The sequence below is a fragment of the Zalophus californianus genome, chromosome 4 (genome assembly GCF_009762305.2).
Source record: "Zalophus californianus isolate mZalCal1 chromosome 4, mZalCal1.pri.v2, whole genome shotgun sequence".
Taxonomy (NCBI): Eukaryota; Metazoa; Chordata; class Mammalia; order Carnivora; family Otariidae; genus Zalophus; species Zalophus californianus.
This window is the reverse complement of record NC_045598.1, coordinates 161,080,105-161,318,421: the sequence shown is the minus strand read 5'-3', so window position 1 is coordinate 161,318,421 and position 238,317 is coordinate 161,080,105. Positions and strand designations below refer to the sequence as shown.

General features: G+C 38.9%; 1 protein-coding gene across 4 annotated transcripts; it reads left to right on the top strand.

Annotated features, from left to right (window-relative positions):
- Window positions 1-74,617: 74,617 nt before the first annotated feature.
- On the top strand, window positions 74,618-226,217 carry RSPO2 (R-spondin 2). Of its 4 annotated transcripts, none has more exons than XM_027615885.2 (6): window positions 74,618-75,029; window positions 75,415-75,692; window positions 153,151-153,339; window positions 175,261-175,404; window positions 177,366-177,554; window positions 224,430-226,217. In XM_027615885.2, exons 2-6 carry the CDS (start codon window positions 75,599-75,601, stop codon window positions 224,543-224,545), a joined length of 732 nt encoding a protein of 243 aa, XP_027471686.1. In that variant the 5' UTR covers window positions 74,618-75,029; window positions 75,415-75,598; the 3' UTR covers window positions 224,546-226,217. The 4 variants fall into 4 exon arrangements, with proteins under 4 accessions (XP_027471686.1, XP_027471696.1, XP_027471714.1 ...); XM_027615895.2 differs by lacking the exon at window positions 224,430-226,217 and adding an exon at window positions 178,469-178,605; XM_027615913.2 differs by lacking the exons at window positions 74,618-75,029; window positions 75,415-75,692 and adding an exon at window positions 97,764-97,837.
- Window positions 226,218-238,317: the final 12,100 nt, after the last annotated feature.

Here is a 238,317-nt window from a genome sequence, read left to right as displayed (position 1 = left end):
AAAATCTGCAAGAAATAACATTAATCTAAGGCATCTCCTATTTTGGTTCTGAAACTCTGACTTTTGTGCTGACTTCCATTTAGTCTGATGGGATTGGGAGAACAATGCCAGATTGATTCATTTGTTTTTAAGTGTTGTGAGGACAATTGAGGGGTAAGGAGAAGTTGCTCTTTTGAAGTGGGAAACAGCATGGGCACTTAGGCACAACTCCAGGTGAATAAGCTAAGTGTGTGTATACATGTGAGTCTGATTGCTTAAAGGTATACATCTGAGATTCCATGTTGATCAGCACTAGAACCCAGGTGTTGGAAGCCAGAGGCATAGCTTATTCAGAGTGGCATGGAGAAAAAATTGGATCACAGAAAGTCCTATTTAATCAGGCCTTCAAACCTGGCAGCTCTCCTAGGAGAATAGAATGCTATTGGATTACATTTATTTGTGGCCATTTCTTCTTGCCTTCTCTATTGCCCTTTAAGCACAGTAGCCATGCTATATGTTCATCTTTGTACTCCCCAAACAGTAGGCATGATAATAGATACTGTAGAGATTTACTCCTTCACTAACCATTCATCTGGGTACACAGGTAATATTTGGGAAATAGAAAGCAGCAGCCTAGTAGAGGGGGCATTGCTGTGAGTCTCTCTGGTTGCTGTCCTTAGGGAGTATGCAAATTTTCACTTGATTTTAAAGACAAATGGTCTGCATAGAGAGGAAGCACGTGATTAGCTTTGTGTCTTTGTTCAGTTAGCTAATCAGGCCAGAGCTGTTGGTCCATCTGTCCATAAGCCAGTTAGTGTTTCTCCATTCTTAGCCACAGATTGCACCTTGAACCTTTGCCAGCTATTTCCTAAGTACATGCCATTGGATGTGAGGAGACCTGAAAAGAGTGCAGATAGATCAGCTTAAAACCATCACAGCCTTTAAAAACAAAACAAACAAAGCATAAAGCATGAATCCTATAATGGTAGATCAGAAGTTTTATCTCGGTATATTCAAAGGTCAATACTTTGCTGCCATATGTGCAGGTATCAGTGTAAACACTACATGATAGGAACAAAACTTAAGAAGCTGTGACAAACAAGTATTAGAACTTTATTTATCAATTTTATTTAAAAAATTAAATTTCTGCTGACAAGTTAGTGTAACTAGTCCTAGAAAATATCGGGTGGAGTGTGGATTGTCTCATTGATTCAGAAATCGTCCAGAGCTCTACACAACCAGTATGCCTTATGTTTTAAGAGATGACATGATTAGAAAACATTCTTGGTTATTTAGTAAGAACTCCCTTGTCATGGGACTTGGGGCCTGAGATCTGTAGGTCTCAAATGAGGTTTCACCAACAATCAATAAAAATGCCTCATTTTTGCTTCATATTTTCACCTTTACTTAACAATCATGCACATTCTTTCCAGTGAGTCTCAAGACAACCATGTAAGTTGAACATTATTCTTCAGGTTTACCATTTGATCATCTGGTAAACTTTTCTTATATGATATGAGTGACTTACAGAACTCTGGGAAGAATAATTGACTATAAAGTAAAAACAAAAAAAGTATAATCCCATACTGACAAAATTATCACTTTTATAAGATGCTGCATTCTCTTATCAGAAAATAGAATGAACATTTAAGTGAAACATCACTCATCAAAGTTAAAAAAAATTACTGAAATGGTTTGCTCTCTTCTAGAGCATTCAAGGGGAAAAAAAGGGGGAAAGAACTCTCTTTGGCATCTCTGGATATTTGAATAGACAACAAGGAAGAACTGTAGCTTTTTTTTTTTTTTAAGCTAAATTATCCTAAGAACACTCTGCTCTAACATAGGAATGCCAGTGGAATAAGAGATGGTAACACAAGATGCACCAGGAGACTCGAGGTTTTGTGTGTTTGAAACTTATATTCTACTATAATGACTAAATTGTAGAGAAGCAAAGCTAATGTGTGTGTGTGTGTGTTTAAATTTGCCCAATGTTTTTTTGGTTCTGTCTTCTAGGAGCAGAAAAGCTTCTTTTGTTTTTTGTTTGTTTGCTTGTTTGTTTTTAAAAGGTCGCTCCAATTTTATAAAACAGTATAAGACAAGGAAAATTAAAAAGTTATACTACATTAGAACAATATATTTGCTCAAAATAGAAATGCCAAAGGCTCATAAAGGTATACAGTGTTTTGCAGTGTTTTCTTTCACATAATTTATGGAGATGGGTAGGACTTTTTTTGTCTTTTAACTTTTAATTTCACTATAAACAAAAGTGAAGTAAATACAATGATTGTTATCAACTGAATAATAGATGAAATCTCAGTATTTAAAAGGATATAGATCTCTTCTTATAAACTTGCTTTTGATTTTAATTCAAGAATAATTATGCTGGATTCTTATGTATGACTGGACAAAAAAAACATGTGGTTGTGTGTTTTGGCGTATGTTCTTCCAGCTTTTTCAGTGATAGTCATGATAACCAACAAAGGAAATTTAGATTGGAAGTCCTTTTTCTGTACCAGATTCTAATCATCACCCTAAGAATAATTCCAACACCTATTGGTTACTTTTACTTGAAGACCTTACATCTATATACATGTCAATGACTTTAAATGGTAGAGAATAGGGACATGGAATTCAGAGGAATAAGCTTTTAGAATAGATACCTACCTGCACAATACCATGCTCTTTTCCAGCCCCACTGCTGTTACCGAAAAAGATTTGGGTAAGTCATAATGAAATAAATTGAAATATAATGTTTTTATAACAGATATTTTTTCCATCATTCATGTTTATAGCTTTCCCCTGAGAGCAGAATTAAATTTATAAACCATAGCTTTAACATATATCATTACTATAAAGCAAAAGAATGTGCATGCGCATGCGCTCACACATGGAGAAAAGTCTAGATTTTAGTATCAAATAGAGATGTGAGTGTTATGCAATCAACAAAACACTGTTGTGCAATAATTAAAGAATTTTTAAACTGAAGATTAAATTGGAATGTTGTTATAAACATAAGGGAAATGGCCAACATTTTTCTTTGTATCAAAAGAAAACTCATTTCTAAAAATAAGCACCCTCTTTGTGATGACCCTTTAAAATACTTTTAAGTGATTCCATTCACAGATGAGCTTTCGGGTCTGTAGCACTTTGCTGTAAGTGGTTTGCTCTTTGATCCTGTAGCCTTTAATCAGGTGTGTATCTAGAAGAAGAAAGCATTGGCATAGGAATATCACCAGCCAGACCGACTCTCCACATCTCTCTGAAAGTGAACATGGCATGACTGTCCATAAGCCAGTTAGTGAAACACGCCGCTGGGTCCTGAAAGGTTTCCTTTGGTTTAAGAATTCATGAAGATACTGGTTAAAGCTATTCCCCATTGCTAAACTTTATTTTATCAAACTGAGGCAAACATGGACCTTTCTAAAGTTACCAAACTTAAAGAATCACCTTGATGGGAAAAAAAAAAAGGAAAGTGTTTTTTGTTTTTGTTTTTTTTTTTATCTTTTCGTGTTTCATTTTACTTTCCCAGAAATCAGATTTAAGTAAAAGGAATGTCAGCTAGTTTTTTAAATGTTGTTATTGACCTTTAGGGTTCAACTCCTTTACAATGTGAAATTGATTTAGTGTAATGGAAATATTCCAATTTTCTTTGCTTAGAGTGTCTTGGATATTACCTCAGAAATGCAAAAACCAAAGAATTACTATCTACTCTTTTTATTCACCTCCCGTCCCCACTCAAATCCATACTTCTTATCACTACTGATTCTGTCATTTAGACACCAGACCATCATATTTCTTCCCTGTCCTTTCGCTGCCCTAATCTGAACAGTTGCTCCCTTAATAATAACTTTCTGGTTAAGAACTAGGTTTGAGGGGCACCTCGGTGGCTCAGTCGTTAAGCATCTGCCTTTGGCTCGGGTTATGGTCCCAGGGTCCTGGGATCGAGCCCCACGTCGGGCTCTCTGCTCGGCAGGAAGCCTGCTTCTCCCTCTCCCACTCCCCCTGCTTGTGTTCCCTCTCTCCCTGTGCCTCTCTCTGTCAAATAAATAAAATCTTTAAAAAAAAAAAAAAAAGAACTAAGTTTGAATCCTTTGCCAGTTAATAAATTTGCATGGCCTCAGGCAAGTTACTTAACCTCTCTAAAGATTGTTTCTAGTGCCTGTTTTGTAGGTTTATGGGATTAAATGAAACAATTCCTGCGAAACTGTTAAGGCACTCCGTGCATGTTAGCTACCACTCCTCTCTTGGCCTTCCCTTTCCTTACGCTCCCTTGCCTGCTCTCCCCATCCTCCTTTCTTCTTCTCCCCTACCTCCCTCTGCCTTTCTTCCTCCTCCTCTTTGAGTGAGGGCTTAGCACAGGGTTAGCACTCAACAAAATGGTAGTCTTCATTGTTGTTGTTGTCTCCAGGAATCAAGCCCTCATTATTTCTCCCCCTGGAAAACTGAATTTAGTTAACTGACCCTCATGTCCTATTGATTTATGCCCTTCACAGTAAAGTTCTGTGTCCTTCATTCGAATTTGTGAAAGTATAATTTTTAAATGAAATCATGCATTTAGGATTAGAAAGTGAAATATTACAAAAACCACTGTTAATAACTATTATGTTTTTGCTTTCTGATTGTATTCTTTCTTTGTTATTGATGCTTCCTATAGTTACTGTCCTCATATAGACTTGTTTTAAAGATTTTAAAATTACTTTGAGAACATATATAAACTGTTTTACTTAAAAAGACTTTACTATGTGCCAGGCACTGTGACTTAAGTGCTTTCATACAATATCCTATTTAATTCTCAGTAACCTATGAGATGTTTACTATTATTACCATCTATTTTAAAGAGAAGGACTCAAACAGAAATATGCTCAAGGTCATACAGTTATCAATAGTAGAGAAGGATCTGAACCTAGATAGCCTGATTCCAAAGCCTATACTCCTAAACACTAGTCTATACTGCCCACCCTGCTTCTAGGACTAATTAAATAATTTAGTAAAGTGTGTCCTTAACTTGGAATTTTCTGAGTACTTGAGTTAAAATGAAGAACAGTTTCTGGAAATTCAACTTTTAAAAGGAAAAATAAATTACTTTCTAATAAGTAGTAATAAATAATCTGAAAAATCTGAAAATGAATCTTACCATTGACTCTTTGTCTTTTTTCATGGCTAGTCAATAAGGTTTTCCAATTTGTTAATTGTCTGATAAAAGGAAATGTGTCTGAAGGATGATATCTGAGTTGATGAGACAAAATCATGACCTATGAAAAATAGTTGAAGAATCTGGAGATATTTAGGCTTGAGAAGACCCAGGGGGAATGAAAACTTTTCAAATATTTGAAGGGCTTGCATATGAAGGAAGGATTAGATATACTCTGTGTGGCCCAAGAGGATAGAATTAGAACCATTTGTTGGACTCAATGACTTGAGCGCCTTCTAACGATTAGAACTGTTGCGCCATGGAAAATCATGTTCTGAAAAATAATGGCGAGAACTTTACCAATCACAGTTTAACTATTTGTACTCATCTTCTAGCTCAGAGATCTCACACCTTCGGGGAATGGAAAGGTAGTTCATTTTTTTGCAAAAACTGATATCTGAGACCTTCATTTGTGCTCACTTGACCTCTGAGTTGATATGAAAAGGATGATTTTTATAAAAAGTCAGATTATAAACTTAATACATAAAAAAGAGGTATTTCATAAAACCAGACAGCTGCTCCTAATCCCACCATCCAGGGACAATAATTTGATGTATTAATAACATCTATTTTTTATGATTATAAAAGATTTAAATATAGCAAAGTATAAAGAGAAAAATATAAGAAAAGTAAAAGACAAAAGTTAAAAAAATTCCATAATTTTCTAAATAATCACCCCTTACATTTTGATATATTTTTCTTCTGGCCCTTTATTTTTACATCTAATTTAATTTATAATTTATAACGAAACTTCTACTTTATAAAGTTTTATAGACCATTCTTTTCGCATAGCATTATATATGGACATTATATTTTTAATATTTCAAGTACATAGTTTTTAATGGAGATTTATGACTCCATCTTACAAATATGCCATGATATATTTAACCAATCTCCTATTATTTCCTAACAATTTTGTATGCAGTGGTTTGTTAGCATAACACTGCAATGAACATCTCTTTGTGTATTATTAGTTATTCAAGTGCTAGTTATGTTCTTAGGTGAGATTTCTTTTTTTTAAAGATTTTATTTATTTATTTATTTGACACGGGGGGAGAGAGAGAGAGAGAGCACAAAGGGGGAAAGGCAGGCAGTGGAGAAGCAGGCTCCCTGCTGGGTGGGAAGCCCGATGCGGGGCTCGATCCCAGAACCATGGGACCATGATCTGAGCTGAAGGCAGCCACTCAACCGACTGAGCCACCCAGAAGCCCCTTAGGTGAGATTTCTAGAAGTGGAATTAATAATTCGCCCAAGTCTCTTGATAGATCTGGCCAAAATCATCTCTGAAAACCTCATATCAATTTATTTTCTCATTATCAGTGAGATTAGACTTTCATTTTTAACAGTTTAGTGAATTATAGTTGGTAGATTATGATGGCAATTTTTAATTTGTATTTCTTTAAATACAATTGATATTCCATATTGATTTTATATGTCTAATAGTCAATTACATGTTTCTTTAACATACCTATTTCTGTTTTCTCCCCTTTTCCAGCTGTATAGTTAGTATTTTAAGAATTTATTCATAGGAAGCTTTTTATGTATTAAACACATTAAAACTTTATCATGTTTTTTGTTTTGCCTTTAAATGTATTTATGTATTTTTAACGTTCAGAAGTTTTAATTCATATGTAATCATACTTCTCAGTTTTTGTGAAGCAAAAACACTAGGAGGTACACACATACAGATACAATCTTAGGCAATTGTAGGAACTGCTAAGCAGTGTCCGCAAGGCTGCTGTCTTTGCCTCTGATCTGGGGCTTGAAGTCCAGAGGGCAAGCAGGTGGGAAGACTATGGGAAGAGCAAGGACTAGGTGCAGCCACAATCATGAGTTGAGCCCCTTGGGCACAGAGTGATACCAGGGCCTGTTCAAATTGCCTCTGCCCTTGGTGGTGTGGTGTAGGTGTCTGCCTTCAGTCCTGGGGCCAAACGTACATCTGTCCCAGGAGTCAGAGCAGCTGAAGGAGCATACAGGGGAAGGCCGAGCACTGCCTGCCCAGGCACGCCATCACACCGAGAGAGAAAACGATTGGCGACAACCTGTACACGCTACAAAATGGCTGCTTCACTTCTATTCTCCAAGTCTCCCAAAAGAATCTCTTTTGTCCACCCCTCCGAGAAATAGAAAGGAAAGTTGACACATTACGAAACTACCACATGCCAACATTTTTTCTAGTTTAAGTTAACTTGGGGAGAAATGATACCTTTTCCAAAATTAGCCTGTCCGTTCAGGGTCATGGTATGTTTCTACATTTAAATCTGATTTTATATAAGGAAGTGCTTTAATTTTGTCATGTGAGCCCTACCTAATTCCTATTAGAATTCTTTTATGTTTGTTGTTTCTAGAGCAAATGGAATCATGGTTTTCATTATTTTTTAGCTGATTGAAAAGAAAGCTATTTTAGCATGTGTATCTTCTTTTCTGCTGCTTTGCTAAACACCTACTAATTTTAGGACTTTGTATTCACTAGTTTTCTAAGCATATAATTATTGTTTTATCTACAAACAATAGCATTGACTCCTGCTAACTCAATTTTTTTTCTTTTTTTCTTTTTATTATGTTATGTTAGTCACTATAGAGTACATCATTACTTTTTGATGTAGTGTTCCATGATGCTAACTCAATTTTTGTTTCCTCTCTGATTGTTCTGGAATCCCTGATTGACACAGTGTTAACCAGTAGTAATGATGGTGGGTATCCTTTCAGTTTATTTTACTATGTATATTTTTAATCTTGAACAGCTACTTCTATTTTTGCTAGTTTGTTCATTTCTAAAATCAGGAATCTGTGTGGAATGCCATTTGACATCTACTGACATGTGGTAGAATACATTAATAAATTTCTCAGAAGTGAACTATGTGCAATCCTGTAATAAATTCTGCACTGTCCTGGTGAAAGATTTACTTTTTAAGGTACTGATGAAATGTATTGCTAATAATTTATTATTTTAAAAATCTTCATTTCTAAGTAAAATTGGTCCAGTTTTTTATTTGGCCTCAGTCTCAAGAGTTGCGCTAATTTCATAAAATTAATTCAATAGCTTTACTTACAAATTCTGTCACAAAATCTGTGACAAATTTACTTAAAAATTTCTCAGTTTGTATAGTCTGAGAAATATCTAGTTTTAAAAACTGTGAAAGACCTTACCAGTAAAACTGGTGCCAAGCATTTTTGTGGTCATTTTTTTAAAAAAAATTAACGTTTTATTTGAGGTAAATTATACATATGGTAAAGTACACAAGCCTAAAGCATATAGCCCAATGAAATCGTATGCATATACAGACACACGCATACACATCTCGGCATCCACTACCCAACATCCCAGTGAAAACCGCTCCAAAGCTAATCACTATTTTGACTTGAAAATAATTTTTATTTCCTTTTTTTTCTGTTGGGAGTAGTCTCAGTGAACACTTGTCCTTCTGTTTTGGCCATGGTATTAGTTTGCTAAGGCCGCCATAACAAAACACCAAAGATGGGTGGCTTAAGCAACAGAAATTTATTTTCTCACCATTCTGGAGGCTGGAATCAAGATACGGCCAGGGTTAGTTTCTGCGGAGGCTTCTGTCCTGGGCTTGCAGTGGCTGTCTTCACATGATCTCTCCTCCAAGGGTACGCGTCCCTGGTGTCTTCTTGTGTGTCCAAATCTCTTCTTCTTATAAGGACACCAAGTCACATTGGATTAGGGTCTACCCTAATGGCTTTATTTCAACTTGATCACCTCTTTATTTATTTATTTATTTTTAATTTAAATTCAAATAGCCAAGGTATAGTAGTACATCACTGGTTTTTGATATAACGTTCAATGATTCATCAGTTTAGCATAACACCCAGAGCTCATGATCACCTCTACATTCTGAAGTACTGAGAGTTAAGACTTCGACATATGAATTTGGTGGGGAACACCATTCAGTCCCTAGCAGCCACCTGACAAATTCTAACACCTTTCTTGTCTTTGGAGAATTAAGCACTTCCGGAGTTCACACCTTTAAAATTAAAGCTAGAGTCCAGAAACTCACTTGCAAACATTACCAGAGCTTCTGCAGATTCCGATGATTGCACTGCACAACTTTGGAAGATGACGTTCACATAAATGTGATGAGAATTATTCCTTGCAGAATTTTGCTGGGTGCAGCGTCTCCAGCATCTGACTTAGGTTCATTATTTCCCATCACTTTGAAACTACCATCACAAAGAAGCAGCTGTTGCAGGAATCCATTCCAATGCTCATGGGAATGGAACTGTACAAATCCCAGAGACAGAATATTGTGACAATGTCCGCTGCCCAGTGTGACCAGCTACAGTCTCTACACTGCTGTGGCTGCTGAAGTAGCAGCTCCACAGGGACCATCTAGCAGAATAACATGGGCCTCATGTCTGTCTACATAGTCTCCAAGTTGGGATAGTTGGTCATCTAAGAAATTCAGTGACCACATAATATAAGTGACAAATTAATTTTTGCTTGAGCTTTTTAGAGTGAATTCTTTTGTTTGCGACTAAGAGCACTTATGGATACGTTAGTTTATTCAGGGTTTTTGCTTTTTAGAAAGAAAATGAAAGTTAAAGTTAAGGAAAGGGGGATACGTTAGTTTATTCAGGGTTTTTGCTTTTTAGAAAGAAAATGATAGTTAAAGAAAGTTAAGGAAAGGAAAGTTAAGGAAGGAAGGATGGAGGGTAGGAGGAAAAGAAAAAAGAAAGAAGGATTTTTGACTATGTGTTTGTAAAATATAGCACATATCTAAACAAGATAAAAAATTGGAAGTGTGCAGATTTAAAAGAATAATAAAACAGATTTCTATGTACTCATCACCCAGGCCAAGAAATAGACCAGATGCTTCCATGTTCCTGCTATCTGTACCTCTCCTTGTTCAGACATTTATGTTGACCCCATCCCGTTGCATTTCTTTAATGTTTTTACACCAACATGTGCACCACTAAAGAAGACACTGTTAGGTTGTTCCCTTCCGTGAAATTCATATGAATGAATCCTACTGTATGCATTTTTCTATGGCCACTTTCCTTTTTCTTGACACTGTATTTTTGAGATTATGTCCATGTCAATGCACATAACTTTGCCTAACTCATTTCACTCTCTATCGTGATCCCTTTTGTAAATATCCCACAACTTACTGATTTCACCACTAATGGATATTTTCAGGTTTTTATTGTTACTACAATGTCACTATAAATATTTTTATACTTGTCTTCAGGTGCTCCTTATAGGGCATCTGGTGGGCTTATAGTCTTTGCATATGTTCTTTTTTAGTAAGTAATACCAAAATTTTTCCTGATTGTATTAATTTTTAATTCTACCAGCAGTGGATAAAAGTTCCTTTTGTTCTGCATTCTCATTAACACTTGGTATTGCAGACATTTAAATTTGTGCCAGTCTGGGGGTGCCTGGGTGGCTCAGTTGTTAAGCGTCTGCCTTCGGCTCAGGTCATGATTCCAGGGTCCTGGGATCAAGCCCCGCAACAGGTTCCTTGCTCAGCAAGGAGCCTGCTTCTCCCTCTCCCACTCCCCTTACTTGTGTTCCCTCTCTCGCTGTGTCTCTCTGTGTCAAATAAAAATCTTTAAAAAAATAAAAATAAAAATAAATTTGTGCCAGTCTAGTGAGTATCAATACTATCTCATTGTGATTTTAGTTTGCATTTCTCTGATTTATCAATTAGATTGACATCTCCTGTTGTATGTGTATTTTCATTTCTGCTCCTGTGAAATTCATTTTTCCCCTCCATTTTCCTATTAGGTTCTTTTTAAAATTGAAGTACAGTGTTCTTCATATATTATTGATATATCATCCTTTGTTGGTTATATATTTTGCAGATATCTACATTTCACTTACTGTATGGAGTCTTTTGATAATACAAGTTCTTAATTTTAGCCTTCATATGAATTAATCTGTTCCTCTGATTTGTGCTTTCTGTGTTTTGTTCGAAAAATCCTTTTGTGCCATGAGGTCATAAAAATATTCTTCTATACTGTTTTCTAAAAAATTTATAGTTTTGCTTTTCACATGTGGCTGTGAAATCCATCTGGAATGGGTTTTGTGTATGATGTTAGGTATGGATCCTCTGCAGCAACCATCCCTATTATATAGCAAATGACCATAGAAGGGTATTTGTTTCTAAGGTCTTTATTCTCTTATCACTCTAGTATTGATTTCTGACTTAATCACATTGTAGTCAGAGAAGAAGGTCTGTGAGTACAATCCTTTCAAGTTGGTTGAGAATTGTTTTATGTATGTGGTCACCTTTGGTAAATGCTTCCTGTGTGCCTGATAAAAAAGTGCCTTCTGTAGTTGTTGGGTGCATTTTCTAGACTAACATGAGATGAATCTTATTAATTATGTTATTCAAATTGTCTATATCCATAATTTTTTTCTACTAAATCTTCCAGTTACTGAGATAGTTACGTTAAAATCTTCCACTGTTATGGCAGATTTTCCTCTCTCTTTGAAGTCTGTTAATTGTTGCTTTGTATGTTTTGGGGTCATAATATTAGGAGCATGGAAGCCTAGAACTGTTAACTTTCCATTAAAGAGCATGTAGTGAACCTCTTTATTTTAATAATGCTTTTTATTATAAAATCTATTGTGTCTAATATTAATACAGTAAAATAATGACCACAGTTTTCTTTTGGTCATTATTTCCTAGGATTTTTTTTCAACTTTTTCCCTTTAAACTTTTTATAGTCTTGTTTTAGATGTAGATTTTTCTTTTCTTAAATGTATTCTGATGATCTTTGTCTTTTAATGGATGTATTTAGTCCATTTAAATTTATTTTAATTACTATATGTAGATATAATTACCATATATGTGTAAGTATATATGATATATAAGTATATTTTTATATATAAATATCTGTTCATATAAATATATATGTTTTAAATTACCACACACACATATTTGGATATTTTTTTCTAACATTTATTTTGTGTTTCCTTATTATTCTATTTTTTCTATGTTTCTTTCTCTCTTGTCTTTTCTCCCAAGCGATATTTTTCTGTTATTTTACATTAGTCTTATTAGTAGATGCCATATCTTTCAAATAATAAAAGAGGTATTATTCCAAGGATTTTCATAGAAATTGTAACATGAATGTTGCGTTATCAAGATCTAAGTTTAATAAAAAATCCTTACTCCCCTCCTGAACAATACACAAACCTTAGCACAGTTGATTCCAGTCACCTGCTTCCCATTTGTGTCCTATTATTGTCATGCATTTTAATTCTAACTTATTCTTGCTTTAATTTCAATCCAGAAAGACATTAGTTTTGTTATTTTATACTATCAAGATTTGATTGAATTCATCTGTATAACCCTTTCCTTCTTGTACTTTAAACATTCCACCACTGTTCCCATCCCATGTGACTAAAGAACATATTTTGGAATTTCTTTAGTAATATTTTTTCTAGTGAATTAGAATTAACATACAGTGTTACATTAGTTTCAGGGGTACAATATAATGATTTAACAGTTCTATACATTTCTCATTCTCCATCATGGTAAGTGTACACTTAATCCCCTTCACCTATTTTGCCCATCCTCCTGCTCACCTCACCTCTGGCAACCACCAGTTCTCTGTGTTTAAGAGTCTGTTTTTGGGCGCCTGGGTGGCTCAGTTGGTTAAGCGACTGCCTTCGGCTCAGGTCATGATCCTGGAGTCCCTGGATCGAGTCCTGCATCAGGGTCCCTGCTTGGCAGGGAGTCTGCTTCTCCCTCTGACCCTCCCCCCCTCTCATGTGCTCTCTCTCTCTCTCAAATAAAATAAATAAAATCTAAAAAAAAAAGAGTCTGTTTTTTTGGTTTATCTCTTTTTTTTTATTTGTTCATATGTTTTGTTTCTTGAATTCCAATTTAAGTGAAATCTTATGGTATTTGTCTTTTTCTGACTGACTTACCTCACTTAGCATGATAACCCTCTAAGTCTGTCCATGTTGTTGCAAATGGCAACAACATGAAAAAAAAGATTTCATTCTTTTTTATGGCTGAATAATGTTCCATCACAGACACCCCCCCATATACTTATATACACATTACATTATATATATATATATATATATGTATGTATGTATGTATGTATGTATATACACACACACACACACACACACATTACATCTTCTTTATCCATTCATCTGTGGATGAACACTTAGGTTGCTTCCATATCTTGGTTATTGTAAATAATGCTGCAATAAACTTAAGGGTGCATATATCTTTTTGAATTAGTGTTTCTGTATTCTTTGGGCACATACTCAGTAGTGGAATTACTGGATCATATGGTAATTCTTATTATTTTTAAATTTAATTTTTAATCTTAAAATTTTTAATATTTTGAGGAACCTCCCTACTGTTTTCCAAGTGGTTGCATAAATTTGCATTCTCATCAACAGTGCATGAGGGTTCCATTTTCTTTAGATCCTCACCAACATTTGTTGTTTTTTGTGTTTTTGATTTTAGTTATTCTGATATGTGTAAGGTGATAGCTCATTGTGTTTTTGATTTGCATTTTCCTGATAATGAGTGATATTCAGCATCTTTTCATGTGTCTGTTGGCCATCTGTATGTCTTCTTTGGAAAAATGCCTATTCAGGTCCTCTGGTCTTTGTTAAATTTGATTGTTTGGGTTTTTGGGTGTTGAGTTGTCTAAGTTCTTTATATATTTTGGATATTAACCCCTTATTGGATATATCACTTGCAAATATCTTTTCCCATTCTGTAGGTTGTCTTGTTGATAGTTTCCTTCACTGCACCAAAAGCTGTTTTATTTTAGTAGTATTTTATTTTATGTAGTCCCAATAGTTTATTTTTGCTTTTGTTTCTTTTGCCTGAAGAGACATAGATCGAAAACTATTGTGATGGCCAATGTCAAAGAATTACTGCCTATGTTTTCTTCTAGGAGTTTTATGGTTTTAGCTCTTACATATAGGGATTTAATCCATTCTGAGTTTATTTTTGTGTATGGTGTAAGAAAGTGGTTGAGTTATTCTTTTGCGTGTAGCTGTCCAGTTTTCCCAGCACCATTTGTTAAAGAGACTGTCTTTTCCCCATTATATATTCTTGCCTCCTTTGTCATAGATTAATTGATCATGTAAGCGTGGGTTTATTTCTGGGCTCTCTATTTTATGTGCTTATTTTTGTGCCAGTTAGTAATATTTTATTGGTAGCAAACTCACTGTTTTTTCTTCTCTGAAGACATTTTTATTTTACCTCCATTTTAATGACTTTTTGGTTATAGTCTTTCTGGGTACAGAATTCTGATAGTTCCTTTCTCTCGGCAAAATTGAACACATCATTTCACAGACTTCTGGGATGCATTGTTGCTATGAAAAAGTCTACTGTCAGTTTAAGTTTTGATCCTTTGAAGATCATTTTTCTTTTTCTGTTAGGCTTCCCTAAAGATCTCTTTATCTTTGATGTTCTGTAGTGTTATTATGATGTCTAGGTATGATTTTTTTTCTTTTAATCTTACTTAAAATTCACTGAACTATTTGAGCCAATGGAAGATAATAGAAGATGACATTCTTTAGTTTTGGAAAAATTCTCTGCCAATATCTCTGTTTTTCTTTATTCTTAATGTGATTTTTTTTCTAAATGATCCTATGTTTCTGTCACATGCCTATCAAAATAGTACATTAATAACCTAATGCTGCATAATAAGTCAGCCCAAAACTTTGTGGCTTAAAACAACAAAATCATTTATCTCTCATAGTCTCTGTAGGTCACATTCAGAATGAGCTTAGAACTCCAGGTCATTCCATGAGATTGAAGTTTTATGTTGGGTGGGACTGTAGTTATCTGAACGCTTGAGGAGTGCTGGAGAATACATTTCCAAGGTGGCAAATTGCTACTGGCTGTAGGCTAGGGACCTTAGTTCTTCTCTTCATGGATTACTCCACAGGGCTGTTTGAGTATCCTCATGGTGTGGCAGCCACATTTGTTCAGATTTTTTCTTCTTATGAAGGTATGAAGGTGGGAGACATAACTTCCAAGCTCTTTGCTTGTTAGAGCAGAAACTGGAAGTGCTGACTGTCTTTTAAACTATTGTTTGAAATTTTTATTCTGTCTATTCTGTTTTTGATTTTAAGATATCTTATTTTCTTTTATCATCTGTAGTAGCAGATGATAATTGTTTCATAACTATAGTAACTTTTCTTACCTTTCTCTTTTCCCTCTCAGCAAGTTGTTTAAAAGTACTTTTACTTTCTGAAGTTTTCTTTACTCTTTTTTTTTTAAGATTTTATTTATTTATTTGACAGAGACACAGCGAGAGAGGGAACACAAGCAGGGGGAGTGGGAGAGGGAGAAGCAGGTTTCCTGCGGAGCAGGGAGCCGGATGCTGGGCTCGATCCCAGGACGCTGGGATCATGACCTGAGCCAAAGGCAGATGCTTAACGACTGAGCCACCCAGGTGCCCCTGAACTTTTCTTTTACTCTTTGATTTGTCTTTCTTTTTGAAGGTTAATTTCTGTTCTGGATTTTTTAAGTTTTATTTTGATTGCCATATAAATGACAAATGAAACTTTAAGAATGGATGAAATTACCTTGCAACAGAATGAGAACAGAGTCTAGCATTGGGAAAGTCCAAAATTTAATAGGTATTTATTTTTATAGCTTCTTGAATTAAATGTTCATTTACCTCTATTCATTTTTTTAAATAGTAAAGCTTATGAAATTGTCCCTTTGGACAACTTTGACTATATTCCACAGACTGTGACCCAAATAGGAGAAACACTGTTAATTTTGAAATGTTTTTGTTTAAACTTCCATTATTTTATAAGTGTATTGCTTTGTAATTTAAAAATTAGCCTTTTATAATTTATTTTTGTAGAACTTACTTATATTTTCTTTTTGGCTTAGTGGAGGTCAGTATATTAATTTTACTTAGGTGCTTTTCAAATTATACGAAGTGTTTGCAGAGTGCATCATTAATTTAATTATTAATTATTCAAATCTCTATGTTCTTATTTGTTTTTCTGTCTGATATGACAGAATTTATAGTAGCATGTTGAAATTTTCTATGTAAAGGGTATTTCTAAATATTTCACATATACTCTAGTGACTAATTTTATACTGTGTAATTTGATATACAGATTTTTATACAGTTATGGGTCTTTATAATGTATTATTGTACACATGTATTTGTACCTTTTATTCCACTTAATGCTTTGTTCCTTGAACTGTCCTTTTTATGAAATTAATGTTTGACAACTGTTTTATATGTGTTTACCTAACACATTCTAAGGTGTCTTTTACTTTTAAACTTTGTCTGTTATTTTTTTAGTTGCTCCTCTTATCTGAAGTATTTGCCTTTTATTTTAACCTGATCTGACAGTCTTTATCTTTAAATTGAGATAGTTTTAATGCTAGTTCTGTGTATATTTTTATGTGGTTAAATGCATACTACATACATAATTTTTATTATACACTTCTGATTTTGCAGTGTAACAAAACAGTTTTCTTTGTCAAAAATCTTTTCATAATTGATGTTGGTTCTGTTTTTCTATTGTTGGGCATTAGGTTGTTCCTTTTGTTGTAATTGTTTCAAGTGGTATTTCAATGAATTTCTCTATATTTTGATTTAGGGTAGATTCTCAGAAGTGGAATTAATGAGCCAAAGTACACAAACAGTTGTAATAAGGCTTTTGATATATAATTCCACTTTTTATTAAATTTATTCTCCCATCAGTGTCTGAGACTGAATTTAAACAAATATATGAGACCTTATATGTCCCAAAGTATCATCCCCCTTAAAGTGAACATTTTGCACAGATAATTACTTAATATAACATGCTATAAATACTGAAACTCCTCTTTATGAGTTGCTGTTAAAGTCTAAAGCATAACTTTTTAGGGGTTTTCATGTTGTAATCCTAACTTTTGAGAACATATTTGATTTTTAGAACTAGGGTCTTTCAGATTCATGTCTCAAGACTTAGAAAAATAAACTAGATATTCCTCTCTTTAATGAAAGTTTTAGTATATATCTACCTAGATAAGGTAGGATTTCAACGTATATCTGTCTGACCTCCAAACCCATGTACTTAACCACTAGACTTACAGTCAGCAGACAAAAGTTATTCTGGGTGCTGTGCTAGGTGCCAAGAATAGAGTAGGGACCAAAACAGACATCTTTTGATCCTTATGCTGCGGAGTCTAGCTTATGCTCAACTTTCTTCTTTCAGTTATACTCTTTTAAACATATTAGTAATAGTACTTTAAAAACTCCATCTTGTTATTTGGTAGTGCTTATATACACCAACTTATGATGTATCATTTCATTAAAAGCAAAAGGCATTAATTCTTTTTATCTTTAAATTGCTTTGCATTTAGTGTTGGTAAGTTAGTACTTGCTCTAATGAATATTTAATTTTATATTGATAGCTTTGACTCGAACTCATTTTAGATAGGTTGACTTTATAATTTATTATCTGAGCTGGAATATATGATTGCCCTAACTTTATATAGTATATTAGAGACGTGGTTTCACAGGGCAGCGTGTAGATGCTTTGATAATATTTGAAATGGGATGAGAGGATAGGAAAATTAATCTGGTTTTAGAGGACTTCAAGGTAAATTTCTATTTGTGAAAAATATTTTTATTAAAATAAAAAGGGAAAATTAATAAATATTTCTTAGAATCTCTTTTATTCCACTATCTTTATTTTATTAAGCCAGATTTTGATAATTGCAGCCATAGCTTAAAATAGATTAATCCATTTGAATCCAGTACTGTGGCAGGATTGCTTTAAACATTATGGAAACAGCAGTAATTGGTCCTAGACTTATAGGAATAACTTAGTCATAGATTTTGGGGCCTCCAGAAAGAAGATGAGCATTGCACATTTTCAACTCGTTTATCTTGGCATCTGAATTTTAATAGCTTGGATGTTTGAATCATTTCCTAAGCCCTGTTTGTTTTTCTTAAGTCAACATGAGTATATAAATCAATCATAAATTTTAAAGGACATCTGGAAAACATTTGTTATCTCCTGAAATAATTTTATTTTAAATTCAAGATCACATGAACCATAGTAACTTCTTTTGATTAAGAAAAATTAATAATTAAGATATTTAATGTAACAATATTATATGTCAGTAACTATTTGAAATATAAAGAGATTTAGAAAGGTTTGTTTTTTTGTTTTGTTTTTAAAGATTTTATTTATTTATTTGAGAAAGAGAGAGAGAGAGAGAGAGCACATGAGAGGGGGGAGGGTCAGGGGGAGAAGCAGGCTCCTTGCCGAGCAGGGAGCCCGATGCCGGACTCGAGCCCGGGACTCGATCGCGGGACTCCAGGATCATGACCTGAGCTGAAGGCAGTCGCTTAACCAACTGAGCCACCCAGGCCCCCTAGAAAGGTTTGTTAGTGGAAGATGAAAACCCACCATTTACTCATTTGAAGTGGCTATTGCATTTTCCAGGTAAAGTTTGTTCTAATAATTAAATGATTTTTTGAATTAACAAAGTGAGATGATGTGAGATGGTGAGATAGGTTAGAGCTAGGAAAATCACAAGAGCTTTATTCAAATATAAATCTTACTTTGAATTTGCTAAGTCTTACTGATAGTGAATATGTTATATGTCATAGATTGGGGTTTCTTAAAGACCCATCTATAATCATTAATATCAGAATCTTTGGGGATTCTTGCTTCAAATGCATCTAGTTTGAACACATCATTCTAACTGACCAAACTTTAACAAAACTGACCAAGAAAAGGAAGAGAGAATACCCAAATTACCAATATCAGGAATGAAAGGAGGGGTATCTCTACAGAACCTAAAGAAATTAAAAGGATAAGACAACTATGAATATCCCTCTGCTTATAAATTCTATAACAGATTAAATGGACACATTCCTCAAAAGACATGAATTACCAAAACCCACTCAAAAAGAATAGATAACCTGAGTTGCTCTATATCTATTAAAGAAACTAAATTTATATGTTAAATTGCCTTCCAACAAAGAAAATTGTTTCTATTGGCAAATTATACAAAACATTTAAGAAGGAAGTCATATGAAGTTTTCACAAGCTGTTTCAGAAGATAGACAAGGAGAAAAACACTTCCTAACTCTTTTTATGAGGTCAGCATTATTCTGATACCAAAAGCAGACACAGGCATATAAGAAAACACAGTAGACCAATATATCTCATGAACACAATTATAAAAATCCTCAACAGCATGTTATTGGATTAAATGCAGCAACATATAAAATGATTATATATCATGACCAAGTGAGATTATCCCAGGAATGTAAGGCCATTTCAATATGCAATAATCAATCAATATAGTTCATGATATTAACAGATCAAAGAAGAAAAACCACACAATCGTCTTATCAGATGCAGAAAAAGCACTTGAAAAAATTCAACAATTATTTATGATAAAAATTCACAGCAAACTAGGAATGGAAGAAAACTTTCTTAACTTGATAAAGAGTATATATAAAAAACTACAGCCAACATCATTATAGTAAAAGACATAATAGTAAAAGACAAATGCTTAGCAACAAGTAAGGATGTCTTCTCTCATCAATCCTATTTAACACTGTTCTGAAAATCCTTGCCAGTGCAATAAGAAAAATAAATAAAATGCACACAGACCAGAAAGGAAGAAACAAATTGTCTTTATTTAAATGAGTTTATCAAGGTTGCAGATACAAGTTTAATGCACAAAAATCAATTTTACTTTTATATAATAACAATGAACAAGTGGAAATTGAAGTTTTAAAAACTGTACATTTTACAAAAAATAAAAAATAAAAATAAAAGCTGTACACTTTAGAATCACACTAAAAACAATGAAATATTTAGTTACAAACCTAGCAAAAATATATGCAGGATCTGTATGCAGAATACTACATATTATTGGTGAAAGAAGTCAAAGAAGACCTAAATAAATGGAGATATATACTGTGTTTATAGATTGAAAAATTCAATATCATTAAGGTGTTAATTTTTCCTAAGTTGATTTTTAGATTCAATGCAATTTCCAGTTTAAATCCTAACAGGATATTTTTTAGATACTGGCAAGCCAATTCTAAGATGTATTTAGAAATGCAAAGGAGTTAGAAGAGCCAAACACTTTTGGAAGGAAAAAAAAGAGAGAGAGAGAACAAAGTTGGAGAACTGAGACTATCTGATTTCAAGGTTCACTTTAAAGCTACCGTGATCAAGACAGTGTGGTATTCATGAAGGACAGGTACATATATTAATGGAACAAAATAGAGTCTAGAAATAGGCCCCTACATATATGGTAGAGTAATTTTTGAAAAAGGTGTGAAGACAACTCAATGGAAAAAGGACATTCTTTTAAAAAAAATCATGCTGTAACAAACATCAATAAGCAAAAATAATGTACCTTGGCCTATACCTCACACCTTATACCAATTTTACCTTAAAATTTATCATAGGCATAAATGTAAATGATAACAGTATAAAAATTTTGCAAGAAAACCCTGGAGAAAATCTTTGTGACCTTGAGTTAGGGTAAGAATTCTTAGATACATCAAAATCACAATCCGTAAAAGAAAAATATTGACAAGTTGGACTTCATAAAAACATTTTTACTCTGCAAATGACACTGTTAAGGAAATGAAACCAGAAGCCAAAGAGTTGGAGAAAAATCTCATATCTGAAAAAGACCTTGGATTCAAACTATATAATGAAAACTCAAAAATAAGAAAACAAACAATCCAATTAAAAAATAGACCAAAGATTTGAACAGACTGTTGTTTGGGAAGGTATACAGATGGTATATATGCACACGAAAATATGCTCAATACCATTGATCACTAGGGACATACAAATTAAAGCTACAACGTGATACCACTACTTACTGATTAGAATGGCTAAAATCAAAGACCATTCCGTGTGATTCCATGTGTACAGGACTGTGTGGAACAACTGGAACTCTTATAGAAATCAGAGAGGGAGAAAACCATGAGAGACTCTGGACTCTGGGGAAAAAAGTGAAGTTTGAAGGGAGGGGGTTGGAGGGATGGGGTAACCAGGTGATGGGTATAAGGAGGGCATGTGTTGGGATGAGCACTGGGTATTATTTGCAACTAATGAATCGTTGAACACTACAACAAAAACTTATGATGTACTATATGCTGGCTAACTGAACATAATAAAAAAAGATTTATTATTATAACTTTATTTTCTGTACTATGTTTTTAAAAGCATTGTGTGGTGTATAGTTTTCACTAATCAGAACAATCAGTGTAGCAGAGAAGAGATAGGGATCCAACTGGTAACTTCCATTCTCAGGAAACAAGCAAGAAGTGAATCATCCAAGAGGCTAATGGGACAAGAGAATGTCTTGATATTCCTCAGAGTCTTACTGAGCAGGGCTGATGGTCACACTTACTTTTTCTTTCTGGGCTACATCCAATCAGTTATGGTGAGATAGAGAGCAGAAGAGAATGGATAAAAAATTTCCGTGGAGCATCCAATACTGCGACTTCAACCAGTGATGACCTCTCTTCCCTGGATACCAATGCAAGTTGAATGTTGAATTTTATAAATTTTATTTCCATCACACCCTATGGTGAGAGGCAGTAAAAAAAAGAAAAAAGAAAAAAATTAAGATTTAAGACAGAAAGGAACCAATGTCAAAGGCTGAGTAAAATCTACAGAGAGACAGCAGGGTGTTAGGGCATATCATAAATGTGAAGGTAAGACGTATTTGGGTTCAAATCCCAGCATGCCACTTACTAGATATTTAGGCAAGTTACTTGACTTTTATAAGCTTCAGTTTCTTTGCTTTTAAATTGGAAATATAGTATTTATCACAATGAATTGTTATGAGAATTAATGAGATCATGTAAGGGGCTCAATTTAGTATTTTGCACAATGAAGATACTCAGTAAGTAACAGTTGTTACTGTTAGTTGTTATTATTATGATTATGCCTTCGTAAATCAGCATGGAATAACTAAACTGACTATCTTTAAGTTTCTATTATTCCTTCTATTCTTTTTTTTAAGATTTTATTTATTTATTTGAGAGAGAGAGAATGAGAGATAGAGAGCATGAGAGGGAAGAGGGTCCGAGGGAGAAGCAGACTCCCCGCTGAGCAGGGAGCCCGATGTGGGACTCGATCCCGGGACTCCAGGATCATGACCTGAGCCAAAGGCAGTCGTTTAACCAACTGAGCCACCTAGGCGCCCTATTCCTTCTATTCTAATACACATTAGTGTATGACTTTGAGCACATTACATAATTTCTCTGGTCTTAGTTTTCTCATCTATAGAATGAGGATTAGCATAGTAGTACCTATCTCATAGAATTGCTGTGAGGATTAAATAATTTTGATAGGGAAAATCTGTGTCCTAAGATGGCTGACCGAGCCAGGGAGAGAGTCCCAGTCCTTGCCCTGGGGCTCTTCTGGGTTCTTCTCCCTGCTCTGCTTCCCATGCACCAATCCGAGTCCTTCTCCCAGCCCTGCTTCACTCATTGGCCAAAAGTGCCAAATATGCAGAAGTAGAAGTGTATAAATTGCCCCCTTTGTTTGTGCTTGGGGCTCAGATCTTTGGCGATCACTCTCGTCTGAGCCTGCCCATGTTAAAAAAAAAACCTCCTATCCTCTGAGATCTACAGGTGCTGCTTGGTTCTTCCATCGGGCGATCCAGTCCAAGTTTCATAACAATTTAATACTTCTAAAACTCTTAGAACAGTGCCTTACACATAAAAGGTACATAGTAAATGTTAGCTGCTACTATTATTACTACTATCATGCTGTTGTTATTATTGTCAACCAGTGATTAACATGTACTAACTGAACACTATTATGGGCCCAACAGTGTTGGTAAAAGAAAATATTTGTAAGTTCTACTGAATATTAAATTGCATAGTCTTGAGTCTAAGTTCCTAGTACTAAGTACTCAAAATATTTGATTAAATAATGAAGGTGTTCATTAGTAACTCAGTAACTAAATATGTCTGGCCTCAACATCTATGATCTGTCCGAATGGACAGTGAACTGGTGAGGAAGAATCAGGAAGAACAATATTCATATTTTGAGAGAATTAAATACATGGGGAGAAAACATGTCTCCTAGGCTGGGACAATGACATAGAGGCGGAAGTGGAGCAAGGTACGGGTGGCAAATCAAATTTCCACCAGCAGTAGACTAGATACAAGAAACTGCAACATAGTAAAGTAATACAATGGATTACCATGCAGCAGAGAAAAATAACTCATTATACCTCTCTATCAATGTGAATGAATCTCACAAAGAGAATATGGCATGAAATAAGCAATCCACAAAATAAAAGCCACTGTTATTCCATTCATATAAACTTTGAAGACAGGCAAAGCTAAATTACCTTATTAAGGGATAACATATGTAAGTGATGAAACTATTAATAACGGTTATCACAAAAGTTAGGATAGTGATTATATACAGGGAAGAGAAGGGACGGTCCCCTGAGATATTAATGTTCTGTCATTTTGTAATGTGTGTTTGTGTGTGTGGGGGAGAGAGAGAGAGAGAGAAAGAGCCAGAGAGGGAGCTTGGTATGTACTTTACAATGTTTTTTTTAAAAGTACATGTATTCTTTACACACCCTTTTTTATGGATGACATATTTCACAATAAAAAGTGAAAGTAAGAGTAAATGGGGTCAGGAAGTCAGCCAGCCCAACCAGAGGATATTGTAAATTGTGGAGTTGTAGGAATTAAATTAACTGATATTCAATCCATTTCTTTTTGAGTACTAAATGGCATCCAATTGGTTGCTTTTTCCCCTCTGTAAGCTTAAAAATCTCACCTTCTTCAATATATCGAAACAAATCATGGAAGTCATCAAGCAGAGTCAAGGGGTCACAACAGAGGGTATTGAAACCTCCAAGAGGAATGTTACCTCTGACACCTAGCGACCCGGACGGGGGTATCAGGCACAAGGCAAAAGTGAAGCGTTGATAGCGGGGAGTTGTCTATCGATATTCAGGGCTTCCTCTGCACAATCGAGGCCCTTATTCCAGTTGACAAATGACACCCCACCGAAAGAGTTGATGGAATTCATTCTGCTATCAAGGGTATGACTGAAGTAGAGTCCGGTAAGTCCTCAGTAGGAAAATGGAAGAGATCAAGTGAGGATAAACCAAAGGAATGTACTTCTACTAGGAAGATCAGAAAGAGATATAGGCTAATATATGTGCAAGTTTAGACACTTGGAGTTTATCTCCCATGTCCGAAATCTGCCCCAGACATTCCATTACTCATTGCTCTTTTTCTTTTAATCCTGCTGTCAAGGAAATAAGATGCAAGCTGAGCAGGTGGAAACTAAAATCAATAAGTTTAATACTGTATTGGAATGCCTGTAGACTTTAGCCAGCAAGAAAAAGTTCATTCCGAGCCCCTCATTATCTTCTAATGGTAAGCTAGCTAAGACCTGGATATTTGGAAGTATTTCTGTGCTATTTGGGTTCAGTTGAAATCAATCTCTCTCTCTATCTGAAATTATTCTAGAACAAGTTAGGTGTCCAAAGCTTAGATAAGAGGAATAGTAGGATATCATAGCAGATAAATCTTACATGGCTATAATAATTATTTTATTGTTGTATGTAAAGTGCTAGGCACTTAACATAATTGCTCAACAACCTTGAAAGAATGATATTTTTCTAGTTAAGAAAACCAAGGCTCTGCGAGGTTAAATAGTTTGACCAGGAATATAGTGTGGAGCTGGGATACCAACTCAGTTCTACCTGAACACAAAGCAAAAGTGATAGGTGATAACTAGTTTCTTAAGAAGGAAAGGACTTAAACAGGAATGTTATCAGAGCTGTTCAGAGAGGTGAGAGGGTAGGGTAGTTTCCACCTGGACTGGTATATCTAGGGGAAGTCTTTCTAAACTAATGCAAGTTTGGGGGGTGAGGCTGTTTAACAATGAGTATAAGGTGGTGGCAGCTTCCTAAAGGAAAGGGAAAGAGAGCCATTGAAAACACCGAGAAAAAGTGATAGTGGGTCCGCAGATTGGAGACTCAGCATAGTATATTTGGACTTAGTCACCTAAGACATCAGTTATGGTACCATTTTTGCTGCTACAGTTGTCATTGAAATTTGGGCAAACTTCACCACCTGGAATATATCATAAGGTATTGAAGTTGAAAAAAATGCAAGAGGATACCTAGACCCATAACAGCCTGGTACATGGAAGGAGTGAAGATACCAGTGTCAAGCTGTATGTTTCATGTTTACAAATCTTCATTTCTTTCATTTCTTAAGATAAAAATAAATATACGTGGAAGTGCTAACATTTTCCTCCTACACCTCATTGGATTATCTCAGCACCCTAAAGCACACATTCAAGACACCTGGAGTCCCTGGAACAGGAGATGCTTTCCAGAAGATGGCAGAGTGATTCTGAGTCTAGTTTCAGGGACATAAGCTGAACGGAACACAGGATAAGGCTAGAAGAAAGGGAGTTCCAGCTGGAGACCTCTACTTTGGCAAAAATGCCCTCTAATTTTTAAATATAAAGAGATCTTTGTTTTATCTGACAGTAGCTTATGATGGACATCGCAAACTCAAATGCTTGAAGAGACCTCAATAAATGAAGTGAGCTAGATATACATGGACACTCAGTCCTTCTGTTTTCTCATCGTGTTAAGAAATATATTTCTACTCTAAGTAACCGCATGCAGGAAGGGATGTGACCTGTGCAGGGCAGCAGTTGGGAGCAAGGGGGAGGATGTGAACTGGAAAAGTCAAAGTGGCTACTCGTGTCCAGCTGATCACTGTCATGTGGGATTTAGGACCGCTGTTGCTAAATTTCTTATTTTTCCAAAAGGGCTAGAAACCAGGCTTTTAAGTAAAAATCTCCTGGTTAAAATATATATGTATATATATTCTGAGTTTTTTTGAGAACAGTTTAACGGTCCCAGATTGCCTTCAGCCTAAATCTGTCCTGCAGGCAACTGGTTTGCAATCCCGGACTCATTCCAGTGAGTGCTGGAGACCTGGGCTTGCAAACGGTTTTCCCTTCAGCCTGCAGGGAGCTGACTAGCTGTGGCTTCCACCGGGGAGCCTTCTCTGGCGGTTGTGCTATCTCTTGTCCTCTGGAAAGCCCCGTTCTTCCTGGCCACACCCTTTCTGTGTAATCACATGTTTGATGCTTTTCTTTCCTGCTAGTCTGTAAATTCATGAAAGAGGGGACCATTTCTGTGTCGATCACCAGGCTCTCGGAAATTGGTCGGGCTGACAGGGAGTTGTGTGAAGAAGGATGACTGGAGAGGGCTCCTGGGGGCACCTGGTGGGCGCAGGAGCAGCTTTTGGCTGGGAGAGAGATAGTAAGCAACTTTTTATAGCCATATATAATATATAATAAATAATTTGTTATTACTTTAACATAAAGATATGAAAATGTGTGTTGATTTGAAATTATATTAAATTCTGTATTGTTTATTTTTCTTTTATATAAATGCTATTATTTAAACCAAAGCAATAGAACTAGTTAACAGTGCAATTAATAACTAGTGATAGGACTAATTGAAAAACCATAGGAAAAGTTAACAGTATTTTGATAATATTTCTTTGTTCTGATACTATGATTTAATTCTTATCTTATTAGATGTTAAACAATATCAGGCTATATTAATGTGTATTTGTAAGATCCATACTAATTAAACAGATGTTACCTCTAACTAATAAAAAAAAAAGATGAGATGTTTCTTTCTGTCTCATGATCCAGTAGGGTGTTTTTACTCTTTCAATTTCCTTTTCCAATAATACTTCTCTGAACTGCCCGTAAGCTTTTCTTTAGGGCATCCTATTTTTTTTCCTCTCTCTTATGTAGCAGCAAAAGTAAATATAGTCAAATGTAAAATTCACTTTCACTTGCAGCTCTGCTCTTACTAAACCCACATCACATTGATTCCTGATATCAGTCCAATGTGATGATCTAAATATTTTCAACAAAAGAATCTGAGCATTGAATACTTTGGATTTCACTGACTAGTAACACCAGGTTTTTAGATTTAGATTTAGAATTAGAAGAATTAGTTTCTAGCTCTCCCAAAATGTCCATTCAGTTTGAATACACAGACTTGTTTTGATAAACCAGCTGCTTATTACAGATAACCACTTAGAAGTTAATCATTTGGTTGTCTATATCTAAATTGTCTAACATTTTAAAACACTCTTAATCATGTCACCATAACTGAAACCTCTGTTTCTCAGGGAAAATGATTTTAAAAGCATAGAGGTAGTTTGAACTTGTGAAATTAAAGTTGGATTCCAAATAAGGTACAGTTTTAATGAAGAAATGAGAAAGTCCTGTTTAACTTGGCTGCCATTTTGTGCGTTCTAAAGCAATCTTATTTCCAAAAAAAAATGAGTCATTTTTTTCATTGTATGAATTCCATTGCAATCTACATGTAACATTGAACAATTCCTGTGCCCATTTCACCTTTTCCTAGGTTCCTTATAGCCTCCCCAAAGATCATCCATCAGTTTCAAAGGAACAGCATATACATTTCTGTTTGACTGTAGTCTTTTTTCCATTCTTACCCTCAAAGCATTTGCAAATTAGAGGATATACTTTTTTTTAAGATTTATTTATTTATTTTTGAAAGCGAGTGTGCATGAGCAGGGGGAGGGGCAGAGAAAGAGAGAGGGAGGAAGCAGACTCCCCCTAAGTGGAATAGACTCTGGGCTCAATCCCAGGACCCTGAGATCATGACCTGAGCCTAAACCAAGAGTAGGATGCTTAACAGACTGAGCCACCCAGGTGCCCCTAGAGGACATTCTCCTTGTGCCACACTTTGAAAATATGATTTTATGGCAAGCTAATATTTTAACATGTTACCTATGGCTGGCAACAATGATACTCATCTTGAAAGCCCATGTCTAAGGAGACAAACTTCTTCCATTTCTATAAAGTCAATAATCTCATTAAGGGCTTTCATACATTTACACATTTCACACATTTTGAAAAGTGACCAATGTTTTCATTATGAAAGTCTCAATATTACAGCTAAGCAGACCTTACTCTTTTTTTTTTTTAAGTAGTGTTATGTGCAAGATATGTAGAACATTTAGCAGGTAAGACCTTCTCATGTTATTTGATAAGAAGTTTATAGACTGAGTAGAATTTTTCAAAATTTACACTTGTGCAGTATATCTGCTGACTATGCAGATGGATGAGCAAAATCTAGTTCTATTTGAACAAGATATGACCAGTCTTTTGTATTTTCCATCATTTCATTAAAATCTTCATAGGAATCAAGAACATGATTTGAAACTCCATTGTTCAAACCAAAATACCTAAGAGTCAGAGAGAACATTTTTGCTTCTTGCCATGATTCAGTTTATCACTTACGCTACAGAAAGAATGATCATTGGTAAGATCTGACAGAATCTGATTGCTGGTTGCCAGAAAGCGGTGGGGGATGGGTGAAATGGCTGAAGGATCAAAAGTTACAAACCTCCAGTTATAAATGTCATGCGGATGTCATGTACAGCATGGTGACTATAATTAATAATACTGTATTGCATATTTGAAAGTTGCTGAGAGTAAATCTTAAGAGTCCTCATCACAAGAATAAAAATTTTTGTAATTATGTATAGTATGGTAACTAGACATATTGTGGTGATCCTTTCTCAGTCAATGATTCAATGGCCACTTTTTTCAGTTAACCATTAGTGTCTTTGGGGGAGAGGAAAAAAACTATTGATTGATTTAGAAGCACTTGCCTCCTTCATTACTAACTTGTGAGAGCTTTCATATGTGCTTTCACCTTCCCTTCTCCACAATGCCCCACGCAAAATTCTTTTTTGCATCTCACACCAATATTATACCAACAGTATTCTGTTTTGGTTTGGCCGTGTGTTCAGTATTTAATAAAGTATTTCCAGCATTATGAAAGACCAAACCTTGAGCTGTATCTCATACTGGGAGACTGAATCGACATTTCATCTTCAACTGCTTAATAGGGTTCATTCTCATTTTTAGAAAACTGTTCCATTTTCCTACTTGCTACATGAATAGGAAGCTGTCCTACATGGGAGGCCCTGACAGGAAACTGCAGTGAGTCCTGGATTCACTTAGTACAGCACAATGGAAATAAATAAAAGCCACCTTCCTTCTGCTGGTCCATTTCTCCTTTTGGATGAGCAAATGAGAATCATCTTTAGGGCATTATGTATTCACTGAGGGGCTGTGACCTTAATCCATAAAGCCCTATAGAGTTTATGCTTTGATTTTCTTAAAGCCTGCCTCCCCCTATACAGTGTCCCAGACAATCAAAATTACCCCCGCAGTGTGCTTGCTAACAGTTCACAATTTCAGTGGACCTAAGACTGAGCCATCTGGTAAATAGGACTTGGCACAGAGATTCCTCTTAAGGTGATTTGACCACACCACACTGTTTGCCTGGAAACCTCCCATCTTGCCATAAAGCTGAGCCAGTTTTTAGAATTCTCCTTGGATTATTGGTGATTAGAGTAAGTAACAAAAATATAATTGTTGATCCACTGCAATTGCAATAAAGTTTCCATGAAGAAGTTACACATGTTTCTAAATAATGGTATTTAGAAGTTTCTTGCTATTAAAAGGAGATGAATAAAGTTTAAATTCAATTGGAGGTATAAGAGAATGAACAAAGATTTTTGGAGAACCTACCATGTGTTAGGAAATAAATGTTTTCTCATTTGACCCTCACAACTCCATGTTGCAGATATCATTATTTCTATTCTACAGATGAAGAGACTGGCTTAGTGGTGGTAAGTAACCTTTCCAAAGGCTCATGGATAGTAAGGGGTAGACTTGGGATTTAAATTCAAGAGCACAGGCTCCAGATTCCCCGTGTTTATACCCTATTACCCAAATAATAATCTCTTTCCGAGCTTCCTACTTCTCAGCCTGCTTTAACTCATTTCTTCTGTATCCTATTTACTTTTCATATATTGTCCACCAGTTTGCCATGTTTTTCATCATTTCTCCTTGTGATAATCTCTTTAAATTCTTCTTTTAATTATTGTGTTTTTAGTTCTCTTTCTCATCTCCAACAGCCTAAGTCCATGTCCTCTTTCTTAGAGCCATATTAGTGTCCTAACTGGTCTCATATTTATTCTCTTTCCCTCAAAAGTCTGTGCTCCACACATGATTGTGTAAAGGAAATCGTTTCCCTCCTCTGTGAAGGAAATTACTAAACTATACCATTCATAACTTCTCGTGTATCTTTGTAGATATATTCTATGTATAAGTATCTTCTTTCTTCTTCTTTGTTGAACACACAGGAACATAATGATACAAACTTGCTCAAAATCCTGCGATGAGCTCACATCACAGTTTAGAGTCAAATTCCCTCCTTTGATGGCTGAGAGGGTGTCCTGTGATTTGGCCTCCACTTTCATCTTTCACCACGTCTCCTGTGCCTGTTCCCCAGGCTCATCCCCTTCCAGCCACACTGGTCTTCTGCGGGATCTTATATGCCAAGTTCATTCCTGCTGTTGCACTTGCTGCTTCTTTGTCTTCCCTCTGGTCTTTTCCTGGTTCACTTTCTGACTTCATTTAGGTCTCTGATCAAACATTTTCTGAGGAGAGAGGTCTTCCTTGACTCTATATCTAAAGTAACTGCCAGCTAGTCCCTCTGTAATGCCTTACCCTAGAATTTGTCATTCACTACCTAGATTTAGGTTAGTTTTGAACATGAATTTGTTCTTTTTTTTGTCTTTCCCCTATCATTAAAATATAGGCTCCATGGTGACAGGGATCTTTCTGTCTTGTCTATCACTGCCTTCCAGAGCCTACAGTGCCTGCTGCAGTACACACTCAGGAAATATTTGTTGAGTGAATAAAGATATACTTTCACAAATGTCTCAGTAACATTCAAGGTGATCTTAGCAAATTGATTTTCTGGTCTCCAAATTATTTCTTCACTACTCTTATTTGTTGGATTTTTTTTTTTTTAGCTAAACCCCTATTCTAGCAATTGATCACATACTGCCTTATGATGTATTTTGTATTACTTAAATAACTTTTATACAATATTGCTATAGTTTGTGGGTTTCAGTTCTTATCTTGTGGAAAAGCACACTGGTAGCTCAAGCACAATCTTTATTACTCTTAGTATTTCTCATAGCAGCGCAGTCCATTAATACCATATAGTAGGAAATCAAGGATGGTTTGTCATTTGATGATTGAATCAATGAGATATTATTAAACACCTATTATGTGCTAGACAATATTCTCTTTGTCAATATTACTTCTTCTATCCTTACCACAACAATCTGGAGTGGGCATCCTTACTTTCATTTTACAGACAAGAGAACTATGGTTCAGAAAGTGGAGCTGACTTGGTTTATTAAGGTTATACAGTTAAGAAGAGGTGAAGTGGGTCTTAAACATAGATACGGACTTTAAAACAAATGCTCTTTCCACGTTTTGCAGTAAATCTCTGTTAATATGTAGATTCATTCATAAAGTACAATGACTCTCAAGTCATACTGAGCTGACTTATTTACTATGGGGGAAGAGGAATGTGCTGAGTAGAGTGTGTTGTTTTTGATTATTATCTTTACGCCATGTGTTAAGGGTTATGGAAAGAAGGACTGAGCAAGGCAACTGTATCTACTCAAGAGAAGGGCATTTAAAAATGTAAAACAAACAGATGCAGAGGTCAAGTACAATTGTGATTTAATTTCATTATCTGGGTTCCATATTACTTGAGACCCAAGACACATGATGTTGCTTTCCCTTTTCCTTCCCATGACCATTATCCTTAATCAGGCCTGAAGCCCAGAAGAGAGAGGTTCTAATTAGAATTAGGAAACTCAATATGGAGCCTAGGGGAGAGAGAATCAACTGCTAGCTAGCCACATTCCAGTTCCCCACAGTTGTCCGAACCTGGCTAGACCTGACATCTTTGCAAGCATGACATCGTACAAGATGCCTGGCAGAACCAAAGATACAGAACCCCTGCCTAAGGAGCAGGTAAGCTGGGGAGCAGCATACAGTAGATATTCGGGGATTTGACTTTTCATGAGATCTTTACATTTGCTGAACTTTCTTATTAAAGTCAAATTGTCTTAATGCTATTATAAATCACTGGCTCTCCAAGGTTTCATATGCTTAAGAATGAACAAGGTATCCTGTGTGAAAAAGCAGATTCTCGGGTCCTCACTGTCAGAGATTCCACCTTGGGTGGGGCTTGGGAACCCGAGTCTTAAAACAAGTACTTAGGGATGATTCTGATAACACGTTATCCATGGAGATATATCAGTCCAAGACACTCAGATAATTTACCTCTGGAATTGTGTTTTATATTTCTGAATAATTTACCTCTGGAATTGTGTTTTATATTTCTGAATAATATATTCTTTCTCACATGAGCATGGAAGATAATTGAATGTGTTGTTGTGTTAATATTAGAAACTCAATTCTAAGATGATCATCAGCCAAGAGATTTCTCTTGTAATGATTTTTTCAAGTCTGGTTTTTTTTTTTTCCTTCTATGGCTTTTAATGCACAGTCTTTTAAATTAAACATCAGCCAACCATTAGCTCGCAATCTATATTACTAAGTACTAAAAGCTGGCCCAGCATTCTGGCAAGAAGGAATGAGCTGTGAACAGTGAGGCCTGACAACCAAAATGGTGTGAAGTACTCAGATCCCCTTGGGGAGACTCTTGGCACTAATGCCGATCCTTATTTTTCAGAAGGTCCCTCTAGTGTCACGTGGTGGGGAAACCGTTAGCAGACACGCTTTGAGGGGATTTTGATTGCTGCAATACCCACATGCTTTATCTTCTGGGGATTTTTGTACTGCTTTCATTACACTAAATTCTTTAAATAATTGCAGAGAATCTATATGAGACTATAGAAAATGATATATGTCACAGACCTTGCTCTGTTTAGCCCATAAGGTATGAATTGAAGCAGACATGTATGTTATTAATATGATACACGATGAAAAGTGCCACACAAAAGGTATGAACAAAGCACTCAGACATTGTGAAGAACAGTGAGGATGACTTTCAAGCTAGGCCGGAGACTATAAGCAGCCTTTCACCAGACACAAAACATAACAAGGCCTTTCTATAGAGAAGAACTGCCCTAGGATAAAACAAAATAATGGCAACTAACATTTATGGAGAACTTACTTGCTAGACACTGTTATAAGCACTTGTCATGTTTTATTTAATTCTCAAAAAACTTTATGTGACGGACGCTGTCATTGTTCTCAATACAGACACGAGGAGACGCAGCTGTGGGCTGATGTGTGGAGTATCTTCGGGTAGCAGGAACATGTCAGACAGTGGCAAATGGCGTGGTGTGAGCTGAGCCAGCAGAGAAGGCGTCAAAGGGAGGCTGGGCTGAGTGATGAGGTACCTTCATTAGATGGTGAGGAAGTGCTTTACGTGAGGGTTTTGTTCTTGTTCTTTTAGTTAGTGTTTCCTATTATACAAGTAATATCTACACATACTTTTAAAATCTGCAAACAGCATACAATGAAAAGAAAATGTGGCACCACAGATACTCAGTTCCGCAGCCCCTCTCCCAGGAAACAACCATGATCACTAACTTCTCGTGTATCTTTGTATAAATATTCTATGTATAAGTGTCTTCTTTCTTCTTCTTTGTTGAACACACAGGAACATATGATACAAACTTGTGTCTTGAGATTGCCCCCTATCAGCACATTTGGCACATTCAGATCTGTCTCATTCTTTTCTACAGCTCCATGTTTTCCAATTATATGGTTGAACCATGGTTTATTTAACTGATCCACTAATGATAGACATTCAATGTGTTGCCAGTCAGTATACAGTGCTGATTTGAAGATTCTCATCTTTGAAAATGTGCAAGTATTACTTACAGGAGATGCCCCTCGGGGTGGCATTTCTGTGCCCTTGGGAAGGAATTTCACCAGGGGGAGGGCACGACGAGCAAGTGGGCCTTTGAGAGCCACTGGTCTGGTGGCTGTGTTGGAGGAAGGAACAGAGAGAGGAGGCCTCAGAAGTGAGGAGGATGGGAGTCTCTTGTATCTCTTCAGGAGGAAACCTACGAGAGCAGCTGAAAGCTCAGCCAGCTGACCACTGGAGCAGTTTACAGATGGAATCACCCAGAGAGCCTTCGCACAACGTCTCTGATGGCTCTCCCTTTCTCCTCCCGGGCTTTCTGTTTCCCACCAAGTTCTTTTAGCAGGTAGCTCACACCCGTGAGCAGAAAGTGTCTGTACCAAATTTGTCTTTGAGGGTAAAGCTCTATGTTTTTAGTATTCTGAAATCAGTAACAACAGAGGATTGAAGGAGCCAATGAGAAGTGGGGAGAAAACCCTTTTCAAAAATGTTCCAAAAGTGACCGTCGAGTTACCTTAGTGCTCGCGTGTGCTCTCAGTCCTACCAGTGGATGGTGGATGGCGCTGTCTATCTGGGTATCTTTTATTGCCCTCTTTTTTTCTTTTTTTTTATACCAATAAAAGCAAACTTACTACCCTTTGCATTCGAGGGTAACTACCATACCCTCATTAAGCCCTGTGACTTCTTTCATTCCTCGTCTGGTCATAATCTTAATTACCCCTGCTTTAAAAAGCTTAACCTACATAAAGGAGAAATAACAAACTAATCCTAGTTTGACAACACATGTATGTTGCATCTGGCATGAGGAGCAGCAGGGTTGACCTGGCATCTATCACCGCGCAGCCTCGGAGCGGAAAACGCAGGGAAGTGAAGGCTCATGGTCACTGTCCTCTTTTCTCCCTTTTTGGTGCATGGAGTCCCTTTTGGGTCTGCGCTCACTCGCTCCACGCCTGAGCTCCAGACAACTCCACGGCCATGTGCCCCAGGGCCAGCAGCCTTATGTAACCCAGAAATGAAGCAGAACTGCTCCTGGTGTGGTTGCAAGTCAATTAGAATTTGAGAAACATAAAACTGAAAGCCAAAGAGGATTGGCTGCCAGTCACACAGCGTGCCCTTCTGCCAGGGCACGCCTGCTCCCGATGAAGATATGTACGCCAATGTTTATTCTGTTCTGGAAAGAAATAATGCCCATGTGGTGCAGCTCACGCCACTTTGGCTCAGAGGGAGACCCAGCGCCTCACACGCCTGTGCGGCGCTCAGCAGGCAGGTTTGGACAACAGCGCTGCAAGACAGGAGTTCTGTTCATTGTGGGGGGTGGGGGGCGGGGGGGTGACTTCTGCAGCTTGGCAGTCTTCAGGGCAAATGGTGCTTGCAATATGCTCTGGGCCTCCTAATGTTTCCATTTTAATTACTATTGTTCTGTTTTCCTGGGGGAAGAAGCAAGAGTAAGGAAAATTATGACTGGGATCTTTCAGGTGGTGAGGTGTGTTTGTTTTTCTGACTTTATTCAACACATTTCTTTTTCTTCCTGGGGACACTGAAATTTGGAGCAGGTGAAAGAGCAGGGAAATGGAAACGGTCAGAAGGGGAGAAGAGAGATGATAAGGTATGTTCTCAATTCACTTCCTGTTCACATGCCTGGAAAATTTCCGAAGGTAGAGCTTCCAAAACAGGGTGGATTTCAGGCGTGCCAAAATGTTGATCCTTTTAGCTCATAGGTGGCAGGACAGGGTCAAAGGGGAGCTTCAGCTGCCTTTTCCATGTAGCCTAAGTCACTTCCAAATATAATCCTTTTCTATATAGACCCAGATGTGAAAGGTTTTTTTTAAGATTTTATTTATTTGTCAGAAAGAGAGAGAGAGAGGGAGAGCACACGCACAAGGAGGGGGAGCAGCAGGCAGAGGGAGAAGCAGGCTCCCCACTGAGCAACGAGCCCGATGCGGAACTCAATTCTAGGACCCTGGGATCATGACCTGAGCCGAAAGCAGACACCCAACCGACAGAGCCACCCAGGCACCCCTCAGATGTGAAATTTTCAAAGGCAGTAAGAAATACTATCATATACCGTCTTCCACCCAAATTCTTGGATAGAAACCCAATTGTATGTTTGGCTTCATCAAACTTCAGTTTTATAGGTTGTGTGGATATGTTTGTGTGTGTGTGTGTGTGTGTGTGTGTGCATATGTGTGTATACACATTCACACATGTATATATGTATCTATATATATATCTGTATCTTTATATCTATAGAGAGAATTAGAGTTAATCAAGCATAGTAGCTAATAGTATATGCTTTGGAGTCTAGCAGATTTGGTTTGCAACTCAGCTTCACCACTTTCTCACTGTGTGACCTTGAATAGGTTACTAACCCCCTCTGAATCTTAGTTTCTTGGGGGATAACTATCTACCTTTCACAGTCATGACCTTGAGCAAGTCACTTGAACTCTTCGCTCTACAGTGTCTCCATCTGTAAAATGGGATAATAATAGTTCCTACCTCATAATTTTGCTATATGGATTTATATGTTAACTGATGTATTAGTATATCAGTTAATATATATAAATCACTTAAAACATTGCTTAGTACATGGTAAACTATGACACTGTGAGTTCTCCTTATCGTTCATCATCATCATCGTGTAGTCTTTAGCACAGGGTCTTGAATACCCCACAGCTCTCATCACTGCCATCATCATGATTATAGGTAGCTTTGGGAAGAGAAACGGTTTCTGATTTCACTTCAGAAAACCAAAATGTGTGGAGCTCTGAACATGTGAGAGCAGCTGCTGAGAATGTAGGAGGTAAGACCCTTGCTTGGGTGAGTCTGAAGGACAGAGGACAAGTTGTCCTCCCAGCCTAGAGGATGAGCTCCAACGTGGGATTCTTACCTAGTCAAAAGTCTCTCTTTACTCCTTTCTTCCCGGTCTCCATTCTATCCCTGTCTTTGTTAAAGCACTTATCCATTAATGCGGCTGGGGGAAAAAAGGGAATATTTGTGTTCTTTGGAGCCCTTGTATGCCTGTTGCCAAATCAGAGTCTGCTGCCAAGAAAGCATGGCTTGAGGGCTCGCTGGCTTCGCCTGAGTGTTCCCACTCAGCTGTTCTCCACATTGCGGCTGAAGGGAGCAGTGTTCATGGGAGGGCGTGTGGGCAGTCAGCAAAAGCTGAGGGGGGCTAAAGGGTTATTAGAAACAGAAGAATTACTGACAAATTGAGCTTTCAGTAATGGGAAATTAAAGAAGCAATCAAGATTGAGTACAGGTGGGCACCCACCGGCCAGGAGTCTTGAGGCAGAAATACTGTGCAGGAGTGTGGCATAGGCACCTTGGTCCTCTGTGGACCTCCTGTTGCTACCTGTTACCCCCTCCCAGGGGTCAGTCTACACCATCTTTAGGAATCGCAGCAGAGAGCCACCCCTAGGTGAGAAATAAGTGGGAATGGCCTCCTTGGTTTATGCGCCTTTCCCCCTGCGCATGCTCAATAGGCAGGTAGCTGGAAGAAGGAGGGTCCAAGTCAGAACTTGAAGATTCCATCTGGAGTTCATTCCAAAGCTTCCTAGGGGCTGGGATAGCTATGTGGGCTTCAGATAGCCCTGAGCTGAAGTCCTAGCTCTTCTCTGCAACTGAATGAGCATGCTCAAGTTATTAATTTCTCTAACCCCAAGAAATGGAGTTAAAGGCAGTTGCGCACCTTACCTCGTGCCTGAATAAGTTAATGTATAGAAGGAACTCACCACGGTGCTGCAGCGCAGGTGCTTAATGAATGGTAGCTGTTACCATTCTCTCATTATCATCATTAACGTTAGTGTCATACACTAACGTTATGAACATACACACCATTCTTCCGTGGGTCTCCCCACTGCCACCTCTGAGACAAAATCTTTTTCCTTTCTTCATTCACATCTGCCGGCAGCTTTCTGCTGACCTTTCTTGAATCCGTACCCTGAACACTGCAACCGAGGCTGCATTTGATCTGGGTTTTACTTGTATAACCACGTTTCCTCTTTGTGATTTTTCCTGGACCCTGAGCTCTCCTTGAGCCACCCTGATCAGGAGGGAGGTTGGGAGAGAACTCACAGTCTCAGATCTTCTCTCCTGCTCTCATTCTTCCCCAGTTTTGTCCTGCCACATCCAATATGACTGAGGAGTTTTATAAACTACAGAGGCACTCCCGGGGCACTTGCTTGGGTCAGGAAAAGGAAACGATCCCTTGCCCTGGCATGATCTCTGGAGCGAAGGTGGAAGGGAGGTTGGGTTACACAACAGGGAAAAATAACGTGAAATCTTGCTGTCAGTAGGTTCTCACTGGCGGTTATTTCGGTCTCTGGTTTTGAAACTGCTGTGCAAAGTCAGCTACTGACAGTTTAGGTTGCTGTTTTTTGATGCAGGAGGATCCTAAGCCCAACCAAGGTTCCCCCAAATCTTCTCCCTGGGACTGTTCCAAAGAAAAATAAAGAGAAAAAATGCCACTGGTATCTTCTTCCTCAGGAGCTTTGGTAGCTTCTCCAATCAACATTCTGGAAAGGGCTCTGGCCCAGAATTTCATAAGACCCAAATGAAGTATGTAAAAATATTCCTCGGTGGGCCAGCAGGAGGGATGACATTAGATGTTATATAGATGGACATGCAGGCTCAGAGGAACTGAGTTTTAGTATGAACAGTACCCTCTTGATGGCTATCCACACAGGGTCTCCACAGGTCAGAATGAGGAAGATGTGGTTCATCCTCCTAATGAGCATGTATGTGAAGCAGGCATAGGGATAGGGAGTGACTCTGAAATCTCAGGATTCTAAACCTTCTAAACCCAGCAGATGTCGGTGGTAGAAAGTTAACTTTTCAAGTTAACTCTGAAAAGAAATAAAGAAATAAAGAGGAAGAGTTTTAACTCAGGGTGAGGACTCAATTTTTGAAGGCTGACTGAACGAATACCTGGATAATACTCCGAGTCCATGTGTTTTAGATACGTGTCTTTCTTTGCTCCCGAACCCAGGTTCAAGGGATGCCATCTGAGAGTTTGTTGAAATGGTGACAATGTCATGACGTTTGTCTTCTTGGCCCTCCCTGAGTGCTTCTTCTTCTCCCATCCCTGTGCCTAATGAGTTCTTGTCACTCAGTTCAATTTCTGTAATTATCTAGCTCATAAAAGTCTATAAAGTTCAGTGTGTCCTGGACATATCTAGTTAAAAAATCATAACTAAATTCGTATTTTCTGTGTTGCAGAGGGGCACTGAGGTCTGCACCTCCAGACTAGAGGGGGCAAAATGATGCAATGCAAAGAGATAAAGGGATTCTATCCTTCCAAAGACAATTTCCTATTTAACATAAGCACCTAAACCTTGCTGGCCAAGCTAAGGACAATCTATTTTTTTTTCCCGTTTCTTCTCTAACAAGGAATTCATTCATTCATTCACTCATTTGTTCATTCATTCATTCAACAAATGTTTATTGAGCATCACTACATGCTAGGGATATAGTAGTGAACAAAACCAACTTTATGCTCTCATGGAGTTATATTCTACTAGCAGGCAATAGCCCAATAACCCGTGAATATATTATATAACGCCAGTGGAGGTAAGTGCTATGAGGGAAGAAAAAAGCAGGCTATTTAGCAGAAGACTAGTTTGGAAAGCAAACTCCTTGAGTAGATAGAAAGTTGAACATTATCCTACTATTCCAGGCATCGCTTATTCTGTACAGTTTTCCCACTCGAATGCCTTAGGCATTCTTACATGATGTTAGTGGGCATTTAGCAGAAAGCACAAAGGTGTTTACCTTTGTGCAGACATGGAGACATTGGTGCACATCATAAAGAAGGAGCCATGACTGTGTCAAGTTTGACTGCCCCGTGCAGACCAGCCCTTACCTCAGAGTGGGGCTGGGCACAGAGAGGATTGTAGTGCTGAGCTTGATATATCCAATTTAGTTCTTTTTTTGGCTTTAAATCTATATATTTTTTATTGTGGTAAAGAATACATGACTTATATTTGCTTTGTTACCCTTTTAACAATTTTTAAATATGCAGAACAGTATTATTAACTCAATGTCCATTGTTGTACAACAAAGCTCTAGAACATTTTCAAAGTCTTGCATGACTGAAACTCTATACTCACTGAAGACCAACTCCCCATTTCCCGCTCTCCCAGCCCCTCTACTTTCTGTTTCTATGAGTTTGAGTATGTTAGATACTTCATATGAGTGGAATCATACAGTATTTGTCCTTTTGTGACTGGCTTATTTCACTTAGTCTAATGTCCTTAAGGTTCATCCATGTTGTAGCAAATGACAGAATTTCTTTTTTTTTTTTTAAGGCTGAATAGTATTCTATTGTATGTATACACCACATTTTCCTTATCCATTCATCCATCAGTAGACCTCCAGTTTGCTTCTACATTTTGGCTATTGTAGATAGTGCTGCAATGACCACGTGTGAGCAAATATCTCTTCAAGATCCTGTTTTCAAATCTTCTGGATATCAGTTTAGCCACTCTTGAATCACTGTGTGATGTGTTGCCCAGAAGGAAAGGTATGGATCACTCTCCTTGTAATTTGCAGTGATTCCCTGGTTCCTCCAAACCCATGCCTCAATCACCTTCTGTCTCCCAGGCTCTGGGGGATGCAGAGGAGAATAATAATAAAAGTTACCACTTCTGTGGTGCTGAGCATTCTTTTAAGCTAACCTTGGGAGGCAGGTGCTATTATTATCACACCCAGTTTCAGAGGGAACGCTGAGGCAGACAGTTAATGGGCAAAATGAGAATGGGATTTGGTCTCAAGCAGTCTGGCCACAGAGGTGCTTGTAACCCTCTTGTAACCGAACAGTTTCTCCTTTGCCTTTCAAGTGTTCAGGGGATGGCAGGAGAGGGTGACAGACAAGGCAATGACTACATTCAACAGTGCAGGAATTGCTGCAGTGTAGAGAGATGCTCGAACAATTTGCTTTGGGAACACAGAGCAAGAAGCATTGAACTCCATGAAGTTGGGCACGATTTTTTTAGAGGCAGAGAGGTTGACTCCTGATGGATCCGTGGAAGGACCAAATGAACAAGAAGGTATTTAAAGCACATTCCAGGTAAAATAAAAGCCATGTTTTCCCACATCTGTTTTGTACATTCCTACATTAAATACCTGCCGTTCAAGGGCTTTGTATGTGCTAATGCAAGTATTTTATGTATTGTCTAATTTTTTCTAACAAAGCATTTTATGTATTGTCTTATTAATTTCTAACAAAGCACTGAGGGGCAAGTATAATGATCCTCATCATACAGATGAGGAACCTGAGGCTCAGAGAGGTGAAGTGCGGTGCCCAAGAACACACAGCCAAGGTCCAAGGCCAGGACCTTGGGCTCCAAAGGGGCGCTCCTGACACTGTGAGTACAAAGAGACGCTGAGTGGTGTGGCAGTCAAGGTCCTCCTCCCTGGAAACCCCCCAGGGTGCAACTGTCCAGGCAAAGGTGTGCCGTTTGCTGGTCCAACTTGGCCCACCAACTGATAAACCTGACTGGCGTACACAGCAGAAAAGGAAAGGTTAAGGAAAAGGGCAAAGTAGCAAGATCTTTCTTTAAAGAGAAGAAAGGCCCATCTCCTCCTCCCCCAGCCTGGCTGTGCGGCTCTGTGGTCCGGCGGGTGTTTGGTTGCCTTGCAGCTGCTGTTCGCCCCGGTCTAAGGTTGCAGCGCAAGACTCTGTTCACCTGACACTATTGAAAAGCCGAGTGAGTGAAACAGTGGCTTATCACAAGGCACCGGAGGTCTCTGTTTCTGGCTGGGTTCTACCATGCACTTGGCATTCAGAAAGCGCTTGTAGATGGATTGCCAAAATGCCAGATTTTTTTTTTTTTTTTTTAAGTCCAAGGTAGGGTCAGATTTTCTCCCCATCCACCCATCTCTCCCTCCCCCAAGGTAGTAATCGCATCACACGGAAACCTGAGCTCACTTGTTTTTTGCCGCCAGCTCCTATTTGCCTGGAGAATACGTTTGCTGGCAGGACTCCGGGAGAAGCTGCATCCTGATTTATTGCTCTTTCCCTGAGAAGTTTTTGCTTCTGAGAATTCTATTGTGTCAGAGCTGGGATGGGATTTAAGTCTTGCTCTAAAGGGACCGAGTATTGGTAATGGGATTAATAAAGGGTATATTCTGGCCCCGCCAAGCGCTGTGATGTGGCAATTTACTAAACAGAGACGGGGTCGTCGTTAAAATTGCTTTGCTTGCGGACCTTTAACTGCTACCCTGATCACGATGATGGGCCAACTTGGAGGTTCCAGGCTGTCTCACGGGTCCTCCCTGGAGCTCTGTAGCATACCTCCATCTCCGAACTCCCTCACACACACAGTGGCAAGATGCCCTTGACAAAGGGAAAGAAGAGAAATAGGTGTGTTTCGTCGTCAGCGGCAAACAGCCTTAGTGCTGTGTGTGTGTTAAATGGGCGAGCTGTGATTTGGGAGAGTTGGTGATGGTGGAAATGGGAGCAAAGGGCTGAGAGAGAGAGAGAGAGAATACGGAGGGCCGCAGTGGGAAGACAAAGCTGGTGTCATCACCTCCTTTGTTTTCTCCGCCACCAAAATCTTTACAGTCCTGGTTTGCGAAATGCAGCTAGGCGGCGTAGCTGGCTTGTCCAGAGACGAAATGATTACTCAGTATCCAATAATCTGGAACAAAGAGAGGCCCAAAGGGGCTGCAGCCCCAGGCCCAGGAAAGAAGTGCAGGCGCCGAGCTGAAGCCCCGAGTCCGGTGGACTCTCGGTTTTATTACCTATCATCAAAACCTACTATCGTATCGTAGAATGTAAAGTATGCGGAAGCAAGGAGGGAAAAACAACTCAAGAAAGCAGTCACGTGAGGGGCAGCAGGGAACCGTGTGCGTGACTACTAGCAGGGTCCTCGTGGGGCATTATCTAAGGGGCTGCAGGGGCTAGGGGAACTGAGCTCAGCAGGCCTAGCTATCTTAAGCACCATCATTGCTGTGTCCAGCATGTATTGTTTTCTGCACCGACCCAGGGCGGGAATAATTGGCTCTTGCCACACGCTTGGAGCTGTTGCCATTTCTGCGTGTTCTTGTTCTTTTTGTCTCTTTTACCCGCTGAGGTCCTGCTCGCCCACGTTTCCCCCGTTTTTGTTTACGTAAGTTCAAGTTGGAAGGGAAGGTTATAAGGGGGGGTGGTTTGGGGATCGGCTGATAGCGAGACTGCTGCTGGAGGGTCATCATCGCTTCAGCCCGAAGAGTTCTTTTTTTTTTTTTTTTTCCAAGATTTTATTTATTTATTAGAGTGAGAGAGAGAGCATAAGCAGGGGGGTGCGGCAGAGGGAGAGGGAGAAGCAGGCTTCCCGCCGAGCAGGGAGCAGGTGGGGACTCCATCCGGGACCTCGGGATCCTGACCTGAGCTGAAGGCAGATGTGCAACCGACTGAGCCACCCAGGCGCCCCCAGCAGGAAGAATTCTATGAAACATGTAGCCAAGGGCCTTCAGCACTGCAAGAAAACAGAAAAGACCTATAAGAATCTATATTCAGAGGTCTAGTCCTGAAAACCAGCTTTGAGGGGTGAGCCAATGAGCCGAATCATTAAGGTGGGCAAGCGTGGCATTTTGTGCCTCTTCACGTAATTGAACCATTTGTTCATGTAACTGACCTTGAAGGCTGAGAATGTCCTGACCCAGAGGAGAATGAAATGCTCTCTGCAGAAGCTGTTGGACATCCTCCCAAAGAGGGGAGCTATTGAAGGGGACAGGGGTGCTCCACATGGAGTGATATCCCACATCACAGCTGAGATGGCTACGGGTCCGAAGGGCTTGTTGATGTTCCCCCAGCCAGGAGACCGCCGCTTCCCATGCATCAAGGCGTTGGAGGATTTCCTAATTCACTGTGGTCTGAATGATTAATTCAAAGGTTGCATTTTGTAGGTAACTGTTCATAAGATGGGCTGTTTAAATAGGATGGGAAAGAGCGACTACAGCTGTAGGAGTGGTAGCGGCCTGGGCGGGGATAGCTATAATGGATGCTCTGAGGAGCCTGAGAAATCTTTTGCTCCTAGTACGGTCTAGAGCATTAATAATCTGTCCTAAGGCGGAATCTCCAACCCAAGTCCTAGTTAGGTTGACCGGGGTCCATGCCTCAGCCCTCTGCTTGAGCACAAGAATCTGAGTGATGTTTAGTTGGGTTATATTCAGATGTGTAATACAGGGAGTGAGCCCCGTGAAATTGGCAGCTAGTGTTTACATTAAAGGTTTTCATCCAGGGATAACGAGAAGATGAAGAATTTATCTGAAAGATAGAAGGCTCATGGGAGGACATCTCAAGTATGTAGGGGTGAGAGGAGCAAACCCTAATCTGTTCAGTGGTATCATTGGCAACCCAAGTAATCTTTCCACTCTTAGATCTTTGATATTCTCCTTGACACACCCTGCGCACTGCCAGGTGTCAGATGTATTTTTTTAAACAAGGACCAGTGAGAGTGCTTGAGGACATGCAACAGGGGCCCCACCAGTCCTGGGTTCCAGGATAAAGACTGTCCAGAGCAGTTGTAAGGGAGGTTATATGATGTTAGAGTTTTGAACCAGGAGACCCGTTGGGCCCCCATATTCTAGCACTCATCCCTCAAATAGTGGATTTTTAGTGATGTTTGTCGATCTACAGGTGCCCCAACTCAAGTGGAGGCCTTCTCCAATTTGTACCCAAGGCTGAGAACAAATAGGAATGTTAGGTTTAGGGTACCTTTGTTCCCGATTTGATTTTACCCCCTACCCTGGCAGTTCTGATGAATGTTTGATATTTTACTGTCCTTATATGATCCGTCCCTGTGAAGATGTGGTTCATATACCCATTGTGATTGAAAAGGAATACAATCATTACTGGCTGTAGTGTGCACTACAGCACAGAAAGATAACTGTTCAGTAAAGAAGAACCAATCATGAGTGAGTCTATGCCATCCACTGTGATATCCAAGTTTGCTACAGAATTTTCCGCAGTCCTGAAGGGCGCCAGATGGGGGAAGCCAGTTGCTCCCTGTGTAGGTGGTGTCATTGGTGGAAATGGGAGGTTCAGCGTCCCCCTAGGAAAGGAGGCCAAAGACTGGGGGAGTTCAAGATAATGTGTCCAATAGGTGTGATTTCCCATAGAGACAGGGAGGAAGACAAAGAGTCCCCATAACATAAACAGCACAGATACCTTAGAGTCTTTGGAGGTAATGGTTAAAATTTGATTCATTAATTAGGATTTTTTTTTTTTTGTCCATATTGAGTATGCCAATTTAACTTTTTCTATCTGTAATTTTTGGATCTCCTTCTGATCTCTGTTTTCACTGAGCCTAACTTCCCCAAGTCAGATTGAAGATCTCACAATTTAGCTGTTGCCAATCTTGTTTTATGTTGATTGATTCTACCATTTGTTATAAATGAGTTAAAAGATCATTAGTGTGTATTTATGTTCTAGCTAATTCTATTTTTTTTAAAGATTTTATTTATTGATTTGACAGAGAGAGCACGCAAACGGGGAAAGCAGCGGAGTGAGGGAGAGAAACAGACACCCCGCTGAGCAGAGAGCCCAATGCGGGCTCAAAACCAAGACCCTGGGATCATGACCTGAGCTGAAGGCAGAAGGCAGATGCCCAACCGACTGAGCCACCCAGGTGCCCTGTTCTAGCTAATTCTTGACATAGTGTGGGATGGCTCTACTGGCTGGAATTAGTCTCCCACATTGTTAACACAGTTCTTCTATTTACTTGCATATTCTGTTCTCTCTGTTGGCAGAACAGAGTGTCAACATGTCTCATTTCATCTCCGACTTTATTGCCTCCCATGACGGTTGAGGCATCCTAAGTCCCAGCCAAATGGACTTCCCACTGAATGTTGCTTTAACTTCTTTATTCTTTCCCAACTTGAGGGGTTTTGCTTACATAAATTTTACCAGGTCTCTTTAGGTCTCTGTGAAGATGTTTCTGAATCTTCTAATCAGAGGTAAATTTTTAAATCTCTTTAATGTTACAGATATTATGTTATGTTGTTATGTTATGTACTATGACATATTATGTATTATATATGTACACTGTGATATATATGCATATTATGTAGGCAACTTTGTCTTATTTTCCACATTTATCCTAAAATTCCTTGAAGGCAGGGTTTGTGTCATATTTAAAGTTATGCTATCTGGGATTACTTAAAAAGCCAATTTGAATTCCTCTTTGAACCCCTATCACATAGGCTGGAGGAATGAACCATCTCATTCTTATTGCTTCCCCTCCTCTCACTGTTACTAAAGGTGTTACTGTTAGGATGCCTTTATCCCACCTGGAATGGTCCCTTCATTTTTCTGTGTCTATGCCACATCTGTACCACATTTGGGGTATGGGAACCTTAGGCACTGGGGGTTCCCAGGCCTAGGTTTCTTGGTAATTCTTGCAGCCAAAACTCTGAGGTCTTTGTCAACTCCCAAGTGCACTCCCCTGAGATGGGCCCAGGCCCCCACTCCTCTTACTTCCCATAGAGTACTCATTTCTCTGTTCTACCCATTCAGGATATTTAAAGTAAGCTCTTCAGTAAGTTTTTCCAAAAAGCAAAAAAAAAAAAAAAAAAAAAAAAAAAAAAAAGCCATCTTTTTTGGATGGCTTCTGACTTCTCAGCAAAATTCTCTCTGTATCAGGGAAATCCTATGAGCCTGGCTACCTGCTGGGAATGGTAACAGAGGGAAAAAATATAAACAATAAAAATGAATTAATGTTTTTTGGGAAAAATCCTTCCATAAGCAAAAGGCTAAAAGACTAGTTGTGAGATGTGAACCTTTATAAAAATAAAGGACATGTCTGAATCAGGATTGTAGTCAGCTGTTCAATGGGCTTGACTCAGGAGACCAGACAAGTCTAAGCAATAGGAAACAGCAGGTGAGCTGCTGGGGATTTGGCAATTAGCAATAGCTAGACCTGTCAACAAGAAGAGAAGAAGCATCAGGAAGGCTTAGCAGAAGGTGGAGGGCACTGGGACTCAGGGTTAGGGCACTGGCCTTCAGGAGGACTGATGGGACCCAGGAAAGACCTCAGTTTTGGAAGGATGAGTATTGGGTCAAGCATCACAACGGAGTGTTCAAGAAGGAAAAACATGATAAGGACCTAATCACTAGAAAGGGACCCAAGGTTAACTGTGTCCTGAAGCAAGGCTGAATTCATGCTGGGTTGCTGAGTCACTGAGCTACTTGATTATGATTCCCGAATCCTCTAATAGTAGGGAGGAAGATCAGTTCCCAAGCTGGGGGTGGGGCTAAACTCCAGCTACTGCAGAAATCTGAGTTGCCCAAGGGATGGAAGGGAAGAGTGAGTCAGGCAAGCTATTAAACCAGAGTTTTGATGCACAGAGTTTGAAAAGGACACTGGCATAAAAATTAGTTTTCACATACTTCTCTACACATGGATACTGTCAACACTTAACTTTGAGCATGTTGACCAAAATAAAGTTGGCCTGCTTTTTATTATTTTTGTTTTTATTTTTAAAATACTAACCATTGCCTGAAATTTCTCATCCTGTTTGTTTATTTATTTATTTATTTTTAAAGATTTTATTTATTCATTTGAGAGAGAGTGAGAAAGAGCACGAGCAGGGAGGAGAAGGAGAAGCAGGCTCGCCATTGAGCAGGGAGCCCGACATGGGACGCTGAGCTGAAGGCAGACCCTTAACTGACTGAGCCACCCAGGTGCCTCTGGCCTGCTTTTTAAAAATCACCATTTATAGTTCCTTCTCAAAACTCAATTGCCACAGTCTAAGGTAGGGAATATCTCACATGTTGGAAAATACTAGTGACAGTATTGTTCTGATAATGACTGTTAGTGAAGTCTTAAGAACGAATAGCATTTTCTGGGAGGATTAGTGAGCACGTTGTGGGTGATTGCCATTAGTCAAGGAACACTTGTGTTGGGGTGACTCTAAGAACTTTAGCTGGGCAACAACCATAATTGTTGCAGTGAAAGCACTTGGATATCATTCAGTGACTTCATAAGCAAATAGATCCGATCTCTTTCCTCTTTAATCTGTACCACATCCTGCAACCACAGAAAGTTTTCTTAAACTATTAGTTAAATACATTCTTCCTCTTGCTTTAAAACTTCTAGTAGATCCTTAATATGCTTCATGTCAAGTCCGAAGTCTTCCTGTCAAAGATCTCCACAACTTGAACTCCCTCCACCAATTCAGCCTCCTCTTATTGCTCCCAGCATAGTCTTTGCCTTAATCTGTTCTCGACATTCAAATCTGCCTTCCACTTGTGTTCACGCTCTTCATGACACCGAAGTAAACTCCTTTGGTCTTCATATGGATACTCAGCTCCTGCCATTTTTAAAATCAAGCTCTCTTTTCATTTTCTCCATGAAACCCTTTCCAAGAATTTTCTCCCTCTTTCTACTCTCAGTATTGCAGAAACCAATGGTCATCTACCTAACATCTGTTCTTCCAAACTTTTTCTTTTATAGAATTCCAATCAAAATTGGTATTCTATAGAAGAAAAAGATTCTACAAAAATTTTTCTGAGCAGCTCTTTTGGAGCAAGAAGTGATAATATTCTTGCCAATCAGACAGGAAAGAATTTCTAGGAATTGCTTTTGTGATATAGATATGGCACCACCTTTTCCTCCTGGGGGCTTCTTTCCTCATTTTCCCCGTTTTATTGAAATCTAATTGATATATCACATCTTGTAAGTAGGTGTACAATGTGATGATTACATATATAATTGCAAAATGATTACCACAATAAGGTTACTTAACACATCCATCACCTCACTTAATTATCAGTGTGTGTGTGTGTGTGTGTGTGTGTGTGTGTGTGTGTGTAGTGAGAACAATTAAGGTCTACTTTCTTAGCAACTTTCAAGTATATAATATAGTCAAACTATAAATGCCATGCTGTATATTAAATACCCAGAGCTTATTCATTTTATTTTATTTTATTTTATTTTTTAAGATTTTATTTATTTATTTGACAGTGAGAGACAGTGAGAGAGGGAACATAAAGCAGGGGGAGTGGGAGAGGGAGAAGCAGGCTTCCCACGGAGCAGGGAGCCCGATGCGGGGCTCGATCCCAGGACCCTGGGACCATGACCCGAGCCGAAGACAGACGCTTAACGACTGAGCCACCTGGACCCAGAGCTTATTCATTTTATAACTGGAAGTTTGTGTCTTTGACGAACGTCTCCCCATTTCCCCACACCAACCCCACCCCCTGGCCACCACCAATTAATTCTGTCTCTGTGTGTTTGTTTTTTTAGATTCCATATGTAAGAGATATCATATAGTATATTTCTTTCTCTGACTTATTTCACTTAACGATGTCATCAAGCTTCATCCATCTTGTTGCAAATGACAGGATTTACTTCTTTCTCATGGCTGAATAATACTCTGCTGTATATATACATGCACATCACATTTTCTCTGTTCATTCTGTTGATGTACAGACACTTAGGTTGTTTCCATGTCTCAGCTATTGTGACTAGTGTGGCAATGTACAGATCTCTTTGAGATGGCAATTTAATTTTCTTCAATAATACCCAGGAGTGGAATTGCTGGATCATATGGTAGTTCTATTTTTAATTATTTGAGGAACCCCCATACTGTTTTCCATAATGACTCTACCAATTTACATTTCTATCAATAGTGCACCAGAGTTTCCTATTCTCCATATCCTTATCAGCACTTACTTCTTCTTCATAATAGCTATTCTGACAGGGTTGAGGTGATATCTCATTGTGGTTTTGATTTGTATTTCCCTGATGATGAGTGATGTTGAGCATCTTTTCATATATCTGTTGGCCATTTGTATGCCTTCTTTGGAAAAATGTCTATTCAAGTTCTTTGCCCAATTTTTATTTTAAAGATTTTTATTTATTCATTTGTCAGAGAGAGAGAGAGAGAGCACAAGCAGGGGGAGCAGCAGAGGGAGAGGGAGAAGCAGGCTCCCCACCAAGCAAGGAGTCCGACGTGGGACTCGATCCCAGGACCCCAGGATCATGACCCGAGCCGAAGGCAGACGCCTAACGACTGAGCCACCCAGGCATCCCACTTTGCCCAATTTTTAATCAAATTATTATTATTTTGCTATTGAGCTGTATGAATAATCTTGGTTCCCTTGTCAAATATTAGTTGAATATGCATGGGTTTATTTCTGGGCTCTCCATTCTGTTTCATTGATCTATGTGTCAGTCTTTTTATAGCTTGGTAGTATAGTTTGAAATCAGGAAGTGTGATACCTCCAGCTTTGTTCTTCTTTCTCAAGATTGCTTTGGCTAGGCAGGGTCTTCTGTGGTTCCAAACAAATTTTAGAATTGTTTTTGTATTTCTGTGAAAAATGCCATTGGATTTCAATAGAGATTTCATTGAATCTATAGATGGTTTTGGATAGAATGAATATCTTAACAATATTAATATTAATTCTTTTGATTCATAAACATGGGAAATCTTTCCATTTATTTGTCTTCTGTTTCTTTCATCAAGGTTTTACAGTTTTCAGTGTACTGGTCTTTCACCTCCTTGGTTAAATTTATTCCTAACCATTTTATTGTTTTTGATGCTGTTGTAAATGGGATTGTTTTCCTTAATTCTTTTTCAGATAGTTCAAGTACAATTGATTTTATATATTAATTTTATATCCCACGACTGAATTCACTTATTAGTTCTAAAAGTTTTTTCAGCTTTATTGAAGTATAATTGACAAATTATAAGGTATTTGAAGCGTGCATGATTGACTTGATATATAATATAGGTACAATGTGGAAGGATATCTCCAGTCTAATCTATCTTTCTTTCTTAGAACATTTAAGTTCTGCTCTCTTAGAAAATTTCAGTTATACAATACAGTGTTATAGGTGTAGTCACCAGGTTATATATTAGATCCTCAGACCTTATTCATCTTATAACTTGTAGCCTTTTACCAACATCTTCCTATTTTCCTTACCACCAGTTCCCTGGCAACCACTTTTCCATTTTAACAGGTTTTTATGGTAGAGTCTTTAGAATTTTTTATTCATAAGATCATGTCAGCTGCAGACAGAAAATTTTGCTTTTTTCTTTCTGATTTGGATGCCTTGTATTTATTTTTCTTGCCTAATTGCTCTGGCTAGGGCTTCCAGTACTATGTTGAAAAGCAGTAATGAGAAAAAGTACCCTTGACTCATTTCTGATCTTAAAGAAAAAGTTTGCAGCCTTTCACCATTGAGTATGATGTTGGCTGTGGTTTGTCGTATATGGCTTTGATTACATTCCTTCTGTACTCAAATTTGTTGAGAGTTTTATTGTGAAAGGATGTTGAATTTTGTCAAATACTTTTTTCTGCATCTTGATATAATCCTATGAGTTTTATCTCTTTCATCTTTCTAGAACCTGGACTAGAAGTTGCAGATGAAGCAATCATCTTGTGCTTATAAAATGATCAAAGGAATGAAAGCTAAATGCTAAGGAGGCAGAGCTTAAAGAGAGAAGTAGATTGGGATATTGATAACACCATGGAGCTACTGAACCAGCCCTGCACTGCTTATCTATAGCCATATATTTTTTTTTCTTGTATAAGAAAAATAATCCCCTCTCTAGGTAATTCAGATAGTGATTGATATGTGCAGATTAATAGAACCCCTACCTAGTACCCTCATATACTTAAACTCAATATCATGCCATAAATCAGTTATTTATCCTTTTATTTTTCATCTTTGCTATTCTTTTCTCTCCAATTTGTTACCTCCTTATGGATGGGTATGATCTTATATGTCTTTATCAATATTTCTTAAAGATTTATTTATTTATTTTAGGGAGGGAGACAAAGAGAGGGAAAGGGGGGAGGAGCAGAGGAAGAGAGAGAATCCTCAAGCAGACTCCCCACCAAGCAGGGAGCCCAACAGGGGGCTTGATACCAGGACCCTGAGATCATGACCTGAGCCAAAATCAAGAGTCAGCCCCTTAACCCACTAAGCCACCCAGGTGCCCCTTTCATTACTATTCTTAGACACTGTTAGAAGCATCTAGTATATAAATGTAACTAATGTGCAAACGCTGATTGCGTCAATCAGCCAATAACTATATAATAATGTAAACTATGCATCCAGCATAATAGAGACTGTAGAAGCTGGAGGAGTTTGTGTTTTAAAGTAATTTTATTGTGATATTAGAAAGCAGATATTTGCTTATGGGTTTTTAATGTATTTGTTTAAAAATGATCATTAAGAGTCTTTTCAGTTACATTTCAGTATTTAATTTCATTTTATTTTGCTAATAAAATACTTGTACTTTCAGCAGCCAGTGTTAAAATAGATATAATAACTAGGTAGTGATAGATAGAGTTAGGCAACCTTATAGGACCTATTTAAACTATCTTAGTGTAGTACTTATTATGGGATGAATGATGTAATACAATGAAGGATACTCTTGTAATGCATTTCCACTGCAAGTCAGAAAGAAATTTTCTTTTTTTAATGGTGGAAGAAGCCAAGAAGTCAATTGAGGAGGACAAAAACTGAAATATCTGGGTGTTGGATGAATTATTTATATGAAGTTAAATTCACTAAGAATGATGAAAATAAGTGATAGGAAAACAGCCAGCCAGGTACTAAAGTTACTGATGAATGCAAAGCTTGATCAAGAGGTAAATGACAACAAAAAGGGGAGTCAGTAAGAGATGTTGTTAGATTATTATGTATTGGTATCAATTATTGCTATTAAAAATGTTATTTTATTGCAATTTTGATTTTTATTACCCAATAATTATTTAGAAAAGTAATTTTAAGTTTCTAAACCAATGGTTTTCTTTTATTTGGTCTTTATTCTTCATTTTGAATTTCATTATATTTTGGCTCTATAACATGGTCTATTTAGTTTCATTTTGTAGAAAGTTTTGACGATTTCTTTGTGGCCTAATATATTGTCAGTTTTTGCCAGGGTTCCCATTGCTGTTTTGTAAGGAATGTACACTTTTGGTTTGGGAGTCTGGAGTTTGATATGTAGCTCTTGAGTTCATCTTATTAATTATGTTATTCAGGTGATGAGGAAATCAAACCCATAGTTCAACTCATTTTGTGTTAACCCAGAATAATCTGTGCATACTGTTATATAGTTTGTTGTATTAAAGAGAATTTGAAATGTTAAGAATTTGAGAAATTAACGCTGTGATTCCAACTTTAAAAGATTGATAGTAGGTCTGTTATTTTAAGCTGAAAGTTGTTAAGAAAATTTGCCTAAATTCTAAAAGACTATTGAAATACTTATTTATTTACTTATTTATTTATTACATCTTGGGTAAATAGTGTATATTTATTATTTGCATCGTTTGGAAGTTTTTTTTTACTTTGAAAAGGTATGTTTTATTTTCTTCGCTAACTTGACTATTGAAATATTTAAAAGAATTTGAGGGGCACATGGGTGGCTTAGTTGGGTAAGCATCCAACTCTTGATTTCAGCTCAGGTCATGATCTCAGGGTCGTGAGATTGGGCCCCATGTTGGGCTCCGCACTGGGCATGGAGCCTGCTTCAGATTCTCTCTCTCCCTCTCTCTCCGCCCCTCCCCCACTCATGGACATGCTCTCTCTCTCAAAAAAGTAAATAAATAAAAGAATTTGAGAAAAACTAAAAATAGTTATGTAAATGCTCGGATGGATTTGTCTAGAAGTGCTGTATACCTGCCTGATCAAGCACTTAAAAGAAAATACACTAATCTGAAATGCAGTTTACAATGCTTAGGGAACTGAAGGAAGTCCATAAATTAAATAGTTTAAGTAGAATTTGGCTTATTCTACATTATTTGACCAAACATTAATTAGATTCTCCTGAAAATTATTGTTCTTGTTTTACATAAATGTACTAGATTTATAGGTAATAAAAGAATCATTCATGTAGATTTAAAACCTTCAGGACAATTTTGGTTTTAAATTGGGAAATTTATTATATTGAATATTTAAATCCCCTGTAATTCTTTTTTGTTTTCTAAGATTTTATTTATTTAAGAGAGAGACCACAAGCCTGGGAGAGAAAGAAGCAGACTCCCTGCTGAGTGGGGAGCCCTACTCAGGGCTCAATCCCAGGACTCTGGGATCATGACCTGAGCTGAAGGCAGACACTCAACTGACTGAGCCCAGATATACACAAAATTTGAAAGAAGACTATATCTTATGAGCTTTCATGAAGTTTTGCTAGGTCCATTGCAGATGCGACCAAATGAAAAGAAGATATTAAGGGGTTACAACTGTCCCTTTTAAGAAAGTAGAATGGTTCCATAAAGTAAATGACAGATATCCTGGAAAAATGCCATCAACATCCCCTAATTTTGAGAGTCTAGGCTGGGAGCAAAGGATGGGGGCCCTATAATGGGTCAGGGGAATATTTCATTTAAGTCTCTTTCATCATCACAGATCAACAGAGTCTGGAAGCAGAATGTCCAACGGCAAGTGTAGGCACACTAGATGGAAAGAAGTGTGCTTCACCATGGGCTCCTTCAGGGAGGATCCCAGACAAGAGCCCATCATGTGGCTACATTATTCCAAATAGTGCAAATCAATGGGCATATGCTACAGGGGGAAGGGTGAAGGAAATCTTGAATAGAAGGATTTTTAAATCTGGTAAAAAAGCTTGAGTTGGTTATTGCCTCAGAGACATAGGGAAAGGGCCAGGCTCTACTCTTGTCTTGACTTTTTTTTCCTGCTGAGCCTTTTCACACTGAAAATTAAGGCTTAGTGTTTACTCCCCTATTTCCTTCTGTGGTTGCATTAGGGATACCCAGGTCCTATCTCATTGAGGTCTAGACTATGGACTAATGGGAAATGGGTGGGAGGGAATCTGGTCCATACCAGACCCTCTTCAACCTTCTGGTTGGCTGTAGAATATGTTTTATTCAGTGCAGAACTGAGGACCAAAGAAGGTGTTGTGGGCCTGGTTTCTTTGCACTCAGGATTTGTCAGAATAATGGAGCTTACTGGGTGTAAAGCGTACAGCAGATAGGTAACTACTTCAGTACATGCACTACTTTAGTGGATATAACCTGTGTAGTGGGTGGGAGTAAGTAGGCAGTGGGGCCAAGGAGGTTTGTGGAGAAGCTGAACTATACTGGGGTGTTGATGGTTGATGTTGATAACAACCAATGACAAGTTGTCTGTTTGCATTGTAAAATGCATGTATGTCAAATTCATCCATCTTCAGTCTTAGTGATGCCAGTTTACTCCTGCAATGAGTTACAAGAGAATAACCATTATTATCTTATGATTATACTTATTACCAGGTTCTGCTTATTTTCAGGGAAAACAGTTCATAGGCATTTTACCCTTTGTCTTTACCATGACCATGCAGCCTGGTTAGGAGACATTGGTCTGATACAATTGTCTTTGAAATTATCTGTTCTCTGGCATTCTTTACTTAAAAGAAAATACACTAATACACTTGGTGTAAAAATCAGGTGGCTACTAAGGGATCTCTACATGAAAAATCATAACTAAGTGAGCAAGGATCTACTCCGTGTCTGCTTTTAAATAACAGTATGGTTTAGTGGGGAGGAGCAAGGGCCCAGGGTCTTTGCCACTGACAAGTGTGTGACTTTGCATGGGTTACTCAGTTTCTCCAAGTCTGTTTTCTCATCTGGAAACGGGGTAACACTACCTATAAATTGTAAGAATTAAATTATTAAGTTAGACAGTGTAAATCCTCTAACGTAGTACCTGAAACATAAAAGGTACTCAATGAACACCAGCTATTCCTTAGCTACAGCTTATAATTTATTCCAGATGATAGTAAAAACTCTTGACTTGTTGATTTTCAACTGTGTAGAGACCCCAAAACTCAGCTGTAATGTACAGAGAGAGGATAACTCCAAGACATCTGAAAACCCTTCTATTTTAATGCCGTTCCTCAGTCCTAGTATATTTGAATGCCTATTTACATTTTAGGGTTTAAGGTGGGACATCTCAAAGGGAATGACACATGCATTGCTTTTTTAGAGAGAGACTGACTTTCATTCCATTATCTTCTAATAGCTAGAAGTTATGCTAGGCATTTTGCTATGTTCTATCTGCAGATGAGCAGTGAATACTAGGTAAGGGGGGCGGGGGATAAGGGATAAGGGAGAAATCAGGATGAGAAAAATGAGAGCAACAAGAAACACTATTTCTCTCTGTTTTCAGTTGTGTTTGCTCATTCACGTACGCCACATGTCTGAGAAGGTGGCCTGGATAACTGACTTCCTGACATGGACGATTTGGTAGAGACATGGAGTTTAGTGAGCATGAAGCAGTCAGCAGACACACCCCACCCCTTCTGCATGCACAGTAATTCGCATATGTGATATGAAGAGTGCGTGGGTTGGGGAGGGGAGCACAGGAGATTGGTGGAAGATTGGGCAGCACTGTAGTCTTGAGAACTGATTTTGAAAACAATCCAATGACAGTTTGTCTCTGCATTCAACAAATTCCTATACCTGTGTTAATTTAGTTTATATGTCAGACTCCCCGGTAGTTCGTAAGTTCCTTGAAAGCAGATACTGTGTCCTATTTCTCTTCATATACCCGTTCCCTAGCAGAGGACTGCCATAAATGTTTGATGGATGAATGAGTAAATAAATGAATGGTCACAAAGTAAAGTAGCCTGAGCTGAATGTGTCCTGCAATCCTGAAAAGTTGAGACTATCACTTCGGCAAAATCTTTTAAGAGGTCAACTCTGTCCATTTACATGTGGGAAGAAGTGTCACTCACTATCACAAAGTAGATTTCCATAGCCTTAATTTAGTAAACAATGTGCACATGCATGTATGTATTTAAAATTTTAAGTTAGCTACCTGTGGAAATTGGGATATGTCATAAAAATTTGATTTGTATAGTTTTCTTGATTGAATCTTGACTGATACACCACTGTTCTTGAAAAAAGAAAAGATTTGGTCTTAGAAGATCAAATGCTGGGGCACCTGAGTGGCTCAGTCGTTAAGCGTCTGCCTTCGGCTCAGGTCGTGATCCCAGGGTCCTGGGATTGAGTCCCGCATCGGGCTCCCTGCTCCGTAGGAAGCCTGCTTCTCCCTCTCCCACTGCCCCTGCTTGTGTTCCCTCTCTCGCTGTGTCACCCTCTGTCAAATAAATAAAAAAAAATCTTAAAAAAAAATAAAGATCAAATGCTTACATGAAAAAATATGACCAGAGCTCAGTAGTGACTGCCCTCTCTGGATAAGACATGTATAATCTGTAATTCCCCACAGTCCCCACCTACTCACTTTACTCATTTATGTTCTCCACTTGATCCTGAATGGCAGCTTGAGTTGGTGGCCTCTGCACCAGATGATGGCCTGGGTAGAAAGGAGTACACAGGGAAAAAGGGGATACCTTCTCTTCTTCCAAAAATATTATGAGAAGTCTGACTGGACCTAATGGGGAGCTGTTGTGCTTGGAGTTGGAGAGAATGCACATCTGCAGAGCAGCTGCATTGGGGGGGAAAGCTGATACAAGGGTTTGTGCAATGAGAGATGGAGGGAAAAGCAATGGAAGATCCCAGATTCCAGTTCATCAGGCTGCAGAATGATCCTTCATGGTCAACGAAGACCACTCTTCCAGCAATCAGGGGCTTGCAATGAAAGAACTTGTTTCTAAAGGGGGGAGAGCAGAATGGAGGTAGGCTGAGGTTGTACTCAGTCCAAACTACCTCATACAGCTCTCTGGTTCTTAGAAGCCAGCCAATTCAATTTACTTACATTTGGCTGCCACTTCCAAAAATGCATACATTGGATGACACAATCTGTTATAGTAGATTTACTAATATTTTACAGTGACGCAGCAAAGAGCAGGCCAAGTATCTTAGACACATGAGATTTATGGCCAGTGATTAATCTTGTAAAAGTAATGAATTGCCACCGAAAAGGGGGAAAGAACAGATTCTTTCCCAAACAGGAAAGGAAATCTAACCCACTCATTTGATGGATGAGTATTTTAAAAAAAAACAAACAAACAAATAGAAAACATTTGGGAATCTAAAAAATCTCTTCCTGAACACCCAACAGTCCACATCTTCCAAAACCAACTTGGTGGGTGCAGTTGGCAAACTGAATTGGACCTCTCACCTTAAGAATATTAGCAAATTGCAATGGGTCTGCTCCAGAAGACATTTGATATTCTCGTGCTAGGACTTTCCAGCAGGAATACAGCTTCTACGGTTGGCAGGATCTAACTGACACTCACAAACAGGTCCAGTTTGAAAGATGAGGATTCAGGATGCAGTGAACAGCATATTTTTCTTATTATTTTTATGTGTATCTAGCCTTTTGGGAAAAAAATAGCAAAATGTTTCTGAAACTCAAATTCCAATGACTTATAAAAGCCATCCCTTTATCTTTTCTCCAGTTTTTACTTTCTTTTTCTGTGATTTGAAAGGAAAGGGGAAAATGAAATTTATTCTCTTTTAGATTTAGAGGAAAAGCAATTTCGGTTTTTTGAGGAGGGCTATATAGCAGGTTGGCTAAGCCTATATGTGCTCATGTACATTCTATATTTCTGGTGCTCTTTATTATCTGCCTTTTCAATGAAAATCCCATCTTTTGTGAAGTGGTATTACCTTATAGTACATTGCTTTTTTTTTCTTAAGATTTATATAAAAATTCAGGCGAGTCTTGCTTCACTAGTTTTTCATGAAAGAAAACATTTCCTTTGCAGATTGGAATTAAAAAATGCAACTATTGGAGTTGTTTTCCTTTTCCTTCCTCTAAAACCAAGAAACATATTTTTCTTTCTGCACCGAGACTATTACTGAACTATCAGATGACCAGCTGGGTCCTGAAGCCAAGATATTTATAGTCTGTAAATATTTTTATGGTGGTAGTGGTGAAGAAAGGGGTGGTCTTCTCTATACACACAGGCTGCCTTATAATTTTTTTTTTTAACATTTAAAAGTAAAGTCCATTTTTATTGCATGAGAACAAAGCAATCTAAGTCTCTGCTGGGAGGATATATGGTGATTTTCTTTTATTACACTCTCAGGCATTGTGGATCTGTGATTATACAGATTATGGATCAATTTTTGTAGTTGTCTTTCATGTACCACATAGGTATTGAGAAATTAAAAAGGTTTATAAAACATAGACAAAATTATATTTCAAACATGGCACTTTTTTTTTTTCCTGAACGAGTTTTATCTCAGAGCATACAGTCCTGGAAACAAAGTAACTCAGGAATTTACTTTAAAAAATATTGCTGTTTGTGTATCAAAGGCAATTTCCTGATGTATAAGTCAGCTCTGCTTTGGTAACAAATGATTCCTCAATCTCAGTAACTTAGAATAACAAAGGTGTCTGAGGATCAGCGCTGGCTCTGTGGCCTGTGATCCTCTTATTCCAGGATCCTGGATAAAGGAGCAGCTTTTATTTGATTCTCACCATGGCTCTTAAAGCTTCTGTTTGGAGGTGGCATGAGTCATACATGCTGTCGACTAAAGCAAATCACCTGGCTAAGACTGACATCAGTGGGTCAGGGAGGGGTACTTCTTCCACGAGAAGTCACTGCAGTTTCCATGGCAATGGGTAAGATGAATAATTACCATAAAGGAAAGAGGAAACAAATAATTGAAAAATCACAATACAATTTCCCAGGATAATCACAAAGAAGTTCTATAAATCCATTACCAGTTGGTGTAGGGTGCCTCCAGAATCCATCCTACCTCCATGATTTAAATCAGGACTCTTCCAGCCCTGAAGAATATATCCAGAGTTCCTTCCTTCTGTTGTTTGGCATGCACTCAAGGTATTAAAAAATAAATTGTATTACTTGCATAAGCAAAGAAAATTTAGAAGTGTCAAAGTTCTAAAAGATAAGCATTATAATATGGCTCACAACCGGGGGCTCATACAAATATTGCTCAATATTCCTAATTTCTTCTATCTTCTCTTATTCTTGTTCTCTTTTTGTCTTCCAACCTCTCTTCTTCTCTTCTTCCCAGAATACATACATTTTATTTATTATATCTCTCACTTTTTCTCAATTTCTCTTCTCTCCTATTCCCTTTTCTCTTTTAATTTCACTAACTCCTTCCTTCAGTTAATCAATATTGCTTCCTAAATACACCTAGGATACCAAGATAAAACAGTCGTGGTCCCTACCTCAATTTATGAAATAAGAAAATTCTACTAAGTCTGTCTAGGGTAGTTTATAATTGAAATCCTATGATTATTTGTTCCCCGGGGTATGCAGATTTGCAGGAGAGATAAAGATAGACAAAGTTAGCTGCAATATAAGGTAAAATGTTTTAAGTACCAGAAAAGGATAATTATTGTGTTATGGAAATTCAGTAGGAGGAGATTATTTTTAGGATGGGTTGGCAATAGATCAGTCTCATTATCTGAATTTTTAAATCTTTTTCCTCTTTAAAAAATTTCTGTTCCCCTTAATTAACTGACTCTTTTTCTCTCAGATATTTTATTCTTGGTGACTAGAGCAGGGCTCTGAATCTAGTTCTTGTATATCAGGACTCTTGTTTGCAAGTTATGGAAACCCAATTCAAACTGGCTTGAGCAGGAAAAGGGAATGTACTGCCTCATAAAATGGAAAAGTGTCAGGCCTATGGGCATAGAATCTAGGTATTTAAAAGATGTCATCTAGGGGCTTAACCTGGGTTGGTTAAGTGGCTAACTCTTGATTTCAACTCAGGTTGTGATCTCAGGGTGGTGAAATGGAGCCCTGTGTAGGACTCCGTGCTTAAGAGTCTCTCTCTCCCTAAACCTCCCCCTCTCCCCCACCAACCCCACTCTCAGGCATTCTCTCTCTAAAAAAATATGTCACCTAGACTCTGTTTCTTTTCCTTGGCTTTTCTTTTCTTGCTGTTGGCTTTATTCTCCTCATGGCTCCGAGATGGCCTCACAGACTCACAGCCTACCAGTTTCTCAACCTCAGCAGTTCCAGCAAAAGTTCTTTCATTGGTCTGCCTTGGAAAACAGTAGGGAAATGGAATGCTTCAAATGCTCAGGTAGGAGGGTTATGTTACCTCCCACTCTTGGGGCCTGGAGGAAGGTGGGCCTTCCTTGTGAATGGACAGAGTATGTGTGTTACTAAAGAAAATTCGGTTGCTGTTTGAGAGGAAGAGAGAATGAAAAACAGACTTGCATACACAACAGCTATCTGCTACATAGTAAGGGCTTAATAATGCATTTTGGTAAAAATGATGGTGTAGTTATAGATTTTATTCGTTATAGAGGCATGTATGGTTGCAAAGAGAATCTGTTATTTTCTTCCCAAAACTTTACTGTCCTTAGCCTTTTCTTCCTATCTCACTCACTGTCAATCCTTTCCCCTGCAGATATTGTCAAGCTTGTTTTTTTCCTTTAACACATTAAAGCATAGTTGTTTTATCATTTGTCTGTTTATAATGATATTTGGAGTCTTTGTGGGTCTCTTTATGTTGTCTGTAGTTTCCTGTCCACAGTGACTCTTTTGGGTGTATGTGTCTGCTTCTCTTTTGTTCTGTGCTGGTGATTGTATTGGAAAAATCATTTGTAGGAATAATGTGAATTCAGGATGAGGGCGCTTTACTCCCAGGCAAGTTTTAAATTTGCTTCTGCCAGGGCTTGAGTGTCTCTAGACCACCCAGGTGACATAAATCTAGATGCAAGATGTGCTGAGGGCTGGTTTACTACTGAACCACCTGACTCTTAAGTGTGTGGCTGGGGTACCAGGTTATTGTGAGGAGGGTCTCCTATTTAATTCCTCAATTAGTATCTACCTTCAGTTTGAATTTCTATTTCTCTTCGCACAAGAAACCCACCCTTTCCGGAGAAAATGGAAATTCACATTTTTATGTTGGGTAAATAGCCTCAGGATGAAAAGTGGTTTTTGTGCTCACTTAACATCCTGGGTTCTTTGGCCTGTTATTCCTTACTATCTTGTTAGCTCTTTGTGGCTGTTGGAAAGATATTTATTATATTCAGCATTTTTTTAGTTGTTTTCTGCAGAAGAGTTGGTTCAAATAATGTAGCCTACCGTTGCTGGGAACTGGAAGTCTTCTTTCTGAAAACCCTGGTCTGTGCTTCATCATTCCAGATTCTTTCTGTTGTGTTCTCTCCCAGTTTTCTGTCCCATTCTTTCACTGTACTCTGCTTGTGGATAGACTGCAGTTACCAAACCTACGTTTTTTGATGTGATGTCATGAATCAACTTCTCATGATCTTGGATGAACATCTTTATCTCTCTCAGGCATTCTCTCTCTAAAAAAAATATGTCATCTAGACTCTGTTTCTTTTCCTTGGCTTTTCTTTTCTTGCTGTTGGCTTTATTCTCCTCATGGCTCTGAGATGGCCTCACAGACTCTTGCAGTTGATGGTATAAGGTGCTTCTGATTCCTCCCAAATACTGTCATCTTGGTCCATTTGGACTCTGGTGTACTTTTGGGACATCTGTCTTTCCAATTTTAAATTATTTCTACCATCTGAAAGCATGATAAAAATTACAGTGTGATACAGGTGAGGGGTACGAAATACTCAAATAATTTTGCCTATTTAGAATTGTATTACATAAATGTTTGCATACATATTTCCTTTACTTCCTCTCCTCCTTCAGGAACATTTACTAGCCTTATTATTCTTATAATCCCCTTAGATTTGATTCCCCCCCCAATTTTCTCCTTGGTTTGTTCATTGGTTCTCTTCCTCTACATACCTTACATTTCATTTTTTTTCAAGGTTTTCTTCTTTGCATTTAGTTTGGCGATCTCTTCTATTCCTTTAGTTTGAAATGTATTCTATGTCTACCCGATAATCAGATTTTCTCTCTAGCTCTGGCCTTTGTAAAGTGTTTCAGTTCCATGTCATCACTGATCACCTGCTGGCTCTCCCAGGATGTTGTCCATGTTTTAAAATTTGACATTTACAAAATTATACTCTTTCTCCTCCAGATTCTTTTTTGGGATTATATTTTTTGGTAATATTGTTAACATTTACCCAGTTTTCCTAAATAGAAACTCCAGCATCATCCTTGCCTTCTACCTCTCCCTGTTGCCACATTTAACTGACCAATCCTTCCTTGCTGTTTCCCCCAACATTGCATGGGTCTAGTTTCATACATAGGTATGTATGTATATATGGATGATACTTGCTGTTTGTTGATTCTGTATTTGCAAATTTGCCTACTCACGAACATTTATTTATAACCTCAAAATCAATATTCTTGTCACTTACACATTTGTGGATATGCAGAGTGGCAAAAAATGTAAGTCATCTGATGTGCATGTTCCCAGATGAGGTTGAACAGGGTGATACTCTGTCTTCTTGTTGCAGCTCTCCTACTGTGAACAAGTATCTTTTTGCAGTCTAGTACCAGATTTTTCATATTTGGGGAATTTTCTGGTGGTGATTTCACTGTTTCTAATGGGTCCCAAGCATATAGTTGAAGGGCTGTCTAGTGTCCCTGATGCAAGAAAGCTGTAATGTCTCGTGGAGAAAATACATGTGTTAGTTACACTTCATTCAGGTGTGAGTTCTAGAGCTATTGCTGTGAATTTCACGTTAATGACTTAACAATAGATATTAAATAAAGTGTCTTTAAACAGAAACACACATAAAACAGGGTTGTGTATTGATTGGTTGATAAAATGTGACCAGAGGCTTTCAGGAACCGAACACTGTATTTCTTTTAGGAACAATGGTTTAGTGTTCATGGCAACTTTATAGAACACAACTACCATGAAAATCAACTGTGTGTGTATAAATCTAGCCTATATAATATAGTCATATACCAGATATGATGAAATATATATATAATAACTACCTTCTGAACTGGTTTCCCTCAAGTGCATCATTGCTGAAATAATTATCTTTCTAAGGTAGAATTGAATATGTTACACCTCCTACTTAAAAAAAAAAATCCTCTCTTAATACTGATAAAATTCCTTTTTGTTACCATGGAAGTCCATTCACGTACAATCTGTCTGCGATTCACTTTGCCAGTTTAAACCTTCATCTTCTGTCCCTCTCTCCATACCCTACCCCAGTAGCACACTGGTTTATTAGACAACTATTTCCCTTTATGTCTCTGTTTTCTATCACTTTTGACTCAAATGCCCTTTCTTGCTTCCCTGATAAAATCCTATTCAGCCTTCAAAACCAAGATCATATGTCAACATCTCTGTAAAGCCTTTCTTGATACTCACACAACACCAGTAATTGCTTTTATATTTATTTCCAATTTACATTTATCACTGTTGCAGAGTAAGTTACAAGCAAGGAAAGGGGGGGAGGCAAGAATAAACTGTGTTGTTGGATTGGAATGGGAATGTACATAAAGAACTCACTCACGGTTGTAACTCTGATGCCGAGAAAAACTAGAAGCTATGATACTCCTTGCATTGCATAAATCCAGCACCCAGACCTTGGTTTCCAAATATAATTCTCCACTAAATAGAATCAGGGCTTTTTGGAGAAAAGGTTCATTGCAGGGCTGGAACAGGGAAAACACAAGATAAGTCTGGAAGTTATGGTTGTGCCTAAAATTGAAAAAATACTTGAAGAATGTTGGAACATGTGAAAAGGACACAGAACCCAGCTTAAGATTCTCCCACAGGCCAAATCTGGGACAAATTGAGAATCAAAATATAGTAATACCATTGGACAAAATAAGAATCCATGGGTCCATACTGATATTAATCAATTGATCAGGGAGAAGAGAAAGCTTTCTCTTATAATAGACAAACAACTAATAAATGTAGAAGAAATAATGTATTTAGAAAGTCACCGTTTAGCAATTGTCAGAGTAATAATTGATTTGGACTAGAATCATTAAGGGATGACAAAAATAGTGAGTGAACATTTGATGAGGGAGAAAATAGTTATATAGTCCCCAAATTTCACAAATTAATCGTTAATGTCAAAAGGAAAAATAGTGACTTTACCATGTAAGATCCTGACAGACAACATCTTAGCCAAGTAATGGGTAATGGGACAGATCAGTATCATGTTCCTCTTGATATGATGCCCTGATAAGGCCACAGTATTAATTTTATAGTATTCCTCCTAAAAAGGTCATAAGCGGAATCTAGTTATGAGGAAATATCAGACAAATCCAAACCAAGGGACATTAAAAAAAGTTGACTGTTGTTCAAAAATATCTAGACCATGGATGACAAAGAAGTTTCAGATTAAAGAGAACAACGAGGCATGACAGCTAAATGTAGTTATGTGATCCTGGATTCCCTCCTGGCCTGAGGAACAAGTGGCTATAAAGGGCATATTAGACAACTGAGAACATTTGCATATAGGCTGGGGTGAGATAATGATATTACATCAATGTTAACTTTCCTAATTTTGATAATGTCGAGGTTATATAAGTAGATGTTCTTGCTCTCAGGAAGTATACACTGGAGTATTTAGGAATAACAGACCATATTTAAAACTTACTCATCACTGGTTTCAAAAAATTACATATAGCTGTAGACATAAAGTGAATGATAAAACAAATGTAGTAAAATTTAAATAATTGGTGATACTTGGAAAAGGGTATTTGGGGTTTTTTGGAAATTGCATCAAAATAAAAAGTACAAAAATCACGTAAACACTTTGGGAAGCAAAGACAATCTCTTGTTTATTTATTTACTTTTTATTGTTTATCCCTTCCCAGTAATATCTATATAATATAATGTAAGATATAATATAAGCTCCATAAGGGTTGTGATCTTGTCTTCCTTTCTTACTACTGTATCCTCAGCACCCATCACAGTGTCAACATATAGGACTTCAATAATTATTTGTTGAGTGAATAAAAGAACATATGGAGAAAAATAACAGTAGAATACTTTTATGCCTTTAATTTTGCACTCTCCTGAAACCTTACTAAATCTAAGGTAAAATATTTCATCTAAAAGGGAAAAATTCTCAAAGAAAGGAGGAATAAAGACAACTGCCTAACCCCCAACCCTCCCCCTTGGCAGAATATTAGGGAACTTTTCTCTGGGAAATCTGACCAATCCTAGTGAGAATAATTAAATAAATTATATTTTGATTTCTTTCACAAAATGTCTCAGTCAGTTTACTTCTGGTGCATTTTTCCTGTGTAGTAAATCTCAAGTTGACAAGCATCACCCAAGTGATGAAATTTTAAATCAGCTTTTTAATCTCTCATTTTAAAATATAAGCAAATAGCCAAGAATGGTCGAATATCAAGAAAATCCTTAAAGATGAAAGATAAAGACCAAAATAAACACAGAGAAAAGCAACTGTAATAAACAAGACTAGGGTACCACAAAGAAAATTTCAAAAAGAGAGATTTCTTATAATTAAAAAAAAAATGAAAAGGGCAATGGAAAATTCTTTATATGACTTGAAGGATAAAGTTGAGGGCATATTCCAGAAAGTAGAGAAAAAAGACAGACAGATGAAAAATAGGAGAGGAAATATAGGAAAAGTAAAAGACCACTCAAATGTTCAATATTTGGACAATAGCAGATATTCCAAAAAAAAAAAAAAAAAAGAGGGTAGCAAATGTGTATGGGGGGAGAGAGCTCATCCAACAAAATAACCAAAGATCAGTTACAGAACAGAAGGACGTGAATTTGCAGGCTTAAAGGGCCATCAGACCTCCAGCAAGAATAATGAAAAAAGATCCACAACAGAGTACTGACAATGAAATTTTAGACCTCCAGGCTTCTGGGAGGGGACTACAGACAGGAACATAAAAAAGAATCAGTGATTAGAATGGCTTTGGCCTTGTTAAAGTGATTTTGGAGGGTAAAAGACAGCAGAGTAATGTCTCCAAACTACTAAAGAAAAATAATCTCAGTCTAAAATTTTATATTCAGCCAAGTAACCAGTTGTGAGGGTAGAAGAGGGACATTTTTAGATATACAGAGTCTCAAAAAATGTACTCCTATACAATTTTTTTTTTCCGGAAACCCTTGGAGAACGTCCTTCACCACAGTGAAGGATTAACTAGGAAAGAGGAAGATGTGGGACACAGGAAACAGAAAACCCACCAGAGGTGAGAGGGAAAGGGAATTCCCAGGAAGATAGTGAGAGGACATCCCAGAATGACAACTGTGTATCCGGCCCAAAGGGTAACCAGGTCAGATGATGCACACCAGAGTCTTCAAGAGGAACTTTAAGAAGATGAAGCTGATGGTCTACTTGGTATGAATAAACATATTAAGAGGTGATTAAGAACACCCAAAGCATGTTTGCATCAAATTTCTGGGAAGTCACAGAAAACTCTACAGAAGAGAAAACAAGGTAATGATAATTCCAGAGAAAACAAAAAGTTGCACAGCAAAGTAACCACAGTTACAGTTCACTACATGACATGGCTCTGAATAACATCAGTCATAATAACATGACCACTCAATATTGATGTAACCATACTTGAAAGATGGGGGCATGATGTGTAGGGAAGAAACAGGAGAAAAAGGGAGTAAGTTCTCATTTTTCTTTTTAAAGATTTTATTTATTTGACAGAGAGAGCACACGCAGAGGGAGAGAGAGGGAGAAGCAGGCTCCCTGCTGAGCAAAGAGCCCGATGTGGGACTCGATCCCAGGACCCTGGGATCATGACCCAGGCCGAAGACAGCCCCTTAACTGACTGAGCCACCCAGGCGTCCCTCATTTTTTTTTTTTTATCGTGGAAAATCAATAGATAATATTTATGTCGGCCATCGTTCAGTCAGGAGAGCAGATTCACTGGGTGTTACAGGTGGAGTTATTATAGAAGTTAGATCTCACACAATTGTGAGAGAAACTGAGGAAATAAAGATCTGGAAGGGGAACTGGAAGATCAGAGGAGTCACTAATGTATCTGACAAGCCAAGTGTGCCAAGCCACCATAGTGCTATGGCAAAGGGGGAATTTGTGGAGACGTCTCTGGAAATCTGGTGTCCCTACAGCTAGTTGTGTAGTCATGGGCCTGGGGTCTCTGGGTCAGCAGAGCCACCAGCAGGAGGAAGAAGGGCTATATGTAGAAAAGTGAGTTTCAAGCTGGTACCCACTGTGGTCCCTCAGCTTCTGTCCATTACCCTATCTTTCTACGGAAAGACCTTCAGAAAGTCTTGTCCACCGTTTTCTTTCCGTCACCCAAATTTCATGTAGATTCCTCTTTTAGCCAGCTCTAACTCAAATTCATTACATGGCAGGGGATTTGGGAAATACTGTTCCCAACTTAACCACGGTGACAGTACAAACAAACAAACAAAATAACCCATTCTCTTGACAATCTGTCATCCACACACCTCTGTTGACCACATTTAACGCCCAGATGAAGACAAAAGCAAATTTATACTTCCACAGAACATGACACACCTACCCACACAGAAACATATTGACCTTCTTCCCAAAAGAGGATACACAAAGTCTCACATATTCCTTTATTCATTTTTTTTAAAGATTTTATTTATTTGACAGAGAGAAACACAGCGAGAGAGGGAACACAAGCAGGGGGAGTGGGAGTGGGAGAAGCAGGCTTCCCGCTGAGTGGGGAGCCCGATGAGGGGCTCGATTCCTGGACCCTGGGATCGTGACCTGAGGCAAAGCCAGACGCTTAATGACTGGGCCACCCAGGTGCCCCCCTTTATTCATCTTGGGGTGATATTCATTCTTTTAGCTGAGTCACACTCATTTCATATTTTGTGGTTTAATACTGTGATGTAAGGTTGACACAATTTACACATGTTAGATAGCAGAGGAATAAAAGATGACAAAATATTGATATTTGAAATTCATATCCAATCAAGGAGGAAGTGTTTATTATCTATTTCTGCAACTAGTCATGTGATTGTAGCTGGCATTTATAACTTACTTTTTCCCTAGGACCGAAATAGATAGGCAGACTAAGAAAGTCTTACTTGATTTGTATAACAGAGAACCCTTAGGTCTGGCTTACAGAAACCGAACTTGAGTCACCACAATACAGAATCACAGCCCCTTAACCAATCCCAGACTTGAGCCATTTCACAGCCCCAGAGCTCCCTGAATGTAGAGGAGGTCAGGTCTCTTGAGCAAGGATCCTCACTGAGTCTTTCTCCTGGCCTTCCCCAACAGGACCTGGGGCCATTTACTCAGATGACTGTGTTTTGGGAAAGTGGAAATAACCCGATTTTGGAGGACTAACATTAAATTATTAACACCTAAATGTCAAGAGATAATGATATACTATATGTTAATTAATTGAATTGAAACAAAATAAAATAAAAAATGAAATAAAATAAAATGTCAAGAGAAGGGGCTTATGAAGACTGGGTAATTAATGGCATTTTGGCTTGGGTCCATCTCCCAATGGGCCTAGTGTGTCCCCAGATTCACACCATGGATATTTCCTATTCTGGAATGAATAGTTTGAGCAGATACACTCAGCAACTAGAAGAACCCCCACATTGGTTCTCTGACCTGTGTATATATTTTTGTATTATCATGTTTATAATGTATGTATTATTATTTTTAAATTTTCTACATTGTTTCAAAGTTAAAGTAGCTTATAAAGGGGGGCCTGGTTGGCTCAGTTGGTTAAGCATCTGCCTTCTGCTCAGATTATGATCCGGGGGTCCTGGGATGGAGCCTCACGTAGTCCTGTAGTCGAAGTCGGACTCCCTGCTCAGTGCAGAGCCTGTTCCTCCCTCTCCCTCTGCCTACTGTTACCCCTGCTTGTGCTCTCTCTCTCTCTCTCTCTCTGTCAAATAAATAAAACCTTTAAAAAAGTGGCTTATAAAGATGCATGTAATACAGCAAAGTAAGTATATTAAATTAAGTGAGGAAAAAGGGAAAATAAGACTAGAAACAAAATGGAGCAAGAAACGAGACTAGTACATAAAGTGCCTGCCTGTCTTGTACACTTGCTGATGGTAAGCCACAAATTTGTTCTTGCACAGTAATGCAATTCATTATAATTGTAAGTTAAAGACAAACCAATTGCTTAGGAGAGGCATATCTATTTTGGATACTTGTTCTGAAAAGAGTTCTGGGAAGGATATTTCCTGCTCTCAGAGATTACCTGTTCTATTGTTTATCCCAATTAGCATGGCTAATTGAGTGTCAAATAAAACATTCTCTTCATATTTATGAAACTGAGTCTAAGTCTTAAAATAGCTGGGAATCATTTTGTGTCTCTTGTCATTAGCCAAGTGTAGTAACACTTCCTTCCAGCAACCACATTCACACAGAAAATAATGGAAATGACACATATTACTTTAGTTCAAAGAGTTCAGAGCACACAAGATTAAATAAAGGAAATAATTGTAAAATGTCAGATCAAATCTTGAGTTTTTCTCTTATGAGCTGGTCTGAGTTGGACTTCCTTTGAAGAGAGCCTCCTGGATCTCTTCCATGAGGATGGAGAGCAAAATGAGAAATAAACCTTATCACATCAGTCTACAGACGAGTTCTCAAGTGGCAGAACATTGTATTAACATTTGGAGAAGTCATATATTTACACATTTTTCAAATGTTAAATAAGTGATTATGGTGTAGCTTTTAAAAACAACAAATTAGCTTGGATAAGGACTGGTCAGTGACCTTCTGAAGATCTTTCATGTTAACTAATTTAATTATTTCATACACAATATAATAGATGAACATAGGCTATCACATACAACTAGCAAAATATTCAGCTTACATTTAACAGGAAAAAATTATACTATCCATGTTGATACAATGGCAAAAATGCCATAATTTGTTTTGTGGTTATTAATGGATAATTTCTAGACTGGAAGGGCAAGTACAACATCAACAAATTTCAACAATGAGTAACAAAATAGTGCGAAACTTTAGATCTGAGAATATGAATATCTGATAGCATAAAAGATAAGAGAATTCTAAGTCCATTAGCTAATGAAAATGAGAGTCAGAGCCTAAGTCTACCAAATCTGTGAATATAAATAGTTAAGAAAGGCTCAGAAAATTTTAAATCTGTTATAATGTAGCCACATCATACACTCATAAAATCACTATCTTATGGTTTTTAACATAAAAAAAATGGATTAGAAAACTCCCAAACGAAAATTTAAGAAAAATGGCATGGGGAAGAGCTTTTACAAGTATGACACAAACAGAAGTCTATACAAGAGAACACTGACAAATTTACCTACGTAAAAATATATTAAAATTTGCAGTGCAGTAATTATACACATTAAAAACAAAGACAAAAATCATAAAGCTAAGAAAACATTTGCAACAAAAATCACAATATTATGTGTGTATGTGCATATATTTACATATATACATATTTGTGTATATATTCTACAAAGCAAAAATAAATGACCAAGAACATAGAAGAAGAGGTAAACGATACCTTTGGAGAGTTCATGGAAAAGGAAATCAAAATAGCTTGAGCATATTAAAAAGGATTTTATTTAAGAGAAATAAAATTGAAACTATTGAGGTATCACTGTTTGCCTAGGACTATCAAGTATGGGAACATGTTGGCCAGCATATAAGGAGATGGGCATTTTTATACACTGTAGTTTGATAGAACCTCTGTGGGAGGCAACTTTAAGAATGCACACACACACATCCAACTGTTTGATCCAACTTTGCTACTTTTAGGAATCTATAACACAAAGGTAAAATGAACCATGAAAAGGTTAACTGAAGCACTGCTTATAACAGAAAAAGATGAAGACAACCTAAATGTCTTTTGGTAGGGAGCTAGTTAAATACAACCATACAATGAAATGATATGTGATTGTATAAAAGAACAAGGAAGTTTTTTATGAGCTGATACCAAATGAACTTTAAGATGCATAAAAAAAAATCAAGGTGCAGATTAGTGAATACAGTTTTCTACTAGTTGCATAGAAGACAGGGGAAGAATATATTGTATATATTATGTATATAAACATAGACACACACATTTTCTTGATAAGCACAGCAAATCTCTGGACGTATACTCAAAAACTAAAAAGTTATATCCAGATAACTGGTAGTCTCTTAGGAGAATTGGCTGGCTGGGGGAGAGCCTTTTCCTTGCATCTTCTTAATTAAGAATTGAATTTTAGCTGTATCAATGAGTTACAAGTCAGAAAGTAAAGTACTCAAGTTGCCTTCCATCTATAACATCATTTCCCAACCCTGCCCTCACTTGACCTTCTCTATCGCCAATGAGTGGTATGAAGTCAATCTCACCAGTATGCTTCTCTGTAAACAGACACCAGGCACATATCTATTTATAAAGCTAGTTTAATGAAACCACCATCTAAACTCAGTTTGAAGAAAAAGTCCACTGAGTCTCCAAGATGGAGAAACTGTGAGCTGTGAGGCTCAACGACAACACATTCAGAGTTTAGAAATGAAAGGAAGCAGAAATATGGGATTAAAGTTAATGATAGTTTAGGATCTGCTTGGGTTGTATTTTTTAGTAGCAAGAACATTCCTGGGTTCTTGAAATCAGGAAAAATATTCAGTGAATGGCAAAAAATAAAAGTCTGCATTATCAACAAAGTAGCCCCTGAGAGATTAAGTGTGAGCCTCTAAATACCCCAAGAACTAAGTGTGACAGATTTTTGAGGTTCAGTGGTATCCTCTAAAAAGCAGAGACAGACCAGCAGCAAGCACCCAAACAAAGGAATTAAGACTCTTCTTTTCTCCCAGAGCCCATTCTCATCTTAAGAGCACCAACCAGTCTTCAACAGAAGGGGCGCTATGAAAATTCTTTTTTTTTTTTTTTAAACGAAATTGATCTAGGAGTTCACTAAACTGAAAAGGCTCTGAGGGTTAAAAAAATTCCAACTGTGCAACCTAAATGATTGAAATTATGGAAAGTAATCTTTGAAGACAGGTTGAAAGGGGTCTGTAATTTAACTATGAATGACATCTTTCTACCTTGAAACTATCAAAGATGAGTTTGTCCTCACAGTGGTTAGACCCCATAGAAGCAGAAACTTCTTGATAGAAACAGAAAATTGATTGCGAACCAGAGCACGGCAGAGATGGAAGAGATCGTGTTCTAATTTCTTAAGAATACTGCCAAGGAAACTGAGATCCAGGAAACTGCCAAAAGTGACCCCAAGGTGGTTAATGGTAGAGTTAGATCTACTTGATCTTGTGCTCATTTTACCCTTAAATATTTTAAAAGAAAAAAGTAAATAAATATTCTAAAAGACACTGATAACCACTGATCTTGAAGGGGTCTCAAAGCTGTACAGAAAGGCAGAGGGCTTAGAGAAGTCTTTATTCTCCCACGGACTTAACTTATTTAGAAGTGCAATAAATTTGGTGTGTGCATCCTGTGAGTTGTATTTATGATAATGGAGGAATATCTACTGGAATATCCAGCCATCAGGCTAAATGCTAGGCCACTCCCTGAGTTGAAATGTTTCCAGTCACTTCCAATTCTGTGATAAAAATCAAAGACTCTGAAAGCTGAGAAACAGATCCACTGCTCCTGCAATGTGTTTTGTCAACTCTATTTGTGCCCTGTGGGCCAGTCTCAGGGGCTGAATTTTCTTATCTAGGAAATGGGACCAGTGACCTCAACTCAGATTTATCTTAGATGTTCTCAAGCATGCATAAAGGAAATAGCACTGAAGTTCTTAGCACATATTGTTATTTAATAGTGATATCTGTAAAAATAGTTATGGATAGACAATAATGGAATAGTTAATAAACATGACTATTCTAATAGTCTTATTGTTTCAACAGGATTGTATCAAGTTTCTAAATTTCTGAACATCTCCTGAAACTGAAAGCATAGAAAAGGAAATTTAAGTGGTATGATATGCTAGCATATGGTCATATCTACAAACATTCATTCTGCCACGGTTAGCAGTAAAAAAAAAAAAAAAAAAACTTATCTTTTGCCTAAGGAGTAAATACTTTCATTCATACAGTAATGAAAGCAGGACAAATTTCAACAAAATGAAATTAGGTAGCTTCAAAAAAATCAAAAAATCAAAAAATCAGGTAGCATCAAGTGTATGTCATGTAACACTTCGTTAAACAGTAGTCCCCAAACCCAGGGCACCCAGAAGTTTAAGTCAGGAGTCTTTGAGGGTGGAGGGAGAGTCGAGGATTATGACTGAGAAATACTTCAGTGGAAAGTGAACTTTTCTTTAAAGAAGCAAGGTCCCAATTTCTTGAGTCCTGTAATAAGCAAGGGACCACAAGTTTTTGTAAGTTTTTCTGGAGAAGAAACAAAGTCAAGAAACAACACTTCTGAGGATAAGCAAAAGCTATTGGAAATACCCCTTTCATTCGCTACACTGAGTGCGCATTTTAATTTCAGCCGTGCTAACAGATCTTCCTATAAAACAAAGACGATATGTAAATTAAAAAGTGGCAGAGGTGTGGTATCCCTCAGGATGCGGCTCAAGTTCAAACTCAGTCTGTCAGAAGCATCAGTCCCCGGAGGGATCTCAGGAAGTATGGTCTAGGACAAGCCGGCAGTCGGTCAGATCCTCCTGCAGGAAGGTCAAGGCAGGGGGTTGGAACCCACCGTAGAGCCCTTGGGGGTGAAGTCTGCTGGGCTCCGTCGCCCATCGCTGTCCGGGGGAGCCCCGGCTTCCAGCTTTCAGTTTAGCCGCGCACTCCAGGAAAGCCCGGAGGGGATTTGTCTGGGGTTGGGCTCGCTGGAAACTGTCAGCGCTCTTTAGGACCTCAGGGAAACCCGATAGTTTCTGGCTTTAGGACCCAGGAACTCCGAGGCAGCCTGACACAGATGCCTTGGACCACAGCACCACCTACTTATAGAAGCATCCCGAGCTTCAGCCGGGCTGCATCTCCGTCGGAAAGTGCGCTCGCCACATCCCTACGGCCTCGCGGGAGCGTTCTGTCTCCCACAGCTTGGAAAGGGAGAAATCATAGCTGTGAAGTGGCTGTGGAGTAGAGCCCGGGAAACCGCACAACTGGATAGGGACCTAGAGAGTGAGAGCTTGTCGTGCCGGTCGCCCGAGGACCGCACTCACCGGCGGGGACGCAGCATCCCCGAAGCTGCTGACGCGCCCTCTCCGCCGCGCTCCTGCTAGGCACCGCCAGCCCAGAGGACCGTGGGAGCACTGTGAACCCGCGGTGGCCGCAGGAATCGCGGAGCTGCCGGGCGCTCCCGGCGCCTCTCGGCAAACTTTTCCCCAGCCCACGTGCTAGCGAGGCGTCTCGCTTCCCCGGCCCGGGATGGAGCGCCGCGCCTAGGCACGCCCAGCCGTCCGAGACGTAAGTGCCACGGTAGGCGACCCGCGTCTGGCCACCGCGGCCACGGCACTGGCTTGCCGCACCGTGGGACCCGAGGGCCGAGGGGGGCTTCTTGAACCCTGCGCCCTTGCTGCCTTTGGAGCTCTTTCCTTTCCCTGGGCCCGCGGCACAACGCCCTTTCCTCCGGGTCGGAGCCTGCAGCTCGGCAGAGGTTGCTAATTCACTGATTGTAAATCACCTTCCCCTCCAAGTCGCCCGCAGCTGTGCGCTCGGGGTTAAACTGCCCCGCGGCTCGTGCCAAGCGGTGGGTTCCCGCCCCCCTCCCTCCTCTCCTTAAATTGGGACGCGCGAAGAGGCGGCTGTCTCCCTGGGGTGCTCTCCACTGTTTCTCCTCCTTGTCTCTCAGGTTCAAGGTTTGAGAGATGCTGACCGCGCCGAACTGACCAGTGCTGGGGGCGAGGGGGGGCGGCCGCGCTAGTGGCCACTCGCCCTCTGCGTCTTCCCTGGCAGCGCAGTGGGCGCCGGCTCCTCGGATGAGTTATCCAGTTCCCCGACTTTGAGAGGCGCCTCTGCCCCGCCCGACCGCCCAGATGCAGTTTCGCCTCTTCTCCTTTGCCCTCATCATCCTGAATTGTATGGATTACAGCCACTGCCAAGGCAACCGATGGAGGCGCAGTAAGCGAGGTGAGTCCTCCGCCCGAGGTGCGTGGTGTCGGAGTGGGGGCGGGTCGCGGCCCTCGTGCGGGGGCGCTGAGGGCTCCGGGGGGCAGACCGTGCCCTCTACCCGGCTCGCGCGCGCCACTGCTCTGCACTTTCTCGGCCCCTGAGCTCCGCAGAACGCCGTCTTTTCTGTCCTCAGAAGGCGCTGCGAGCCGGAGCGAGACGTGCTGGAGAGCCGGGTGAGGCCGGCGGGCGCTCAGGGCTAAGTGGTGTGCTTGTACCCGGTTCGCTGCCCCGCTTCTACTCCTGAACTTTCTTTCGCTCTCCTTTCTAATCGCGCATCCATTGTTTCTTGTGCTTCTTTGTCTTTCTCTCTTTTTAGTCCTCTTAACCATCTCCACTGCAGCTCATCTGTGTCTACCTTCCCCACCCACGTGCGCCCCAGATATCTTTAACACGGCCTAGCGCTCTCGCTCGCTCGCTCTGTGTGTGTGTGTGTGTGTGTGTGTGTGTGTGTGTGTGTGTGTGTGTGTGTGTGATTGAGAGAGAGAGAGAGAGAGAGAGAGCGCGAGACCGAGCTGAGAAGGGGTACCAAGTCAAGGGGGAGGACCTACATTTACAGGGAAAGGGCAAAATTGATCTCTTTTTCTGGGACCTAAGACTGCGTGGGATTTATTGAACTTTCTGCTTTGAGCAGCAACTTGTACGCGGGTTTTCTGGGGAGCGCTGCCGCGCGGAGTGATGTTTTGGGGACAGGCCTGACTTTCCTCTCTCCATATACTTCCCTCAAAAGTAGCTGTTTCTGCTCTCAATGAAATTCACTTGCGGCTTTCTAACCGCTCCCTCAATCTCCATCACTTGTGTGCTCTGCGGGGAAGGCAAGTGGAAGCCTCCAGAAAGACTTCAGAGAGCTAGCTTTCCGGCAGATTTACTGTGCGCCTATTTGAGTCCTGCTGTGGTTGCAGCTAATTCAGCTGCATTTTAGGGGAAGGGCTGCTAGACACAATGAAGTCTTCTGGGGGGATTTAAACACAACCCCAACACACACCCAGTCCGTGCGTTACCCGGCGCATGGAAGGTGCCCAGCAGTCTCCTCCCCCCCCCCGCTTGGAACTATCTGTCTTCGTCTAGCAATTTGGACTTCTGCACGGTTAGAATTTGTCTCGAAGTTAACAGATTTTGATTTTTTTTTTCCCCCCTGGGATGAAAACGTCGCACTTGACCTGTGATATATGTTTAGAACTTGTTCTATGGCATCTCCGGTCCTGCACCCAGATTTGGGAGAGAGCTCTTCGCGCCCTAACTTTTCATTGCTTTCTAGGATGTCCTTACACTGTTGCCACATACCCGAGGGCTGGAGATTGGCGGGCCCGAGGGCAGAGCTCGGATAACTGGTGGTGTGCGATTTCCTTAACCTCTGCTCTCCAGTTGACGCTACGAATCTGGTTTTTTAAAGAAGTCTGCTCTTTTCTTTTTCTCATTCCTGGCATTCGGAAAATGCTTATTTTCAGAAAAATAGGTTCACAGAAAAATGCTAGGGAAAAATTTCTTCCCGGAGGCCGCAAAAGTTTAGTACTGACGCTCGTCCTGAAAAGGTCCCTTTCCATCTCCTTCTCCACTCCTCCCCACTGGCTCCTTTCTCCACCTGGTATTTTCTTTTGAGGTATTAGTCGCAGATCTGGCAATTTTTGGTTACGCTGTGGTCAAAAGTGTTTGGAGAGGCTGTAGCCCCTCTTACCAGCACAACGTGCGGTCTACTTGGTTGGGGGAAAAAAAACCAAAACAACGGAGATGCTTAAAGTTCGCTCAGATAGAGAAATTCCCAAGACGCCTTGCCAAGTAGTTGATTATTAGATGACTGGCCAATTCCGTGAGTGAGGTCTTTCTGTCCCCACTGCCTGTCCCACTGTGGCGGAGCGAGGAGGTATCTAACGCAGGGCTTTGGGAGAACTTCACCCCGCAGTGCTGTTTGAGAGAGGACATTACAGCACCCCTGCGGCCAGAAGCGGTATTGCAGGCTCTTCCCGGCAGGGCCATCTCTAAAGTTGGCCCTGTGCCTTCTTAGGTATCTGACACAAAACCTATTCATTTCAAAGCTGCTTTGGCAAAATCTCCTAGCAATTACCCTCCACAGCCCCAAGTGCTGACACTTAGAAACCCAATTCTAAAGTGTGCAATAGTAACTTTTGCCAAGCAACCTTTCGATTTAATAAAATTCAACTGTTTTCAACTATGTATAAATTGGTAAGGCTGTAAAGAAAAAAATTTTTTATCAAAGTTTGCGTCCCCCCTCCCCTTAACAGATGTCCCTTCCCAAATTCCAAGTTTCTGGCTAAAATACGGTTTTTAAAAGTGACCACACTATCTGTGCCAACAAAGGGTGTACTGTGTTTTTAATTAAAAGTGGAACTACTTGAAGGCCTGGCTAGACGGCATAGGGTGATAGTAGCTTTTCTGTTTTGCAAGGAAGCTTAAGGATTGCATTGTGAGAGTATTGAAATGAATAGAGATCTAACTCAGGTTGTGTGAATTGTCCCTCTTCACAAACTTAAGCTGGTTTTAATTGATCTCATGTTCACTGATTGATTCTACACCAATTGTTGCGCTTACCAAACAATTGGCTTGCCCAAAGGAGATTGATTTAAATTAGTTCCTTGGTGAACGCTTGACCACTAGCCAAATCATGTCAGCAGTGACAGTTGACATACTAGAGCCTATTGTGGTACCAACATTTCCCCCTTTCCCTTTGTTTTGGATAGTGGCAGTTAAATATTACTTTCTAAGGAGAAAAGTGATTAGTACCTTAAAAAAAAGTGTTGTGGCTTAGAAGATCAGTTATTTTCTTGGCTTTGCTACTGTGTAGGCAGCAGTGATACTAGGATTGGTTAGGCTGATGCCTGCGAGCTGATTTTTTTTTTTTTTTATTCCATCTGCAAATAATCAGACCTTCACTGTGGAGCATTCTCAGAACTCCTTTGGCATTATGTTTAGTCTGCTCTATGATCTCAGATGCTCTGTAATATCATTTTCTTAATGAAATAAAATTCTTGGCAGAGATTAGATAATTTAGTCAGTTAAAATCAATTGCATCCAGTTTGGAATAGAGAACAAATATATCATTTAACTGTATGTTCTATTTCAAAATAGAAGCCAGAGGATTGAGAGAAGAGAATGTCAACCTTCCCTACTGTTGACCAAACCTAGTATGGGGGAGACCATCCTAAACGGCACCACCTCGCTCCTTCTTCCCCTTCTTTAGAAAACAAAATCCTAAAATAAAAATGTATTTGATAATCACTAATAGGTCCTGGTAGCATTAATTTTTAATTAGGCACAAACACAATAGAGAATGAAAATTGTGTAGAGAGGAGGCACATGCCAACGTTTTGAAAAACTGGGTGACAACTCACATTTTGTCTACATGGTAACAGTTGTAACTCATTGGCCCTCTCACCCCACCTCATTCAAAAGCATGGTCATTATTAGCTACTGTGAAACCTCACTGCCTTTATTTGTCTTGGAACCACTTAGGATTTATTTGTATGGTACACTGGGTAGATTGGTTTCATTTTTTTGGAATAGTTATAAGCCACATTTCATGTTGAATTACTGAAAGGTGGATAGACAAATCATAACTTTATTGTGGTTTTTGGGATTTCTTGAGCTTGGTATGCAGTGACTTAATTTACTATCTCCATTGTTTATATGCCCAATCACATTTTAACCAAGGATCTATGAAAACCTCTTGATAAGACTCCTTAAAAAGCAGTAAGGCTCCCAGATATGTGATTGGTGTTTCCGGTGGTTGTATGGTAGGGGGCATAGTATGACAAAAGTTTCCTGCCTAGACTTTTCCATAGTAAAGCCTCAGCTTCTCCCTCTGTAACCTCTCATTTTCCTTAAGATTAGAATTGGCTTCTTCCGTGAAACTGAAGTGTTTATCACAAACAGTGTGGTATGTTTCTCATAACTGAGGTTGGTGAAAAGCCTAAACATCCTCTCTTAAATACTGTTAGGGATAAATTAAAATTTAATGAAGAGATTTGGAGATATTTGGCTTTACAAGTACTATTAATGATAGTTTATTTCTCATTGGTATTCTTTCAAAAATACATATGTCACATGGAACATATTTACCTACACTTAAATGAGAAAACTTTAAAATATGTCTTCTATATTACCTTTTTAAAGTTCCAGAGTGTTTCTGAAAACTTCCTGTGATGTTTAACTTTGCATGTAAATACGCTCTTTTCTTCTTTTAATGGGCTGTTTTGTTGTTCTAGCATAATTCTGAGTTTTTCTGCCTACTATCTTACCAGGGCACAGAGGTTAAAAAAAACTGTGCCTCAACCAACCTTTTATTAAGCTACTGAAATTTGGAAGTGATTCAGAATAGGTGATGTTCTCCCAGGCCTCCATTTAATTCTGGCTTTATCTGCTTATAAATCCAGCTTGGGTAGAATCCAATATTTGCAGAAATCACAAGTTGGAAATGACACTTCTAATTCCTTAATGCAAAACCACCTCTTGATTTATTAAGAGACTAATTGGCCAGTGTATGGATTACCCAGGATACTTTTTACTTCATTCCTTCCAGCTGACTGCCTTTTAAACCTCATCCCCACCCCCCATGGGGATAAGCACTCCTACCCCTCCTAAGTGCAGGAAATAAATGATAGACAAATCATTTGATATAATACTTGATAACCACTCCGCTAAAATGGGGTGATAAGCCCTGGGATGAAAATTGTTTTAAACTTTTTTTTACCCTCCAAAATGTCATTTTTCCCCATTATCTGCAGTGTTGCATGTTCATATTTATACATTTCCATAATTTTAGCTGGAATAAATATGGAAGGTGCTAATGGGAATTTATGGAATAAATATGGAAGGTGCTAATTAATGCTGAAGAGAACACATACATACGATTAGATCTACGCTCAGGATGGGATATGTACGTATAGGTGTATGTGTGTTCGTGGGTGTGGAAAGAAAGGGGTTGGAGATGATATGACTATGAAAATCAGATCCTTGGAACTAAAAAGGATTTTCGTTCTTCTTTCCCAGTTGCTCTCTTGTCCTCTTTCTCAGACTGGATGGTGGGACCAGGGAGGGGGAGGGGGAGAGGGAATGAGTAAGGTGAGTGTGCTTTTATTCTTCCCAAGGCCTGCCCCCTAGCTGTTCTGCTCTTCTCTAGGACCTCTCCATGCCAGTCACCCTCTTTTAGAACATACTGCTTTCCCCCAATGCTAAAATTCTTAATTTCCTTCTTCCTCACATTGCTTTCCAATCCCTTCCCTTTTTCTTCACTTGTACCCTTCCCTTCTATTAACAATCCTGTTCCATTCACCCTTTAATCAGTTACAATATGCCTTCTGCATCCACCACTTTATTGAAAAGATTTTTTATTAACAGTCCTCCTTATATTTGCCTCCTTGCAAGGCCCACATGGTGGCAGCCCTCCATGACTTTTTCTGGCGAAAGCCCTCCTTTCTAAAAGAAAGTCTCTTCCTCTGACTAGCGACCTCATACTCTAGTTTTGCCTTCCATATTCCGCCCATTTCTCTTATTTAGTCCCCTCATTCAGAGGAGGTGTAGACTAGTGTTTATTTTCCTTTATTCTTTGCCTTTGGGGGATTTTACCCATCCCTGTATCTTCAACTGTTACTTCCATGTGAAGTCCTTCAACTCCAGCTTCAACTTAACAAAGAAAAAATTTTTTTCTCTTTAGCTTCAGATTCTATCCCCTCTGACTTCCCAACTACCGCTGTATGGTTAGATATTCTGTTCCACACACACGCAAACTTGACAACTCCTGTCCCCATCTGTGCCTTCTCCCAAATGTGTTCTCTGCCTGTGTCTCTTCCATTCATGAGGTTTCTATGAGTCGAAGCTGAAAGCCTCCCTGTAGCCTGTGTCTTCCCTATTGCCTCTTTCATTGGTTCATTCGGTCTTAGTGAGTCTACCTCTGAAAGGTTTATATCCACCCCGGCCTTTCCATTCCCAAAGGTACCCTCACGGACTTATCTCCCAGCATCTACTTCACTCCATCCTTTATGAGGCTGCCATGTTGAAGGTTTTTCAACCACGGATCTGATCATGTGACTTCTGTTAATAAACCCCAACCCTCCAGGTCTCCACACTGACTGCAGAATCCGTGCCAGCCTCTTTCGCAGGGCTTTCAAGGCGGCCCGCACCACCTATGGCAGCTCATTTCCAACTTTCCACCACCCTGGAAGCGCTACGTGCTTAAGCTTTACCGGGTTACTCCATTTCCAAACACACCATGTGTTTTGAGGTTTTTAAGCTGTTGAGCTTCCAAATGCCCAGCTAAAGTCACTGCCTTTAGGAAGCCACCCTCCCCCCCTGGAATTTTCTGCCCTTTTTCTGAAGCCAGAGTCCATTTTTCCCTCACAGCTTTCTCAGCTTTCTGTGCGACTCTTCAAGCATGCTCTTATTTCCCCCTTTATTCTGGTTATTTTGCCAAATGTTTTCTCCTTACCATACTTCAAACTCCAATTGGGCGGAGCTTCTGATTCCTCTCTGTATCCCCAAAGCAGGCCTAACAACGTGCTTCTCCACAAGCTGTGGCTGAACAAAAAGTCATTGTGAGATTTTGGTTGCCCTTAAAATAAATTTGGTGACTTAATGAGAAGATTTTTTTAAAAAATTTCTAAGTTCTTTGCACATAGTTTAAGTTTGAATGCATTCTTAGATAATAGGCATAATCTCATTATTTGCTATTCTTTAAAGACAAAAACCATTGAGATAGAAAAAGCCTCCCCCGCCCAGCCCTCATTCTGAAGTCTCTTCTGATAATCTTCAGAATTTCACAGAACACCCTAGTGCCTGTTGGTGTCTCTGTAAATACCAGCTGATTATTTCAATGATAGAGCCGTCCACATGGCAGGGGAGTTTGGGGCAGGGAAAGGGAAATTCTGGGGTGGGGTAATCTATATTTTTAAAAACACTTCCAGAGAAAGGGTCAACCAAGGATTTTTTTCATCCCCAAACACTTTGTCCAGAGGAATAATCATTTAGGGGAAAATAAAAGTGGTATTTCTCTTCCTAAAAGGCAATGATATTAATAACACACACACAGCAGGAAAAGTATTCAACCTGCATTCTTGTGTTTGTGACTTGAGTATATCAGAACTATGCAGATCATCGAGGAGGGATGCGGGTGTGTGTGTGTGTGTGTGTGTGTGTGTGTGTACAGATTCTTCTGTAGGTGTCAATAGAGGACCTAGGTTGTTTTTGTTTTTGTGCAGTGCCTTCTGGGAGAGCATTGACATTTCACTATTTGGAGGAGGTGCAACCATTTTGACAGAATTGGAAAGTGAAATGTGATTTTTAAAAACTAATGGCTGAGTGGAAAGTAGCTAGAACTAGAATGTAGTTCTCCTGAATTCCCTGGCTTTTCCTGTACACAGGACATGTCCAACATAAATGCTCATTTAAAGAAAAACAACCTTTGAAGCCATTCAGGAGTTCTTTGAACCACAGACTTTTATTGAGCCTCAACTTCTACAACTCCCAATTATGCTGATAAAATAATATTAAGTAACTGAATGCTGAATAGGCGGGGTAACTGAAGTATAGGACCACAAGTGGGATCTGGTTAAAAAGTTCTTTTTGCATACTTGTATTGCTCAATTTTTTAAAATTATTCTTTGTTTTTTAAAGAATTATTTTTGTATAAATTTTAGGAAACTCTTTCCTTGTATTCCAGTTGCCAGAACAATTACGTGCGTCTGTAGGTGTGCGCTCGAGCAGATGTGTCAACGTGTGTGCGTAGGTGTGTGTGCGTGTATGTATTTTATGTATGCTCACATGGTATACCGTCATAATCAGAATAACCAAGCAAGATTAGAGAAAAGCTATTAAATATTCTTTTACTCTTAAAATGTAGAGAAACTAATTATAGGTAGCTTTCCTTCTTACCTAGTTGCTTGGGGGAAAACCCTTAAAATTTATTTAGAATCTTTCAGTTCTCATCACTTGAAGGCTCTTAAGTGCAATTAAAGACTAGCTTACTGAGCACATTTCTTTTGAGCAGGGTTTCTTAACTTGGGGTCTAGAGATGGAGCCAGGGTTTTTGTGAATCCCCTCAAACTAGAAGCAAAACCTTTCTTCTTAGGGTATAGAGAGAGGATCCTAAAGCTTTCTCTGAAGTCTCAAAATGGACATGGTTCATCTGTTTCCTTCAATAGGTTAAGAAGCATTGGTTAAAGTAATAGGTAGACCTTAACTAGCCTGATGCCAAATGGCTGCTTCAAATTGATATGCACATTTGTTTTCTAAAATTTTATTTTCTGGGTGTCCGTTTCCAGTCATTTGCTGTGTATATATTACACAATATGAGCGAATATCAGAAGTGCTATCTCAAGACTTGGTAAATAATTACTTGGCTAATGATCCCTTACTCAAAGACAATGGATGTTTAATTCTCTCCATTCTTCTAAAAAAAAGTCTGTAGAACAACAATACAGAATAAGGTTTTTGTTAAAATCCTCTTCTCATATGGTCTAATTTTATCTCGTTAATAATAAAACGGAATATAGAGTCTTTAGAAATTGCTGTTGCAGTTTCCCAGCTGATGACCCACGCTGGCATGGACATGGCTCCTCTATATCGTGCTGCTGGTTCACAGGTTGGTCAGAACCAGCCTGAACATTCTTCAGGTCCAGGGGGCTGCTGCTGGGTGTTTGCTGCTGGGTCAGCGCATTTTATAGTTTTTCTACCAGGATGGGCTTCGTGTCTCACCTATTTATTGCTGGATACAACTTGCCAACCAGCCCTTTGGCGATTAAAACTCACAGACCGATAGAGGGCACACTTTGCATTCTTTTCCTTGCGCTTTGTTCTCTCATGGTCTGTAGGATGTGTGCTTACTTTGTTTTGTCCCGTTGGTTCAGGTGGGAAAACTAGTGTGCTTTCTCCAGTAAGATTGATGCTGTGATCATCTTGATATCCACACAGAAGGAGAAAAAAAGACCAAATAAAGAGCTTTCGGCCTTACTGGGGCATTTCTAGTTTGGGTCCCTAATCCTTTTGACAAAGCCTCACCGAAAGGCAAACTTAACCAACCTCACAGTTTTAAGATCTGTGAGATAAAGCTTGTGTCAACTTAGAGGTGGATTCCAGCTTCTACTACAATCACTTTGGAAAACATTAGTTTTATATAAAAAAATTTTCCATGAAGTGCATACCTGAAAATTCAAACAACTTAAAATTTGGAGTTGTCCAAAACAACTGCAAATTAACACTTGCCAATTGTTTGCCAAAGTCTTTAATCTTTATGGAGAATATCCATTTCTTTTAATGAATCTCTCGAATTTTTGCCTTTTGAGAATAATTGATCTTTGAAAATCCAGTGTTTCTTTTGTTTAAGAAAGTTCTCTTTCCTCATGTAATGAAGTCTGATGGAAGATTTAAAAAATTCTCTGGCCTCTCATTGTTCACCTTACCTGCTGTGTTCTAGTGCCTCCTTGTAGATAAAAGCTGGCTTTTAATGTGCGGGATTTGCTAGATCATCATTATGACTTTGCACATTACACTTTTTTTCCCCCCCTGAGACCAGTTTTCAGTTGAGTTGAATCCTAGTGGAGTTAATATCCCTATGACCAGATGGTGGATCCTGTACCCATTGTGCCTCCCCCACCATAGCCTTTTGGGGTAACTCTGGTATTTTTTGTTCCTTTCCACTACCATCATTCAGCCTTAAAGACTCTGCACTGAGTTAAAAACCCTTGGCAGCGCAGTGGATTGAGAAGAATTGCACCTGGGGCTCCGAGTTAACCATCATTAGATATAAATTAAGGCAGTCCTGGTCTTTGACTTGTCATGCCTTCTTGGTAGTTCTTGTAGATAGAAGAATACTTTAGAAGTAATGCTAGTTTTTGATGCTTGAGTCTTGAGGTTTTAGAGGTTTTTTGTTTTTGGAAGTGTGTGTGTGTGTGTGTGTGTGTGTATATGTGTGTTTAAAGGTCAGGTTTATAGGGGGAGTTTTGAGGAACTCTTGGGTGTTCTGCGCTCTTCTAAGTAGATAAAAGGAAGTGGCAGAGAACAACTGTAGGTTGGGTGAGCTGAACGAGCAAACTAGCTTAAAATTTTCTACTTAAGGATCTGGAATCTGTCTAATGTTTTGCGAGAAATTAAGGCTGTCATCCATAGCATTCCTTCTACTGGTGAAAGATAATCTTGTGGTCACTGTCCTTCCATCAGGTTAGTATAATAGAGAAACTTAGTCTCCTAACTTTAACAAAGTAATTTAAAAACTCAGATGTTTGATAATGGACAGCTGTGGTTCCCGGGAGCATGATTAGTGGGTTGAGGTTGGTTGTGGAGTTTGGGAAGCCATTGACCACAACTTCTGCTGGTCAGTAAATCATGCGGTGGCTGATGTGACTCTTGACTGAATCCTGTCAATTATGAATGATTATTTTTTGTCTTGCCTTTAAATAATACTATTCTGTAAAGTGACCTAGGGCTTGGAAATTGTCCCTTGAAAGTTGTCAAATTATGAATTTGGTATAATGCAGTTCCCTTATGCAGAAATAAAATAGTCCTTTGCAACTGCTATGGGTGGTGAACATGATTTTGATTTGAAAGTGACTTGGGCGCCTGGGTGGCTCAGTTGGTTAAGCCACTGCCTTCGGCTCAGGTCATGATCCTGGAGTCCCGGGATCGAGTCCCGCATCGGGCTCCCTGCTCGGCAGGGAGTCTGCTTCTCCCTCTGACCCTCTCCCCTCTCATGTGCTCTCTCTCTCATTCTTTCTCTCAAATAAATAAAATCTTTAAAAAAAAAAAGTGACTCAGTACTAACTGTTGTAAAGTCTTTGGCAAGCTTCAAGTAGTCCTCTTCTTGCTGAATTTTGAGAGAAAGTTTTGAAGAGATGGGAGAGCCTGAACTTAGGGGAAGAAAGAGCAGGAACAGAATCACTCCTATTCAAGACTTGTGGCCTGTCATGTAGAAAAAGGATGTGATTTATCCTAACTTTTGGAATTATGGGCAAAATGAAGGCTCATAGGAAATTCCATTAATGGAAGAGACCTTTCTTGATAATCGCTGGAAATTGCTTTTTCCAACAACAGTGTATTTTCTTTTTTTTTTTTTTTTTAACAGAGGGTATTTCTTAAGAGTGTTGTAAAGCCAGTGACTGTAGTGAGTGTAGAGGGACCTCTAAAGACCACTCACATCATGATGAGCACATCTGTAATGCATCTGGCATCTACTAGGTACTTAAATAGAAATTCTTGTTGACAGCTATTGACTCAAATTATAATACTTTCTAAGCAGAATATTAAACAACATTACTTCATTAGATTCTGCATCATATGCCTCTGAGTCATCATTTTATCTTTACTTTTATTTTTTTAAAGACTTTATTTGACAGAGACAGCGAGAGAGGGAACACAAGCAGGGGGAGAGGGAGAGGGAGAAGCAGGCTTCCTGCTGAGCAGGGAGCCCGATGCGGGGCTTGATCTCAGGACCCTGGGATCATGACCTGAGCCGAAGGCAGACGCTTAAAGACTGAGCCACCCAGGCGGCCCTGAGTCATCATTTTAAATGTTTGTAATACAAACAATACTATAGATACTGAAGCTTAATCTGAATTCCTGACAAAGGAAAGAAGACCTATTTCTCAATTCTTACACGACCATGATGTCAATTTTTGGATACTTCATTATAAGAAAGCCCGATTTCAATGCAGCTATAGACAGCATGGGTTATACCATACAAATATTTTGCTTTTTTGACTAGGTTTACTAGACTGGAAGATAAATGTGTTTGACCAAAATTCGTTAACAATAGCTTGCACTTAGGAAAACATAATAGGCTTTAAAATTCCTATTGGGAAAGGTAGAGAAATGCAGGTATATCATCAAATGTTACTTACTGAATTATATTTGACAGAGTGGGGAGTAATGGATTGTCCACTTTGAGGATCTCTGGTATAGTAAAGGACTCTGTCGTCAGCTTTGGAACAATATTTTCTTAATGATTAGGTTGAAGACAGCTGGTATTACCAACCACACTTTTGCATGATATGAAGTTGAACAGGAAATTTAAATGTTGGTTGATGGGTTACAAAAAGATGCCGATGGCTGGGCGTAACAAAATGAATTTATGAATGAAATTCTAACAAAACGGGGAGTGTTTCTCAAGATCAAAGAAGCAACTATGGAGGACTAGGATGTTGGAGACAAGGGGTTAGCGTTGATTTTTTTTTTTTTTTTTTTTTACTCCTCCTGCGGTTATGATGTGATACCGTTGCAAAAAGTAATTGGCTACATTAGGAGGAATATTCACCTAGACTGAAGAATGAGGAAGATGAAGGTTCCCAGCCCACACTAGTGTTCTGTTCTAGATGTCATGACTTTCAGAAGTGCATTGGCAGCACACACTCCAATACTGTATTGATTTCCTAGGGCTGCTGTAATGAAGTACCATAAACCAGGTGGCTTAAAAGATCAGAAATTAATTTATGCACATTTTTGGAGGTTAGAAGCCCAACATTAAGGGGTCAGCAGGTCCATGTACCATCTGAGATACAGAGGGGGGAAATCCTTTCTGGCCTCTTGCAGCTTCTGGAAGCCCCAGACATTCTTTACTTGGTGTCTGCCTAACTCCAATCTCTGCTCCATCTTTGCATGGCTGTCTCTCCTCTGTTCTTACAAGAATGCCAGTTACATTGGATTAGGGCCCACTCTAATGACCTCATGTTAACTTGATTACAGTTGTAAAGTCCTTATTTCCAAGTTAGTCTACATTCATAGGTATTGGTGATTAGGACTTCATCTCTTTTGGGGGGACACTTTTTAGTCCATAGCAAGTCCCACCCTGTGCTAGACCTTTAGGTTCTTTATGTCCTCATGTTCATAACAACCCTGTGGAATAAGTATTATTAATTATCCGATATAATAATTAGTAGTGGCAATAGAAGTAGAATGTGTGTGGCTGTCCCACTTCCACTAGACTGTGTACTGTGCATACAGGATAATAGTAGTGGGTCCCTGGACTTGGGCACATAGTGGCCCTGGGGGGTGAAGATGCTTTAGACCTGGTTTATAGGGTTTGGACTAGGAGACTTCAAATTCCTTCCTGCCTCTGAAGTTCTAGGAAACTGTATGAATCCAAAGAATCACCCGAGTGTGTTTATTACTTTTTCAAACAACCATGAATCACATTGGCGGCTTATTGTTAAGCTGGAGTTGAAAAATCTGTTTTGCTGATTTCCTGTTGAAGTTGACTGAACTCCAAGACCTGGGAGCATCCTTTACAGAACATTATAATCTTCATGTCGTCTACAGTATATTGCTTCTGGTGTTAGAGGTGTTTTAAATTAGTAGCCTTTGATTTTTGAGTGGCATCCAATACTGTTGTATTCACTCATTTGCTATATATAAAGGGCTACTAGAACATTATTTTAAATGTTCTTGCATTTTATTTTTACTTTTTAAAGATTTTATTTGAGAGCGCGCATGCATATGAGAGCGAGAGGGTGCAGGGGCAGTGGGGAGAGGCAGATTCCCCGCTGAGCAGGGACGCTGACACGGGACTTGATTCCAGGACCCTGGCATCATGACCTGAGCCGAAGGCAGACGTGTAACTGAGCCCCCGAGGCGCCCCAAAACAGTTCTTACAGGAAAAGCGGGCAATATGCTTAACTCTTCCCCTTTAATTGCCAATGGTCAGAGGAAGGAGAGGATGCATATTTGACCAGCAGGTTAACTTCACTGCAAGCAAATAAAATGCTTTGATTTGTGTCAGGCCATTGCCTGTCAGATGGAGGAGGCAAAATCTTGCAATAGTTTCTGCCTACTGAAACATTAGTGGTCAAATGACATCAAAACAGTCCTTCTGGCTTCTGCTAACAGGAATGAAATGCAAGCCTTCTGAAAACCTGAATTCTATTAGACATCTTCTGATAATGTTTTCTGTTAACAGCTTTCAGAGAAGCTCCTGAGTGAACATAAAGTAGCTTCAGCCTGGTGTAATCTGAGGCTCATTGGGTAGAAAAACAGTACTTTGTGCTACTTAAACACTCTGGAAGGCTTAGAGAGGGAGGAAGGAAAATATTTGAGGAGATCAACTGGATGTTGTAGAATACAAGTAACGTCACCTGAGAAGGATTAAAGTTTCCCCCAAGCTCTACCTGAATGGCAGCTAGCCACTGAGAATGTGCTCTCCAGGGCCGTCAATAGCAGGTTTTCGGTTGTGTAGTTTTGAATTTGCAGACATATCAAGAAAGGGTCTAGAGTCTATGTCTTCAGTGGGTAAGTGGCAGTAAAGTTATAAAAAAAAATTAACATTCCTCCTACTTAGGAGATGCAGCTGGCTCTAATTATAAAATCTTCCCCATATCCATTTAAAAACAGCTTGTTGCTACCAGTCAAGTTACCACTGGTGTGCCTTTTATATGACTCCATGAAGGATACCTATAATATGTACATTTAACAGCTTAGTGAAGTTGAAAATTTAATTCACACATGTCTATGAGGAAGATTATATTAAAAAGCCTGCTAGAAATCTTGAACATAAAACACCTTTCATACGTGGCTCGCAAGAACAAGCCTCTTGCTGGAGAAATACAACACTGTAGGTGTATGCCTTTCTTCCACGTAAAGTGCCTTTATGGTACTTTTAAGAGAGCAAAAAGTATGGTGAGCCGAAGAAATTGGTTACATTGCAAGCCAGGTGAACAGAACTGGAATGCACCTAGCTGGTTTTACTAATGAAAGATTGGGAATGATTTTTTTTTTTTTTTTTTTTTTTTTACCCCTTCAACCTGTATGTTTTTAAGAGAATAAATGAGCCATATCCGCCAATTAGGGCTGGTAGTTCATGTCCTTCAGACGCCATTTTTCTTTCAAGTTGCTCACCATGAAATTTAAAAATCTGTTTCCTTACTTTTGAGCAGTCAATACTGAAAACTTTTAATGTTGAAATGTTGATATGAACATCCTTTAAACCTTTTCCCCTTAAGAATCATGCACAGAACTGGATGTAATAATATACTATAATCATTACGTTTATTGAGCACTTTCTTTGTGCCAAGCATAGTTCTTTGTTACATGTAATTTAGTCCTTAAATGACCCTATACGGTAGGCTCTACTTTTCTAGCCATTTTACAGAGGAAGAATCTGAGGCACAGAAGGTAAATAACTGGCACAAATTCACAGAACTAGTAAATGTTAGAGCTAGAATTTCAGTCTAGGCATTTGGATTCCACCATACTCTTCACCACCAAGATAGAAAGGTAAATCTTTGATTTTACTGCCAATTATTCTCCAGATATTGCACTGATGCCAATTTTTTTAGGTGGGAGATGGGATGCTTATTGCCTTGAATTTGATTTTTTTCATATATATACACACACACGTATATAATTATATATGTATATAAATATAATCAGGTCATGATCTCAGGGTTGTGGGATCGAGCCCCACATCCGGCCCTGTGATCGGCAGGGAGTGTGCTTGAGATGCTCTCCCTCCTCTCCTTCTGTGTCCCTGCCCCTGCTTGTGTGTGCACGCACTCTCTCTCAAATACATCTTTAAAACCCCTTGTTGGATTATTTTTGAGAATAGAAAGAAGCCTCTCCTTTTCCCCCAAGGAACTCACTATTTAAGTAGAATATTCTTTTCCTGGCTCCACAAAACATTAATATCCACTTGGTTGCTTAAACCTTTATTTCTCATTTTTGGGCAGTACCTTGGATTTCTATAAGCCCCGTCCAGTATATTCTGAATCCTTCTTCCAAGTCTATTGACATTTTGTAGACCGTGTTATCACCATCTCTCTCCCAAAACATGTCGGTAGCCTTCCAGCTACTTTTCCTGTGGTCCGTTCTCCACAGGGTGCTCAGAGGGATTGCTTATAAAACAAAAGTCAGAGCCTTTGATTCTGCCACTTTAATGCTTAAGAGCTTTTTGTGATACCTGAAATAACACCCAAACTCCTTGCTCAGACCCAAAGGCTCCATGTGACCTGGTTTCTGCTTATGTCTCCAACTCTCCTTTTGGTATCTGTCCTTTGGTCTCTTCCTGTTTCTCAAACCCTCTACCCAATTTTCCTGCCTCAGGACCTTTGCACTTGTTGCTTCCTCTGTTTGGAAAGATCTTTCTCCCTCCTTTTCATAACAAGCTCCTTTTCTAGTCTCTGTATCTAAAGGAGCACATTGCCTTCTTGCTTGATTTTCTGCAGTTAAACTGTCTATTGGGGCCAAGATAGGGTGAGGCAAGAAGGGGGGTCTGTGAGGAGCACAGATCTAAGGTGTGCTCGCCTAAGCCTGAGAAGGAGTGACTCCTTGCATTTTGCACCATAGGAGCCTCACTCACTGCACCTAGTCCCAGCCTCCTCTATTCTATCACATGCTAGAATTTTGTTATTGTAGCAGAGAACACCGTATCTAGCAAAACCCATTTCTTTTGCCTCTTGCACATGTAGCTGGAGTACATTTCCCTTGTACCTGGGTGTGACTATGGGCCTGAGGTTTGTAGTAGAAAGTGTGCAGAAGTGATATATTTACTTCTAAACCTGGCCTCAGTTAACCTCCTATGGGAAAGGCTCTATTCTTAAGCCAGCCGACTTGGTGCAGAGGATCCAGCCTCACTTCTCTGCTCTCCCTCCGCCCCCACCCGCCCTGGGGGATGGCAGGACCACCAGACGAACAAAGCTTGGGTTCCAGAATGGCCTGTGGAAGTCTCCCAGCTGCACATCCACACCAGACTCTGTGATCAAGAAACAAACTTCTTCTGTGTTAAGCCATGGAGACTTTGACATTTGCATCAGCATGGGTGAATCTGGAGGATATTATGCTAAGTGAAATAAGCCAGAGAAAGACACATATTGCATAGCATCCCTTATGTGTCTTCTTAAAAAAAAAAGTCAAATTCATAGAAATAGTGTAGAAAAGTGGTTTCCAGGGGGCTGAGGTGTGGGGTAAATAGGGAGAGGTTGGTAAAAGGAAATAAAGTTTCAGTTATGAGTAAGGTCTAAGGATCTAATGTGTAACATGGGACTATAGTTAACACTATTTTTATAACTGAAACTTGCTAAGAGAGTAGAACTTATTTTCACCCAAAACAAAACAGTAAATAGGTGATGAATGTGTTAATTAACGTGACAGGGAGAATCTTTTCACAATGTGTTTGTGTATCAAATCGTCATGTACACTTCAGTAATACTACACATTTATTTGCCAATTATACCTCAATAAAGTTGGAAAAACTTGCATGGCCCTATCCAATTCTATCCAATCCAAAGCCCCATCCAGCTTTTAGAACATAAGCTCCCAAGGAGTGGGAGCTTTGTTCACATTGTCATCAATGTTCAGTATAATGCTTAGTCTGCTGTAGTTATCAGAATATTTTTGAACAAATAAATGCAGGCTATCAATAGCAGTCTGTCAAAAATCCAAGAATGACAAAAGAATAAGGCAGATAAGAAATGTCTTCTGGGTTCAGAGGGGAAGAAATGAATGATGCTCTAGAAGAGTTTATGAAATTGGGGACACAAATTACTCTTCAATATGAGGGGCGCCTGGGTGGCTCAGTTGAGCATCCCACTATTGATTTTTGGCTCAGGTCATGATCTCAGGGTGTTGGGATTGAACCCCGCGATGGGCTTTGCACTCAGCAGGGAGTCTGCTTGAGGATTCTCTCCCTCTGCCCCCCCCCCCCCCCCGTGTGTGCATGAGCGCTCGTTCTCTCTCTCATGCTTGCTTGCTCTTTCTCTAAAATCTGGGGCACCTGGGTGGCTCAGTTGGTTGTGTCTGACTCTTGGTTTCAGCTCGGGTCATGATCTCCTGAGTTGTGGGATAGGGCTCTGCACTCAGCACGGAGTCTGCCTGAAGATTCTTTCCCTCTTCCCCTCCCCCAGCTTGTGCATGTGTGCTCTTTATAATCTTTAAAATCTAAAAAAACTATTTATAAAGTGGTCCTGATATTTCTTACAGATGTTTTGAAAGCCTATACCAAAGTTATAGCACAGTATTTTACACTAAAATTTTATTTTTAACAGGATGTTAGGCCATATCCAATCATTCTTTAGTTACATGATTCTAACTGGAAAATACTGAAATTTGTTCTTACTGATTATGCCCAATATATTTGAACTTTAAGAATGTCTTAATTGACGCAGAGAAGTAATGTCCACTTTTATTACTGATAAAGTAAAATTCCTTCATGCTCAAGTTCAATAGATTATTTTGCTTGCCTAGTAAAGGAAACATTGGTTTGGGGTTAGGACCTAGTGCATTCCTTCTAGAAATGTCTAGGCCCCGAGGGGAGAGTATTGTCTGAAATTGTACTGTTGATGATGGGAAGCATTTTTGGTTAAGATTATTAAGGGATTTTTAATCCTTTTATGAAAAGGTTAATGTCTTTAATATTTTTGGAAGTGTCGGGTTTCTGGGTGTGGAGGAGGGTGGGTAAGAGCAGAGTGAGGGTTGCTGCTGCGGAGGCCTCAGTCGGCTGTGGTGAGGGCGGAGGCTGAGCGGCTGCTAGCCGCGGGTGCCTTTCCACCAAGAAGGCGGTGAGAGCAGGATGGGCTGGGGCAGCGGCTGGTCCCGGTTCTATGATCTCTTAGAGGATCCGCACATACAGGCTCAGTACCCAGTTGAGACCTAGAGAGTATAAAATCTACGTTCTTTATTCCTACTTAGATTCTAAAGTCATTGGTAAGGTGTGTGTGTGTGTTCTGGCTGGAATGGCTGTTGGCCGCTCTCTGCCCTAAACGAACCTGGAGAGTAACTCTTCACTAGCTCTGCCACAAACTGTGTGTGTATCACACACACACACACCCCCCACAGTGGGAGAGACAGCAAAACACCACACACAGACACACCCTCTCACACCCAGGCACACCCTCTCACACCCAGGCACACCCTCTCACACCCAGGCACACCCTCTCACACCCAGGCACACCCTCTCACACACCCAGACACACCCTCTCACACACTCAGGCACACCCTCTCACACTCAGACACTCTTACACACTCAGACACAAACAGAGACAGCGACTCAGTGACACACTCATGCACATAGACACACACTCGGGGATGCAGACACACTCACAGAGACGCACACAGACACACAAACACAGACACTCAGTCACACTTACACTCATATACGGAAAGACACACATGGAAAGACACACCCACAGGGAAGAGAGACATACACACGGAGGCACACTCCCACACACACACCAGCGGGGGCAGAGGGGGAGAGACTGAGAGACTCACACATACACACTGGGGGGAGAGAGAATCACATACATACACACAGTGAGAAACACGCAGTAAGTGAGAAACACACACAGACACACACAGATTTGTGCACAGACTCACACAGAGAGACTCACACGGGGAGAGAGAGAGAGAGACACACACACACCTGGAGATAAAATCTCTCCCCGTGTGTGTGTGTGTGTGTCTCTCTCTCTCTCTCTCATTACGCGCGCGCGCACACACACACACACACACACACACACACACACACACACTTGGGCAGAGAGACTCGCGCAGAGAAGCGTAGAGAGACTTGCACAGAGAGCGAGAGAGCGAGACTCGAGCGCAGTGGGACACGCAGAGGGAGACTCAGCGAGAGACTCGCTCACAGAGACCGAGAGAGACAGACTCACTCATAGAGACTCACAGAATCAGAGACAGAGGCTCACAGAGAGACACAGAATCGCTCACAGTCACTCAGACACAGAAAGTCACTCAGACACACACACACACACACACACAGTCGCTCACAGACATACACAGAGACTCAGATTCACGGAGAGAGAGGGAGAGAGACTCGTTCACGGACATCCACACAGACTCACAGGAGAGAGAGAGACTCACACAGAAGAGAGAGACCCACACAGAGACGGAAAGAGACTCACAGACACAGGGACTCCCAGAGAGAGAGAGACAGACACACACACAGACTCAGAGACTCACAGACACACAGAGAGACTCCCAGAGACAGAGAGACTCAGACTCGCTCACAGACACACATACACACACACAGCTACAGAGAGAGACTCAGACTCAGAGACTCGCTCACAGACACACACACACACACACACACACACACACAGACTCAGGGAGAGAGAGACAGAGACTCAGAGACAGACTCTCACACACAAACACACTCACACAGAGACTCACAGAGAAAGAGACTCTCAGCAAGACTCAGCGAGAGAGAGACAGAGACTCATAGATTCACAGAGACTCAGAGACTCAGACAGAGAGACTCAGAGACTCACAGAGAGATTCACAGAGAGAGATTCACACAGAGCAAAAGACACACACACACTCAAACACAGACTCACAGAGACGCAGAGAGAGAGACTCGCTCACAGACACACACAGACTCACAGGGAGAGAGAGACTTGCTCACGGACACACACAGATTCACAGAGAGACTCACACACACAAACACACTCACACAGACAGAGAGAGACTCACAGAGAGTCTCAGAGGGCAAGAAAAACTCGGGGACTCAGCGAGAGAGAGACTCAGAGAGACAGAGACTCGCTCAGAGTGTTACAGAGAGAGACTCAGAGAGACTCAAAGAGATTCACAGAGAGACTCAGAGACTCAAACACACACACACACACACACACACACACACAGACTCAAACACAGAGACTCACAGAGAGAGAGAGACAGAGAGAGAGAGACGGAGAGAGAGAGAGAGCGCGAGACTCAGAGAGCGAGACCCCCCGAGAGAGAGACTCACGGAGAGAGACACAGAGAGGGAGAGAGACTCACAGACACAGATTCACTCAGAGAGACTCACTCACAGACACACCCCCCCGCTCACAGAGACACAGAGACTCAGACAGACTCACAGACTCAGACACAGAGAGACTCACAAACACACAGACACACACACACACTCGCTCACAGAGAGAGACTCGCTCACGGACACACACACACACAGACTCACAGAGAGACTCACAAACACAGACTCCCAGACAGAGACACACAGAGAGAGAGAGACAGACAGACAGACAGACTCATAGACACACACTGAGAGAGACTCACAGACTCAGAGACTCAGACACAGAGAGAGAGACACACACACACAGCCTCACAGACACAGAGAGGCTCAGAGAGAGAGCCTCACACACACACGAGACTCACACACAGACACACACAGGCTCACAGAGACTCACAGACACACACACAGATAGACTCACATGCAGAGAGAGACTCACAGAGACTCACACACACACAGAATCACAGAGGGAGAGAGAGAGGGGGGCTCACAAACACACAGACCCACTCAGACTCAGAGCCGTGCACGCACACACACAGAGACCCCCCCAGAGACAGAGAGACGGGCACAGAGAGACATGGAGAGAGAGAGACGGGCACAGAGAGACATGGAGAGAGATGGGCACAGAGAGACACAGACGGCCACAAAGATATGGACAGAGAGGGAGGGAGATGGACACGGGGGGACAGACAGACATGCACATGGGGGGGAAGAGATAGGTGGGAGAAGAGGGAGAGATGGAATGAGAGAGGGACAGGGAGACAGGGGTGACAGTGGGACAGGGAGAGGGATAGGGAGGCACAGAGGGTGATAGACAAGGACAGAGATGGACAGGGGCATTGGGACAGGAATAGACGGAGTGAGAGAGCGCGAGGGACAGGGACAGACGGAGCACCTGAGACAGAGTGAGGGATAGGTATAGACAGCGAGGGACAGACAGCAGGACAGGGACAGGGACGACAGAGGGACAGAGAACTTAGATTCACCTTTTGACCAGACATTCTGCCTATTTAAGATAAAAGGTTGGGGCTAAATTGTCCCAAGAACCCTTTCAATGGTAAATTCATATTTCTATTCATTTGGTCCAAACCTTTTCGCCAAGAATTCTGCCACCTCTTAATGACTCTGGAGCATTGGTTAGCTCATTTCCCATCTCTGTGACTCAGTGGCACTCTGGCGGAGTGGGGGCAATGGTGCTCACCTGGCGGATTCTGTTGCGAGAATCGGAGGCCGTTCGGCAAGCCCCACCCCCCGCCCCGCCCCGCCCCGCCCCCGAGCTGCGCCGGGCGCCGGGGGAGCGTGTGGTGACCGTTAGCCGCTGCTAATTAGATTTTCCACTTGCTTGCTCTGGATGTCTTCTTGCTCAGAGCTGCAACCACAAGTAAGCCTCCAATAAATTGTCCATTCATGGTTTTGAAAGATTCCCTGAGATAGTGTCCTCTAAAAATGCATTCTAATTCCAACGAACTCCTAAGTTACTGCTAAACTACGTAGGAATTAGAGAAAAGTGCGATTTTATTGATCTGGCATTATTTAGCATGGCGCTGAGGAATACATCCTTGGTAGAAGTTTGCTCAAAATCGTAGGTAAGTTTGAATTTCTCAAAAGAAGGAGATTTTCCTTCAAACTAGCTGCTTGTGGGGAAGAACCAAAAATGTGTGTGCTTAGAGAAACCGAAATGTTGCTAAGGAAGGTGCAAAATGTACCTTATCGTAAAGAGTTATATAGAAACATGTTAATCTAGATCTCTTAAGTCCTCATATGCTCAATTTCCTAGCTTTCTATATTATCCAGTTTTACATAGTTTTTATTTCCCTGTGAAAAGGAGTTACATTAGAAATCTTCCACCTGCTGAAAATCTAAAAAGTTCCTTTTTATATTATTGCATTTTTACTTTTTAAAAATTCAACAAACTGCTACTTTAACATGTACACAGCTTAGTTTGGTAGAAGTTACCAAACTTAAATTTACTTAACCCTGCTTGTACAATCCATACGTATTTAATGTATATGGTTTGATGAGTTTGGGGATATGTATACACCTGTGAAACCATCACCTTGGTCAAGGCCACAGACCTGTTCATCACCTCTGCAAATTTTCTCCCACCCTTATTGTTATTTATTTTGTGGTAAGAAAAGTGAGCATAAGATCTATTCTCGTAGCAAATTTTGAGCAAATTAAATTACATCTTAATTTTAATGGAGTGTTGTTAGCTACAGGCACTATGCTAACAGTAGGTTTCCAGAACTTTTGTGCATGTGACTTGAGTTCTTCGGTGAGGATCTAGGAGAAACTGCTGACTTCTGAGGCAGGAGTCCTGGGTTTGAGTTCCTTCTGGATGGGCGTCGCCTCTCGCTGTGACTACCGTCCTTGAATCTTTCTGGGCTTCGTGTCAAAAGAATGAATTTGTCCTTTTTGCTTTTCCTTCTGTCTCTTAAGACAAAACTCCCCGTGTGTCGTCTTCACTTGCTGGGATGATATTCACAACTACTCTGTCCTATCCTTTCCAAATCCTGGCCCTGATCAGCCTGGGCCCTTCTGTCCTACTCTCTGAACATTCACGCATTTTCTCTCTGCACTATTTTTTTTTTTTTTTTTTTTTACTGATGAGGCTTTTAGGCAGTTAGGTAGTATATGAAATATTTCTTTTTCGATTATTGGGCATCTCTTAGTACCCACATCTTTTTGTATACAGCAAGAAGCAGCCAGTTTAATAAGACAAATGTCTTTGTGGCCTTTTTCTTTTTCTTGCTGCTGGAGCCCCAAACCCCAAACCTCCACTGTACTAAATTTAGTGTGTTGATTTCTACCCCCTCCCCCCACAAACTGCCTCTGTAACAGCTCTCAACTCGGTGACTGCCAATGACACCCTGTCTAGATTATAGTAATAGGCATCCTCTTTTAATATTTAGGTGAGTTTTCAAAAATATTAGCTACCAGTTTTTATTCTCTCAACATTTCCGTGAGTCTCTTTGCCAAATGTGTTATTGTTGGGATCGGGGTGCAAGGGAAGGGGGAGAGCAGCTCTGCTCATTGCTGAAAACCCTGCAGCGTTCTTCAGCTCTTGCACACATCCTTACATGTGGTTTTGATTTTATGGTGTAAGAGGGTTCCTCGCTTCTTGATTCGTTTGTGGCATATTGCTGTAGCCATCACTGTAATTCATCTCCCGGGAAGGGATAGGAAAGTTCATGTCAGTAAAGGAGAGCCCAGGAAAAAGCAACTGAGAAACAGTTTTCTTTCCCCCAAGTGATTCTTCTGTCCCTGTAGGCTTGTAGGTGTGGGCAACTTTTCTTCCTGATCTCATAAAGTATATTGTGCTGCTCCCCCCCCCCTTTTTTTTAAATGCAGAGATTGTGGAGCTAGGAACAGATGATCAGCCCAGCCAGGCGTCAGGTCCTGGTCACCATTGCCCAGTGGTGATAGCAGTTTTCCTGAGACGGTTTCATCTATTCCTGCTTGCACTTTATTTCTTTGTTCATTCCAAATGGAATTTTATGAATGCCACCTTGCCCCCTTTTGTTACTTTAAAATTTTTTTTCCAATTCTAATTTTGCTGAACTGGAAATAATCAGAAACATAAAAATCCTAAAATAAACAGTCACATACCCATAGCCGAGAATAAAAATGTAACGTTTTACTATATTTCATCAATCTGTATGTTCATGCTCTTGTTACTCATTTTTTAACAGTTAAACTATAGCTACAGTATGAGCCTATGAAGGAAGGGACAAATTATTCAAAATTATGAATTTTATTCTATAAGCTCTTTTTAAAATTAAACAGTATTATAATGAACTGTACCTCAAGTTCAAAATCTTGTGAAAGCTAACATTTTAGCACTTGAATGCATGAGTGTAAAAGCAATTTGTTTTCACTTGGAAGGCTTTTCTGGGCTGTGGAAATTCTATTTGAAAATGCAGTAGGTAGAAAACAAATATATCCTGGAAACACGTGGTTTGGAGGGTGCTGACAATTTCTCAATGTTGACTGAACATAGTGGAAAAAGTAGGTGGCCTAGTGTTTGTTGTTTGTTTTCCTGAGATTATGGAACTATGGACAAGATAGAACACTTTTTTTAAGTTTTGTAAATCCCAGCTTGGGGTAAAAAGAAAAAAAACGATGGAAAGAGCTGCTTGTGCTTTTTCTAAATGTCAAGGATTTAAAGGTAAAGTTTAAGCTAGTGGTACCTCTGGAAAAGGAGTCCTTTTGGAAAGCCAAGATGCCAGGTAGGTGAAAATGATTTGAAATGTTGGAACTTAGAAAATATATCTTTCCTGCGTCTAATAGATTTTCTAAAATTTGTTTTTTTGTGACTTTGGTATTTCTAACTATCGAGTTCTCATGCAGCCTCGAGGGGATGTAAAGCTGGATATTGAAAGGGGGGCTCCGCTTCTCTTCCCAGCCCTAGAATTTGCTTCCTTGACGTCCCTCAGGACTTTTCTTATAAGCTGACTTTAGGCATATAAAGAGAGGCAGGGTGATGAAGGGATAGCATCTCAGGTCTAAGCTCTATGTCCTTGGCAAGTCGCTCAACCTTTCTTGGCCTCAGTTTTCCTATCTGTTAGGTGGATGTGAATAGTTCCTACCTCCTTAGGGTAATTGTAGGGGTTAGAGTGTGGTACCTCAAGAGTGTTTAACGTCGTACCTAGCACATAATAACAAAAAAGTTCTAGCCGTCATCAATTTTCTGCAGACTTATTTAGCAAATACACATAAGCATATCCCTTAAATGTAGATCGTTTCTCTTTATAATAAAGGAAAATCTTTATGGCATCAATCCCTTGTTCCATGACTTTGGGTGAATATTGTAAATAGAGTGGGCTTCCCCTTAAATTGCATCAACTTTACCAAGTTATTCTCTGAGAGGAAGCACGCTGCCCAGCAGCCTTTCAGGAATTTTCCTGAGGGGTTTTGAGGAGCAAGTATGATGAAGTGTGCAAATTCTTCATCGTTCTCAGAAGATAGCACTTCTGCAGTAACACGTGAGGTCACAAATCGCCCCACATTCCCCTTAATATACTTGGCATGGCCTCTGCCATAAGCAGGATTAAAGATTGCAATTAAATATTTTTATTAAGATTGAAAGCTTTGAATAGGGTTTTCTGGTACATGGTTAACTTCCACATTTGTTCATAGTATTTTGTATCCTGGATAAGGCCCACAGGTTGTATTAAGTGATACTGAAGGGCAGGAAGGTGATAAAAATATTTCTAAGTGCCAGCCCTGCTCCCACAAGGTGACCATTGGCCAACAAACGGCTTCCTGCTTCCTGTGTCCTGCTAAACATTCGTGTCTCTTGGCGCTGGCTCATGCCCTTTTCCTCTTTTTTTCTCCTTACCTTTTTTGACTTTTTTTCCCCCTCTCTAGACACTTGGAATCAATAGTATCCTTGTAAATGACCAGGATTTTTTTTAAATTAAGACTGCTGATTAGGTAAAAACGTAGTGTTTTGTCTGCACACTCAAATGGTTTATTTCTAGAAAGCCTATAATGCAGTTTGCCCTTGACAGTTATATTGGGAAAGGGAACTCGTAGGATGAATGTTTAAATTCTTGCCCAGGGCGCCTGGGTGGCTCAGTTGGTTAAGCGACTGCCTTCGGCTCAGGTCATGATCCTGGAGTCCCGGGATCGAGTCCCACATCGGACTCCCTGCTCGGCAGGGAGTCTGCTTCTCCCTCTGACCCTCTTCCCTCTCATGCTCTCTATCTCTCATTCTCTCTCTCTCTCTCAAATAAATAAATAAAATCTTAAAAAAAAATAAATTCTTGCCCATTCCATGTATAATTTGGCAGAACTGCATCAATGCACTGGGTCAGACTTGAATCATGGACTTGAAGCCCGAACCATTTCAGAACATGAGTGTGCCTGTGTGGTCAGTAGCGTAGTATTTTGCAAAAATGCTTTTGTCTCAAGGGGCTAATTTTAACCCAAGGGAAAAGTTGACATGGCTGGATAGGATAGAAGATTGTTCCTTCTTTTGACTAATGGTTTAAAAAATGACCCATGACCATTCTCAGTGCCAGTCTGAGTTCTCTTTATTTATCCTCTGTACATCGTATCCTATTCACATCTTAATGGTTTTGTCTCCTACTGAATGGGCCATTTTCTTTCTTTCGAATATTTGAATAGTCTTAAAGAAGTACTTGTTAAGTGTTTCATGATGTATGTGGAGTGAGAAAAATCTGTAATTGTTCTTGATTTGGACATTTCACAAGGCAATCAAACCCCAGATATTATAACCCAAGATAAATGATAACACATTTTATCTTTGCATTTGTGAAATCATTATACTGTTCTGCAAATGTACAAACGTTTTCTTTCGCATAAGGCCCCAGGCCGAAATTATGGCTGCTCATTAACAAATGGCTTCCATACTCCGGGAGATGTGTGCAAGCGAGTCTGCCCCCAGCAGTGGTTGCTGCTGGGTGCGCTGTCTGGAATAGGGGTCATTTAGCATTTAACTCTCCCTGTCTTGGCTGTTTGCCTCTTCAGGATAAGCGGTGTTTCACGTTTTATTGAATATTTACTGATGTGAACCTGAGATACAGGGATTCCCCAATTCAGTGAATAAAGATGGCAAGGTTAAGAGGGAGGTTTAAAATGTAGCTGTGTTTTATATTACACAGTTTAATTCCAACCATTTATATATGGGTGTGTGTGTGTGTGTGTGTGTGTGTGTGTGTGTACACACACACACACACACACACACACACTGGGGTCCCGACTCTATGGCAATCTGAATAGGGTAAGCAGTTAGCAAATTGTTCACATATTTTCCCCTGCAACTCACTTAGGTAGATGTAGGGAAAAAATCTTTTACCATTTAAGATGTATATATCAGTGTAACCTATAGAGACAAGATGGCTATCCTTTTAATGTCTAGAAAAGGTGAATATACTTGAGCTAAGCTTGTGTGGCAGCTACGTGTGGAACAGACATTTCTTCCCCCATACTTCATGACTCTTCCCCTAAGGAATAAGTGTTAATACTTGGGGTTTTTTTTGTTTGTTTTGTTTTGTTTTTCTAAAGATTTTATTTTATTTGAGGCAGAGGGAGAAGCAGGCTTCCCGCGGAGCAGGGAGCCCAATGCAGGGCTCGATCCCAGGACCCTGGGATCATGACCTGAGCCGAAGGCAGACACATAACCGACTGAGCCACCCAGGCGTCCCAGGAATAAGTGTTAATATTTGTAAGTTTCAGTATTTGCAAATATGAATGAAACCTACTTCATAAGCTTGAATGTATGGTTCCATATCCATAATAAAGGAAAAAAAGGAATGAATATTCTGAGAGCATTCGTATTTTGAATTCAGGGGTCTAATACATGGGCTTTGTAATCGAGAGAAACTTCTGTGTTTAATTTGTGTTTAAAAAATTGTGTGTGTGTGTGAGAAGGGGGGAATGGAGCCTTTCTTTTCTCTCAAGTTGCTATTGATAACGATTCAAATGGGGTTTTATCCATGTAACATCCCTTAAATTCTTGGTCCTGACAACAATGTTTCGTTCAAGTGGCTCTTTCATTTCCTTTTCTCTGGCGCTGGCTCGTCGTGCAGAGACCCCCTCTCCTCACCCCTGCACGGACAGCCCTGATCACGCCCCAGCTTTCACATTCCTCCGCTTTGTGACTGGCTGTCACAATGACTTCAGCCAAGTTGTCATGGTTATCTCTTTAATTTTCTTCCATATTAAATGTGGGTTGAGAGAATGTTGGCATGCTGCAGGGCGAGAGGTGCTAAGACTGTTTGGTTTTTTACCAAGATACTAGTCCCCCCCATGCCCACCCCAAAGTATATTAGTAAGAATTCTCACCAAACTAAAATTACCATTTCCCTGTAGTCCTTTAGCAAAAAGAGCAATGTAATATTTTAGAAAGAGCTTTAGAAACCCATTTGTTTTGTTCCTTATTAGGAACAAAATATTACGACTTGTTTGCCAGCATTGGAGAAACAAGGCAATGAAACAAGATCCTTAGGTTGTCAGAGCAAGAAAAACCACAGTGGAGGTTTAAACCACTCTCTACCAACCAGCCCAGCCCCTGCCTCTCGGAGGCTTTGACAGGATTTTAGAGTGACAGAACATTACCATTACATGTAAATAGAGCAAGCATTTTAATCAAAACAAACCTCCCACGACAAATCGACAAATCGACTACACTGATTCTTAAGGTTTGGAGGTCCCGTTGATCAAGGTGTTTGCTGTTGTACAGTCGTTCCTGTCTTCCTCTCCCTCCCGCACTGGCATCCCCCGCCGCCTCCACTTTCCAAAGCCTCTGTCTGAGCCGCCTCCGTGCCTCCTCCCTCCTAGTCATGCTAGCTACAGTTTATTTTTGTTGTAGTTTGTATATACTTAGTATGTCCCAGCCCTGTGCTTGACGGGTATTCAGTATTTCACTTGCTCCTTGCAGCCGCCACTTGCTATGGATTTGGAAGCTCGCAGGCGGCAGTTTAAGGGCGCGAAGGGGTGAGGCCAGAAGTTCTCAGAGCTAGCATGTGATGGGACCAGGATCTAGAGCTGGGCCTGACTCCGAGCAAAGCCCTTGATCCCCCAACTGCCTGGTTTTGTTCTGCTTCCCAGGCTGCCGGTCCTTCCCTCATCTGTTACCCATCACTGTTGCCCGGGATGCAGAGCTTATCCTGCGCTGACTAATCCTCTTTATTTTATTTTTTATTTTTTTAAGATTTTATTTATTTGACAGACACAGCGAGAAGGGAACACAAGCAGGGGGAGTGGGAGAGGGAGAAGCAGGCCTCCGATGGAACAGGGAGCCTGATGTGGGGCTCATCCCAGGACCCCAGGACCATGACCCAAGCAGAATGCAGATGTTTAACGACTGAGCCACCCAGGCGCCCCATGACTAATTCTCTTTAAGAACACCGCTCCTTACCTCCACAGGTTTCCCACTTTGTCACTTCCATTCCCTAGGTGTCAGAAGAAAGCAATGTTAATGGCAAAGTCGCTCCTATTTCTGTACAATGACTTTTTCCATCTGCTTGCCATTCATTAATCCCACATTTAAGGAGCACCGGTACTGAGCTGTCATGAAATCTGGGTTGCAGGCCATAATGCCTCTTTTCTGGAGTCTTCTCGTGAAGTCCCCCTCCCTTCATTTCTCCAGATTTCCTTAGAAGAGGAAAGATTGCTTCTCCTTTCTCTTTGCTCTGTCTTAGCCATTATTTTCATCACCATTATTGGCCCATCTCCTCCTTTGTGGTCTACAGTCACTTTTGCCTTCCGCATGTTGGTACCATGCATGGACCTTCAGGGCATTTCTTTACCATCCTCCACGAGCTGCTTCTCTAATGGGCCACAGGGTTCCTCTCAACTCAGCACCCATAGGTAACATATTGGTGACCCTTGAGAACTTGTCTTTGGTCACCTTTTCTCTTCAGTTATTGAAATGACTCTAAAGACCCTTCTCATTCTCAGTTCTCAAATTTGTATCTTCTTGAATACAATTATATGGCTCAGCCCTTCTTTACTATCCCTTAACTGACCTCCTTCTTTGACCTTTTCGTAACCATAGGTCCCGCCTTTTTTTTTTTTTTTTCTTCTTGTAAGCATATTGGTAGACCTTATCTTAGTCCGTTTGGGCTGCTATAACAGAATATCATAGGGTGGCTTATAGGCAATAGAAACTTATTTCTCAGTTGTGGAGGCTGGAAATCTGATCAGGGTGCCAGCATGCTCCTTTTCAGTGAGCATCTTCTTCCATGTTGCAGGCAGCCATTTCCACCATTTCCTTGTTGTATCTTCACATGGTAGAGAGCAGGCTAGCCAGGTCACTGGTCCCTTCTTAAAAGGGCACCAATCCTACTCACAAGGGTTTCATTCTTGTGACTTAATTACCTCCCAAAGGCCCTACCTCTGAATACTGTCACATTGGGATTAGAGTATCAATATGAATTTTGGAGGGGGGTGACACATTTGCTCCATAAAAATCTTCCACGCTGTGGTTTTTATCTTTTTTTTTTAAATGTAAATTCAATTAATTAATGTATAATGTATTAGTTTCGGATGTAGAGGTCAGTGATTCATCAGTTCTATATTATAATACCCAGGGCTCATTACATCATGTGCTTTCTTAATGCCCATCACCCAATTACCCCATCCCCCCACACCCTCCCCTCCGGCAACCCTCAGTTTGTTTCCTATGATTAAGAGTCTCATGGTTTGTCTCCCTCTCTGATTTTTGTCTTGTTTTATTTTTTTTCTTCTTTCCTTATGATCCTCTGTTTTGTTTCTTCGATTCCACATATGGGTGAGATCATATGATAATTGTCTTTCTCTGACTTATTTCACTTACCATAATTCCCTCTAGTTCTATCCACGTCATTGCAAATGGCAAGATTTCATTTTTTTGATGGCTGAGTAATATTCCATTGTGTGTGTGTGTGTGTGTGTGTATGTATGTATGTATACACACCCACACCCACACACCCCCCCACATATTTATCCATTCATCTGTCAATGGACATCTGGACTCTTTCCATAGTTTGGCTATTGTGGACAAGGCTGCTATGAACATTGGTGTGCAGGTGTGTAGGTCTTTATTATTGCTTTCCCCTTCGACCTTTTATGATGCAAATTTCAAACTGCTAAGGGGTATTTGGTGTACTGTTGCCCACAAGTGGGATTTACTACGTCTTGGAGATCCTTTTCATCATTGGTTTTGGACTCGATCGCATCCTCCTCCCACACCTTCCAAATGGTTCTCTGCAGTCTTGGTCTTTATTCCATACTCTCTTGGCCCTCAGATAACAACCTTGCCGCTTACTTCACCGAGAGGAACACAGCTGTCCACTTAGTGCTCACTAATCTTTTCTCATTTTCACCATACGTGTGCTTTCCTGTTGCCATGTCCTACTCAACTTAAAAACTTCTTGGTTTTAGTCACCCATTCTTTTTTTTTTTTCAAACATATAATGTATTTGTTCAGGGGTACAGGTCTATGATTCATCAGTCTTACACAATTCACAGCACCCACCATAGCACATACCCTTCCCCCATGTCCATCACCCAGCCACCCCATCCCTCCCACCCCCCACCACTCCAGCAACCCTCAGTTTGTTTCCTGAGATTAAGAGTCTCTTATGGTTTGTCTCCCTTTCTGGTTTCGTCTTGTTTCATTTTTCCCTCCCTTCCCCTATGATCCTCTGTCTTGTTTCTCAAATTCCTTATATCAGATCATATGATACTTGTCTTTCTCTGATGGCAATTTCGCTTAGCCTAATACCCTCTAGTTCCATCCACGTCGTAATACCCTTGCTTAGCATAATACCCTCTAGTTCCATCCACGTGACTTATTTCGTTTAGCATAATACCCTCTAGTTCTATCCACGTCGTTGCAAATGGCAAGATTTCATTTTTTGATGGCTGCATAATACATTGTGTATGTGTATATATATATCACATATATATTATATTTATGTGATATATATATCAGATCTCCTTTATACATTTGTTGATGGACATCTAGGCTCTTTCCATAGTTTGGCTATTATGGACATTGCTGCTATAAACGTTGGGGTGCACGTGCCCCTTTGGATCACTACATTTGTATCTTTGGGGTAAATACCCAGTAGTGCAATTGCTGGGTCATAGGGTAGCTCTATTTTCAACTTTTTGAGGAACCTCCATACTGTTTTCCAGGGTGGCTGCACCAGCTTGCATTCCCACCAACGGTGTAGGAGGGTTCGCCTTTCTCTGCATCCCTGCCAACATCTGTCGTTTCCTGACTTGTTAATTTTAGCCATTCTGACTGGTGTGAGATGGTATCTCATTGAGGTTTTGATTTGGATTTCCCTGACACCGAGTGATGTTGAGCACTTTTTCATGTGTCTGTTTAGTCGCCTATTCTTTTAAATTAATTTTCTCCTAGTTCACGTGAAATGAAGCCTGTTGTTCCTACTTGTACTTTTGGTCTCCTCTCCTAGGCTTTTTGCTCGGATGTGATCTGTTTCATTTTTATCTTCTGCCTCTTATTCCCTGGCACTGCCCCCTCTGACTTTGAAAAGTTTTTAGGTATCTTCAGTATTACATAGAAGATAAAAACATCCTTTGACTTTGCAACCCTTAAAATAAAATTTTTGCTCTTGCCATTCCTTTCATTGTCCAATTTTTTGGGGAAAATTATGTCCCCATAGAATTCTTTTTTGCCGTGCCTTCATTCTTTAATGTCTTCTAAAATGTTGCAAAGAAACCTGATTTCAGTTTGTACTTTGGGGCGTTCCAAAATTGTTTGATAACTTTAACATCTCTCTGACAAGTCCTGTATTTTCATTTGTATGCTGGAGAGCTCTCCACTTTCTTGGCCAACTTGTCCTAAAAGTGAATACTCTCTAGGATCTCCCCCAGCCAGAGCTAAACAAGTGGGACCCACAACACCACACTGTCATCTTGCTCAATGTTGATTTTAGTGATACCTCAATTCTCTTCCCCAGGTTGGAAATTCTGACTACATCTTAAAATACTCTCTCTTTCAGATCCCTACACTCTGTATTATCAACACTTGTTAGTTTTTGGTTCATAATCAAATCCACACTTTGTTGAATTTCTCCTTGCCAGTGCTCTGGCCCAGATCAATATTTTAGTCATGATAATTGCAAAAGTCTCTTAAGTGATTTTTCTCTGTTTATTGCCCTCCTCTTTCCATTAGTTTTACACTTCAAGCCAAATTAGTCTTCCTATTGTTACTCTTTGGTCCTGTCATTCTGTTGCTCAGATTTTAGGAACTTGATGCCTGGAGACTAATTTTCTTAGTGTGATATTTCATGCACTGTTTGATCTGGACTCAACCTGCCTCTACAGCCGTCTGAGACCATCAAGTGTTTACTCTTTTCTCCAACTGAACAGCATTTATGGTTCCAAAGCATTTGCTTATGTAAGGTTTTGTTTTGTTTCCTCCCTTCTAAAATGCCTTTTCTACTTATCTTCCTTCCATTTGAAATCTAGCCCACAGGATGCAAATCAGATGCCTTCAGTGATCACACAAGTTGAAAAGTTAATGGATTAAAGCAGGAAATTTTAATATGTATATTTTCTAACACTTACCCTGCCTCTTAGTGTAGGTGTTTTACTGCCTGTTCATACAGTCCTTCTAACTGGATCCTTTTTAAGGACTACAATCATGACTTCTATTTTTCTATTCTTCAGAGCCTTCCAGCAACAGACACTCAGTATTCTTGATTAATCCCTTATTTCTACTATTTCATATCTGACCAACAGTGAGAAAAGGTAGATGTGCTTGGCAGCTCAGTAGGGCCCTGGGACACTCTTGGGGTTGAGGAGAGGGGCCGGGCCAGCCCAGTGGAGGCTGGATGGATGAGTTCAGTGCCTCTACATTGTCCAGTTCTTCTCCTTTTGAAGGGAACCCTATGATAAACCATCTTTCAAACATTTTTTCCCCCTCTTAAGCCCAAGAAAAACACCTATTCTTTTGTCCTAAGCACTAAAGTCAGACTGCCTGGGTTTGAATCCGGGCTTTGTCACTTAGGAGCTGAATGATGTTGGATAAGGTAGTTACCTCTCTGTGCTTCACTTTTACCCTTGGTATAATTGGAATAACGGTACCTCATAATGTTTTCATAAATATTAAATGAGTGAACACATGAAAAGCATATGAAACAGTATGGCATATAGTACATTCTCAAATGCAAACAATTATTACTATTAAGCAGTGAGGAATTGCTACAAGAGGAGATACTAGAACTTACAGTTTTTACTTTACTTGCCAGATTGTTAAAGTGCTATGATTTTAATACATGAAGATCTAGAAACTGTTAAAAAAATTTAGAAACTCTTAAAGTAGGAGACCTAGTGAAAGAGAAAAAAGGGAAAGGTCCCAGAAAGTTACAGAATCTAGTCTCCTGTTTCTTTTGTTGTTGTGTACACCAGTGGGCTCATCAGCTGAATGAAGCCCCTCAAGAAGAGAGATGATTATCTGATACCCAAGTAGACACAGAGCAAAGAATTTTATCAAGTACTAGATACTGGTAATTGAAAAGTGAACACATGGTCTTGTCTGGGGGACATGCAAATTGGTAGAATAAACTGGTGAATCCAGCCAAACATAAAGAGCCCTGTTACAACAGGTCCAGAGGCTGTGCCCCGGGCTCTACTGCCATGTGCAGAGGAGAAGGTCCTAGGAGCCACATCTTGAAATATAGTTGGACTTTTACAGAGAGGACAGAACATCTCTCTTGCTGTAGATTTTAGCACATTTTCATACTAGGAGGTGAATTTGTCTTGTATGCGGTACTATCTGTGAGGACAGCACAGCTCCAGTGGTGGTTTACTTGGTATGAAGGGAAGGCTAATTGTACCAAGCTGTGTTGTGTTTGTTTTTTTTTTAATAAAAATTTTGGATTTTAATACGAATTAAAGATGCTTTTTAATGCTCTGAGGACGGTATGCGCAGATTCACAGGATGCCTTTGTCTCTGTCTTCCTAATATATTTAACAGTATCAAGAAAAATGTTTACGCTAGCGAGCACATGGATAGACTTTGTGGTTCTGAAATCTGAAAATGGTGAGACTTACCTGGGGAGCATTTAATGACCTGGGGGCCTGGGCTCCAATCCAGAGAAACTGAAACCAACAGTCTGAGGGGGGAGCTCAGGTTCTGGGTCTAGGAATCTTAAGTGTGGCAGAACTGCAGGAGAAAACCAGGGCTCACTGGAAGCTTGGGCTGTTGATGGGGAAACGACTAATTGTTTGTGGTCTAATTTATACTCAAAAGTGAGATGAAACAGCAAGAAAACACAAAGTGAGTTGAAACTCACTAGGAAGTGTCACCAAATCTTTGACTTGTACTCGTCTGGTCCCTTACTTTTCGAAGAAGCAGCTACAAGCCACAGTATATTTGAAGATAACCATATAATTCAGAAAAGCTCTCCAGATTTCTAAAGTTCCCTTCCACTGCTAGATATGCATTTGGTCTTTGTCTCCATTGTTTGTTTGGAGAAGGATCCAATCTTCTTGTCCCCAGCTTCTTCCTCCGCGCCCCCGCCCCCCCCCCCCCCATTGAGAAATGGGGAAGATGTGGGTGGAAGACGTGGTTGCCTGGAGGGAATTTTCAATAGGTTTCAATATTTAATGTAAAATGGTATGTGTTATGGTGGGGGGTGGAGGAAGCAAAACAACCTTCATGGGGAAAAGTTGGTAATTTCAGTCAAAACCTGAAGAAAAGAAAACTTAGCTTCTGTCTAGGAGTCTGCTTGGTCATGTTGAGGTTATCTCAAGATAACGTACATGTTTTCTAGATCTTATATTTAGGATGCTTTCTGGACTGATTTTCACATAGCTTTGGTCATAGTCTGGTCACAGCAAATCTTTCTCTACTTTGATGCTACTCTGGCCCCAGTAACTTCTCAGCTAGGCCGCTGCAATCATTATTTGAGCTCTACATAAAGGAGAACAAGTAGACTTTAAGAACTTTTTTGGGGTGCCTGGGTGGTTCAGTTGGTTAAGCATCTGCCTTCAGCTTTGGTCATGATCCCAGGGTCCTGGGATCGAGCCTCAGTTTGGGCCCTCTGCTCAGTGGGAGCCTGCTTCTCCCTCTGCCACTCCCCCTGATTGTGCTCCCTGTCAAATAAGTAAAATATTGAAAAAAAAAAACTTTTATGAAGAATTTCAAGTAGAAGATATCTCTACATATCCATCACTCGGACTCAACCTCTAATATGCTCCCTTTGTCCTTCATCTTTTGTTCCTGCTGAAGTATTAATTTTTTTAGAGAGCATGCATGAGTGGGAGGGAGGGAGAGAATCTTATGCAGGTTCCATACCCAGTATGGAGCTCCCTGCGGGGCTCGATCTCATGACCCTGAGATCGTGACCAAAGCCGAAATTAAGCTCTGGGCACTTAACCAACTGAGCCGTCCAGGTGCCCCCCTGCTGAAGTATTTTAAAGCAAATCACAGATGTCCTATTTTTACCATAAGGTACTTCATGATCTATAAAATATGGTTCTTTTAGAATCACAATGCCATCAGCACACTGAACAAAATTAACAGTCATTCTTCAGCATCCACTAATATCTGTCATAACCAAATTTCTCAGATTTTTTTCTAAAAATGGCTTTTAATACTTTATTTGAATTGGGATCCTACTTTGGGAAAAGGGCATTTTTAAGGGTGGTACTAAAGATACATTGAAGGAACACTATTCCATATGTGATTAGAACAAGTGGGGGAAAAACGCAGAACCTCATGGATTTCTTAAGTATTTTGTGGAAGGAACTAATACTTTATCTCCATTTTCTGTCCTTAAGGAGCACTATGATCTATCCCCTGAGAATGAACAATCTGATGCATGTTTTAAACCACATAAACTGCAGTTTCTGGTTTAATGAGAGATTACTTTTCCCATCGCGTTCCACATCCGCGCAGAGAGTGATTTCATGTGCCAAAGTTAGTCCTACAATTACCATTTTGATTGCTCTTAGAAAAATGTACACAAAGAATACAGTGACTCAGCGCAGGGTGTTGCCAGTGGGTTGTAGTTTTTAGCTTTCTAATTATGATGGAATTGCATAAATAATGTACAACTTGGTGTTGCATTTTTCTGCTCCCCATGCCTTTCCACGCCCTACCTACTGGCATCAAGTACACACACCCGCCTTTTCTTCATCTGTTGTTTTTTTTTTCCCATTTTAAAAATGGCAGCTTTTTGTTATCTTTTTTTTTTTTTTTTTTAAAGATTAACAAGGGTCTGGAAAGCCCAGAATACAAGTGAATTGCAAAACTCCATACAAGGCCTTGTTCTTTTTTTTTTTTTTAAGATTTTATTTATTTGACACAGAGAGCTAGCGAGAGCAGGAACATAAGCAGGGGGAGCAGGAGAGGAAGAAACAGGCTTCCCACTAAGCAGGGAGCCTGATGCGGGGCTCGATTCCAGGACCCCGGGATCATGACCTGAAAGAAAGGCAGACACTTGACGACTGAGCCACCCAGGTGCCCCAAGGCCTTGTTCTTAATAAGTAAGCTTTCTGTTCCTTTGTGACTGTAAAGATTCATAAGGCTGTATTTAAAGAAAATAATGCCAGAGAGTCCAAAGAGGTCTAATTTTGAACATAAATTGATGTTCATGTGGCACCTCAGTCTGAGGTAATGGAATGCTTTTATTGCAAACACATGAATGAACACTCAGTTGAATAAGACCTGGCCCCTGTTGCCGAGGCATGCCACCATCTTGGGAGATGGAAGTGTGGCATGGGGAAGATGAGTGGTTTGGAGGGGAGGAAGCTGGAATCAGGGAAGCCGCCTAGAATTTTCACAGTAATCTTGGCACAAGGTAATTAGCGCACTAGGGTCCTCCTATTAGGGTATTGTGTGACAAGAGATGCTTGAAGGGTTTGCAAGTATTCTCTCAACTTGGTGACTTACTGGATCTGGGGAATGAAAGAGCAGTGACCAAGAATTTGTGCTGCAATATACAATAAAAGATACTGTGTTTTTGAAAAGAAACAGGAAAATTGATAGGGGGAAGTAGTTGCATTTGTTTGTTTCTTGTTTTGTTTTGTTTTTAATTTTAGTATCTTCACTTTGAAATCCTAGGCAGCCAAGGGAAAAGGCTCACTAAATATCTAGGATATGTGGCCAGGATACAGGACGGAAATGGGAACTACTGATTTGGAAGATAGTCATTTATTCATCTATATAAAATACAACAACCCTCATACAGAAGAAATTGTATTAAGGTGTCAGTGATTAAATTTAAGAGTGTCTGCCCTTGAGGAGTTAGTTCATGATTTAGTGGGAATGAAGATGAATAAGTAGATACTCAGTTCACATATGGTCTATCCCTCATGTATGTTATTACATGTTTATGATTAGGCCTAAATTTGGTAGGACCAATAGATTTTTTTTTTTTACTCTTTCTCCTTTCCTTTCCTTTTTTTTTTTTTTTAAAGGATCTTAATTTTGGAATTAGGACAGGGTATACAAGGTGTTTTACTTGAAGTTTCTGAGTTAAGGAGGCAGGATTGGGGTGAGAACATGTATTTGCCTTGTATGCATGTGGTCTCACCCCTGGGAGAGCGCTACATCTTGTACAAGCTGTGTGTTGGTGTATGGGGTGACCACCTCCCCTCTGTTCCCTCTCCCTCACTGGTCTCTGTCAATCTAAGCCACCAATATAGCTGCTAAACCACTCTTGTTATGAGCAAAGTGTGGGGCACCAATCCTATTTTATTCTGTCACTTTTCTTTTCTACTTGTGCCAGGGATGAGGGAAGTTAGTCACTGTCTTCAAAAGACTGCACGTAATCTTGGCAGCTTGATGGATCTCCTGACCCAAGGTCACTTTGTATTCCTTTACCATTTACAGGGAGAGAAGAAGAGGGGGGAGGGAGATAGCAAAGACAGCACAAAGTCTACTTATTACCCCAAGCTTCAATTTTTAGCATTCCCACTGTCAGTAAATATTATTTTTTCATTTGTGGCTGATTTTGAATTTTGAATGTAGAAAGTTTCATTCTCTAATTTTTATGTCATTTCTTATTCTCACCCAGGTGACACTTAATACTTGTATTCCTCTTGTCCTGAAAGGGCTTTCGCAGAACCAGACAAGGTTTGGCCTCTTCTTTTAAAATGGATTGACCATCTACTCCGTAGTTTTCAAAGTGTTTTTAATAATAAGTAATAAACATAATTTTTTTAGTTGGTAGCATGATAAGGCCATTTAGTTACACACCACAAGAAAGGAAAGCTTATAATGGACTCCTTCTGTTTATTCTTATAACTTCCTGAGTCAAGTTTTCTGTACCATATAATGATGATCCATTAGTGATGCAAGATCTTTGCGATATTTTAAGTACCCTCTTTATAGCCATGATTTGAAGAAAGATTAAGCTGGTGGTAGATTCAAGCCCATAATACCATGACTTATAAATAGACTGGTTCAGGTTATGCCTGTTCCAGTTTGAAAATATATCTTGGATGCATATCCTGTGAGATAATTTAACAATGAAACTGAACTCAGTCCATAGGAGAGACTAATTTTCCTCTGGTAGCGTAAAAAAGCCATCTTGATCCTTAGAGAATATTGCTATGTTCGTAGCAAAATGCTTGGCAATTCTTCAGGGATGCCATACAATGATTTCAGTGAATGTTAGAGACACTTGATGAAACGTATCCCATTATTATATCTTCAGAAGAAGGAAAACTGAATAACTGACAAAAATGTAAAAAAAACATTTCCTAACAAGAGATGTCTTTCCTTGTTACATTCTTAAAAACAGAACTGGTCTTTCTCAGAGTTCTTTCTGACTTGCCTCCACTGGCTGGTTTTAGAGCATCTCCTCTGGTTTTCCATAGGAGCTTGTACATATAGCACTTACCAAAATGTATTGGTTTTAATTTCATATGTATCTTACATAAGCGGAACACATTTAAACCAGCAGAGGAATGATAAAAGGACTGTGCGTTCCACTCCCCATCAATTCCTCCAGTTATTTTTGGGCATCACATGCAGTTACCATATGGCATCCATCATGGCTCTCCTCCCTTACTTAGCCACTAGTCAATGTCTGTGGCTCATGAAGTCATTTGGGGATGCCTCATCATGGCCACTGCTCTTGGCAGTGCAAGCTCCAGGCAAGACCAAAATCTCTCACTTCTGAAACTTCTCAAGTTGCCGACCTGCTGGGTACCAGAGACAGGCTGGTTTCCATGCAGAGGTAAAGGCACCCTTCCAAGCTCTGCTCTACTTTGGTCGTATGAGTAAATTCTGCTTGGGTGTATCCACCATTTCCTCGACCAGCTCACCCAGCTCTGATACCTCATCTTTTGAACTTTGGGAATTGAAATCCAGTTCAAGGGGCTGGGCAACATTACAAGCTTCCTTGTTTCATCTTTTTATCTGTCCTAGAATCCTCCCTTGCAAAAAAAAAAAAAAAAAAATCTTCCTCCATCCCGTCTACCAAGCAAAACAGACTTGGAGCTGAGTAAAGGGGAGAAGGGTCATTTCTGTTAAAAGTGTATGAACTTCAGCTGGAAGAATTCAGATAACCCTGTTAAATGTATGTTTGTGTTCCTCACTGAACTCTGAACTCTACAAGGACAGGGACTGTCTTTATTTTGGATCCCTGGCACTTAACATAATATTAAAGGAGTCAGTTAAGTGCATGAAGAGTTATTGCGGTGTTTTGGTCAGACTTAGTTTTCACAAGTCCTTTGAGTCTGGAATAGCTCCCATAACTACCCTCTGCTTCTTATCCACTGAAGAATATTAAGTATGTAAATATACTTACCTTGTTGCTCATGTTCTATTTCAAATTTCCTTTAGTGGAAAAAAAGTTTAGTGTATCCTTTATTTCTTTCGAGTCATTATGCTAGGGAAGACTGATAAACGTCTCATAGGTGTTTTGCAGTGTAAGAGTTTTGGGGTTGGTAATGCTTCCTGAGCCTCTAAATTTATAGCAAATTAAAAAAATTTTTTTGTGGGATTTTTTCCCCTCCAGGTATGGAATATTTGAGTATAGGGTATTTTAGCTGTTAATTTTGTATGTCCACAGAAATTTTATTTTTAAAATATTACTTTAAATATTACTGTGGATTTAAATTGATAATAACCAGAAATATGCTAGGCACTAGCAATAGATAGCATCTGATCTGTAATCCTCACAAGAATCCTTAGAGAAGCTGGCAAATTTTGTCCATAAAGGGCCAGAGAGTAAGTATTTTAGGCTTTGTGGATCACGAGTCTCTGTAGCAACTCCTCATTTGGGGAAAAAAAAATAAGGCCCAGGTGTTAGGAGACTTACCCAAGATGACCTTGCTTGTAAGCACTGGCTGTAGGATTTGAATGGACTCCACTCTGTCATGATTGAAAAAAAAATCAGTAGTAAAATATTTGTATCTACTCACTGGGTTAGGAGGCACTGCATAGTGTCTATGGAGACAATACAGGTCGGTTATAGGACCCTACAGTGTAGATGGGGGTGGTAGTCAATAAATAGCATTCCTCTTATCTACCCAAGTTGTATGGTGACAAAAGGTCAGGATTTTTAGATGACAAATCATTTTTGTTACTGGTAAAGCTGGTATTAGAAAACATGGTTTTGATCTAGTGTAAAAATGAGCTTCCTAATCTCATTCCTTGGATTCAGACATGCCGTAGCCAGACAGGCACAGACAGTGTGTGTGAACACAGGACTCTTGCTTCTGGAACACTTTAGGAGTGCAGGTAAATTCCAGAGAGGAAAAGATGGAGGAGGTTCTGCTGGTCTGCAATGAAGAGTTCCTTGTCCCCAAATCCTCATAGAGAACTCCCTTTCCCTTTCTTGCAGAAGAATTAGAGGGAGGGAAGGTGCATAGTATCATGTGAATAGATATCCCCCTGTGAAGAAGGAAACATCAGGAGTGTGGAGTATCTGACCTCTTTCTGCCCAACAGAGAACAGTTGGCATAAAATGAGAGAACAGTTGAGTTGCTTTGGAATTTAGTGAAGAGAAATTACTTCCAGAATTGGAGAAAAGGAAATGTTTGAGAAGGTGGGATTTGGAGAAGTCCTTGAATAAGTTTTACTTGGATATATGGACATAAAGGGGGCAGGATGAGCCCAAGAATAGGAGCATCAGAAGCAGGTACATTGGGGAGGTCAAGAGGTCAATTGCTAGGTTACAGAGCTAGGGTTACCAAATGTCCCAACATGCCTGAGATCATCTTAGTTTCAGCACTGAAAATCTTGCATCCTGTGAAATCCATCAGTCCTAGGCAAACTGGATGGTTGGTTTCTTGAGTATCAGGTTAGAAACTTGAAACTTTACTTTGCTGGATGGTCGAATATATAGAATGGGTCCATGTATGGCAAGTCACTGGACTTCTGGTATATATAATTACATGAGTCACTAGGCTGGAACTAGAGGGTAAGAGGCTGTTGGAGGTATTGGGGACCATCAAAGAACTTTGAAGGATATGAGGGTTATAGTGAAACTTACAGTATATAAATATGTATAGAAAGGCACTTGTGGACTATTGAATATAAAACCAGGTAAGAATATATTAGGGAGTGAATCGAAAAATCCAGGAGGGTTTTGTTTTTGAGAAGGATGAAATTCAAAGAAATAAGATCCCTCATTGTTTCTCTTCAGCTCTGAAAAGAGCTAGTTAAAATTCACTCCCCCAAAAGTACACCTATCCTGATCCATCTCTTCTAATGGATAAAGTTTATATGCTGTATGGAGGTGTTAGTTAATGCTACAGTAATAATCACATTGTAATATATAAATGTATCAAATTATACACCTTAAACTTATACAGTGCTTTATGCCAATTATATCTCAAAAAAAAAAAAAAACCCAATGGGTAGTAGTGATTGGAATGAATTGTTATAACCGAACTCATGGATATATATACGTATATGTGTGTGTGTATATATTTTTTTATAATGCAAGCTCTCTACTTTTTTTCCCAGATAAAAATGCCTTTGTAATGGAGATATATACAGAAGTTTTTTGAAATTATTATTCAAGAATGGTTTTCATTTCTTTGACTGTATTGAATATTCTGCCTGCATGTGGGAATCCATGCAGGATCTATGCAAATTGGCAAGATTGGTAATTCATTTGGCAAAGCCCATTGGGTAAAGTCTGTATGGTGGTTTGTTGTTGGCACTGAATAAACTAGATAAGCCAGATATAGATGTTATCTGTTTAACAAATAGTTATTCAATGAAAAACATTGTCTAGATGTTTAATTAGATATTTTCTCTACTGAGAAATCTAAGAGGAAAATGTATGTTTGAGCATGTTGGTCTTTCAAGTAATCAGACAATATATAAGAAATGTCAGGTTTTCATGATTTACTTCAAAGCTCTAGGGAATATAGAAGTGACACACATTTGGTTCTTTGGAAAAACTAGTAGCTTCCACAAAACTACTTTGTATTGTTATAGTTTTTATAGGTAATTATAATTTTGAAATTGGTTATTGCTTCTTTTGCTTAAACTTGTTATATTGTTTAACTATTTTGAAATAATTTCAGACTTATAGAAGAGTTGCAAAATTTGTAAAGAATTATATACCTTTTACCTAGATTCCTCAAATATTAATATCTTACCAAAGTTCACACTTGCTATGTTATCCATTTTTCCTGAAATTTTGTGAGTAAACTGGTATCATGCTTCTTAAAAACTCAATGTGTACTTCCTAAAAACAAAAACCTAACTTAAAAGTACATTTATTAAAACAAGGAAGCTAATGCTGATACAACACTGTTATGTAGTCTATAGGACTTATTCAGATTTTTCCCATTAATGTCTAATGTCTAATCTGGAATCATGCATTGCTTTAGTTTTCATGATTCTTTATTCTCTAATCTGGACCAATTTGCAGACTTTGTCTTTCATGAGCTTGACATTTTTAAAAAGTACTGGCTGGTTAGTCTGTATAATATTCCCTTATTTGAATTTGTCTATTTCCTTGTGATTAGATTGAAGTTTTGCATTTTTGCTAGGGATAGGACAGAAATGTGTGGGGTTTTTTTTTCTTTTCAGTGTATCATATCAGGAAGTACATTCCTCTGGCTAGGAAATATGTGTGTGTGTGTGTGTGTGTGTACACATGTGTCCATATACATGTATGTATATATTAAAAATAATGACTACCTGCTGCTATGGCTTCTGATTCTAATCCAACCCTTCAGGGGTCATTCTAGTGTTCCCTCTTTCCATATTTTAAGTCTCTTTTCTAACTACAAGAAACTTGTCATGCACAATATATTTACCTATTCCTTGGAGAAATTATTCCAAGACTGGGTCAGAGAAAGTAAAAAAAATCAGCTTGAGACATCTTATGCCAGAAAGCAGAGAAGTCTTCACAAAATGATGGGAACATGTCAAAAAGACCAGGAGAGCTCAAATGTACTAAGAATGAGCATTTGTTTAGAGTTCTCTTTGTCATTAGCTTAAGGATAGGTTTTTAAAAATTTTGTGTCCAAAAGTTACTTGGGTTAATTCCCCTCCCACTTCAGGGTGGTTCTTGTAGTCATTTGAAATTCAGTTAGATTGATTTGTTTTTGGCTTTTTTGGGGTGCTGGGGGGTGGTTTCCTCTTCCCCATCCTTGTTTTCAACTTAATTTTTGAGTATGTCAAGTGTTAGCATGATTCTGCAGGTCAGGACAAAGAGCTGCACGTCCTTGCACACCCTCTCCTTTCTATCCCGTTGATGTTCCCCTGTCGTTTCCCTTCCATTTCACCTGTCAACAGCAGGTAGCCAGTCTCACTGGCTGTATCTTGTTGTTCTGTATCTTGTTGCACAAATGAGCAGACATGTATATGTTCTTATTTCTCGTTTTTTACCGAGGTATTAAACTGTCCTACTCGTTTGGGAGCTTGTGGATGAAGGGGAAGTATTTCTCCTCCCCAAAGGCAAGGGTGGGAACTTAGAGAAAATCAGTTCCAAATATATTAGACACTCTTTTTGCACTTTGCTTTTTTTTTTTTTTTTTTTTTTTTTAACCTAGCCGTATATCCTGGAAATCCTATCAGGTTAGAGATCTTCCTCATTATTTTTTATGACTGCATTGTATCCTGTTGTGTGGCTATATCATAATTTATTGACTTGCACTTCTCTGTATGGGCATTTAGGTTGCTTCCAGTATTTTGCAGGGACAAACAATGCTTTAAAGAATAACCCTGTGCATGTCTTCAGATGAATATAAATTTTATTTCACTGAGGCAACTTAATCCAAGTTTTCTCCAAGTTTGGAGAGAATTCTGGAGTTAAGTCTGTGTCAACTTGTTTTCCTTCAGAAGTATCCTCAGTGTATAAAATTGTTAAGTTCTCCTTCTTTTAAACACAGAAACCGACCATATTGGGGCTATACACCATGAAATTTCAGTAATTTAATTCATGTTTAATGTGTGGTCAAAAGAGCCCTATGCTTCCTGGCTTTTTATTATCTTGGGTAATCTGAGTAGCTTCTAACAAGAGGTTCTAAAAGAATTTGGGTAACTGGTTTTATAGCCGTAATTGAGACACAGCTCTGCATAACTCCTTCCATCCACAACTTCCTCCTCCCTGTATAGGATACAGGCCCTCAAGACCACTTGCAGGGCCATGTACTTTTCCAAACTAATAGTTCTTTTAATACATGTAGTCTCCTAAACAATGTATTTTCTAAACACTTGGTTATTAATACCTACTACCTGTGACTGTAACACAATGTTCTATTTAAATGGAACTATATATATTGTGGATTTACAAATAACAATGTTTATAGGGCTGTTCTGCGACACTTTTAATATTACCACTTTTCTGTTCAACTGTCACCATCTGAGAGGAAGCCAATCTTAATTTTATTTGTACATCCTTTCTCTTAAGTGTTTGCATTCTGCGGGTTTCTTAACTTTTAATCTAAAATCAAAGCATATCATTTTAGTTCAGATGCCATGTGTTGTGCTTTATCTGATCCTCATGCACTTGAACTCAGGTTTCCTTGACAAAGACTCTGTTGTTTCTGGGTTGATTGACTTTAACCAGAAGCTGGTGTTTCCTAAGCTTCGTTTTTAGAATGGGCTCCGGGGGCTACATGGTGTGCTCCTCAGGGATGCCTAAGTACTATGATGTTTGTCTCTATTCTGAATTTGCTGCATTTGATTAAAGGGATATAATTTTATTCCTTTGCACTAACCATGAAGAGAAGCTCTTCTCACTATTTCTGAAGGGTAAATTAATAAATAGTAATATGAGTACTAAGACTCTGAAAACTTGATGAATGAGTCATTTCACTAAAAGGAATCAGTCTACCTCCCTCATTTCCTCTCTCCATCTTTCTCTTCTTTTATTCTCATTTTAGTTACACTTGTTATACACAAATATATCTTCAGGAAAGAACAAGAAAAACCTGTCCCCTTTCATTACCCTTCTTCAGGCACAGCTGTTATTTTATATCAATTCTGATTCTTTGTATGGGTTTATACCTTCACACAAACTGTCATACTCGTTCGGGAGCTTGGTGATGAAGGAAAAGAGTTTCTCCTTCCCAAATGCAAGGGTGGGCACTTCAAGAAAATCACTTCTAAATTTTGTTGCTAAGACAGAAAGGGGAGGTAGCCTTTCTTGCCATTGTGGGAAATTTCCTTAGGTAGTGCCCTATTGCTCTCTCGCCTGTCTAAAGAAAGAGGAGATGGAACCCACCTCTAGAAGGCACTGAAGACAGAGCCTGTGTGTATGATTATGGGGTGGATGAGGTTTGGGATTATGGTCTTGACAGGACCCTTGTAGCAGAGTGGCAAGGGGGCTGGCTAATGCTTTTATTGAGGTATTCACTGGACCCCGTGTTTGCTGGAAGATGCAGTGTGATCTGTACAGGGAGGACTGAAGCCTAAGGAAGTTGGTATGGGTGTTAGCCCCTCCACAACAATGTTCCTTTTGATGATGGTGATGAAGTCATCACTTTTCTTCCTGAGACCACTAAGACCAACCGAGAAAGAGGGATAGAACCATATCCTTTAAGTGGAAGATGCAGCCCTTTTTCTTCTGTAGCACACTGGGGAGTTAATGGATCCAACCCTATATACTCCAAGCTGTTGGGGAATTAGACTTTTCCTGCTTGGGTATGGGGAAGGGAGGAGAGGCTTTACATTCAGTTCAAGTTGATGTTTTAAAAAGGAATGCAAGAACTATAATAAATTTTGACTCTTTCATTTATAGAATCTGTTCAGTATACCTAAGGAGCTGATACCTGACTAGGAAGTAGAGATTCAGAGCAGTGGAAGGGGCAGGTTTGGTGGGGGGAAGCTTATTTACATATCCAAGTGAGTCAAGCTCTCTCAGTAAATTGGTTAATGATTGGTTTGGCAAAGGGATACAGTGGATTTGCCTTTCAAATCCATGATCTGTAAAACATTGTCATAAACTTGTTCAAAATGATTGCGACCAAACATTACAAATTTTTCCCTTTATTATTTAATGTTACACTAAATGTTACATGTTGTGAATACACATCTTGTTAGATTAGACTGTTTGTTCCTGGAAACTAGGAACCTTATTTTCTAACAAGCCAAGTAAAAGGTATGTGTGCTACACTTGTTAGTTGAGAGGCACTGTATTTTAGCAATATATTCCTACCTAAATAGCAAGCGTCTATACTAGATGGGAAGCACTGAGGTGGGCACATCAAAATATACAGGAGATGATACTTGTCTTTGAGGAGCTTATGTTCCACTGGGGCAGACATACAGCTGGTTAATTTCATAATGTGACAAATATAGTAATAGACAGTCCAGGGGCGCCTGGGTGGCTCAGTTGGTTAAGCGTCTGCCTTCAGCTCAGGTCATGATCCCAGGATGCTGGGATCGAGTCCTGCATCGAGCTCCCCTGCTCAGCGGGGAGTCTGATTCTCCCTCTCCTTCTGCCCCTTCCCCTGCTTGTGCGCGCTCTCTCAAAAAAATAAAATCTTAAAAAGTCCAGCATGTCTCAGGGGCATATTAACGGTGGCCCTTAAACCTTTCAAAGTGATTAAGAGTATCAGAAGCAGCTTCCTGGAGGGGATTTCAAGTTCCTTTTTAAGTCAGGGAAAAATAAGTAAAAGACACAGTTTCCTATGTCCTATATAGTAGAGAAACAATCATAACTGTTTCTTGAATGAATAAATGAATGAGTGAAATAGTCTAAGACCCTTTAATTATGAATATAAAGTAACTAGAAAAATAAGGTCAAATGGAGGTTGAAAGTATTCTAGGGATTAATGGCAAAGCGTGGAAGCTTCGAGTTTAGGTGTTTTGTGTAGGGATGAAATACTGCTCAGAGACGAGATTGGGCTTGGTTTTGGAGGAGTATAGACTATAGTGGACTTTTAAACAAGGGGAGTAATAATATTTTAATCGAATTTTTAAATCCTTCTGGAAGTATAGTGGAGGAAGGATCAGATGGAGGGGAGAGTTGGAAACATGAACGCGTGTAGGCTTGTGGAAAGCCCAAATTCTGCAGTGAGAAAGAAGGTCATAGAAATGCAGAAGAGGGACTGAAGGGGACATGAGAGAGTGAAGATTGTAGATGTTGGTAACTGACTGTGATGAGGGATGGAAGTCCAGGATGGAGGTAAGATGCCCTGCATTGGGCTCCTTGCTCAGTGGGGAGCCTGGTTTTCTCCCTCTGCTGCTTCCCTTGCTGTGCATGAGCTCTCATGGCTCTCTCTCTAATACTTTTTTTAAGATTTTATTTATTTGAGAGAGAGAATGAGAGAGAGCGAGCACATGAGAGGAGGGAGGGTCAGAGGGAGAAGCAGACTCCCTGCTGAGCAGGGAGCCCGATGCGGACTTGATCCTGGGACTCCAGGATCATGACCTGAGCCGAAGGCAGTCGCTTAACCAACTGAGCCACCCAGGTGCCCTCTAATAAATAAAATCTTAAAAAAAAAAAAAATCCTGAGAAGAGCATTACGTATCAATAAGGGATTACCATATTTGCAGGAAAATTGTGATTGTCCTATCTTTAACATGCACTCAATCAGCAAGTATTTTAGAACTTCCTAAGACTGATACCGTCCCCCATCACAGAGAATAACAAAAAAATAAATGAAAGGTGATTGTGGTCTTTCTCATCCAGCTTGATTTGAATGAAAAGTATGAAAAGTAGAAACCCTCAAAGGGAAGTTGAAAAGCAGCATGTAAACATGGGACTCTAATGTGACTCAAACTAAAAGACTAAGGGAAGCCCACAAAAGGGAAAGGCTACCATGGAGTGTGGGCCAGCTTTGCAGAAGATCCAATAAAGAGATAAGTTGGGAAGAGTTGTATTTTGTTAGTAGCAAGAATCAGTGTCAGGTAGTTCACTATAACATTGTGAGTTGAATTCATTTTGTTAGGCTTGAAAATATTAGTTGACCATGAGGTTCACAGACCAGAAATAACATAATAAATCTATCAAGTTGATAGAAGTTGATACAGCTCTTGTATTTATATTTAAAATCTATATTGCATTGCCTACACTTAAATATACCACCATACATCAGTTTTCAAAACTATTTTAAACATGTGCAATTCTTGGGCTGGCATGAAGTCTGTTTTCTTGAAGTATGAATTAAATATAAAAGCCAGATTCCCTAAATGATCATGAAGGGATGAAATTCAGGGTACTAGCACTTTTAGATTCTTCATGTTTTACAGAAAAAAAAATCTTCACATTCAGTAATACATGAATTTAATTTAATTTATTATTAATGCTTTATTGAGATTTTCTATCATGTCCCTACCTCCTTTCCCATTCTTGTAGAAGACTTTGAGACATCTTGGCAAAGAGGAACAAAGAGATTTAATTCTTATTGAACATGAAACTCTTCAGGCCTGGATAAAGTCCGTATTTTTGCTAAGTCTGGAAAGTTGTAAGTGTCAGCCAACACTGGAACAGCTTGAGAAACTGTTGAAATCATACATGTATTGTTTTGTCTCTTATGTAGGAAAGTACTTCTGTGTGGCCTGGTTTTGCTTGATGTGGTCCTAGTTAATCTGGTTGGCTGCTTGAGGTCTCTTGTGTTGACCTAAGGGAAGTTTGGGAAGTATTGGTTAATATGCCACAGTGTGAGAAGGATTTATAACAAATGCCATGTATCCTTAATACAGGCATTCTTTCCTTGTAAAGTCAATATTTTATATAAGAATGCATCACGAAAACTGAGATCTGATTCCCTCATTCCCCCACTTGAGGAAAATGCAAGAGCTCCCTCACCACCCCAAAAGGGTTCATCATAAAATAAGGTGAGCTGTGTGTCTGTCTTGAGACTTATTTTCTGCTAATATATAAGCAAAGTCCCCTGTTAGTAAGAAAATATAAATATGAATTCAAGGTATGATTTTATCCACAATTAAGTGAATAAAAACATTATGGCAAATTATGTATTGTTTTTCTCTACATCAAATAAGTTTCGTTCATTTGCTGAATGAAGCAAGATACTCTCAAATGAGCCTTCAGATTCTAAAGGTTTTTTGTTACTTTTCTAATTGGTAGCAATTAGAAAAAATCTGGAATTTGAATATTGTATTAACTGCTGACAGCCCACGGAAAATTAACATTCGGCTGTGTATTTCTCTCCCTATAACTTTGTAAATGCTATGCAATTGAATCTTTAGTTTGAAATTTCTTCTAATTTCATCCCATAAATAGAAAATTTCCTAAGTATAGGTAAATCACTCACTACAAATACAAGAATAAGATTTTTTTGTTTTAAAATTTTTTAAATCAAAGTTATACACACATATTTTAGAGTTGAATAATTCTACCAGGCTTGTTTTGAAAAACTGTCCTTGCCCCAGTGCCGTCCTGCCACTTCTTCCCCAAGTGCTTTGATGTCTTTTATTTTTTTTATTGAACTATGGTTGACACATGTTACATTAGTTTCAGGTGTAGAAGATAGTGGTTCGACAATACAATACATTATGCTCGGCTCACCATAGGTATAGCTCACCATCTGTCACTACACACCCCTGTTACAATACCTTTGGCTATATTCCCTATGCTGTACCTTTGATCCCTGTGACTTATTCATTCCATACTTTGAACTCTTCTAGAATCTTGGGGGTATTTATGTCCATGACTTTTCATAACATGCTTTTATTACTCCTCTACTTTTTAGTTTGGAGCATTATGTATTCAGTTTCCACTATGGGAGGTAAGGATTTAGCCCACTTACACTACTTTCCTTCCTCACTGCATGCTTCTCCTCCCCATCCTCCCAGTATTGTTAGAGCATAATATTGGAAGGATGGATACCTTATGTTTATATTCTTAAAACCATTCAGACATGGCTGAGCTACATAGGGCATATATATCTATTGCATTTTCTATCCTGAGTTACTTGTTTTCTCTGGAGATGGTTTCTCCTTTTTATAGGCATCCCTAATTCAACTATAAACTTTATTCAGTTTGCCTAAATCTCTTCCTAGTATGTGAGAAGATAATTATTTTATTAATTATATCCTTTTGAAGAAACTTCTTGGATCATTTGATCTTCTGCAATCTGGACTGATTGCTTTACAGCCTCCTCCTTGGGGCTCATCCTGCCATTTCCCTTCACCATCCTCTTGGGCATTCCTTTTGTCTCTAACTTGTGTTTGATGCCCTGTTTCCTGGATTCCATCTTTTATTTTTTTCCTTTTATAATTTCCTGCTTTTGTGGAGCATATCTTTCAGTAACTTAGAGTACAAAGGATATATATTTTTGAGACCTATATGTCAGAAAATGTCTTTATTCTGCTTTGCAGATGACCATTTTGGATGTTCTTGGATACTTTCTGGAGACCTTCTATAGCCATCTCATCACTCCCAGGTTTCAACCTCAGGATGAACCTTCCCATTTAACTCTCTTAATTTCCTCTCTGGTTCTTGGGCACCCAAGTGGGTGGTGGAAGTTAGGAGAATGTACCTCTCTAGAAGAGTACCTTTCCTTTTTTGGCAGCCTCACTTTCAAAAGTTATCACGGATGCTGATAGTTGGTTTGTGGTTGTCAAAGAGAACTAGAACAGGACAATAGTTATAGTTGTAAAAGCAGATTGTATTCAGGAATCTCTGCAATAGAAGAAAAGAGACTTCAGTATAGAACTGGGTTCAATTCTGGATACAACAAGGGAAAGTGGGGATTTACAGTCAAGGATTAGGGTGGGGATGGGGGTTGGTGGAGACAAAATTAAAAGATATTGAGGGTAGGGCAATATTCTTGCTAACTTAAAGGATTCTTGCTGAAGGTGGGCCAAGGGGATCAGATATTAAGGGTGGAGGATGAGGAATGTGATCAGGTATCAAGGATTGATGAGAATTCTAAGCTAACTTAGCGATTCTTGCTACCACTGGGCTATGCAGGCCCAGCAAGGACAGGTCCAAGATCAAGGTCTACTCAAAAAGAGGCTCAGAGGAGCCTAATTAAAGTTTGGTCAAGGGGAAAATCTTCATTGTGGTTGAAATTCTTGTGACTTTACCACATGGGTTCAGATAGTGGAGAGTAAAAAAATTCTCAAGGTTAGTCCTTGCAACATACTCATGAGTGGGGTCACTTGTTTTTTTGTGTGTGACAGGATTTTAGACTGTGAAATGAATAGTACTACGGACATCTAAATCACCTGCTGGGAAGAATAAGATTTTTTTAAGATTTTATTTATTTCACAGAGAGATAGCAAGAGCAGGAACACAAGCAGAGGGCGTGGGAGAGGAAGAAGCAGGCTTCCCGCAGAGCAGGGAGCCCAAAGCGGGGCTCGATCCCCAGGACCCCAGGATCATGATCTGAGCTGAAGGCAGATGGTTAACGACTGAGCTACCCAGGTGCCCCTACTATGTTTTTTTCCTAAAGAATTTAATCTAAATATGTATGTATTTCAGAAAAGAGTGATATAACTTTATATCTAGAAACTATAGTTAAGTGTATTTAGGCTGCTTCTATTATGGTTCACAAACCAATTTAGCCTGGGAATCACGGGGGTAATGTGGGGGCATTTTTCTGCAAAGGAAACATGTAGCAAGCTGGACATCCTAAAGATTGTTGATCAGTGTAATTTTAAATTAGTTTACTATTTTGTAAGAGTATACAGGTTCTACTTTTGGCTGTTAATATTGATCTCTACCAGGTAGTAGAAGGCCAAACCAATGAGGAGAGATTTAGGGCAAGCTCTTGAGCTTACCTGAGCATACAGACCTAGAAACAGGCAGATGAATTTATGTTCACCATGATGGACAAAGATAAGGCAAAACAAAAAAGGTGAATTATAAGTGTGGGAAATTAAGTTTCTAGCTTATATTGAAGTTATTAGTATTGGTGAGGGTTTACAGGATCCCTGAGAATTTTGACTGAGGTTTTAAATCATCAGGAAATGAATTTTGAAATCAAGCAGAGAACATTCTCTTCTCTTTAAACAAATTAATAGCATACCCACTCCCTGTGATGGACTGATAACCTCCCCCCGGCTCCCCGCAAAAGATATATCCTGAAATTGGAGAAGATGCAAGGAAGATTCTAAAAGGGTCAAGATACATAGTGCCTGTCCATGAGGAGAAAAGAAAAACAATTGGAATCTATAGATACAAGTGCTGGAAAGAGATATGGCCATGTTTTTTGATGTCAAGGATATGAATAGTATTGATAGTAGGAACACTGCCTTGTTTCAAGATTGGGTAAGCAGTGGGACTAGAAACTATCACCTTATCCAACTAGTTATAAACTTATGGAACTGATTAAGAGGAAGTAGGAGTGGAAAATATAAATAACCTCAAAAATGATTTAGCTAAATTTGTGGATTACAGATTCATAATGGGTTATTACAAGGAACTAGGATGTTTTGGGTACACTCCTAACCTTTGAGGTTGACATCAAAGAGCAGCTATTCTCCCCACAGCATGTCCCCTGGTGCCATCATCAGGATCCTGGACAGGAAGGATTGTGAGTCTGATCCAATGTGGCAAGACCCATTAGACTCTGATCGGTGCCAGATCTGTGTGGGTTGTAAATTTAGGGTAAATTCCAATATGAGGGTTGCAAATTTCAATGAACGAAAACTTGAAAACCTTAACTTTTATATTTCCTAATCTTTGTTAATTCTCCCTTATTTAGTGTACTCTAAAGCACATTTTTCAACTCTTTGGAAGATCTTTTTATGTAGATTGTACTTGACTATGATTGCACTTCATGAACTAGTAGTTTCCCACACTGTAGGTTGAACAGGGTCAACAAATAACCCTGGGAAATAAATCTTCCGCCCTTAGGATTTCTCTTGCACATCAACCCATTTCCAATTTGCAGTTTAAGATTGAGAGAATAAAATAGATTCTTTTTTATAATTTTATTGTTATGTTAGTTATCATACAATACATCATTAGTTTTTGATGTGGTGATCCACGATCCATTGTTTTCGTATAACACCAGTGCTCCATGCAGTACGTGCCCTCCTTAATACATATCACCGGGCTATAGATTCTACTTCAATTATGACTTTAGGTGTTTCTGATAGATCTCTAAAACTCCCCCTTTGAATCCATTTTAATCTGTGTATAGGGATGCACAAAGATAATTTTTGTGTTTTGAGGTACAGAGACTTGTTTTCCCAATATTACTTTCTTGGGGTGGTGGTGGTAGGGGTGTTATATTCAGAACTTTGATCTGAATGCCTTAAAGCAATGTGTAGGAATCAACTAGGGACCTTGTTTTAATATGGATTTGGATTCACTAGGTGTGGAGTGAGGCCTGAGATTCTGCCTCCAGGTGATAATGTTGCTGCAGGGCTGAGAACCACATTTTGCAAACAAGTTTTAAAGTATTACTTGCTAATGTAGCACTGTAGTTTTCAAAATCAATCTTGGTTTCAGCTTTCCCTCGAAATATGTTTTTGGAAAGTTTAAGGGATAATTAAAACAAATAATTTGGGTGGACAGGAACCAAATGCTCTATTTGGACCTTGAGCTAATCTAGAAATACTTTTTCACCTCTTCTCAATTCTTCCATCTCTCTTCCTTTTCCATCTTAAATATTTCCATTCTGTTTTGAAAATGGTGACTACACGACACAAATGTTTCTTGTTTCCATTAAACTTAAACACACACATGCACACACTTTCAGTTCTGTGTACTTTGCCTAATTATTGGCAATAAACTCAGTAAAGGGATTTAAGGCTTAACAAATGTTCTACTTGGAGGAAATTGTAATTAAGGTTATTAAGGCCTTTGGGTTCCTGTGTGTGTTTTAAGCAAATTAGGATTTTATGTGTCTTTTAAAGATACAGTAACTCCTCCCTGCCCAGTTAGTTCCTCTGCATGGATGAGCATGCGCATTCAGTGCAAGTGGTTGAAATGGTACATGTCCTTTGTTCTTTCATGTAAATCATTGATGTAAGTGAAGGATTTATTTTTTTCTCAATTCACATGTGAAACTCTGGATAACTTAAAGTAAAAACTAAGAAATGGAGAGAAGGGGTCCATTGTAATTTGGTACCAAAATCATTTTGAAAACCAAATTCTTTAAATTCTTTAAAACATTTTAAGGCAGAATAATTGAATAATTGCTGTTAACCTTTTATTTCCAAAATAACATCATTTTCACTGAGAAAGCAGTATGGTTCATCACAAGACATTTATGAAGTGCTGAACTGTATAAGAAGATGGACTTATTTTACCTCCTTGCCTTAACCATGTTAACATTTTTGTGTCTATTTTTCTAAGATTTTTCTGTGTGACTGTAGAAAGTAGAAAGTTTATAAAAATTTACCTTTCCTTTAAATTCCAGTATAGTTAACATACAGTATTATATTTGTTTCAGGAGTACAATATAGTGATTCAATTATACTATACAGAACTTGGTGCTCATCTAAGACAAGTACACTCCCTTTTTGTCCATTTTACCCATCTCCCCACCCACCTCCGCTCTAGTAACAAGCAGTTTGTTCTCTGTAGTTAGTCTGTTTCTTGGCTTGTCTTTTTCCTTTGCTCACTTTTTTGTCTCTTAAATTCCACATATGAGTGAAATCATAGGGTATTTGTCTTTCTCTGATGTATTTCTTAGCATTGTACTCTCTAGCTCCACCCATGTCCTGGCAAATGTCAAAATTTCATTGTTTTTTTGTGGCTGAATAATATTCCATTATATATCTACACACACACACCCCCCCACACACACAGACACATCTTCTTTATCCATTCATCAATTGATGGACACCTGGGCTGCTTCCATAACTTGGCTATTATAAATACTGCTATGAATATAGGGGAACATGTAACCCATTGAATTAGTGTATTTATATTTGGGTAAATATCCAGTAGTGCAATTGCTGGATGATAGGGTAGTTCCATTTTCAACTTTTTGAGAACTCTCTCTCTCGTTTTCCACAGTGGGTGCTCCAGTTTACATTCCCACCAATGGTGCGGGAGTGTTTCCATTTCTCCACCTCCTCACCAAAACCTATTGTTTGTTGTGGTGTTGAGTGTAGCCATTCTGACAGGTGTGAGGAGATACCTCCTTGTAGTTCTGATTTGTATCTCCCTGATGAGTGATGTTGAGCATCTTTTCATGTATCTATTGGTCGTCTGTTTGTTTTTGGAGAAATGTCTTTTAATGTCTTCCCATTTTTAAATTATTTGTTTGGGTGTTGAGTTTTATAAATGTTAAGTCTTTAACTTCCAGTTAACATACAGTGTAATATTCAGATGTATAATATTGTCATTCTACACTTCCATAAAACATCTGGTGCTCCTCACAACAAGTGCACTCCTTAATCTCCAACACCTATATAACGCATCCCACCACCCACCTCCCCTCTGGTAACCATCAGTTCTCTATAATTAGAGTTTGTTTCTTGGTTTTTCTTTTTTTTTTTCTCCTATGATCATTTGTTAAATTCCACATATTAGTGAAATCATATGGTATTTGTACAATTGCACCAAAGAATAGTAAGATACCTAGAAATAAAACTAACCAAAGATGTTAAAAGACCTGTATTCTGAGAACTAAAACATTGATGAAAGAAATTGAAGATTACACAAAGAAATGGAAAGATACTCTGTGCTCATGGATTGGAAGAACAAATATTGTTAAAATGTCTATACTACCCAAGGTGATCTACACATTTAATGTAATACCTATCAAAATACCAAGAGCATTTTTCACAAAACTAGAACAAAGAATCCTAAAATTTGTATGGAATCACAGAAGACCCCCAAATAGCCAAAGCAATCTTGAAAAAGAAAAGCAAAGCTGGAGGCATCAAAATTACAGACTTCAAGCTGTATTACAAAACTGTAGTCATCAAAACAGTATGGTACCATCATAGAAAATAGACACAGAACAGAAAACCCAGAAATAAACCCACAACTATATGGTCAATTAATCTTTGACAAAGCAGCAAGGAATATGCAATGGGAAAAAAGACCGTCTCTTCAACAAATGGTGTTGAGAAAACTGGATAGCAACATGCAAAAGAAAGAAACTTGATTAGTCTTATACCATACACAAAAATAAATTCAAAATGGACTAAAAACCTAAATGTGAGACCTGAAACCATAAAAATCCTGGAAGAGAGCACAGATAGTAACTTCTTTGATATCAGCCAAAGCAACATTTTTCTAGGTATGTCTCCTCAGGCAAGGGGGAAAAAAGCGAAATTAAACTATTAGGACTACATCAAAATCTTCTGCATAGTGAAGGAAACACACACACGTACACACACACACACACACACATATATACGTGCAATGGAATATTCAGCCATAAAAAAGGAATTAAATCTAGCCATTTGCAATGACATGGATGGAGCCAGAGAGTATTATGTTAAGCTAAATAAATCAGAGAAAGATAAATACCACCTGTCAGAATGTCTAAACTCAACAACACAAGAATTAACAGGTATTGGTGAGGAGGTGGAGAAAAAGGTGATGTATAGAATTGTTGAAATCACTATACTGTGCTCCTGAAACAGATATAACACTGTATGTTAACTACACTGGAATTTAAAGTTAAATTTAAAAAAAAACTTTCTACTTTCTATGTACCTACAGAAAAAAAACCTTAGAAAAATAGAAATAAAATTTGTAAATGGTATTTTCTTAATTTCTCTTTGTGCTGCTTCATTGGTGTATAGAAATGCAACAGATTTCTGTATTTTTATTGTGTGTGCTGTGACTTTACTGAATTTGTTTATCCATTCTAGCAGTATTTTTGGTGGAGTCTTTTGGATTTTCTATATATAGTATCATGTCATCTGCAAATAGTGAAAGTTTGACTTCTTCCTGGTCAATTTGGTTGCCTTTTATTTCTTTGTTTGATTGCTGAGGCTAGGACTTTCGATAGCATGTTAAATAACAGTGGTGAGAGTGAATATCATTGCCTTTTTCCTGACTTTGGAAGAAAAGCTCTTGGTTTTTCCCCATTGAGTCTGATGTTAGCTGTGCGTTTTTCATATATGGCCTTTACTATGTTTCCTCTAAACCTACTTTGTTGAGGGTTTTTATCATGAATGGATGTTGTGCTTTGTTAAGTGCTCTTTCTGCATCTATTGAAATCATATGGTTCTTATCCTTTCTTTTATTAATGTGGTGTATCACATTGATTTGCAAATATTGAACCATCCTTGCAACCTGGGAATAAATCCCAGTTCATCATGGTGAGTGATTTTTTTTCAGGTATTGTTGGATTTAGTTTGCTAATATTTTGTTGAGGATTTTTGCATCTACATTCATCAGATACACTGGCTTGTAGTTCTTTTTTGTAGTGTATTTCGTGTTGGTATCAGGGTAATGCTGGCCTCATACAATGAATTTGGAAGTTTCTGTTCTATTTTGTGGAATAGTTTGAGTAGAATAGGTATCAACTCTTCTTTAAAGGTTTGGTAGAATATACCTGTGGTGCCATCTGGCCCTGGACTTTTCTTTTTTTGGGAGTTTTTTGATGGTAATCGGTCTGTCAAGTTTTCTATTTCTTCCTGTCTCAGTTTTGGTAGGTTGTATGTTTCTAAAAATTTATTCATCCATTCTGGGTTATCCAATTTGTTGGCATATAGTTCTTCATAATCTTCTTTTATAATTGTAGTTCTGTGGTGTTGGTTATTTCTCCTCTTATTTGTAATTTTGAGTCCTTTCTCTCTCTCTCTCGATAAGTCTGGCTAGAGGTTTATCAATTTTATTTTTTTCAAAAAACCAGCTCCTGGTTTCAATGACATGTTCTATTTTTCTCGTTTCTATATCATTTATTTCTGTACCAATCTTTATTTCCTTCCCTCTGCAGGTTTTAGGTTTTGTTCTTTTTCTAGCTCTTTTAGGGGTAAGGTTAGGTTGTTTGAGATTTTTCTTCTTGAAGTAAGCCTGTATTGCTATAAGGTTCCCTCTTAGAACTGCTTTTGCTGCTTCCCAAAGGTTTTGAACCATTGTATTTTTCATTTGTTTCCATATACTTTTTAATTTTATTCCTGTTTGACCCATTCATTGTTTAGTAGCATGTTATTTAACCTTCGTGTATTTGTGGTCTTTCCAGAATTTTTTCCTGTGGTTGACTTCTAGTTTCATGGTGTTGTGGTCAGAAAAGATGCATAATCTTTTTGAATTTGTTGAGGCTTGTTTTGTGGCCTAGTATCTGATCTATTCTGGAACATATTCATGTGCACTTGAAAATGTGTATTCTGTTTTAGGGTGGAATATTCTGAATATATCTGTTGAATCCATCTGGTTCTGTTTGTGAAAGCCATTGTTTCCTTGTTTTTCTGTTTTGATGATCTATTGATATAAGTGGGGTGTTCAAGTCCCCTGCTATTATTGTATTATCAATTAGTTCCTTTATGTTATTACCTGTTGTATGTATTTGGGTGCTCCCATGTTGGGTACATAAATATTTGTAATTTTTGTATCTTGTTGGATTGTTCCCATTATTATTACATAGTATTCTTCTTTGTTTCTTGTTACAGTCTTTGTTTTAAAGTCCACTTTAAACTTGTTGGGGTACCTGGATGGCTCAGTTGGTTAAGCATCTGACTCTTGATTTCAGTTCAGATCATGATCAAGCCCAGTGTGGAGCCTGCTTAAAATTCTCTCTCCCTCTCCTTCTGCGCCTGCCCCCTCCAAAAAAAGTCTAATTTGTCTGCTATAAGTATTGCTACCCTGACTTTCTTTTCACTTCCATTTGCATAATAGATGTTTCTCCATCCTCTCATTTTCAATTTACAAGTGTCTTTGGGTCTCAACAGAGTTTCTTGTAGGCAACATACAGATGGGTCTTGGTTTTTTAATCCATTTTGTCATCCTTTCTCTTTTGATTGGAGCATTTAGTCCATTTACATTCAAAGTAATTATTAATAGGTATGTGTTTATAGCCATTTTGTTACTTATTTTGTGGTTTTTGTAGTTTTTCTCTCCTTTTCTCTCTTGTTCTCTTCTCTCACAGTTTGCTGGGTTTCTTTAGTGATATAATTGGATTCCTTTCTCTTCATTTTTTGCATATCTGTTACTATTTTTTGATTTGTGGTGGCCATTAGGTTTGTATATAACATCTGTATATAGCAATCTAGATTATGTTGATGGTCACTTAAGTTTGAACCCATTCTTTACTCCTCTCTCCTCCACATTTTAGGTATATGGTGTCATAATTTACATCCTTTTATTTTGTGAGTCCCTTGATTGAGTTTTAGAGATACATATTTTTACTGGTTTTTGTGCTTTCTACTTTTCTTTTTCTTACTTACTATCTTTCCCTTTTCATTCTAAGAGTCCCTTTTAACTTTTCATGTAGGGTTGGTTTAGTGGTCATGAACTCCTTAAGCTTTTGTTTGAGAAATTCTTTATCTCTTTCTATTTTGAATGATAGCTTTACTGGATAGAATATTCTTGGCTGCACATAGTTTCCATTCAGCACTTTGTATATTTCATGCTACTCCCTTCTGGCTTGGAAAGTTTCTGCTGAAAAATTCTGTGATAGCCTTATGGGCTTCCCCATATATGTAACTGTTGTTATTTGTGTGGCTGCTATTAATATTTCTTCTTTATCACTGTATTTTGCCATTTTAATTATATCTTGGTGTGGATCTGCTTTTTGATTTTGTTGGAAATTCTCTGTGCTTCCTGCATTTGGATATGTGTTTCCTTCTCCCAGATTAGGGAAGTTTTCAGCTATTATTTGTTCAAATAAATTTTCTGCCCCCTTTTCTCCCTCCTCCTCCTCCTCCTTGGACTCCTATAATGTGAATGTTACTACGTTTGATGGAATCACTGAGATCCCCAAGTCTCTTCTCGTTTTGCCTAATTCTTTTTTTTCTCTTTCTTGTTCAGCTTGATTACCCTCCATTACTGTATTCTAGGTCATTAATTTGTTTTCTTCCAGCCTGTTGTTCATTCTTTCAAGCATGTTTCTCATTTTAATTATTGAACCCTTTATCTGTGCTATGTTATTCCTTATCTCTGTGTTAGCGTCTCACTGATGTCCTCCACTCCTTTCTCCAGTCCAGTGAGTATCTTTATGATCATCACTTTAAATTCTGTATCAGGCATGTTAACTTATATCTGTTTCACTTAGATCTCTGGCTGTGGCCTTGTCCTGTTCTTTCAGTTGGGACAAATTCTTCTATCTTGTCTAATTCTTTATGCCTGCTCTGTGTTAGGAAAATCAGCTATATCTCATGTTCTTGAGGGTAATGAACTTAGGAAGAAGAGGTCCTGTGGTGCCCTGAAGTCTAGTGGCCACTGTTCCCCAGAGCCTATTGCTTCAGGGAGTGTCTCCAGTGTGTGCTGCATGCACTCTGCTGTTGTGTGCTGGCCGCTTTATCCTTCAGGCCAGTCGTCTGTAGCAGCTTTCTTTGCCTGTTGTGGGCAGTGTTTGGTCCCTGGCCTGAATGTGGCGAGTTTTAACTAGGTGTGCTCTGTTCTGCTTATGAAATAAAGGCATAGTTCCCCCTTTGGAATTAAGTAATCTCCTGGGCAAAATTTTTCCAAAAAACTTTCACCTAATGGTATTAGGATGGTGATGATCCCTGCCTGAATTAAAGTATCATATTAATGATGGCAAAATGATAAATCTAATTATGTGGCCATAGTCATTCAAATTCAAGATTGGAAGATATTCTATGAGACAACTGGCCTAGACTCTAAAAGATCTCAATGTCTAGGAAGACAAAGAATAGTGGGTGAAGTATTCCTAATTGAAAGGACTAAGGACTAAAGAAACAAACCAAATGCAGTTCATAGTCTTTGTTGGTTTTTTTTTTTCCAAGATTTTATTTATTGAGAGAGAGCAAAAGTGAGAGATCACAGAAGGAGATGGAGAAGGACTCCCTGCTGAGCAGGGAGCCTGATGTGGGGCTCAATCCCAGGACCCTGGGATCATGACCTGAGCTGAAGGCAAATGCTTAACTGGCTGAGCCACCCCTTTGATTGGTTTCTGGATAGATGGGAAAAACAGAACAATTTTGGAATAGCTCAGGAAATATGAATATAGACAGCATACTAGTAATATTATTTTACCCATGTTAAATTTTTGAGGTCCTACAATGGTATTGTGATTACATAAGAGAATGTTCTTATTCTCAAAAGGTGTATGCTAAATTTCATGTGAAGTATTGTGATGCTCGCAACTTTCAAATTATCAAAAATGTATATGTGTGCATTTCCATACTTTCTCCCTATCCATAGATCTTTGTGTGCATAGAGATATAATAGGGAGAGAAAGGGGGAATTATTTTTTATAAATAATGAGGTTAGTTTTGATAGAGCTTATTCTTAATGACTTATAAATACCAGGATAGATGTTTATAATAATTGTTTTAAACTATAAGTGTTTACAACCCTGTTGTCCTAAAGCCTCTTCTAGAATTTGGAGGTTTTGAAGTTCAGTTTTCCAACTTACTGAAAATCAAACATTTATCCATCTCTCTTCTTTAAATTTCTATTTCATGGGATGCCTGGGTAGCTCCGTTGATTAAGTGTCCAACTCTTGAATTTTGGCTCAAGTCGTGCTCTGACTCATGAGATTTAGTCCCGTGTTGGGCTCTGCACTGAGCATGGAGCCTGCTTATGATTCTCTCTCTCCTTCTTTCTCTGCCCTTCCCCCTGCTTGTGTGCTTGCTCGCTCGCTCTCAAAAAAAAAAAAAAAATTCCTGTTTTATTTTTTCAGGAACCAATTTCTCAATAGTTAAACTATATAAAGATATAATTTATTAGCATCTTCCTGCCTATCTTTTATTTCAATATTTTTTAAGCTGTGCTTGATTTTCCTTCACTTTGAAGGCTTTATTTTTAACTGTTACAAAAATGAAAGCAGAAAATAAAAATTTGTCTATCTCTTTTATGTAATATTATGTAATATTACCCACATCTTAATAGTTGGGTTTAACTTTTCCTTTTAATTTTGCTCTAAAAAATTTCCATAAACCTTAGGAAACTTTAGCCTTCTTCACATTTCTTTTGTGATTATTTTTTTTCCTGAATGTATCCTTTAGTACATGTTGCTTAAAATGTTTGAAATTATTGGAGAACTTGCTATAAAACCATATTGAATTCTATAGAATGTTACTCATTTTTTCCCCTTTGCGATTATTTTTTTATTTTTTTTTTTAGTAGTCTCCATCCCCAGTGTGGAGCCCAGCGTGGGGCTCAAACTCACGACCATAAGATCAAAACCTGAGCTGAAATCAAGAGTCAGATGTAAAACTGACTAAGACATCTAGATGCCCCTGTAGATTTCTTATTTGGAAAAATAGCCTTTTAACACCTATTCTAATTTAGAAACATTGGCTGCAAATTCAAACCTGTTTCCTTTCAAACTTAAGAAAAAAATACACATTCTTAAAGTCTTCAATTATATTTCTGGAGTCACAGTTTCTGTATCCTACTGTTATAAACTCCATGGTAACATCATAATTTGTGTTCTCTGCACATTTTTCCTTGAATCTAAGTTAAGTGCTCAATGGCTCCTTTTGTTGTTTTTTGCTGTTGGCTGAAAGATAAATTGTCAATAAAATAAGCCAAGAATTATCAGACCTATTAAACATTTTTTCCTTGCATTCCCCAACCCTGTGCATACATCTGGCACATACTGCTCTGTCTTTTTGGGATAGCCTCCTTCAATGGGCAAACTTCTGCTTTCTCTTTAACACCCAGCTCCTATTACCACCTATTTCTTAGCTCTTCCAGGATAAATCAAATCTTCCCCCATACTCCCAAATACTTGGTGTCATGAACATAAAATGCAATTTAAAAACCACAGCACCTTGAAGGGCTCATACTGAACAAATCTAGAATAAGATGAGCATTAAAAACAGTAACAGATGTTAGTCCACTGAATAAGATCCATGATTCCCTGCTGACATAAACAAGCAGACAAACCATTGCAGGAGAAGGGCAAGCTCCTCCTAACATTTGAATGCCCCCTAATCCGTGGAGAAGGAATGATGGAGTTAGAAAATCACCTTTGAGAGCCATCAGAATGAGAGTTGATTTAGGCAAGAATAAAAAATGGATACCATAACTAGTGTGTGGAATTGTGATGAACAGGATATTTATACAAGTTACTGTATTTTTTTTTTCAAAAATTACTTACTATAGAGGGGAAAATAGTAACTTTGCAGTGTAGAAACCTAGGAGACACCATCTTAACCAAGGCATCAAGGTTAACATCATGAGTAATGCAACCAAATTCATCAGGTGCCGCTTGGCATGCACAAGAAAGGAGATAACATCACTTTGTACATTATCCCAAGAATGGCCAATCATGAGGGAGTATCAGACAAACCCAAATAAACTTTCTATAAATAACTGACCTGTTATCTTCCAAAATCCAAGCTCATGAAAGAGGAACTGTTCCAGATTAAAGGAGACTAAAGAGATGACAACCTAATGCAGTGCATAAACTTGGATGGGATTCTAGTCTAGGAAAAAAAATAGATATGAAAGACATTATGGAATAATTGAATATAAACTATGGATTAGAAAATAGTATTGATATGGCTGATGTAAGACAATGTCTTTGTTTTTGGAAATACTGAATGCTGAGAAAATATAGAGATAAAAGAGCATAATGTTTGCAACTTGTACTCAAATGGTTCAGAAAAAAATAGTATATGCATATATTTGTATATACATATGTAAATGTAGGTATATATTCATGTCTGTGGCTATATATACATCTTTGTAAACACATATGCATGTAGTTTTTGCCACTTTGAGAGTGACCAAATGCTCTTTACAGTTTTCCATTAATAGACAATTTGCTTTTGGCTTTCAAGGCCTGGAGGAAATGGAGAACTGTGGTTCAGAGAGCCGCGGCAAATTGCCCTCCAGATCCATCTAGAACAGAAGTTTCTCCTCTGTGTCAGAATGTTAGTCCATACCTCCCCACTTCAGCACATCTTTAAAGTCTAGTTTTGATCATTTGACTGGTGTCCCCAGCCATTCTAATTACACAGGTATGCCTGCTGTGTTACTACTTCAAAGGCCCCTTGGCCAGGACACCATCTGTCTTCAAAGACAGTGAGGGGAGTGGCCCATTTGCAGGAAATTGTATGGTTTAGGTAGGTTCCCCCCCACCCCCTTTGAACTTGTCAAGTAAAGATCCCTATTGAAAAAGTGCTGGCCTTTTGCTGTATGCCCAAACAAATACTTTCCATTTATAATTCTGAAGATCGTCTTTAACCTCTGCCAGAAGAAACCTGTAACTCAGTTTCCCCCTGTGCTGTATCAACAGTGTTCCTCTGAAATGTTTTCATGGATGACATCTTAATTTTGTTGGTTTATGAGACTTAATATATTCCTAGTAATGTTAGGAAAGAATTAGTATAGTGCTCTTAGTGACTAATCATCAAAAGGAACTTTGGTTATTTTGCTGCAGCTAAAAACAGAGCGCAGGCACAGTGAGCAAATTACAAGGGTATGGCCTAATTTGAAAGAACTCCATTTCAATCATGTTTTAATGCATTTTTTTTTCTCCTAGGAGCTGTACATGTATCTCTTAATGGGGAAAGAAAAAGCATGGCTTTTGAGAGAGCTGGATTCAAATTTGTCACTAACAAACTGTATGACCTTGGAAGTTTCTTAAACTCTCTGATCTGTTTATTCACTTTGATAAACAGAAATTATGAGTAATAAGCATGACTTTCAAAAAATATGAAAGCATGTAGCCTACAATTTGTCACGTACCATATTCTCCAAAGTTCAATTTTCTTCCCCCTCCCCCCCCATTTTGACTTTCCTCTTTTTCATTGCTTTTTGTTCTGAATAGGTAGAACTTTCTTAGAAGGAAAGACTGGTGAAGCAGATTTGAACTGGCTCTAAAGTAGGGATTGCAGTCAGGCATGTCTACAAAGCATTTTAAAATAGACTGTATATAAATGTTAAACACAGACAATTGATTTAAAAATTGAGAACTGTATCTTGTGTAGGTCTGGAGATTTAATAGTGAATCATTCTGATTTTTGTTTATGTGATTTTTTACCAAGAGTGACCTACATTGAATATAATAAAGCTTTCACTTTTTTTTTTTTTTTTTTTGCATCACAGTGTAGTCTTGAATAATTGTTGCATAGTGTTTGTCAACCCTAAGGGTTTGTTAGTGTGTTTTTCATTAATGCAACTTAAATTTTTATTATCTTGAAGAAACCTTTCTCTGGGACAGTGTAGCTAATAGAGTGTTCATTCTCAAATTTAAAACACAATGGTATGACCCATGGAAGTTTCCACATCTAAAACACATGGAGTCTTTAATCTGGTTGGTTATGACACAGATTCTTCTTGAGGGCTGGGTTTATGACACCAAATAAGCCATCCAGTTTGCTTTCCATTTATTTTAAATTTAAAGTCGGATAAACAGAAGTTACCAAGCTAGTTTCTATTCTAGGATGCAGATGGTATATGAGGGATAGTTCGATTACTTATCTATGATGGGAATGGGAATATATATTGAATAATCTACCCATACCCATCCTCCCCTTTTTTTTAAAAACTCTACTCAGAATGGGGGAGATTTTTTCTACAGGCAGTTAGATAGGTCAGATACTATGGCACTTATGTTATAGTATTTACGAAGTATGCAAAACTATTTTGAAATAGTGTTAGTATAAGATGTACTTAAGTACTTTATGGAATAAAATTCTGGCTCTGTGAGCAGTTTGTTTTTCTCTATTTAAGTAATTGGATTATCTTCTTATGTAAACATGGAACCCTGTAAGAGTGGTGGTTTCACAATCTTCATAAATGTATATATTTAGATCTCAAGTTGGAGTTAACCATTAGCACCAACAGTCTGTCAACATTTCCATGGGGTTGCTTAAGTATGTCGTGAAAGCCCAAGCCAACACTTGGCATGAGTAATCTGTACTACACAGCAGTTTCTAGCTGCGGCTTATAGGATCACATACGTTCTAACTTTAAGCTTGCTTTTCTTTTCACTTTAGAATAGTTTTATGGAATACATTTTTTTTCTCTTTCACAGATTCAAGCAGGTGGCTTATTTTATACAACATATGACTCTTCCCTTATTTCAAAAACATTATCTCTGAAAAAATGAGCAATCTCAACCCATCTTCTATTTTTCTCTGATTTCATCAACTAATTTAAATTCTTGGCGTTAGCAGTTGTAGTAGCTGAAGATCTTATGATTCTGGTGGCGGTATTTGCCCACTGTAGTAGCTTAGTTTTGTGATGTGTTCTGAGCCTTACTTGTACATTCCCCCCTAACCCCCTGTTATCTGTCAGAATTAACATCAAGTATAGGGATATGCATTATGATTTTTGTGTCAAAGTGTTTAGGGGAGGAAAAAGGAATAGTTCTTATAGGCTTGGCTTCCAAAGTGAGTTTAATTACGGGAAATACTTCATTTGGGGAATTGTATATGCTTAACTGAGGACTTAGGTTTTTTTTTTTTTTTTTTAATCCAGGTCTATATATACATAGCTACTTTTTTCCATATGAGTGACTTGTCTTTTTACTCAGAGTATTCACAGCCATTTTGGAAACATGTTTTTGGAGAATTTCTAAATCCCATTTAATTCTTTTGAATTTTTATGTTCTACCTGAGTTGCTCACTCCTCCACTTTGGGCAGACTGTTTTAACTGCTAATGATGTCTGTGTCTTGTGAAGTTTTGGATAGGTTTGTTGTACTCTCAAACAGACCCGTGTAAAGTCCCACATTTGTTTTGCAACTGTGTCTTGGTTCATCATCTTTCCTTGACCTGCAGTTATTGACTGTTCTGGGCTTTCCTGTGACATCTTAGTTGTCCCACTTAAAGCATGCATGACACATGCCTCATAGAGGCTTTCTGATTCCCTGCTCTGTTGGCAGGGGGTGGGGGGGCGGAGTAATTCCTGCCCAGTGAACCACATTATGGCCACAGTTAACTGTGGTGGAAAATGTGCTTCTGAGGTGCCAATCCATGAGGATTATGGCTCAAATGGCGCTGGCAGGTAATGAGATTATAACTGTGGTCACCTCATTTTTTTTTCAAGTTATTAACACTCTGTGTTAATATAAATCTTTGACTCTATTTAACTCTCTCCCTCTGTATTTTAAAATCTCCTGGTAGCCTTGAGTTTTGGTACAGTGAGATACATACTTTTGTAAGACAAGCAAGATCATCGAATTAAAGACCTTTAATCCTAACGTCATTAAAATACTCCTATCTAAAGGTGATTTCCATATTTGGGGGGGGTCTTATAAATTTTTAGAAATGTTACTTTCCCAAGAATTACTTGTAGAGATAGGAGCCTATTGAGTCTTTCATTCCTAATTGTGCTATTTTAGGTGGGTAAAATGGAATTATTAATTATCAAGTAATTATCAAACTTTTAGGTAGCCAATTAATGTGGATTTCTTAAAGCTAGTAGTTCTTTGAGAAATTGAATTTTTTAAGCCTTTTACTTAAAAATATTGTTACCTATAGAACTCATAAAAGAGTCTGAGAAATATGGTTTAATTCTAGAGATTATAGAATTTGGGGATTTTTTGGTACAAGTTTGCCTTTATTCTCAATTTTTTTTCTAGAATAAATTCATGTTAAGTGGACATTTTAGAAATTTATCTCTAAGCTTTATTAACATGGTTAATTTTAACATCTATTTTCTTGGACATGAGGACTATAATCATCTAGAGTATTAAAATTTGTTGTCTTTATATCAAAGATCAGATTACATGTTCCATGATGTTATTTTCTATAAATATTCACAACTTATTGTAAAACTAAGTAAAGTATTCTAAGATAGTCCTTTTTCATCTTGGTCAAATCTTTTGTAGATCCTTAATTCATGACCTTGATGGCTTAGTTGGGTTTGAGCTTGGTAGTACCCATGATTAAAGGATTTTTTTCTCCTAATGTTGCCAAGCTCTAGTGGGAGGATCCATGCCCAACTTTTTCTGTATAGAATACAACAAGCAGGTTTCTTGTTATTGGTGCCCTAAGTTTGATCAATGAAGTTGATAGTAATTATCTTTAAAAATCTTTTGAACCATAGCACATGTGCTATGGTGAGCACTGTGAATTGTGCAAAACTGCTGAATCACAGATCTGTACCTTTGAAACAAATAATACATTATATGTTTAAAAAACAGGAGGGGAAGAATGAAGGGGGGGAAATCGGAGGGGGAGATGAACCATGAGAGACTATGGACTCTGAGAAACAAACTGAGGGTTCTGGAGGGGAGGGGGGTGGGGGATGGGTTAGCCTGGTGATGGGTATTAAAGAGGGCACGTTCTGCATGGAGCACTGGGTGTTATGCACAAACAATGAAACATGGAACACTACATCCAAAACTAATGATGTAATGTATGGTGATTAACATAACAATAAAAAATGAGTAATCAAAAAAATAACTGCTACTATTGATGGTTAAAAGTAATAGATTTCATATTCATGTCCTATAAATCTGAACAAATTTTGTTTCCTCAAAATAAAAAGCTTTAACTCAAAAATCTTTTGAACTCTTATTTAACCAGCAAATATGGAGTCAAGGGGCCAACAGTCCATTGTTCAGTCCCATTATTTAGAATTCAAAATTTGTACCTTTTGTCAGGAATGGATGCCTTCACCAAGAAGGAATTTAGGTTTCTTCTCTCTTGGCAAGGGCTAAATCCTGAAATAGGGGAACACTTTTTTTTTTTAGGGGAACACTTTTTAAAACTGTTAGGAGTATATTAGAAACAGATGGACATTCAACACCTACATAAAAGGCACTATGGAATAAAATGTGAATAACTGGATTTAATTTAACAAAAGATCAAACTTAAAATACCAGGATTCATAAAGGACCAAACTTACTTTGCAATTTAAGAACACAAATAACTAGACTTAAATAATACTGTTTTTTTCTCTTCATATACTTGTTAGTAATATAGGTATTCTTACCTGGGTTCTGCCTGATAATTCTTGTTTTTTATAGCCACATGTTCCTTTCTCTGTCAAGGAGATATTTGTAGATTTGTGTTAATACTACTGCCTAACACCTTTTTGAAGATTTTTAAAGTTTCATCTGAAATATTTCATCTTTAGAATTTTGGGTGGGTCTAGATTTAGAAAAAGTGTTTTGGTTGGAATGATGAGACTCTGGATCTCAGCAGGCTTTAGAGTTGGAAAACTTAGAGAGAGCAAATAAACATGGTCATCAAAGCTGGGAATTAAGATCTGTTTATTCACCTGCACACTTGAATTAAATCTCATAGCAATAGGCAGAGACACTTAACTTATTAGGATCCTGACCAAATAAATTATAGTCATGTTTAAAAAGTCTATTTTTGCCTGGCTTTAGATACTGAGCTTGGTATGGTCATATGATGGATGAAGATGTTCTTGTTGAATTAAGTTATGGATTTACACGGTAGAGACCACTAGGATGGCTGGCACTGGACAGTGGTTAATTAAACTTAAAAGTCTGCTTGAGGTTTAGGACATGAAGCTTCATGTTGCAAAAAATTACATGTGCCCTTGTCCTTCAGTGTTGAAGAGCATTATTAATGGCTAGAGAAGATTGGGGCATGGGAAGATCACTTAGGTTGGATGTGGCTTACATCATTTTTGCTTTAAGAGAATTCCTCATTTGTGGGGTTATAAAGATATCTGATAGGGACTAAGATAAGTATTCCCTGATTCATTTCCATTAAGCCAGTAAAGGCTCAAGTAAGTAAGGCCTAGCTTTTAATGATTTTAAGAAAACCTTTAAAAAAAAATGTGGAGCACAATTTGTTGACTCTGAAATATTCCTGGTCAAGATGAAAGTTAGCTTCTGATACATAAAAACAAAACAAAAAGGCTTTGACTTATGTTGATCTCTAAGTTCTGCAATTCTCTTTTCTCCATACTTGTTATGATAGAGTGTGATTTATGGTGATAAAGAGCTCTTGGTTTAACTTTGGAACTAAAAGTATAGCTTCAGCTTTTGTTTGTGGTGACAGCCTTTTTAAACCATTCTGCTATGTATGTAACTTCCAAATTATCTCTTACGAAGCTAATTTGGGATTTGGATAACCTTGATATAATTCTTCAGATCTGTAGTTAAAGTGAAGAGCAGAAGGCAGCCAGGAGACCACTCACAGACCTGCTGCAGGGGGCTCTGCCGTGTGGGGCTCCCACAGATGCAGTTCCAGCCAAGCACCTCTGCCCTCACTTGAGTCTCCTGGTTGCTCCTATTTAAGGCTTGCTCTTTCACAAGAGACATCAATCGCTTCAAATATCATGCCACAGGGTCTTTGTGCTTAAGGTGGGTTATGTTCTTAGACAACCCTGAAAATAGAGTTCTCCTTAGTTGCTACTACCCCACGCCAAAGCCATTTTGTCCATCGTACAGCTACGGAGGACTCCAGTTCGGTTCTTCTCACCCAGCTTTTTGCACCCTACCTACCCTCTCTCCAATTTTACCCCTTTCTTAGAGAAGCTGAGCTGTATTCCAGTTTTTGAAACTTACCTATTACACCCTGCTCAGGACACCAATAATAATGTCAGAAGGCAGCTGGAGCAATTGTAAATAGTATAGGCTTATTTTCATCTATGTGAAAATGTGTTATAAATCAATATTACCATGTCAGAATAAGGTGTAACAAAATCCTACAATGAGCATAAAAGCAGGAAAATCAACTCAACAACAGTGTAGAATGAAAAGAGAGGTGGGTATGGGGTAGGGGCACCATAACTGTCTTAGCAGTAATAAAGGCCTGAGTTATGAGAGGATTAATGGAAATCAGAATAGCGAGAGTTGGAATTAAGTGTATAGGAGATATTATCATGGAAACCAGAGGAGGAGTAAAACTTTCTGAAATGACTGAGGCTACAGGAGTTGTGAGGACAAGAAACTGAGAATGAGGTCTTGAATTAAGGATTAGAAAACTGGTTGTGGTTTTCAGAAAAGGGCGTGCTGGAGATAACTGAGTGGTTGTGGTAAATAGAGGCAGAAGACAGAACTGATTCTTCAAAAAAAGTGATGTTGGTCTTATTGCTATGAAGAGATGCTCGCACCACTTGACTGAAATTGAGCAAGTTAGGATACATGGAAAGTATGGTTAGTTGTGAAAATGCAAATTATGTTACATATATGTAGATGTGTCTAGAAAGCGGTCTCCCAAAATTTTATTAGGAATTATATCTGAGGAAGTAACTTTTCATCTGTATTGATTCTTTTCTCCTCCACAGTTGCAGATTTTAGAAAATAAGCTAGTAAATAAGGAACTGTTTGGGAAGCGTCAATAGGTTTGCAAGCAAGAGAATGTCCATAAAATGGATTCAGTATGCAGATAAAAGCAGCTGAACAGTTGATAGAACAAAGTCCTGGGATATAAGCAGGAAGAAGTGGATCTTAATGGCCAATTCAAAGTCTTGGCTCTTATTCCTGGTTCTGAGTGCCTTGGTGGTTCTTTGTTTTATCTTTCGAGAAAAGAGCCAAACTCCTGTTTTGGGATCTCCCTAGAAGAGAAGCTACAAGATCAAATCAGGGCTGTGGGAGCTCAGGAGAAGTAGCGAGAGCATCTTGGGGCCTAAAACCTATATAGATATGCTACCAAGTAGCTATAAATACATTGGTTGTTGAATCATTATAAGGAAAGTTGTGGTATACTGAGTACTTTGTTGTATAGTTGCTGCCAGTCTGAATACTTAGGGCTTGGTACTAATTGTATATGCAAAAAATATGTAGGCCTCAAAGCTAGAAATTTCAATAATTGCTGAGTCTTCTCTTCCTTCTCTTATTTCTTCTGTGGGTTAGCCTGATAAAATGAAGTCAGTGTGGGGGCACCTGGGTGGCTCAGTCATTAAGCATCTGCCTTCAGGTCATGATCCCAGGGTCCTGGGATCGAGCCCCGCATCGGGCCACCTGCTCTGTGGGAAGCCAGCTTCTCTCTCTTCCACTCCCCCTGCTTGTGTTACTTCTCTCACTGTGTCTCTGTCAAATAAATAAATAAAATCTTAAAAAAAAAAAATCGGGCGCCTGGGTGGCTCAGTTGGTTAAGCAACTGCCTTCGGCTCAGGTCATGATCCTGGAGTCCCAGGATCGAGTCCCACATCGGGCTCCCTGCTCAGCGGGGAGTCTGCTTCTCCCTCTGACCCTCTTTCCTCTCGTGCTCTCTCTCATTCTCTCTCTCTCAAATAAATAAATAAATAAAAATCTTTAAATAAAAAAGTCAGTGTGACCTAATATATCTTATCACTATACCAAGCAAGTCATAAAGTTACATGAATTTTTCATATTTTTAGAAATTATATTGGGATGTCAGATTGTATCATTTTTAATTTTATGCCAGGGCTGGAAACAGTATTTTCTTTGAAATTACTCTTTTTATCATTAGATGTAGTAAACTCTGTAAGGTTCATATATCCATTTTCAGATGGTATTTCAATGTTTACTTCGTATTATCCCACCTGTCCTTCCAATGGGATATTTCTGTTATTAAAAAAAAAAAAAAACACTAACAAGTCAGGAAATGACAGATGCTGGCGGGGATGCGGAGAAAGGGGAGCCTTCCTACACTGTTGGTGGGAGTGCAAGCTGGTGCAACCACTCTGGAAAACAGTATGGAGGTTCCTCAAAAAGTTGAAAATAGAGCTGCCCTACGACCCAGCAATTGCACTACTGGGTATTTACCCCAAAGTTACAAATGTAGGGATCTGAAGGGGTACGTGCACCCCGATGTTTATAGTAGCAATGTCCACAACAGCCAAACAAGAGCCAAGATGTCCATTGACAGATGAATGGATAAAAAAGATGTGGTATATACAAACTGGGGGTTCTAGAGGGGAGGGGGGTGGGGGGATGGGTCAGCCTGGTGATGGGTATTAAAGAGGGCACGTTCTGTGTGGAGCACGGGGTGTTATACACAAACAATGAATCGTGGATCACTACATCAAAAACTAATGATGTATGGTGATTAACAATAAAAAATTGATGAAAAAAAATTTTCCACGGGGGGAGGGGGGAAATAATGATGTAATGTATGGTGATTAACATAACAATAAAAAATTTAAACATAAAATTTAAAAATTAAAACCCACAAACCATAAAAGTAAAGCATATCATATGGATGAGCATCCACTATAATTTAAAGAATCTTCAAAAGAGATGTAATCACAAGTGACAATTACATTATCCTGAAGTTAGTGTATGGCCTTCCTACCTATTTTTTTTTTTTTTTTAAAATTCAGATACAATTTACTCATAAGTTATGCACATTACTTTTAAAAAATGTACAGCTTGGTAAGTTTTGCAAATAGATACATTGTATATCCAATATCCAGTCAAGGTTAGAATATTTCCATCACCTCCTATAGTGGGTTAACTAGGGTCTGCACCCCTAACGCCTGCTCCCATTAATGTCCACCTAGAGCCTCAGAGTGTGGCCTTATTTGAAAATAGGGGCTTTGCAAATAAAATTAAGGTAAGGATGGATAGGAGATCCTACTGGATTAAGGTGGGCCCTAAATCCAAAGACCGTGTCTTTATGAGAGACAGGATACACAGAGGTATATAGAGAAGATGGAGTCAGATTGGAGATACACTGCCACAAGCTAAGGAACATCTGGGGCCACCAGAAGGGGAGAGGAGGTTTCTTCCCTAGGGCCTTCAGAGGAAACGTGGCCCTGTGGACACCTTGATTTCAGACTTCAGTCCAAAGAACTGAGAGAATGAATTCCTGGTGTGTAAACCTCCACATTGTGGTCATTTGTTAAGGGAGCCCTAGGAAACAAATAGACCTGCCAAAATTTCCTGTGTACCTCTTTCCAGTCAGTCCCAAACCCTCAAAGGCATTTAATGTTCTAATTTCTGTCACCACAGATTAGCTTCACATGTCGTTGACATCAGTATAAATAGAATTATACTGAGCATACTTTTTGGGGGGGAGGGGTCTGGCTTCCTTTGTTCAATATAATGTCTATAAGTTTCATTCCATTCTTGTTTAGGTATGTGCCAGTTTAATTTTTTATCATTAAAATATACGATAATTTATCCATTTTCCTGGTCATAGACATTTGGATCCTGTTACCTCCTATTCCTATTTTATACATTTACTATATCTGTGGTTGTCAGTGGTTTAGAAGTTATACATTACTGTTTCCGTGGTTGCTACCAAGAATTTTAGCAAGTACATTTAACTTAAGGAAGTTTAATATATATTGTTCTTCCTCATTCAAAATACAGAAAATTTGAATGCTTTAACTTTGTTTTCCCTGAAGACATGAGTCTTCCATGTTACTGCTGTTAAATATAAAATATGTATTATTTTTAAACCTTGGAAATGAATACTTCTTAAAAACTGATACTTTTCATAGACAAACCTGTTTCTCAGTTGATTTGATCACTATTGCTTATTACATTCTACTTCCTTCTGTGTTCCATTTTATTTTCTCCCATATATGCAGTTTATTCTTTTGGTGAGTGATTAATAAGTTCCTTGACTTTATTTTGGCTGAAAATACCTTTATTTTGCCCTCATTCTTAAAATATCATTTAATTACTTATCGAATTATAGTTTGATAATTTTCCCTTAGCAAGTTGAAGGTAATATTCTGTCTAACACACCTTATTTCTGATGAGATGTCTGGTAGAGGTAAAAATTTCTAGGTGATGTTTCTCTCTGGTTTGATTTCATTCTTTAGTATAAATCTGCTGTGTTCAGATGCAGACTTGTTTTTATTGATCTACTCAGATCTCTGAAGTTTTCATCTAAAGAATTCTTCTCTTTCTTTAAATCTGGAACTTGAGTAGCCATGATCTCTTTGGATAATATGTCTTACTCATGCTATTTTTTGATTCTGTAGCACCTAATAATCATATATTAAAATTTTTTCTTTTTACATGCTTCTTACCTTTTCCACATTTTCATCTTTACTGTGTTTGGTGCTACAGTTATTTAAACCTGTTTTCTAGTTAAATACCTTCTATTCAATTTGTTCATAGAATTTTTTTCAGTTTTAGAATTTTCTTATTGCACAGTCATTAGATACTGCTTCTTCCCTTGTGATTTCTAGTCCTTATTTTATCTCTTCAAGTATTCTGAAGATAATCATTTTTAAGATTCTTTCAGATTGTTCTGTTACTTCTGACTCTTTAGGTGTGAGATCTCTCTCTCTGAGACTAGTGACTCTTCCTCATGGAGATTTGCTTATCCCTGTGATTGGTTCATTTTGGTGTGAAGGTGGCTTTCCATGCAAGTTCCAGGTCTCAGGATTGTAGAACATTTCCTTAGGGCAGTTTCATGCTTTTTTCTTCATGGGTTTTCGTGGATTAATGTTTTTATGTTAGTATCTTGATTTAGTGATTTGATACTACACTGATAATTTGAACTTGGATCTCATACTTGGATGTATTGCAGATTTGGGGTTTTTGTGTCTCATGGATTATATTTTCTCTCTACTGGGCTCAACCACCCTATGCCCCTAATCTGTGGTTGAAATCTTCATCTCTGGCAAATTGGGGTGGGGGCTTCAAGTATTTGTTGCATGTGCAAACAGCCCTCACTACTCCATCCTCCATAAAGAGACCCAAGTGTCTGGTCTACATAAGCATATTTCTTGGCCTGGATTCAAGACCCTGCTGTGAGGTCTGCCTCTGTCTGGTCTAACTCTGTGAGCCATTCAGTTTCAGTTTGAACTCTGAGTTTCCTCTTTGTTTCTAAGTTTGGTTGTGTATTAGCCTTTTTTGTGGGCGGGGGGTGAGGGAATATTTTGTGTAACATTTCTATGATTCAAGTAGGACAAGAGACACTTGTCTTCTCACCACGTTTTATTGACCGGACGTCTTGATCATACTCCTATTTAAACCTGTGTTTTGTGTTTTTCTTTTACAGCTAGTTATGTATCAAATCCCATTTGCAAGGGTTGTTTGTCTTGTTCAAAGGACAATGGGTGCAGCCGATGTCAACAGAAGTTGTTCTTCTTTCTTCGAAGAGAAGGCATGCGCCAGTATGGAGAGTGCCTGCATTCCTGTCCATCCGGTTACTATGGACACCGAGCCCCAGATATGAACAGATGTGCAAGTGAGCAGTTGACTTTTGTCTACTATTTACTGTTTATGCAACTTGGGGGAGCTAAGTTTAAAATTTTGAATGAAAGAAAGTTTATTTCTAATATGCTACAGAAATAGTCTAAGCTTAAACTTGAGTGGGGTAGGATAAGAGCATTTTCATCTTTTGTCTAGAAGTATATTGCACATTTTTAAAAAGATTATTTTTTTTTTTGCATAACAAGCATCTTGAAACAAGCTTGTTAGCAGATCTTTGTAAAGCATACTTAGCACTCGCCCCCAAAAAATCCCCGAGGAATTTAAATATCTTTATATTGGGTATATTCTCTCTACTTCACTGCAGTGTCTATGGCTTCTTTTTCCTTTTTTTTTTTTTTTTAATCTGAGTTTGTAATCCCTTGTTTAGTATAATCTAGAATTTAATACATTTAAGGTTCTGTGAAGCACCATTACTGATAAAAGATATAACAAAAATATTTAGTTTACCTTTGAGTATTCTGAGTTCTAAGTTTATTTTTTTATTTTTTTTTTAGATTTTTATTTATTAGAGCATGAGAGGGGGGAGGGTCAGAGGGAGAAGCAGACTCCCTGCTGAGCAGGGAGCCTGATGCGGGACTCGATCCCGGGACTCCAGCATCATGATCTGAGCCGAAGGCAGTTGCTTAACCAACTGAGCCACCCAGGCGCCCCCCCGAGTTCTAAGTTTAACAACTACACAAAAGTTATTAAGGAATGGCATTCTGTACATAGGCATGCAGGAATGATTTTTATCCTTTAATCCAAAAATCACTTATACAGTGATTCTCAACTTTTAGGTAAACAGTAGAAATTGGAGTTTAAAAAAAAAGATGCCACAGAAACATCCCTTTCTTTAAGGAGCTTAAATGTTAGGGCACAGAGGGGATAGGGAAAAAAACGACATGGAGTGAAATCACAAATGGATAAGAAGTTTAACCGTAATTCAGTACACTAAGCTATGTCAGCAGGCAAGCAGTGTGTTATGGGAATAATTATCTCCCATTACTACTGTATACATAGTTATGAAGCCAACCAAGGTCTTTAGATAAGAAAAACAACTTTAAATGAATGGAATCATCCAGGGACAATATTATTTTGGAAGGAGGCAGAATTAATAGATTCTAGAAAGAAGGAACCACACATGTCTAAAAATAATGTGCTTGGGAACAAGTCTCATCTAGGGTGCTATTTGACAAGGCGATTTAATCTATGTTGCTGAACACTTAGGATCCTCAGTCCCTGCCTATGAAAGGTCCTTTGTGCCCACAAGTCACTGAGACAAGTAAAAATGTCCCCAAACAGTTTTGAACACCTCCTAATGGAGAAGTACTATCCCTGGATGAGAACCACTGAACCGTGTGAGCTTAGGAGGAGGTGTGGTTGAAACCGAGAGCTGATAAAAGTCTTGAGTGCCTGGCTGAGGAGTCTGGATATTGCCTGCCGGTTCTGAGCAGGGGAGGACTGAGAAGGTTGCTCTGTTGAGGATGTTCGAGGCAGCAGCGGGGGATGAGTTGGGGGAGGACGGAGAGTAGAGGAAGGCTCCTATGACAACTGCACTTAGAAATCAGGTTCTGGTGAAAGGTTTGTGGGTGATGAATTCCAGAGCTTAAAAAAAAAAAATAGAATCAATAGGACTTAGTAACTAATTACAAAGAGTGAAAAGAGAGAATCATATTTGATCCTAAGGTTTCAAGGTGATTAGTTTTGCCATTAACAGAGATAGAAATAGGCTCAGAGGAAATTCGGATCTACTTCTATTTCATGGAATTGTTTGGATTAATAATTACGGAGTCAGAACTCCCACCATGTATCAACAGGCTGGCTAATGTTTGCAAATACGTAGCTTGTCCTTAAGTTGTGTGATTTGGGGACTATCTAGTAAATTGTCTCCCATAATTTTTTTAACTTTCATGGAAGGATATCTCTACCTTGAAATGGATTTCTATTCAGATTGTGTTAGACCACCTGGTTGGGGGCTGTGTTTTGGGATCAGAGTCTGAATATTCGGTGCATTTTTCATTCCACACCTTCAGTGCCCAAGGAAGAAGAGGTTAGAGTGTAGATGTCTCCAAGCACTTACTCCAAGTTCTAAGGCTAGCATTATACATCCTGTGTATGGACAGTAGGCTGCTATATCATGTGTTACTCAACCCTAGGATATTGGCAAGTCAAAGGGGCAGCTATTAATAACTATGCAGGGACACTGGTGTAAACCAGGACTGTCCCAGGCAAACTGGTATGGATAGCCACCTCAGCAGTACTGCGTAGCATTTCAACAGGGTCATCTTTGGAGATACGTCCGGGCAAGGTTTCACAAACACGCTTTTGGCTAAGTTTACCCCTGTTCTCAGAAAGGAGAGCAGTGACTGTAAATCAGCCTTGAAAAGTGAATTTATGTGTGAGAACGGGTTTGCTCTGGTTATACTTATTTAAGTGAATGCGATCAATGTTGCAGTTTACTGACCTAGAGGAAATCATTACTTCTCTGGTACAAGCAGGAAGGGCTTATTAACAAGACTCTTGTGAATCAAAGTGAAAGTGGAAAATTATTTCTCAATTCTCAGTTTGTGACTTTGGATGGCTGTGGTTCTTTCATACTAATTATTTGCTTTCCCCCTGTACTTTGCATATATTCCATTGTTGTTTATATTCTATTCAGAAGAGAGGAGGCAGAGTTAAATGGGAAAAGCTGTCAAAGACTTAGAAATTGAAATCCTACTCACTTTCTTAAGAGATTATTGTTTTATCCTAGAGAAGAAAATTATACTTCAAGCAACAGTAGCTTTACAAAAATTTCTAGAAATGAAACTTGCTCATTTGTTTTCTAATCACTAGAGTAATATTTCAGTTGCAAAACAACATCCTTCTTCTGAAGGAAGACTTGCTCTATGAAGTACTGGCTAGGGTTGGCTTCTTGGTGCAAACTGTAAAGCTTATAAAATCAGACGTGCCTGTGAAAACCAATTCACTAATCACTTGAAGCATATTATGAAAAATACATACACTAATGGACACTAAGAGCTGTCAGTGATTCTGTTAGCTGAGATTTCTCATTTTTTTCTCATTTACGTGAAAAAGCTTTATTCCTTTGTTATTATCATTGTTATAAATATTCCTTGTAGAAAGCTTAGAAAGCACAAAGACCTTAAAAGGCAAAAGCAAAAATAAAAAAAACCACTCAAAGATAACAAAAGTTAACATTTTGGCTTCTAGTCTCAACCATTTGTTTCTACATGTGTTTATGTCTTTCTTCCCTCACAAATATATCATTGTTCTGCTTTGTGACTTGTTTTAACTTATTGGATTATGAATATTTTGTTAATGTCATTAAATATGGCTGCATATATCGTACTGAGTGGATATATCCTAATATATTTAATTACCTATTAAAACTTTAGTTTTTCACTAAGCAGTTATATGAAGAATATCCTCATATAGTCTCTCTCATATACATGTAGTTTTATACATTTGTCTGATTTATTTGCATAAGATAAGCTTTAAACGTAATACAGCTTTCCAGCTTTTTTGAGATAAGATTGACATGTAACCATATTACATATTTTATAGACTTTTGATTATATATTGTCAAATGGCCTTCTAGAAAAGTTGTGCCAGGTCACATCTTAACTAATAGACCTTTTCCCTTGCATCTCACTAACAATGGGTGCTATTGACAAAGTACCAAAATGCATTTTTTGTTTAATGTGATTTTCTTGGATGGGTTCATTTATTTTTCACATGAATATTTGCATTGTATGGTATTTACCAGAATCTCTGGCTTTTTTTCCCCCTCTATTTGCACAACTGTCTTGTTCTTAGTGATTTTAAAAAAACTTTAAATGAAATATCACAGGAATTCTGTGTTCAGGAATGTAAATGGAGAGTTCAGTGAATTATCACAAAATGGACACACATGTGCAATCACTATACAGGTCAAGAGGAATGTTTGCGCCCCAAGAACCCTCGTGGTGTCCCGTTCCAGTCACTCCGCTTCCTCCTCCTCCAACAAAACTACCATCTTGACTTGTAACCAAGACACATATAAAAGATTACTCTTGATGACACTGCCCATACCAACTATAGATTGGAAGTAACCCTAATGTCCAAAAACTAGAACATTGAAGAAAGCATAATATATTAAAAAAAAGGACATATGTAAAAGTGGAAATGAACTACCACAACATACTGCAACATAGATAAATCTCACAATGTAATGTTGAATGAAGGAAGCTGTAAAATAGACATTTACATACATTGTGAAAAGAGTTAAAAATACTCTGGTACTAGAAGTCAGGATTGTAGTTCTTATATGCATTTATTGAACACCTACTGTGTGCTGGCTTTTGTCCTAGATACCTGGAGATATAATAATGAGTCATAGTTTCTGCCCTTGAGTTGCTTATGGTATAGAGTAATGATTCCCTGCCAGGCGTGATTTCTCTCTCAGGGGAAATTTCGTAATGTTTGCAGACATTTTTGGTTATTACAGCTGGAGGGATGCCACCAGTATCTAGTTGATAGAGCCTATAGATACTGCTAAACATTCTACAATGCACAGGACAGCCCCCTGCAACAAAGAACTATTTGGCCCAAAATGTCAGTAGAGTTGGGGTTGAGAAACCCTGCTCTAGTGAGACAAGTAATTTACTCAGTGTAGTGTGTGATAAAGGGTGCTAATTCACTTCTATTCTGTGCCAGTTCTCTGTTACATACACATTTTCTCAGTTTTCAAAGAAGTGTGCAAAATGGGTTGTGGGATTTTTATTTTATGAAGTTACCTAAACTGGGTAAAATACACTTTCTAAACGTTGGGTGGATTTCAGCAATGAGGGAGATGATGCTCAGGAAGACCATGGGTGCTTTCAGAATTATTAGGATTAAGCATTATAGGTAGGGGGAAAAGCCACATGCGAAGGTGTGGGGAGACAAACAATCATCCGTTGTTAAGTAAAATGCTGGTGGTGGGTCCTGTTGCACAGCATAACCAGAAATGATGCTAGTCGGGGTGGTGGCCCCTGGAGCAGACCTTACGTGCTAAATTTAGGCAGTTTAAGCAGCTTCCTGAAGCCACAAGTAGTGGATTTCAAGTAAGAGAATGGTAAGGTCAGGAACTACTATTCTTTTGGCAGCAAGAAAGAGGAGTTTAAGAGAAGTCAGCGGTGAAGTTGGCAAGAGGGATCCAGGTTAAAAAAAAAAAAATGAGAATAGCTGTTTCCTCATCAGACCTTCCCTGGCTGGTTTGTCTAAAATGTTAACATTCCTTATCCCAATATTTCCTTTCTTCCTTCTTTATCCCTCCTTCCTTTCCCCTTTTCTTACTCCTTCCCTCCCTTCTTTTTTTAAATTTTATTTTATTATGTAATGTTAGTCACCATACATCACATCATTAGTTTTTGATGTAGTGATCCATGACTCCCTCCCTTCTTTTCTTAGCACTGTGGGTAACTAATGTACTGTATATTTTGCTTATCTGTTTTGTTACTCTCTCCCACTAGAATGTAAGCTCCAAGAGGAAAGGGATTTGGGCCTGTTGTCTTCAGGCTCATACTATGCAGAATAACGTGACACTCAGTGGGGCTCAACGAATATTTGTTGAATGACTGAATGAAGATGGTCATAGTGGAAACAGGGAGATGGAGAGAGAGATTGAGGAAGAATCAATAGGACTTGATAATTTGATGTTGGCTAAAGATGAAGGGAGAAATTGAGATTACTCTTATGATTTTGGTTTGGGAGCTGGGCAGTGAAATTTATCCAGGTGCAGAATATGGGAGGAATGGTGTATGTGTGGGCGAGAAAGGCCATTATGGTGGAGAATGGTTGATTTGGGACATGTTGAGCTCAAGGTAGTATGAGATATCCTGGGGAAGGTACCCAATGAGCAGTTAGATGTAAGAAGTTAGATGTCTCAAGGGAGGTCTAATCTCAGTCATTGGCAGGAAAAAGAGCATATTAACTGAGGAGTGGAGAGTGCTGAGGATTAAAGCCTGAAGAAGGTTGACATTTAACAGCAAGCAAAGGACAGCCTGTGGAGAAGTCACCAGGAAAGTAGAAAATCAGACACTGATGTCCCAGAAGAAAGAAGTAAGAAGGCATGAGAAGTAGCAAGTGGTCCGTGTCAGAGTTGAACTGTTTAAACAATAGAATTGTTGACATTAATAGGAGAAGTTCATTGTTCTGTTGGAGCACTATCCTGATTGCTGTGGTTTGAGGGAGCACATGGAGTCTGAGGCAAGCAGCCACTGTGCTTGTAGGTAGTCCTTTTTCTTCATTGCTGCACTGGTTGAAAAGTAATGCTAGCAAGAAGGCTCTTGGATTAGGAGGGGTGTGTGTGTGTGTTTGTGTGTGTGTGTGTGAGAGAGAGAGAGAGAGAGAGATGGAAGGAGACTTGATTGGGAAAGAGTTGGATGAGGTGGAGAAGGAGAGGGACAATTGAGGAAACCAGATCACTGAAGAGACGGAAGAACACAGGACCCAAAACTTAAGTGGGAAAACTAGCCTTGAACAGAACGCTTGTTGCATCAGCAACCTATAAAGTATCATCTAGCTCCCAACAGTCAATGTTTCATTTTATTCATCTATCAGGAGGAGGGTCAGAAATATGCTGAAGTGACAGAAAAAGAACCAGTTCATTTTTTATACTAAGGAAATAATACATCCTCCGGCAACAAAATGATTCTGCCTCGTTTTGGCACTTTGTAAAAATGTGTTTTAGGCTAAGAGAATGTTGACATGTTTTTGAAATGACATAGGTTCAAAAACTAGCAATTTTGAACATCTAAGAAAACTCATAGTTAAATAAAACCATCCCTTAATTTGTGAACTCCAAGACGAGTGTTTAGGTGTTTTTAAAGAATTACTGCATGTCAAATTTGAGTGCTTTTAGAAACACCTGACATTTTTGAATCATGAAATTTAATGATGCATTTGGAAAAAGGTCTAGGTATTTAAAATTAACAGAAATGTTTAAAATGTTTTTTTTTTTTTTTTTAAGATTTTCTTTATTTATTCATGAGAGACAGAGGGAGAGAGAGAGAGAGAAGCAGGCTCCCAAGGAGCAGGAAGCCCGATGCGGGACTCGATCCCAGGACCCTGGGATCATGACCTGAGCCGAAGGCAGATGCTTAACCATCTGAGCCACCCAGGCGCCCTAAAATGTTTTTAATCAAATCTGAACAATTGTGAACTGCAAGAGGGAGGTATATAATCACTCTGAGAACCGTAAAGTCTATATGATGTGTGCTTAAAGATCTGTAAAGATGCAGACCTCTAACAAATATGTTGCTATGATATCAGTATTTGTGGGATTATATGACAAGTAAAATAAATAAGAATATCTTTAGAAGATGCTTATGGATGGACTGAAAATGCAGTTGGGTTGCATGCGAAACTCCTATAGAATCAGACATTGGTATTTTATAATCCCTATTACCCAAAGTGCTGCTAAAGCACAAGAGACAAATGGGGTTAGGTATATTACAGAATCATAAAAAGGGTCAGAGAAGGGACATAGCCATTGGGTGAGAACAATAATTGAAAAATTATGAAAATTGTGTAACTTAACTTTATTTTCTCCACCCATCTAGCTTGGGTGGCTAGACAGTGAAGAGTTAGGGGGCATTTGGTGTTTAACACCTGTGAAAACACTGGGTGCTATTCTCCCCCACCTCCCTGCCCATGCCCCGAGCCTCTGATTTGGTAGATCTGAAATGGTGCCCAAGAACTTAACATTTTCAACAAGTGCCCAGGTGACGCTGAGCTGGCTGAGTCAGGCACTCCACTTTGAGAATTGCTACAGTGTAATAATTATGTTTCTCCACCTGTCACTGATGATGGAATAGGACACTTTGTATTTAGTAAAAGACAAGTTTTAGTACCACCTAAGCACATGAGGATATCTTAAGGAAATATGTGCCCTTCTCTACGTCCATTAATCATCAGTATAACCAGTAATCCTAGCTCTGTGTGCTCTATGCTCTCTCAACAACCCTGTGATGTAGGTAAATGTTTACATTTTATCATTGAAAAGACAAGCTCAGAGAGCCTCAGAAACCTACCCAAGGACACACATATGAAGCAGAGCTAAGAATGAGATCTAGGATTCTTATTCTAACACCTGTGTTTCTCGTTTTGTTTTAACCCATTTTTATCGATATAATGGACATATAGCGCTGTGTATGTTTAAGGTGTACAGCATAATTTTACTTATACGTTTTATGAAACAGTTGCCACAATGTTTAGTTACATCCATCATTTCATTTAAATACAAAGAATAAAGGAAAAGAAATGTGATGAGATCGTTGGTATTAATTATAGTCATCATGTTATACCTTACATCCTTAGTACTTACCTTAGAACTGGAGCTTTGTACCTTTTGACCACCTTCATTCAATTCCCCCTCACCTTACCTTCAGCCTCTGGTAAACACAAATCTGATCTTTTTTTCTTTTTCCTGAGTTTTTTTTTTTTTCTTTTCTCTTTCTTTAGATTCCACATATAAGTGAGATTATGCGATATTTGCCTTTCCCTGTCTGATTTATTTCACTTAGCTATTTTTCTTTAACCATACCATACTGCTTCTCTTGGAGAAAATAAAATCACAAAACACATTATTTGTTAAGCGTCAGAATATCTTTTTTTGAAGGTCCTCACTTTTAATTAGCACCCTTTGAAAGGCATTCTCTTAAACTGGTTTCTTTCCCAAAGAGGGACTTTGCCCTACAGGCCACTCTGCAGAAAACACACTGTCTTAGTTAACAGGTTACTTCCAGCTGCGGAAGTTTCATTGGCTAAAGTGGTTTTTACATTACAAAAGAGCTGCTACCAGCTCGTTAATAAACTGACCATAACTTAATAAGGTTAAGGAATTGTTCTTTAAAGGGACCATGAGGATGGCCCTACTGCCCCTTTATCAGAACTTAAGTGAGATGTCATTACCTGCTGAGTCTCTTGATTCTTAATGCTTGCTTCTCAAGAATTCCATCCCTGCAAGAGAGCTGGCTGTTTTGATGCACCTATGACTGGGATAGAACAAAGCATTTATTAATTGATTTTAGTTTCAGGGGATTGTACCCAGGCTTGGCCTCAACAGAACCACAGTTTAATTGCCTGAGGCCAGCCAGTCAAGGGCTGGGCATCTAAAAGGTGCTTAATACGTATGAATTGGATGATTGATATCAATCCTAGGTAGCTCAGGGTCTCTCAGAGTAGGAGGGTGGGCTCAGTAATATTAACTGCTCTTCCATGAAAGACTCCTTGTACTTATTACTAATAATACACACTTAGCACTTTCTTTTTGGCTAAATCTCTTCAACAGCTTATGCATTCGATTCCTGACTATTTGAGGCAAGAAGATGGAGGGCTAGAGAAGTTAGTAGCTCATTCAAAGTCACTGACGGATACAGAGCAGAGTCGATACTGGAATGCATGTCTGGTGACAACCCATGTTCTTTGTTACTGGACTACATGTTTCTTGAAGTGCTTTTCAGTTTGTTTTAAAGAGGGATTGCTTTATAAATTTATGGAACATACAAGCTAAAAATTGAAGCTAATTTTTAAATTTTTTTATCTTATGTTAATCACCATACATTACATCATTAGTTTTTTAAAATTTTTTATTGTTATGTTAATCACCATATATGACATCATTAATTTTTGATGTAGTGTTCCATGACTCATTAATTGCATATAACACCCAGTGCTCCACACAGAACGTGCCCTCTTTAATACCCATCACCAGGCTAACCCATCCCCCTACCTCCCTCCCATCTAGAACCCTCAGTTTGTTTCTCAGAGTCCATCATCTCTCATGGTTCATCTCCCCCTCCGATTTCCCCCCCTTCATTTTTCCCTTCCTACTATCATCATCATCTTCTTCTTTTTTTTAAACATTATTTGTTTCAGAGGTACAGGTCTGTGTAAGACTGCTGAATCACAGACCTGAAGCTACTTTTATATTTAATGAAGACATTCCTATTAATTAGTTTTAGCATTTAAAATCATGTAAAGGTAAACTAATTTTGATGAGATGTGAAATATGATTAGAAAGATAGTGGTACAGTGCAGCAACCAGGAAGGTTGTTCATCATGGAACAGCTCTTTTCACCATCTTTATTATTCTTTTAGTATAATGATGAGGATAGACGATGATGAAGATAACTGGGTGATACTTTTCTATGTAATTGGGTGTATTGTGAAATATCTCCTGCCTCATCATTTTGTAGGTCAAGTTCAGGTAAAGAGAAGTAGCAGCTTAATGTGTTGTGACAAAGAAAACAAATAATAACAGCATATTTCAAGTAGTGCTTAAAAGAGAGGATGTTTTATTCAATTAATACTTTCACTGATCATCCAGAATGAGTGTGTGAGTGTGTGTGTGTGTGTGTGTGTGTGTGTGTGTGTGTGTGTATGTATGTGTTCACAACCCTATAAGGCTTCTATCAGGCATGTAGAAGTTCCCTTAATTAAAAAAAAAAAATATCACATAGATCTGAAAGAGACCTAATTGATTCTGTCTCTCTCTCTGCCTCATCTCCCTCAAGCCCACCAAAAAATGTGCATGTTGAGGTTTCTAAGTAAGTACTTCCCCAAAGTCACACAATTTGCCAGGAACAGTGTGACGCCAGAGACTGAGATACACCAGTAGAATGTTCTTTTTTTACATTGTTCCTTCAAAAATCATGTAATGTAGATGAAACTATTATGTACAATTACAAACCTGAGTAGAGAAAAATTTCAAAGTCTTTGTTCTTGTTTTGTTTTGTTTTGTTTTCTGAAATGGTCAGTGTTGTCAGTGTTTTAAACCCCGTTAAGGATTTCAAGACATTAGATTTTACATTCTAAAGAAAAAAATCAAGTTGTGGTTAAATCACATCTTTGAAAGAACACTGGATTAGCAGGAACTTAGCTCTGATTTGAGCTACAACAGTTACTAGCTTTGCAAGCTTACACAAATTACATAGCACAGTCTTGGGTAATAATTTCTAATTCTAATAACTGTCATGCATCTATAAAAGAAATCTCAGTAATATCTACTATTGGCAGTTACCATTTTAATATTGATCTGTTTTATGTCTAGTTTCTGCAAAGTACAGTCTTCCTCCAATGCTCCTCTCTGCATGGTTTACAGTTAAGGAATACACATTCTTTTTGTTCCTTGAAGATAAAAAAGAAAGACATAAAGAGCTTCAATGTAGTACATAAAGATTGTTGTCTAATTTGGAAATGGAGCTCTTTATAATGTATTTTTATACCAAAATCATGCTATTGCATTAAAATATACAGGGTGGACTCTGTTTCAGTGTTTATTCTAAGCTGATAGAAATTTAGTAGATTTTTTAGTCATTCCACAGTTAACACTTGTCATCCTCTGTTATGTCAAGCCCTTTTGCTAGGCCTTGTGATACAGAATAGAAGAAGCGTTCCGTTTTCTTCATCGGGTCCCCATTTGATGCGAGGATTATGACAAACATATAACAACCACAAGAGAAGAATTGTTGTCTCGGGTATCTGGATGCTGGGAGGACCTGGGGAGTGTAGAGGGAACTTCGCCCTGGCCGGGGTCAGGTACCCGTGGCGATGAGGCTAGGGAAGTAGCAGGGTAGGTCCAGCCGGAAGGATCTTGGGCTCTAAAATCAAGGGTTTAAACTGATCCTGGAAGTAAAGGGAAGCTGCCAAGGATTTTAAAGCAGGGAAATGACATGACCAACTTGGCCTTTGAAAGAAGACAGTGGTCCTCCTGTGGCCATAGCAGAGCCATCTTGATCCTTGTGACCTGTCTCCCCAGTGTGGCTAAGCCATCAAGGGTTTAAGAAGTGGCCACATCAGAGATGCCACCAAGAGCTCCAGTAATGGTTGTTCCCCGCACACTGGGGATGTTTCATATGCTGGTCCATGGCAGCGAAGCCCTATAGCTTTGTTGTAAGCAACCCTGTATTAATCGTATTACATAACCCTCTAGAGAAAACTACTGGGCCACACTTCCTCTCTCCTTATTCTAGAAGCTAGATTATATCAAATAGATATCCTGAGAGCTAGAATAACTATTTTCTTCTCTGTGGCAAACATGGCTTTGTAATTTTCAATACTCATCAATGAAGATTTTTTTTTAAAATTTTTAGTTAGGATCCTAATGGTTGGAAAGTAAAAAGCCTGCTCTGCTATTTAATAAAGGAAGTCTTATTTCTTGAGCTTACATTTAATTTTCTTATGGGGTAGTTCTTTTGAATTAAGCCTCTTATTTCAGTTTAGACCCAAGTTTGACAGTATCATTCTGTTTGAAAGGCAGATGCTACCTTGTGCTCGGTTTTCCTTTGTGCAAATAAGGCTTCTATTTTGCACTTTAGTTTTTAAAGTGCATTCACATTCATCCTTTCATTGGCTCCTGGTAATCAATCCTAGGACTGAAGCAGTGTTATCCCCATTTACAGAGCAGGTAACAAGTTCTGAGAAGTCTACTGACAAGCCTGAGGGTTTGCTGCTCCTACATAGCATGGATGAAACTGTCTACTTTTATCATCAAACTGGGTAAGCGGAGATAGCAAAGCTACCTTCACAAACAGTTGGCAGGTATATCAGACCATAGGGCGAGGCATAAATGTTATGCAGGTCTTAGCCAAAAAGTATTGTTTGGTAAAATTATTCTCTCTTCTTTCTCTCCAGCCAGCCCTTCACTGATAAGTCAATGCCATATGTAATCAAGAAAATAAAAGCTTATTAAAACAGCGTGGAATTTTGACCTATTGACAAAAATGTCCTCTTTCTTGATTTATCAGTATTAGTATGAGAAACATGGAACTAAAAATGTTCCCACATTGTGATACCTCAATTCCAGCATCCTCTTATTCATTTGGTATTTGTCTTATGAACACAGCCAGATGATGTATATAAGACATCACTATGCCTCCCTAAGCTTAAAAGCTAACATTTGGGGTTTTAAAAATGAAACCTATTTCTTTTTTCCTTTTTCCTTCAATATGCCCCATGGCTTTCAATCATTCTGCAGCCTAGGAGTCAGCAAACTATGACCCACAGGCAAAATCTGGCTTGCCACCATTTTTGTGGGGCCCTTGTAAGAATAGCTGTTAGATTCTTAAGTGGTTGGGGAAAATATCAAAAAAAGACTACACATTTTTGTGGGGAACACAAAAATAATACTTTAAATTTCAGTACTTATAAATAAAGTTTTATTGGAAAGCAGCCACACTTAAGCACCTACATATTGTCTACGGCTGGCTTTGCTCTACCACAGAGTTGAGTAATTTAGACAGACTGCATGGCCCACCAAACCTGAAATATTTATTACCTGGCCCTTTAGAGGAAAAGTCTGCTGATTTTGGAGTGTGAAGGGATTGAGAGATTGTTCTTGTTTTCCTTGCATGACGGTTGAGTGGCAAGCAAGACCTGTATTAGCTTCTGTATACTATCCTGTTTTGTTAGGTGGAGAGAGATGCATTCTCCAACATTTGGAGAAATTCAACTAAGTCTCAGGACTGAAGTTTATGAAAGTACTCTGGTTCTACCTTAACGTGAAAGGTTGACAAGTTACCAAAAAAAGGAGAAGCACAAAGAGTAACCAAGATGAGAGATCTGCTACTTGGTAGGAAAATAAAAGCTGATAAGAGACATTAATTTGCTTTATGATTTTTAAAAACTTTTTTATCACATTCCTTCCCTATTTTATTTTGAGGTAATTGTCCTCCCTTCTGATCTGCTTTAAGTGGACAAAGTCCGTTTAAACACTTGGTTTTGTATTCAAGGCAAATGTATCCAAGTTTTAAGTTATTTTGAGAATGACTTCAAATATGCATCACTTGAATACACGAGAAATGGAGCCAACATTTTTATAGTTACTCATTGTTTGATCGCATGATTTCACACAAACCTCAGTGTTTCTTCAGATTTTTTTGTGTGGGTGGGCAAGATATAGTTGGGGTTTTTTTGGGGCAAGATAAAATTCTTAAACATTCAAATATTACAGTGCATCTACCAACATATTTCACAAATTTGAGTTTTAGGTATTTTGTTTTTTAAATGAACTGTTGTAAGCACTGTAAATTGAGTCAGGAGAAAACAAGTTACTTTTGATAGTATATGTGTCCTCCAAAGTTGAAATAAAGGACACTTTGGCATATAAGATAGAACTCTTATCGCTACCTGAAAAACAATACATAAATTTCTGACTGGACTCCATTTCCTAGCTAAATTGCAACTTGATTAAAATTCCAACCAAGTCCAGAATTTTACTACCCTTGTAGTAATTTACTACCCTAATGGCTATGATAGACCACCTTTAGCACACTTCAAAAATTGAACGTCTTCATTGTACTTAAAAGTACAGGGTGCTGCACTTTTCAAGCAGTATCTGTTGAATATTTTGTGATACACGGTATAACAATATTTTGGATGGGCTTATTTAGCTTTAGGGAGTGATACAATTTTTACGTGGTACTTTTCACCTGTTCTTTTTGTTCTCATCTTAAATTTGGTACTCCAGACAATCATCTGATATGGTTAGGTCTAGTATTCTTCCCTCCTATCTGTTGGTGAAGGGAGTAGGGCACAGAGAGGATGTAATTTTCTCTACCAAGGTCAAAATTGCATTTGGATCTCTGTTTTCCTGAGTTCTGGTTCCTAATGTTTGAAGTAGATGACTTTCTACGTAGGTAACCAATGAATGATTATATTCCATTTCTTTAGCTGAATGACCTAAACAAAGGTAAAGCCATTATATTGACTACAGGTATTGGTGTTTGGATAATGTCTTTCATTTGAGTAGTGCACATATATAAAGATTTATTAAAATGATTATATATATACGTACCTACATGACCACTACACGTGGAGTATCCTTGGATCTTGTTTGTGCTTCCTTTCATCCACCATCTTGGACTGTTCTAGTTGGTAAATTTTTACTCATGATAGCTCACATTCTTTGATCACTAATTGCACAGTCGATATTGTGTTGAAATTCTCACCTTTGTCAAGCCTGCTGAATTCTCTCAATCCTGAGATATTACCTCTTTTTATAGATAATGATACTGAGGCAGAGTTTTGCCATCTCGCCCACAATCATATAATAGTAAATGAGCCAAAATCCTAACCTCAGATGTGCTAACCATTGTGCTATTTGGAAGGCCACTATATTCTCAACATAGTTCTTATTTCCTGCCTTTGGCTCCTGTTCCAAGTCTCCTATTCTGCACTTGATGCAGTTGAATTTCACCCTATGCTAATTCTCCTAACTTAGTAAGGGCAATCTTGGCTTAACCCCATTCCGATGGGTTTTACACAGATTTCTACACTGGATCTTCTTTTAACAGTAGAGCTGGTTTTCTGTGTCATCACACAAATAGTTCAGTTGTAAGTATGAAACATTGAGTCCTGAAACCTCTGAATCTTTTATTTATTTTAGGTTGAAACCTAAGCTTCTAATGAGCTGTGTGTAACTTAGACCATACTACAAAAAATGTAATTTTAAATTTTAGGTCATAGTTTTCAACAGTCCCTAGCCTAATGGGATTGTTGCAGTAGTACATATTAGAAATGCATGATTTTGGTAACATAAAGCTTAAAAACTTTAATTAGGGATACATAAGCCATTGCAAGTTTTGAGAAGGAAGGTTAAACAGCAGTATTTGTAGTTGTTAGAGAAGCCTAAAAATATTTAAACAATTAAAAAAACTCATATTAAGTTACACAGTTTAGTACTTCCCATGTGAGAAATTGCTAACAGTCTAATTTTGAATGTCTTTTGGAACAACCTGTCCCATGAGTTTCTGTTAAAATTTTAGCATACACTGAGTGGAGAAGCTCTAGGGTTTTCAGGGGTCTGGCTTGATGCTCTTTGATACTTATGACTCCAGTCTGAAGACTAAATAACCCTAGTGGGGGTCAGCATCTGTTACATTCTGAATGGAAATGCTGAATAGAGATGCCCAATAAAGGGCAGTTAGACACTAGGCAGTCAGATTTTCATGGTGTGCTCAGGCAGCCTGTACCCACCCAACAGCCCTGATGATTATGAAGAAATAATAGAAAAGGATGCATCTGTATGGGTCTGAGGTCTTCTCTACTTCACCGATTGCTTCCCTTTCTCTAATATTTAATTGCTGTATATAGAATTACATTTTCACAGTTGAGTTTAACAAAGGCTGGTTTTTCTCTGCTTTTAATTTAAGGTTTTAATTCTTCTGCTGTTTATATGATTGGCCATTCTGAGCTATTCGGTTAATGGATGGTTCTTGTCACCTAGACTTTGGTGGGAAGATAAACAAAACTCACTCTCTCGGCGTGCCAAAGCCCCGGGAGGGCTGGAACACCAAAGGAAGAGAGGGTGACTGGGGATCTTTGGCTTCTTAGTTTTTCATCTCTTCCACCCAGTTTGTCAGTTGTATTGATTGATTGTAACTCCCTTTCCCATGACCGTTACATCTTAGTGTTGAGCCTCTTGGTGGTTTTCCTTACCCCCACTCTCTTCCTTCTTTCAGGAAACCTAATTTCCTGAAAGTATGCACTCCCCCGCTCACTCTGTATATATGAAAGAGTAATCGCATTACTATCTCATTGCCTGCCTGTGTACCATTGCTTTTAGTAGACCAGGATCCTGAAGTGCAGGAACCTTGCTTTCTCCTCCATGCCTTTTAGCTCCCCAGCATGATGCTTGGCCTCCTGGCACTTCTATCTGTTGAAATCAGGGGACAAACCAGGTACCATCTTGGTCATGTTGCTTTCATGCTCAAGAATCTATGAAGACCTCTCACTGCTAGTCAGACCAAGCCTTAAGCTTGAAACTAACTTCATTTTTATTAATTATTACTTAAATACTTGTACAACGTACAAGTAATTTAAAATTTAACTTCTTTGTTTGAAATGAAGTAAAATAAGAAGTGAAATTCTCCACCTACAGCAATCTACACCTAAGTAACCATCCCCTGATTCTAATCTCTGGCTCATTCAAGCCACTCTTCACAGGTCCATCACGTGCCATGTGAATTTTCTGTTGTGTGATTGTGAATGGAGTCACCCTGGCCACGGCTCTACTCTTCCCATTGTCTCTCTCAAACCTGCTCAGCTGAGGTTCCAACTTCCATGACCTGTATTACCTACCACACTTCAATACTTATGTTCTCTATTATAATTGTTTTCAGGTGTTGGACTATTTATTCTTCCAATGAGATTTGCAGTCCTTTCCAGCCACCATGGCTTTTCTTTCTAAAGATATTTACAGGGCATGTGCAAGCGATCTCATACTAAGCATTCAAATGAGTTTTTAAATATAAAGGAATTGAGTTTTTAAATGGCTCTTATGTTAGTTCACTTGGCAAGCATGGAAACTCCACCATGTGTCCGGCACTGTGTTAGAAACAAAGAATTTACAGACTGAAAGGAAAAAAAAAAAACAAAAAACAAAAAACTAATGGCAGAACAGAAATGGGTCTGTCTTTTCTATCTCTACCACACACGGCACATGCCTTTAACATCTACTGTGCTATGTTGCAGTGTTTGTGAGTGCCTCGTGGCCCCCGCCCTTTGGCTTTTGCCCCGCCAGGACAGGGAATGGGTATTATAATTTTATGTTCTCAGGGCCTGGTACAATACCTGGCAAGTGCTCCATTTTTGGAGAATGCTTGGAATGGACTGTTGAACTGAACTAAGTATAATTTGAAAAATGTTATAATGGAGCCTGTATGGATACCACGCAAGGGCAGGAGAGGGCACCTACCCTACTTTGTTTCTTGGCCAGGGTGAGCTCCCCTCACCAAATGACAGCCCCATCAGATTGTATTTGGACACAGTCTCACTTGAACAGTAATTTTACTTAAACCAATATTGGCAGTGCTCGCTTGGATTACATTTTTGAGGAGGCACTGTAATTTAGAGGCATGTAAGTTGGCTAAACCATGGTCTTATTTCTGAACAAGGCCTTAAAGTACAGATTTTTATAGAGACCCATGTTTAGCAAACTTTGGTATTCCTGTTTTCTTAAGCCGTATAGGGTTTTCTAAAGTTCACCAGTCTGTTGAATGATCCTCTTGGTGTTTTAAAACTCATTTATTGATAAAATTAACATAAAGGTTTTCCCAGATATTTAATACAATGGCTATTTCTGGGAAGCAGGCCTGATGTACCGTTCAGGTAAATAAGAGTATATCTGTATCGGGGCACCTGGGTGGCTCAGTCATTAAGCATCTGCCTTTGGCTCAGGTCATGATCCCAGGGTCCTGGGATCGAGCCCCACATCGGGCTCGCCGCTCGGCGGGAAGCCTGCTTCTCCCTCTCCCACTCCCCCCGCTTTTGTTCCCTCTCTCACTGCGTCTCTGTCAAATAAATAAATAAAAAAAAATAAAAAAAAGAGTATATCTGTATCTTTACCTGTTTTGAATATTTATAATGAGAATGTTTCACTTTTCTAAAAAGGAATTAATAAGGTTGATGTGAATCTGAATTGCTTAAGTATGACCAGTTGAAGAAATTTCTGGGAGTGTGGATACAGGCTGGAGGGAAAAGCCTAGAACTATGAGGCTCCACAGTGGTTTTCTCCAAAGCAGAAGAGTGAGTTCTAGGAGAAGTAGTCGAACGGGACAGGGAGCTGTGGATGGGGCTGGAGATGGTGAGAAAAGGTTTCTGAGAAGCATGTCAAGGAGCAGATTGTCAGGCTAGGTGGTTTGTGCGGTTGCTTTAAAAAGCTTTCAGTTCAAAGGTGTTGGTGATTAGATGAGTTGTGTCTGTTGAGGCTGCTGAGTGCTGTGGGCCGCCTGCACCGGTTTTTATGTTGTGGTGGAGTCACTGAGACCAGGAAGGTCAGCGGAGCTTTGGATGATGTTACGACTTGGTGCCAGTCAAAGCTTTTGTTTAAATGCTCTGTGAATAAGAAATATTTAGGGATTTTTTCCCCTAATGACTTGAATGAACGGAAAGCACCCTTGAACATATGGAAACAAAGAATACTGGACAAGAGATGGCCAAACAGTTGGGTATTTTGAGGCTAAGGTAGATTCAACATTATAAGGGGTATAATTTCATGTACATAATTTTTCAGAATTTCCAATTCTGAAAAACTTGGATCGAGTACTATTCCTTGATTCATTCTTGCCAGTTGGAATCAAAAGAATTTGTTTCAGAACATTATATTATAGCGTTATTTTCTGTAAATTTAAGCAAGTCACGGTGTCATTGAAATAACTTGTTTTACTTTTAATACATAAATGCATTACAATTACAAAAGATTCATATGATTCAGAAATAGATAATTTTTAACCTATTTCAAAACTCCACCACCCCTTTCCCAAATTAACTTCTCTAAGCTCCTTCATGAGCGCACGTGTGGTTTTCTTGTACCATACTCTCTATATCCTGCAACTTGCCTTTTTCACTTAATGATAGATCTTAGAGCGTATTCTCAGCCATTGCTCATAATTCACCTCGTGCTTTTTCATGTCTGAAGTAGTCTACAATTTGAATGCGTCAGATATTCTACTTAAATTTGAAGACAAATAATCGAGCTTTCTTTTAGCAGGATTTACGCCTGAAGAAGTCCTAAGGGACTTGACAGAGAATGATAGGTATTTCAGAAATTCACATTCTATGAACTGGTATTAGGGCCATGGAATGAAATGAAGAAAGAAATTAGGGCGCTGCAAGTAGCAGTCAAGATTAGCAGAGGACCTTGTAACATTATTTCCAAATGCTTATTGCTATAACTTTTAGGCCAAAGAGCTTACTGGTGTAACTCGTGTTTTAAAGAAAACTCAGACTTTGTAGATAACAGCTGATCTATAAAGTGTACAGTCCTCTTTTCTTAATATAAATGCTTTGTTCTCTTCCCCCCTTAGTTCTGTTTTGGAATGTTTATCATTTCTTGGAAAATAATTCGGCTAGTAGGAAGGGCTGCTTGCTTTTCTAAAAAGGCAAGAAAACCAACAATTTGTGGACATGATGGTCATGTGTTTTGACCATGATTAAGAAGCTACTGACCAGCTATAGACCACCATTTCATTACAATATAGGTTACAGCATTTAAGATTACAAATGCACATTTTATGGGGTGATAAACTGTTCTTCTTTACCCACCATCCTCCCCAAAAGAGCAGTAGTGTAATTTGACTATGGACTTTCACCCATACATAGTTGGTTTTCCAATTGTAAGTTTGGTAACATTTCACAGATTGAGTTAGCTGCTTCATGGTGGCCATTTAATGCATGAAGACCTGTGAGACCCCAAACTGAAAGGTGAAGAATTGCCGTTTTCTTTTTATAGGTCCAGAACCTTGTCATTATTTAAAATATAATCTATCTCAACAAAACTTTTTATTTTCTCAATTTTCAAAATATTCAGTGATTCCATGTTTTGGTTCTATTTTTTATTCCATTATCTCTTTGCTTACAGGAAGAGTCCATCTTAAGCCTTTTTCTGAATCATTAAAGGACCAAATACAGTAGTGGCATTCAGAGGCTTGTTAAATGAATAAAAGTGTTGCCATGGAGTTTTCATAGAGCTTTATGTATTCTTAATTGCCATCAATTAAGTCTGTTATAAGTAATATGTACTATAATCTGTTAAAAATCTGAGCTTTTAATTAATCCTCCTTTTTCTTTCCTGTACTTGAAGAGTAGAGTGTATATATTTAGAAATACATATATTTAGAGTATATATATATAGAAATATATATTTCTATATAGAAATATAAAATATATAGAGAGTGTGTATATATATATATATAAATATTTTCACCTGTGCAAGCCAATCCCTCTGGTCCAGATGTTACTGGCCTACCAGCGAATCTGACCTCTATATATATAGAGAGAGTATATATATATATAGAAATATAGAAAATATATTTTCACCTGTGCAAGCCAATTCTCTCTGGTCCAGATGTTACTGGCCTACCAGGGAATCTGACCTAGGATACTTAGCCTATAAATTCATTCTTCTTTTTATACTTTGTTGTAAAATGTGTGGGTTAGTGGAAAAATACATATTTCTAATCTCCAGTTGATTTGCATATGCCAGTACAAATCTTCTCAACAGCCTTGTAAAGTCAGTGATGTCCCTGTTTTATACAGAAGGAAATAGACACTCAGAGGCCTATTGTTGTCCTGAGTCACAGAGCTGCTAAAAGCGGAGCTGGGATTCAAACCCAGACCTAGCAGACCTAAAAACCACTTCTTTTTCACAAACTGCAACTAGTGATATTCTGTTAGTGCATTATAGAGAAAATATTACAGATTTAGAAGGCAATCGGTTTGGGGGCCTCTCAGAATCAGCTCAGCCACTATTAGCTGTGTGACTTTCTCTTAAATTCAGGTTCCTTTTTTGCAAAATAAGGATACCACCGCCCACCTCGTAGGATTATTATAAAGACTAAATGGAAATGCATGTAAAGCCTTTGGCACATTGTAGGTTTGCAAACTAGTGACCTACACTACCCCTCCAAGTTAAGACACCTTCTGCTGAAAGTAAATGCCAGCACTGACCAGCATTAAACAGGATTTTAATTTACTGTCCTGAAACAGAAGATACTGATTAGAATATTCCCATTGTGTTTTTCACTATAGGTTTTTTGAAGAGCAGAACAGATTTCAATCTCAGCAGCAATGAGATTTGTAGTGGGCGTGTTTGCTTTTTCTTTTTAATCCTTTGTTTTCATCTCATTTGTAGTTGCAAAATTTTCTGAAGGGTCTTATGCTGCTTAAGGCCTAGGCTGGAATGCTGTCAGCCTATTGATGTGGTGAGCTTGTTGGAAGAGGTAGGAGTGATTTAGAATGTGATGGCATTAGCAAACAAATGAGTTGAACGCATATTTCTTTAACTACTAGAATTTCGATGGAGCTAACTGGTAAATTTGTGAGTGTTATTTGCAAAACAAGTAAATTTCTTTGACTGAAATGTTCTTTTTTTCTTTAAAATTGTTTTTAGGATGCAGAATAGAAAACTGTGATTCTTGCTTTAGCAAAGACTTTTGTACCAAGTGCAAAGTAGGCTTTTATTTGCATAGAGGCCGCTGCTTTGATGAATGTCCAGATGGTTTTGCACCATTAGATGAAACCATGGAATGTGTGGGTGAGTAGTTTTTCATGTAACTTTCAAACTTTTATTTTAACACCTGTTTCTTGAAAAATAATGCATGCTGGATATATTCAACTTAAAAACAAATTGGTTCTCTTGTTAATTAGAACTGAAAATTATTTAAGTTCTTTGCTGACTTGCTGAATTTTGGGGGCATCAGGACATCGGTAGTCTACTAAATCTTGCTACAAATTTGCTAGTTGTGTGTTGCCTAGGTCAACTATTTAAGTGCTGGTATGGCTTTATCATCTGTAACACATAACCTTTTTTACCTTAAATTATTAATAACTGTTAGAGAAAAGCATTTTGTGTAAAAGAACAAAATTTACAAGCAGTACCATGTGGTTAACTGTTCTGTCACTTTTGTTATGTAGCTTAATTATGGTGCTTCTTGTTTAGCCATTTAAAAAATTGGAAAGAAATTTTTTGTGCAAAATTGATTTTGTTGATGATTGCATGTTGCCAAGGTATATTAAAACAATGTTTTACTGAATTTATCTAGAATGCATAACTTAATATACATGTGTACACTGCTCATGAATAATTAGGAATATACATTTTATAAATTTTATACTTTTGTAGTGTTTGAAAAACACTTTGATATTTTTATACAACTGATGAAAAGGTAAAGATCTATAATACCTACATTTTGATGAATACCTAATCGAATGAATCTAATCTCCAGGTGTAATGGCATTGTCCCCACCCCCAAATTTTATTTAACATATTATACATCTGATATGATCTATAACAGAATTACGTATTATAAACGAGACTTTCCAGCACCTTAGAATGGAGACTTAAAAAAAAGTAAGGACTTCTTTTCTGCAGATATATTGTTGAGTCTGTAATTATATATTTGAAGGTTTGCAGAGAACACCTTTAAATGACAGGTATTTGAAGAAATGTGTACTTATGTTCCTGTTTATGTGTGGGTTTGTACATTCATACAGGTGACACTCTATTAAAAAAGTCACTATAACAGAGTATTCAGAATGTTGAATTTGCTTTTGAGAGGCAAGATCCACCCCCATTATAAATATTAAGTGGAAACTCTTACAAAATCCTTAAATATAAGAAATTACAAATAGAGTCCTACACACTTCCGTGAATAAAAATCTTAAACAACTTTGAAAAAATCTCAGAGTAACCACGATGCCTGCTGAGATCAGAAATGCTAAAATACTGTGTGTGGACTCCAGTCCCGGGTCCTTATCTGCTAGGGCATTTTAATAGTGAATTTGGTGAGGTTTAACTTTGCATATTTTTATCCTTTTATTATCTACCTCAGGGGTTTGGAGGATAGCTGTCTTTTCTACCATATGAATTTACAAAAGGAGATGCTAAAAGCTTTTACATATAAACAAACATTTTCAAATATCTGACCGTATCTAATTATAGTGAGATAGAGCACCAATTTAGGAAATGAGTACATACAGTGGTTTTTAGGTACCTATTGAAAGAATTGAGATAACCAGAAAATGCAAAATAAGCTCCCTGTCCTTTTCACTAAGTACTGACTTCCGAAATAAAACTAACATACTTGTGAGTTACTATGGGGGCATTCAGAATTAACACGTAAAAGTATGTCTTCTGTCATTGTTTGAAAAGAGGATCTTTTTCTGTAGGTTTTAGTTGTTGAATCTTTTAAAGAGTATATATTTCAGTGTCTTTAGAATGGACCAATAGCAGTCCTTCAAAAAATGAACTAAGACAAATACAAAGTAATAGTTTTTAAATTACTTATGTGGTAGTTGCTTATTGTAGATGAAAGTAACTCTATGGTTCAAAGAATTGAAGCATCCAAAAAGAGAATACAGGTCTTTGTGGGCTGTACAACTTAATTTATCTGAAGGGGGGTGTGGGGAAATACAGCTATATAAATTTGATGGCAGCGGGGCAAATGGAGACCAAGTTATCTGTGTTTTTTTTTTTTTTTTTTTTTTCTTTATTAGAAGGATGTGAAGTTGGTCATTGGAGTGAATGGGGAACTTGTAGCAGAAATAATCGCACATGTGGATTTAAATGGGGTCTGGAAACCAGAACACGGCAAATTGTTAAAAAGCCAGCAAAGGATACGATACCATGTCCAACCATCGCCGAATCCAGGAGATGTAAGATGGCCATGAGGCATTGTCCAGGAGGTGAGTTTAGAGAATTCCTGTCCTGCATGGGCTGTGTGCTTTCTGAATTCTCCTCCCCCCAGAGCATCTATCCACAAAGGAAACCTAGTAATAACATCAGTGACAGGGTAAAATTTCACACTGTACTCACTTTAGAGACAACTGCTTAAATTGTGAAGAATATAAAGCGAGTATTTCATTTTCATGATGCCTTGAAAATGATTTAGAAGAGTGCATGACAAATGAGCTTTCTAAAATGAGATTTCTAGGAGAGAGAGAGAGAGAGAGAGAGAGAGAGAGAGTGTGTGTGTGTGTGTGTGTGTTGCTGATGTACCATAAAAGCGGGTTCTTAGGAAATCAGGCCTTTGCAGATGTTGCTCTGAGGGAAGCGGCCAACTTTCAGTAGAGAAGAGTTTAGATTAGAAAGGTTTATGAAATCTGTAAAATCATCTGCATCGTTACTAGTTGAAGATGACAACTTAAAATAAACTTGCCCAAACACTGGGAGGAATAAATGTTGTCTTAATGTTACCACAATTAGCCGGTTCCCTTTGTTTTGATAATAATTTGTAGAAAACAGCTACTGGTATGTGTGTGTTTATTCATGTCTTTGTAGTAATTGTGCTGATTTGCAGTAATTATTCTGTAATAACAGGATTCGGCCCATTTACAAATTAGGAGAAGCGAACATAGCTCAGGTGCTGGAGGAAGCCAAGTCAGGATGGGGAAATGCAGTTTTTAGCATTGTTGCTGTGGTTCTGAAAGCATCATCGCTTCTCATTTTAACACTAACGGATGCTATGTTGCCAGAGATGAAGTGGGGATTTTTCTAGTGCGCAAAATAGAAAAAGCAAAAAAGAAAGTGGTGTTTGGAAAATTGCCCTTGAAAATAATCAAAACGTTTGTTTGCCTTCATTCTCACTGTTGGTGCATAGCTTTCCAGCTCTGTGGCTGTAGCCCAGAAAGAGAATATATATCTGCTTAAATGGATTTATATTCCTATCGGCCTTCCACATAGGGATGTCTGTGATCCATGGAGGAAGACAAAGCTTTTAAGACTTGAAGACTCCGGTCGGCCTTTGAGAACTATTAGATCCAGATTCAGAAGCTACCATGAGGAAGGCAGCTTTCCCTCTTGAATTAGTTTTGCTTTTCTTTGCTGGGTCTTTGAAACAAAGTTTTTTTGGGTCTGCTTTTCACTAACAAGGATGGTTTTGTTCAGTTAAACTGAGTATTTTTCAGTCAAAATAAAAGAAAATATTTTCTTACAAAACTAATAAGCCACTTCTTGGATAGCTGAGAGCATTTAACCTGCAACCTTGTGCCTAAAAACAAACCTGATGTATTCAGGTATTGGAAATAAAGACTTTCTTTGTTGTATATTGTTTATGTAACTACCCCCCACCATTCCTCTTCCAGCAATGTGGTCCCCCAATTGTGGTTTGCGTTAATAGCAAAAATTAACCCGAAAATGCTCCTATAACAAACATGCTTATGTGTAACAAGAACCAGCACGTTCCCCTCCCCTCCAAAATTATTTTGACCTAGCCCCAGTCTTGCTGGAGAATTTTGTAGATAACAGCGACGTTGTTAACCTCTAATCTTTATTGCATTTTTATATATTTTTTGCTTCCGGCAACAGTATACTGTCTTCATAGAAGACATAACCTGATACTGTCAACGTTGAAATTATGTCAAAACAAATGTTTGTGTGTCATCTGCTAATATCTTTTTTGACAAGTGAACCGGCAATGAACTCTGATTTAGCTCATATTTAGGTTGTACCAAATATTATTTACTAGGAGAGAGCAGCTATCACTCTAATCTCTGTATCTACATTTTCGGTTGAATAAATTAAATATTTATATAACCTTTAAAGTTAGTAGGTTTAAAAGGGGAGTTAGAATTTGTTGACTGGTTTATGTTTTGTAAAAAGAAAACGAAAATAGAATTGTTGATAGAAATGGAAAGTTACTCTCCAATAAAAACTTCTGTTTACAAATGTAGGAAAGGAAAAGTAGAAAATTAATTTTAGAACTTGAGCACCAATTGATAAAATTGGCATAACTTCCAGTGGAGTATCTCACCTTGCCTCAGGTGAGAGAGGGAAAAGTTCCTTTCTTCCATAGGTCATGGTGATTAATGGAAGAATGGAGAAGAAAACCACCTTATCCCATTTTACATCTTGACTTGATTTCAGTGATCTGCTTTGACAAACCATGCAAAAATGTAGTCGTAATCAGGTTGGGAATACAGGCATTTTTCAGATCTTTTCAACATATGTATGGATTTCTCTCCTGTTGGAGCCAATCTTAACCTGATTGCACACAAATGCAGCCTTAACCTCCTTCACACTAAAGCACTAGCACATTAAAATCAGCTGCTTTTGATTACTGGAAGGCATGAGTTAGAGGTCAGCGAAATGGAATAGTCACTAAGTGTATAAGATATTACACTGAAATCTATTAAAAACAAGACAATAAATGGCTATAAGATAAAAAAACAGTATTTTAGCTTATTTTTTTCTTAATTATTGCCTGCTTATTTGCTTTTTCAAAAAAATATCTTAAGTCATGGATTGATTTACACTTGAAATTACTCAGTGTTCATTCCCAAACTTTTCTTCTTGATTAGTTATCTTTTTCTTTTATTTCTGATGACCTGCTTGCAGAGTTTTTTGGGGGCTTTTCTGACATTCTGGTCTGGCGATCACGAGATCTGGGTCTCTGCACCCTGTCAACTCATTAATTCTGTGACCCTTGGCAAGTCACTTAACCTCTCTTGGCCTCTATTTCCTCATTTTGTAAATTGAGGGTATTACGGGGGATGTATTTCTAAGATCCAGTCCAATTCTAAAATCCAATGATTCTAAGACAAATTGCCAAAAGATACTGGCAAGTTTTGTGGTTGTCACATAAGCCCGAGAGCGTTGTTCATGACAAAAGGACTGAATGCTTTTCCAGTAGCTGTACCGTGCATTTGCCAAGCTTTTAGCATGTGGCAGCTTTTCACCCTCATCCTGCCACCTCACAGGTAGTCCACCCTCACGGACTAAGACTCCTTAAATCGGCCTGTGACCTGTGGTTTAGCCACAAAGGTGGTAAGAGGCTAGAGAAAGAAAAGAGAGGGGATCATGAAAGACTGTGATAAAAGGAGGCAAACAGGAAAAAGAACCAGGGCAAAAAAGAAAGGACTACTTAAACATGAAAACGGTACTCCTCGCCCAGACCTGTCTCGCAGTCCTCTCGTTCCCACTTGAGCACACTAATTAATGGGATTCATTCTGGAAGGATTAATTTATTCTGTTCATGTATAACCTGGAGGTTCAAATGGGAGGAATTTCTAGTCTGGACCATGTTGTACATTAGATAATCTATTAATAGAAAAATATAAACATGCCATTATATTTAAATGACAAATGGAAGAGCAAAATCATGGTGCTGAGGCATGGAGTCAGAAGATGTTCAAGGTCAGAGGGAATTGTCATTTGGGTAACTAATCTTCAGGATTGGCCAACATAATATTCTGTCCCATGTGTATGGCATTCCTTGTTATTTTTTAAGGTCCCATGACAATCTTAATTTATCAGATATTGAGCACTGCTATGTACTAATCACTGGTCTAGACATGATACTCAGAGTCTTTACAGAAGTTTTTCTAGTGGGAATCATGGCAATAAAGAAGTAAGTGAGGGAATTCATAATTTCATGTGGAGATGGAGACTGGCAAGAAACATAAAGCGGGATAATCTAGTGAAAGATTGAGATGGGAGTGTATTATTTTACGTGGGGTATTCAGAGAAATTGAGGGAGTAACATTTGGTCAGAGATCTGAATGAAGGAAACCGTCTGAGGAGCTAAGGGAAGATTTTTTTTTAAGCTATTGACGCAATGGTTGTTTGTGAATATCCTTGATTCTCCCAAATTACATTAGGGAAGAGGAAGGAACTGCAATCTGGAGAGGCTCTGACTGGTCCAAGGCAATACATAGCAAGTTTCTAGTGTTAGGGCCAAGAGCAGAACCAAAACCTGAACTTGCTGCCTAGGAAACCCACCTTGTTCCTTGTTCCTGATAATAAAAATCCAAGATAAAGCTAAGGTTGTCTGTTAAAGAAGCCAACTTTAAACTGTTTCTCCCCCAACCCAGACACATCATCTTAATGCTGCTCTACAAATACTTAAAAAAAACAAAAACAAAAAAACCTGGTGCCCTGCCATTACCACCCCCTCCCAATATCTTCCAACTTGAAAGAGTAAAACATAGCCTGAGGGTCATTTCATAAACACCAAAGTATTGAACCACTGGCTTTGCTTTGATTCAGCCGCTCCTACAAAGACCCTCTTTCTTTAATTTTAGTGTCATTGGTCCTCGTTGGGGAGGGGGGGGGAGTGTGATTTCCAGATTATTCTTTCCATCATTAGTGTTTTGGAGTCACCCTCTGGGCTAGCCCCTGAGGCTACCTTGGATTGAGTCACACTCAGCACTCACCTCTGCCCCCTCATTCCCTGGCCTGCATGGCAGCTCTGGGGATCTGAGTCCCACCCCCCACATTTCGGGCTCTGTGCCCAGCATGGCTTTTCTCTTTCTGACCCAGTCAAGCAATCAGACTGATAGCGTAATTTAGGTGATGCTTTGACAAATACTCTGATCGCTTTCTGTCTCTTTTGCTTGTGGTTGCCTCCACTCACCGTGCTACAGTTATTAGTATTGGGATGCAGTTATTTAAGCCCTCAGATTTTCTCAGAACTGTGCTGAAATTTAAACATGGAATGTGCTACTGTAAACTATTTCAATTTGAAAATAACCCCTTCCTCTTACGAGACATTACTTGACCCTCATCTACTTTTTTTTTAAGTGGCTTTTAACTTGATAGGAAACAAAAGAAGATATCATTTAGCAACTTAGAAACTTAATCTCTGCAAACATCTACTTTTTAAGAAGAAATAGTAAAAAGACCCCTCTAATCTTTGTTTTCTGTATATAAACTGACAGCAACATGCGGACTAGGTATTAGATAATACTAAAGATGGTTGTGGATCGTGATGGATTGAACTGAGGGCAGGAAATAAGCACAGTTGCAGGAGGATAGGGTCAAGAAAATATGCTTTAGACATATGTTCTTTATTTCTCTACATTTTGTTTACACTTGAGTTGCAATTTATGTGGTCTGTTTTATACATGCCGGCCTTAAGAGTAGTTTGGAAGAGAACGGATAAGAGAAAAACCTCTTCTAAAAATTTCAGAGTTGGCAGGAACATGGGTACTGGGTTATTCTGTGAAGAAGAGAGCATCTAAAGAGGGGGTTCTTTTTGCCTCTCTGTTTGCTCTGCTAAATAGCTGATTATTTGTGTTAGTTTAAGCAAATTGTACTGTATTTCCCAGGTACTCTGGATACATGGCAGCTAAAAGTAATGTTTAAGGAGATTATAAACAGGGATAGTCACCCATAAGCTGCCACATTTTAAATGTCAATGTATACTTGTTATATAAAATGGACATTTAACGAAGATCCACCTGTCTCTAAGTGTTTCTCTTAGTAGCTACAGTGTCCAAATTTCCTGCCTCAGTGGTCTGCACAATGAGCCTTTAGGCGATGTCTTGGGAAGTGCTCCCGCCCTCTTTGCCCCCTTGCCTATCCCTTTTTAATTTTTAAAATTTGTTTCCTGGAGAGTGGATTGGCATCATATAAAACCTGGAGCATCACCATTGGGACCTGTCGGTGTTTTTGTGTTTGTTGCTTTTAAGCAGTGATTTCTTTCAGATTTACTCATTCTCACATTTCAGAGGGTGTAAGTGTCTAGGGCAGGAGAGGGGCAGAGAAGCGGGCTCTAACGCAGTATGCACTGGAGAAGATGAAAATTTGTGAGGGCAAAACAAAGTACGGTCTTGGACATAGACCTAAAAATCTAAGGGTGTGTAAAGCACTGATGACTTGCAGTCTGAGGGAAGGGCTAGAAGGCCCGTTCCCCTGCCAGTTTCATTTTGAGCCTGTCTTGGTGCCAGCCTTGCTTGCCCGAGGGGCCGGGGAGTGAGCAAGTGAAAGAAGCTACACCTTTGTGTGACTGTCTACAGCTTCCCATCTGGGAGCTCTACTAGCCTCATTTAATTACAGTCCGGAGCAACATGTCCTAGTCTCTTTTTATGGGTACTTGTAAAAAGGATTTCTCAACTACACACACCACTGAAGGCATGATGTTCTATGTGTAACAAGGCAAGGGCAGGAAAATTCCAAAGGGGCCTTTCTCTTATGAATTCAACACAGCAGTAAGCTACTCTGATCTTAATGTAAAATATATAAAGCAATTTTTACAACACTCTAAAATAAAAACAACTTTAATAGGACACACATGGTGTCAGTGGTTAAGATTCCTGCCCCCCCCGCCCCCCCGTTTCCAGGGGAGTTTTTTTTCCCTTATGAGATAAGAACTCTGAAGTATAAATCCCCTAATGGTTTCCTAGAACAACTTACTTTCCTCATCAGACACCTCTCTAGAATCTTTAAATGATGTTGATAAAGAGAGCGCAGGCGGTTTACTCATGGATATTTCCTGTAAATACTTAGTCAGCTACTAGACTGACCTAGAGCTGTAGTTGCGGATATCGTCCAGGATCAGGAGGCAGAAAGAAAACATTTCAATGGAAATAATGACAGAGTTTTACTAAAATCTCAGCATGACTCATGTTGTCATCATACAGAAGTGGTTAAGATGATAAAATTACTCTGCAATAGAGCGGGGCAAAAAGTTTCAGGTGGCAAAAGTTATTACCATTAATTTAAACTAAAAATGTAAAGGCAGTAGGTTTTGCTTTACAATTGACCTGTGTATGTAATACTTGGACCTACTATTTCTGTGTGTCAGTATTATTTTCTTCTATTTGAGGACTTTGGACACTAGGAATTAGATATTTGAACTTGTATAGTCAAGAGACATTTAATTGATGCTATGCCCTTATGCCCTCCATTAGTCAAAGGATTTAATAACAATGTAAAAAGATATTCAATAAACAAAATTTAGACATCAGAACTAGGAAAAACTTAGGAGCTCAGGACTAATAAAGAAAATAGACCATATGAATATATGTTGGTTGAAACAATTGAGCCAAAACTTGACCTTGGGTTTCCTACCTAAGGCAAAGAGGAAAAGTTAGATATGGCTCTTTCTATCTTAATTTCAAATAAATGATTTATAAAATACAACATAATTTAATAATAGCTCCTAGGGGGAAAATCCATTATCATATATATGTATATGCACATAACATACATACGTAAACATATTAATATATACATATATGCATGTGTGTGTGAGTGTATATACACACACATATATATCTATATACACACACGCACATACATATACACAAACATGAGTACCCATTCCAACTTCCAACACATGAAAATGTGTGTATGTGTGTAGGTAGGGTGGGACCTGCATCATAGAATTAATGATTCTTATAGGAAACATTTCAGTTCCGTAGAGAGACAAACACTAAACAGATTTCTCAAATGAGGAATCACATCCAGAGTAATAAACGGTATGGTGGACAGTGTCTTTACCAATATCCATATCCCCAGCATATGTTTTCAGAAGACAGAAGGCATCTTGGGAGTGTTTATTCCTCAATGTAAGCTGAAGACATAATTGCAAAAGTTGACTCTCTACTGGCCTGGGCAATATGGAATATGGAATCAGGATTTAGGTTGACTTATCAGTTATATTTGAGTACAATTGTCCAGTAGGTTCTTTTAGTAAATATTGAATACATTTAGAACTTCATGGTATCTAGAGAATCCAGAAAATGTGTATTTGTATAGAGGGTCAGTTACCCTTTGAACTTGTCAATAACTGTGGTGTCTTTTCTATATAGTAAGATGTTCTTAAGTAAGATCAGGAGTTGCAGGGGCGCCTTGGTGGCTCGGTTAGGTGTCCCGACTTGGTTTCAGCGGGGGTTGTGATCTTGGGTTCCTGAGATCAAGCCCCAGTTCAGGCTTCTCAGTGGGGAGACTGCTCGAGATTCTGTCTCCACCTCCCTCTGCTTGCGCATGCCTGCTTGCTCGCTCGCTTGCTCTATCTCTCTCAAAACTTAAAAAAAAAAAAAATCAGGAATTGCCTATTTAGATGAGTTATTTATTTCCAGTGATTTATCTCAAACCTTGCACTAATATTTTTAATAGCCTTTTTTGTTTTTTTGTTTCTTCTCCAAGGTTGGCCTTCAATTATTTTAATCTGTGAAAACTATTTGATATGAGAGAACCACACAGATTTTGAGTAAATGCTTACTAAGTGTAATTGACTTTATTAAAATATGTTGTCAGGTATCTTCTGATTTCTCTTTTGAGCCTACTTCCCCAATATAATTCAGGTAGTAAGTTTGGGGCTGAGTTTCTAACCAACCCATGATTTTTCCATTTCCACGTCTGTAGGTTCATCAAATCAATTATTTAAACATCTATTAACTCCTATGTTCTGAAGAAATGGGCAGAGTGAGAGTGATAACAAACAAGAGTTTATAGTCTCAAGGAAGAAGAAAATGCACATTACAAAATAACAAAAAAAGCAAGGTTGAATTTGTAAATATAGGCATTGTTATAGGCTCTGATATTATAGAAAATAGCATTTTTAGCTGTTGTGGCTAGGAAATGCTTTCTGAAGAACAACATTTACATTATATTAAGGGGGGCGTGGAAAACACGCTAAAAAAAGAGATCATTTTTTAAAAAAGATTTTTATTTATTTATTTGAAAGAGAGCAAGAGCATGGAGGGAGAAGGAGAAGCAGACTCCATGCTGAGCAGAGAGCCTGACGTGGGGCTTGATCCAAGACCCTGAGATCGTGACCTGAGCCCAAGGCAGATGCTTAACTGACTGAGCCACCCAGGCACCCCAAGGGAGGAGCTCATTTTAGACTGAGAGAACACTATGGGGAAAGATGTAGATGCCAAAGACTGCCTTCTGTGTCCCAGAGAGGATGAGCAGAAGAACCTGGCTGTGGCTGAGTTTGTCAGGGGCAGTTACAACAGCTCACAGCAAAAATATCCGTTGCATACTGATTGTGAAGTGCCTCTAAGGAGAGGACAGGATTTTTCATTTTACCTAGTCCACTGTGGAGAGCCATAGGGCACTTGAGCTTGGAGGTATTTTAGCAGAATGCTGGTTGAAATGGAAGTGGCTGAGGTTGTGTTGGTGAGGTGGAAGGAAGTAGACTTCCCATCCCAAACTATGGGCAGGGCATTCAGCAGAGTCTGACTGTAGGAGAATTACCAGAGAATACTTACGGGTTCTAATGTTTATGCATTTTTCTGTTCTGCTTGCTTTCCTAAAGGGTGCAGGATTTGGTCTTGACTTGCAGTCCACTGTGACCCTTCTATATTTTCTGCCAACTTTCTAAGCCAAGCTATTCCCCAGTTTGTATTAGTGCAATCTATTTTTGTAAAATCTAAGCACATTTTGCATTCACCCTAACTGAACTATATTTACTTTCTAACTGCTACTTTCCTTTGCCATTTACCAAGACTATTGGATGTATTATTCCCTATTTTCTAGCTTATGATGTTAATCTCCTGATGGATTTCCCTTACAAGCCAGCTTCGAAGTACTCTGAAAATTTAAAGTATAGCCATTAAAAATTATTCATATCAAAGACGAAAATGTTCCTACAAGGCCCAATTTCAGTTGTATAATCTAAGGTGGTTTTATCTAGCATGTTGTTTACTAGCCACTGCGTGGTGTTGGGTTGAGAAGGATTCTGAGTTAAATTCTGGGTTCAGGGGAAAACTGTATCGTTATCAATTTGTGGTGTTTATAGCATAGAAAACAGTGTATTGTGTATTCTCCCTAATTCTAATCCTCTGATGATTCCTGCTCTTGGCTTTCTCCTGTCTTCCCTCCAACCCCCCAACACACACTTGGATGTCTTTGACAAAAATTCATCTAGCTTCTATTTTATACCTGTAGTGATGGCAGAGGATTGTATACTGGGGGCGGGGGGGGCGGAGGGCAGCATGGAAAAACAGAGGAAAGAGTTTTAAATTTGATAAATCCGGTTTTCATCACTTACTAGTTGAATGACTTTGGTTAAATTTATTTCCCAAAGCTTAGTCTTCTATGAAATGGGGATAATACGTCGCAGGATCATTGTAAGGAGTAAATCAGCACATATGGAAATAGGTCTTCTTATTCTACATTTTGCTGTAGTTCTGTTAATTCTATATTTTCCATTCTTCCCATAGCTGGATTACTCTTGCCTCTTTACTTTCCTTTGATTTCTACCCATCTCATGGCTTCAGCTGTGAAATCATCTTCCCTTTGTGCCCCAATCCCACCAATTTGGCTATTGATACTCATCTTTCCCTAGATGTCTTGCTGGCATGTCAAACCAAGCGTAGCTAAAACATTCCTTGCTGTCTTTCCAAAATCTAATTTCTCCTGGGGTGTCTGTCCTTCCTAAAGGCATCTCTAGCCTCCCAGCTACCCAGGCTCTCAGCCCTATCTTTGTGTCTCTTCTTTACATTCAGACAGATTAGTACCCAGATCTTTCCTCAACCACCTGAAAGTATGCGAACTTAAGAAATTTACTTAATCACTCTAAGCTTTCGCATCTATGTTATGGGGATAATAGTAGATGCCTGCCTCATAGGATTGTAACGAGGATTAAATAACATTTAAAATAGTCAAGGCTCAGAAAATGTGGATTGTTATTTGCTTTTTTTTTTTTTAAATAACCATCTACCCAACTCTGTTTCTCTATTGTCCGTTCATCTTTATTTCTGTGGTCTCCACTTGAAGCCTTTTTATTTATGTAGAAGGTTGTAATAGACTTTTGTGGGCAGAGAGGGTATAGGTTAATTTATATTCCAGCTAACAGCTGTGGCAGCACATTCTAAGCTGAACTTGTTTCTCATTTACAGTCTAGTCTAGCTGGTAAGATGGAAACATTGAATTCTAAAAATGGCTAGGACAGCCATTGAGTGTACTGATGAGCACAGGACTTAGTACAGAGCAGGCCCCCAGTGTTGAAAAGGATGAAGTTTGCAGGGTGACTTGGACAGGTTAATGCTGGCTGAGGTGAGACTTCAGAATATAGACCTGGAATCATGGGAGGATTTGAATAAGTAAAAATGAGTTCAGGGTGAAGGGGGAAGACAGGACGAGCAAAAGTGTGACAAAATGGGATGTGCCTAGGCTACCCTTTACATAAAACGTGGGGAATCTGTTGAAACAACACATGTATTAGGAAGCAAACAGGAAACATTGGGGCAAAAGGTATAGAAATAAGGAGAAGGAATGAGCTCAGCAGATACTTCAGAATCAGGAAGGGTGGGTTGCCACATTAAGCCTCACGGATTGACCGGTGCCAGAAGAATTTGAGACAGACTGAAAAATTTTCACAGGGAGAGGAAACCTCTGCCCATTTGTGGTGATTTGTTTATAAACTGCAAATTGAGTATTCAAAAAGAAATGAACCCTGGGTATCACCTTTGATACATAGTTTATAACAACTAGCCACCTGAGTGATAAAGTAATGAGCCCGAAGTTAGGAACATGGGTACAGATGTTTAACAAATTCAGTGACGTGTGTTGCCTCACTGTATCTAAAGACGTTTTTGCTTTGGAAATTCAATTTCTTAAACCCATTTGTAACAGTAATTTAATCTTGCAGAAACTTATAGAAGGGAAGGAAGCTCTAGACCTAGATTCAAGAGTGGTCACACTCGGTTCTTTGCAGGAAAAATTGGTGCGGGTTGACCCTTAACAATGCAGGGGTTAAGAGCACTGACCTTCCACACAGTCAAAACTCCATGTTTAACCTCGGACTCCCTAAAAACGTAACTACCAGTAGCCTACTGGTGATTGAAGGCCTTACTGATAACGTAGTTGATTAACACATATTTTGTATGTTAAATGTATTCTATACTGTATTTTTACAACAAAGCTCCAGAAAAGAAAATGTTAATAAGAAAATCATAAGGATGAGAAAATACATTTACAGGGCTGTACTGTATTTATTTTTAAAAATCCTCACGTAAGTGGACTGGTGCAGTTCAAACCTATGTTGCAGAAGTGTTAACCGTGTGTGGTGGTTTCTCACAGCTTGCAAGGAGGCCAAGCAGGTTAGGGATCTGGCCTCTCACCCCTGGTTGAATGAGAGTAGATTTACTTTTTTCTCTGTTACATTTTGGAGGTTCAGCATGGGTTTTCCTTTGAAAAACGAGCATATCTTCTTATGAAACAAAACTTTAAGATGCACTCCTTTATATCCCTTCCTTTACGTGTTTGAAGCCAAGGTGCAGAGGTGCCCAGTGAATTACCCAGGCTCCCGGTAAATGGTAAAGGCACAGCTCGGTTCTTGTTTAGACATCAAACTTAGAGCTCTTTCTCCACGTGGCCTCATTGTGTCTCAGCCCATAATAATCTCTGGGAATTCCTCAGAGGTAATACAACTAGGATTGTTCATGTTATCACATATACATCCTCCATGGTGACTGGCCTTACCTTTTTGCAATATTTTCTCTCGGAATGGTAGTATAACACTTAGCATGGATTGAATTCAACAACATATCTACTGTTTGCAGGGGACTCTGCAAGGCACAGTGATGGTCCAATAAAAACAAAAAAACCTCTCTCCAATTAATTTATAGTTTTTCATTCAGATTTACAAACTATAAGTTAAAATGGTATAAGGTGGGTAAGCACATGATATGCTCCAAGCACAACTTTATTGCACCTTGAAGTACCTGTTTAACATTTTGTTCAGTAGATATTCTCTTCTAGGAGAAAATTCTGGCAGGTCTCACATCTTTTCTGCTCAATTTTGGTGATACAGTCCTATGGTCACTTTTAGTCATTGATACAGTCTTACTTTAGTTATTAGAATGTCTAGTCTGAGATAATAACCACAATTAGAAACTTGAATTAGTAATAATTGGACTACAAATATAAAATGTATAACAGACTCTGGCTGACATGAAGTCTCTTTTCCAAAATACCTATGGATAGAAGAGTATTTTCTAAACCACCTCTTTCCTGAAAATTCTAAATTGAATAACCCTCTGGTGAATGAAATGGTAAAAAAGCAACTAAATGCTAATCCCTGGAAGATGTATATTATGTCGACTTCCATCCCTTTCTCTCTTTTATTTTATGTCAAAACCTGGAGAAGGAAACCACATGCCTCTATCTTGCGTGTATGCAAAGATTTCTTGCAGTATCCCTGTATTTTCAGGTTGAGAGTGGTATTGCTAACTTGAGTAATTTAACGTAATTTCTGCCTCAAATGTCAAGTGTCTGTTGCATTTCAGATCTTCCTCTATTTTGGTGTAATTGTCAAGTCTGAGCGCACAGATTGACCTGATACAGTCCTCAAATATGCTTTGAATTAAGCGTGATTTGGCTAGCTTCTGTAGCACTGTTTGAAGCAGTGCAATCCCTTGCTGTTACCAGTTTGCTGCTCCTTTATCAGAAACATAAGACTTGTATATTCCAAGAACCACTACGTGAAACTTACCACCAGGTGGATGACATGTGAGCATATCTAGTTGCAAAACTGTAGCATTGCTAGTAGCCTAATTTGAACCATTCCTTTTATAATAGCTTACATTTATTAAGAACTTGCTTAAAGGAGTTCAAACAAGGGTGGTGACCTCTTAAGCACCCATATCTTAAAACTTTTTTAAAAAAACATACAGCCCTCCAATTGCCCATCTTTTATGCAACTTTTAGTACTTAGTAACAAATGATTCCATAATCAGTACTATGCAATGAATGCATAATTAAAGAGGATTGAAAATTCAACATATGTGGTCATTTGTTCCCTTTATATACATTTGCACATGAGAGTGTGTGTGTGTGTGTGTGTGTGTTGGGGGAAGGGGGATGAGAATTAGTGGTTTCAGCACTGCAGTTAGGGAAATGTTCAATGTTGCGCTCGGCATTTTGTTTGACAGTTGTCACATTGTTTTCATTGTCTCTCCACTTTTGTTTATTTCCCTGCTTCTTAAGCAGCCTGATGAAATCTCATCAGCTAACTGGGATTGAATTTTGATGAGTGCCAAGTTGCTTTGATGAAATCTAGTGTAATTATGTTAAACCCGACTTTATTTGGCTTTAATGCTGGCGTTTTCCATATTGAGAAAATTAGTGCATTTGTACGCTACTGGAGATAGAAGCCCAGTGAGAAACAAAGATAGCTCAAATCCAGAAAGCAACCACAATTTAAGTTCATTTTATACCTTTGTTTCAAAACTAGCTTGTCCATGCATTCAAACTTTTTATGTTTCAGCATCTGTTCCTTTTAACAACAAAGTCAGAATTAGCTATTAGCCAAAACTACCCTAATCCATGAATTAGAGAAAGAAAATATATAGTTCCTGGTCACCAGGAAAAAGCTTTTGTGTCCTGTTATCTGGATTTTTTTGGGGGGGAGGAGGAAGGGGGCAAAAAAGATTTTAGTACTTTAGGTACAAAATATTGTTTCATTTATCAACAAAGGAAAAAATTGAGTTTTTAAATAGCACTTCCTAGTGTTATTTCAGGCTACAAATCTAATACTGTACAGGAGTCGAAGAATTTTAGAATCCAAAGACTCAAATTTAGATCTTAATTTCTGATACTTATGATGTAGAGGAAATTAAACTTGCTGATATTTTATATAATTAAGTAATAACATTGTATCTCTTAGGAGATCATTATGCCAGAATTTTAAGTTTGGGCATTAGGTCATGGTACTGCAATAGGGTTTTCAAGATGTTCACGTAGGCTGAAATAAGACATTTAACTGCTCAGCCAGTACATTTACCCCTCCTAACAGGAGGCCAGCAACCTTCTGTCACTAGTGCTTCTAAAACAGGATCTGGAATTGGAAGAGACGTCCCACTTTTATTCAGTAACCATGAACAGCCCAGCTACTCTGGATGGTTCTGGGGGAGACTGGGTTGTTCTGGGGACACTTAGAGTTTATTCTCTAAGTTTTTTGCTCTGAGTTGTTCCCTTAAGTTACTATAGAATTCTGACCTCTAAAGCCTGGCACAAAACATCCCTACTTTAAAACTCTTACAGATGGTGATAGTTTAATTGAAGTCAGATAATTGGTGTCAGGTCATTGAAGGCAGTTCTGCGGCCCTGGGAGAAAGTTATATATGTTAAATTTCTTAAAAACCCTGTGTTTTGTGCCTTTATATAACTGAATTCAAATGTCTTTCCCTTTTTGTGTTTTTTCCTTCGTCAGTTTTCAGTGGGCATAATTTACCAGATTAATCACTATAAAGCATTTACTTCTTTACTACATTGTTTATAGAGTGTTCAGTTAAGGACTACTTTAGAATTACAGCATTACTGAGTTCTGCAAACTGTGAAACCAAGCAGGTTTCTATGTGTGAACAGAATGGGGGTCAACAAAATGCCGATTCCTCACTGGTTAGGTTTATTTGTGTTCTGCCACCCATATCCACTGGACATGAACATTTGTCGGAGTGGTATCTATGATGATGTAAACTTAACTGTATTTTATAGTTTCAGTAATCCACGAAATATCTGGCAGGGGCTGTCATAATGGATTTTACAGATGAAACCCAAAACACAAAAATGGTCTGTGTTTATTATATATAGTATGTAGGAACCACCTTTACATAAATGACTTCGAATCTACTTGTTACAGTGATTGTGTGTGTGTGTGTGTGTGTGTGTGTGTGTGTTCACTATTAGGCTGTTGGAGCTGTTAGATTATGTCATCATCATCATCTAGACCAAAGATCTGGCAAGACTTTTTGTACACCCAAGTTCCTAGACTTTTATGCAGATTGAGAGTAAGGCTACCACAGAAGATAATTTCTAGATAAAGAATGTAGGAGAGTGGCTTCCACCAGCTCTGTTCTCAGCTTCCTTTTTGGATTCTGACGGTGACCAATGTCACAGCCCCAGATGAATTGCAAATAGTTATTCCAGGGTCTGGATATAATTGTTGTCGTCTTGGTGTAAGGATTCCCCGATCCAGTCTTGAGAGGGACTGATAAAATTTGCATTTTCTGCATGGCTTTTCATTATAGTAGGTATTTTACAAACCATGAGCCATAAGGATGAGGTGATTCAAGATTTGAAAAAGTTTAAAAGCCACTGAAATGAAAGCAAGAACCAACTGCCAAAGGCAGGGAACACAGACACCATAAAAAAGCATTGATGTCAGTTGCTGAAGACATTCATCAAGGGTGTATATTAAGGCTTAAAACAAAACTTTCTCAGAAAGGAGTTGTGATTTGTTTCATCAATTGCTGAAACAGTTCAGTGTATTTGATTCTGTTTCATTTCATCTCTTTGTCAAAACTTTTCAAATTGCTTTTTCTATATAATGAATTCTTTTTCAAAATCGTGCTTGTGTCTTCAGCTTTCCAAGTCCTGTAATTTTTTTTTTTCTGAGTGTAGTTGACATACAGTGTTATGGGAGTTTGAGGTATACAACACAGTGATTGAACAACTCTGTACATTACGCTATGCTCATCACCAACTGTCACCATACAATGCTGTTACAAGAGCATTGACTATATCCCTTATGCTGTGCCTTTTATTCCTGTGACTTATTCATTTGGTAACTGGAAGCCTGTATTTTTTTTCTTTTAATAAAAATTGCACCTACTTAAGGTGTATAGTCTCCTTTTTATTTGGTATCCTGACTCTCCATTACTCACTAGACCCTACTTCAGGAAGGGCTTTGTCGAGGCCAATCCTGAACAGCCTTGGACCAAGACGCTATGAGCCAAGGCCTCCAATGTCCAGACACAGAGTTAAAGCTTTTCTAAGAGAAACAGACGATCTGACTTTTTAATTAGAAAACCGCTCACATCCACACCTCAGTGTCATCTCCTGAGGCTCCTAAACCAGAATCTAGGGTATCTTTACTAGTGTTTTTCTTTTTTAAAACATGCAATAAATTGTAGAACCATAGCCAGGGGAGAGATGAAAGGGTAAGGGGGTGTGTCTCAAGGGATTGATAATAGGATTAGAACTTTGTAGAAATCATTTGCATTTCTGGCTAGCGTCAGTTACAAAACACCTATACTTGGATGGAGCTATGAAACCTGGTGTGTTACATTTTAAGTTCCTTTTAGGCGAAATCCAGCACCTTATCTGCTAAGCAGAAATGACCATCTCTGTGAAAATTTAAGGACTAGCCCCAAATGCAGGAAGGAGTAGACTAGCCTGGGAGGAAGTCCACTCGGGACAAAGCCCTCTCTAGTCAGTTCAGTGGCAAAAAGGCATGACTTCTTTCAAATTGTTTGTAGATGACATTGAAGATGATGTTACAATAGTGAAATCAAAAGGTTCTCAGGTGGCTACAAACTAAAACATTGAGGAAGCTATGTTCTCTGTTGACTTACAGGTCGCCAGTTTGGATCTGTTGGTAGGAGAGCTCTCCTTAAAGTTGTCTCTGGTTCAAAGGTGATATTAAGCAATTGTGGGTTTTTTGTTTTTTGTTTTTTAGGACAAAAACTATATAGTGGAAAGCACATAAAATCAGCATTTTGTTTATAAAACAGCCACAGAAAAATCAAGGATTGATTTTACTACCAAGCTTGTAGCACGCACTGGACATTGAGATTCTAGATAGTTCTTTTTCTTGCTATGTTAATAGAATGTGGACAAAATACTTGGCAGTTAACGTAATTGGCATCTTTTGCTGCATGTTCGTGTATGGCTGGGCACATCCTTCATGGGGATCAGTAACACAAAGATGACAATAAGTTTTCGAAATGCTACTTTTAGCATTTCAGGCAATGCTTTTGAAGATGTTCTCCATTCTCCATCTCCAACAGCAAAACAGAGGCAAAGACACACAGACAGCCTCACCGTGAATGCTAATTTAATTAAAATTGCTGTTCTGTATAACCCCACCCCATAATGAATTTCTTAATCATTGTGCCATTTGGTCTAGTAACTTTTTCAGCCCCACCGCCTCACCACAGTTTATGATGGATCAGCTGTATTACCAGGCCATCAAATGTATTCAATTTTGGAAGCAAACACTTCATGGTTGTTTAAAAATCCAGAGTATTCACATGGGGAAAGTGTGGGAGGTTTCAAGTTTCTGAAACATTCTGCAGAAAATGAAGTGATAACAATTCCTGCCGGTGGCCATATGACTCAATCATAACTGGAAGAAAAAAAATGTTTGTTTAGGCTTGGCTGGAGTTAATAATAAGCCAGAGTTACAATCTTATTTTTGCTTGCAAACATGTTTCCTTTCTCCCCGACCCCTTTCCTCATCTTCTGTAGACACGTTGGGCTTTCCTGGGACCTGCCCTCACTCTTGGAGTGATCAAATATGTATTTTGTGCTGATTCAAGGTTTTGTTTTCATCCCTCCCCCCCCCCCCCCATCCCCGGTCGTTAAGAACACAATACCGGCATAATCTCAAATCTGTGGCCACAGTCCAGAGTCAGCCTGTGCTGTGGCAAAATGTGAGCAGTGTTGGAGGTGGTAGGCAGACAGAGGGAGATGCTGGGAAGTTTCTCATTTCAATTACATGACTTACTGCCTCAGTTCATCAAAATTCTTTACTCTCAAGGATTGCAGGATACATTTGGCACCAACATGTGCTAACATGAGCTTTTGTGGTGTTTAAATTCCTTCTCAGCTTGGCTGGCCAGATCTTTATTTTATTTTGGTCTGTAGGCACATCTGTCACCTGTCTCTTCAGAGGTTATATGCCTCTGGGGAAGGACTCCTTTTTCCTGAACCTGTGCTTCATGTTTAGCTTCCAAATACTTTTCACATTTCTACAGCCACAATCAGGTGAGCTACCCAATTTTTAATCCGTTGGGTTGATGGGCTGGGGAGTTATGGCCTGTTTTATTGTATTTATTTTCACTAAGTGGGTGGGATATTGTAGCTTTAATAAATGACCTTCTGTGCTGATAGTGTTGTGGGCAGAGAGACCGTGTATTTTGAAAAGACAACCTTTCATTTCAATATGTTAAGTAATTCTGCAGGAATTTAGAAATGAAAAGTTTAGGATAATGTATTTTAAGGAAGCATTTGCCTAGGAAAATGGTGGATGTAAACTGTCACAAGAAAGAAATTATTTGAACATTAATGGTTTAAACTAATTTCTTAATATTTTCAAGCTCTGAATCCATGAAGACTTTAAACCAAAGCAAAATATTTGAATTCATAAACATGCAGAACCAATGTTCAATGTAGCCAAACCAAAATTTTTTATCTGTGACAATAAAACTCCCAAGCCTATTAAGTGTTTTCTCTCTTCTAACTTGAAATTTAAACTGTAAATTACACTAAATTGTAACGTTATAAGAATCTGTTTGTTAAAGCACTATACTGCAATTTCACTTCAAGTATCCTATTGTGGACAGGTTCAGGATTCTAAGCAGAGACAAGAAATATCAGTCTTCATATACCTCAATCATATTCTCTCTGTATATTTTCTTACCTGGTCAGCTGACTATACAGAGGGGGAGTGCTCCCTGTAATACGGGTGAAATACCCAGTTCCTAAAAGGCTTGGTGAGAATAACATTACAGAAAGGTTATAGTGTAGAATTGCCAAGTTTAGGTATCTAGGGGTAAATATTCTGGTGTCTCGCATGTGGATTGTCTTTTGTTCCTTGATGACTTGGCATCTCCAGTTGATGTCAACCTGTTCCAACCTTGATGCCACCACAGCCTGGGATTCCATTGCTGGCCACCTGCTCCATCTGTTTCTATTTTTCTCAGCCCTCAAATGATGGCAGGCAGAATAGCAAGGGAGTAAAGAGAGCCAGTACTTCCCAGTTGGACAGTCCTGAGATCATCTTTCCAGGGCTGCAACTCCTTAACATGTTGGCCCTTAGACACATCTCTGATACAGTTCTTTTCTGTAAAGTGAGGCAGATGACAGAATCTACCTTTCAGGCTTGTGGGGCTTAAAGGAGAATGCCGAGTGTCTGCGCATAGCTAACATATTTTGTGTGCTCAAGGTTACTTATGTTAGTGTGAGGGTACCAACAACTTCAGCCGACCCTGGAAGGCTTGCTAGGACACTAGAGCTCTTCAGGTTCCAGAAGGTAGTAGAATTGTTCTAGATTCCTGGCTCTTTCTGTTAAACATGTAAACCTAGGTTCTTTATTCATGAGGTGCAAAGGGCACCCATTCTGTCATTCAGTAGAGTGCTATTCTGTGGACCTAGTACATCGGTCCCAGGGCTTTCTGTCTGATTCTTGCCACTTGCTTGGGTTACTGCCCCAGCTTGCTTGGGCATTTGTCTCTCATTGCCATTTCTGGAGGGACCTGGTCATGGTTTCCACAAATCTTGGTAATCCTCCCGAGGGTGGGGGGTTATCCCGGGGGAGAGGTTGGGCAGGGATAAGGACTTCTCACAAATTCAGGACCCAGTAGGAAGCCATGAGGTTATAACACTTAAAAGGTGAATATTTAGAGTACATCCGTTTTGAGCCTTATCTCATGATGGGTATCTTTTGTATTATTGTATATATTTTTCTGAAATAAGCTTTAAAATTATTAGCTGAAAGATTCACCATAGTATATAATTTTTGTATATCTGAACATTTTTAGGCATAGTCAAATCTGAGTATTTTATAAAATATATATTAAATTACATACATGTAATCTTTTATATATAATATATATTACACATATGTATAATATAGAAATATGTGTATTATATGTATAACCATTTTATAGAAATGAGAAGATGCCTTGCATGTTATAAGCCTATGGCCTTTTTTACCGTGCCTAAATTATAAAGTTGAACACTTAAGATTTTCCTGCATTTGGAAAGAGTTTTTTCTTTTTCTCAGTAAGGCTCCTGAGCAAAAAAGGATCACGTTGGAAAAATCAATAGCATTCTTCGTCATAAGTATCAGCCAACCAAAAAAATGTAGTAAACATATTAAACAGAAAAATAAACTGGAAGTCACCAAGTTATTAATAGTGGTTGTTTCTTGGTGGTGGAATTAAAATTAATTTATGACAGGAAGGACTGTCACACTGACTGTTCAATCTTCAGTGTTTAATAGTTCCTTGCATAGAAGTAGGTAGTTGGTATCTAAATGAATGCGGATGTATAAAAATGTGCCTCCTTTGTACTTTAAAATTTTGTGTAATTAATTGTCTTAGTATTATAATAAGGAAAAAAATCCTGAAGTTATAAGAAAATATTTTTGTGATTATCATTATGAACATAATCTGTATTTTGGATTATTTTCTTAGAATAGATTGAGTAGTAGAATTACTGTATAAAAGACTACGAATTTTTTGGCCAAAAGTTATATTGCCAAATGGCTTTTCAAAGGACTTTTATGTATCCTGTGCTACCAGCAAAGTGTATCAGCCTTACCACACCTTGCCAGGACTATGTTTTATATTTTAAAGCATAATTTTATTATGTTTTTAAAAGTATTTCATCTGTTTGCAATTGTATTTACTTGTTAATGAGGGGTTCCCTTTTCCATGTCTTCTGTGTCATTTCCTCTTTTCTGAAATGTCTTTATAACCTTTGCTTATGATAAGCAAAGAGTATATGAATTCCTTTAAAAGCTTAGGAAAAAGGAATATAAAAAAATTATGTGGTAATTTTTTAAGATGATGGTCCAAGAATTCCACAATGGCAAAGAGTCTTGAAATTATCACAGTTGGATACTTATGACTACGTTATCAGGTCCAAGTATAAGGTCTTTAATTTTTAGATGGAGTGAAATGAGTACAGAGTTGCACAAAAATGCTGAATTTATAACCTGTTGCATTGTACAATGATAATTTTAGCTTCTGTTGTAAGCTTTCTGAGTCTTGAGTGGCGCCAGCTAAAACAAATAGAATTAAGGGCATGTCAACTTTTTTTTTTGAAAAATTGTTTTATGAAAATGAATTTAAAATATTCCTTTGAGGTAAAACTTGGCATATGTGTTCCTCCAGAAAGCTGTTCATGGGATTCAACATTTTTTTTTAGAGTTGTTAATGTGGTAGTACTTAAAACAAAATTTTTACACAAATATATCTTTTACATGGGTGATAAATTTGAGACCAGCATATTTTATGAGCATGGAAGTAAATGAAAGAATAATTTAAATATGTATATTTCATATAAGTATATATGCAATTTCTTTGGCCAATGCTTTTCAAAAGTTGATTATTTTATGTGAGCCTGTATTTACTTTTACAGCAGGCCCAACGTGTGTACGGAGTAGGTTGTAATACTGGAAAAACTATGCCGTCCGATTTTTCATATTGGTAGTGACATGGTTCATATAAACTCCACGTCAACTCGGAGGTGTATGCACGCCCAAGTGAAGACGCCATTAGGTGGTGTTCACGAGGAGGTTGCAGCAAGGCTATTAGTCTTTCTATGACTGAACGACATATGCGGGCTTAGGAAGAGAGGCTGCAACTCAGCCTCATCATCTCCAACCTGATTCAGTCTCAGGTTGAGGAAATCCCAGACCGTGTGGACAGGTGTCCTCACAATCGTAGCTAATTCCTCAGCCCCGCTTCAGGACCCCCTTACCTCTCTCATTTGGCACAGTTGGTAACCCCAACCTTGACTGTTCTCAGAAGAGGATGTCTCCTTATGGCTTACAGCTGAGGTGACTGCCCCACCTTTCTTCCTGCCTGTTTATCTTCAGACACTGTGCCTACTCATGTTTTCTCAGGGGAAAAACACACCCCTTTCTTTCAAGGCAACACCAGTATTCCTGAGTCCTCGCCTTTTCCCCGGAGGACCTTATTTATCTGTTACGACTTTTTCTTTATTACGCTTTCCTCCTCTATCCACTCCCTCTCAGCTGCCTTTATGACCGCAGCCCCTGACCTTCCTGTTTCCACCTGGTTTTCGCGCATGTACTGAAATTAGAAACGCCTGAAATGACTCCTAATTTTCAAACAGGCTCTTCCACCTGCTCTGCCCTATTTCAGAGGCTGGCATCACGTCCCTGCTCATTTTAGCCACAACCTGCAAATCATCCCAGACTCCTCTATTCTTATTTCCCTGGCCATTTTGTTCCCGATTCCACGGGATTCTACCTTCACAGCTGGTTGCCTGATCCTTCTCTTTACCTGGTGCTGCTCGCTCTTTGCCCACCTTGACTAAGGTCTCTTGCCTGGTCTTTTTTTTCTTTTCTTTTCTTTTTTTAAGACCAACTCTAGAAGAGTATCTCTTTACTATCTAGGACTAGAATTTTTTTTAAGGTTTATTCATCACCAGAGAGAGAGGAGGAGGGAAGGAGGGACAGAGGGAGAGACTATCAAGCAGACTGCCCACTGAGCAAAGAGCCCAACGCGGAGCTCTAGCTCATGACCATGAGATCATGACCTGACCTGAAGAGTCAGACTGAGCCACCCAGGCGTCCCAAGACTAGACTCTTTTATCTCACTTTGGTATTACCTTGAAATAAATATGCAACTTTATGAAGTGTTATTAAAATTTCTAGGTTAACTGTTTAGTGATACAGTCCTCTTTTTTTTTTTAAAAGCACATGTTGCATTTATTCTGTGTGATCACTTTAAATTTTCAGCCAGCTGCTTATTTCATGTTAATTGTTAGTCCCTCATTTTGTGTAATTGGACTTCTGCAAATTTTATTGTATTTTACTTTTCTGTTTTTAGTACAATATTTCTGTGACTGGATACAAATGATCCAATTAATTTTGTAAGCACCAAGCCTCCAAACATAAAGTGATATGGAGTGATAACTTTCATGTGCTTTGACAGCATTTAAAGGGAAAATAAGGGAGGCTTGTGTCACAAGTGTACTACAGATCTCAGATTACCAAGGGCATTACCGGACTTTGGGTATCGTGGAACCATAAGTACTGCAAAGCTACAACTTGGAGGATATGTGAAGAATAAAGACCTACTTTATATTAACTTTTCTTTTTTACTACAAAGGAAATAGCATTAATTTGAAGAGAGTTTATACAAAGTAACTCTTGTTCATTGTTGGTTTCAAATTTTTTAGTGCAAGATTAATAAGAATTATTAAGTGGTTTAAACCTTAAATTTGTGTCTTGTAATTAGCTTAATTTCATGTCACAGGTTTTTATGGGAGTCATCTAAGCTTTTTTATTCACTGGGAAAGTGCTATTATGTTTCCAGCCTGAGTAGAGGAATGCTGGATTTTATGTCCTGAAACAAATTAGCACAGTTTGGTTAAAACAGCTGCCTAAATGATGAGAAACAAATTGGATTATAAAATCCTACTTGGTGGTTAAGCATGTCAATTAGTTCAGTTAGGGTTTGAACCATATCATACAGTCATGAGATGAAAAATGACACACGGTGGTCAAGCCAAGTGTCTGGTAATAGGGCCAGCCTCAACCCCTGGCTCTGCCGTTGATCCAGGGAATCACGTATGTCCCCTTCCGACAATCGTCCAGGTTCTCCAAGTGTGGGATCAGAATTGTTACATTTAATAGGGCTTGACTGAGTACCTGTGGTGAGTTAGACGACTTATTTAGAGATGAAGCAACATACTTGGAAATCATTTACATAAAGCAAGACTAATTTCAGTGCACTGGTGCTTTGTTATTCAGTGTTATGGTTCAGAATGCATCTGCCTATCATGAAAAATCCTGGTGGTAGTCTGGTGTCATGAGGGAAATTTACTGGGTCAGATGCATGAGCGGACTTAGAATGTTCATCAGCAGTTAAGTTCAAAGTTGCGGGATCCATGCGGCTCCAGAACTGGGGGCAATGGGAAAGGTCTACGGTAAGAGGGACTGAGGTCTAGCCAAGAGAGCCTGGAAAGTTTAGATCCTCTTTTATCATCATTCTTCTTCCAAACTTAGTTTCCAGTGCTCCACTTCTACTTTATTTCTGACTCTTGAAGCTCTTACGTCACCAGGCACTGCAAAGCCTTGGAGTTCACGTTCTGGCTCCTTGACTTAGTAGCTTTGTGACCTTTGCAGCTCCCTACCTTCATGACCCTTAGTCCCCCCATTTGTAAAATGATAATACCTACCTTCAGTGTTGTAATGAATACTGAACGGGTTGACCCATGCAAAATTCACAGTACCTGGATATGTAATGTTAACTAACAGTGATGTTGATAACATCAGTCCACTGAAAGCAATCCTAATGGTACTAGCGAAGTGGTTCCCAAGCCAAAGAGAATATCCGAATCACCCAGAATATTCAAAATAGGAAAGAAGATACATGGATTCTTTCTGTGAATATTATATAGCTGAACTGGGCCTTATAATCCCCACTGGCAACATTTTTCCTCTCCAGCAGATATTTTGCCTAATAGCTTCTTTAAAAAGAGTTAATAGTCTAGACAGAATTGCTTTGCATTTCTCTTCATAGTGGGGGAAACCTGTTTGGGTAGGTGGAAAAAAAAATAGAAGAAGCAGAGTAGCTATTGAAAAGATGAAGCTCATAGGTTTCTGTGTTTTCTACAACTTAGCCTAGATCGTTGTAAGGTGACACAGGGAGGGTGGGAGTTTTAAGTGTCCTTCAGTGATTTTGGAAACTTAATGTTTTCTACATTAGCAAAGCTAAACCCATTTATCTGCATAATCTCTTCAAGCTTGCAGTTATTGAAAAATTTCTGTCTTCTCTCTCCCTCTTCTCATCTGAGAGCCACTTGCACCGTATTTGCTTACTTGGGTGCTGTTCTGCAAGTTCATCTATTTAAAGTGTATGAGGCAGCAAGCCACAGGATTTGGCTGGCTTTCAGCTGCTAAACAGGGGGCATGTAACTTGCCATTGGTCCCCAACTGAGAGAACTGTGGGTGTAATTTCTTTTCTGGTAAACATCCATCCTGAAGTGAATTTATCTCCTTTACACATTGGTTTTCCTTTGGGTGTTTTCCTTTTGTTGCTTTATGCTCACATTGTTGGACAGGAGTCCTTCTGTAGCGTCACTTACCCTCTCAAAACAACAAAATATTACTTTATCGAAGCTGTTTACAGAAGAGGATGTAAAGTAAATCCCATCCCAAGCAGCAGTTACCATTCATCAGAGGCGGGAGGAGCAATTTCAAGTTGCTCTTGAGGTCAGAAAAGGAACAGCGCGTGGCGGCCGGAGCTGGGACGGCACAGCCAGGGTCCCGGCTTAAGGACTGTGTCGGGGCGTGTGGTCAAACCTCCTCTGCGGTTGTGCTCCGAGTGAGATTGTTTCATGTGGTTGGTTTAAGGAAGGCTAAGAAGATATATTCCTTCTCTCTGGCTGTCATTGCTAATCTTTTGTTATCATCAGTGATACACCACCCTTTCTGCTAACACACCAACATATATTCAGTGCTAACTCTGCACCATAAACTGGGCTAAAACTTCATTCTCTGGTTTAATCATAACACCATTTTTTTTTAATGCAGTAAGAACTATTTCTCACATACTACAGATGAGAAACTGAGGCTTAGAGAAGAGACCAGCTGGGAGGCTTTGGATCAAAAGTGTCAGAGCTAAGGTTTACGCCAGGGCTCTCAGTCCCCAAAGAACATGTCCTTAACCTCTGTGCTATATTGCTTTCCTGAACTAAGATGATTGTTGGAAAGTATCCATGGTAGGAACTCACCACTTTTAAATGTTCCATACATAAAAATGTGGAATGGCATTTCTCCCAGTTGCATTACTTTTATATAATGTAAGTACCTCTAGTAAAGGGAATCAAAAGGTTAGGCTAGAAAGCTTTATATAATTTGGCAAGACTAAATTTTTAGTTTCTTGTTTAAAATAAGACGTTTCAAAAAAGAATAGGGAGTATGTGTTTACATAAAGCCAATTATTTATGCAAACTTTGTCAGCTAAGCAGTACATCTGTTAACTCTACTTTTGAAAAGGGTAGTAAAGGATGATCTAATAAGATATAAAGATCGTAAAGATTATATGGAACCTGGTAGCCAATGATTTTTTTTTTTTCTCTCTGAGAAGCTATTTAAATGCAGAAGAGGGTTTGGAGTTCAAATAATCAAGAGCTCCTTGGTACTTAAGGTTGTTAAAAATACTTAAGCATTCTCTTGGGTCTCTAAAATACTTTGCCCAGGATAAATGGATGTAGACATATTTCAAGGCAGATAGAGGAAGTAGATGAACCCTCAGAGTCCAGTCCAGCACTGTGATAATTTTTTCGTCTGCATTTAATAATTCTGATTAGTCAGGAGATTTTTAGAATTTGACACTTAGCATTCATGTAAATAAAACAATTGGACTTGAGAGCTGTTCTCAGTCATGTAAACTTAAGTTTCAGTATTTGAACGTATTTAGGATTAATGTTCAATGGGCTCTGAATGGTGTCTAGATGGGCTTGTCCCTAAAATACTTAGAGGATGGAACGGGTAACACTGTTACCTATTATCAGAATCCAGAAGGAAGTCCCAACAAATAAACACCAGAAGGACTAAACTGAAAAACATAAGTTGAGGGTCACTTATGTGATGTTACCGATGACCATGTCTCCCTGAGAGCTGGAAACGGCTTCACTCCCAACCATCTGGCCCCTGGGTCAGACATCAAAGTTCTCTGCCGATGAGAGAACTGGACAGGTGTCCTTTTGTTGCATGGCCTCTGCTTTATAACAACAGAATGGTAATTATAAATAATAGTCAATACTTATGCAGATACTGTATTAAAAATAACCCATCTCATGACTGCAGCAGTCGTATAGTTTAGATACTGTTGTTCCCGATTTCCAGATGAAGAGGCAGAGGCACAGAGATGGCCCGTATTAGCTGTGTGCTTTGAGCAAGTTCAGTAATGAAGCCAGAATTGGATCCAGATTGTCTGGCTTCGGGGCTGGTGCTCCTAATGACACGGATAAACTGTCCATGAAGCCAGACTCCTCTTCCTTCCATCTTTCTCCCTAAAGCCTCTCTCTCACATCTTTCTACAAATATTCACCAACTCCCAGAAAATAAATGCATAAGAAATAGGTGGCACACTGTGTCCCGGAAAGGGTGGTTCCTTTAAGTGCTTTAAGTCGGGGGGATGATGGAAAGAACCCTGTTGGGAATGACTGCTAAAGATCATAATTGAACGTATTTCCCTTCAGTGTGTTAGAAATCCAGACAGTAGGTAAGAGAAGGTTCCATGCTAGTTGAGCATGGTCACAACAGAGAAAAGTTTCCTACACATTGGATTAGGTCAGGGAATGGGCGGATCAAGCGCTATTCATGAGTTGGGAGGAAAATGGAATTTAATTAACACCCAGATGGACAGAGAGACAGGGTCTTAAGGCAGCCCTCACAATTTAAGTCCTAGATCTGAGTAGACTTTCCTTTTTTTTGAGGGGAAAAAAGGAATTTATGGAATAATTGTAGAATGAGAGGAAAACCATTCAAAAACTGCAAAATTCAGATTCCCGATATGTCTGCATGAGAAGAACAGAAGGAAAATTTAGGAAAGAAGTTTGTTCTCAGTAGGATGCAAGGAAGACCTCTTCATAAATTGGGTTAGAAAGCAGTAGGGGCATGGGCTAAGATCAACGGACAACGTGATCCCAGGAAAGGTGAGGTCAGTTGAGATGGAGGCCTGAAGGCAGGCTAAGCCCACAGCAGCCCAGGATAGCATTGATTGTTTGGAAAATAGAATAACGATACCAAGGAAGATCTTAAGAAACTAGTCACATTTTAGAAAACAAAGATAACTTGATGAAAATGATGGTGGAAAAGTTGATAGAAATTAACAATAAAAAGTTTCAGTTGAAAAATGAAATCGGGTTTATAAGGCCAGAGATGATCAGCTCAGCTTGGCAAAAACATTTGAATAACAAGGGATAATGAGAAAATTCCACAGGCATCTATAGGAAAGTACTTTACCTCCAGAGGACAAAAGTAAAAATCAAGCTGTCCTGAGACTTACAGTTTTGGTGTCAAAAGGAAAAAAAAAAAAAGTGAACTAGCATCTACCTTTTGAAAGATGAAGGTTGTAACTAGATAATCCTGTAACCCAGCCAAGTTACCTTTATGCTGCACCATGCTACCTGAATTGCCACTGTTGCAATTTTGGCTGTAATTACTTGCAAAACATTTTACTCCAGATTTATGAAACCCTATCATAATGGGCTCACAGGGTGTGAGTCCAGACAAGAAAGATGTGCGGGACATTCTCACCACCATGGTTTTCCTAATAGGAAAATGCATGTTCTGGTTATCTATTGCTGTATGACAAACATCGCAAACTTAGTAGCTTAAACATGGTAAGAGAGTAGCTTAAAATAATTACTTCTCATGGAAGAAATTTTATTATTTCTCATGACCTGAGGGATGACAGGTTGTGCTTAGAGGCTCTCACTTGGGAGCATTCATTCTGCTGTGTCCTTTGCTGAAGATGGATGCATCTGGAGGCTTCTTACTCTCATGCATGGCTCCTGGGCTGGCAGAGCTGAAATAGTCGGTGCTGGTTGAGCCTCACTCTATCCACATGGCCTCTCCATGTGTTTTGCTTGGGTTTCCTCACAGTTGGGTGGACCCAGAAGGAAGCTGCAGGACTTCTTAGGAAAGAAGTCACCAGAACATCACCTCTGTCATGCAAGTTGTCAAGGCCAGCCCAGATTCAAAGGGAGCAGAGGAACAGACTCACCCCTGGAGGAAGGAGTGGAATATGCAGACAAGGAAGGAAGAACATGATACCCTGGGGTCCCACTACCAGAGTGTCACTGTTCACTTTATTTCCCAAGTGTGGAAGCTTTCTGATACCATAGAGTGCTATTGCTTGGTTAACACAAACACACCTAACAAGGAGTTTGGTTTTACTACATAGGTAATTTGGCTATCTAAATGATTTTTATTCAGAAATCCTTGGCTGGATTGTTACATAGATGTTTACTAAGGATTTTAGTGCTATTCTGGGAAATTAGTTGGGATAGTTACATAAACTGGAAATAAAATACTTTTTCCATTCAAAATGGAAGACAGGCTCCACTACCCAAAAATGTGCTATTCAGTATGTTTTCAGGAATGGATTGAATCCAGATACTGAGGGTTCCTGTGGTGAAGGGACATAAAGATACTCAAATATGCAACAATTACAAAGTGTGATGCCAGTGTACTCATTTCTTGAAAAGAAAGCATTGTAAGATATCCTAAGAAACCAAGTAGTTGATTAGCATTCATGATAATGGAAACATTTTTGTTTAAAACATACACGAGTGCGCGCGCGTGCACACACACGTAGGTATGTGGTTAATTAACTGGTTAATTCTAGGAGTATTCTTTTTTAACATTTTACAGTTATTTTGTAGTTTTTAAATACCACAGCTGCCAAGAGGTACATATAATTTATATGTACAGTTTAAAGAACAATGATAGAAGAAAAATCCCTGTACCCACCACTCAGTTTATAAAATAGGCCATTACTGATGGCATCGTCAGGTTCTCTACACAGATCTGTAAACAAAAACAGCTCTGGGAGAGCTCTAGAGCCCACTTAAGAAACTTCAGCAACCCCATACAACAAAAAACTTGGAAGTAAGTGATCAAAGGGGGAAGGAAGAAGTTTCATTTTGCTCTTAGCATTCCATCTCCCATGACTGCATTGCTCAGAGCCAAGAGAGAAGACCCAGCTAGAAAGAGTTCCCCTCCCCAGCGTCCCCAGGCTTTTGGGGTGCTGCATGAAGGACCCACTTCCATCATCCCGCTCAGAGACGGGCAAAGCTGAGACATAAAGATGGCTAGGAGCAAGGCGGAAAAGCAGGGGCTACCAGGGTCAGCCACATGGGGGAGGAACCACAGTCCCCAGGGAGCTGCTCTGCAGATGGCACTGGTAGCTTTCACCACTGAAGAAACCAAGGGTCACCTAGACCCCCGCAAATTTCCCCAGTTTTTGCGCCACAGGTATTCATGTTTGCTGATACCAGCTGCCCGAGTTCCTACCCACTTCCTGCCCTCCACCCTTGCCAAAAGCCCGGGACCCACACAGAAAGCCAGTCCCAAGCCTCTGTGGTTATGTGAGTGCAAGAAAGCAGCTCAGAACATCCCCAGGTGACCCTCACTGCCCTGTGTGCTCTTGGGGCTAGCCCCTCCACTCCACCTGTGCACTTGAACGCTGCTGGGCTCATGCCCATCACCAGTCTCCATTGCCATGTGTACACCCATGGCCAAGGCCCCCACAGCTGTTTGTAGGCCCGGATCTGGCCCTGTCTCCTGTCATTGACCTGCACCACTGGGCTCATTTGCAGCTAGCGGCCCCTGTCCCCTGTCACTGGCCTCCACTGGCCATGTACACCCGTGGAGGGACCATTCAGCCTCAGGAGGGCATGCACATAACTAGGGCCCTTGCATCTGCCTGTGGACCCAGATCTAGCCCTGGCTCCTGTCACGGGCCTCTACCACTGAGCTCGCCTGCAGCTCGCTCCCGCAGCTGTGTACCCACACACCCCCAGGTTGACTCTTGACACCGGCCTCTACCGCTGTGCACCAGGGACCAGACCCAGCAGCCGCAGCGGTAAACACTGACAGCCGGGGCTCCCAAAGCTTCCTAGGGCATCTGCAGTTGGCCTTAGCCTTTGCTGCTTGTCCTGGCTCCCACCACTGTGTGTGTGTGTGTGTTTTCACAACTGGCCTCAGCCACTAACCAGGCACGTGCAGCTGGTTCCCAGCAGCCAAATGCATGCACACCACCAGCTCCAGCCACCACTGCCACCTGCTTTTGTCCCCCCGCCTCTGAACCTGGAGTTGCTCCTACAGTCCCCAAGCAGCTCCTGCAAGATCCCTGCAGCAGTCACCAAGGACCTGCGGTTGTTGAGTTGAGAGGGTGCCCACTGTTAACACTCCTATACCTTCTGTACGTGTGTGAGGAGAGCACCTGAAGTCTGTCTCGGCAAATTTCCGGCATTCAATACAATAGTAACTATAGTCATCATACTGTCTTTTACCTTTAAGGCTTAGAACAAAATGGCATATGATCGAAATGTTGCCATTTTGTTTTTGTAATCTCTCCACTGCAGACTTCCCTAGAGGATTATGTTTTCAGGAACTCTTTATGATTAGTCTCTTCGGTGTTTCTGTAGTGGAAATCCTTAGAATAGGATCTGTGACAAAGTGATTTTTATATCCACTTATAAGTTCTAACAAGTAGCGTCATAGTAAGGCTTTGAAAGCCCTATCATGAATAAAGTGCGTACCTGTCATTTGCATGACCTTAGAGATTGACATCTAAGTGAGATACTTATTAAATGGTCCCCTAGACCAGTTTGTATTTGAGTTGAATGGAAGCCATAATAATGATTTCTCCTTCCCTCCTGCCATACAAGACTTTTGGTTCTTTCCATATTTTGTTTGTAAATATAGGAACTGGGAAAGAGATCGTAAGTCATGCTCTGCCCTTAATAGGAATTATTTTTCCATATTTCATGGCCTGAAAACTGGACCCTTAGAAGAACTTTGCTGTTCAGTGCAAAATATTTTTTTGTCAGAGCCAGAAAAATAGCGCTGATTAGTTATGACTCTAAGCCATAAGCTTTTAGCATAGAAATTTTGCTACTTATGTTGCATTTGCAATTTTTAATTCCCCAGAATTTTTAATCTCATATTTAAAGAAATGTGTAATTTGGTCATAATCTTAAAAATATAATTTTACGTTCTGAGATTCACACATATTTAAGTGTAAGTAAACAGTCTTCTCAATCAGTATATCCAGGTGTAGTTTATGGAAGGATATGTTTTAGATATACATGCACTTATGAATACAGATACACATACACCTCAGAGAAACTGTGCACAGTAATTTTTAGGGTGGACTATTTCATTGCTAGTGAAACTGCCAGTGACCTAGAATTTAAGATTAAATTGAAGGGTCATTAAAATATGGCTGCAGTTGTCTTTCAAAGAAAGACCTGATTTATGCTACAACCAATTTAGCTTTTAATAAAACATTCAAATGATGAGCCCTGGGCATTATTTTGGTGGGGTTTAGAATTTTTCTGTAGAAAGACTTGGAAAATGCTACTTAAAGCAGTTTAAAATACTTGTTAATGAAGCGATATCAAAATGTAATATTAACCCTTAGCATTTATTACCCATACATTTTGTCAGTTTTATATTAGGATCATATATGGAATTGAAGCAATTTCCAGAAATTTCTTATTCGTTTGTTATCTTCCAACTGAGTTCTGTATGAACTACTCTCAGAAAACTGGTTGCCTAATCTTTGAAAATGGCAAAGCAGGAAAGCTTTTTCACATCTGTTCTTGGTAACTCAGTCTCTGACTTCCCTAATAAAGGAGTTACTGCAATGATGTTATAGCTTTGTTGCTGTAGCTTCACCTAATTTTGATTAGCAACATAGTGAAAGGTAGAATGCAGTTCCGTTTCTTAAACACGTCTTTATATGCCCCGTGAGCCTTGACGCCTTCTTGTCCTAGTCTTTCCTCAAAGCCCCCCCACCTTTTTTTTAACATTTTCAATCTGGTCCCCTCATCTGGTGATGCTTCAACTACTGAAAGCCAAGTAGGATGCTGTATCTGAGCATAGTAAATGTGCAGTGCTCTGCCCACCCTACTCCAGTTTCAGTGTCCCTGACTTTCAACCATTAGCGGGCATTTTATTTTATTTTATTTTATTATGTTAGTGTTCCATGATTCATTGTTTGCATATAGCACCCAGTGCTCCACGCAGAACGTGCCCTCCTTAATACCCATCACCAGGCTGACCCATCCCCCACCCCCCTCCCCTCTAGAACCCTCAGTTTGTTTCTCAGAGTCCATCGTCTCTCATGGTTCTTCTCCCCCTCCAATCTCCCTCCCTTCATTTTGCCCTTCCTGCTATCTTTTTTTTTTTTAAACATATGTATTATTTCTTTTAGAGGTACAGATCTGTGATTCAACAGTCTTGCACAATTCACAGCGCTCACCATAGCACACACCCTCCCCAATGTCTATCACCCAGTCACCCCATCCCTCCCACCCCCCCACCACTCCAGCGACCCTCAGTTTGTTTCGTGAGATTAAGAATTCCTCATATCGGTGAGATCATAGGATACATGTCTTTCTCTGACTTATTTTGCTCAGCATAACACCCTCCAGTTCCATCCACGTCATTGCAAATGGCAAGATTTCATTCCTTTTGATGGCTGCATAATATTCCATTGTGTATATATACCACATCTTCTTTATCCATTCATCTGTTGATGGACATCTTGGCTCTTTCCACAGTTTGGCTATTGTGGACATTGCTGCTATAAACATCAGGGTGCACATACCCCTTCGGATGCCTACATTTGTATCTTTGGGGTAAATACCCAGTAGTGCAATTGCTGGATCATATGGTAGCTCTATTTTCAACTTTTTGAGGAACCTCCATACTGTTTTCCAGAGTGGCTGCACCAGCTTGCATTCCCACCAACAGAGTAGAGGGTTGCCCTTTCTCCGCATCCCTGCCAACATCTGTCGTTTCCTGACTTTTAGCCATTCTGACTGTTGTGAGGTGGTATCTCACTGAGGTTTTGATTTGGATTTCCCTGATGCCGAGTGATGTTGATCACTTTTTCATGTGTCTGTTGGCCATTTGGATGTCTTCTTTACAGAAATATCTGTTCATATCTTCTGCCCATTTTTGATTGGATTATTTGTTCTCTGGATGTTGAGTTTGATAAATTCTTTATAGATTTTGGGTACTAGCCCTTTATCTGATATGTCATTTGCAAATATCTTCTCCCATTCTGTCGGTTGTCTTTTGGTTTTGTGGACTGTTTCTTTTGCTGTGCAAAAGCTTTTTATGGTGACGAAGTCCCAATAGTTCATTTTTGCCCTTGCTTCCCTTGCCTTTGGCGATGTTTCTAGGAAGAAGTTGCTGCGGCTGAGGTCGAAAAGGTTGCTGCCTGTGTTCTCCTTTAGGATTTTGATGGACTCCTATCTCACATTTAGGTCTTTCAACCATTTTGAGTCTCTTTGTGTGTGTGGTGTAAATTAGCAGGCATTTTTTAAAAAAAGATTTTATTTTTATTTATAGAAAGAAGAGAGAGCAGCGGGGGGGGGGGGGGCAGAAGGAGAGGGAGAGAGAGAATCTCCAACAGATTCTGTGCTGAGCATGCAGCCTCAGGCGGGGCTCGATCCCAGGACCCAGAGATCACAACCTGAGCCAAAATCAAGAGTCCAACGCTTAACTGACTGAGCCACCCAGGTGCCCCTCAACTGTTAACAGGCATTTAAACTCAACTGCACTGGTGGGTTTGGCTCATGTTTCAGTACAGGTCCTGAGCCTGCTGCTCTGCTCAGATGGTGAATAGGATGTCTTTTTTAATGTAATTGCTCACTGATATTCTTTATATAGTTTTTATGGTGGAACTCCTGGTGATATCCTTACCTCAGGTATAGAAGTTTGGAATGTGAATCTCCTCTTGGATCTCTGATTCAGTGATGATTCATTTAAAATCATTTTGGGGCGCCTGGGTGGTGCAGTCTGTTAAAGACTGGACTCTTGGTTTTGGCTCAGGTGGTGATTTCAGGGTCATGAGATCGAGCCCTGTGTGGGGCTCTGTACTCAGTGCCAAGTCTGCTTAGGACTCTCTCCCTCTCTCTCTCTCCCCCCACCCAAATAACTAAATAAATAAATCTTTAAAATTGTTTCCACTAGGTCTTACATTTTTTTCATGTTAATTGTAAACTTTTGGTTTCTCATGTTTTCCTTTGACACCTCTGTTGAATAAAACTGATTGGAATATAGTGATGGAAGCAGTGCTTGGGGAATACTGCACATAGTTTTTGTGTGTGTCCATGAGCAGTAGCTTCCTTTGATTTTGGTTTGTATTATGTACTTAACAGTCAGTATACTTTTTCTGGAGAGTAAAATATTTTTTATTAAACATTAGGATGTTTGTAAAAGTAATTACCCATGTTCTGCTCTTTTACTATCTGGCAGTCCCAGACAAAGATATTAGGATTCAAGATAACAAGGTTTTAGACTTTGTGAAACCTTAGAAATGTGACATCTCTAATAATCATTAGGTGTGTTGAACATGTTATTTAGAGTTACTTGTCCAGTATTTTCCCTCTAATTGAGATCCATTGCTGCTACTTGGGTCGTTGACAAAGATTCTACAGTGACTGTAACATTTGTTTAGTCTTTACATGTAGATAGAGACTATTCATTTTGGCAAATACTTGTTTACTTTCTGTGTCCTGCAAGAGTAACAGAGAAAAAAATGCCCTTTATTGTCCTGGGCTTGTATCAAAACAGTGATGGGCCCAGCCTTCATTTTATGAATTTAGTGGTCCAGCCATTTCACTGTGAATGACCTGTTCATAGGGCATGTGAGCGTCTCTGATTAGAGGGAAGAGTGGTAGAACACTGACCTCCTTCTTCCTCCCCTCTCTCTCAGCACATCACATACCACAGAGGTGATGAGAGAGAGAATGGCACGATGGATAGGCGGGAAGCTTACGGACCAGACTGAGTCCAGATCTGAACTCTGCCATATACTGGCTCTGTCATCTTGGGTTACCTTACCTCTAAGATCTTCAGTTTTCTTTTCTGCAAAGTAGGACTAAAGATAGTATCTATTTTAAAGGAGTATTTTTTTGTATGAAATGAGTTATATGTAAAACACTTAGTGCGTGGCACACAGCTAACACCAGATGATGATTTAATAATTTGGATGAAGCTCAGAGTGCTTTCTGAAAGAAAAAAAAAAGACGTGGAATATGCCTCCTTCCTGTTATACAGCTAATATTTTTATACCTCTGGTATTAAATATTTGACACAATATTTGTGTCACCTACTCTGGAGGGTACTTTTCTCTTTCCAATTTTTGAAGTGCCAACTCTATATCCTAGTTAGGAAGAAGCCCCCAACTTTACAGTAGTTTAAATGTTTTTGTCCAACTCTTTAGAATTTCTATAAACTTAACTAGATTGTCTTTCAGAACAGAATCTTGTTAATTGAATGAATTGAGACATTCAGTAGAATAAAAGCAAGTTTCTGGAATATAGCCACAGGAGAAATGGGTCTGCTGTAATGTGAGTGATCTATACCTTTGCTTGAGCGTAAAGATAGGGGCCCTTTTCCTGGGTGCGGCTTGATGTCTGCTGCTTTCTTGGGGCATCACCACAAACAGAACCAAGGGAATCCCAGCACAAAGCAGTTTGCTTCATTTCACAATTTGAAAGTTATTTCTCAGCTGGGAAGGAGGTGGCCATTTATTTTTGAAGTGCTCTCACACCCTCTTCCAAAGTTGGTTCTCTCTCCTGCCCATGTTCTTTTCTGCAGAGTTTTATGCTCCAGACTTGCATGTAATCTTAACTTTGTGCTGAATCACCTCTGCTGCTTAACAATTCTGGATTTTCTGTCCTGAAGGTTTCACTCAGGAGTCAGTGTATGGCTGGGGAAGCTATATTTAAAAAACCTCCCTGGAGGATTCTGTGTCTGGCCCATGACCTGGCTTTTGGAACCACAGGTCTAAACTTCCAACTCCCAGCTGAAAAAGAAACATCCTGTGTTTTCTTCCCTTGGGCTTTGCTATGGGCACACTGTTGATACTGAGCTGGAAAAGCTAAATGTGTTGCTTGACCTCAGGAAACTGAGGCTTTGAATGCCTTAACCCCAGGGAATAATTAATATGAGAAATATACATTGTAGGCCAGGCCTATTGGGGAACTTAATGTGGCCCAAGGGAACCCTGGGGCTTGGTTGGGAAGGTTGATACCTTTCTTCAACCTAGTATTTACTTATTAATTTGTTTGTTCAGCAGCTATTTAAATGATTATGAGATCAAAGATCTTTTGCTGGGCACAAGGGATCCAGAGTATAGTGGAAAGAGTACAGGTTTTAGAACCTGCCAGATGTTGGTTTGAATCATTGCCGAGCTATGTGATTTTTGAGCTATTAACTTCTCTAAACTTATTTCCTCATTGGCAAAATGGAAATAATGCTTACCTTGCAGGCTGGCAAAAGGATTAGAAATAATACACATGAGGCACCACCTCATGCTATAATTAGCATTCATGTGCCAGGTATAGTATCTGAAACTGGACGCACATTTTCTTTGCCCCTCATAGGTGGTACCTTTGATATTATCCATTTAGAAATGAGTAAACCAAGCCTGACAAAAGTAACTCATCCAAGATCACTAGCTTCTGAGAGGAAGAGCTCTGCTTTGAACCTAGGCCTGTCTGACACCCAAACTGATGTTCCTAACCATGTATCCTAGATGACTGCTCAGTCTAGTGTCATGTGACCCCCTCCCCCCCCCCCCCCCCCCGCCCACCCAGGCTAGACCGGGGAGTGACCCATCCTGTGGGCTGGCCAGGCTTCCATGTTGAATCCCTCTCGGGGGAATATGCAATCAAGCCAAGAGACTGAGGTGTTATAAGAGAGAGGTAAGCTGAGAGAAAGGTCACGGGGTTTACTCGGGGCCAGGGTTACCTTTGTAGACCATGTGTAAGCTGAAGCTGAGGGCCAAAGCCATGTGGATAGAGTCCAGGAAAAGCAAGAGAGTTCATTTTATGATGGATGATGAAGACCAGGTGGGTTTGGTTCCTCACCACATTCAGTGTTTAGATCTAGCCCATATATCTTCGCTCCAATTCCTCTTTTAGTGAAGTTTGAATGAATATCTGCCACTTGATTTTTAGAAAGACCTGGAGTTTAACCAGGCATTAAAGTGTAGTTATTTGCATAGTAGCTATGATTTGCAAACAAAATTGCAACAGAAGGTAATAAAATTTTTAATGAGGAAGGTCTGAAGTGCTCAAAGGCAGAGGGATGGGATGACTTATGATCCTCCATGGAACATGCATTTCCTTATGTTACCCTGTGCTGGCTGTCTTTATGTGAGGCTTGCTACTTAGGTGAGCGGTAGGCTTGGACTCGTGGCCAGTTCTCGGATTTACCTAATATGTAGAAATTAATTCATTTTACTTGTAAGTAGGTCTTTAAGTTCCATAGAAATCGTGTGGAATCCAAATTAAATAAATGCTTGCCATATGATGATAGTCCTAAATATAATGGACTTTTTTAAAATTTAATGGTTATTGATTGAAGACCAAGAAGAGAGTATTAAATCCTCTTATTCTAATGGAATTATCTTAAAAGGTATCTTCTGGTCTAGTATGAAGTCAGCTATGGAGGAACTTGAAATTCTCTGGTTTTCCCATTGGTCCTAATCAAATGAAATCAGTTGTATCATTTTCTCTGCAACTGAGTGCAGAGTTTTCTGACTTAACTGAAGAGTGCCAAATGAGCCTCATCGTTTTCTGCAAATTTTGAGTAAGTTTAGGGTATGTAGCTATGAAACATTCCAGCAGAATGGTTTGAGTACTGAATTTTTTTTCACAATATTCAGCTAAGAAGGTATGTGCAGCACTTACAGTACACTGTACATATTAGGAATGCCCACCATCTCAACTACCTTACCTAGGAAACTTCTAGATTGCACCTTGCTAAAAGAAAAAGTGTTGAATCGATGCTGTGTACATTTACAGCCAGTCTTAGGTTACAGATGATATTGGTGCAATTCATAAAAGGGTTTTCAGTTATGATGAGGCTCAGAGAAAGATGTTTCTTCTAATACTTTTCTGCCTCTCTTGAAAAATAACTCTAAACTATGTCCTTATCCAGTGACCTTTAAAGCTGTAAAAGTATATAAGAAAGAGACCTTGGAACCTATTTGCCCATCCAGCTCAGCTGCTAGGAAGCTGTAGGAAAGTGGGTGGGATGCTCTAGGTTTTCTGTGCCTCACTTTGCATCTTCACCATTTAGTGGAATAGCGCTAGAGCCAGGGTAGTAAACACCTGCCATACTCTCTGTCTCTCCACCCTTCCCAGCACGGCCAGCTGATGCTCATCCTGGGAGGCCAACGTGATCAGAGCCCTTTGTCAGCAAATGGCACCTGACAACCAGCTTTTATACTTGGTATTAAATCTATGGGCTCTCCCCGGACCAGAAGATAATGAAGATCATTTTTAGTTTGACAGCTCTATTCTTATCAATGAGAGATCCAAGAAGTGGACCTTGTTCTTAGCAAGTAGTTTATATTCACTTCCCCATAAAATTGCAACCTGAATGTGAGAGGAATGCTTTTCTCCTAAATCACTGTTTGAAAAGCAAGATGTATCGGACTTTTTTCTCTCATTCTCTCCCTAGACCCTGACATCTTCTTAACAGCAGAGCAATGATTACTTTTCATTGTGCTGCACTTGGACTTTGCTATCTATTCTTTAGTTCACTATAGAGCTTACCTTTGGCTTTAAAGGAAAAAGAAATAAGGCCTCTAACTGGGGTTAAAAGAAAGTATTTAAGAAGTGAGAGCTCCAGAGCGCCCCTGTTCACATTTTACGCCAGGGATACTTACAGTAAAGGTGAATCACTGCCCCCTTGTGGTAGAATTACATATTTATTTTCTCACACAAGTGAAGTTGAGTGTAACGTGTCTCTGCTACCTTGAAACTTTTCAATGAAGTTAGTTATTATGAAAAGAACTGTAGGTATTTTTGAAACCCCCCTCTCCTTGTTTGTTTGTTCTCACCTGTCTTAAACTCCATGGAATCTTGTCCGAACTGATTTTTTTTTTTGAGGTACCAGGTATCTAAGAACTTAAATGGAATGGCCCACGTTATATGGAAGATACCCAAATCTCATTCAAATTACTTTTCTGTGGTCCTTGCCACTTCAAATGAGTTTGTAGGGTTTTGGGAATGTCTTATTACCCCTTTAGAAGTCTGCACACGAACATTCTTCTTCAGAGCTATAAAATGGGGAAATTTTGAAATAACACGTCCAGGAATCTTTATTCGCAAAGGTTCAGGTGATCTTTAGGATTAGCTTTTCTTCCAATTTCATAATATTGAACATGAAACAAGATTTTAAAACCAAACTGGGGCTTCCTTTCAACAAAAGATAGACTTCATGTCTAATAAAATGCCTTATAGAGGAAGAATGGAGAGGTCTTAAAGCCATTTCGTCCTATTCTTTTTACAAACTTTTACAAATAAAACAGTAATGCACAGTCATAATTGGCTTACTGAATTAGTTCTTTACAAATGATCATAAATATACATAGGAATTCTGAATGACTTTCATGTTTGCATATTTGGAGAAGTCCATTTTGTCAACTATTTTTTATTTTGGATTGTTGTCACTCCCCACTAATAAGTTGCAAGTAGTTGTTCTGCTCACAAGACTATCTCCAGGTTATGTGTACATTTTTGAAGCACATGCTCTTTTATAAAGATGAAATGACTGACCACTTGGAAGATTTTCACATTATGACTTGACGTTCAAGATGGCCCAGTAGAGTCTCCTCAGCATATAGCTTGTTATTTTTCAATACTTGAAAATTTGTTGGTTTGTCTTTAGATTATTTTGTTCTCAAAGACAGTTTGATCACAGAAAACAGTCATTGATGGATTTGCCAGTCCTTTCTAAAGACCTCTCTCTCTGTAATATTTTTAGTGGAAAAGAGGTTATTTTAAGAAACCAGATAAATGTCACTAAAAACACCAATTAAAGAACTTTGTACTATAAATGAGATAGAGTGGATACACGTGCTTAACTTATTCAGTTAATAAGTTTCCTTTCCTCTTGAGGCTCAGCTGATGTAAAATAGCCATTAATATGTTATTTGGAACTATTACAGACAGGGGAAGATTTTTATCTTAGACTGGGTAGATACACTGGTAGATTCCGGTCATGCTCATCGTATTTGCCTACTTGGATGCCTTTCTAGATGAAAACAGCTTTGTGAACTAACATCCATTCTTAATGCCAGAAGTGTTGAGGTAGTTCAGTAGTTCTTAAGCTTTTGTATCTTAGATCCAATTATGATTGACCATTCCACTCAAAAGTCTGCTTACCACTAGAAGAGGAATGTTTTGTATTACAGCCTTTTCCTTATACCTATTTATGATAAATTTAGGGACATGCAATTTCTCTTAGGAACAAATTTAATTACTGGGCCTTAAGAGACAAATACTTCATAGTTAAAAAACACTATTGTTTTAGTAATCATAAAAAGAGGTCATGAAAAATTGTGTAGTAGGACATTTTGGTAATTTATAATTTTTTTCAGAGTTATATAGTAAACATCTCTATGCATAAATCTCTGTCCACGTTTAGATTATTTTCCTAGGATGGGTTCCTAGGTCTGAGTCAAAAGTTATGAATATTTTAATGCTTTTGTACACATTGCCAGATGGCTTTTAGAAAGACTGTATCAATTTTATATTCTCATAATGTATCCTGATGCCTGTCTCACCACATTCTCACTTTTTACTTTTAAGAATCTTGGCAGTGGCGACTCATTTTATTTGGCACTTTTAATTGTGAGATTTGATTGTTTCATATATTTATTAGCTGTTTTTATTTCCCTTATGGATTATAGTTAAGTCTTTTGTCTATTTTTATATGAGCTTTTAAAATATTTAGGAGCCAACTTGGCTCTTTTCCAGAGAATCATCAATCACTCTTAAATAAATAAATCTCTGTTGCTACTCATTCTTGGGCAAACTCAAGTTGCCCACATGAAAAAGAGAAATAGCTCAATTGCTATTCATTGTCTACAACTCAGTCCTTGTGAAGATGTGGAAGCAGCTTTCTCTGCTCCACCTCTAGTGTATCCTCTGAAGCATGACAAAGTTCCCCAGCTTGGTGGATTTCAGACTTTTTGTCCCTCGGTTTCAGTTGCTTTGAAGAATGGCCTGATCTCCGAGATGATCCCCAAATCTCCCTGGTGAATTTCATAAATACAGTGAAGCCCGGGTTTCAAGTTAGCATCACAAATTTATCATTAAAATTTAACAGAAAATAGTCCTGGTTTCAGATGATCACCTTTGTCATCACAGTTGTGGCTCTAACAGCGGAAATTACATTTGTCATAATTGTGGCTTACTGTCCTGTGTGTGTGTGTGTATGTGTTTGTGGAGAGACTCTTTTTCATAGTCACAGCTACTGAATTATTCAATTTTCTTTCATTGCATTTACCATTAGAAAGTCTTCCTCAAAGTACTTAGTAATCTTTATGGTAAACCTGTACAACTTTTGTACCTTACTAATGGATGTTCCGGAACCATTGTTCCAATTATGAAAAAACTCTTACCTAAACCTAGTGAGAGGAGAAACATTTTGAAGACTTTCCTCGACTTTGGGGCTTAGGAAAGAATGAAATTCATGCCTGCCTGGCAGTGGAGTCCGTATTTTCACAGCTTCATGTAATTTGTGAGTCTGCCTGGTATCTTGCTGGAAAATAATCTATCCTATTTCTGATTCCAATAGCAGTAATCGACAGCTGGACTTTAGGAGTATTTCCATAAGGGGCTGATCACCTTTCTCTGTAGAAGAGTTGTTAGGTTATCCTGTTGGACCATTTCCACATGTGTGCAAATCAATATAATTATGTTGTTTAGAGTGTGGTTTTGATGGTATCTTTCTAACTTTGTTCATTTTGAGGATGATCTTACCTTGCTCGTGATATTTTATACAGCTTTCTGCTGAAAGAGGATCATAGCATCTTCATTCCATAAATGTAAAAACAGAGTCACAAGGATGATGTGTTAGGAAACATCTCAGTTACAAGACCACACTTACCTCCTGGTTCCCTTTCCTTCGGCCTTCCCTATTGAACCCCACTGCTTTCCTTAACGACTGTGATGTCTGAGCCGGTCTTCTTGCATCTGTACAGCAGCACTGAAGAGACTGACTGAGCAGTGACTTGTCAAGGCCACTGTATTCTTAAAGCACTCAGGACAAAGATATGCAAATGTGTCCTTAGAGTTGGACATAGCTAGAGGCTGGTAATGTCATCATAAAACTCAAACCTTTTTCTGCTGATCTTGGGCAGTACATTTTCCAGGTTGTTGCTCGTGAACTAAAAAGAAAGTTAAATCCATGACTAGAATTTCTCTTTGGGTGACTGGCATCATACTTACCTTTAAATGCTTCCTGTCAGGGTGAATGTGCTTAAGAATGTGAAATAATCTGAAACTCTAGAAGGCATTCTCCAAATCTAATCTCCTAGCCGCAGGTGTAGAGAAATGGAAAAACACAAATTAGCATACTTGTATGTCCAATATAACTTATCTTCAAATATATAGATCAAAACGGGGATATGTATTTTCTGTTAGCTTTAATCTTACCGATTTCTTATGTTTAAAAATCTTAGAGTTCAGGGCGCCTGGGTGGCTCAGTTGGTTAAGCGACGGCCTTCGGCTCGGGTCATGATCCTGGCGTCCCGGGATCGAGTCCCACATCGGGCTCCCTGCTCAGCGGGGAGCCTGCTTCCTCCCTCTGACCCTCTTCCCTCTCCTACGCTCTGTCTCTCATTCTCTCTCTCTCAAATAAATAAAATCTTAAAAAAAAATCTTAGAGTTCAGAAGAAAATATGTACAAGACCTTTTTTGTACCTTAGGTTATATTTTAATATTTTTTTTTTATTACTTTGGGCTTTAAGTCAAAATAGCCTACTATGGACCACAAAATATTTTCAGTTAATTTAGGCCTATCTGTGGTCAGATCTTGGCTAACCATTTTAATTCTTCTGTATTTGCAATATATCCTACATGAGAAATGGGGCTGACCAGAAACAAAACCAAGCAATGAACCAATAGCCCAGAGATGTCATTCAAAAGAGACTTCTGAGGAAAATTTTTAGGGTTGTAATTCAGTCTTCCAAGCATCTTTAGTTGAAACCAGTACCATATAACTTATTGCCAATGGAATAATTGTACAACTTAAACTTATTTAAGTTTCCAGAAGCATTGCTGAAATTTTGGCCACACTATGAACTATTTTATGCAAATATTAAGAAACTTTCCTATCACACAATATTATATCAGCCAGCAAATCCAAAGACCATTTGCTACTGACAGTTACATCAGAATGATATATTAAGTAAGGGGCATGAAATTGTCCCTCTCTTAAAATAAGAATTTCCAGTCATTTAGCATAGATTTTCTGTTAGTGAACGTACTGCACATTTTTCATTTGAAAAATTGAAATGGTGAATGGGAAAAGATTTCTTGAACAAATACTTAGTATATTTTTATCTTAACACGTTTAAACATCTATTAATATTATTTTTCCATTTACTCAATTTCAATTTGCTTTTAAAAGAAACTCCAAGCTTTAAATAAATTAAACATGAGCTCATTTTTACAATGTAGTCAGCAATGATTTTGACTAAGGTTTTTGTTGTTTGTTTAGAGAAAATCTAGAACTAAGGAGATCTTCAAAAACTTTACAATTGAAACTTCTTTTTAAATATGCAATTTTATTTTAAGTGTTTCATCTGTCTGCCCTCATTAGGTGTGTCTCATCATTCAATCTAATGTTACTAAAATAGTTGTAACTTTACAGCTTCTTTGATTAATGATGGTTTGGACTAAGGTTTCATTGGGTAGGATTAACTATGTTTAAAGATGGCAAGATGCCATTAAAACATTAATGCCAGAATTTAATAAGAACCAGAAATTAACTTCAGGGACCTTCATAATTTAATGTGAGGGCACAGTCATATTCTGATTATTTTAATGTCATGTCCTCTTAAAAATAAGTTATCTTGTGATAAAGTTTTACTTAGCAAACACTTGTTGATTGTCAACTATGTGCCAACCAAGTGACTGTTTTTCATCTTCAAACAAAATGAGAAATGCCTCCCTTGTTTAGAAATCTCCCAGGCTCCTGTAATCTACTATGACTCTGCTTTCCTGAGGCAGGGATCTAGCTGCCTAATTTCTGGTCTGTTTCTTTCACATCTCCTACATGAGCTGCCACCTCCATCGTCTCGACAGAAAAGCTGCCCAGCTACATCTCTGTCACAAAGGGTCTTGGAAGGTTGGAAAGCATGCATTAGAATTGAATGTCCAATTTGTGGTACTGATTACTACGGTGTCGAAGAGCTACACTTCACAGAAAAGTTTTGTAGGACTACACAAGTAGAACGGAAGGAAGGGTGGGTAGGAGAGGAGAGTGGAGCCTGGTGAGGGAAGAATCTTTCTGTTCTGAAGGTGTATGGTGATGACTTAATTTCTGCAAACCTCAGTGACCTTTAAGCTCTTTTCTGCTCTAAAAATCCCACAATTCCTGTGTTTAGAACCCAAAGAGGGCAATGGACCTAAAGCAAATGCCTGTTGTTCATTTCTCTCACGATCTTATGTATATATACTTGCAAAGAAATGTTGAGACGTTGTAAAAACTATGAACCATAACCACAAAACACAAAAAGTGAAATACAGCAGAGGCAAAGGGAAAACTATATTCAAAAACTCCTGATGGAGACAAACCTCAGCGATTTCACTGTTGGCCCGGGCTTCCTGGTGGTGAGGGCAAAGAGGAGGAACAGGATTAGGTGGCGGAAGACGCCTCTCCCCAGTTCTTCGGGAACAAATCAGCATTTTTCTTGTTCACAATAGTAAGAATAACTGGTCTAGGGGATTTGTGTATGAAGCCCTAAGCCACATAGTGAATGCTGTCCTCATGATTTTTGATAGAAAATGAAGTATACCCCCTCTGTCATTTCATACACTGGTCTTTGGAGAACAGGGAGGGAATAATGTTAAAAGCAAGACATTTCTTTTGCCTGGGGCGGGGGAGGGGAGGCAGGGAGAAGGGAGTTTGAAACTTCTGGTATATTTACTGTAGATAGATGCTTATTTTCTTTCGACCTACCAACATGTGGAGCAGTAGAAAGATGTAAAGATGTCTAGTAAAGGGTAGCATTGTTAAAAGTCGGAGGGAATAAATGGAATTTTTGTGGCAGGATGATATTTGCAAGACTGATCAGGCCGCTGGGAGGTTTTTAAATATGCCAGTTCCCTATAACAGGAAGATCAGTCTCTGTTTTAGACAGCATATCCAATTTAGTAAATTATTATTATTCCATCAAAATTAATGTGAACAATTTTCTCTTTGAGGCTGCTTTTTCCATAGGTGATGTTTTCCAGATGGGCTTTGTGTAAAACTCTTAATGTTTTGTGTTTTCTTTCCTAGAGAAGGAGCCGTTTCTGACATGTCTTCATTTCTCTTTCCCCCGGTGTAGGAAAGAGAGCCCCAAAGGCAAAGGAGAAGAAGAACAAGAAAAAGAAGAGGAAGCTGATAGAAAGAGCCCAGGAGCAACACAGTGTCTTCCTAGCTACAGACAGGGCCAACCAGTAAAATAAAAGACACGTAGGGTAGATTTTGGGGAGGGGGTTTGCTTTTGCAAAAGTGCACAAAGCTCCTCTCCACTCCTGGATCCTGGCGTGCGGCCTTTGTGCTGCTCTGACCAGTACCTGTTCCCAGTAACGTTGTGAATGGAGGAGCCACGAGTGTGGTCTCTCTTATTTATGCTTTGTTTGCATCTGGAGCCCGTGAAGGCAGGAGCCCATGACCTGAATCCATGGAAGCAGGAGTTAGGGGTCCAGCATGGGCCTTGGCTCCACGAGGGGCAGGAGCTGTGAGGCCATGGACCACCCCTGGACCCAGACTTGTGCATATTTATGGGAAAGAAGACACTCAGCAGGCCAAGTGCTCTTTCACTGGTGACCTTGATTTCTCACATTGTGCATTCGTTCGCAAGGATAAATGTCTGCCGAGATCTGCTTTGAGCTGGGGGTGGGGGGTGCTCCAGGAATTCCTGCTCAACTCCCCAGCAGCTCCAATTGTACATACTCTGTGGGGCTGCATATAAACCTCTTACAATGTATATTTATGCTTTCTGATGTGTAACAAGTCATGCCTGATACTATGTCACTTTGTTTCTAGTGGTTCCTAACCATTGTCCAGCACATGGCTGTTCTAGATTTGCGAATTGACCAATGTTGTGTTGCCCCTTGACATTTAACTTTTTTTTTTTTTCAGGCTTATTTCTCATTGTAAGAATAGGCTAAGCTAGTTTGTACACAGGCTCAAATGACCAGTGTCAAGGACTTTGTGTATCCGTAGACCTTCGCCACTCCGTGTCTCCTCACGCAGATAAAGCAGCAGGTGACAGGCAGAAGCTAAAACTCCTTTTGTGTCTAAGATGTGATGACTTCATACAACACAACTGAAAACATGAGGCATGACATGCAGTCCCTTGTAGTACTCATCATGCTGTTTTACCAGCTAGCTAATTTTTCACTTTTGTTTCAAACTTCAATATATATACACACATACACATATTTATTTAAAGCCATCCCTGACTTACCACGACAGGGTACCTACCACTTCTCTTGGGGTCACTGTAGAAATTACCATCATGAGACCATGCATAGCATTCGAGGAGAAAACAGGATGCATCCCTGTAACTGCTGGTCAAATCCTAACAGGCCTCCTTGGAGCCAGAATCCGTGTCCTCTCCCAGACAGAAGAGCCCTGTGGAGACTCTCCAGGGGACTTGCGGACCAGTTGTTTCAAAAACATCGTTGTGTAGTTGGGGGAATCCCTTCTTAGAGGCTTTGAATTGGCTTCTTCTAAAAGCATCATTATCTTCCTGGCTAATCCAGAAGAAAATTAGAACAAAGTGAAATGGTTACAGATGTTTGAGGAAAACAAGCAAGGCAAAGCCTTTTTTTCTCACTGTGCATTGGCCAAACTACCTCTCCAGCATTTAATTTTTGAGTCAAAAGCATCTTACCAGTGAGTATAAATGTCATATGCATTGTTAGAATATTACTGCTATGAGATAGTAAGCCATATATGAATGTTGTATACAACTTTAGGGTTCGCATTTAATCCTAAAGTGTTCACCACCTTTCACGTCTATTTACACTAGATTCCTAAGTGGGGAGGGGGCTCCTTTATATAGTGCTTCATCGTTAATAAGTCAGTACCTGTTATGTTTCTGAGATGTTCTTTTCGTGCATTAAAAAACTTCGAAATTATTCGTTGTGGAAGTTTTCTTTAGAGGTACATTTCTTTGACAGCTCTACCCCTAAATAATCCTTTAAAAGCAGGCAAAATTTTTAACAACCAATGTTTGTTAGTAACTATACCTAGGAACTAGCTAGATATAAATTACACTAGAGTGGAGTGGTTAGGAGCTTTTTGTTTTGTTTTGTTTTTTCCAGATTATTTGGAGACAGGGCATGTGCAAGCCGGGGGAGGGGCAGAGGCAGAGAATCTCAAGCAGACTCCATGCTGAGCATGGAGCCTAATGCAGGGCTCGATCCCATGACCCTGAGATCATGACCTGAGCTAAAATCAAGAGTTGCACACATGGCTGAGCCATCCAGGGGACGCAGGAGTTGAGATTTTAGAGCCACGCTGCCCGAGTTCCAGAGTAGCCTGGGATAGATTCTCTCTCTAGGGCTCTGTTCCTCATCTGTGAAATGGAGGTAACAGTATTGTCTACTTATAGGGCTGTGTTTGTTTTAAGGATTAAATTAGGTAAAATGTGTAAAGTATGGTCAGCACAGGGTATATATTAAATTGCTACCCAAATTACCTGTTATTAATTGCCTCTGTTCTTGATATTTTATTTAAAAGACCTTCCATTCTTGTTAACAATATATTTATGGAAACATCAGTTCCCTTCAATCTATTGCTTGAAGCCTGGACATTATTTGCCCAAATTTTTATTCTTGTGGGAATTGATTTACAGTTGCTTCATTTCTAAGCCAGTTAGAAGCAAATACACTACAGAGACACATACTACAGTGTAATTTATAGCTTCAGGGTAACACAAAGAAGATCTGGTGGTTTTCCAAAAGTAGCTATACCATATATACATATATATATAATGTATGAAACTGGTTTTTCCCTCAGTATTTTCAGGGAGTTTAGCATCTGTAGAAGTAAATGATGGGATCACAACTTGGCCAATTAAGAGGTTTGGGTCGGGGAAATGGGTGCAGCTAGTCAAAAGGTGCAAACTTAATTATACAACGACTAGATCATGGGGAAGGCAAGGTACAGAATAGGAACTATAGTTAATATTGTATTCTCTTAGCAATTTTCAAATATAAAATGTCCTAATCACAAAAGTTTGACAGATTAGCACTTAGGAAAAGTCAGTTCTATGAATGTCTTTTTTAAGAGGCTAACAGCAATCACTGTATACATGAAATTTTCATGTTTTGCTAGAAACATTTGGAGAAAAGCTAGCACTTAGCCTCAAGCGTGTGATTCCTCCTCTAGATTTTTTTATCTTTTTAAAGGAGAGCTATGAGCAGGAGAGAAAAAAGTGAATAACGCTCTGTTCCTGTTAGAAGTCTGTGCATAGTCGATACTACTTGATAATATCATTAGAAAAGAGAACTAGTAACCCTATAAATGCGTCTCTATCTCGACCAATCACATCATCCTCCCCCTTCTTTCCAAAGGAATAACTATTGCACGCAAGCATCTGGCCTCATCCCCTCTTACTTTTGTGGGGTCTTCAGAATCCACTCCTGACCTTTCTTCAGCCCTTCCTCTCCCCGTGACTCAGGTACTATTTCTCTCAAGGTCTTCATTGTCCACTCTCCTGAAAAAGGAGTTTTTGGTCATTGATGGTTTTGACTCTGTTCCCTTCTTATTGATTTCTTCCCCACCACTGCATTGTCCTTGTTCTCACAAAGGGAGCAATGACATTCCCCTTGCTAAATATGAAGAGAACATTTGCCTTGTTTGCCTCGATGCTTTTTGTGTGTGTCCTGCCTGCTATTTCCACCAAGTTTGATTTTACTGGGCACTTTTCAGAAATTTCATTTTTCGTTTGACTTCTATGACATTTCTAACGTGGGTTTTCTACTTCCCTATTTCTTTTGGTCTTTTTGAGTTCTTCCTTGGCCTAAATTCAAAATACTGACATTTCATAGGTGAGCCCACTATTTAATCTTTTAAATTTAATCTCTTCATCTCCTCAACTTGGGAAATATGACCTTCTGGCTTCAGATACCAACTGCATGCTGTTGATTTCCAAACCCAGCTCTCTGCCTCCAGGTCTTTGGTAAGGATTTCCGAGCCTACTAGAGATCTTGACTAGGGAGCCACACACTTAAGCTCAATGTATTTGAAACTGAATTTATTACCATATCAGTCAGGCTCCAGTCAAGGAAATAAACCAGTTGAAGTATTTCAAACAGGGAGTTTAATGCTGAGAACTGGTCACACAGGTAATAAAGGAGACAAGAAGCTGAAGTGGGGATGACAAGACCACTCAGGTTAACAAAAGCAGGAAGTCACTATCACCCCTAGGGCAAGGGCGGTAACAGGAAGAGGTTGAGTGTCCTGAAGCCAGAAGGTAAGGCCACCCAGCTGGAGCTAGAACTGTAGCTGAGGCTAGAGCTGTGACCAAAGAGGAAGCTGGAACCAAAGACAGAATGCTTCTCTGGTGGGAGCTAAAATCTTGGAACAGATCTTGTCACCCTGAGAAATGTTGCCTGGCTTCTTCCTACCTTCCAACCGCTAGTCTTCTACCCACACCTGCCATTAACCAAACCTGACTGGAAACCAGGGAGCCTGAGTAATGTAGTTCCCTCTGTAGGGAAGGACATAGACCCAGGAGCAAGCAAGCAAATAATCAACATAATCACTGACATCTTCCCACAAAACAATTCCCCTTTCTGCCTTCCCATTTAATCGTTAATAAAATCTTTACTTACATAGTTGGTTACATGAACACTCTTGTAATCATCATTTTCTCCCATTGTTCCCTACATCTAAACAGTTCCCAGATTCTAGCCAGTCTACCTCAGAAGTATCTCCTGAATTTCTCCCCACCTCTTCACTTTCTTGGTGCTGTGGCTGTGCTAAGTTTCTCTTTGTCTCTCTTCTAGACTGCTTCATTATCCTACATATTCTTGCCCAAAGCTTCACTCCAATGATTATATTTCTATCACTTCTTTTTCCTGTTGATATATTGGTAGAGCTCTCCATTATTTAAATAACTTCCTGTTTCTTATAGAATAAGATCTTGTAATTTTTTACATGAAATACAATACCCTTTTAACTTTCTCTTCACTCATGTAGCTTGTGAGGATCAAGAAAAGACACTGTATGGTCTGGGATGAACACTGTAAAATTTTGAAGAGTTCCTTTCAGGTACACTTGGATGTGCTTACCATAATGATTGATATCCTTGAATCATGAAGGCAAAGATATAAGGGTAACTATGACTTTGAAAGCAAGTGATAAACATAAAATCTGAGAGGTCGAACAGTCTGAAAAATGTGTCAAAGATTTAGACAAGTTCCCATGTTAATCTATGATGAATCATTACAACAAATGGCCATGTGCCACTCCCCTGCCCCCCCCCCCCAGTAGAAAACACTGTTAAGCACTACCGACCTAAACACAAGTCTCAGAATCCTTCCCAACAAAGGTGTCCCAAAGAAACACTACCAAGAGATTGAAGTTGACAGGGGAGTTATGGCCTTTTGGATTCCCAGGTCAGCTTCATGCCCAAGATGGTGACAACTGTTTTCTGTCAGAAACACTCTGGAGTACTCCATGAACTACTTTTCAAACCTTGCCACCTAGGTACCCTTAAAGACAGAAAAGTAAAGTTTTAAGTCTGGGATTATAACCTTTATTAGCCAACTGACTCCTCGGGTTTTCTAACCTCAGTCTCTGTGGTAGCATGCGACCCAGGTGCTCATTCAAATTTTATTTGATTCTCTTCTACTGGCTTCCTTTCTTCCTCTTGCTAATTTAGTTCTAAGACTCAGCCACAAGACTTCTTCCTAGATCTGTTTTTGAGAAGAGGGGTTAGCAAAATTTCCATGAAGGGCCCGAGAGTAAACACTTTAGGCTTTACAGGACATGTGGTCTTGGTCACAGCAACTCAGCCATGCCACTGTGGCACAAAAGCCACCACACAGTATGAAAACAAGTGGGTATGACTGTATGGTAATAATTCATTTGCAGACACTTAAATATGAATCTCATACAGTTTTCATATGTTTCACCATATTATTCTTCCAATTTTTTCCCAACCATTTCATAAAAGTGAAATTGCTGGCTTGCCAGCCGCACAAAAACAGGTGGCAGTCTGGATATTGTGGATGACCTGCTGGTCGGTGGACTGTCCTGATGAACTCTGTGAGAGGCTGCCTCTAACCCTTAGCTGTGCTCACTATTATCTTGGTATGTTTTCTTTCCTTTAGAGTTTGGCTTCCATTTCCTGCCTTAGCCTATAAAAATTGAGTAGACAATGAATGCCTACTCTTTACAAAGAGTAAAACTTTGCAGGCAATGATTGCAGTGCCTCTGTTCTTGGCTTGTTCATTTTGAATGAAAGATGATTTTTAGACGAATGTCGCGTATCCTCTCCAGCTCCCCCACTATGGAGACAATAGAGCAGGTTATGTGATAATGTGATAATGGCAGGAGTGTCAGGAAAGGCATCTCTGGGAACTTTGGCATGAAGCCCAGATGCTGGGTATATGAAGATCTGGGAAAGAAGTAGCCCAGACACTGGCAACAGCCAGTGCAAAGTAGCCCTGATGTGCAAACAGAGTCAGCATGATCAAAGTACAGACAAAATGGAAGAGTTGCTAGAGTACAGTCAGAAGGAGCATGGGGCCAGCATGAGGTTAGGAGTATTCAAAGGCTAGGTCATGAAGGGTCATGAAAGCTATGGCAAAAGCTTTAGTCTAAGTGCTTAGAAAATCATTGGAGGATTTAAGCAGGGGAATGATATGATTTGATTCCTTTAACCTATTCACTTGGGCTCCTGTGTGGAAGGTTGGTTTTCAGAGTGAAAGCAGAAAGACAAATTAGCAGGTTATTTCAGTAATCAGATGAGAATTAATGTGACTTGGGCTGGTAGGTGGCAGTAAAGAAGGAGAGAAGTGGTTGGATTCAGGATGTAGTTTGGCAGAAGAGCCTACACATTTGCGAGTGAGCTGGATGTAGGGGGTAGTCATGAAGGAAAAGAGGGAAATGAATATGTCCCCTATGTTCTTGCCTTATGCAACAGGATATATGGGGAAGATGGGGAAAACTGGAGAATACATAAATCAGTTTTTCACATGATAAATTTGAGATGTATGTTTGATATCTCTGTGTTAGATATATCTAAATCTGGAGCTTAGGGAAAAGTTCAGCTCCAGAGATATAATTGTGGGGTATATCGGTGTGTAAATGGCACTGAGCACCAAGCTTATTGGCTGATGCAGAGAGAGAATGTCCAAGGAGAAAAAAAGAGCCTTAAAAGCATCCAACTCTTAGACCTGAACCAGTAAAGAGACTTGGAAAAGTGTCCAGGGAGAAAAACTAGGAGCAAATAGTTGCTAACAGTGACCAAGAGCTGGGATTTAAAGTTTACATTGTTTCCTTCCTCCTCATTTTAGAATAAAAATATCAAGAGACGGGAAGCACAATTAGGAAAAATTTGTAATAATTGAGGAGTTTGGTCTTCTCAAATTGTTTTCCTCATTGTACACTTGAAGAGTGAAACTAACCAATACTTTATAATCTCCTTGAAAATGTTTTCAGTGTAGAAAGAACTTAAAATAAGTCAATGCTCAAAAAACTTTGGAAACTACTCTACACAAATGTGATAATGATACTTAATTTCAGGTTACCCTATCACCTACCAATTTCATCTACATTTATGATGAAATAATTATCTCAATGACCCAAGAATTTTCCTTTATTTCTTTCAAATTTAATAAACTATATCAAGTGAACAACAAAACAAGCATTTTGTGAATTATAGGTCCTTGGGTTTGTAATTTTCAACAATGAGGATTTTTTTTAAACTTGTAATTATTGAGGTACTTTTGTAACAGCCCTCTGATGTAGGACCATACATGTTTGAACAGAGTTAGGTATTACACACACATACACAATCGTGGTATTTAACTGGAAAGCAAGATAAGTGTTAAAGTACTTTTTTCAGCGTTTACTGTGTAAAATAGGATAATTAAAGTTCTAAGGACTTTCATTACATTTTCAAATTAATAAATACATTTCTAAACTTTTTTCCCATTACACATGCTTCTCCCAAGTTTGTTTTTTCCTACATATACTACCTGGAAAAAGTAAATGGTAGAAACACCGACATCATACCCATAACCAGTTCTCTCCTTTTTGATCAACAAGGAGCATCCCATTTCTCAATCTTCTTGCAGTTGGTTGGGGCCTTGTGATTGATTTTAACTAGTGGAATTGTGGCTGGAAATTATGTGTGTCACTTCAGGGCTAGGGCATATAGGAGCACGTGTCTGTTCTGCATTTCTTTTCTCTTTTGGTTTTGACTATAAAGGTAGGGCCACAAGATGAAAGCAACCTAGATCTCTGAGTCACTTCATGGAAAACAGTTTCCTTGGGTGGTTGCCAAACCTAACTCAAACTTTGCATGAATAAGAAATAAACCCTTATTGTATTAAGCTACTGAAATTCTGGGGTTATTTGTGACCTTAGCATGGACTGGCATCACTCTGTAATGCAGTTTTTCAGCTTACTTTTTCTTGGGACTGAGAAAAAAAAAAAAAACATAAAAACAAACAAAAAAAGAGGAGAAAAAAGTATCTTACTTACTAGTCAAAACCTTGTCAGTAGATATAGAAAAGCAAAAAAAGTCAAAAGAATATTTGAGCAAAATAATCAACTTGCTTAGGCTTAGAATTAGAACACTGATATGTACTTTTAATGAAGTGTCTCATTTTGATGGCAGAGACTGACATCCTGATGATGGTAGTACAATAATTTGTCAAATTTCCAAGGATTCATATAATATCATTAGATAGTCAAGGTAGCAAAAATCCCTATAGGTTTTCTCCACATACCTACCCTATATAACAAGAGTATGCAATCTATAAACTCCATTAGTGGACAGTCAACCAGATGGTTAAATAGGAGGCTCCTGAATTCTCCTCCTCCCATAGACACACTGAATGTACAGCTAGAGAGTAATGACCTCAGAAAGAGATCTGGAAACTAGCTGAGTAACCTCTACACATTGGGCAAATGAGAAAATATCCACATTGGAATGGGTAGGAAAGACTGAGACACACATTCACCATAAACCCCACTCCCACCATAGCACCATACAACCAAGAAGGAGATCCAAGCTTCAGCTTCTCCATGAGGAGGGGAGGGGTTCAACCCATATATAGCACCCCAACTTTTAAGACTCCTGTTGAGTAACAGGACCTCTAAACACTTAGCTCTTGTGTCCACAAGACTCTAGCAAACAAGGAAGCAATTGTTAACCGGTGTGAATACCGACTGTGGTTATGTCCCTATGGTTTAGTGCAGAGGGAGCAGGCAAAATTGCTCATCTCTCAGTTGTTCCCTGAAAGATGTCCACTGTACATGTTAAAAGCTGCTACCTGAGGGTTAAGCTTCTAATTTAGCACACATCTAGGGGCTACCTGTAATCCTCCCTGGAGATCACAGGAACCAGTGGACACCTCCCTTGCCGCCTTCCTATAGCCAGCTACAAGTCACCAGTATCTCCCTGAAAAGAGCCTGTACACGTCTGCACCCCAGGTGTTGTGCTGCCACTTGAGAGACAGGTCCCTGGATTGCCTGGCTCTGATAACCAATGGAACTTCCATTCATAAATCCCACAGGACTGTAGCAAACAAAAAAGGAGCTCTTAAATGGCTATTCTCCTAGGGCTCAGTTCAGAGGAAACAGGCAAAAATGCCCATCTCACAGCCTTTCCCCGAAAAGGGTTTATCTGCATACTTTAAAAGCTTACGCCTGATGGTCAGGCTTCTAATTTAGCATGCCATTAGGGGCTGGCAACAAGACTTCATGGAGACTAGAGAAGCTGGTGGACACCCCCTCCACCTTCTCCCTCCAGCCCACTCTAAGTCACCAGTATCTCCTTGGAAAGAGCTTATATACATGTCTGGCACCACAGCTTTCATGGCTGCTGCATGAAGGACAAGCTTCCAGGTCTCTGGGCACTGACAGCTAATGGAGCTTGTATTTGTGACCACTACAGAAATGTAACAAAGGGGCACCTGGGTGGCTTGGATGGTTAAGCATCTGCCTTTAGCTCAGGTCATGATTCCAGGGTCCTGGGATCGAGCCCAGCATCGGGCTCCTTGCTCAGAGGGAAGGCTCCTTCTCCCTCTCCTTCTACTGCTCCCTCTGCTTGTGCTCTCTCGCTCTCTCTGTCAAATAAATAAATAAATAAAATCTTAAAAAAAAAAAAAGAAATGTAACAAAGAAGCAGTTTTTAATGGGTGCAGAAACACTCCCTTCTCCCATCATGGCTGTAATTCCCAGCACAGAGGGAGGAGGCAAAATGACATCCCCCAATTTCTTCCTGGAAACTACATACTTTCCCAGCTGCTGCCTGAGGGTCCAGCTTCCAGTCAGCTTGCACTAAGATGATGAATGTGATCTTCCCCTTTGGGACACTGATGGGCCTTGGCATACCTCTCAACTTCTGAGGGAGACTAGGAACAAAGAAGCCAACTTGGACAATCACAAATGTTTGAGAGATAACCAAGAGCTTGGGCTGGGAAAATTGATGAAGTTCATCTCCTACACAAGACCATTCTATCAAAACTGGGAGAGGTGGCTATTTTATCTAATGTACAGAAGCCAACACAAAAACTCAAGGAAAATGAAGAAACAGAGGACTATGTTCCAAACAATAGAGCAAGATAAATCTCCAGAAACAGATTTTAATAAAATAGTGATAAGTGATTTACCTGATAGTTCAAAATAATAGTATAAATATGCTGAGGGGAGGAGTGCAATTAATGAACAAAGTGAGAAATTTCAACAAATAGAAAATATAAAAACACACCAAACAAATCAAAGAGCCAAAGAATACAATGATTGAACTGAAAAGTTCAATAGAGGGGCTTAATAGGAGATTAGATCAAACAGATGAAAGGCTAGGCAAGCTCAAAGACAGGGCAATGGAATTTATCTAATCAGAGGAGCAAAGAGAAAAAAGAAGAATGAAAGAGTGAAGACAGCTTAAGGGACTTATAGGACACAACCAAGTGTGCCAATATACGCATTATAGGGTTCTTAGAAAGAAAAGAGAGAGAGGAAGAGCAAAACACTTATTCAAAAAAATAATGGCTGAAAACTTCCATAACCTGGAGAAAAAACCAGACATGTAGATCCAGGAAACCCAGAGAACAAATAAGATGAATTTAAAGAGACCCATACTAAGAAACATTATAATTAAATTGTCAAAAGTTATAGATAAGGAGAGAATCTTAAAAGCATTAAGATACAAGTAACATTTTATGTACAAGGGAACCACCATACGACTCTGAGAAGATTTTCAGCAGAAACTTTGTAGGTCAGGAAGGAGTGGGATGGTATATTCAAAGTACTGAAGAAAAAACAAAAAACAAAAAATGCTACCAACCAAAAATACTCTACCCAGCAAAGCTGTCCTTCAGAATTGAAGAAGAGAGAGTTTTCCAGACAAACAAAAGCTAAAGGAGTTCATCACCACTAGACTGACCTTACAAGAAATTTTAAAGGGAGTTCTTCAAACTGAAATAAAAGAATGCTAATTAGTAACAGGAAAACATATGAAAGTATAAAACTCACTGGCAAAGGTAAATATATAGTTAAATTCAAAACACTATCAGGTAACATGGGTTTATAAATCACATAACTACTTTAAAATTGAAAGAAAAGTATAACCATAACTACAATAATTTGTTACTGGATTCACAGTGTAAAAAGACAAAAATTGTGACATCAAAAACATAAAATGTTGGGGGGGGAGTGTAAAAATGTAAAGTTTCTGTATGCATTTGAAGTTATCAGCTTAAAATAGACTGTTACAAGACATTTTATGTAAGCCTCATAGTAACGACAAAACAAAAATTTACAGTAGGTATACAAAAAATAGAGAATGGAATCAAAACATAACACTACAGAAAACCACCAAATCACAAAGGAACAGAGGAAGCAAGAAACGAAGGAATTATAAAACGGAGAACAATGAACAAATGGCAATAGTAAGTTCATACCTATCAACAATGCTGTAAATGTAAATGGACTAAATTCTATAACCGAAAGACATAAAAGGGCCGAATGGATAAAAGTTTTTTTTTTTTTAAAAAACCTCACTATATTCTGCTTACAAGAGATTCAGTGTATCTTTAAGGACACACAGAGACTGAAAGTAAAGGGATGGAAAAGATATTCCATGTAAATGGAAACCAATAGACAGCAGGGGTAGCTATAGTTTATAGGACAAAATAGACTTTAAGCCAAAGACTGTAATAAGAGACAAAGAAGATCATGATATAATGATAAAAGGGTCAATCCAATAAGAGGATATAATATTTATAAATATTTATAGACCTACTATGTATAGAAGCACCTAAATATATAAAGCAAATTTTAACAGATCTGAAGGGAGAAATAGAGAGAAATACAATAATAGTATGGGATTTCAAAACCTCACTTTCAACAATGGATAGATTGTCCAGATAGAAAATCATTATGGAACCATTGGACTTACACTACATGTTAGGGTAGAGGTACTAACAGACATTTACAGAAAATTCTATCCAACAGCAGCAGAAAAAGATTCTTTCCAAGTGCGCATGGAACATTCTGTGGAAAGATCATATGTTAGGCCACAAAATAATTCATAATAAATTTAAGAAGACTGAAAATCACATCAAGCATTTTTCCCACCACAAAGGTTTAAAACTGGAAATCAATTACAAGAAGAAAACTGGCAAGTTCACAAATATGCAGAGATTAAACAACATGCTCCTGAACAACCAATGGATCAGTGAAGAAATCAAAAGATTTCTTGAAACATATGAAAATGAAATACAAAGGACCATAAGACACTACTATCAACAACTGCATGCCAACAACTTGGACAATCTTGAAGAAATGGCTAAATTCCTAGGAATATACAATCTACCAGATCTGAATCATGTAGAAAAATAAAATTTAAACAGACCAAATTACTAGTAAGGAGATTGAATTGGTAATCAAAAACCTCCCAAGAAACAAAAATCTAAAGCCAGATGACTTCACTGGTGAATTCTACCAAACATTTAAAGAATACTAATACTTTCAAACTCTACCAGAAAATAGGAGAGGATGGAGAACTTTCAAACTCATTTTAGGAGTACAGCATTACCCTGATACCAAAATCAGACAAGCGTGCTACAGGAAAAGGAAACTAGAGGCCAATATTCCTGATGAACACAGATGCAAAAATTCTCAGCAAAATATTAGCAAACTGAATTTAACAGTACATTAAAAGGATCATGCACCCTGATCAAGCAGAATTTATTTTAAAGATGCAAGATGGTTATTCAATATTTGGAAATCAATGTGATACACCACATTAACAAAATGAAGAATACAAATAATGTGATCATCTCAATAGATGCAAAAAAGTTTTTGACAAAATACAACAACCTTTCATGATAAAAACTCTCAGCAAACTGGGTAGAGGAAATGTATTCAATTTAATAAACCCATATATGACAAACCCACAGCTAACATCATATTCAACAGCAAAATGCTGGAAACTTTTCCTTTAAGATCAAGAATAGGACAAGGATGCCTACTCTCCTAACTTTTATTCAACACAGTGATGGAAGTCCTAGCCAGAGCATTTAGGCAAGAAAAAAAAAAAAGACATTCAAATCAGAAAAGAAGAAGTAAAGTTGTCTCTTTGTGGATGACATGATAGTATACATAGAAAATCTGATATACTCCACCAAAAAAACACCGTTTTACCTAATAAACAAATTCAATAAAATTGCAGGATACAAAATCAATATGCAAAAATTAATTGTGTTTCTATACACTAACAATGAAAAATAAATAATAGAAATGAAGAAAACAAGGGGCTCCTGGGTGACTTAGTTGGTTAAACATCTGACTCTTGATTTTGACTCAGGTCATGATCTCAGGGTCATGAGATCAAGCCCCCAGGCAGGCTCCATGCTGAGTGTGGAACCTGCTTAAGATGCTCTCTCTCCCTCTCCCTCTGTCCCTCCCCCTGCTTTTGATCTCTGTCTCTCAAAAAAAAAAAAAAAGAAAGAAAAGAAATGAAGAAAACA

Excerpts from the sequence above, each read along its gene's own strand:
- RSPO2 (XM_027615885.2), top strand. The coding sequence starts at position 75,599 with ATGCAGTTTCGCCTCTTCTCCTTTGCCCTCATCATCCTGAATTGTATG. Across the intron at positions 75,693-153,150 it reads ATGGAGGCGCAGTAAGCGAG|CTAGTTATGTATCAAATCCC; the intron begins GTGAGTCCTCCG and ends TTTCTTTTACAG. Across the intron at positions 175,405-177,365 it reads TGAAACCATGGAATGTGTGG|AAGGATGTGAAGTTGGTCAT; the intron begins GTGAGTAGTTTT and ends TTTCTTTATTAG.